The following is a 248409-nucleotide window of genomic DNA, read 5'->3' on the forward strand; positions in this document are numbered from 1 at the left end:
TACAGGAGATGGGAAAGTGTGATACAGAGAGTACAGGAGATGGGAAAGTGTGATAGAGAGAGAGAGTACAGGAGATGGGAAAATGTGAGAGAGTACAGGAGATGGGAAAGTGTGAGAGAGAACAGGAGATGGGAAAGTGTAATAGAGAGAGTACGGAGATGGGGAGAGGATTGTTTGATGAGCCTAATGAAGATTAATCACCCAGAGAGGAAGCTGTTGCCCCCCACCTCCTAGCAGAGATACAGGAAACTCATCTAATCTATCAAAGTGCTCATATTACGGCTGAGGTTTGTCGACAGGCGGTACGCAGACACTCCAAACAGATTGAGGTTGGTGCTGCAAACAGACAGAGACATCCCAGTCCCACTGACTGTAAAGGGAGGTGACACTTTAAAAGTGGCCAATATGCTGCTCTAATTATCATTATATAAATGAATGACACTAATGTCTATGGACATTGCAACAGACACGGGTGCATCTACATCATGGGAGCCAAAGGGTGTCACTGGCAGAGCCCAGAAGACCACAGTAAGGTCTACAAGGAATCTACGACTGGTAGGTTCATCTCCCCAACTCACAATGTCAGTGGCTCTGGGGTTGAGTCCTTGTCTTGCAACCTAGAGGTCATAGGTTCAAATCTTATATCTGGCACTTCTGTCTAAAATTCTGCATCTCTCAATGTCAAATATACAAAGAGAAGCGGCAAAAGTGTGATGAGTCAGTGGCTCTGGGGATAAATATCTACTTTGAAGCTAAGGGTTTGGGGTTCAAGTCTCACCACCTGTGCTTTTGATTACATTTCTGCACCTATCAATGCCACAGAGTAAGGATCTTTCCCCCTAAGCACAGGGTTGTAGGTTTGAACCTAGGTGCCAGCTCCTGGGCATGGTTGCCTACTGAGGACTCCGCTGGTCAGTGAGTCAGGGCCACTTTGGGAGCTGCTGCCACACAAAGTGGTGTTGGCTGTAAAGGCATGATAAGCAGAGGGGGGAAATTCCTGGGGTTCCCCCCTGCGTTTCCAGACAATAGGTTACTTTTTTCTCCATAACCACTGCACTTCGCTGGAGAGGGGACCCCAGGTATTCATCCTCATGAATTCTGACAGCCTTCCAACTATCCCAGAGCGTCAACACAACCAGGTGATGAGCCAGGGATCAAACCTGCAACCCTGCGCTTCAGAGGAGAGAACCTTAACACAGAGCCACTGACTTTCACACTCTGAATGTGAAGAAATACACACAAGCTAAGGATTGAACCCACAGCCACAGATTCCTCCACATATCTGTGTATTTCAGATGGAAAGGCACCGCTGCAGAATTACGTAACAGAAACCATATTCCAGGGCTGCATAGTACATACAACTTCAATATAAGTTCACACTAGCTGCCACTGCCATTACAGGAGACAAGTTGAGAAAGTAGTGAACTCATGACCTCTGGTGGACAAGGTGGGAGTCATTCCAGAGCGCTCTCCCCCTCTTCACCTTCCACAACACCTAAAGCCACTGAACAATAACGTAGGCCTCGATTCAATCAGATCGAGCATTAACCTGCACTGGCTGACATCCACATAGAGGATGTTTGGCGGTGTAACTGCGGTAGGAGATGACAAATCGATGAGCGGGTGCTCTTGTGCATCACCAACCACTCCCTTCCTTATTATCCCAACTGCATTAGCAGTTCAAAACGGTGCTAGAAAGTGTAGGCTCTATCGATGCTAGAAATAATGACACGAAGTCAAGTGTTTCCCCTATACGTGTCTATGGGAACACCTATACCAGACTAATCGAGGTGTAGACAATAGAACATCACGCATTGACATGTTTGAACTTGTAACGCGGCTGCATGAACCTCTAACGCGGCTGCATGGGATTTGTCGGATATAAAGTTGGGTGTGGTTTCATTGCATCCAATGGCAGTGTCCGCGATAAAGTAACACAAGGAGCCACTTGTGGATCTCTAATGCGGTTCCACCTCCTGCACCGTCAACATTACCGCTATGTGGATGTCGGCTAGCGCAGATCTGATAGAATCTAGCCCAAGGTTTGAATTGAGCCACGGCAGAAGTTTCAAATAAAATTGTTCCCTGATCATTGACTTAACCATCGTATGGTTGATTGAAATCCTATGCCCAACTCTAAAGCCAAACTTCAGAAACTCTCCTTCATCATTATAAGGAAGAGGGCAGGATGGCCACACAGAGAGGCTTTGAAGGAGGGGTGGCCTCTGCATCACCAGATTTAGGTTGCAGGTTCAAGAGCATCCAATGAAAGTATGAGCAAAACAGAATTCCTTATCTAGAATACACAATCTCCACTTTGGTTTAGCAAACAAAAACTTGAGAATCTAATTGTAACAAAGTTGAATTCTATATGTGGGCATCACCGCCACTGCTCTAGTCTGGTGGAAGTGTCGACGCCTTGTCGACTCTCCACAGTCGACTGGGCGGTGCTCAGCAGGGTTCAATCCCCGAAGTCTCCCCCTTTCCTTCAGAACTGAGCTGTTCTCGACCCAACCAACCAGCCATGGAGATACATCACTCGATGTGGAATTCGAAGAAAGCGTACTCTGGCAACGGGGGTCTCCTTGGAGATGTTGAGCCTGGACCTGACACAGATCAGAAACCGCTTTTCCACCCTGGATCCAGAGGTTCCGGTGCCCTCTTCCTTGGGGGCTTCCCATTCAAGATCGGATCCGGAGGTACATGTGTCTTCGTCCTCTGTTCTGTCTCGCTCTCTGGTGGCTTCTACCTCGGGTTCAGATCCTCGGAGCTCCCACCTTCACCAGACCGTGAGGCTGCCTGAGAGAACGGCCCATTCAACATCACAAGCTGTCATCATAGACAGCTCTATGGCGAGAAACATCTCGGTCCCCAAGGCAAAAACCCTGTGCTACCCAGGAGTACGAGTACAGGACTTCACAAGGCTGCTTCCGACTGTTCTACGACAGATGCCGGGAGCTAACACTGTCGCAGTCCATGTGGTATCAAACAACATCAGGAGGGTTAGCTCGGAACATCTTAAAATGGATTGTAAAGAACTGATTTTAGCATTAAAAGACTACAAAAAACGGCCAATAATTTCAAGTCCAGTACCATTGTTTGGCCGTGGGTGTAAAAGATTCAGCAGGCTACTGGTATTACACACCTGGCTAAAAGACTACTGTAGCTCTGCTGGAGTCACTTTTATTGATAACTTTGACACCTTCTGGAAACAGAAGATACTCTACAGGAATGACGAAGTCCATCCAAATCATCTTGGCTCCTGGACTCTGTCCACGGATTTCAACGCTGCGTTGAAACAATGACTTATCAATGACCCAAGACCGGCTCAGTTAATCCCTACCATTGTGACAATGAGTCGTCATAATGCTGCATCAAATGTACATTATCCCAGAGGCGTTGGCAGATACAATGTAAGTCACTTAATTTATGTCCCCCTAACTGCCCTGAATACCTCTGTTGATCCTACAGCTATTGTATGCTGTAATCATGAGCCTATGAACCAGAGTTACACTGTTAGCACTGAGGCGGTGTGCCCTAGTAGGAAGACCTTAGTGCAGGGTGAGCTGCACAATCAGCTTGAATATTTATACTATTATTTATAAATAACATGAGCAAGTCTACTTCTGATAAGCTTTGCAGTAAAGCAATAAAAACAATCAAGCAACCCAGCAAAGTGCTAAAAATAGCCCATATTAACATATGCATCCTGAGAAACAAGGTCCATGAAGTTAATAACTTGCTTGTAACAGATGACATTCATATTCTGACTATCTCTGAAACGCACTTAGATAATACTTTTGATGATACAGTGGAGCAATACATGGTTATAACATCAACCGAAAAGACAGAAATGCCAACGGGGGGGCGGTGTTGTGGTCAATATTCAGAACCACATTCCTGTAAAGCTTAGAGACGATCACAAATGTTAAATACTGTGGAAGTAATATGGCTACAGGTTCATCTGCCTCACCTAAAGCCCATTCTTGTGGGAAGCTGCTATACACTACCAACTGCTAACAGTCAGTATCTGGATAATATGTGTGAAATGCTTGATAATGTATGTGATATCAACAGAGAAGTACATTTTCTGGGTGATTTAAATATTGACTGGCTCTCATCAAGCTGCCCACTCAAGAAAAAGCTTGAAACTGTAACCAGTGCCTGCAACATGGTTCAGGTTATCAGTCAACCTACCAAGGTAGTTACAAACAGCACAGGAATGAAATCATCCACATGTATTGATCACATCTTTACTAATGCTGCAGAAATTTGCTTTAAAGCAGTATCCAAATCCATAGGATGTAGTGATCACAATATACTAGCCATATCTAGGAAAACCAAAGTTCCAAAGGCTGGACCTAATATAGTGTATAAGAGGTCATACAATACGTTTTGTAGTGATTCATGTGTTGATGATGTGGTGTGTAATGAGGAGCAACCAGACACTGCACTTGACACATTTATGAAATGGCTTATTCCAGTCACTAATAAGCATGCACCCATTAAGAAAATGACTGTAAAAACTGTTAAATCTCCTTGGATTGATGAGGAATTGAAAAAATGTGTGGTTGAGAGGAATGAGGCAAAAGGTATGGCAAATAAGTCTGGCAGCCCAACTGATTGGCAAACGTACTGCAAATTAAGAAATCATGTGACTAAACAAAATAAAAATAAAAACAAACTATACTATGAAACAAAGATAAATGATATAAAGAATGATAGCTTTGGAGAACCTTAAATTATATTTTGGGGAAAAAAGCCAACTCGGCTCCATCGTTCATTGAATCAGATGGCTCATTCATCACAAAACCCACTGATATTGCCAACTGCTTTAATGACTTTTTCATTGGCAAGATAAGCAAACACATCCAAGTATATCTGGCCAAATTATGAAAGACAAGAATTGTACTTTTGAATTCCGTTAAGTCAGTGTGGAAGAGGTGAAATGTTTTATTGTTGTCTATCAACAATGACAAGCCACCGGGGTCTGACAATATGGATGGAAAATCACTGAGGATAATAGTGGACGATATTGCCACATCTTCAATTTAAGCCTACTAGAGAGAGTGTGCCCTCAGGCCTGGAGGGAAGCTAAAGCCATTCTGCTATCTAAGAATAGTAAAGCCCCCTTCACTGGCTCAAATAGCCGACCAATCAGACTGTTACCAACCCTTAGTAAACTTCTGGGAAAAATTGTGTTTGATACAATGCTATTTGACAGTAAACAAATTGACAACAGACTTTCAGCACGCTTATAGGGAAGGACACTCAACAAGCACAGCACTTACACAAATGACTGATGATTGGCTGAGAGAAATTGATGATAAAATGATTGTGGGTGTCACGCCCTGATCCGTTTGACCTGTTCCTGTGATTGTCTCCACCCCCTCCAGGTGTCGCTTATTTTCCCCAGTGTATTCATCCCTGTGTTTCCTGTCTCTCTGTGCCAGTTTGTCTTGTATGTTAGTCAAGTCAACCAGCGTGTTTTTATTGTACTCCTTTTGATAGTCCTCCCGGTTTTGACCCATGCATGACTCTGGACTACTTTCCTGCCTGCCTGATCCTTCTGCCTGCCCTTCGGTTCTTTTTGGACTCTGAACTGGTTTTGACCCTTTTGTCTGTCCACGACCATTCTCTTGCCTTCCCCTATTGGATTAATAAATATTGTAAGACTCCAACCATCTGCCTCCTCTCTCTGCATCTGGGTCTCGCCTTGTGTCATGATAGTGGGGGCTGTCTTGTTAGACTTCAGCGCAGCTTTTGACATTATTGATCATAGTCTGCTGCTGGACAAAATGTATGTGTTATGGCTTTACACCCCTTGCTATAATGGGGATAAAGAGTTGTCTAACAGAACACAGAGGGTGTTCTTTAAAGGAAGCATCTCAAACAATCCAGGTAGAATCAGGAATTCCCCAGGGTAGCTTTTTAGGCCCTTTGCTTTTTTCAATCTATACTAATGAAATGGAACTGGCTTTGAGTAAGTCCAGTGTGCTTACGTATGCGGATGACTCAACACTATACACGTCATCTACTAGAGCGACTGAAATGACTGCAACACTTAACAATGCGCCGCTCTGCCTTAACAAGGCAGGTCCTATAGGCCCTAGTTTTATCGCACCTAGACTACTGTTCAGTAGTGTAGTCAGGTGCCACAAAGAGGGACTTGAAAATTGCAGTTGGCTCAGAACAGGGCAGCAAGGCTGGCCCTTAAAAGTACATGGAGAGCTAACATTAATGACATGCATGTCAATCTCTCGTGGCTCAAAGTGGAAGAGAGATTGACTTCACCATTACTTGTTTTTGTAAGAGGAGTTGACAAACAAGCTGAATGCACCAAGCTGTCTGTTTAAAATACTAGCAGACAGCTCGGACACTCATGCATACCCCACAAGACATGCCACCAGACAGACAGACAGTCCCCAAGTCCAGAACAGACTATGGGAGGCGCACAGTACTACATAGAGCCATGACTACATGGAACTCTATTCCACATCAGGTAACTGATGCAAGCAGTATAATCAGATTTAAAAAGCGTAAAAATACACCTTATGGAACAACGGGGACTGTGAAGAGACACACACAAAGGTACAGACACATGCATACGCACACATTGTGATGTTGTATGGTGGTATTGAACATTTTGTGTTGTGGATATGTGGTGATGTAATGATGTTATATGATGTACTGTTTGATCTTTAGCTCATTCAGTACAAACATAGTTCACTGTTTTATCTGTTTTATATGTAATGTGGGTGCTTTGGTGTGTTTGGACCCCAGGAAGAGTAGCTCCTGCTTTGGCAGCAGCTAATGTGGATCCCTAATAAATACAAATACAAAATACAAAGGAAGGCCTACTTTTGTTATCTCATAGTACTTTAAACAAACTTTGTAATAACCAAATAGACACTGGATGTTTTTGGGCAAAATATTTATTCAATGTATGTAGAGTTAATATCCAAAATTTGCATTTTCAGAAATGCTCCCAAAATGACTTACCCCCTATTGGATTTATACAGTACTCTGCTGCCATCTTGTGACTATGAAGGAACATACAGCTTGGAATATGCTTTTATTTCCATTCGTCTGATCTAAACAGTCTCATAAAAACATACGATGCTGTTAAACTTTATGCACCATTAAATAAGTATTTTCCTTCAAATACCAAAAGGCCACAGTAAATGCTACCTATCACTTGTGCATGAAGTGTAAAAGGTAAACCATTAAGGTTATGAGGTGATTAGAGCCCATAAATGTGATCTACTATTACATGATTCCTATTGAAGCTTGGGTGTGTTGTTCGTTTACCTCTCCTGCTTGTTCCTATGCAGACTCTCCAGTGTGGGAAGCATCCTGTGCTCCTCGTGGGTGTTTGATTCCTGGTCCACACCCAGAGAACCCCTGTGTATCTGTGGGTCCACAGTCACCAACATGAAGGAGGATCATTAGGATGGAGACTGCCTCCACTTCTCCCCTCCTGGGATAGACAGACTATTCTTGTTTTCTGAGGGCTGTACTTAAATGTCCTCCAGGACTGTAATAAAATGATTAAATAATTTCTGCAAACAAAAACTGTACACAAAGTGAAAATAATCTACTGGTATCCCTCTGTGTATCAGTCAGGCAGCATACTGTGCTCTTTATTTGAGTAGTTACTCTTGTTGGGGCAGACTTGGTTTGCAGACACCGCTGCCACAATCACAGGCCTAATAGGCCATGAAATCAACACACGCAGCGGGTGAACTGTGGGAGTGTGACACTCTCCCCAATGCCTTAACCTCGTTAGGTGTGACATTAATATAACTGATGGGACATAAAGTGTGACACTAACAAGGTGAGCGAGACAGAGTTTCTAACTGGGAGAGATAGATAACAAGAGATTGCACTGCTGTCAACAGATTACCACCTGTGACTCAGACACCTAGACTAGCTAACTGTTCTGTAAAAGGTTATTGACCCCTGACGCTGGTGAAATAGTTTCATTTGTTTGTTTGTGACTTCTCTACAGCACTCCTAGTTTGCTTTCTAATTGAATGGAGCGGTTCATTAATGGTGCGGTTCATTAATGTCTGCCATACTGTGTGTTCAACAACAAGTGACAAACACATAAATGCATACATTGCTTGACTAAATTGTTGTGACTGTTTCGGAATAGAATTTAGATGTTTGAAATCCATAAAGACGTAATAAACATCAAACCTTGCTACAGTATACCTTGTGTATTGTGTCTAGTCTCATTATATAGTAACCTCAAAACAAACACGTCAATGTGTAGACATTGCTAGTGACTTGTAGTGAAATCGAAGAACGATTTATTCTAATTTGAAGTCAGCCAAGGAGGCACAGGCCCCAGTTAGCATAACCTTTAAGCAGTCTCTATGTTCTTCCAATAACACTCTCAAAGGTAAATACTCTACCGCACTGCGCTGCACACATTATACACCATCTTTGTTTCTCAAAGCCTCTGTTAGAAGAGGGCCACATCACTAGGAAGCACAAGTAACAGAGTTAAGAACGTACCGTAAACTCCCTCCACAGCTACCTAGAAATGTCGCCAATGGAGCTATCAAATTAGATATTTTTGGATAGCAGAAATGGTTGGTATGTTTTCAAGGAGGGCGGTTATGTGTGTTCGCGAGTGGAGGATCACTGGTTTAAGCCCGGTATGGAGACAGAGACAGTGGAGAAAGCCATACCTTTAGCAGCACACTGACGACTGTTTCACTGGTGCCGTGACCCAGATACGCAGTTGGGCTCAGCTCAACGGCCGGGGTCACTAGCTGTGTAGTTTAGAAGGGGTGAGTGTAACGAAGTTAAGAACGTACCGTAAACTCACTCCACAGCTAGGTTGAAAGGTCGCCGATGAAGCTATCGAATTAGATATTTTTTGATAGCAGAAACGGTTGGTACGTTGTCAAAGAGGGCAGTCATGTGTGTTTGCGAGCAGAGAATCACTGGTTCAAGCCTGGTATGGGGACAGGGACAGTGGAGGAAAGCAAAAATGTTAGCAGCGCACTGACGTCCATTTCATACACACACAACAGAACCAAACAGAATTTTATACTAAGACTACGACCCATACTGGGGCTGGTATAATATTAGACATCCAGTCCAGTATCTAGATGTGTCATAAAAAGTGTTTTAAAAAGTGGGTACTGTACATAATGTACCTGGAAACTGGCAGGCATAAAACTACTTTCAGGATTAATGGGTTCTGTAGAATACAATATGTGCCCATCCCCACTATCTGTGTACAAAAGCTTATCACTGTCCTGCAAACACAACTACTTTGTTTGTTCTCAAGGGCCTTAGTCATGGGCTATTGGTACTGTGCAGCTTTGCAAAACCTTCAGATCATATGGATAGGTTCAGGTCATGTTATAACATTGTTTTAACATTCTATTTGTACATTGTTATAAATTGTTATAAGTTGATAATGTATTGATCAGATAATAAGTGCCCAATCTGGCTGACTTGGTTGTGCATACAAGCAGTTTCCTCTCCCTCAGTGGGATCACTGGTATGTAAACACTATACAGTATAGATAAGAGGATATCCTACCTCAGTGGACTGACTGAGTTTTGTGTGAAACAGTCCAGCCAAGCATAGTACAGTGGATACTTCACACTAAGAATAAATAGAGGTTGGTTTGTTTTGTTGATGGCCCGCTAAGATAAGAAGAGCAGTATCACTTTGCACAATATACACTTTAGTAGTGATCAGTAATCACAGTGATCTTCAGCATTCAATAACAAATACACTTTAAACAATGTCGGCCACTTTAAACAATGTCACTTCATATAATGTTTTCATACCATGCATTGCTCATCTCACATGTATATACTGTACTCTATACCATCTTGCCTATGCCGTTCGGCCATCACTCATTTATATATTTTTATGTACATATTCGTATTCATTCCTTTACACTTGTGTGTATAAGGTAGTTGTTGTGAAATTGTTAGGTTAGATTACTTGTTAGATATTACTGCATGGTCAGAACTAGAAGCACAAGCATTTCGCTACACTTGCATTAACACCTGCTAACCATGTGTATGTGACAAATACATTTGATTTGATTTGAAGAGTTAAGGCTATGAGTTGCTGGTTACAAATAATAACAGAATTGCAGAATTCATTTTGTGTAATTTTTTATATTTTTAAGTAGCCTATTCTAAATAACCTATAAAATACTTTCAGGCCACCTGATGTTTTCACTTGAAATGTATGATATGAGAACGCGGAGCAATAGTTTGTTCCTTTAATATCAATATCACGAATTTATAGGCTACCAGGTTTATTAACAGGCTATTAGCAAGACTCGTGCGCAGTACTTTTCATTATGCATACGAAGACTATGAGACTACTTTTCCTTTGTTGGTAAGTGTTTTTCTATCAATTAAAAAGGTGCAAGTGACAACTAGTGATAATTTACTATTCGCCACCTATGTGCCGCAACCTCGTTTCGGATCCAACATGGCGGGTGAGATAAACCTGTCGTGCGGCGCATTGCTACCTGGAGTGGGATTGATTACACAGCGCCCTGCAGGGGTTCCATAGTGAGTTTGAGAAGTGTTCTGTTCTGGGAGAGCGCTGACTTCCTGGTACGGGACAATGGACATGTTTTACTCTAGTTTGGCTGGGAAAACACACGCAGCGATGTGATCAAGACGGACACGTCGAGTTAGAACAAGGTAAACCTGTCCTTTCGATTTTCAAAATGTTCTGGGAAATATAACTTATCAACTTCCCCGATATGGATGTCAGTGTACTACTGTTGGCTAAACGCTAGCAAGCGGACTGCGGCTTTGAAAGTAGCATACGTGATGGGAACCAGGGGCACGCGTTTGTGTAGTGTTGTCCGCATTGAACGACTCGGTATGCGGGATTATTCCAGTGTTTTGTTTACAATCGAGAATATGGTTTAATAGCTCCAAACTTTGTTCTTATTTATATTCATCGAGGCCTACCTAGCCAAACCCCCGGACGGCCTCCTGCAGCAGAGTCGATGTTGGTAGACTGCAGAAACACTAATCAAGCTCTCCCATTGGTCACAGACCTGCATTCCGCGGCTCTGGTTGGCTTGGTTTTCCTTTCACTCATTTGACGTTTGTGGCGCTTTCATCGTTTCTCCTGTAGCCTAATTGATTTAAGGGGATCAATTGTAGAATTAAACGATTTGATTAAGAGTTATTGAATGGTATTTTGCACGTGTGGCTGTGTTCTGAGTAAATAAGGCGATCCATGTTTCTTTACCAGGTCTGGGACTATTGGCTACTGTAGTAGCGATGAGCTACATGGGAGAATGGGTATAGTAACGTAGTTAGTTACCTTTTGTAGCAGTGCCTCAATCCTATCCCGTTTCGGGATAATGCGGCTTAACACATTCTTGGCTTTTCGGCTCGACCGAAAAAAAACTCGGTTAGGGATACTTTGTAGTTATGCCACAAAGAGCGAAATTGCGAACATGGAACTCGCAAACCGATACATTGTATTACAAATGCCACCCACGAATGAAAGTTTCCTGCCTGGCTTCCACCCAGAAGCATGAGAGCGGATCACACAAACAAATCATGTTTACAGTATCATACAGCAAGCCAATAAACCATAAGCCTACTGGCCTGTTTATGACAGGTAGTGGACGTTATGATATCAGGGAGAGAATATATTCGCGTTATCAGCTATTGTGTTCCATTGTATCACTTTGCGGTACTGTCAGCGTTGTTGCTGAGAATCGCATTTCTCGTGCAGTGGCTCACGAGCCCTCCCCATCGTGTCTCTTGCCGCCGAATGGCCTGAACGATGAGGAATGGATGTGTTTACCCGTCACAGCCTCCTGCATCAAAGAAAGATACGCCATTTGCTGACAGATGCATCGTTTAAAGCCTATTCATTTTTTTTTATTAGCAATGAGTTATGTCGTGCTGCGGTTTCACATGCCATCCATAGGTAGGCTATGCCAACCACCCTAGTGAGGATACAAATTCTACGCGTTGGAATTAGCCTGGAATTATCTGCATTAACAAACGCAACCTGGACTCGGGGGTAGACGTAACATAGTTAATGTGAATCTCCCTCCATTTAGTATATGTTATGTTTAGTTTGGTATTAGATGTGACAAATGGGGAAGCAATTAACGTTTAAACAGACGTTTTCTTTCTCGGTTTTCCATTCAAACAATACGAAATTCATTAAAGTCCACGTGAATTCACATTGCAGATGGTCTACATCGGCTTCCTGCGGTGAGAGAAAATTGTATAATTTATGCTGCTGGTGCCCTTGCTTTTTTCATGAGTGCCGCATGTAGCTTGTCGTCATCCAATCACAAGTCATCAAACTGGTACTAGGCTACGGTCACAGAGCTAGACCCTCCCTATGGCAAGTTATTAGTAGATACACTACATGGCTAAAAGTATGTGGACACCTGCTTGTTTGAACATCTCATTCCAAAATCATGGGCATTTAATATGGAGTTCCAATTCATCCCAAAGGTGTTCGATGGGGTTGAGGTCAGGGCTCTGTGCAGGCCAGTCAAGTTCTTCCACACCGATCTCGATGAACCACTTCTGTATGGATCTTGCTTTGTGCACGGGGGCATTGTCATGCTGAAAGAGGAAAGGGCCTTCCCCAAACTGTTGCCACAAAGTTGGAAGTACAGAATTGTCTAGAATGTCATAGTATGCTTTAGCGTTAAGATTTCCCTTCACTGGAACTAAGGGGCCTAGTCCAAACCATGAAAAACAGCCCCAGACCATTATTCCTCCTCCGCCAAACTTGACAGTTTGCACTATGCATTCGGGCAGGTAGCGTTCTCCTGGCATCCCCCAAACCCAGATTAGTCCGTTTGTCTGCCAGAATGTGAGGTGTCATTCATCACTCTAGAGAATGCATTTCCACTGCTCCGGAGTCCTATGGCGGCAAGCTTTACACCACTCCAGCCAACGCTTGGCATTGCGCATGGTGATCTTAGGCTTGTGTGCGGCTGCTCTGCCATGGAAACCCATTTCATGAAGCTCCTGATGAACAGTTCTTGTGCTGACGTTGCTTCGAGAGGCAGTTTGGAACTCTGTAGTGAGTGTTGCAACCGAGGAAAGATGATTTTTACGTGTTTCAGCACTCGGCTGTCCCGTTCTGAGCTTGTGTGGCCTACCACTTACAGTTGACTGGGGCAGCTCTAGTAGGGCAGAAATCTAATGAACTGACTTGTTAGAAAGGTGCCAATATTTGTCTATGGAGATTGCATGGATTTGTGCTCGATCTTATACACCTGTCGGCAACAGGTGTGACTGAAATAGCCGAATCCACTAAGTTGAAGGGTGTCCACATACTTTTGCCCATGTAGTGGATCTATAGGCTCATCAATGGAAGATGGAATTATAATGACAGAACTAAAAGTTAAATGATAAGGACCAGCTACACCAAGAGCCAACAGGTAAGCTATAATGAATCATCTGAATGGAGTTGTTATTTACTGTCGGTTTTCGGAAGGTGAGTTATGTAGTCTCAATTAGCCTAGCTAACGTTAGCTAGCTTAACTAACGTCTCTCTGTTTGATGCAGTCAAAACAGGTACTATGTAATCAGATGAGATGATAAATAACTAGCAATAAGTGAGTCTACCAGCGCGAGTCGATCTGGTTGCTATCTTTTTTCCCTCTTCCTGCTCCCCTAGTCACAAACATTTGATCTGCTGCTCTGCTTCAAGCCTCTCGCTCTCCCTCGTGCATTACAGCTCCTGTTAATAAAGTAGCAAACATGTATTTTTCTCCTAACATTACAGCATTGTTGCGTTAGGTATTTGTAAAATTTTATTTTCTCTTTATGATGATGATCGGGACCTGTTAGTGGTAATTTTGTGATAACTGCAATGTGATTTGTAATTTTGTGAAGAAAAACAGTTTTTCAGTAAGGGATTTTTTTTCTGAACGTTAGGATCCCAATTTGGTTTACATTTAATGTTTAAATGTTCACACCTCTAAATGGTATGTATTCATTTTTTTGGATGTCCATCATCCATTTCGTATGCTATGTTACGAACTGCAATTTGAAAGTCATGTTATGAATTGCAATTTGTACGCTATGTTACGAATTGCAATTTGTACGCTATGTTACGAATTGCAATTTGTACGCTATGTTACGAATTGCAATTTGTACGCTATGTTACGAATTGCAATTTGTACGCTATGTTACGAATTGCAATTTGTACGCTATGTTACGAATTGCAATTTGTACGCTATGTTACGAATTGCAATTTGTACGCTATGTTACGAATTGCAATTCGTACGCTATGTTACGAATTGCAATTCGTACGCTACGTTATGAATTGCAATATGTTATTATATGTTACAAATCTCAATTCGTTGTGGCTAACGTTGTCTAGATTTGCTAACGCTAGCTAGGTTACTAACGGTAGCTAGGCTAGGGTTAGGGAAACTGTTAGCCAACCTGTTAAGTAGTTGTAAAATAACAAAATAGTAAGTATTTTCTAAAATGCTGAATTTGTCGATGAGATTCAAACACCCAAACTTTTGGTTGCTTGACGTTCACATTATATGCCCACCCACCCAACCACACTCCTTTCATTTTAGCCTTAAGTAATCTTCTGTCATATGTAACATACCAAATGTAAAATATCATACTCATTTGAGTTTCCCGGATTTACTTTTTATTTATTATGTTACGTCTCGTCTGAGACCAGGCCGCTGCTTACCTTTTACTGCCCTTCATAAAGTTAAGACCCAAGTGTCCACACAGATAGTTGTGCTAGGCATGCTGATGAAGTGCATTAAATGTTAAACAGTGGGAGTTGGCGCAATGGTAAGTATTGTTTGTTGACACAGACAATTCCAGGCATTGATGAGGAAGTTGTGGCTCATGGTGAGTTGTTTATTATCGATACAACTCTGTGCTGGAGTCCATTTAATATTGATGGGCAAAGCATCCAGATGTAGCCTTTTAGCGAGCTTAATTATCCTAGCTACCTGTAAAGCAAATGCACATTTTTTGTCCCAATTTATTTCCCCCTATTTATACCAACATTTCTCAACTTCCAAATGAATCTAGGTAGTAGCCACTTCACACACAGTTAGACCTATAGACAGAATAGGAAGTAGTTACATATCTGCCCTGCACCACCTGTAGTGCTCGGTGATTTGGACTGGATAGGAAAGCAGGCCTATACGGCTACAACTTTTCTATCTCAACCGCTTTAATTGGTTGAATTATCAAGAGTTATGTTGTCAAAACACAATTTTATAGCTGTACAATCACGTTTGCACAATGAATGTGGTAAGTTTATGTTGAATCGACAAAGAGAAGTCACCCCCCCTTTCCAATATTCGAATCGTCCTGATAAAAAAGTCAGTGAATGAATCATCACCAGTGTTGTATCCTATTTATGTCCATTCATTTGGTACTACTAAGCCTATTACCTACTACTACATAGAATACCATGGCTTACAGAATAAAATAAAATAACTCTTCATTATTTATATTTTTTATCAAGTTCAGTTTAAAATACCCCTAGTGCCATTTCAAACATGTTTCCTTATTTCATAGTTCTTGGACAATGCTAAGGATCTCTGTCTTTCTGCCCTGATACCCTGACAGTGAGGAAAGAGAGCAGCCTGCAGTAGTCAGGCAAGGGTCAGCAGCCACAAATAATCTCATATGCCCCTCTCTGTTTTATACACACACACACACACACACACTTTTCACATGGGCTCTGTACACAGTTGGCACAAAGAGCAGTCGTGCCTCTTGTAATGCCTCTCCACAGAGAGAGAACTAGTGTTTAGATTTGTGTTTGTAATGAAAGAGCAGTCTGTTTGTCCGTCTGGGCAGTGTCTTGTGTGAGTTGGAGGGGTTTCTTTGACTGCCTCAAAAGCTGGTCCCGGCTGAGCTTCCGTAGCATAGCAACCAGGCCTTTGCTATGGGTTCTCTCTGTAATAAAACACACAGACATACACACAGTCTGAAAAATGGTGCTGTGGGCACTGAGTGGGTGGAGGATTCGGTTTCTCCACTTCCCCACACAGAAAACACTGCCAGAGACAAAATGCCCTTTATATGTGACCTTAACTGCGTGTGTGTGATCAAACAGGTCAGCCCACACTGATAATAGTTAAATAGATTACAATACAATTTACACACACACACACACACACACACACATCCTGCCTCTCAAACACACATACCACATGTTTGAGAGGGTATAGTGTTATTACATTCCCCTTCTCCTCTCCAGGCGCTGGCAGAGCTCCGGGTGCCAGTCTCTGGTGGGTGCTTATGCCCGCTGGCACATTGGTCTGCTTTCTCTCTGCCTGGCCTTGGAGTGGCCGGCCCACACACAGCACACCAGATGTTTGTGCAACCTCAGCCAAGCTCTGTGCGCGTGTGTGTGTGCGCGAATGCGAGTGCGTGAGTGTGTACGGGTGCGTGCGCAAGTGCGTGCGTGTGCGAGTGTTTGGCAGCCTCCGTTGCACGTACGCATGGATGCTGCTTTGGCTGTACCTGATGCTCTCATTTCTGCCAGGGTACCTCTCAGTCCTTGGAGAAGGAAGAGAGGTCCATCCACTGATCACTACACCCCACCCCTAGCCCATCTCTCTCACTCTGCCTTGGGCCAATGTTCCTTTATGCCTGACCTTCTCAGCTTTGGAGAGAGATACTACTAACCCCATAAATAATACAGAGTTGGGCCTATTTTAATAGGGCTTTGAGTTCCCTCTGTCTCCTCAATCTTCCTGTAACATTACTGTTGATTGGCTGTTCAGTAATGCTGGGGTTGATTGGCTGGCTGTAGACCTGGGTCAGGGCAGAGGTGAGCATATTGTCTGGTTTCCCTTATCCCAGTTCACCGCCTTAAAGCTAAGACTCTCAGCCCACACACTCAGGCCCGAGTCCAATCTATTAACCCATTGTTTTCCTTAGCTAGATCTTTTCCTTAGCTAGATCTTTGCTGACTGAACCACAGCAGGTGTACGCAACATGTCTGGCTGACTAGATTAGAGGTTGACCGATTATGATTTTTCAACGCCGATACCGATTTATTGGAGGACCCAAAAAAGCCGATACCGATAAATTGGTCAATTGTTTTACATGTTTTATTTTATATATGTGTGTAATAATGACAATTACAACAATATTGAATGAGCACTTATTTTAACTTAATATATTACAGAAATAAAATCAATTTAGTCTCAAATAAATAATGAAACGTGTTCAATTTGGTTTAAATAATGCAAAAACACAGTGTTGGAGAAGAAAGTAAAAGTGCAGTATGTGCCATGTAAAAAAACTAACGTTTAAGTTCCTTGCTCAGAACATGAGAACATATAAAAGCTGGTGGTTCCTTTTAACATGAGTCTTCAATATTCCCAGTTAAGTTTTAGGTTGTAGTTATTATAGGAATTATAGGACTATTTCTCTCTCTATACCATTTGTATTTCATATACCTTTGACTATTGTATGTTCTTACAGGCACTATAGTATTGCCAGCCTAATCTCGGGAGTTGATAGGCTTGAAGTCATAAACAGCGCTGTGCTTCAAGCATTGCTAAGAGCTGCTCGCAAACGCAGGAAAGTGCTGTTTGAATGAATGCTTACGAGCCTGCTGCTGACTGAGCGGTGGTAGGCAGACTGCTCTATCAAATCATAGACTTAATTATCATATAATAAACACACAAATATGATCCGTAGGTCATTAATATGGTCAAATCCGGAAACTATCATTTCGAAAACAAAACGTTTATTCTTTCAGTGAAATACGAAACCGTTCCGTATTTTATCGAACGGGTAGCAACCCTAAGTCTAAATATTGTTGTTGCATTGCACAACCTGCAATGTTATGTCATAATTATGTAAAATTCTGTCAAATTAATTACGGTCTTTGTTAGGAAGAAATGGTCTTCACACAGTTCGCAACGAGCCAGGCGGCCCAAACTGCTGCATATACCCTGACTCTGCTTGCACTGAACGCAAGAGAAGTGACACAATTTCCCTAGTTAATATTGCTTACATGAATTTTAGCTAAATATGCAGGTTTTAAAAAATATACATGTGTATTGATTTTAAGAAAGGCATTGATGTTTATGGTTAGGTACATTGGTGCAACGATTGTGCTTTTTTTCACGAATGCGCTTTTGTTAAATCATCCCCCGTTTGGCGAAGTAGGCTGTGATTGATGATAATTTAACAGGCACCGCATTGATTATATGCAACGCAGGACACGCTAGTTAAACTAGTAATATCATCAACCATGTGTAGTTAACTAGTGATTGATTGTTTTTTATAAGATAAGTTTAATGCTAGCTAGCACCTTACCTTGGCTCCTTGCTGCACTCGCTTAACAGGTGGTCAGCCTGCCACGCAATTTCCTAGTGGAATGCAATATAATCAGCGTCCAAAAATGCAGATTACCGATTGTTATGAAAAGTTGAAAATCAGCCATGCCGATTAATCGGTCGACCTCTAGACTAGATATAGCTACAGTAGGTGGGGCTATTTAGATGCGAGGCAACCAGGGTAGAGGATTGGAATCCACCTGTAGTCTCATGTACAGCACTACTGTAGGAATGTCTTTATCTCTCATTGCTTAACACCCCCCCCCCATTCAAGGGTTTTCTTTATTTTACTATTTTTTACATTGTAGAATAATAGCGAAGACATCACAACTATGAAATAACACATATGGAATCCTGTAGTAACCAAAAAAGTGTTAAACAAATCAAAATATATTTTATATTTGAGGTTCTTCAAAGTAGCCACCCTTTGCCTTGATGACAGCTTTGCACACTCTTGGCATTCTCTCAACCAGCTTCACCTGGAATGCTTTTCCAACAGTCTTGAAGGAGTTCCCACATATGCTGAGCACTGCTTTTCCTTCACTCTGCGGTCCAACTCATCCCAAGCCATCTCAATTGGGTTGAGGTCGGGTGATTGTGGAGGCTAGGTCATCTGATGCAGCTCTCCGTCACTCTCATTGGTCAAATAGCCCTTACACAGCCTGGAGGTGTGTTGGGTCATTGTCCTGTTGAAAAACAAATGATAGTCCCACTGTGCAAACCAGATGGGATGGCGCATCACTGCAGAATGCTGTGGTAGCCTTGCTGATTAAGTGTGCCTTGAATTCTAAATAAATCACTGACTGTCGCCACACATGCGGAGATCATCTGTTCACCTACTCTGTGTCTCACAAAGACACAGAGGTTAGAACCAAAAATCGCTTATTTGGACTCGTCAAACCAAAGGACAGATTTCCACTGGTCTAATGTCCATTGCTCATGTTTCTTGGCCAAAGCAAGTCTCTTCTTATTATTGGTGTCCTTTTAGTGTGGTTTCTTTGCAGCAATTTGACCATAAAGGCCTGAAGATCTTTGAAGAAACTTTCAAACTTCTTGAAAGTTTCCACATTGACTGACCTTCATGTCTTAAAGTAAAAATGGACTGTCATTTCTCTTTTGTTTATTTGCCATAAATGAACTTAGCCCTATTTAGTAAAAGACCATCTTCTGTATACCACCGCTACCTTGCTACAATACAATTGTCTCAAACACATTAAGAAGGAAAGAAATTCCACAAATGAACGTTTTAACAAGGCACACCTGTTAATTGAAATGCATTCCATGTGACTACCTCATGAAACTGGTTTAGAGAATGCAAAGAGTGTGCAAAGCTGTCATCAAGGCATTATCAGTACATTATCACTGTTATCACAATTATATGCACAAAGCAAAATGTCATTGTATAATTAGATGCGCAAAGCAAATCTTTCATATACAGTGTGTACAAAACATTATGAACACCTGCTCTTTCCATGCCCATCCCTGGTCTATGTCAACTTTTATGAGACCGGTTCTACTCATTTTGACAACTTTCGAGTCCATATTAGGAAGGTGTTCTTATTTTTCTGTACCCCTAATATTTACAACTTGGATTCTTGAACACAGTTGTAAGTATTGGCATTTTTGGATTGACACATGAAACTATGTCAGCGCTTGTTTGTCTTCTGTTAATTAAAGCTGGAATCCTTAATTGGTGAAACTGCCACGTCTGTTTGGGGAAATTACAACAATGGGGAAATTACTGCAAACAACAGTTTTTTTTCCCCCCTCTGATAGCATTGCACACACATTAGGACAGCACAATATGCACTGCAATTTATTTTACCACGCTGCCGAATTCTCCTCTACTCCGTTTTCATCAACAAAATGATAACAAAGGCGCTGGGGGCGAACAGTGGAGTTGTTCCCCCTAATGGAATCACAATCTTTAAGTGTTTTTCTGGCCTGTGCTCGACCAATAGCAGAGGTCTCTAGGAAGAATTGGATCCTCTGTGGCTTCTGCCCTGTTGTGTCATGGCAACATGAACCAGTTAATTTACCACTCCCTCCCACTGCATGGCTTGCATCTGCAGCGCTATCCAATGACCTGTTATTACCCCACCGCAGAGGAACACCACCGTCATCAGATTATGGTTATTTAGTTTGGTGGGACGGTGGCTGGGCCTTATGGGTACACACACACACACACACACACACACACACACACCAGGCCTGATCACTCTCACCGCACCCTGTCATACTAGCTCAATGATGACACTAATGACCATGCCAACAGTCATCTCTAATCCTCTTCATCGGGGTGTGTGTGTGTGTGTGTGTACCCTGCACGTACTGTGTTTGTGTCATGGAGCTCGTCACTCCAGGGGTGTATGTCAGTGAGGTGGACAGGACATGGGACAGATTGTACCCATCATGGAGTCAGTGACGCCTAATGTGATTCCTCATATGAAAGACCTCATGATATTTCTGAACGTTATAAAGATTTGTCTTCTTGGAAGTGTGTCGCCACTTAAAAAAAAAAAATGTGACCCATTTTTGTCTCTGAAATATCAAATGTGTTTGAGCACCTATTTAGTTGTGTTTTAGTCTCCGCTCATTTGAATGACTCCTCCTCTGCAGGTCATGAGTGCCTCTAGGAGGGAACCTGTGGAGAACGACCGCACCTGTCCAAAACCCCGCCTGGGTCCTGCCCTGTTCCCCACCCCCGGCCTCCACTATGAGTAAGTACCAAAACCCTTCACCATACCCCTCAACAGCCAGGGCTATCATAGGTCACTACCCTTTTCACACCATCTTACCGGCCTGAACCGTACTGTGCTGGTTAGCACGGTTTATCAGTGTTCGGTTCAGCTCACTAGTGGGAAAAGTCAATTTTATCATTGGTAGCTATTTGATGTACCCATCTGGATAGAAGCTGGAGAAAAGAGAATAGCTCTGAGCTATGCTTCTGTGATCCACAGCGCTCCACTACATGTGGCCGATGGATGCATCATGTGGAGAGGTGTTAAATGGGCTCAGTCTGTCTGCACCTCCTCCTTCCTGCTCCCTGTGGCTGAACCATATGGCAGAGAGGAGAGAGCCGCGTCCTTGCCTCGCCACGGCAATCACCCATCAATCAGCCCCGCAATGCATGATGGGAAGGGACATGGGGTGTAGCGGGATGCACACTCCATCGTGTGTGTGTGTGTGTGTGTGTGTGTGTGTACAGCTGTGCCTGGGCCATCTTTGTCCATGGTGTTGAATCTGACTGTCTGATGGGACATGCTGCATTCTATGGAAAAGTGAGCTGTGAATCACACTGTGTCTGAGCTTCGGCTTAGTTCTGTGTTAAGTTATTGCACTTGGAGTGTGTCTTGGCTCAGAATACATGGGCAATAATTAAGAGCTTCGGGTGTGTCTGTGTTTTGCTGAGTGTGAATTAAGTTAGCGGTATCAAAGGAATGAAAAGGTGTGTCCACTCAGGACTAAAACTTTGGACAAACAAAGTTATCTGGATATCGTCTTTCAAAGGGGACTTTCCCCATGGCAGCAAAGCAAAAATATTTAAGAGCATTTCAGATAGAATGTATTGCATAGAGCTGGCCTGATTGTCCAGTATGTCCATGTCTATTATAGTAGAACATGTCCGTTTCCTATCTGCAGTGCTCTGAGTAGGCCAGGTCTCTGGCTGGTGCTGAAGGGTTGCTAGTAGGTTACCGGGGCAACCCTGTGCATGTGAGGTGTTCACTGTAAGGTGATTGGATTAGCCAGATGCTGTGGAGGGGAGTGCTGAGAGAGTGAACTCGACTACTGCCTTTTCCTCTGCACGCTCCAACGCTCATAAACATGCAGGTGAAGCATGGGACCGTGTGCTTGTGTTTATGATCTGTTATTATGGTCCACAAGGTGTCTGATTTTGAGTGATGGATGAAAATGTAATTGATAGTAACAGACGAGAGACACCTGCCAGGAACTTGGTGCTGAGCAGGTATTTATAGCTTACGTCAGCTGCTCTGTGCTCTCACACTGCAGAACTGGGCTATTAGGGTTAGAAGAGAACTGGGCGGGAAACCACTCTTGGACCACACTTGGTGATTTCTTACTAAAGTAGCCCCCCCCCCCCCAAAAAAAGACCATGATTTTTATGAAATTTCAACCATTGAAGCGTCTTTTGGAGGAAGGATTGTTGACATATATTTGACATTAGTATATTAAAGCATAATAGATGAATAATGAATAGAAGTTGGACATTTTGCCCTAAACACGGCCTCCTTTTAAGACTAGTGTTTCAGCTGTAGATGCTACAAAGTAAAAGTTGGTGTCATATGAAGCTTTACCGCTTGCTCTGTGACATGAGTAGTATATTGATTTCAATAACAAATGTCTTACATATGTTTATGAATATTGAAAAATATAAACATGATTATAGGAAATCTAAATGTTTTGATTAACCAAATGTTTCTTTATATTGTTTTACAAAATGTACTCTACAGGCATTTCAAAGTTCCTGTGTGTGTGTGTGTGTGTGTGTGTGTGTGTGTGTGTGTGTGTGTGTTCGTTCTGTGCTCCGGCCCTGTGTAGCCTATCACCAAGTCTCCAACTTTTCCTGCTCTGATAAATGCTGAAAGGCCTTTCCATCTTTGATCCCTTACTTCAGTCAGAACACAAATAGCACAGCTACAGAGTCTGTCAGGCTGCACCAAAACAACACCCACTAACAACCCAAACCCTGTTGTAACCCCACGGGAGAAGCTGATAGTACGCTCACGTATTGTACCCCAATGTGCTTTCTCGGCTCACAATGTGCTTTGGGATAAAATGGCTTTGGTAATTTCACTCACTGTTTGTGCCCTCTCGATGTTGTTGATATCCCTAGTTAATTACCCTAATTAGCCTCCGCCCGCCCGTTAGCCTGTAGGATGGGGAGATGAGGGGGGGTTTGCTCTCCCTAACGAGTCTGTTAATGAGCGACGGTCGATGGATGATGACTCATTCTGGATGGAGTCATTTCCTGTGCATTTGGAAAGGTGGTAGAGGACAGGAGTTGTCTCTGCATCACACAAAGTTTTTACAGATACAAGATGTGTTCGCTTTTGTAAAGCGCTTGGAGCAGTAGGTAAAAAGAAAAAAACTACCTAAAATAGTAATAATTCAATTAATTTAACATTAGAACCAGTATCCAATTGTTTTCTGAGGTAAATGGGAGAAAAAAGCACAGAGTTCCCATCCAGTTACTTTTCACACCCGAAAACAACCTGCTTTCTGTTTTAATGTGAAACACGCGTTCTCACAGTGAAGAGTAGTTCTGTCTTAGCCTTGAAATGGCTGGACTGTGACTGCTTCTACACAGGCCCTTAGGTTAGAGGTCTTTCAGTAGTGTAGATATCAAAGTAACCAGAGTACTCTCTCCATCCCCCCTCTCCCTACTGACCAGCCGTGTTTGATAAACAATCCAGACCTCACATGTCTGTGTTATGGAGGTAGAGATGAAAGGGGGAGTGATGTATGTTACCAGATGTCTAGCTATCACCTGTCTCCCCGCCCCTCTCTGTCTCTGCCCCCACTCTCTCTTTCACACAGCCCTTCCTCTTTCTCCCCTTGTCAGAGGAGAACTGATCTGATGTCATTCGGTAGCTAGCGTGCTGTTGGGTCCACAGTGGCTAGGCGTGGCGCAGACCAGGGTCATTATCTCCTCTAAAGCCTCATCTGGTCTCCATCTGCTGGGCTCCGAGACAGCACCGCTAGCCTCGTACGCTGGCTACCACTGCTCTCTGACAGCCTGCTGATAGCCTGATAACACTAGCCCTGTTGTCATGGGGAACATGCTAACAGACTACTGGAAGACACCAATATAGGATTTGACTTTGACAGAATAATAATGTCCCGAATGCAAATCCAAGGCCCCAAAACACTAACCGGCTAATCCTTGGACCTTTTCATGCTGAGCAGGGCAGAGTGGCTATCTGCTAAAATGCTAACACTTGGCCCTGGTTAAAAGCAGTTGGCCTCCAATCCATTAACATGCTAACTTGGCCCAGTCTAGGGCTATACAATCTCTAAACCGCTAACATGGGAAATCTCAGCACTGATAAAGCAGAAGTGTCCAACCCCTGGTTCTCTGTCTCTTGGTGTAGGGCCAGGCCTGCTAACATCCCTCTGTCTCTGGACAGGACAGCTCTGCTTAGCACAGCAAGACTCCAGCATTCCCTCAGACTGACACACTGTCACAGGGATAATTACTAGAGAGAGGTATTTGTTTGAGGGACAAAGCCCATTTTGTGTGGTACAGGTTGGACTAGTTAATCTATCACACTTGGGCTGCGTCCTGAACAAGTTGAGAAGTTTAACTATGCGAGAGTGCACATAGGTGTTAGTACAGTAGGTAGATGTTTTTTTTTGTTGTTGTACAAAATGTAAATAATGTATGTTACATTGAAGGTGTCACCTCTAACAGGCAGGACAGTTTGTTGTTGTAGCTATAGATGGGTTAGCTGACAACGTCATGACAACGATGTGCATGCATCAATGGGGCAGAAGTCAGTGTGGTGTTGTGATTCCGGATGGCCAGATGGCTAGCAACAATAAGAAGCTGCCATGTGGGGAATCGTAGGTGGCGCGTTTCAGCTCCTTTTATCCTGTTCCTGATACAACATTTTGTTTTTGAGGTGTTTTGACTGATGTCGGTGCTAATATGGCAAAGTTTTGCATGCTAGCTTACCAACAACTGTAACGATGTATTCGAGAGACGAGTAATCATTGTGCAAATGTATTTGTTTTCAATAAACATTGGAGACAAAATATAGTTTGCATGTTGTCAACATTCTAAGCCAATCCCGTCTGTTTTGAGTTGGTTTTGTTGCTAAACAATCAACCCGTCTATAACTGGAGCAACTGGCTGCGATGGGTTGTAGCTGCTACTGTATAGAGGTAGTAGCATTGCTGCATTGCAGTGTTGAACTAGTGTTATGTTTTGGGCTTTAGTACGGTAGTGTTTATGTCCTCTCCCATATCCTCTGATCTCAGTTCCTCCTGTGGAGCCGTAGTCTCAGTTCTGTGTTCACAATGGAACCAAGTCTCCCACTCCACTGACCTGGCTTCCTGTTACTCTCTCACTTTCTCTCTCTCTCTGCTTTTCTCTGTGGACCACAGCATGTAGCTGATGACGTGTTGTGATGGCTATTGTGATGGGGGGGGGCGTGTGTGTGTCGTGATTAGGGGTGAAAAGGGTTGGAAACTTTCCGGTACATTTTCCATGGGAAGTTAAGCCTGGGAATTTTGCTTAAATTCATCTAAATATAACAGTGAACCTTTTTTGTGGGATACACACAAGGCAATTCTAGGTCTTGTGGCATATTTTGGTTAAACTGTCCCCAATTCAATGGAATTGCTACCCTCTGCATGCACAGTGCATTCTTCCATCACATGCACAGCTGATTCGCAAGATCTTGCACACTCATGAGATGCTATTGAGCCCACCCTACTACACTGTCTGAGCCAAGGACTACATGCTTTCTGGTAAGTTTTGATTACAATACTGGGTGGGGTGAATATATTTTATATGACATACCTGATTTTTTGTTAACTTAAGTAAAGTAAATAATAGCCTACAGCAAAGTGTGTTTAAATAATTTCGAACTTGTTAAACATTTCTGCTAGTTAGTTTTTGCTACAATGTGGGTTTTAGCTTGCTTGAGCCTCCTGAGTAGTGTTAATTCGCCTGTTTCCATAAATGTTTTAAAATGAAACATGTATCTTACAAAGGAGTTGTTTAATCTAACTGCCTAACTATTTATCTGTACATGGAACTGTATATTTTTTTTTAGACATTTATTTTCTTCTATTCTTTACAGGAAAATGCCACAGGCACTATCTGATGTGTGGAGACATTTCACTGCAGCTAATATAGAAGGAAAAGCTGTGACATTTGCAAATACTGTGCCAAATCATATGTGAAGAATGCAACAAAGATGCAGAATCATCTGGCCAAGTGCATAAAGTTCCCTCAGCGCTCACAACAAGAAACCTCTGACAAAAGTCCCTCTACTTCTATTTGAGGTGAAAATGATGAATCAGACAGCTTATCGATAGCAACAGCTCATGGTCCTCTTGGAATCAAAGTTTTTTGACTCAATGGAGAAACGTAGTCCGAGAAATGCCGATTAATGTCTAGCTCAAGCTGTGTATGCAACTGGTTCACCTCTGATGCTCAGTGGCAATGTGTATTGGAAGAGATTTCTGAATGTTCTTCGCCCAGCATACACCCCTCCAACCAGACATGCTTTATCTACTCATTTGCTGAATGCAGAGTTTCAACAGAGTTCAAGTGAAGGTCAAGCAAATCATAGAGAAAGCAGACTGTATTGCAATCATCTCTGATGAGTGGTCAAATGTTCGTGGGCAAGGAATAATTAACTACATCATCTCCACCCCTCAACCAGTATTCTACAAGAGCACAGACACAAGGGACAACAGACACACCGGTCTCTACATTGCAGATGAGCTTGAAGGCAGTCATCAAGTTATAGCAGAAATCTACCTCACCAAGCAAAGCGAGAAAAATAAGAGCACCACATTGAAGCTGGCCACCAACACCTGTTGGGGTGGTGTTGTCATCATGTTTGACAGTCTCATGGAGGGGACGAAGTCTCTCCAAGAAATGGCCATATCACAGTCTGCCGATATGGACAGTGCCCCATCAAGAGGATACTCCTGGATGATGCTTTTTGGGAGAGAGTGGTAAGCAGCCTGAAACCTTTAGTAGTAGCCATTGCACAGATTGAGGGAGACAATGCCATCCTGTCTGATGTTCAGACTCTGCTTGCAGATGTAAGAGAAGAAACACGTACTGCCCTGCCCACTTCACTGTTGCTCCAAGCAGAGGAAAAAATAAAATATCAAAAAGCGTGAAGACTTCTGCCTGAAGCCCATACACGCTGCAGTGTACATGTTGGACCCCAAGTATGCTGGCAAGAGCATCCTGTCTGGTGCAGAGATCAACAAGGTCTATGGTGTCATCACTACCGTGTCTTGGCAGTCTGGCGAAGTACACTTCCAAGTAAGGGCCTTGGGATGGGGATGCAATATGGCAGCCGTGCCAACATATCTCATCAGCCACCTGGAGGAAGTGACTTTGTGGATCTGAGGCTCTTTCCCCTGTTGCCTCCATCATCCTCCAAATCCCACCAACATCAGCCGCCTCAGAGCACAACTGGTCCTTGTTTGGGAACACACACACACCAAAGCACGCAACAGGCTGACCAATACAAGGGTTGATAAATTGGCGGCCATCCGGGCAAATTTGAGGCTTTTTGAGCCTGATAACGAGCCATCCTCAACAAGGTTGGAAAGTGACAGTGAAGATGAGGCCTCAGAGTCTGATGTTCAATGGGTGGACATTGAGGAGGTCCAGAGAGAAGACATGGAAGCCTGAGAGGAAGACAACCAAAGTTTTAGATGCATGTTGAACATGTTTTTGGGAGATGCGATGGATCATTGGGGTTCATTCAATTTTCTATTTTCTTTTGTTGTTCAGTGAAATCATCCCATGTGAAGAGTCAACTCATTTAATTCAAGTTCAATTCGTAACTAAGTAGTTTTTTATTTCTATTGGAAGGATTTAATCATTTGCAATTATGTGTACTTATGATAAGGTAAAAGGTTTATGTTTGTCTCCATATGATATAAATATATCCAATTTAAAAACCATCTATATTTAAATGGTATTAATATTAATTTGCATTTATTTCTGTTAATTCCCATATGTTCCCACGGAAAGATTCCACCGCTGAATATTCCCCAAAATGTGCAACACTAGTCGGGATGTGTGTCGTTCGGGGGAACAGGAAGGAAGCCTCACAGGAATATGATTACATCTAGCAGTAAACACAGCAGTAGGAGGAAATGGATCGACTGAGCTATCCTCTGGGCATCTCACCAGTGAAGGAGGGACAGGGGAAACATACTGGGCTAGACGCACACTCACCCTCACTCGGTCACATACATACAGTACACACTTACTGACCGACACACGGAATCCCGATCTCTCACGCTAACGTACTTGCACGTGCATACACTCAGCTATACGTGTGAGGACTACTTGTGAACCAACAATTCATTCCCATTGAAAATCCTATCTTCCCTAAACCTAACCCCTAAGCCTAAAATAGCCTTTTTACAAGTGAAGACCGGCAAAACGTCCTTCTTTGAATTTTATTTGGTTTACTATTCTTGTGAGAACTTCTGGTACACACAAGTATAGTAAAACATTTACACACACATACTCATTCACTTACTGACACAAAAAAAAAAAATATATATATATATATATATATATACACACACACACAGTAATTATGGTGACTTTTCTACTGCCATAAGGCTTGTTGTTGGCCTGTCATGGGCTGTCTAGTCTGCATGTTGCCATGGTGATCTCTACTCCCAGCTCTACCCTGGCACCCCGCTGCTCCTCACAAAGTTTAACCTATCAATACTTGATGTGTGGCGTTGAGTTCAGACGGATTGGGTCCAGACGGACTGGGTCATGCACTATGTATAGAACCCTGATTAAGGATTTAAGGAGCTGTGCTTGTCTTTGGGGACAGGCTGAGCCTTTATTTCACATCATGTTTACTCACTCCGTTATTCCACTCTCTCAGGGCGCGTCCCAAAGGGCACCATATTCCCTATATATAAACAACATGGCTGTTCAAATGAAAGCGGTGCGTTGGTATCTTGATTGAATTGCTTCTATATACCCGCTGTAAATCTATACTGCAGGACATGCAGCCACACACTCACACGCATTTGTGGTGTACATTTGTGTAATTGTGATGAGGCGAATGCATATGAGACACAGGCAAGCTGTAAAACCCACATTGCCTACACTGCAGAATACGCAGGCATTCTCAAAAATAGCTGGTGCTGAGACAGTCATTCCTGTTTCTAGTGGCGAGGACACAACACACCTTAACCAATGACAAACCATGTAAACCCTGCTACACTGACAAATGGACAAACCATTCAAACCTTATGAGCAATACCACCCCCCCCCCCACCTCCACTGACCAATGGCAACCTGACCTCACCCCTATGACCAATAACAAACAACACACCCACCCTACTGAGCATTGAGTAACCGCACACACCCTCTGACAACTGACAAATGGCGTGCATCCCGTCAAACCAATGACGAACGACATGCATCGTATGGACCAATGTCAAACGGGATAGACCCTGTCGACCAGAAGACGCATGAGCGGCTGGCTGACCGTGGGCGTGCCTGAGCAGGGTATCATGGGTATCGTTTATAAACTCCCACGCTCGTGGTGCTGCAGTTGGGGGGGGTTGTCGTTCATCTTCTTGCCCCTACAGCAGGACTACACATCATGGTCACCTCCACCTCTAGTGCTCCACTGTTTTAGCAGCTGCTGATTTTACTGTTGGCTTGTAAACAACTCCACCCCTCCTAACACATGCTCTCTCTCACACACACCACACACTCTCTCTCACACACACACCACACTCTCTCTCACACACACACACCACACTCTCTCTCACACACACACACCACACTCTCTCTCACACACACACACCACACTCTCTCTCACACACACACACCACACTCTCTCTCACACACACACACCACACTCTCTCTCTCACACACACACACACACACACACACACACACACACACCACTCTCTCTCTCTCTCACACACACACACACCACTCTCTCTCTCACACACACACCTCTCTCTCTCTCTCTCACACACACACACCACTCTCTCTCTCTCTCACACACACCACTCTCTCTCTCTCTCTCTCACACACACCACTCTCTCTCTCTCTCTCACACACACCACTCTCTCTCTCTCTCTCTCACACACCACTCTCTCTCTCTCTCTCTCTCTCTCTCTCTCACACACACCACTCTCTCTCTCTCTCTCTCTCTCTCACACACACCTCTCTCTCTCTCTCTCTCTCTCCACACACACCACTCTCTCTCTCTCACACACACCACTCTCTCTCTCTCACACACACACCACTCTCTCTCTCACACACACACCTCTCTCTCTCACACACACACCTCTCTCTCTCTCACACACACACCACTCTCTCTCTCACACACACACCACTCTCTCTCTCTCACACACACACCACTCTCTCTCTCTCACACACACACCACTCTCTCTCTCACACACCACTCTCTCTCTCTCTCACACACCACTCTCTCTCTCTCTCACACACCACTCTCTCTCTCTCTCACACACCACTCTCTCTCTCACACACACATCTGTTTGCTCAGCTCTCCCCATAGAGAGCCTTTATGGCTCTCTGAATCTCTCACCATCCTGTAAAAGGCTACAGCAGAAGATCTGTGCATGCCGTGGGTAGGGGGAAGGACAGACTGGGCTTGCAGGAGGCCGGAGGGGAAGGATGGGGTTGGGGGAGGGACAGATATAGGCAGGAGGGTTGAGGCCAGGTTTGGGATGATGAGTAGACTTTGGTGAGGGGAGGTCTGGCTTGGATGTGGGAGTGGCCTTATGAGAGTGTGTAAAAGTGAGGTGTGAGACATTCAAAGTGTCCAGAACTGGTTTGGGTGAAGACTGAGACTGAAAGTGTTGGACCGAGTTCAGAGAGAAGGAAGGGTCAGATGTCATTGTAGAGTTTGGAGACTCAAAGTAAAGTGGGCATGCAGAAGGACAGTACAGTCTGTGTAGTACTAGCAGTCTTTTGATTGGTTGAAAAGTTAAACCCAGAGAGCAGGAAGTGACACAGGGCAAACAGGAAGTGTGAGGGAGCCCAGTGATGTTTTTCCAGTCTGTCCCCCCCCCCGTGTTCCATTCCCTCGCTCCATTTGGCACCGAGCCAGAACAGAGGAAGGAAAGGGAGAGAGGAGGGAGGGGACAGGGACAGACCCAAGAGGAGTCAGAAAAGTCAAACTGTTTTGAAAAACATTTAAACTCAGATTATGCTGACTCAACAACTCCCTGTAAAACATCCATGAAAACAGTAGTGGAACAGCTGCATGCTGACACCCATAGTTTGTGTCTCTATACTCTAACATTGGTTCCTTTACTTGTGGCCTTTCCATCATAGCCACTGATATGTGAATGGGGTGGATATGATCTATCATGTTGCTTTGACCTGTCATACCCTGTCAGATCAGTGTTCATGGAAGAAAGGAGACGAGTAATGGAAGCATGTACTTCTTACTGGCCTTCCACAGTGTGTTCCTACCAGTCCAAGCTATCAGCAAGCAGCCTTTGTCAGCTAGCTTGACCTGGAGCGAACCTGCTGGAGAGAGATGCATGTAGGGAGAGAGAGCGAGGGGCAGAGAGGGAGTGTTTGGGGAAATTTGAGTTACTGCTGTAGCAGCATAGACAGCAATCAAAGCGCTCTATTCATGTCAAATTAGACTGCTCTTGGCTGACTTCAGTGGGTGAAAATGAGGCTGTGTAAACTTCTACCTTTTACTCTATTTTTCTCTCTCTGTCTATTGCCATTTTCTTATCTCATTTTCTCTTATCTTGCTCTCTCTTCTATCTTTCTCCCCGTTTTCTCATCCTCAATTTTCTCCCTCTCATCCCTTCCTCGTCTCTGGAGACACTTTCTGGTATTTTGACCTCTGGACTGTTCCATCTCGAGGGTCCTCAATCTAATACCCACATTGACAGCTCCTTCTAGCCTTTGCTGATTCACAGATTGAAGACTGTTGACAGGCTTAGATTGGAGAGGTGATGTTCCCTGAGCTAAGAAGGATTTATCTGTCATTTTCCAATCAGGCAGGCGTTAATAGAGCACTGTGGCGGGGCCATTGATTTGATGTGTGTATGACTGACCCTCTTATGACCAGGGTTGAGGGGCCGTCGGAGAGAGGGGACACTGTCCATATACGCCTTTGTATGTCTCCCACATCGACAGATCAATCAATCCATCCTCCGCCGGGTCTTCTTCTCTTTATCTCTCTTGCTTTGCACGCCTTTAGTCAGTACAGATGTGTGTACACACACACACACACACACACACCTTTATCTCCCTTGATTTTCTTCCTTCATGTCAGAAAGGTTCATGTTGATCATATTAAGACAGCAATATGGCCAGGAACTGTAGAAGATGGGGACCAGCAAGACTAGATAATAAACGCTGAAGTCCACTACACTGTGTGTGTGTGTGTGTGTCCAGGGGACTTAGAGGTGGTGTACTATCCCTATGATGGGCCCCAGACCCCTAGTATGTCAGGGTCACAGCCAGCTAGCAACAGGGCAGCACGGCGTTGGGGCGTAGCAACAGGGCAGCACGGCGTTGGGCCGTAGCAACAGGGCAGCACGGCGTTGGGCCGTAGCAACAGGGCAGCACGGCGTTGGGCCGTAGCAACAGGGCAGCACGGCGTTGGGGCGTAGCAACAGGGCAGCACGGCGTTGGGGCGTAGCAACAGGGCAGCACGGCGTTGGGGCGTAGCAACAGGGCAGCACGGCGTTGGGGCGTAGCAACAGGGCAGCACGGCGTTGGGCCGTAGCAACAGGGCAGCACGGCGTTGGGCCGTAGCAACAGGGCAGCACGGCGTTGGGCCGTAGCAACAGGGCAGCACGGCGTTGGGGCGTAGCAGCACGGCGTTGGGGCGTAGCAACAGGGCAGCACGGCGTTGGGCCGTAGCAACAGGGCAGCACGACGTTGGGGCGTAGCAAATCAAATTTATTTGTCACATACACATGGTTAGCAGGTGTTAATGCAAGTATAGAGAAATACTTGTGCTTCTAGTTCTGACCATGCAGTAATATCTAACAAGTAATATAACCTAACAATTTCGCAACAACTACCTTATACACACAAGGGTAAAGGAATGAATAAGAATATGTACATAAAAATATATAAAGGAGTGATGGCCGAACGGCATAGGCAAGATGCAGTAGATGGTATAGAGTACAGTGTATACATATGAGATGAGTAATGTAGGGTATGTAAACATTATATAAAGTGGCATTGTTTAAAGTGGCTAGTGATCCATTACATCAAGATGGCAAGATGCAGTAGATGGTATAGAGTACAGTATATACATATGAGATGAGTAATGTAGGGTATGTAAACATTATATAAAGTGGCAAGTGATAAATTGATTACATACATTTTTCCATTCAAGTGCCTGGAATTCAGTCAGTATGTTGGCAGCAGCCACTCAATGTTAGTGATGGCTGTTTAACAGTCTGATGGCCTTGAGATAGAAGCTGTTTTTCAGTCTCTCGGTCCCAGCTTTGATGCACCTGTACTGACCTCGCCTTCTGGATGATAGCGGGGTGAACAGGCAGTGGCTCGGGTGGTTGATGTCCTTGATGATCTTTTTGGCCTTCCTGTGACATCGGCTGATGTAGGTGTCCTGGAGGGCAGGTAGTTTGCCCCCGGTGATGCATTGTGCAGACCTCACTACCCTCTGGAGAGCCTTCCGGTTATGGGCGGAGCAGCTGCCGTACCAGGCGGTGATACAGCCCAACAGGATGCTCTCGATTGTGCATCTGTAAAAGTTTGAGGGTTTTTGGTGACAAGCCGAATTTCTTCAGCCTCCACGCTGTGTGTGTGGGTGGACCATTTCAGTTTGTCCGTGATGTGTATGCCGAGGAACTCTCCACCCTCTCCACTACTGTCCCATCAATGTAGATAGGGGGCTGCTCCCTCTGCTGTTTCCTGAAGTCCACGATCATCTCCTTTGTTTTGTTGACATTGCGTGTGAGGTTATTTTCCTGACACCACACTCCGAGGGCCCTCACCTCCTCCCTGTAGGCTGTCTCGTCATTGTTGGTAATCAAGCCTACCACTGTAGTGTCGTCTGCAAACTTGATGATTGAGTTGGAGGCGTGCATGGCCACGCAGTCGTGGGTGAAGAGGGAGTACAGGAGAGGGCTGAGAACGCACCCTTGTGGGGACCCAGTGTTGAGGATCCGCGGGGTGGAGATGTTACCTACCCTCACCCCCTGGGGGCGGCCTGTCAGGAAGTCCAGGACCCAGTTGCACAGGGCGGGGTCGAGACCCAGGGTCTCGAGCTTAATGACAAGTTTGGAGGGTACTATGGTGTTAAATGCTGAGCTGTAATCGATGAACAGCATTCTTACATAGGTATTCCTCTTGTCCAGATGGGTTAGGGCAGTGTGATGGTGATAGCGTCGTCTGTGGACCTATTGTGGCGGTAAGCAAATTGGAGTGGGTCTAGGGTGTCAGGTAGGGTGGAGGTGATATGGTCCTTGACTAGTCTCTCAAAGCACTTCATGATGACGGAAGTGAGTGCTACAGGGCGGTAGTCATTTAGCTCAGTTACCAAGCTTTCTTGGGAACAGGAACAATGGTGGCCCTCTTGAAGCATGTGGGGACAGCAGACTGGGATAAGGATTGATTGAATATGTCTGTAAACACACCAGCCAGCTGGTCTGAGCATGCTCTGAGGACGCGGCCGGGAATGCCGTCTGGGCCTGCAGCCTTGCGAGGGTTAACACATTTAAATGTTTTACTCGCGTTGGCTGCAGTGAAGTAGAGCCCGCAGGTTTTGGTAGCGGGCCGTGTCAGTGGCACTGTATTGTCCTCAAGCGAGCAAAGAAGTTATTTAGTCTGTCTGGGAGCAAGGCATCGTGATCCACGACGGGGCTGGTCTTTCTTTTGTAGTCCATGATTGACAGTAGACCCTGCCACATACCTCTCGTGTCTGAGCCGTTGAATTGCGACTCCACTTTGTCTCTGTACTGATGCTTAGCTTGTTTGATTGCCTTGCGGAGGGAATAGCTACACTGTTTGTATTCGGTCATGTTTCCGGTCGCTTTGCCCTGATTGAAAAGCAGTGGTTCGCGCGTTCAGTTTTGCGCAAATGCTGCCATCAATCCACGGTTTCTGGTTTTAATAGACGCTGTGGGTACAACATCACTGATGCACTTGTTAATGAACTCGCACACCGAATCAGCGTATTTGTCAATGTTGTTGTTCGCCGCAATGCGGAACATATCCCAGTCCACATGATCGAAGCAATCTTGAAGCGTGGAATCCGATTGGTCGGACCAGCGTTGAACAGACCTGAGCGCGGGTGCTTCCTGTTTTAGTTTCTGTCTATAGGCAACAGGGCAGCATAGTGTTGGGGCCTAGCAACAGGGCAGCATAGCGTTGGGGCCTAGCAACAGGGCAGCATAGTGTTGGGGCCTAGCAACAGGGCAGCATAGCGTTGGGGCCTAGCAACAGGGCAGCATAGCGTTGGGGCCTAGCAACAGGGCAGCATAGCGTTGGGGCCTAGCAACAGGGCAGCATAGCGTTGGGGCCTAGCAACAGGGCAGCATAGCGTTGGGGCCTAGCAACAGGGCAGCATAGCGTTGGGGCCTAGCAACAGGGCAGCATAGCGTTGGGGCCTAGCAACAGGGCAGCATAGCGTTGGGGCCTAGCAACAGGGCAGCCAGTGTATCATGGCATTCTGTAATTGGGCCCTATAACTCAATGCCTTAGGAGGGCTGCACACACACACTTTCATTGTCTCAAGCGGTGCAGACACACACACTCTTGCACAGCTTTTGTGTGTGTGTGTGTGTGTCTCTTCCTCTCTGGGGAAATGTCATTAGGATAAAGAATGAAACGGTGGTTGCCCCATTACAGCTTGCAATGCAGACTGCACCCTGTCCTTGGGTTGAAACACAGGGGGGGACTGCAGGGTGTGTGTGCCAGCGTGCCTGCCACCCTGCAGGTTCCCACCTTTGTGCATGTATGAGTCATCTCTTCGCCAGGTCAATGAAATGAAAAAGTGTATGATCTTCTGTAACTGAATGGCATCACGTTATATTGCCATGGTTTTCTCATCCAGAGGGTGAAAAGCATTCATACTTGAGATAATAACTTATGGAGAATACATAACAGGAAGGAAAAGAGGGAGGAAAGAGGTGAAGTTCGCCATCCCTGATGCAGTGAAAATAATTTAAAACATTGATTAATGAAGTAAGCCTTATGCGTCATCATTACATTTTTGTTTGTCTGAATTGGCAGGTTTTATGCACCAGCCAAGCTTCTGGGAGAGTGCCATTGTTCTGTTTTGATGAACAATTATAAACAGATAGATGAGTGCAGGGAATTAGTGGAGGTAGGAGGGGAAGATATGGAGCCAAAGGAAAGGCAGAGGGAGAGAGAGAGAGATGGTAATACACAGAGGGAGGGAGAGAGAGAGAGATGGTAATACACAGAGGGAGGGAGAGGGAGAGAGATGGTAATACACAGAGGGAGGGAGAGGGAGAGAGATGGTAATACACAGAGGGAGGGAGGGAGAGAGAGATGGTAATACACAGAGGGAGGGAGGGAGAGAGAGATGGTAATACACAGAGGGAGGGGGAGAGAGAGAGAGATGGTAATACACAGAGGGAGGGAGAGAGAGAGAGAGAGAGATGGTAATACACAGAGGGAGGGAGAGAGAGAGAGAGAGAGATGGTAATACACAGAGGGAGGGAGAGAGAGAGAGAGAGAGATGGTAATACACAGAGGGAGGGAGAGAGAGAGAGATGGTAATACACAGAGGGAGGGAGAGAGAGAGAGAGAGATGGTAATACACAGAGGGAGGGAGAGAGAGAGAGAGAGATGGTAATACACAGAGGGAGGGAGAGAGAGAGAGAGAGATGGTAATACACAGAGGGAGGGAGAGAGAGAGAGATGGTAATACACAGAGGGAGGGAGAGAGAGAGAGATGGTAATACACAGAGGGAGGGAGAGAGAGAGAGAGATGGTAATACACAGAGGGAGGGAGAGAGAGAGAGAGAGAGATGGTAATACACAGAGGGAGAGAGAGAGAGAGAGAGAGATGGTAATACACAGAGGGAGAGAGAGAGAGAGAGAGAGATGGTAATACACAGAGGGAGAGAGAGAGAGAGAGAGAGATGGTAATACACAGAGGGAGGGAGAGAGAGAGATGGTAATACACAGAGGGAGGGAGAGAGAGAGATGGTAATACACAGAGGGAGGGAGAGAGAGAGATGGTAATACACAGAGGGAGGGAGAGAGAGATGGTAATACACAGAGGGAGACTGATTGAAAATGTAAAAAGGCATAAGATGCTAGTGGGCACAAATTATCACTGTCTACGACACAAACATACAGTTGAAGTCAGAGGTTTACATACACTTAGGTTGGAGTCATTAAAACTCGTTTGTCAACCACTCCACAAATTTCTTGTTAACAAACTATAGTTTTGGCAAGTCGGTTAGGACATCTACTTTGTGCATGACGCAAGTAATTTTTCCAACAATTGTTTACAGACAGATTATTTCACTTATAATTCACTGTATCATAATTCCAGTGGGTCAGAAGTTTACATACACTAAGTTGACTGTGCCTTTAAACAGCTTGGAAAATTCCAGAAAATGATAGGCTAATTGACATCATTTCAGTCAATTGGAGGTGTACCTGTGAAGGTATTTCAAGGCCTACCTTCAAACTCAGTGCCTCTTTGCTTAACATCATGGGAAAATCTAAAGACCTCAGAAAAAAATTGTAGACCCCCACAAGTCTGGTTCATCCTTGGGAGCAATTTCCAAACGCTTGAAGGTACCACGTTCATCTGTACAAACAATGGTACGCAAGTATAAACACCATGGGACCACGCAGCCGTCATACCGCTCAGGAAGGAGACGCGTTCTGCCTCCTAGAGATGAACGTGTTTTGGTGTGAAAGGTGCTAATCAATCCCAGAACAACAGCAAAGGACCTTGTGAAGATGCTGGAGAAAACAGGTACAAAAGTATCTATATCCACAGTTAAACGAGTCCTATATCGACATAACCTGAAAGGCCGATCAGCAAGGAAGAAGCCACTGCTCCAAAACCGCTATAAAAAAACAGACTACGTTTTGCAACTGCACATGGGGACAAAGATCGTACTTTTTGGAGAAATGTCTGATGAAACAAAAATAGAACTGTTTGGCCATAACGCCCATCGTTATGTTTGGAGGAAAAGGGGGGAGGCTTGCAAGCCAAAGAACACCATCCCAACCGTGAAGCACGGGGGTGGCAGCATCATGTTGGGGGGGTGCTTTGCTGCAGGAGGGACTGGTGCACTTCACAAAATAGATGGCATCATGAGGCAGGAAAATTGTGGATATATTGAAGCAACATCTCAAGACATCAGTCAGGAAGTTAAAGCGTGGTCACAAATGGGTCTTCAAAATGGACAATGACCCCAAGCATACTTCCAAAGTTGTGGCAAAATGGCTTAAGGACAACAAAGTCAAGGTATTGGAGTGGCCATCACAAAGCCCTGTCCTCAATCCTATAGAAAATTTGTGGGAAGAACTGAAAAAGCGTGTGCGAGCAAGAAGGCCTACAAACCTGACTCAGTTACACCAGCTCTGTCAAGAGGAATGGGCCAAAATTCACCCAACTTATTGTGGGAAGCTTGTGGAAGACTACCTGAAACGTTTGACCCAAGTTAAACAATTTAAAGGCAATGCTACAAAGTGCTAATTGAGTGTATGTAAACTAAATAAATAAAAGCTGAAATAAATCATTCTCTCAACTATTATTCTGACATTTCACATTCTTAAAATAAAGTGGTGATCATAACTGACCTAAGACAGGGAATTTTTACTAGGATTTAAATGTCAGGAATTGTGAAACTGAGTTTAAATGTATTTGTCTAAAGTGTATGTAAACTTCCGACTTCAACTATATATACTGACTCCGACACACACACACACACAGACAAATACTGATTATCACACACGCTTTTTTCTTTTTTTTTTACTCCCCCTGTATTTCCCCGTTCTGTTCATGTACCAGGCTTCAGAATGATGGTGGAGCAGGGAGTCGTCACTAAGCGGGGACGACAAAGAGGGGGGAGAGAAACTGAAAGAGCGGGAGGGACGTGAATTTGGAAGGAGAGTTCGAGGGGGGTAACGAGAGAGGAGCAGAGCACGGGGAGAGAGCAGAGCACGGGGAGAGAGCAGAGCACGGGGAGAGAGCAGAGCACGGGGAGAGGGCAGAGCACGGGGAGAGGGCAGAGCACGGGGAGAGGGCAGAGCACGGGGAGAGGGCAGAGCACGGGGAGAGAGCAGAGCACGGGGAGAGAGCAGAGCACGGGGAGAGAGCAGAGCACGGGGAGAGAGCAGAGCACGGGGAGAGAGCAGAGCACGGGGAGAGAGCAGAGCACGGGGAGAGAGCAGAGCACAGTGAGAGAGGATTAAACGGGGCAAGAGACCGATGAGTTGGGTGGACTGACAGCCTTACCCCAGTGAGTTAGCCAGCTGTGGATGTGAGCAGAGGGGCGTGTCTTTGGAGCAGGGATACTGCTGCTATTGATCCAAACCACCTTCATCTGTTCTGCCTGCCAGGTGTCCTGCTACAGCACAGTTCTCTGAACAGAGAGGGAGAGCAACAGAGAGAGATCTGCCAGTCTCCTCCCTGTGTTCCTCAGAGCTGGGTGTGTGTGTTCACCTCTACTGCATCTGCCGAACAAGATAAGTGTGTGTGTGTGGGAGCACCAACTGGAAAATAAACACAAGCACTCTCTCCGCTGAGCCTGAGAGTCTCAGAAGAGCAGCTAACGGCAGCTAACAAACCAACGACCTGCAGCTCCCAGCCGTCGGGTTGAGATGACATTGTGTGTGATTTGAGCGTCACTTGAGCATGATCTGCTTTACCTGGACATGTGAGAGCGGTGGTCTGGTATTAATGGACATGTGAGCGGTGGTCTGGTATTCATGGACATGTGAGAGCGGTGGTCTGGTATTCATGGACATGTGAGAGCGGTGGTCTGGTATTCATGGACATGTGAGAGCGGTGGTCTGGTATTCATGGACATGTGAGAGCGGTGGTCTGGTATTCATGGACATGTGAGAGCGGTGGTCTGGGCATTCATGGACCTGTGAGAGCGGTGGTCTGGGCATTCATGGACCTGTGAGAGCGGTGGTCTGGGCATTCATGGATCTGTGAGAGCAGTGGTCTGGGCATTCATGAACCTGTGAGAGCGGTGGTCTGGGCATTCATGGACCTGTGAGAGCGGTGGTCTGGGCATTCATGGACCTGTGAGAGCGGTGGTCTGGGCATTCATGGACCTGTGAGAGCGGTGGTCTGGGCATTCATGGACCTGTGAGAGCGGTGGTCTGGGCATTCATGGACCTGTGAGAGCGGTGGTCTGGGCATTCATGGACCTGTGAGAGCGGTGGTCTGGGCATTCATGGACCTGTGAGAGCCTTAGGAGGACGGGAGGAAATCGTCTACCTGGACAGAACAACCGCTGACCCCTGGAGAGATGGGAGAGAAAGAGCATAGAACAGACTGCCTGTCTAGGTCGACCTAAATGTTACTGCCTTAGATATTCACATGTAGCAGGGTAGGAGAGAAAGTGTGTGTGAGTGCTAGCGACGTGCATGTGTGATCGCGTAAGGGAGTGTTGAGGACTTGCAGCTGGTGCTGAGAGCGACTGAGGAGAGAGGGAGGTTGGATCGGAGCAGAGAGGAAAAAGGCTTAGGGACGACTGGGTGGAACTGGAGGCTATAGCTAACCTTGGAATCATCCTTGGAACCTCGGGGCTGCCGCCACTACTCCACCCCAAAAAGAGGAACTAGGACTGGGGAAAGATCCGGGCTCTGTGGACCCTAAACCTGGTGCCTGGGGATAAGATGGGATCCAAGATTTGAGATCTGGACTTTTTAAGGCATTGGGATGATTTCAGAGGACCCTGTGAGGGATGAGGTTGTCGGGGGTGTGAGGGCGAGAGCGGGCTCCCCACGCCCAGTGTGTATGGTTGCCCCCTCCCCACTATGAGCATGCAGGTGCTTCATATGGTCCGGGAGCTGGTGTCTCCCTCCCGACGCAGAGCAGCCGCCAGATACGGAGGTGTGTGTTTTTCAACTTTTATTGTCTCGTGGACAAGTACAGTGCAATGCCTTTTCTTTCTTTTGTGTGTGTGTCTGTCACTGTGTGTGTCTGTCACTGTGTGTGTCTGTCACTGTGTGTGTCTTGTCACTGTGTGTGTCTTGTCACTGTGTGTGTCTTGTCACTGTGTGTGTCTTGTCACTGTGTGTGTCTGTCACTGTGTGTGTCTGTCACTGTGTGTTGCATTAGCTCTACTGTGTCCCTGGAAATGAATGCCATTAACTTCTTACAGATCCCTTGTGTGTCTGTGTTTGAGAGAGTTGGCTAGAGAGAAAGAGATTCCCTTGGTACTGCTGTAATGGCTCTGTTGCTATGGGGTGTGTGTGTGTGTGTGTGTGTGTGTGTGAGTGTGTGTGTGTGTGTCCGTTGAGTGCTAAAGAATGAAGGAAGGTGCCCTGGGGTAATGGGACACTTGGTGAACCCCGACCTCTAGTCCTGTCTGCTGATTGGACCAGCTCTGAGGGGTCAGTGATGGGCTGTGGGGCACTAATGATTGGCTAAAGCTTTTCACTGCCAAAGGCTCAGTCTACACTCTGAGGAGAATCACCTGGGCTCTGAGGGGAGCCGTAACACTCTGCATCCCCATTCAGGCTACTGGCTAGTGATTATATGGGTTGTGATGTGGGTTATTTTTAAACATCAACAGCCTATTTAAAGACATCTAGGCCTCAAGCATCTCCTTAACAAAGGCTGCCTCTATTCTCTTAGCCCAGTGTATCTAAGCTTTTTTACATGCCAGAGGGATGAAAACCGATTACACACTTCTCACCTCACTGCTTGTTAATGATGAATTCTGTGTGTGCGTGCACACGCATGTACGTTTGTGACGTGTATGAAAAAATAAATCAAATGTTAACCTTTATTTGACTAGGCAAGTCAGTTAAGAACAAATTCTTATTTACAATGACGGTCTACCCCGGCCACACTGGGACGACGCTGCGCCGGCCTTAGAGACTCCTAATCACGGCCGGTTGTGATACAGCCTGGAATGGAACCAGGGTCTGTAGTGCCTCAGACCGCTGCGCCACTCAGGATTTCACAAGGACTTTTTGTTGTTGATATTTGCAGGCAAAAATGCTTGATTTTTCTGTGGCGATTCTGACATTTTGGATGGCGACGATTTTGTCCAATTTGTTGTGAAATTGCCCTGACTAGCCATAAAGTTGAAGTGTGGCTTGATTTAACCGTATTTATGCGCTGATTTGTTGAAATTGTGAGCCCTCTTTTTGTACTGCGATGATGGGTCAGTGTTATGCGATTCAATATTGCGATGATTTGACTGTTTTATGGGGAAATAGCAAAGAAAATTGCGATCAGGATCACGGAATCCTGAAAGAAACTGGTTTGTGTGTTTCTGAACATATTGAGCCTGATAATAACTCAAAAATGTCCCATTCCCTGTGTAGCAGCATGTCATCACTGTGCTGGAGGCAGGAGCAGGGGAACCGAGCTGGTGTTGTGGAGAGTTGAGCTTCTCATCGATCTGTGATACCCACTACAAAGGGAACATTGAGTTTAGGGCCCTCCGCCTTCCATCTCACTGCCATTTTAATCTCTGGCCATAGACCCTGCAGAGAAATTCTCAACACACACAAACATACACAGGTGCACACTTTGCTTTAGACACACACACACACACACACACACACACACACACACACACACACACACACACACACACACACACACACACACACACACCACAGAGCTGCTGAGACAATCAGGTGCTGTCTGTCAGTGGGTTATCTCATCCCCCAGACAGTAGCAGAAGCCTTGGTTGCTACTGTAGGTAGTGTTCTGTGGTACAGGTTGCTGTCTGTCAGTGGGTTATCTGCTGAGGTGTGGGGTTGGTGAGAGAGAGAGAGGGATGGAGAGCGAGGGGGTGTGGTGAGATAATGACATTTCAGACTGCTTGAACACAGTATGTGTAATGCACTGTGCCCTTTGACGTATCAGCAGGGTCTTAATCAGTGGTGTAAAAATACTTTAAAGTACACTTAAGTAGGTTGTCTTTACTTTACTATTTATATTTTTGACAACTTTTACTTCACTACATTCCTAAAGAAAATAATGTACTTTTTACTCCATACATTTTCTCTGATACCCAAAAGTACTTGTTATATTTTCAATTCACACATTTATCAAGAGAACATCCCTGGTCATCCATACTGCCTCTGATCTGGCGGACTCACTAACCGTGTGCTTCATTTGTAAATTAATATCACAGTGTTGTAGTGTACCCCTGGCTATCTGTAAATTCATATCACAGTGTTGTAGTGTACCCCTGGCTATCTGTAAATTAATATCACAGTGTTGTAGTGTACCCCTGGCTATCTGTAAATTAATATCACAGTGTTGTAGTGTACCCCTGGCTATCTGTAAATTGAATTGTGCTGTCTGGTTTGCATAATATAAGGAATTTGAAATGATTAATACTTTTACTTTTGATACTGAAGTGTATTTAAAACCAAATACTTTCTTTTACTCAAGTAGTATTTTACTGTTGACTTTCACTTTTACTTGAGTCATTTTCTATTAACGTATCTTTACTTTTACTCAAGTTTAACCTATGAGTATCACCACTGGTCTTTATCCTTCTGGGTGTGGAATGTACATGTCTGTATATGTAAATGTACATGTCTGTATATGTAAAGTATCAGCAGGGTCTTTATCTCTCTGGATGTAGAATGTACATGTCTGTATATGTATGTGCAGAATCAGTAAGGACTTGTGAGCGTTTGTGAAAGCAAATGTCCCTATATTTGAACTGACGTCTTGGATAGTACTAAACTCCCTCCTTTTGTTGGGCCTGGCATTCTGCTGGCCAGGCAGGAGGCAGGAGGAGCTAGGAGCAGTACTACAGTCCAGCATTCTGCTGGCCAGGCAGGAGGCAGGAGGAGCTAGGAGCAGTACTACAGTCCAGCATTCTGCTGGCCAGGCAGGTGGCAGGAGGAGCTAGGAGCAGTACTACAGTCCAGCATTCTGCTGGCCAGGCAGGAGGCAGGAGGAGCTAGGAGCAGTACTACAGTCCAGCATTCTGCTGGCCAGGCAGGTGGCAGGAGGAGCTAGGAGCAGTACTACAGTCCAGCATTCTGCTGGCCAGGCAGGAGGCAGGAGGAGCTAGGAGCAGTACTACAGTCCAGCATTCTGCTGGCCAGGCAGGAGGCAGGAGGAGCTAGGTGCAGTACTACAGTCCAGCATTCTGCTGGCCAGGCAGGAGGAGCTAGGAGCAGTACTACAGTCCAGCATTCTGCTGGCCAGGCAGGTGGCAGGAGGAGCTAGGAGCAGTACTACAGTCCAGCATTCTGCTGGCCAGGCAGGAGGAGCTAGGAGCAGTACTACAGTCCAGCATTCTGCTGGCCAGGCAGGTGGCAGGAGGAGCTAGGAGCAGTACTACAGTCCAGCATTCTGCTGGCCAGGCAGGTGGCAGGAGGAGCTAGGAGCAGTACTACAGTCCAGCATGCATGTCCATGCTCACTAGGGTCGTGTTCAGTAGTGAGCAAGTTACGTTCTGAACTTGTCCAATAAGAACACCGATATTTGGTTTTCCGTTGCAAAACGTTTTGCTACACTGTGTCCTACCGAACACCACCCAGCCTGCCTCGGCAGGTAGCCTGGCAGGTAGGAGCGTTGGGCCAGTAACCGAAAGGTTGCTGGATCGAATCCCTGAGCTGACAAGGTAAAAATCAGTCATTCTACCCCTGAGCAAGGCAGTTAACCCACTGTTCCCCGGGCGCCGAAGACATGGATGTTGATTAAGGAAGCCCCCTGCACCTCTGATTCAGAAGGGTTGGGTTAAATGCAGAAGACGTGGATGTTGATTAAGGAAGCCCCCTGCACCTCTCTGATTCAGAAGGGTTGGGTTAAATGCAGAAGACATGGATGTTGATTAAGGAAGCCCCCTGCACCTCTCTGATTCAGAAGGGTTGGGTTAAATGCAGAAGACATGGATGTTGATTAAGGAAGCCCCCTGCACCTCTCTGATTCAGAAGGGTTGGGTTAAATGCAGAAGACATGGATGTTGATTAAGGAAGCCCCCTGCACCTCTCTGATTCAGAAGGGTTGGGTTAAATGCAGAAGACATGGATGTTGATTAAGGAAGCCCCCTGCACCTCTCTGATTCAGAAGGGTTGGGTTAAATGCAGAAGACATGGATGTTGATTAAGGAAGCCCCCTGCACCTCTCTGATTCAGAAGGGTTGGGTTAAATGCAGAAGACATGGATGTTGATTAAGGAAGCCCCCTGCACCTCTCTGATTCAGAAGGGTTAAATGCAGAAGACATGGATGTTGATTAAGGAAGCCCCCTGCACCTCTCTGATTCAGAAGGGTTGGGTTAAATGCAGAAGACATGGATGTTGATTAAGGAAGCCCCCTGCACCTCTCTGATTCAGAAGGGTTGGGTTAAATGCAGAAGACATATTTCAGTTGAATGCATTCAGTTGTACAACTGACTAGGTTTCCCCCCCTTTCCCATACTGCTGTACTGTGCTGGAGCTGAGATGGGTCCATGGGGATTTGTAACCAGTTTAATGCAGCCTGCTCCAGTGCCAAGCTGCAGTCTTCTTCCCTCTCAGCCACTCTGCTCTGGTCAGCAGCACTGGCATCTTACTATCTCTGTAATGAATTCTACATGAAGGACGTTTCTCTCCTCACTCTCGATCTCCCATCTTAAAACACTCATATTTCTAACTGCTAGGAGAGAGTAGCTCTCTCAATTATTCAAGTAATGGCCAGCAGATTAAAAAAAGGGAGATTTGTTTTTTCTGTAGTGTAACACATCAAGTTGTCAACTATTGGCGCTGTGTGTGTGTGTGTGTGAGCGTGGCTTCAAACATTACATGCTGGGTTGTCAGAGGGATAGAGGTAGAGTTCAGACCCCCCTCGTGTTGAACAGCAGGTAGCCAGTTAGCATCTACCCACCGATATCGAAGCCATTTTAGCATCTAGTCTAATTGTTTGCCATATAAGCACCTAGAGGGGAAACGCTAGGCTACATATTGTTCTGTAACTTTGGCCTCCCAGGAGAATGTATGCGTGTGGTGGACGGAGCTGTATCAGTAAGAGTTAACATATTAGATAAGATGGCACTCGGCACTGCTTCTGTTTCTCTCTCTGTCTCGGGGCTCCTTTAAAAAACTGAATCTGAACCAGTATTCAATCATTTTTCTGGGGTAAATGAAAACGGCACAGAGTTCCCATCCAGTTACTTTTCACACCCGAAAACAACCTGCTTTCTGTTTTAATGTGAAACACGCGTTCTCACAGTGAAGAGTAGTTCTGTCTTAGCCTTGAAATGGCTGGACTGTGACTGCTTCTACACAGGCCCTTAGGTTAGAGGTCTTTCAGTAGTGTAGATATCAAAGTAACCAGAGTACTCTCTCCATCCCCCCTCTCCCTACTGACCAGCCGTGTTTGATAAACAATCCAGACCTCACATGTCTGTGTTATGGAGGTAGAGATGAAAGGGGGAGTGATGTATGTTACCAGATGTCTATCCCTTCTCTCTCTCTCCAGACGTGTTGTGACAGTCCTATCCTATATATTTTGGGTGTGTATACCTGTTATTAGACTAGATGCGATCATTATGGTTGGTTCTCTGACTCTTATGACATCTCCCACCTGTCCCGTGTTGCCTGGCTGGTGACAGTGGTGACCGTGGGGCTGTAAGAATCACAGCTGTGTGTCTCAGTAGTGGTGCCACACAGTCTGTTTACTACTGCTGAATCTAGGCACGTTCTTTCTCAATCGTGTCATTCAGTGTACTAATATTGTTGCATTCCTTGTTTGATATGTTACAGATAACACTATAGATCCCAAACATACAGGTGTGTGTGTGTGTGTGTGTGTGTGTGTGCGTGCGTGCGCGCGCACTGTACTAGTCACACACTGCACTTGTCAAACTGTCATTACTCATAGCAGATGATGTCATCGTCCGTAGTGTGGTGTGGGGACACAAGTGGCTTGTGTGTGTGCTTGTGTGACAGAGACGGACAGAGCGAGAGATGGCGTCCGACTCCGCCCAAGGGAACAATGAGACTGTGCGTGTCACTCATCGTGTGTTTCTGTCTGTCTCTGTGTGTGTGTTCCCGTCTTTACTGCTGCCAACCCACACCAAGGCTTTCATCCAGAGTCTCTCTCTAAGTGATAATCAGAATAGGTGGGTGGATGAAGACTGTATGGGCTCTTTAATTGCTCATAAAGTTGTTCTGCTTCAATCAAATGTATTTATATAGCCCTTCTTACATCAGCTGATATCTCAAAGTGCTGTACAGAAACCCAGCCTAAAACCCCAAACAGCAAGCAATGCAGGTGTAGAAGCACGGTGGCTAGGAAAAACTCCCTAGAAAGGCCAGAACCTAGGAAGAAACCTGGAGAGGATGTATTTAGGTGAACAGTGTGATTATGCACTACCCTGCTGCTGATTGATTGCTGATGTGAATATTGATTGATCATCAGTCCTTTGGGGAGGGAGTAGCGACCCTAGCTGTGAAGTGATGCTTTGGTGTCAGATTTCAGGTGCAAAGCTTAGACGGCCGTTTTACAGTAGCACACGGAAAGCACCAGTAGGTCAGGGAAAGTATGAGTTTTATAAACGTTTTTAATTAAACACACACACACACACACACACACACACACCTAACAGAACAAAGACAGCTCGGATCCCCTTGTCACTGGAGTGCAGAGCAAATTTAAATCACTTGTTTTATATTCACATTAAAGTTCAGTACGGGGGAGTTTGACACTCTTCTCTGTTTTCATCTTGCTATGTGGTGCCAGAGATCGCCCACACAAGCAGTTGCCAAAGTGCCTGGCAGGTTTTTATATACAATTCTGAAGACTGGAAAGGGAGAGGGGGAGAGAGAGAGAGAGCGAGCGGAGAAGAGAGAACTATACACAAGTCAAGAGTGAGGTGAAGGGTCAACTTCTCACTCAAGATGCCAATATCCTGCTGCTCTTGTCAAATACAGAAAGTGGGGGAGAGGGCAAGAGTGAAGGCGAGATGCATTTCGTAACATTCATTTCAAATTCATTTACTATGTCCCTTTTTTTTAAAGAGGATTCACTGGTATGTGCTCAATAGCTCTCGAGTCCATGTTAGTAACGGTGTGGTGGCAGTGTATGTGTCCCTTCTCAGAAAGTATCCAGTGTGAGAACATTCCCAGAAAGGACACCAGAACCCTCCAGGCCTGCCTGCCTGCCCTGCAGGATGACCTCGATGTTTTAGCAGTGATAACGGCTTTTCAGCCACATCAGCCATTCCCTTACTGGGCCTGGGCGTACGTCGTTTTGTGTGCGCCAGGGTAGATATGTACTGTAGCGATGGCAGGAGATAGAAACCATTATCTTTCTTCCCCTCTTTTTCTCCCTCCCTCCCTTCCTCTTCTCTCCCGGCTGTCCTGCGATATGCCTGCTCTACATGATCGTTCTGGGTGTACGACTCGCCACAGGAGTTGAACATGAGTCTCTTTAATGAAAGCTGTTTTATCAAAACGCTGTCAACTCTTCTCTTCCTCCTATCTTGGCTGTCCCTTGTTTTCTGATCTCCCTCTCCCTGGGCCTCACCCACTGTCTTCCTCATCTCTCTCTCCTGTCCCTCTTTCCCTCCCTCTTATTTGCTCCTTCTCTCTCCCTCCCTCTCCTCTCTGATGTATTGAATAGGGGTTGTTGTGTGTTTGTGTTTGGAATGTTGTGAGTGGGATAGCGGTGACTTGATGCTGAAGTCAGTGTCCCTCTTTCTCTCTCTCTCTTGCTCGCTTTCTCATTCTCTTTCTTATTCTCTCTCTCTCTCTTGTTCCCTCTCTCGTTCTCTAATCTCTTTGTAAAGTAAACAAACTGCTGCATTGTGACAGTAACCCTCAAACTCAACCACTCTGATCTCCCTTCTGCTTCTCAGAGGAGTCTGTCAATACAAGCCACCATTTGTCTTTCTCTCTGGTTCCTCTCATTGGTACGTGGACTGTTGTGGTGCGACGTAGTTGCCGTGGCAGAGTGGTGGTTCTGGGATGGGTTAGAGTTTTTTTGTGAGTAGTGTTTGTCTAGCCTGGGCTGTCACTAATGCGGACTAAATCTCTCCGTAGACTGGAGGATCCAACCGAGAGCGTGAAGAGAGGTAAGACATGTCACTGAGGCGACTGCTTTGGTTTTTGCCACCTTACGAGGACAAACTGCTGGTCTTGAAGCTATTGCTTCTGTCAGATTAGAATTTTGTTGAAAAATGTAACTTAAAGGTGTTGCACAGTTTACAATTGAGATTCAGTTACTTGGAGACATGAAAGTTGACATGGTATTTATAACATGTCTGAGTGTAGTTTGAGGGTAAACTACTGTGGGTAGACTCCTTCATTGTATTGAGTGATGTCATTTTGACTGTTGAGGTCAACTACGTGTGATGTGGTTGGGTATAGGTAGAAACATGTTTGTTTTTACATGTAGTTTGTGGAAATGAGTATAGTTTTGAAGCAATGCTAATAGCATGCCCAGTGTTATGCTGCGTGTGGTTACCATACAGTTTTAATGGTTTGTTTTTGTTTTTCGTGTTTGTATATTTGGACATAAAATGGCGCGTCTATGACAGCACACACAGGCTCCATTTAGAACTCGCCTTTGTTTTATTTCACTTTCTGCCCTTGTTCAGTAGGTGATTTATTTTGTTCACTTTTTACATTCTATTCATTTCAAGGCTTAAATTGACATGGCCTTGGTGCACTTTGCGATTGCCTTCTAGATCCCTTTTTCCCCCAATCATAACTATGTATGTAATGCAGTAAGGTGACTAGAGGCCGCACTCTCAGCCTGGTCGTCTCCAGGTTTGGCCTTGGGACGTGTTGATTGGCTGTACACAGGCAGGCTGAGAGGCGGATGAATAAAGTGAAGTGTGAGGCTCTGTGAGTTCAAGAACAAAGGACAGGAAATGACTTCTCCTCCAACCAGGCTTTCCATTAGAACCATGCAGCTTCAGTACCTTTGCAGATACAGTGCCTTGCAAAAGTATTCGTCCTCCTTGCCTTTTTTCCTATTGTGTTGCATTAAAACCTGTAATTTTAAATGGATTTTTATATGGATTTCATGAAATGGACATGCACAAAATAATCCAAATTGGTGAAATGAAATAAATTATTTGTTGAAAAAAACTACATTTGAAAAGTGGTGCGTGCATATGTATTCACCCCCTTTGCTATGAAGCCTCTAAATAAGATCTGGTGCAACCAATTACCTCCAGAAGTCACATAATTAGTTAGATTGCACACAGGTGGACTTTAAGTGTCACATGATCTCAGTGTGTCTATATACACCTGTTCTGAAAGGCCCCAGAGTCTGCAACACCACTAAGCAAGGGGCACCACCAAGCAAGCGGCACCATGAAGACCAAGGAGCTCTCCAAACAGGTCAGGGACAAAGTTGTGGAGAAGTACAGATCAGGGTTGGGTTATAAAAAAATATCCAGAACTTTAACATCCCATGGAGCACCATTTAAATCCATTATAAAATAATTGAAAGAATATGGCACCACAAGAAAGCTGCCATGAGAGGGCCGCCCACCAAAACTCATGGACCAGGCAAGGAGGGCATTAATCAGAGAGGCAACAAAGAGACCAAAGGTAACCCTGAAGGATCTGCAAAACTCCACAGCCGAGATTGGAATATCTGTCCATAGGACCACTTTAAGCCATACACTCCACAGAGCTGGGCTTTACGGAAGAGTGGCCAGAAAAAAGCCATTGCTTAAAGCCATTTCATAACAATTGGTAATCAGCATTTTTGGATGGCGATTATGGCCGATTTTACATTGCATTCCACTAGGAAATTGCGTGGCAGGCTGACCACCTGTTACGCGAGTGCAGCAAGGAGCCAAGGTAAGTTGCTAGCTAGCATTAAACTTAACTTATAAAAAAACAATCAATCTTCACATAATCACTAGTTAACTACACATAGTTGATGATATTACTAGGTTAACTAGCTAGTCCTGCATTGCATATAATCAATGCGGTGCCTGTTAGTTTATCATCGAATCACAGCCTACTTCAACTCCGCCAAACGGGTGATGATTTAACAAAGGCACATTAACGAAAAAGCACAATTGTTGCACGAATGTACCTAACCATAAACATATTTTGCCTTTCTTAAAATCAATACACAGAAGTATATTTATTTAAACCTGCATATTTAGTTAAGAAATGTATGTTGGCAGGAAATATTAACTAGGGAAATTGTGTCACTTCTCTTGCGTTCATTGCACGCAGAGTAAGTGTACATGCAACAGTTTGGCCGCCTGCCTCGTTGCGAACTAATTTGCCAGAATTTTACATAATTATGACAACATTGAAGGTTGTGCAATGTAACAGCAATATTTAGACTTAGGGTTGCCACCCGTTTTGATAAAATACGGAACGGTTCCATATTTCACTGAAACAAACGTTTTGTTTTCGAAATGATAGTTTCCGGATTTGACCATATTAATGAACAAAGGCTCGTATTTCTGTGTTTATTATAATTAAGTCTATGATTTGATATTTGGTAGAGCAGTCTGACTGAGCGGTGGTAGGGAACAGCAGGCTCGTAAGCATTCATTCAAACTTTACTGCGTTTGCCAGCAGCTCTTAGCAATGCTTCATCACAGTGCTGTTTATGACTTCAAGCCTATCAACTCCTGAGATTAGCCTGGCGATACTAAAGTGCCTATTAGAACATCCAATAGTCAAAGGTATATGAAATACAAATGGTATAGAGAGAAATAGTCGACGCGTCATAATTCCTTTAATAACTGCAATCTAGTATTTCCTTACTGGGAATATTGAAGAACTAGGAATATTGAACCACCAGATTTCATATTGTCTGAGCAAGGAACTTAAACGTTAGCTTTTTTACATGGCACATATTGCACTTTTACTTTCTCTCCAACACTGTATTTTCATTATTTAAACCAAATTGAGCATGTTTCATTATTTATTTGAGACTAAATATATTTTATTTATGTATTATATTAAGTTAAAATAAGTGTTCATTGTTCATTCAGTATTGTTGTAATTGTCATTATTTCAAATATATAAAAATTGTCCGATTTAATCGGTATCGGCTTTTTTGGTCCTCCAATAATCGGCATCGGCGTTGAAAAATCATAATCGGTCGCTCTACTTTTTGGCCATCAAGGAAAACGCCATGTCTTTGCGCAAACCCAACACCTCTCATCACCCTGAGAACACCATCCCCACAGTGAAACATGGTGGGGACAACATCATGCTGTGGGGATGTTTTTCATCAGCAGGGACTGGGAAACTGGTCAGAATTGAAGGAATGATGGATGGTGCTACATACAGGGAAATTCTTGAGGGAAACCTGTTTGTCTTCCAGAGATTTGAGACTGGGACGAAGGTTCACCTTCCAGCAGGACAATGACCCTAAGCATACTGCAAAAGCAACACTCGAGTGGTTTAAGGGGAAACATTTAAATGTATTGGAATGGCCTAGTCAAAGCCCAGACCTCAATCCAATTGAGAATCTGTGGTATGACTTAAAGATTGCGGAACCCATCCAACTTGGAGCTGGAGCAGTTTTGCCTTGAGGAATGGGCAAAAATCCCAGTGGCTAGATATGCCAAACTTATAGAGACATACCCCAAGAGACTTGCAGCTGTCTTATTTCTTGTTTGTTTCACAATAATAAATATTTAGCATCTTCAAAGTGGTAGGCATGTTGTGTAAATCAAATGATACAAACCCCCAAAATCTATTTTAATTCCAGGTTGTAAGGCAACAAAATAGGAAAAATGCCAAGGGGGTGAAAACTTTCGCAAGCCACTGTAGGAACCAGGAATAAATGTTAACTTGGAGGGAGAGAGGAGCAGAGAGAGTAAGCAAAATAACACTACTTGTTATAAAGACAAGTCTTGGACTAGAAACCACTAGACCCTAAAAGAGAGAATCATAGTATTTATAAAGTCTATTGTCATGCGGTTGTTTAGTCATCCAGACTCATTCTCTGACAGGAGTTGTGATGAATACAGACAGATACTTTACAGATAGACGACACAGGAAGACGCAGAGTTATTATGTTAACTGCCGGGGCGGCAGGTAGCCTCGTGGTTAGAGTGTTGGACTTGTAACCGAAACGTTGCAAGATCGAATCCCCGAGCTGACAAGGTAAAAATGTGTCGTTCTGCCCCTGAACGAGGCAGTTCCTAGGCCGTCATTGTAAATAAACATTTGTTCTTAACTGACTTGCCTAGTTAAATAAAGGTCAAATTTAAAAAACTAAGAGAGAGGGATGTGATCATAAAGTCTGTTGTTTTTGATGAGGCTGTTGTACAGAAGACAGGCTCTGAGTCTGATTGGATGAAAGCATGATCCTTGGTGCATTCTTTTATAGACTTGATCAACACTTGAATCATCATGGACAGATGGGTTATATACAGATTGACAACATGTTGTCCCTAACCTGTGAGTGAGCGAGACCAGTTGTTCTTTCAGTGACATTTTCCTGTGTTTTTCAGAAGCCTACTGTGTGATTTAATGTTTTCAGCATGGAAAATTACATCTTTCTATTCTGACACTCTGTTATGACCTCTGTGAGGGATGGATGGAGAGAAAGAGAGGGACACAGCAGTTTGACGGGTAGTAGAGAGCAGGAGTGAAGGGAAAGTGGAGAACCGGGTAATTTCCACTCAGGGCAAAGCGCTAGACCGACGGGGACATTTTAATCGCAGCGGGAGAGAAATTACCTGCCGTTCTACGCCGCCGTCGCCACAGGGCACTGCCATGTGAAGAGGAAGCGGTTGAGACTGGCAGAGGAGGATGAGGGAGGGGTGAAAGTTCAGGGAGGTAGGGGGTCTAATCAGGAAAAAGAGGAGTAGGAGTGGACAGGGGGAGGAGGATGGGGTGACTCGCTGGAAGTGCAAAGGTTCAGGGATGTATGTTTTCCTCAAGCAGCCCTGTAGCCTCAAGGAAGGGGCTTGTCCAGGAGTATTCTGTAAGCACGAGGAGTCGCAGCAGTCCAAGCAACACAACAAACACTAATTCTGAACGAGCCTCCAACCCCTTACAAACACGGAGTCACGGATGCTAGTGCCATTCCCTGAGCATGAAAGAGTCTAATTGTGTTTTGCTTAAGCGCTGCCCCTGTTGAATACTAATATGGCTGCTGGGGGGTTCAGTGTGTGTTACTGCTGCCAAAACTGGGTTTTACTATGGGAATACTCAATCCCATTTACCCAGAATTCCATTCCACTGAACCATGGAAAAATTCAGTGGGGGAAAAGTGTTATTTGTTTCCAGACAGAAAACTGCTGTCCCTTCTCCCACTCTGGTTGCCATTGTCAGCCCATGGCGACATGCCTTTCACTGTGACAGACAGTTACACATCACCCTGTCATAAGAATTCCGGCCGGCTCGATAAGAGCGACGTTTGTTCGGGACATATTGGAATTCCGGACGAGCCCAGGGAGGAAGGGGGGAAGAATCAAAGTAGAATACTGACTGAAAAAGTGAAAGAAAAGGGAAAGGAAAAATAAAATGATTAAAACTTTAAAACCACCCTTCTCTTGGGACCTTGTACTTCTTTAGTGGAGGCAAAGCAGCACATCTCATTGGTGGAGAGGGTTGAAAAGCTGTATGGTGGTTGCTGCTCTGCCATTCTGGTGAATGGAGAGAATTACTTCATGTCTCACACCAGCTCAGTAAACACAGTAGCACACAGAGTGTATCTACAATAGCCTCTCACTAAGAACACAGTATTGTGTTCTTTGCTGTGTGTGGAGCAATGTATTTATTCTCACATTAACTTGGTCGGCAAGCTGCCTCAATCTGTGTACAAATAGGTTTACAGATCACGTTCAGTGTTTTGTTTATTCTCAATCTCAGTGTGAGTCCAATGTGTCTGAGGAACGCACACACACACACACACACACACACACACACACACACACACAACTTGTATTTCTAATGTGCATTTGGCTGGTGGCTCAGTGCAGGTACATCAAAGCAGATGAAATGCCAATTTGTCCGTTGCCTGGAAAGATTCATTATCTTTTTCCATCAGGACTTGACTGGATCCAAGTGTACCAGAATATTTTCACATCAGGAAGGATGCTTTAGTACCAGCCTTTTGCTATTAGAAAACACAGATACACAGTATATTCTGGCTGACCACATTCCATCTCAAGAACTACCCGTTCTTGGTTAACTCCTAGAACCAATAGGACTCTTCCAATAAATCTGCCCTAGACCTTTTAGTTTTCAACTATTACCACAGCGCTTCAAACCAAGAACACACACACACACACACACACACACACGTGTATATTCTGTGCCAGCTTTGTTAACGTGTTTTCCCGTATTTTGAGCTTCCCATTGGCTGCTGAATCAGGAAGTGGCAGTGTGTGTGTGGACCGGTCAGATCATACTGTAATAATCTGATGAGGAAACCAATGATTGTAAATGGAGGAAACTCACTTGGTTGAGTGGTACAGTTGAGGTAAAGGAGGTTGTGGGTGGGTGGGTGGGTGGGTGGGTCACTCGCTCGCAGCATCCTGGTCACGCGTGACAGTTTCTCGTTAATCGTCCATCTGGGGCATAATAGCTGACGTGCGCACGCACCGCTTCTGTCACATAGAGACGTCCCTCTGACACTGGTCTCCATTTTGAGCTCAAAGTGGCCCAACTCAACGGCACACACACACAGCCTCTTAGTTGTGTATGATACACTCCACCCCTGCTGAGTCCTGCTGGTTCCACCAGTGTGACTCCGACGTGGCCCCCAGTGTGGGCTACAGTAGGCCAGGCTTTAACCTTTGACCCCTGGCTCAGTGTGGGGCCTGAGAACTGAACCACTTAGTGTTTGATAGTAGTGAAACGGTACAGCACAACCATTTCCAGTCTGTATTGGCCTTCACTGAGCCTACTGGGACCACAATACAAAGGTTGACATGTTGACATTTTGAACGCTTGTCCTTTTTCTTCCTTCGATCTTCTTCTACCTACCTTCCTCTCTCTCATCCCCCCCTCTGTTTTCTCTGGCAGCGTCTGGTACAGAGCAGGATGCTGTGCTGAGGCTTGAGCAGGAGAGGGCTGAGATCGTCTCCAAATATGACAAGGTAAGAACCCCTCCGCTAATGAAGGACAGTAAATCACCTGCAGCATTGAATGTTTGTCTGTCAGTACCAGACAGAAGCTGGGCTAACAATATTTCTAGGAGGTTTCCAGAGATGTGTGCTTTGTTTTCTTGTAATTTGTCAGTCTGATGGTGAAAAGTGTGTGTGTCCATCCACACCATTTGTGTGTGTGTGTGTGGCACCTCTTTTCATTGCCGTGGCATCATCACTATAGCCAGCTGTTGGGACTGGTTTATAAATTAGCCTTTTTAATTTAGTCCAGCGGGCATAATCAAGCCCGCTCGTTAAGAGAGGAGGAGAGAGGCGGCCACACAGAGTTTAATTATGTTTTGATGTTTGACCCTGATCACAAGAGGAGTCCATTTTCTCTCGTTGGCGAGGCGGAACGAGTCCAATCAAAAGCAATTCAGTTTCATCATGACAGTGCCGGGGGGGGGCTGGAAGGGAGACTGTTATCAAGACAAAGATGGAGTTCATGCTCTCACTACAGACCTCAACGTTTTCTATCAATGGGGTTTCATTCAAGGGTGTGATGTACGTCCTCTCCCTCCTGTTTCCTTTGACTACAGGAGAATCTGGAAGAAACATTCTATACCCTGGAACTGTGACGGAGTCAATCACAGACACCAGAAACATGGAAAGCTTGACAAAGTGAAACACTGAACAGAATCATGGTCCAATTCTGCTATGACATTGATTTTACACAGCTGTCTTGTGTGTGTGTGCGCCTGTGTCTATACGCAGATACCACATGACATGGGCTTTAGACACAGTCTGTGTCTCCACTGACATCTCTTCCAGGCTCTGTGCGTGTTCGGCCTGACGTCGGATGTAAGAACAATCTATTCATCCCAGATGTCTTTTTGGTGTATTTATATTCATTTTACCCAGTTTCTGCTGCGTGAGGGAGCTGGGTTAAGTTAGGACAGGATTTCCAGTAAAGAGAGGGAGTGCAGGAGAGAGAGATGTTTTTAGACATCCAGCTGGTCTTCAGTCTAGCCTTGTAGACCTCAGCCAATGCTGGACATTGTTTAGCTCTCTCTTTTTTTCCCTCTTCCCTCACTCTTCATCACCTCTTTTGCCCTCTTTTAAAAAAAAATGTTTTAATTTAACCTTTTTATTTTATTAGGCAAGTCAGTTAAGAACAAATTCTTATTTACAATGACGGCCTACCGTTGAACAGTGGGTTAACTGCCTTGTTCAGGGGCAGAATGACAGATTTCTACCTTGTCAGCTCGGGGATTTGATCTTAGTACCTTTCGGTTATTGGCCCAACACTCTAACCACTAGGCTACCTGCCGCCCCTCCATTTCAGTCTCCCACCTTTCCTCTCTTTCTTTTCCTTGTATTTGTTTCTCTATACAATCCTTCCATCTTCCCCTCCGTCTTCACAATTTATTTTCATTTTCTCATTATTTTCCCCTTTGCTCTCATGCATTCTCCACTCCCATTTTCTCATTTTTAATGTTGACTTTCTTTCTATTGTCTGAATTCAACAGCCTCTCCTCTGCCTTGAGTCAGGCTGTGACTCAGGGTGCGTCTGCCTAGCACTTCATTTCACACCTGTTAGCAGCAGGGCTCTCTAGCACAGCCAAGCATAGCATGTACACACACACACACACACACACACACACACACACACACACTCACTCTGTAGGGGAGTGTGGAGGACTGGAGTTGCCCATCCCGGCTCCAGACTGTCTGAGGGTAAATATACTGAACAAAAATATGTACACAACATGCAACAATTTCAAAGATTACAGTTCATATAAGGAAATCAGTCTATGTAAGTAAATTAGGCCATAATCTATGGATTTCACATGACTGGGAATACAGATATGCATCTGTTGGTCACAGATCCCTTTAAAAAAAAGAGTAGGGGCATGGATCAGAAAACCAGTCAGTATCTGGTGTGACCAACATTTGCCTCATGCAGCGCGACACAGCTCCTTCGCATAGATCAGGCTGTTGATTGTGGCCTGTGGAATGTTGTCCCACTTGGCTGTGCGAAGTTGCTGGATATTGGGGAGAACTGGAACACGCATTCTTTAACTTTGATTCAGAGCATCCCGAACATGCTCAATGGGTGACATGTCAGAGTATGCATGCCATGGAAGAACTGGGACAATTTCAGCCTCCAGGAATTATGTACAAATCCTTGCGACATGGGGCCGTGCATTATCATGCTGAAACATGAGGCGATGGCGGTGGATAGCTCTGTGAATTAAAATTGCCATCGATAAAAGGTAATTGGGTAATTGGGTTGCTTATACCTACCTGTCCACACCATAACCCCACCACCACCATGGGGCACTCTGTTCACAACATTGACATCAGCAAACCGCTCGTCCACACAATGCCATAAACATGGTCTGCGGTTGTGAGTCCGGATGGACGTCCTGCCAAATTCTCAAACTACTGCAGAGGCGGCTTATGGTAGAAAAATGAATATTCAATTCTCTGGCAACAGCTCTGGTGGACATTCTTGCAGTCAGCATGCCAATTGCACAACTTGAGAAATCTGTGGCATTTTGTTGTGTGATAAAACTGTACATTTATAGTGGGCTTTTATTGTCCCCAGCACAAGGTGAACCTGTGTAATGTTAATGCTGTTTAGTCAACTTCTTGATATGCCACACCTGTCAGGTGGATGGATTATCTTGGCAAAAGGAGAAATGCTCACTAACAGGGATGTAAACACATTTGTGCACAAAATCTGAGAGAAATAAGCTTTCTGTGCGTATGGAAAATGTATTTATTTCAGCTCATGAAACATGGGACCAACACTTTACATGTTGCGTTTATATTTAGTTCAGTTTAGAATAACACTGATGTTCATGTTTCTATCTCAATTATAATAGTGTCGATGTTTACAAAGTATGTAGCCATCCAGTTCTTTATAGGCATCAAGTTACTTTGAATGTTAAGTAATGTATCTCATTTGTATTCATTCTCATTTGTGCTGCAAGTTTTAAAAAAAAAGAAAAGAAAAAGATGTTCCCAAGGATGTTTTTTATTTTTTATAGCACAAATACATTTCAAACTACTTGTTATTCATTGCTTTACCCATGAGGCTCTTTGGTTGCAGGGAAAAGAGGGTGCCACTGTGGAACCCTGGGAGGATGCAAGCTTCCACCTGTACAAAGTTATTGACCGCCTCGGCTTCGTACAGTAAGAGCACGCACACACACACACACACACACACCCTTAAGTGATCAATTCATTACACATGGCAAATAAACTTTGAAATGTGAATCATTCACACACACACACCACAATCTTCCCCCTTGTTTGTGTTCTGATATTTCACTTCAGTAAGCTTCAAAGAACACTAGTTTAAAACACTACCATTGTCTTGAAGTAGGAGAAAGTGACTCTCTATAGCCTGGTGTGTTGTGGCTTTGGCATGGCCAGCAGTGGGGTTGCATGGCTCTTAAACAACACTGTTCTTAGGCAGTTATAACAGTTATATATAGGCTGGCACATGTGGGCTGGTCTAAGCAGGAAGCTGCAGGGTTAGCCACAATCACAGGGCATCAGTGTGGGAGCTCAGGCCCAGGGCGAGAGTATATGGGAGAGAGGGATGACGTGCCGGGGCCCAGGGCCAGTCACGGTCTGGAGAGAAGGTTACAGTCTGGAGAGAGGGAAGGATGGAGAGGTTGAGGCCCTGGGTGAAGGCTATGGTCTGGGAGAGAGTGATGGAAAGAGAGCAGATGGGGGCTTGGCTGAAGGTTATGGTTGTGGCCTAATGCCAGGACTTTGGACTGGTTAGGACACAGCTGGGGCCCATGGTTAAGACAGTAGAGATGAGGCCTCCAGCTCCATGAAATAGCCTATGAAGGAGAGCCCTTTCTAGGTCATACTGACTAGGTGTGATGATGACAATGAGGGACAAAAGAAGGGAATGCAAACTCTCTGTGCTTCCTGTATGAGTTAAAGATCAGGTTCAGGGGTCAGGGCAGTCCCAGGACAGAGACACAGGAAGTGGGGGATGGGACCCAGGCTCTGTTCCCTTCCATCCATGAAGTCATCATAGATCTGACCAATGTTGGATTGGTTAAAGCAATGGAGAGGAAACCTTACTTTCACTTGCCCAGTCATGGACAGATTAGTTAATATTACTAAAAGAAGGAAGGATGCGTTTTGAGAGTTTTGGAACAGGCCCCCACCTTGGGGAAATCCCTATTTATTTTTATGATCTAAGCCAGTGGGCTGAGTGGTACAGAGAGCTGTGCTGCTCTGAACTGTTAGTTTCATAGTGTAACTGATGGATAGACATAGAGGCATTGAAACTGGGACAGGACAGTAGCCAGAATGGAGGAATGTTTTAATGTGTTATTTCCTGTTTGCTTGGCTGCTGACGTGTAATGTTCCCTCCCTTTGATGAGTGTTAGGGAAGGTTAAACGAGCTCTGGCAGTTGAAGCATTTATTTCTTTAATGACTCCACTTCCTCTGGAATGAATCTTTGAGTGGCCCATATTGACTTTGAGACACCTCATCTTGGGGCTCCATCTTGTCCGTCTTCACCGCGTATGAGGGAGTTGAGTTGGACAGAGAGACGGCCTAATAACATTCCACCCATCTACCAAATGTGTAATGTTCTGAAAGGCCCAGACCAGCAAAGCCTTAGCTAAGCCCATGGACAAACAATGATTGATACCTTGTATATTTTCAAAGCAAGAATGTGTCTAAAAAATAAACCAAAGCTGTGTAATACTAAAGCTTGTTTGTTTTCTCCTCTCCAGTGAGAATGAACTTCCGTCCTACGACTCGGTGGAAGAGAAGGTGAGCGACCATGTTTCAGACCCTCAGGGCTAACTACATCGCTCCCATCCCACATGTCTGTGCTGCTGTAAAATGACCTTCACAGATGAGAAAGAACAAAGTGTCTTTCACACGCATAACGATTACTGTCACTGCTATGAATAGAACTCTGGTTGCTGAGAATTGATTAGTTCTTCCCTTTTCAGAATCCTAACATTTTGTAGTCTTCTACTGTAGCTCACAATGAGTTTCATAATGTTCTGAGCTGATTTTAAGATTGCATTCTAATGTCACTGTAACCTTTGCCTCATCCTACGTCATAAAATGTATTATTTATTTTATGAAGCAAAATGTATGACACTGCATATTTGTCTGCATATACAGTTCCTCCAGAGTTTTGGTAATGAGGAAGTGTTAACACGCCACTTCCTGTGTCCCCTCAGCAAAAACACTTAGAGGTAGAAAGGACCTCAAAATGGCTGAAGATGATGAAGAGCTGGGACAAGTATAAGAACAGTGAGAAGGTACGATCTCTCTCTCGTCCTCCCTCACCATCTCTCCCCCTTCTTGCAGTCTCTTAAAATATCTCATTCCCACATTCCTGTTGTCAAATATTACATTCCACATTCTTCTCCTCGTGCCTCACTCACATCTTTTCTTTGGTTAACAAATATTAGTGAGTCTCTCCCTGAAGAGCATTTATAGGGGTCTGGTCTCTGTAATAGCCGTCTTTGTTAGTGCCTGAGTTTGGGGTCTTTATGATAGGTGTTGGGCCCTCGGGCATTCAGTTCTGTTGTCCTTCAGTTGTACTCTGAGGTGGTTCCAGCGGGAATTGGAGATTGTCTTTAAATGAACCTTGGCTAGGGGAATGTTTTAGCCTTGTTCTCTCTCTTTCTCCAGTTTCAAGAATTGCGTGACAAGCAGCAACCAAGGACTTGTTGTTCCCCCTCTGTCAGTCCGTACTCCGCTCGTTTCTCTCGGCTGGTTAAACAGGTTACGGTTGATGGCTCTTTGTTTCCTGTGCTGCTGAAAACAATAGCATACTAATGCAGTCATAAGGTTCTAGGTTCTAGCATCTGTAAGGCAGGTTCTAGCATCTGTAAGGCAGGTGTAATCTGTAGATCTACTAAAAATCTGCTGTAGGGCGGAGCCTGGGTCCTGGCACAGGTGTTGATGTGACAGTGAATTTATGGTACAAATAGAGGACTGCGGAGTGCAGCGACCAGGAGAGACCTCTACACTGAAGAGCCATTTAGATCTCACACACACACACACACACACACACACACACACACACACACACACACACACACACACAAATAAACTCACCAAAAGGAAACCGCACGCACAAATGCACACACACACACCAATGGATGATTAGTGGAACAGGTGCACTCATTGACTTCCTCATTAGAGCCCTAATTACTGGGCTGTCGCTGTTGACGTCAAGCCCTGAGTGGGTCTATCTGGCACACACACACAGTATAAACACACACCTCCACACTCACACAGAACACGTATACTACACACACAGACTAACATGCATTATGAGCATACAACCTAAACTGATTCGTTAACCTTTAATTATCACCCATCACTGGCCATCCGATGCCTAAACACATCTCCTTCCAAATCAATGTTTCTCTCTCTCCTCCCACCTCTCTCTGTGTTCCGCCTGCTGAGTAATGAAGATTGTGTGTGTATATAATATATATGTGTGTATGTAATATATATGTGTGTATGTATGTATATGACACGCTACAAAAGTATGTGGTAACTGCTTAAAATTAGGCTATTTCAGCCACCGTTGCTTGACAGGTGTATTAAATCGAGCACACAGCCATGCAATCTCCCTAGACAAACATTGGCAGTAGAATGGCCTGACTGAAGAGGTCAGTGACTTTCAACGTGGCACCATCATAGGATGACACCTTTCCAACAAGTCAGTTAGTTAAATTTCTGCCCTGCTAGAGCTGCCCCGGTCCATTGTAAGTGCTGTTATTGTGAAGTGGAAACGTCTAGGAGCAACAACGGTTCGGCCACGAAGTGGTAGGTCAAAAAGCGTACAGAACGGGACCGCAGAGTAAAAATCATCTGTCCTTGGTTGCAGCCAATGTTTCCTCTATGACGTGCGCTGCTCCCCGGGACTACTGTGCAGAATTATCAGCCCACCGAGAGAAGCATGAGATTGCTCTAGAAAGTTGAGTGAAGATCAGTGTTCACCGACTGGTTGATCTCCAAGGCATTCCTAGTTGATCGCCAAAGATTTCTGTAAAAAAACAACAACGATAAAGCCTTGTGTTCCTAATTTTATAAATGTTTCGTCTCGGGGCTGTTTGGCAGTAGGTGCACCTGATTCAGCTGCCTTGCGCGCCGGGTAGGTGAACTGTTGCCATTTTGAACCAATTCATCTGTCTGGCGGGCGCAGAGAGCAAATCAAGTGCACTATATGCCTACTGCTGGCCAATCGGATTGCTCAGATTACCGCGTCTGCAGTAACGTAGCAGGCATAAAAGAAAGCTACAGCAAAATTGATACTGTGATATTTCAAAACCATGACTAGAGAGACTCAACGAATACAGCAAAGAGCTGCTGTTTTTATGAGTGAGTTCATGTCTAAGTTCTTACTCAGCACTGTCAACACTTTGTATTCAACACTTTTATAAGCCATAAAATGCACGTTCTTCCTATTGCTACTCAGCGCTACAACAATCGTTGTAGCAGTAATGAATGAGTTGGAAAGTGTATGTATAGGTTTGCATTGTTATTATTAGCGGCTTGGGTCTTTTTTAATATCCAGGAATATTTCACTTTCTCTGTTCATAGGAGTAACAACATGAATGTGTGCATGTGGCAGAAATAATGCGGTGCGACCCGAGTTTCCCCACCCTTTTTGGTCAGAGTCAGAAAGGGAGAGCAGAGCGTTGTTGAGGCGGACCCTCAGTCTGCTGCTCCTTCTCTGCTGAGACTGACCATCAAATGCAGGCACCATCTGCCCAGTACAATAAAAAGAAAGCTAATTATTTAAATGCTCAGATGTGCCTCACAAGAAATACATCAACAGATCTATTACCAGTGTGATCATATAGCCCACCTCAAATTTCAAAATATAATTCAAAAAAACTTACCTGAACAGCAATTCATTGGCAGGGCAATTCAAGCAAAGCCAATATGCGTTGATAGTGTATTGGGCCTATATTGCTACAGTACTTTTTTTTACCTCATGGCTATAGTACTGTTTTTAATTGGTTAATGTTGCATAGGCTTGTGTTTTTTAAGTCATGTAAAAAAAAAAAAAAATTGGCTTGCATTTTGATTCAGAAATCAATCTGAACTCAGAAAAGGTTGGTGGCCAATGTTCTAGTCTTCCCTGTTAACACTGTTTCCCTTTACTGTGGTAATTGTGATAGAATCAACACGATATTAACCACTTTCAATGTAACATACCGAAACAAAACAAATTATGCAAGAGATTGTTGTAGGCAGAACGGATTGGAGTAGGATTCTATTGTATTGACACACTGCTCAACCCGCACTCTACACAGACTGGTGCGGCATGAACAATCAGAGCTGCAGTAGGCCTATATGCAAATAGGCCGTTGCCATATATGTATCTGTACCATTTACTTTGAACTGGACTGTGTTTACAGCATGAGCGGTCATGAGTAGATGCGCTTGTTTTGAGATCAAAGTGAAAGCTGCATGTAGCCACGTGTGTACATTTTGTTCATATCCTTTCCTCGTTAGTGAGTTATTAGCCCAGTTATAGATCATTTGTAGCCAGCAATAGGGGAGTGATTGCTTCCTACAAGAGCACAAAATGTGTACATTTCTAGGCATCTTTGAAAAGCTGCTACTGTAGGCTGAATGATAGAACAGCTATTTCCATGTTAAAATGTTATGGGATGCATTTTCTCCATAGTTTTTTATGGTAGGCCACTCTATTAGGCTTACATTATGATCAAATAGCCACAGTAGCCTACTTGGTCACTGTTATAACTAACTTAAAGCGGGTACAGCCTCAGTGTTCACTGTAAACACGCGCTGGATGTTGCACAGAATTTTCACAATGTTAAAGTTTGCGCTCAGCAGACCAGAAATTTGCTCAGTGCCCCAAAGATGTTGAGGGAACATTGGTTGCAATAACTGCCTCTGGAAGCAACGTCAACACGATAACTGTTAGTCGGGAGCTTTATGAAATGGGTTTCCATGGCCGAGCAGCCGCACACAAGCCTACGATCACCATGCGCAATTCCAAGCGTCGGCTGGAGTGGTGTAAAGCTCGCCGCCATTGACTCTGGAGCAGTGGAAACATGTTCTCTGGAGTGATGAGTCACACTTCACCATTTGGCAGTCCGACGGATGAATCTGGGTTTGGTGAATGCCAGGAGGACGATACCTGCCCGACTGCATAGCGCCAACTGTAAAGTTTTTGGTGGAGGAGGAATAATGGATAATGGTCTGGGGCTGTTTTTCATGGTTTGGGCTAGGCCCCTTAGTTCCAGTGAAGGGAAATCTTAATGCTGAAAGCATACAATGACATTCTAGACGATTCTGTGCTTCCAACTTTGTGGCAACAGTTTGGGGAATGCCCTTTTCTGTTTCCACATGACACTTATTGTTTTTTAATTTTACCTGTATTTAACTAGGCAAGTCAGTTAAGAACAAATTCTTATTTTCAATGACGGCCTAGGAACAGTGGGTTAACTGCCTTGTTCAGGGGCAGAACGACAGATTTTTTTACCTTGTCAGCTCGGGGATTCGATCTTCCAACCTTTCGGCTACTAGTCCAACGCTCTAACCAGTAGGCTACCTGCCGCACAGAATGCCCCCATGCACAAAGCGAGGTCCATACAGAAATGCTTTGTTGAGATCGGTGTGGAAGAACTTGACTGGCCTGCACAGATCCCTGACCTCAACCCCATCAACTGCGAGCCAGGCCTAATCGTCCAACATCAGTGCCCGACCTCACTAATGCTCATGGCTGAATGGAAGCAAGTCCCTGCAGCAATGTTCCAACATCTAGTGGTAAGCCTTCCCAGAAGAGTGGAGGCTGTTATAGCAGAAAAGGGGGGACCAACTCTATATTAATGGCCATGATTTTGGAATGAGATGTTCGAAGAACAGGTGTCCACATACTTTTGGTCATGTAGTGTAGTGTTGTGTGTGATTTATTCTCACATACACCAGTTTCAGTTACTGGCCCAATGCGATTTTAATAGCTGTCAAAGGAGATTTCACTACAACGATTAACTCTGCTGTTCCAACAGTTTGTCTTTTAAGACTTGATCTTTTCCACTTCTGGAGTCCTGGAGATGTTTCCTCTCCTTCTGTCTATGGAATGACTTTACCCCTTTACACACACACACACACACACACACACGGAGCATGACCAGATTCCTTGGTCAGATGGGTAGGTCTCCCCTTCTAAATCTCCTCTCCATCTACCCAGAGGTCCAGACACACATCACCTATAGCCTCTTTTCCAATCACCCAGAATCAGCTGATGTAAGAAGGGCTTTATGAATACATTTTGATTTGAATAATAGTTGTATATACTTTGTCCTTCACACGCATACCTGTTCTTCACACGCATACCTGTCCTTCACATGCATCCCTGTTCTTCACACGCATCCCTGTCCTTCACACGCATACCTGTCCTTCACACGCATACCTGTCCTTCACACGCATCCCTGTGCTTCACACGCATACCTGTCCTTCACACGCATACCTGTCCTTCACACGCATCCCTGTCCTTCACACGCATACCTGTCCTCTCATACTGTCCACTTGAGTAACATTTAATTGATGTTTTCTTGATGATTGATTGTACCCCCTTAATGCTGATTGTGAGTCCGATTTATTCATACTGTCAATTCATCATGAAAACTGTTCAGTTGTGTAGCTCAAATTTGATTTGGCAAAACGGCATTTTGAATCTTGAGCGTTAGGGCTAAGGGGTGTGGTTGAAAGGTGAAGCATGGTCTCTTTGATGTTGCACTAAGAATGTATTTTTCCCCGTATCCATGTCTCCCTCCAGCTGGTGAGGCGGATCTATAAGGGAATTCCCCTACAGCTCCGAGGAGAGGTGTGGTGTCTGCTCCTCGACGTTCCCAAAATAAAGGAGGAGAAGAAAGACTTCTACGAGGTACGTTATGGAAACACGAGCCAGAAGGTCACAGCAGAGAATTATAGTACTCTCTAGGACTAACATCCTTCCTCCCTGAATTATAGTACTCTCTAGGACTAACATCCTTCCTCCCTGAATTATAGTACTCTCTAGGACTAACATCCTTCCTCCCTGAATTATAGTACTCTCTAGGACTAACATCCTTCCTCCCTGAATTATAGTACTCTCTAGGACTAACATCCTTCCTCCCTGAATTATAGTACTCTCTAGGACTAACATCCTTCCTCCCTGAATTATAGTACTCTCTAGGACTAACATCCTTCCTCCCTGAATTATAGTACTCTCTAGGACTAACATCCTTCCTCCCTGAATTATAGTACTCTCTAGGACTAACATCCTTCCTCCCTGAATTATAGTACTCTCTAGGACTAACATCCTTCCTCCCTGAATTATAGTACTCTCTAGGACTAACACCCTTCCTCCCTGGGCAAAGTCATGTAGGAACTATACACATTCACACTGACTCTCCTAGTGTCCCTCTCCACTCAGCCAGCTTCATTATAGCCCAGGCCTCATTAACATTCATAACCAGGGCGGCAAACCCTGGACTTATTAGATTTCAGAGCTTCATCCATTATTACGGGGGGAGGTGTGTGTGTGTGTGTGTGTGTGTGTGTGTGTGTGTGTGTGTGTCTCAGCACTGGAATACTGAGTTTCTATTCACAACTGAGCTTTATTATAACTCAATAAACATTTGCGGGATGGATGAGTAGTTTTATTCCTTTGTATTTCACTCTCACAAACTCTCACACACACTCCCTCAGTGACTCTGTGTTGTGCTTCCTGTGTGTAGAAGCTGAAGCTCAGGGCTCGAGGTCTGTCTCCTGACGTCCGTCAGATTGACCTGGATGTGAACCGAACCTACAGGGACCACGTCATGTTCATGACCCGCTACGACGTCAAGTCAGTATCTCCCTCCAACTGTCTACACACACACACACACACACACACAGGGACCACGTCATGTTCATGCACCACTATGACGTCAAGTCAGTTTCTCATACTCCAGGTGATGAGAAGTACAACATCTACACTTAGTCACTACAGAATAGTACCTTTAATTAGGGCCTGGAGTTTTTCTTGACCGTGTGCCCTGACAAGAAGAAAACCCTGGTCGTAGCCTGGGCCATGGCTGACATTGACATTTCCCTATAAGGAAGTGAGAGGACACACGTCCCTTTTCTGTGTTTTTACTTCTGCTTGATGACGTCATGGAGAGAGCCAGAACCAAGGGCCCCTGGGAAATAAACTCTGTGGCCTGCAGAGTCAGAGAGCAGCACGTACCTGGCAGGCACAGCCTCACAGTAACTAAACACATTGCCTCGATACTGACCAGGACACAATACAACTACCAACTACCTCAAACACAGCTATACCATGAAAGCATAAAACTTCCAACTACCTCAAACACAAAGGTTGCCAAATATAGGAAGTAAAAATCATTAATCCATTTGTTCATCTCATTTAGAAGACAATACGACTATTAGAGCATTTGAATGATGAGAGAAGACCAGATCTCTCTTGAAAAATACAATTTATCTCAAGGAGACTAACCTGGTTAAATAAAAAAGCAACCTGAATTCAACAGCTTTTTGGGATCAGTTGGGAAGCTCCTGAGGTGTTCCTGTTAGTTAACCTGCACTTCCATCAGATGATGTCTAGTCGTTAGTAGGTTGACTGTTTGTTGTTGTTTTCAGGCAGCAGGCTCTGTTCCACGTCCTAACAGCCTACTCCGTGTACAACACGGTGAGTCACACTACACACGTTCCAGAACGACTCCCCCGACACCTCAACGCTTCCTCTTTTCTTTACCCTACCTCTCCTTTCCCCAATCAACTGTTTTCTACAGCCTCGTCCATCTTTTATCCCCTCATCCAGCTCCTCCTGATCATCCTCCCCTGTTCTCTCCATCCACCGACCTCTTCTGTTCCTGTGTAGATATAGAGAAGTGAGTTTGTGTGCAGTTTTGCATGCGTGTTTGTCTGTACATTATAAAACTGTGTGTGTGTGTGTGTGTATAGGAGGTGGGGTACTGCCAGGGCATGAGTCAGATCACTGCTCTGTTGCTCATCTATATGAATGAAGAGGATGCCTTCTGGGCTCTGGTCAAACTGCTGTCTGGACAGAAACACGCCATGCACGGTAAACACACCAAAACACACACACTACACACTGTGTAACATCCTATAGAAGCTTTAGACCGTCATGCAATAGCCCACGCCTAAGCCATGCCATACATGTGCACCATATGGGATACAAGTCAATTCAGGGGTAGCATACTAGACCAGACACTAAGTAGGCATGAACAGCCACGCCCTAGACCACATAGGATAGTTAGCTCTGGTCTTTTACTCCAAACATTCCTTAAGGCCAACGTGACCCCACTGACACAGGAACGTGCCATATGGATAGAATATAAACACACTCGCACACTGTATACACACACACACACTCTCACATACCTTTCAAGGACTTAGGCTGTCTCTTCTGGGCCCCATAAAATGTGAGGAAACATATTTCTAGAGAACCCTCCCTTACAACTTCTTACCAGATATCTATAGAGCTCGCCCAATCTCACGTCCCTTCCATTCAGACCCACACACACACAAGGAGAACCACCACACTCATTTCCTCCATTTGATAAAATGCTCTGTGATCTCCTCCCCTCTAGGGTTTTTTATCCCCGGCTTCCCCAAGCTGATGCGCTTCCAGGAGCACCATGACCGCATCCTCAAGAAGATGATGCCCAAACTGAAGTCACACCTGGTGAGGCCCGCAGAGCGCACACACACACACACACACAGCCTGGGGCAGGGGGTAGTGGTATATAAATGACAGCCCTAAGCCTGCTGGTATGGGGGACTGAGTTGAGTGCCACAGCAGCAGCCTTTGATGTGTTGAGATTAAAGGGTGGTGGAATGAGAGAGAAATGCCATGTCTACACACACAACCATGCACACACAGAAATGGCTTTTATTCTGCTTTTAATATGGGGCCTTGGGCACATTGGCGGATTCACCACTGCTGTTAAACCAAGGCCACTGTTTAAATACACACACACACACACACACACACACACACACACACACACACACACACACACACACACACACACACACACACACACACACGGAGTGGTAATGGCTCATTGACCTTTGTTTCAGGACACACAGGAGGTGTTCACCAGCCTGTACACTATGAAGTGGTTCTTCCAGTGTTTCCTGGACAGGGTGAGTGACTGAATCACATCCCCTTCCCTCTGTATCAGAATGTTAGACAGGGTGAGTGGCTGAATCACATCCCCTTCCCTCTGTATCAGAATGTTAGACAGGGTGAGTGGCTGAATCACATCCCCTTCCCTCTGTATCAGAATGTTAGACAGGGTGAGTGGCTGAATCACATCCCCTTCCCTCTGTATCAGAATGTTAGACAGGGTGAGTGGCTGAATCACATCCCCTTCCCTCTGTATCAGAATGTTAGACAGGGTGAGTAGCTGAATCACATCCCCTTCCCTCTGTATCAGAATGTTAGACAGGGTGAGTGGCTGAATCACATCCCCTTCCCTCTGTATCAGAATGTTAGACAGGGTGAGTGGCTGAATCACATCCCCTTCCCTCTGTATCAGAATGTTAGACAGGGTGAGTGGCTGAATCACATCCCCTTCCCTCTGTATCAGAATGTTAGACAGGGTGAGTGGCTGAATCACATCCCCTTCCCTCTGTATCAGAATGTTAGACAGGGTGAGTGGCTGAATCACATCCCCTTCCCTCTGTATCAGAATGTTAGACAGGGTGAGTGGCTGAATCACATCCCCTTCCCTCTGTATCAGAATGTTAGACAGGGTGAGTGGCTGAATCACATCCCCTTCCCTCTGTATCAGAATGTTAGACAGGGTGAGTGGCTGAATCACATCCCCTTCCCTCTGTATCAGAATGTTAGACAGGGTGAGTGGCTGAATCACATCCCCTTCCCTCTGTATCAGAATGTTAGACAGGGTGAGTAGCTGAATCACATCCCCTTCCCTCTGTATCAGAATGTTAGACAGGGTGAGTGGCTGAATCACATCCCCTTCCCTCTGTATCAGAATGTTAGACAGGGTGAGTGGCTGAATCACATCCCCTTCCCTCTGTATCAGAATGTTAGACAGGGTGAGTGGCTGAATCACATCCCCTTCCCTCTGTATCAGAATGTTAGACAGGGTGAGTGGCTGAATCACATCCCCTTCTCTCTGTATCCTTTAGGCCTGCAGCTTTTCTGAATATGTCTTTGTAAAGCATCAGTCATTATCACACCATGCCTACTGCGGGTGTTGGGCAAAAGAAAGTGTTTAAATATATTCTGAAAATATATTTTCTCCTTTCTGGCTCTCTCATTCTCTCCCTATCTCTTTCTCTAATTATCTTTCTTCCTCTCCGTCTCTCTCTCCCTCAGACCCCCTTCACTCTGACCCTGCGGATCTGGGACATCTATATCCTGGAGGGAGAGAGAGTTCTGACCGCCATGTCCTACACGGTCCTCAAACTGCACAAGAGTAAGACCAGAACAGTAGGATTGTGCCATTGTGACCACTGTTTTAGCCCGCTGAACTAAAGCCCCAGCTTCAGGTCTCAGGCATAGTTGCTCATCATGTTCACTGAACCACCTCCGCTAATCTCTTAAGATCTGTGACTGTCCTCAAACTGCACAGGAGAAAGTGTTCTCACACTGTGTGTGTGTTTGCAGAGCACCTGTTGAAGCTGTCTATGGAGGACCTGGTTGAGTTTCTGCAGGTGACTCTGGCCAAGGACTTCTTCTTTGAGGATGACTTTGTGATTGAGCAGCTGCAGAACAACATGGTGGAGCTAAGGAGGTCCAAACTGGAGCTGGCCGCACCAGGTAGCCTTCTGCCCACCAACACATCTTATACACACACAGATTACAGTAGGCTACAAATTGTCCCACACACACAGATCAGACAACTGCCGCACACAAGCTCAAAATATCAACACACACACACAAACGGATGTATCACCCTGCATATGTTACTTCACTTACATTCACCCTCAACCACACAGTTCCAGTTCTCACACACACACACACACACACACACACACACACACACACACACAGCTCTCCTGCTGGCTACTGTGTAGTAGTATTACCAGTGGTAGTAGTATATAGTGACAGCAGTCTGTGTCTCATCTTGCTTTCTGTCTCTTGCTTAATCTGCCTCTTCTCCCTCTTCTCCCAATGGTTCGGCCCAGCCTACAAAAGTGTGGGTGGGAGTGGGGGCCACATCCCCTCCTACGACAGTAACCGGTGGGCTATCCTGACTGGTGTTCCCCTGTTTCATCATCTGTCCATCCGTCCCTCCCTCCGTTTTCCGTCTGTCTGTCTGTCGCCTGTCTGTCCAGCAGCCCTGGGCTTCTCTTACAGAACATTCTCCCAATGTTACCGCAACCTTGTGCAGTAGCTACTGCACCTCAGGCCAGGCTACTATTGGTAAAGCTACCTTGGAGTCTTGTAGTGGAGGGATTGTCCTTCTCTATTACTACCACCCTCTTTGTCACTGACTGCTTTTAGCGAGGTACTGCAGATAGTCATTATCAGTACAGGAGTAACCATTTAAGCTGCCATACTTTGAGTCAATACTTTCAGTTAGTAAGATACATCTCGCCTGAAGCTTTGACTGGTCACCGCTCAACATTGAAGGCTACATAATGGCTTAACCTCCGAATGTCCTAATGTAGTGTGGCATCTTACCACCCTGGGTGTGTGTACACACACACAGTGAGAGAGCTATTTTCTCTTCCTGGTGACAGGATAATAAGTATCATCCAACAGCGGAGGCTTTTTGTTCGACTGCAGCACTCGGCGCTCATCTTCAACCCATCTGCTACTAGTGAACCAACCACACGTCATGTTGAGAAATGAAGATTCAGAAGCCAAAACTCTTCCAACTTTGACAGTTAAATTGTTGGATGAGGTTTTTAATGAGAAGCTAAACAAAGGTTTGAATAGGTTATTGTCTGTGTTTTACGTTTGAATGTGGGGTGGAGACTGCATCCTACCCTTAACTTGGAAACCCTAAAGCACCTGTCAGTGAACACATTTCCTGGGTGAATCCTCAATACTCTCAAGTGGCTTCCTCTCCTGAGTCCAAACTGAGAAGACTGGATGGGTGAGAGCAATAAAGCACTGATCTCAGCTGTATCCCAATAAATTTGAATGGCTTCCGCTTCTTGTCTCCTTTCCTTTATCCCTAACCAAAGCGCCATTATTTCCCTCGTCCAGGCTTTTCAGATCAGTGGTTCTAAGTGATAGTAGAGAAGGACAGGAAGCTGTGTAGGAGTGATGGATGCTGTGACTTACAGGCAGAGTTTCTCCATATTGTTTTCACCCATTCAGTCTACGGACAGGGAAATGGGACACTTTCTTACACAATGGAGAGCCACTTTAGTTTGTGGATTCAATACCGGTCAGTGACAGCACTTCCAGGTTCAAACTCACCACACTTCCCGGTCCTGTCACATCACTTCCTCTTCTCTAGCTCGTGTCTCCTGGTTTCTATGGTGATTGTGGACACACTGTTCCTACCAGAGCCCAACACATCCAGTGTCACACCTTCACTGTCTGTTTTTCTGTATATCTGTGTCACCTGTACTGTACTTTCTTTTCATGACACTGGTAGATATGATTATGTAGTAGTAGTAATAATATACTCATCAAGTAATAAGAGTTTAAAACTGCATGGAGTTGATATATTTATGGTTTTTGTCCTTAAGTGCTAACTCAGCCATGTTTCCTACCTTACCCCCTTACAAGTGCCTCTAAAGTCTTTAAGGACAGACCGTTAGCTCATTTCACTCTGACCTTTTGAAGTCGGCCTGCTGCAGCTAAGTACATTTTAATGGAACTGAGTGAAAACATCTTATTTCAGTCTACACTTTTGAATGGCACTTCCTAATTGGACGCCTCTGGCTCGCACTGGGTATTGAATATCAGATATATATTTCAGATGTTGTGTTTTGTCCTTGGTTGGCTTCTCGCCTGTGGAGACGTGATTATTCAGTGTTGTGGTGAATGTAATTCTCTCTTTATTTTCACCCCCCGTCGGCAGTGATGTTGCATGAATCCATATTGCCCTTTTTTTAATATTCATCGTTTGAAAACATGCCTTTTCCATTTTGTGTTCTCCCTCCAGGTGCTCTAACCCGTCTGTCTGTTGTATCTGTGCAGGTAAAGAGGACGAGTATCCCAAGAAGCTTCTTGGGCAGCTTCCCCCAGAGCCGGCGGTGAACCAGAACCACGTGGCGAATGGTCAGAGCCACGCCCAGCCGGCCGAGCCCCCAAAAGCGCCCAGCCCCTCCCCCGAGCGCCAGCGGGACAGCCGACCCCCCAGCCGGGCACGCAGGGACTCCCTGGAGAAGCTGGTCCGGCAGCACAAGGCTGAGAAGAGGGAGGCCAGATCACGGGGGTCTGGAGAGAACTCCGTCCACCTCGACCCACACTGCAAACAGCCCTCCGTCCCCCCCCTCGCTACCCCAGAGAGAGGGTTCACACCTACACCGTCCCCGGCGCCCTCTCCCTTGCCACACCCCAACCCTCCTACAAAAGTGGTGGATGGAGGGAAGCCTCAGAACCACGCTACAGCCAACCACAACTCCAATGCCGCCTCCAGCAGCTCCCGTAAAGACATCGCCCCGCGCTGGGTCAAACCCTCCGAGACCAAGCTGGAGGCGGCCAAGGCCGCGGCGGCCAGGGAGATCCAGCTGAGCCGCGGTGGTTCCCCGGCCCCCTCCAGCCCTGACGACACCCTGCTGCTCAACCGCCGGCCCCGCTCCAGGGGCTTGATCCCAGGCTCCAACCGCGGCTCCAACGCCTCTCAGTACGACAACGTGCCCGGGGGGGCAGAGCAGGACTTTGTGGAGGTCCTGGAGCTGGAGAGGCCACCGTCGCAGATGAGGCGCAGCGAGACACCGTCCCTACCCCCCACTCACACCCCCAGCCTGCAAGGGAGCATGGTCTCCATAGGACCAGTGGCTAGGCAGGCCAAACACCTCACCCCCGCTGCCCTGTCCCTCAACAGCCCTGCGGGGGGTAAACCCTATGTCCACCCCAACGGCCAGAGCCAGTACCACACGCCCCCCCAGCAGTACTCCCCCGGTCGGCCTGCTATGGTGCCACTCCACTACCCTCCGTACAGTGTGAGCCTTGAGCAGAGGGGACTGGGAGAGGACAGGCACTACGGCCCCCCGCCCTCCCGAGGCACCCCACCTATGGGTCTGATGTATGGGGAGAGGGCGTACGTCACCACCCAGCGGCCCAGCCACTCTCCGGAGAAGGCTCTCATGAACAACTCCTATGCCACCACCCACAGGCAGCCTCCCAGCTCAGCCCAGCCCCCCCGGACCATTGTAGCCCCGCTGGCCCCCCGCAGCATACAGCAGCTGGACAGCCCTGGTAGTAACGCCTCCACATACCTGCGTCAGCCCACACGGCTCACCTCCGCTGCAGCTGCCTATCCGGTGTACCCTCCTGTTGACTACAACAGGTACGAGGGGCGCAGGAGAGGGGAGCAGACCCCGCCCTACCTGCCTGAGGGGCCAGGCCGGGGAGGGGCAGCGGAGGTGCAGCCGTGGGGGCAGCAGGAAGGTGGTGACATGACACGTGCCCCTGGAGGTGTACCCCGCTCCCCCAGCTTCCAGAGGGCCCAGATGTCCCCCGTGCAGGAGTTCACCTTCCCTGACGGCCTGGCTCACTACAGGACACAGTTCCACGAGCAGCAGCAACAGCCCACCATGAGGCAGCAGCTCCCCCCGCTGTTCGGAGGACCACACTACAGGCACGCACCAGAGGCGTTCACCATGCAGGAGTCTATGTTGCTGTGAGAGGAGAGAGAGAGGAATAGAAAGACACTGAGGTGTAGTCACTGACACTGTGGCTGCAGAGACAAGCGGTAGTCCTACTAGAGTTAAGGAGTTTTAGTTTGGTTTGTTTGTGCTTTATATGTGATGTACTGACCTTTTTAAAAGTCATACTGCATCGTGAATGCTGCAGTATACCAGCTTCTGATGTTTTTATGGATCCCTTTTAAAAACCCACTGAAGATTGATTCTTTTATTTTTTGGATGTTAAATCATTAATGACAGGAGTTAAAAGTATATATGTATATCTATCTTTTAGAGTTGAAAATGTACAGTAAATGATGTTTTGTTTATATACTGGGTTATTGAACCGTTATGAGTAGCAGGAGACAATTCTCCTGGCGAGACAAACTCAGTGATTCGATTTTTCTTTTCCATCTTAATTTTTTTTATGAGTTACTTCCAAAATATCTACTTTAGAGGTCAATTTACTCTATATGCTTGTGAATATCTTATTTTTCAGAGAGAAGAAACAAAGCTATGTCAAATAATAGAATTACGGAACAGTGACAATTAAAATCATTGTTGAAAATAAATCATTTCAATTTTGAAGCACCTCTACTGTATAACGACGGTTTTTAAAACTTTATTTTTTCATTGAGATTATTCTGTTGTCGCTCAGTTTAGCGACCACTGTAATTTGTAGTCATTGCAAAGCATTTCTGTAACCCAAATAGTGTGTACAGTATGTTTGGATATCGAGGCCAGTGTCTGCTTTATACCCCATATTGAGACTGTAAACTCTATCAACAGTGAACTGTTTTGTCGTCCGTAGAGAAAACACCCCGTTTCTCCCCTGAAGTAATGTACGATTTACTTCCCTCTGAAAAGTTTACATGAACATTAATTGCATATTAACAGTACAGTATTTTCATCACCACAGAGTAGGTGTCAGCTAGCTGCAAGAGGTTTCTATAGAGGGGGAATGTGTACTGGTATTGCAGTACTTACTAAGCCGCAATATGCTTTAATTGCCAAGTCATGTCTTGTATTTTCAGCAGTCATATTCACTGCTGTTCAGTTACCAGCACTTACATATTAAATCATTCCATATACACACATCAATACTTACTGACGTGTACATACTACTTTGTAGTGTGACGTCACACATTTGAATTCATACTCAAACACCTACCCTTCTATTGCTGATTCTCAACTATGTACTTTTTGATACAATGCTTATCGTTCTCAAACGGTTATAATTATTTGAACATGCAAATAAGTCATTCCTTTTTTTGTTAAATAATTAATTGCAAACATGGCTTATCAGGTCATTCTTCAGAGACTTTTCTTTACTTAATAAAACAAATTGGGGTGTGCATTTCTGATGTGTCTGTATATTTGTGTGTGGATTTATTTCTGTAAGAATGTTATTGCTATTCCCTTCATACATCAGTGAAGTGTCTTCATACATATTCTACATGCATGAGCCACAAAGCTCACGCAGAATACTGGCTAGTGATTTATATCCCTGGACAGAGGATAACAAAGTGCCAACATTATTAATCTGCTGATATGAGGAAATACTACCCTCTAGTGGAGAAACTAATTGCACCCTCTTCCAACCCTATGCAGCTGCCAACACCCTCAGCTTAATTTTACGGACCTTTTTTTCTTGAAGGATTATACAGGCCATTTTTCTAGGACCCCCCACGTGCTTTAAAGGAGTGTTGCATGATATTTGCCACTTAGCACATTGTCTTGTCTTTTCATTTATTGAGACCAAAATATTTGTATGTGGGCCAAACTAGGAATTTGGTCATAGCAATAGGATCATTTAAAAAGTTCAATTCTGAACTCCACTCAATTGGCCTTTCATCAGACCTTTGCTGCTCAAGGGATACAATGGTGCCATCATGTGGTGGTACAGTGCTAATGCATAGAACATGGAACATTGCTGTACTATAGTAGCGCTGTCTTTCTTTGGTGGTAGTACAGCCACTGTTAAACATTTAATGGACGCCTCAATCCCACAGCCACCAGGTAACCTCTCACATACCTGTTGTCTTTCATTATCCAGTTCAGGCTCAACTAAACACAGGATCTATTATACAATACCTCCTGTTTCCAATTCAATGCGTCTAAATATAAAATAATCAGCAGATTGGCCTCATCAGGTCTTTAGTAAATGTATTTTATTTTTGTTTAACACAGAGGTAATTTGAATGCTACATTTTTTTAAACTTAAATTCAGAAATATACAGTACAAAGTATTCAGACCCTTTCACTTTTTCCACTTTGTTACGTTACAGCCTTATTCTAAAAATGATTCAAATCAATCCACACACAATACCCCATAATGATGTAAAAAAAGGTTGAGAAATGTTTGCAAACATATACAAATACATGTTTTAAATACCTTATTTACACAGGTATTCAGACCCTTTGCTATGAGACTTGAAATTGAGCTCGGGTACATCCTGTTTCCATTGATCATCCTTGAGATGTTTCTACTGTACAACTTGATTGGACTCCACCTGTGGTAAATTCAATTGATTTGACATTTGGAAAGGCACACACCTGTCTATAAGATCCCACAGCTGACGGTTTTTGTTCTGACATGCACTAATTGTCTGTAGAGCTCTGAGACAGGATTGTGTCGAGGCACAGATCTGGGGAAGGGTACCAAAAAAATGTCTGCAGCGTTGAAGGTCCCCGAGAACACAGTGGGCTCCCGAATGATGAACTACCAAGATTCTTCCTAGGAAGCTAAACTGCGCAATCGGGGGAGAAGGGCCTTGGTCAGGGAGGTGGCCAAGAACTCGATGGTCACTCTAACAGAGCTCCAGATTTCTTTTGTGGAGATGGGAGAACCCTCCAGAAGGACAACCATCTCTGCAGCACTCCACCAATCAGGCCTTTATGATAGTGGCCAGACGGAAGCCACTCCTCAGTAAAAGGCACATGACAGTCTGCTTGGAGTTTACCAAAAGGCACCTAAAGGACTCTGACCATGAGAAACAAGTTTCTCTGGTCTGATGAAACCAAGATTGAACTCTTTGGCCTGAAGTCCAAATATCACATCTGGAGGAAACCTGGCACCATCCCTACGGTGAAGCATGGTGGCGGCAGCATCAATGTGTGGGGATGTTTTTCAGTGGCAGGGACTGGGAGACTAGTCAGGATCGTGGGAAAGCTGAACGGAGCAAAGTAGTGAGATCCTTGATGAAAACCTGCTCCAGAGAAACTCCCCAAATACAAGTGTGCTAAGCTTGTAGCGTCATACCCAAGAAGACTTGAGACTGTAATCGCTGCTAATGGTTCTTCAATAAAGTTCTGAGTAAAGGGTCTGAATACTTATGTAAATGTCATGTTTTTTTTTACATTTGCAAAATATTATAACCTGTTTTTCTTTGTCATTATGTGGTATTGTGTGTAGATTGATGAGGGGTAAGGCTTTTTTTTTAATCCATTTTAGAATAAGGCTGTAACATAACTAAATTTGGAAAAAGTCAAGGAGTCTGACTACTTTCTGAATGCACTTTATATACCTATTGATTTTTGAAGAATACAACTTAATACATTCCTCATGAGCTTAGTTCTAATGACTTATTACCCCATCAGAAACACAAATATAAGCATGTTTTACACCTTTGTAAACAATGTATAGCCTCAAAACATATCATTTTATCTCATGGATGGTCAGGCCTTGCATCCATAGCTCTGTCTATGAATTTTAGAGTAGTTACATTTCTCCAGTCCCATCCATCAGCTTTTTACCAAATCAGTGGCCACATTGTAATTGTTTCAACTGCAGATTGCCCCTTTAAACATTTACATTCTGTCTCACAAGAAGTGCCATATCTATGTCCTGTGTGAGTCCCGTGACTATGGGTGCATCTCAAGTATCTACCTTTCCTAAAACCTTCACCTCACCCCCTCCTAAGGGCATACATGAAGACAGCCCTGCAGTATCCCTTCATCAGATCACAACAATAATCAACAAGGATTTAATTTCAAAATGTCCTCCTCGAGCACTTGTGTGTTCTGTGATGGGTTCAGGTCCAACTGGGGGCAAGTTTAACACCTCAACCATCCACAGGCTCCCTCTCCAGTCCATAGGCTGCTGCCCCCTCACAGGCCACAGTAGGCCAGCCCAGCAGACATCACTCATCATGGGCCTTCTCTGCTTTGTTTGTCCATACGGGCTTCCGTTTCTCTATGAAGGCCCGTATCCCCTCCTGTCCGTCTCTGAGAGCCAGGTTATCCACCATGACACGAGAGGCTATAGCGTAGGCCGCATCCCGCCCCTGGGCCATCTGTCTGGGAGAGGAATTCAATTAAATGACTCTATTATGTATAAAACTACACATGTACACAACCATTCAAAAGTTTGGGGTCACTTTGAAATTTCCTTGTTTTTGGAAGAAAAGCAATTTTTTTTGTCCATTTTAAAATAACATCAAACTGATTAGAAATACAGTGTAGACATTGTTAATGTTGTAAATTACTTTTGTAGCTGGAAACAGATTTTTTTTTTTATGGAATATTGCACACCTGTTTCCGGTCACAACTTGCAGACTTGTTTACGCTGCTGTGCGTTTTTGTTGCCGATCTTACTTTGCTACCTGACGGTTTTTACTTTTTCATTACCGTATATTTTTACCTCACTCAACTTTTTTCATTCAACCTTTTTTACCCCGGAGGTTTTATCTGGACATGGTTCGTCAGGACTTCAAACAGCCGAAGCTAAGTAACATTAACATGATGCCTTCTAATTGCAGTCGTTGTACTTATAATATACAGGAGAACGATCGCCTTACGGCAAGGATAGCTGTGCTGCAAGCCCAGCTTCAGACGCAATCATTAGGCAAGGGCAATTTCAGTGTAGGAAAGGATGAAACAGTGTCTGTGCCACCAGTAAGTAAAGATAGTAACGTTAGTATAAACCCCCTCACACGGTCCCCGCAGCCGGACAACTTTCTCATGGCTTCTGGAGGGAAACGCTGTAGGAATGCTCAACCGGTGTCGCTCATTCAACCGACAAACTTTCAACCGGTTCTCCCCATTAAGCGAGTCGGAGGCCGAGACTTCTCTGGTCTCTACTCCTCCCGTTGTGGGGTCTGAGACGCCGACGGCTCCCACCATTAGCTCTGACAAATTGAAAACCCTAGTCATTGGCGACTCCATTACCCGCAGTATTAGACTTAAAACGAATCATCCAGCGATCATACACTGTTTACCAGGGGGCAGGGCTACCGACGTTAAGGCTAATCTAAAGACGGTGCTGGCTAAAGTTAAAACTGGCGAGTGTAGAGAGTATAGAGATATTGTTATCCACGTCGGCACCAACGATGTTAGGATGAAACAGTCAGAGGTCACCAAGCGCAACATAGCTTCAGCGTGTAAATCAGCTAGAAAGATGTGTCGGCATCGAGTAATTGTCTCTGGCCCCCTCCCAGTTAGGGGGAGTGATGAGCTCTACAGCAGAGTCTCACAACTCAATCGCTGGTTGAAAACTGTTTTCTGCCCCTCCCAAAAGATAGAATTTGTAGATAATTGGCCCTCTTTCTGGGACTCACCCACAAACAGGACCAAGCCTGGCCTGTTGAGGAGTGACGGACTCCATCCTAGCTGGAGGGGTGCTCTCATCTTATCTACGAACATAGACAGGGCTCTAACTCCTCTAGCTCCACAATGAAATAGGGTGCAGGCCAGGCAGCAGGCTGTTAGCCAGCCTGCCAGCTTAGTGGAGTCTGCCACTAGCACAGTCAGCGTAGTCAGCTCAGCTTTCCCCATTGAGACCGTGTCTGTGCCTCGATCTAGGTTGGGCAAAATTAAAACAAAGAGATCTTCTGTTGAATCTGACAATTAATCTGGATGGTTGTACAGTCGTCTCAAATAAAACTGTGAAGGACCTCGGCGTTATTCTGGACCCTGATCTCTCTTTTGAAGAACATATCAAGACTGTTTCAAGGACAGCTTTTTTCCATCTACGTAACATTGCAAAAATCAGAAACTTTCTGTCCAAAAATGACGCTGAATAATTAATCCATGCTTTTGTTACTTCTAGGCTGGACTATTGCAATGCTCTACTTTCTGGCTACCCGGATAAAGCACTAAATAAACTTCAGTTAGTGCTAAATACGGCTGCTAGAATCCTGACTAGAACCAACAAATTTGATCATATTACTCCAGTGCTAGCCTCCCTACACTGGCTTCCTGTTAAGGCAAGGGCTGATTTCAAGGTTTTACTGCTAACCTACAAAGCATTACATGGGCTTGCTCCTACCTATCTTTCCGATTTGGTCCTGCCGTACATACCTACACGTACGCTACGGTCACAAGACGCAGGCCTCCTAATTGTCCCTAGAATTTCTAAGCAAACAGCTGGAGGTAGGGCTTTCTCCTATAGAGCTCCATTTTTATGGAATGGTCTGCCTACCCATGTGAGAGACGCAGACTCAGTCTCAACCTTTAAGTCTTTACTGAAGACTTATCTCTTCAGTAGGTCCTATGATTAAGTATAGTCTGGCCCAGGAGTGTGAAGGTGAACGGAAAGGCTGGAGCAACGAACCGCCCTTGCTGTCTCTGCCTTGCCTGTTCCCCTCTCTCCACTGGGATTCTCTGCCTCTAACCCTATTACAGGGGCTGAGTCACTGGCGTACTGGTGTTCTTCCATGCCGTCCATGGGAGGGGTGCGTCACTTGAGTGGGCTGAGTCACTGACGTGGTCTTCCTGTCTGGGTTGCCCCCCCCCCCCCTTGGGTTGTGCCGTGGCGGAGATCTTTGTGGGCTATACTCGGCCTTGTCTTAGGACGGTAAGTTGGTGGTTGGAGACATCCCTCTAGTGGTGTGGGGGCTGTGCTTTGGCAAAGTGGGTGGGGTTATATCCTGCCTGTTTGGCCCTGTCCGGGGGTTTCATCGGATGGGGCCACAGTGTCTCCTGATCCCTCCTGTCTCAGCCTCCAGTATTTATGCTGCAGTAGTTTATGTGTCGGGGGGCTAGGGTCAGTCTGTTACATCTGAAGTATTTCTCTTGTCTTATCCGGTGTCCTGTGTGAATTTAAATATGCTCTCTCTAATTCTCTCTTTCTCTCGGAGGACCTGAGTCCTAGGACCATGCCTCAGGACTACCTGGCATGATGACTCCTTGCTGTCCCCAGTCCACCTGGCCGTGCTGCTGCTCCAGTTTCAACTGTTCTGCCTGCGGCTATGGAACCCTGACCTGTTCACCGGACGTGCTTGTTGCACCCTCGACAACTACTATGATTATTATTATTTGACCATGCTGGTCATTTATGAACATTTTAACATCTTGACCATGTTCTGTTATAATATCCACCCGGCACAGCCAGAAGAGGACTGGCCACCCCTCATAGCCTGGTTCCTCTAGGTTTCTTCCTAGGTTTTTGGCCTTTCTAGGGAGTTTTTCCTAGGGAGTTTTTCCTAGCCACCGTGCTTCTTTCACATGCATTGCTTGCTGTTTTGGGGTTTTAGGCTGGGTTTCTGTACAGCACTTTGAGATATCAGCTGATGTACGAAGGGCTATATAAATAAATTTGATTTGATTTTGATTTGAATATATCTACATAGGCGTACAGAGGCCCATTATCAGCAACCATCACTCCTGTGTTCCAATGGCACGTTGTCACGTCCTGACCAGTAAAGGGGTCATTTGTCATTGTAGTATAGTCAGGGCGTGGCAGGGGGTGTTGTTTTTGTGTGTTTTGGGGTTGGTTTATTTAGAGGGGATTTGTTCTAGTTTTCATTTTCTAGGTTCGTTTTCTATGTGTGGCCGAGTATGGTTTCCAATCAGAGGCAGGTGTCTTTCGTTGTCTCTGATTGGAAGCCATACTTAGGCAGCCCTTTTTCCTTTGGGTTTGTGGGTAGTTGTTTTCTGTATAGCCTGTGTGCCTTACGGAACTGTTTCGTCATTTGTTTATTTTGTTTGAGTGTTCTCTCTAAATAAAGAAGGAAGATGAGCACTATACCCGCTGCGCCTTGGTCTGTCCCTTACGACGCTTATGACACACGTTGTGTTAGCTAATTCAAGTTTATCATTTTAAAAGGCTAACTGATCATTAGAACACCCTTTTGCAATTATGTTAGCACAGCTGAAAAATTAAAGAAGCAATAAAACTGTCCTTCTTTAGACTAGTTGAATATCTGGAGCATCAGTATTTGTGGGTTCGATTACAGGCTCAAAATGGACAGAAACAAAGAACATTCTTCCAAAACTCGTCAGTCTATTCTTGTTCTGAGAAATTAAGGCTATTCCATGCGAGAAATTGCCAAGAAACTGAAGATCTCGAACAACACTGTGCACTACTCCCTTCACAGAACAGCGCAAACTGGCACTAACCAAAATAGAAAGAGGTGTGGGAGGCCCCGGTGCACAACTGAGCAAGAGGACAAGTACATTAGAATGTCTAGTTTGAGAAACACACACCTCACATGCAAGTATATCAGTGGATATCCACTCAAATCAACAAAAACATTGAAACATAGCAAACAAGGAATGAATACATGGTAGGCAGAAGGGTTGAGTGCTACAGTGTGGTAAAACATCTGTGGAGTGAGAGACACACACACCTGTGGAAGGTGGCCTTGCCAAGGGCTACAACGGGCCGGCTGGCCTGACAGACCCGCCGTGCGATGGCTAACGTCTCCTCCTCTAGACGCTCCTCAGGAACCACCTTACTGACCAGCCCGTGCAGCAAAGCATCCTGAGCCGAGATCGGGCTTCCTGTGAACAGCATCTCCATGGCAACCTGTAAAATATCAGAATATATCAGTGTTACACAGAGTGTGTTTGTGTGCGTGTGTGTTTACCTTCTTGGGGACAGCTCTTCCTATTGCCACGGCTGGTGTTGAGCAGAACAGACCCACGTTGACCCCTGGCGTGGCGAAGGTGGACTTCTCCGTCACCACGGCAATGTCACAACTGGCAACAAGCTGGCATCCTGCTGCTGTGGCAACCCCATTCACCATGGCAATCACAGGCACAGGAATGTCTTGTATCAGGGTCATAACCTTCAATAACAACAAGATGAATGAGTCTGTGTACTGTATGTACAGCCAGACTCTACAGAGGACAATCATATTTGACTCATTGCCAATAATGATGATGATGATGTGTGTTTGTGTGTACAGTATATTTGTATACAGTACAATAGTGAACCACACCTCTGAGCAGGCCTGAAACACCTTGAAGTGGTAATCTCTGCCCTGTGCTGATGTCAGCTCCTTCAGGTCATGCCCAGAGGAGAACACTGGTCCCTTAGCTGAAACACACATAACACAATACAACAGTGTTTATGAAGGGGGGACCAAAGTGGGGCACATCTGATCATGGATCAGCACTCTGGTGGTATCTTACCTGATATGACGATGACTCTGAGGTCGTCGCTGTCGATGTCTGCCAGGATGTTGCCTCTCAGTGATTCCAGCATGGACAGAGACAGGGCATTCCTCTTCTTCGGGTTGTTCAGGGTTATACTCCTGCACATGTAATTACACTGTTACAGTAGCAAGAATAACTTGAAGGGGAACAAAAATCAATGCACAGTACCGATCAATGCACTGTGTACCTGAAGCGTAATAGTGACATTTTTATAGGACTAACTGCTTACTAACGTTAGTTAGCGAGATACACCAATTAATGTATCAGGTGATCAGTTTTGCATTAAAGAGATGGAAGCGCGTGCCCAAACTGGACAGCTTCTATACAATTCGCGCTACATGGGCACACATTTTGAGAAGAGGCGCCTGACCAATATCAGAAGTTATTTGACCACAGGAATCAAACACCGACAGAGTGGTCAAACTAGCTAACTAGCTTTGTTTGTTTGTTGACCATTTGCATACCTTATTCCATTGTTTTGCTGTCTGACAGTCAGTGGCTCCGCTGGAATTTGCGTGCAAAGTGACTTTGACCCAACTAGAAGTGTAAACCTGCTGAGTTGGACAATATTAGCAGCACGGTAAAACAAATTTCGAGCCATGTTTTGACTGTCCTTGCGTCAACATTTGGGTCCATAGGATGAACACCAACATTGGTGTATAGCGCCTTCTACTGTTTCGGGGTGACAAAACTCAAAACGGAAACATTGTCATACTTCCCTCTGGGATAATGGATAATGAATTGATTAACTGTATATTGACTGCAACTTCTGCCTGTATTATGTCATAACACAATACAATTTCAGAATAGCTGTTTTGTAAAAATCGCATCAATGCAAAATCACAAACTATCAAAATTTGTGAATTCATATTTCACATTTCTTGGTCCTAACCATAGGATTCAGCGCCTATTTGATGTCCTAGACGTAAATGTTATACATTTATTATGTAAGGATACAACTAATGGCCCCTGCTCAAGAAATTCCTGGTTAACACAGTTGTAGCCTACCAGGTGTGCTCTGCGCCTGCGTATTAGTAGTCTGTGTGGTACTTTTGCTGTGACGCGACGGGCTTGCTGTCAAGAAAAAAACGGGCTTCCTTCTGAAAAATCCGAAACACGGACACGAACAAAAAAAGGAGAATAAAACAGACTAAATTAGTATCAACTTCCTGATACATGTAATTCATTTCAGCGCATTTCCCCTGTATAGGTAAGGTTTTTTTTTCCCCTGATGGTTTAGCTAGCTTGGAGGTACTAGCCAGCTATGTTAGCTCGCGCTAGGATCCAATATGCTTATGTAGCTAGATTGCCTTGCCAGAAGACAATTTTGACATAAACGTGATAACGGTAAAAAAAATATGTCAAATATTTAAAAGCGGGATAACGCAGTTATTCTTCACTTCCTTATCAATTTCGCTTTCCAGTTTGCTACCCATTCAATTGTTGTTAAAAGTTGTTAGAAAATATCTATCCACCAAGACACAAGACTTCGAGTAACTTAGTGAGAGCTTTTAGCCTGGTTCTGACTAGACTGACAGATATACGGCTTTCCAACACCTCAACCGTCTGTTGCCTTTGCTGATGCCATATGGGCCTAGCCAATGTAAAAACAATACTATATTATGGAACTATCCAAATGGCATAACTTGCTACATTTTCCAAAATGTCAATTTATCTGAGGAGAAAGGTTGTATTGAATTACATTGGCCAGAGAAGCAACCAGCAGCCTACTATTCACTGATGCTTATGTATTTCACTGTTTCAAGACTTGGTTATAAGCAGAGTTTACGCTATATCGTTTAAAATAAATAAAATCATAGACAGCACATATGCACTTTGATATCATATCTGTGCAGGTTTTTTAGAGACATTCAAACAGACATACAATAGGCCTACCTGAAAGCAACCAGATAGTGGGTTATTACTCAGCATGCATTGTGTAGACAGCTCCTCCCCTCCTTAGACTCAGGGTCGTTCTGAACATAACAGCACCAAAACAAGCAATGTAGGTTAATGGTTGAAATTAAATGTGGTTTGCCTTTGCCCCGGGGAGAATAGCTAGCCTATCATTTGTGTTTGTGTTGCTTGCATGAGCTGGAGAGAACAGTGTTTCAAGTCTTTCTCCTTGGCTGGTCTCCACAGGGCTGATCGTAGTGGACATGGATGCCCCTCTTCCTATTTAACCAGCCCAGCCTGCCCTCTTTCACAGTGCCCCAGCCTGGATGAATGGAGATGAGACATTGTGGATCCATCAGCAGCAGTGCTTAGCATGAACATCCACACACTGGGCGATTCTCTAGGCCCTAGCCTTGCGGTGCGTATGAGCGGAGCCGCCGGTGGCTGGAGCAGTCTCTCTCTGAAGCCAGTGCCTACCGGGTGGATCCCCTCTCTGTTCCAAACCATGGTCCCTACGGGATACACCAAGCTCCAGGAGGAGCGTGGTCTGGCCATGGCTGACCTGGGGCCCAAACCTGATGGGAACGGCTACCGGCCTGACCCCCCTCACCTGGAGGTGCGCCGGCACTCGGACCGGGTAGCAAGGACGTCCGTTAGCCTGTCAGACAGTGGGGATGTGCGGTACTCTGAGACTGAGCCCATTCTCCCTGAGGGGACGCTCTCAGGGGAGGAGGGCAATGCAGAGGAGAAGGAGGAAGAGGAGAGTCAGAGGCCCCCCACACGGAACATGCCCAAGGAGTCGCCCCTGGCCATGGCGCTGCAGATTGTGGTGCCTTTCCTGCTGGCTGGGTTCGGCACGGTGTCAGCAGGGATGGTGCTGGACATAGTACAGGTGAGACTGGGATGGGGGATGGTAGAGCATAGGTCCTGTTGAGACTGGGGTGTGGACTAGTGCATGTGAAGTTCAATTAGGTAGAGGAGATGGATTTGGCACAGTTTAATTCAGTTAGTTTGTACTGTTTACTTTTGACTCCATTTCCTGTGTAGTCCAGAGTAAATGGCTCTAAGAGCTTTCAAGGGAGGTGATAAATGGATATCTGTCTATTGATATTCAATTGTTAAAGGGATTCTCATAGCCACTCAGCAAATACTATTAGGGATGGGCTACTAGGAAGGAACCTACGACTGGAAGCTACGTCAGTTTGTCTTATCTACTTCTTGATAGAACATTTGAATTTGAATGTAGAATGTGAATATTTGAATGGGGACAACTTTCTAATTCAGACAAGCTGACAATGAACAAATGAAGCTCCCATCTGCTCTATACTAGCCGGTAGCCAACAATAAACTATTAACAACAATGACATGTCTACTATTTCTGTCTCTTCTTTTTCTCTCCCCCCCCCCAGCACTGGGATGCCTTTAAGTACATTACAGAGATTTTCATCCTGGTTCCGGCTCTGCTGGGTCTGAAGGGCAACCTGGAGATGACCCTTGCATCCAGACTATCCACCGCGGTAAGACACACACACATGCTGTCTTTTAAATACTGTCAAACACACTTCTGCACACAGACACCATGAATAAGTATTTGCACATTCTGGATGCAACACACTCACACATGCTCTTCCGCTTGCTCTACTGCACCACAGCTGTTTGAGAGCCTCCGCTTCTCTTACAAAACCTGTTTGAGATGTATATCAAGATGGCTTCCTGGTTTAGGAGTTATGACGTCATTAGTTTGAGGATTAAAGGCCATCAGACATAGTAGATGTGTAACATGTAGTTATGGTTATGTGGATGACGTTGGTTATACATAGTGGTAATGTCTAGTTTTACCTGAGGCCCTGCAGACTAAAGTGATGTATCATGCTTGCTGTTGTCATGCCTGGGCTTGTCTTTATAGGCTTTTGTTGTGATCCTCCATAGGCCATGTCTGGTAGGCCATATATCAGGTGAAATGAGATGGTAGGGAACAGGGTGTACCTTACATAGACACAACTTCCTTAGTAGGCTAAGGTAAATGCTAATCTTTACTATCTTATATAATCTATTTTCCCTTGTGCCCCTTTGAAACTTCCATGCTTCTTTACCATGTTAAGATATGGTTATAAGTTAAGCTATTAGTCTGTGGAGTCATGTCCACTGCTGTAGAGTAGCCTCTCACCCCAGGATCTAAGTCTAAGGGATTGTGAAAAGTGATTTATGAGAGAAATCTGCTTAGGTATTGATCTGTCTAGTTCCCCATGTCATGGTTTCCCAGACCCTACCTCCTTTCCCTGCAGAAAGAAGGGAGGTGGTGTTTCCATTAAAGGGATGGGCTGCAGACAACAGTGAACAGGCAGTTTGATGGCAAATTTGACACTCCACCTCGATCTTAGAGCGCAAACAAGCTCAGAGCGAGAGAGATTTGAAGGAAGAGGGCAAAAGACTGAGAGAGAGGGAGGGGAGAGGGTTTAGAGGGATTTATAGAAAATAACTATTGTCATGAAGGCAATAGTAGATTGGTAGACTGTTCTGTCCAGCAATAGTTTTTTAGATTCTGGCCTTTGGTTCACTCTATGCCTAGTGTAAAACTTGTCATATAATTGCAAAGAAAACAACCTCACTTCACCATATTTAATCTCTAACACATCTCACTTTCTCCCTCTTTCTATTTCTCTCTCTCATCTCTACACTCTCTCACACACCATTACACTCTGGTTCTCCCATCTTGCTTCCTCACTTTTTTTTTTCCTCCCTCCCTTTCTCCCCCTATTGAAATGATGTGGGGTCGGAGAAGTTGATGAGGTGATGGGACAGAATTGTCTCTTTGTTCAGTTTGGCCCGTTCCTCCCCTGCCTCTTTTCTCACAGATACACATTCACATCATTCTGTTCGGCCTCACACAGAGAAACTCAGTGTTGTGTTTCACTTGTTCCCTCAGCTCACTCCCTGTTCACTAAACTCAAAACTGCTAAGCTCTGCATACTTTTGCTAAGAAAACAAGAACAGTCACAAACCTTCCCATCTGAAACAATGCACTCAATTGAACATTGTGTTTAGTTTAGTTTAATCATATTAGTTTGTAATCTGATTAGCGGTTCCTGCAAACTGTTCAAAGTATTTATTAATCTGTTTTTTGGGGCAGGCTATTTGAGTAGGAGATTAAAGTGAATATTGAATGAGTTGCTGGTTGTGGTCTCACTGTGCAGGTGAATGTGGGGAAGATGGACTCTCCCATAGAGAAGTGGAATCTGATCATAGGAAACCTGGCGCTAAAACAGGTAAACACACACACACTGTCAGCTTCATAGCGAGCAGCAATGTTCCCTGAATTAGTTTTTTTTGTCACCGAGCAAATTTCAGCGTGAACTTGAACATTGTTGTGCAACTTCCAGCGCGTGTTTACTGTAAACACCTGAGGCTGTACGCGCTTTAGAGTGGCTTACCATAGACAACAATGGAGAAAATGCATCCCATAACAATTTATAATGGAAATAGCTGTTCTATCATTCAGCCTACAGTAGCAGGCAATGTGTGGTGTTCAATGTAGGCCTACATTCCATGATACTTTTGAAAAAACATGCAAGGCTTGACATTAAACTGTTTATCCACTTGTCTGTCTGAAAGGGAGGTGACTGAAAATGTTGTTGTAAAGTGGTTTCTTGCATCAAAAAAATAAAAATGTATTATTATTCCCATACCATTTATTACAGAGAATCAGACAAATGATGCTACCCTCTGCCAATTGGCTACTTAGCTTATTGAAGCCTGTCTCAAAATGCAACACTGCCCTTTTAAGACAAAAAAAGTCAAAATGCAAGCCGAGATCTACCGCTCAGATTTTTAAGTAAGCCTATGCAACATGAACCAATTAAAAACAGTATTGTAGCAATGAGCTTTGTGCAGTAAGCTATAGGCCCAATACATTATCACTGCATATTGGCTTTACTTGAATTGCCCTGCTAATGCATTCTTGTTCGGGCCAAACATCCCTCCGCTTTCCCTTTCCTCCACTGATCCTGACCAAAAAGGGGAACGTCTTCCAGCTCATAGCAAAACTCGAGTCGCACCGCATTATTTCTGCCACATGCACACATTCATGTTGTTACTCCTATGAACAGAGAAAGTGAAATATTCCTGGATATTAAAAAAGACCCAAGCCGCTAATAATAACAATGCAAACCTATACATACACTTTCCAACTCATTCATTACTGCTACAACGATTGTTGTAGCGCTGAGTAGCAATAGGAAGAACGTGCATTTTATGGCTTATAAAAGTGTTGAATACAAAGTGTTGACAGTGCTGAGTAAGAACTTAGACATGAACTCACTCATAAAAACAGCAGCTCTTTGCTGTATTCGTTGAGTCTCTCTAGTCATGGTTTTGAAATATCACAGTATCAATTTTGCTGTAGCTTTCTTTTATGCCTGCTACGTTACTGCAGACGCGGTAATCTGAGCAATCCGATTGGCCAGCAGTAGGCATATAGTGCACTTGATTTGCTCTCTGCGCCCGCCAGACAGATGAATTGGTTCAAAATGGCAACAGTTCACCTACCCGGCGCGCAAGGCAGCTGAATCAGGTGCACCTACTGCCAAACAGCCCCGAGACGAAACATTTATAAAATTAGGAACACAAGGCTTTATCGTTGTTGTTTTTTTACATAAATCTTTGGCGATCAACTAGGAATGCCTTGGTGAACACTGAATTTCACTCAACTTTCTAGAGTAATCTCATGCTTCTCTCTGTAAGCTAATATTCGTGCCGGGGGAGCTGCGCGCCCGTGTTCATTTTAGAGGGAACATTGGCGAGCAGTGTTGGATTTGTGCCCTTATCTCCCTATCTGCGTAGTATGTGTACTTCTGGTTAGTACTTCTGGTAATTATTGACTGAGTGACTGATAGTGTTCAAGCTCAGTGTTTAATGGCCCCTTGAGGAAGTGTCTTCAATGTTGATAGTGTATCATATAATAGGAAAACATTGTTAGAAAAACAGGTTTATGTTATTCCTGTAAACACTGCCCCCACACCTCTCCCTTTCTCTCATTCCTTATATTCCTTCTCCCTTTGTCATCCTCTCTCTCTCTGCCCCCCCCTCCCTTTGTAGGTACAGGCTACAGTAGTAGGCTTCCTGGCAGCAGTGGCGGCAGTGGTTCTGGGTTGGATCCCAGAGGGAAAGTTCCAGATGAGTCATGCCGTGCTGCTCTGCTCTGCCAGCGTCGCCACTGCCTTCATAGCCTCTATGCTGCAGGGTACAGACACACACACACACACACACACACACACACACAGATAGATAAGGACACACATATGTACTCTGATATGGAATAGGCACAGTCAGACAGTCAGTCAAAGCCCCACATATTATCACCTACTGCTGATGGGTCTCATGCTATATATTAGTAGCAAACACACACATGGAAGGTTGAGGTATGTGCAGGCATGTCGCCCTGACCTCTGTACTGTCTGAACCCCAGGCTTCATCATGGTGGGGGTGATTGTGGGCTCCAAGAAGACGGGCATCAACCCCGACAACGTGGCTACGCCCATCGCCGCCAGCTTCGGTGATCTCATCACCCTGGCCATCCTGGCCTGGATCAGCCAGGGACTCTACAACTGCCTGGGTGAGAGGAGGAGGGTTTGGACTGGATACTTCCAGATGGAAATAAGACACAAAACCAGTCAATTTTTTTTACCCTTTTATATTGAGTTCACAATCCTTCACTTCATCCTTCCTCTGTTTGTGTTTCATTTCCTCTTGAAAAAAGGTGAAAATGCTCAGTAAATCTGGCCAACAGTGTAAAGAAATGGTCCATTTGGAATCAGACTGCATCTTTCAACCACTAGATGGCACTCTTACGCTGTTATTTTTTGTCTTTACTGGTAATTCATCAGAACAGACCATATCTTTCTCTCTCTCTTTTCTCCCTCTCCTTCTCACACTCCATAGTCCATATTTAATATGTGCCATGCCCAGCCTCACATACGCTTCCTCGTGTTACATTACTCAACACAGAGTGGACCAGCAAGCATTTCCTTTGGAAAGTGTATTTTACTAACCTTTACGTGTCAGAGCCCTATGAAACAAGCATTCATCACCAGACCAGAGACTCAAAATCTATGAAAGGCTACAGTAAAACCTCTGAGATAATTTAATAGAAGAGTTGTTCATATTTTCATACCAGCTCAGTAAATCTGTCTGGCCTTGCCTGGTGGTGTAGGACAGGCTGTGTTCCAAACGGCACTCTATTTCCTATGGGCCCTGATCAAAAGTAGTGCACTACATAGAGAATAGGGTGCCATTTGGGATGTTGCCACAGAGGACAGTGTCTCTGTTGTAAGGGCCAGCCGTGTCCGTCCCGTCCGCGGTGTTCTGCCTAATTGGACTAATTGGCAGTTTACTCACAGCTAAAGTTAGTCATTTTAGCCTGATGGTTTACAGAGATATCCAGGAGACTGTATATATACCCAAGGCCACGTGCCACGGTTGACTACTGCAAACATTTATTTTAAGACCTAAAGCTGAAACGTGGCACGGGAATGGTGAACCACAGTGACACCCAGAGTCAATCCTAAACCCAGGGACTGGTGGGTATACCTGTGTCATCATGACTGGGACTATTCTACCCACTGTGACTACATAGAACTCCCTTCTCTGGGTTTTATATCTATGTCTTCAGGGGGTTGATGATGAGGGCCATTAAGTGTGTGGAATGGGATCATGGTGAGACGAACATCTGGTAAGGAGAGGGGGATGATGGAGTTACATATCTCACTACTAGGCACTAAGCAGGTGTTTCCCCTTCTCTATTCTCCAACATGACTCTGATTTAGTTCTGTAATAATCATTAGAGTTTGGCCAAAGAGGAAGTGTGTGTGCGCATGCAAATTTCTGTATAAACTAGATCCCTACAAGGATAGGGTCTTGATAGTGAGTGATGAGTTAGATATGTCCTGTTCTGTAGCTACTGTACTGAGTCACAAATACAGCACTTTGGTTTGTTATGAATCTCTGGTGTTTTCTTGCTCCCTGCTCTGTGTCACGCTGTCTTTCCTGGGGAGAGGAGGGACAGTATCTTCCCCCCTGCTCTGTCAATCCTCATGCAGCTGAAGCTGATAACTGGTGTTTGTTGTTTTGTTGTTGTAACTCTCGCCAGAAGGTTCACTCTTTGGGGATTACATCTGTTTTGAATTCTCCCTTTTTCTCTCTCTCTCTCTCTCTCTCTCTCTCTCTCTGTCTCCTTTAATGTACATATCTACCTCTGCACATTGATTTGGTACTGCTATTCCCTGTATATATGCTTGTATTATTATTATTTTTTTTAAATGTACCCCCTTTTACTCCCCAATTTTGATCTTGTCCCAGGTATTTTATTCCTTTTGTGTTAGTTTAACATTCTGCGTCATTGGGAAATGTTCTTAAGCAAGCTTTTCACTGTAAAGTCTGAACCAGTTGTATTCAGCACATGTGATAAATACAATTTGATTTGTCGTTCTCTCGCTCTCTGTTTCTCTCTGTGTGTAGACTCTCACCCGTATGTGTCGTCCCTGGTGTGTGCCTTCTTCCTGTCTCTGACTCCAGTGTGGATGGTGATCTCCTCCAAACACCCGGCCAGCCGCACCCTGCTCTACTCCGGCTGGGAGCCTGTCATCACTGCCATGGTCATCAGCAGGTGTGTGTGGATGCACTCACTCACTGTCATAGAGAAATAGCAACAGACTATTGTACATTCACATGATGAGAATAATACCACATTTTTAGTGTGTGAATATTCTGTGCTCTGCAGTATCGGAGGACTCATCTTGGACAAAACAGTGTCTGACCCGAACCTGGCTGGCATCGTGGTGTACACCCCTGTCATTAACGGTGAGACGCAATATCACTGACTGATTAGACACTCTGTGTGGATTTACATTTTAGTCATTTAGCAGACGCTCTTATCCAGAGCGACTTAGAGTAGTGAATGCATACATTTCATACATTTTCTTCCGTACTGGTCTCCAATGTGACTGACACACTGTGTGGGTTTACAATGTGACTGACACACTGTATGGGTTTACAATGTGACTGACACACTGTGTGGGTTTACAATGTGACTGACAATGTGCACCAATTTGAATAAATTTACATTCAAACTTCGTAGTTAGAAAAATAATGAGTAATGGACTAAACACAAACGTCTGTCTCTGTATCACTGCTACTGTCAACCTCCTCCCATCCTTTCCGGGGGACCGTTGCCAAGGCTGTTGCTGGCATTTTGACAACCAGAGATCAGCTTTTAATTAAACATTGTTAATGAGAGACATTTAACTCGATGGAAGGAGACTGTGTGCCTCTAATCTATGTTACTGCTGAGATGTCTACAAGTCAGGAAGTGTGTGTGTGTGTGGACCACACAGACAAATGACTCTGGGGCTGGAAAAGGGAGGTTTCCTCACCAACCCTGTAACTATCTGTGATTTACACCACATAGAGGTGGTTACTATCGTATAGGGAGGAGATGATTAGACTGAGCCTTTCACTCTGAACATGAACAGTTCCTCTCTTCAAAACTAGACGGAATATAAGAGGAGATGAGTGAAGCTGGTAAAGGAGAGGAATTGGGAGAATGGAAGGATGGGAGAGAGAAAGGAGACTGGAATGGGAGAAATTAAAATAGGGAGATGAGACGAAGAGAGGCATGCAGACAGTTTGTTGTCCCAGAGCTACTCCGATGGGGTGGGAGACGGGACCCCCCTGTGGTCTACCCTCACCCCACCCCCATCTCCCTCTGTCAGACCCAGTGACCCATATTACAGCAGCTAGCCCCCCTGCTGAGGTGGAACCACCATACTCCCCAGACCTCTGAAGGAGAAGAGGGATTGAGTGGTGGACTGGAGATGGATGAGCAGTGCAATGAAAGTGAGGGATGTTGTGGAATGAGAAGGGGTGGGGGGGGGGGTGATTAGGCAGGGAGGAGTGTGAGGGAGGAAAGGAAGTGGGAAAGGAATAATGGGGGGGAGGGAATTCTATTTAGCCGCACCATGGAGTAGTTAAATGTCAGTGGAGAGGCAGCAAAGATTGGATTAAGTGGCCATAATCTCCGGGCAGCAAAGGTGTCTGTTCTCATTTAGGCCTGCCTGATCAGGATAACAAGCACAGGAAGGGAGATGAGCCCAGCTACCACAAAATATACCCTTCTCCAAAACACAACCCTTTTGGTACTGTGCCTCTTTGGGTACTCTTTGGAATGCCCAAATGCGTTTAGTCCCTTTCTGTCTCACTGACCACATCCTCTCTCCTCTACTTTCTGTCAGTGTTGTCTCTCATACACTATTTTGGGTTGGAGTGGTTGTCTGGTCTGCCCACCTGGAAGCTGTGAGTGTTTCTACATGAGCCGTGCTGCGTGGCTAGACTACTCTGAGTCACCTGTGTGCGTGCGTGCGTGCGTGCGTGCGTGCGTGCGTGCGTGCGTGTGTGGATCTAAATTGCCTTGTCCGGCTGTTCTCATGAACAATGTTCCTCTGCTTGATACAAATTACAATCTATATGAGGAAGCTGAGCAGTACTAGATGGGGCACGCTGTCAGTCTTTTTTTTTCTTCCTCTTTCTCCCCCCTTTCTCCTTTTCTCTTTCCCCTTACTTTCCCTGTCTTTGTCTATCCCCACCTCTCTCGTTTTCCCCTCCTCTCTCTCTCTCTCTCTCTCTCCGTAATGCAGTTTTCCCACACCGTAATATGTATTAATTATGTCTGACTGTGGCTATGCATCACTGCTGTCTCATGCTCCTTCTGGTTGAGAAGGCTGCATTCCAAACCAAAACTCACACCCTTCCCTCTGTCCTAATGGATCTGGAAGGACTTGATATATGAAAGTAATATGACAGAGACTACAGTACATCCCTGCTCTTTTGGAGGGAGAGGTTGGGTTACCTCAGATCTGACTGGAAGGCATCAACTGTTTAGGGAAGGATACAAATCTGGGTCCTCGCATTTCTCTCTAACCCTCGCTTCTGTTCTATACTCGGCTGCCTCCAGTCAGCGCCAGCCCTAAGCCAGCCTGTTCTGTCTGTTCTCCAGGTATTGGGGGGAACCTGGTAGCCATCCAGTCTAGTCGTATCTCCACTCACCTGCATTTCCACAGTGCTCCTGGGGAGGTACCAGAGGAAGCCAAAGGCTGCTACTACCCCTGCCGCACCTTCTGTGGCACAGGTAAAGCACCTAACCAATACTCACTTAAACTGTGGAAATGCGATCTGTTTTAACCAGGGCATCCTAAAGGACAGATTGCTTAGCATAGAGAGATTTCTCGTCCCTCTCGCTGTGATTTTAAGACACAAATTGTACAGTAGGTGCTGCAGAAGGTACTATGTTAAGTCACTACCCCATAATTATCTCCAGTCAGTGTTTAGGCTGACAGATACACAGGTTAGGAACCGTCTTAGCATCTGTTCTATTGTTAGACTCAGTTGCACAGTTCCAACTCCTCTCGTCTCCTCTCTCTCAGGAGCCAATCACCGTTCGGCCCAGGTGCTGCTCCTATTGGTGCTCCCGGGTCACCTGATCTTCTTGTACACCATCCACCTGATGAAAAGCGGCCACACCACCCTGACGCCTATCTTCATGACCGTCTACCTGGCTGCCGCCCTCTTACAGGTCAGTGGTGTGCGTGTATGTGTGCGATGGGGTGGTAGGGGTAGTTCCTTTGCGAACTATCCATAGTCTGCAAGTTCCTTTTCCAACTGTGACCTTCATCTGAGCTTGAAATTTCACTGGCTGACATTACTTTCTATTTAAAGCTGTTATTTTGCGAGACACCGCTATTATTGTGACGCTATCACAAGCGAGCTGCGTTCTGAGACCCTCTTTCACTCGGCTTTCATAACGCTTCAACATAAATGAACCACACGCATAAGGAATGTCAACTTGAGATGAGTGCTCCTTCCTAAGTGACATTTGAAGGAAAATCGGGTGCGACAGGAAGCCTAGCGGTTAAGAACGTTGGGCCAGTGACTAGAAAGGTCGCTGGTTTGAATCCCCAAGCCCGACTAGGTGAAAAATCTGTCAACGTGCTCTTGAGCAAGGTACTTAACCCTAATTGCTCCTGTAGATCGCTCTGGATAAGAGCGTTTGCTAAATGACTAAATTGTAAATGTAGAAATGTGTGTATCCTAAGCATTCCTAGAGCTCTGTGGTTTTATCCCTGAAGAAGTCTGACTTGTGTGTTTTACCGCTTTGATGGCATTAGGATCGATTTATGGAAGCAAAGGCTCGTAATGTGAATTGGTGCTTTTACTATAGGTGTGCCATGGCATGCTACGACTGTCTGGAATGTGTGGTATTTTCTAGGTGTGCATTTGCTCTCCGCCTCTATCTTCTTTAAAGTGGTTTGTTGTACACAGCAAGGCCTAACTGCCATCCTGGAAGTCTTGATTCCATGGAACTTAACATTGACCCCGGACTATCAAAGCTTACTCACTACAACTGGTCTTTATAGGAAGGAAGACATATGTTAGTTGCCATTTCTCTTCAATTTCACTAGTGAGCCTTTAAACACTAAGATACTATGAGCAGGAGGGGATATGTATGTATGTATTATTCTTATTCTTATTATTATTATATATATTTTTTAACTAGGCAAGTTAACATTCTTATTTACAATTATTTATTTTTTTACCTTTTATTTAACTAGGCAAGTCAGTTAAGAACAAATTCTTATTTTCAATGATGGCCTAGGATCAGTGGGTTAACTGCCTTGTTCAGGGGCAGAATGACTGATTTTTACCTTGTCAGCTCGCGGATTCGATCTTGCAACCTTTCGGTTACTAGTCCAACACTCTAACCACTAGGCTACCTGCCGCCCTTGACGGCCTACCCCGGCCAAACCCCGACGATGCTGGGCCAGTTGTGCGCCACCCTATGGGACTCCCAATGACGGCCGAATGTGTTACAGCCTATAACATTATTGCAGTATTAACAGATTGAGAAGAGATAATCTAGAAGAGCCGTAGTTGTTTTAGAGCAGTGGTTCCCAACCAGGGGTTCTAGGACCCCTGGGGGTACTTGGCCTATCCACAGGGGGTAGTTGAGAATATTCATGACACCATAGGCCAACTGGTAAAATGCTCATGTGGTACTTCAGAGGTACTCTGGGCAGAGCAAAATTCGGTTGGTGGTACAGTAACCAAAACAGGTTGGGAACCACTGTTTTAGTGTTCAGCGGCATGTGAATATGTTAGCTCTGTACCTTTTTTAAGTGAAGCAATATGCAAACCACCCTTTGCTGATGTGAAAGTAAAGTGAAGAGACTTGTATCAGGCACAGAAAGCCTACTCCTTGTCCGAAGTCTTGCTACGCAACTACGCTGCATTCGATCTCTGTGAGCGTCTTATTAATCTAGGTCAACATCAACACAGGTGAGTTATAAAAAAAGTTTACCTGGACAAGTCATAACAAACTTCATACCGTAGCATGATCACTTGTTAAACATGGTCTTTTTCACAGTTAAGTAGTAAAACGGGTTGGTACCTTTTCAAATATTTAAATACAAAAGATTGGTTAGAATCATGTCTGGCTTGCTTGACAACTCTGAATCCTTTATTGAGTTGGTTATTTTTAATATAGAGAGCCAACTGAGTCCAGGAAATGCTTTATGGTTTCACCTTTGGTGTCTGTCTAGATATGGCCACCTCCAGCAGTCTCCTTTCTGTCTGGATGTGTTCACTGAGCCGGTCACCATTCCATGTGGACACAACTTCTGCAAGGCCTGTATCAGTGGATACTGGGATACCAATGACCTGTGCCAGTGTCCATTATGTAAGGAGATTTTCTACAGAAAACCTGAGCTTTGTGTCAACACAACGTTCAGCGAGGTTGTAGAGAATTTTAAGAAGATGAGAGTCGGAGGTAAAGATGAGTCGCCTGCCAAGCCTGGAGAAGTGTCCTGTGACTTCTGCACTGGGAAGAAGCTCAAGGCCCTGAATTCCTGTCTGGGGTGTCAGACCTCTTACTGTGAGACTCACCTGGAGCCTCATCAGAGAGTCCCAGCCTTGAAGAGACACAAGCTGATCAACCAAGTCAAACTGAAGAGGATACAGCAGTATGCAGTGGATGCGACTCTGGATCCTGATACAGCACATCCTTACCTCATCATGTCTGAGGATGGAAAACAAGTGAAACATGGAGATACAAAACAGGATCTCTCTGACAACCCAGAGAGGTTCAATCTTGTTGTCTATGTATTGGGAAAGGAGGGCTTGTCCTCAAGGAGATTTTACTATGAGGTGATGGTTAACTTCTCTATGGCCAGTGGGATGATTTCGTCCCACCTACGTAACAGCCAGTGGAATTCTGTGGCGCGTTATTCAAATACCTTAGAAATGCTATTACTTCAATTTCTCAAACATATGACTATTTTACACCATTTTAAAGATCTCGTTAATCTAACCACACTGTCCGATTTCAAAAAGGCTTTACAACGAAAGCAAAACATTAGATTATGTCAGCAGAGTACCCAGCCAGAAATAATCAGACACCCATTTTTCAAGCTAGCATATAATGTCACATAAACCCAAACCACAGCTAAATGCAGCACTAACCTTTGATGATCTTCATCAGATGACACACCTAGGACATTATGTTATACAATACATGCATGTTTTGTTCAATCAAGTCCATATTTATATCAAAAACCAGCTTTTTACATTAGCATGTGACGTTCAGAACTAGCATACCCCCCGCAAACTTCCGGTGAATTTACTAAATTACTCACGATAAACGTTCACAAAAAGCATAACAATTATTTTAAGAATTATAGATACAGAACTCCTCTATGCACTCGCTATGTCCGATTTTAAAATAGCTTTTCGGTGAAAGCACATTTTGCAATATTCTGAGTAGATAGCCCGGCATCACAGGGCTAGCTATTTAGACACCCACCAAGTTTAGCACTCACCAAAATCAGATTTACTATAAGAAAAATGTTATTACCTTTGCTGTTCTTCGTCAGAATGCACTCCCAGGACTTCTACTTCAATAACAAATGTTGGTTTGGTTCAAAATAATCCATAGTTATATCCAAATAGCGGTGTTTTGTTCGTGCGTTCAAGACACTATCCGAAGTGTAAATTAGGTTCACGCGCACGACGCATTTCGTGACAAAAAAATTCTAAATATTCCATTACCGTACTTCGAAGCATGTCAACCGCTGTTTCAAATCAATTTTTATGCCATTTTTCTCGTAAAAAAGCGATAATATTCCGACCGGGAAAGCGTGTTTACGTTCAAAGAGAGAGAAAATAAAAGCATGGGATCCCCTCGTGCACGAGCCTGAGTCTCATAGTACTCTGACCGGCCACTATCCAAACGCGCTAATGTTTTTCAGCCAGGGGCTGCCTCGATATCATTCAGCTTTTTCCCGGGTTCTGGGAGCCTATGGGAGCCGTAGGAAGTGTCACGTTACAGCAAAGATCCTCAGTTTTCAATAAACAGAGCCAAGAAGAACAAGAACTTGTCAGAGAGGGCACTTCCTGTAAGGAATCTTCTCAGGTTTTTGCCTGCCATATGAGTTCTGTTATACTCACAGACACCATTCAAACAGTTTTAGAAACTTTAGGGTGTGTTCTATCCAAAGCCAATAATTATATGCATATTCTAGTTACTGGGCAGGAGTAGTAACCAGATTAAATCGGGTACGTTTTTTTATCCGGCCGTGTCAATACTGCCCCCTAGCCCTAACAGGTTAAAGGAAAGACTAAGTGGGATTTAGGAGTGGCCAGAGTCCATCAACAGGAAGGGGGATATCACACTGAGTGCTGAGAATGGGTACTGGACTCTGTGCCTGAGGAATGGAGAATATGAGGCTCTTGCTAAACCCAGTGTCCCCCTCTCCCTGAGAGAAAAGCCCCAGAAGGTGGGGGTGTTTGTTGATTATGAGGAGGGTCAGGTCTCCTTTTATAATGTGGAGGCCAGGTCTCTTATCTACTCTTTCACTGGCTGTACCTTCACTGATAAACTCTATCCATTTTTCTGCCCCTGTCTTAATGATGATGGTGAAAACTCTACCCCTCTGATCATCGCTCCTGTCAATGACACAGACAGAGTTTAACCTTAAAGTATAGTTGATGGGCATTCTTTGGAGGAGACTGCAGTGTCATATGAATGTCACAAATGGTTGTTTTATGTCCTTATACTCCTTAATGATATCTCGTCTCTCTCTCTCTCTCTCTCTCTCTCTCTCTCTCTCATTGTTATTATGAAAAATCAAAGCAGTACATGTATCCCCACTCCTAAAAAAGTGTAATAAATAATTCCTTAATAAAATGCTTATAGAAAAGGGTTTCTAGGGCATTTATTTTACATGTAATGCCATAGCCACTCTCTCTTTCACATGGGACAATGAGGAATTCTTTCTCTCAATGCTATTTATAGGAATTATATCCTTCTCCTTTAAAGTAGCTTGAATCATGGGAACTTGATCCTTAGTCTGGGGTTGTGGTCTCCCATTGGGCTAGTGGTAAGTCCTCGCATTGCTTTCCATGTCTTTACTACTTCATCCAGTAACTAGTGTCAGCGATGGGATAGTGCCTTTGTTTCAAAAGGGAGAGGTTTGCCGTGGTAGTCCTCGGAGAGAACTTGAAAGAAGGTGCATAGGCATGCTTCCCAAAGGAGGGTGTTGCAACTATCCACCTCATTTTCAAACATTGCTATGGGCACAGCCAAACAACGGAAGTGATACATTTGACTTCTGCTTTACTTCCCTACTGCAGCGCAGCAGTGGCAACCTCTGTGGGTGACTCTTGCCAGAGTAAATTTTTTTAAGGAGTCTATTTAGAGCATAAAAGTCAAGTAAGCCTAAATGAGTATAAGTGTAATGTCATATTTATTTCATTCAAGTTCGCAAAAATTAGCTAGGCCTACTAGTTCTTTTATGATAACGTTAGTTGTGTCAAAGTTGAGGGCCATCAACTAAGCCAATAATGATAAATGTAGGCTACACCTACAGTGCATTCGGAAGGTATTCAAACCCCTTTTTTAATTTTTCCACATTTTGTTACATTACAGCCTTAATCCTAAATGGATTAAATCATTTATTCCCCTCATCAATCTACACACAATACCCCATAAACTGAAATATCACATTTACATAAGTATTCAGACCCTTTACTCAGTACTTCGTTGAAGCACCTTTGGCAGCGATTACAGCCTCGAGTCTTCTTGGGTATGACGCTCCAAGCTTGGCACACCTGTATTTGGGGAGTTTCTCCTAGTCTTCTCTGCAGATCCTCCCAAGCTCTGTCAGGTTGGATGGGGAGCGTCACTGCACAGCTATTTTCAGTTCTCTCCAGAGATGTTTGATCGGGTTCAAGTCTGAGCTCTGGCTGGGCCACTCACTGACATTCAGAGACTTGTCCCGAAGCCACTCTTGTGTTGTCTTGGCTGTGTGCTTAGGGTCGTTGTCCTGTTGGAAGGTGAACCTTGGCCCCAGTCTGAGGTCCTGAGCACTCTGGAGCAGGTTTTCATCAAGGATCTCTCTACTTTGCTACGTTCATCTTTCCCTCGATCCTAACTAGTCTCCCAGTCCCTGCCACTGAAAAACATCCCCACAGCATGATGCTGCCACCACCATGCTTCACCGTAGGGATGGTGACATGTTTCTTCCTGTCGTGACGCTTGGCATTCAGGCCAAAGAGTTCAATCTTGGTTTCGTCAGACCAGAGAATCTTGTTTCTCATGGTCTGAGAGTCTTTAGGTGTCTTTTGGCAAACTCCAAGCAGGCTGTCATGTGCCTTTTACTGAAGAGTGGCTTCCGTCTGGCCAATCTACCATAAAGGCCTGCTTGGTGGAGTGCTGCAGAGATGGTTGTCTTCTGGAAGGTTCTCCCATCTCCATAGAGGAACTCTAGAGCTCTGTCAGAGTGACTCTACTGATTGCTCAGTTTGGCCGGGAGGCCATCTCTAGGAAGAGTCTTGGTGGTTCCAAACTTCTTCCACTGAAGAATGATGGAGAGTACTGTGTTCTTGTGGACCTTCAATTCAGCAGACATTTTTTGGTACCCTTACTCAGATCTGTGCCCTGACACAATCCTGTCTCGGAGATCTACGGACAATTCCCTCAACCTCATGGCTTTGTTTTTGACATGCACTGTCAACTGTGGGACCTTAGTTTGGAAAGGCACACACCTGTCTAAATATGTCCAATCAATTGAGTTTACCATAGGTGGACTCCAATCAAGTTGTAGAAACATCTCAAGGATGATCAATGGAAAGAGGATGCACCTGAGCTCAATTTCGAGTCTCATAGCAAAGGGTCTGAATACTTTTGTCAATAAGGTATTTCTGTTTTTTATTTGTAATAGATTTGCTAAAATTTCTAAACCTGTTTTTGCTTTGTCATTATGGGGTTTTGTGTGTAGATTGCTGAGGAAAATGTTTTATTTAATCAATTTTCCAATAGAGCTGTAACGTATCAAAATGTGGAAAAAGTCAAGGGGTCTGAATACTTTCCAAAGGCACCGTTTAAAACGTTGGTGACCATCCACACTAGATGAAAGTTTATCGTTCTACAGTCCTACACCTGTCAATCGACTGATCGATGCATCCTACTGCGTGCTGCATATTAATACGGTGGTAACACAAGCCCATTCGGTGCTTTCAGGGTGTGTTCATTGTCATAGTGACAACTGCAAATAATGTCAATGTGCTTGTAGGCCTAATAACAACCATTTTTATATACAGTTCCTTCAGAAAGTATTGACTTTTCCCCCATGACTTTTTCCACATTTTGTTGTTAAAGCCTGAATTTAAAATGGAGATGTTGTCACTGGCCCACACACACTACCCCATAATGTCAAATTGGAATTCAACCCTTTTGTTATGGCAAGTCTAAATAAATTCAGGAGTAAAAATGTGCATAACAAATCGTATAATAAGTTGCATGGACTCATTCCGTGTTCAATAATAGTGGTTAACATGATTTTCTGTGTGACTACCCCGTCTCTGTACCCCACACATACAATTATCTGTATGGTCCCTCAATCGAGCAGTGAATTTCAAGTGCAGATTCAACCACAAAGACCTGGGGCGTTTTTCAATGCTTCGCAAAGAAGGACCATACAGGAAGGGGGAAAAAAATAATCAGATGCTGAATTCCTTTCTCTACCAGTGGCGTGTGTTCATGGAAACCAAGGGAAGTCAGGCTTCCCCCAATAATTTTATATTGGTACATTTTTTAATCTCTCTGTGTTGCATAATTTTTCTTCAGTTTGCAAGAGGCTCAATGTATCTCGCCAGAGAAAGCATCTGAGTGAGCAAAACAGTGCCCCTCTGTCTCTGTATGTGTAGGTCATCTATCTGATACTGTCAGGTCCAAAAGAGTATGACATTGTTGCTGCATTGAATGCAAGGGAAGCCAGTGAGAATTTGGCCTCCCTTGATGATATAAATAACAATAATAGCCAATCAGAGTTGAGCTAAACTGAGTGAGCTCAACTGTGAATGGTCCTGTAGCACCAAAAAAAGGGGAAGGCAGTTTGGATTTGGCTTCACTCCAATCACATCGAGGGCATAGGTCATTGACCGAAACTCATTGTGCAGCTAGTTGTCTTGTTGTCCTCCAGTGGCTAGCTAGCTAAAATTGCCCCTTTTCTAAATTGGCTATGGATGGGGATAGGGATTTGGACTTGTCCTTTTAGTTTTATTCTCCGTACTGGCCAATAATTATAAAAACGATTCTAATCCAACCATAAATTCATACATTGTGCCCCTGGCCGACGAGGATGGAAGATGAATGTGTTTATTTTTTCTGTATTTTTCTTTACTTAACTAGGCAAGTCAGTTCTTATTTACAATGACTGCCTACATGTATGTAGCTAGATGTAGAAGGCTAATGTTAACTAGTTAACGTTGACCATGAAAGGAAGTTAGGCTAGCAAGCAAGCATTTTAGCCAGGTAGCCTAAGACAACAAAAAATGAAAGTGTGTACTGTATGACAGAGTTATAGTTACCTTTCCATCAACATGAAAGAGAAGAATATGGGTTTCTCTACAAGTTGGGTGAGTCAACATGTTTTTTTCTACTTGCACGAGCATACATAGAGTTGAAGTCGGAAGTTTACATACACCTTAGCCAAATACATTTAAACTCAGTTTTTCACAATTCCTGATATTTAATCCTAGTAAAAATTCCCTGTCTTAGGTCAGTTAGGATCACCTCTTTATTTTAAGAATGTGAAATGTCAGAATAATAGTATAATTATTTATTTCAGCTTTTATTTCTTTCATCACATTCCCAGTGGGTCAGAAGTTTACATACACTCAATTAGTATTTGGTAACATTGCCTTTAAATTGTTTAACTTGGGTCAAATGTTTATGGTAGCCTTCCACAAGCTTCCCACAATAAATTGGGTGAATTTTGGCCCATTCCTCCTGACAGAGCTGGTGTAACTGAGTCAGGTTTGTAGGCCTCGTTGCTCGCATACGCTTTTCCAGTTCTGCCCACAAATTTTCTATGAGATTGAGGTCAGGGATTTGTGATGACCACTCCAATACACTGACTTTGTTGTCCTTATGCCATTTTGCCACAACTTTGGAAGTATGCTTGGGGTCATTGTCCATTTGGAAGACCAATTTGCAACCAAGCTTTATAACTTCCTGACTGATGTCTTGAGATGTTGCTTCAATATATCCACATCATTTCTATTTTGTGAAGTGCACCAGTCCCTCCTGCAGCAAAGCACCCCCACAATATGATGCTGCCACCACCGTGCTTCACTGTCGGGATGGTGTTCTTCGGCTTGCAAGCATCCCCCTTTTTCCTCCAGATATAATGATGGTCATTATGGCCAAACAGTTCTATTTTTATTTCATCAGACCAGAGGACATTTCTCCAAAAAGTACAATCTTTGTCCCCATGTCCAGTTGCAAACCGTAGTCTGGCTTTTTATGGAGGTTTTGGAGCAGTGGCTTCTTCCTTGCTGAGCGGCCTTTCAGGTTATGTGGATATAGATACTTTTGTACCTGTTTCCTCCAGCATCTTCACAAGATCCTTTACTGTTGTTCTGGGATTGATTTTTCGCATCAAAGTACGTTCATCTCTATTAGACAGAACGTGTCTCCTTCTTGAGCGGTATGACGGCTGCGTGGTCCCATGGTGTTTATACTTGCGTACTATTGTTTATACAGATGAACGTGGTACCTTCAGGCGTTTGGAAATTTCTCCCAAGGATGAACCAGTCTTGTGGAGGTCTACAATTCTTTTTTGCTGAGGTCTTGGCTGATTTTCTTTTGATTTTCTCATGATGTCAAGCAAAGAGGCACTGAGTTTGAAGGTAGGACGTCAAATACATCCACAGGTACACCTCCAATTGACTGAAATGATGTCAATTAGCCTATCAGAAGCTTCTAAAGCCATGACAACATTTTCTGGAATTTTCCAAGCTGTTTAAAGGCACAGTCAACTTAGTGTATGTAAACTTCTGACCCACTGGAATTTTGATACAGTGAATTATAAGTAAAATAATCTGTCTGTGAACAATTGTTGCAAAAATCACTTGTCATGCACAAAGTAGATGTCCTAACCAACTTGCCAAAACTATAGTTTGTTAACAACAAATTTGTGGAGTGGTTGACAAACGAGTTTTAATGACTCCAACCTAAGTGTATGTAAACTTCCGACTTCAACTGTACATGCATACGTACATACAGAAATCAGAACCATGAACATCCTCATCATATATAGCCACACCGTGGACAACCACATCCAGCTTCGTTGGACTAAATCGTTTTTGGTATATTTTAGTTGTCACTGTATTAGACTAAGCATAGGTGATTATGTTGAAATGGTGCTGGAATAGTGGAGGCATCTCCTGTTTTCTTTGCAACTTGCGGTAACTCTCAGTGGTTCTAAATCAATAGTTGTTTAGTGGTCTGAAAATGTTGGAAACATTAACTTGCTTGAGCATTCTGTAGGTCATGTAACTAACTGTTTGTTACATGCAATATGCATTTTGTACTTCACTGGACAGAGATTGCTCTCTGGTTTTGATGAAAAAAGGTGTGGTTGAATTTATGCTGCGACTGTGTGTTCTTATTGTCTCGGCAAGGCATATGAACTAACAGGTTATAGAGAAAACAACGAAATTATCACAACACAAGTTTTAATATGGCTTTTTTTCTGTCTTGGCTTCCCCAGTGATTTTTACCCACTCACAGCTACTGATCATTACAAAGATACAGGCATCCTGTCTAACTCAGTTGCCGAAGAGGAAGGAAACTGCTCAGGGATTTCACCATGTGACCAATGGTGGTTTTAAAACAGTTATAGAGTTTTATGGTTGTGATATGAGAGAACTGAGGATCGATCAACATTGTAGTTACTCAAAAATACTGACCTAAATGACAGAGTGAAAAGGAAGCCTGTACAGAATAAAAATATTCCAAAACATGCATCCTGTTTACAATAATGCACTAAAGTAAAACTGCAGAAAATGTGGCAAAAGAATTTGCTTTTTGTACTGAATACAAAACGTTATGTTTGGGGCCAACACAACACAACACATCACTGAGTACTACTCTTCATATTTTCAAGCATAGTGGTGGCTGCATCGTTATGGGTATGCTTGTCATCGGCAATAACTATGCAGTGTTTTAGGTTAAAAATAAACAACAGAATATAAGCGCATGCAAAAACCAAGAGGGAAACCTTTCCAACAGACACTGGGAGACATTCACCGTTTCATCAGAACAATAACCTCAAACACAAGGCCAAATTCACGGGTTGCTTACCAAGATGACATTGAATGTTCCTGAGTGGCTTAGTTACAGTTTTGACTTAAATAGGCTCAAATCTATGGCAAGACTTGAAAATGGCTGTCTAGCAATGATCAACAATCAACTTGACAGAGCTTGAAGAATTTTACAAAGAATAATGGGCAAATACTGTACATTCCAGTTGGCAAAGCTCTTAGAGACTTACCCTGAAAGACTCACAGCTGTAATCGCAGCCAAAGGTGCTTCTACAAAGTATTTATTAAGGGTTGTGAAACTTTAAAAAATGAGATTTCTGTATTTCATTTTCAATAAATTAGCTACATTTTCTAAAAACATGTTTTCACTTTGTCGTTATGGGGTATTGTGTGTAGATGGGTCAGAGAAATATTTAATCAATTTTGAATTCAGGCTGTAACACAACAAAATGTGGAATAAGTCAAGGGGTTTGAATACTTTCTCAAGGCACTATAATCTGCGAAAGAAGTTGGCTGGCTTGCTTGCCAGTCTAGGCTACTTCCAGACACAAGACCTTGTTAGCTTGAAACAGTCTATCTAAAACAGTGAGTTTTTGAAACATAGCTTTGTACTGTTTCGACATTGTGAAAGTAAAAACACTTCCCACGTTTGAACGCACACACACACACACACACACACATATATATATACACGAGACACCCAAAGCATGCCTCTAAAACACATCTCGTTCAGTCGTCATTCCTAATGAGGAGAATTGAAACCGAGGCTAAATGGGCCCATGTGGCTCAGCTGGTAGAGCATGGTGCTTGCAACGCCAGGGTAGTGGGTTCCATATTCAGCCCCCTTTAACCTCAGACTCCGATTGTCATACATTTCAGGGAGCTAAATGAAATGACACATTCATTCCTATTAGGAAAATAAAACGAGTATTAATTTAATGCCAATTAAATAAGAACAGTTTGATTAAATCATTCCTAAATAAAATGTTTATAGAGGCTTTATGTTTTTTTATTTTATTTACTTAGCCCTTGTAGTCTATGGTCTGGTGTCCTATTGTGCTAGTGCTAAGACAGGATGAAACATCTCTTGCGTTGTCTTCCATGTCTTTACTACTTCACCCTGTAACTCTGATGTCAGAGATGGGATGGTGCCGTCGTGCAATAGTCTGAGTTGTGCCCTGGTAGTCCTTGGAGGGGACTTGAAAGAGTGCACAGGCATGCTTCCCAAAAGAGGGTGTTGCAACTATACCAATGAAAGGTGTACTATGACCACTGCTGATAGGTTTAACCTTACTAGCACTGAGATGTATGAACAGGAGGCTATGTAATATCAATTTTCCAGTAGATTAGAGCAAAGAAAATGGCAAATGACAGTTTAACTCTGTATAAAGATTACTTTCAGGTAACTGGCAAAATAAAGGAAACGCCAACATAGTGTCTTAATAGGGCGTTGATCCGCCAGAACAGCTTCAGTGCACTTTGGCAGGGATTCTACAAGCTTCTGGAACTCTATTAGAGGGATGCGAAACCATTCTTCCACAAGAAATTCCATAATTTGGTGGTGGTGGAAAACACTGCCTTTAGGCGCCACTCCAGAATCTCCCGTAAGTGTTGAATTGGGTTGAGATCTGATGACTGAGAAGGCCTTGGCATATCGTGAAACATCAGCAAGTTGAGCAGTCTTCGTCAGTGACGCTCCTGCCAAACGTGCCCCAACAATCACCCCTCTTTCAAAGTCACTGCGATCTCTTCTAGCCATGGTAGACAAAATAATGTGCAACTGGGCCTGACCAGCATTTTTATACATGACCCTATGCAGATGTGTTGTTAATTCCACACCTGTGTGGATGCACCTGCTTTCAATATACTTTTGTATCCCTCATTTACTCAAGTGTTTCCTTTTATTTTGGCAGTTACCTGCATGTTCCTTTTGAGAGCAGCCATACGCAGACAGACGGGCAAAGAGGGGGCTATTGACGTCACTATGCTGAAGTAAAAGTAAAGTGGAGATACTTCTATATCAGACACAAAACTTTACTTTCCAGTTCTTCAGAAATCGCTCTACAACTACGCAGTGTCTTTTATTCCTGTGGTTCTCTAAGGGCAGTAAGAACAACATCAACACCAACAGATACACTCAATGTTTTACAAGATCAAGTGAACATGGCTTCTCCTGTTTTTCTTATTTTGAACACGTGTATTTGGTTAAAGCCTTTTTATAACTGAAATGGTCAACCTTTAGAGGATTCGTTTATATTTTTCCCTGTCTCTCTGGATGTGTTCACTGAGCCAGTCTCTCTTCCATGTGGACACAACTTCTGCAAGGCCTGTATCAGAGGATGCTGGGATACCAATGGCCTGTACCAGTGTCAATTATGTAAGGATAAGTTCTATAGAGAACCTGAGCTTTGTGTCAAAACAATGTTCAGAGAGAATGTAGATGCATTTTTAGAAGATGAGGGTCAGAGGTAAAGATGAGTCCCCTGCCAATCCAGGAGAAGTGTCTTGTGACTTCTGCACTGGGAAGAAGCTCAAGGCCCTGAAGTCCCGTCTGGTGTCAGACCTCTGATCAACCCTGTGGAGAACCTGGAAGACAGGATCTGTAAGAAGCACGACAGACTCCTGGAGCTATTCTGTAGAATTGACCAGACGTGTGTTTTGTGTCATGTGCTTGAAAGCAGACCACATGACTCATGACACTGTCCCTCTAGAGGAAGAGTTTGGAGAGGGGAAGGCTCAGTTGGGGAAGACTGAGGCAGAGGTTCAGTAGATGATCCAGGAAAGACTGCAGAAGGTTAATGTGGTCAAATACTCAGTAGAGCTCAGCGAGAGAGCGATTTCAGTGTACAGGTCTTCACTCCTCTGGTGCGCTCCATTGAGAGAAGCCAAACTGAGCTCATTGAGGTGATTGAGGGGGTGCAGAGAGGCAGGCTGAAGGGCTCATTAAAGAGCTGGAGCAGGAAATCACTGAGCTAAAGAGGAGAAGCACTGAGCTGGAGCAACTCTTACACACTGAGGACCACCTCCTCCAGAGGTTTCCATCCCTCTGCACAGCTCCTCCCACCAAGGACTGCGCCGAGATCAGTGATCTGTGTGTGGGGACTGTAAGGAGAGCTGAGGAACTCTATCCATACTTCTGCCCGAGTAATAATATGTGGTGAAAACTCTGCCCCTCTGATCATCACCCCTTTCAATCACCCAATATGATTTTTAATGTCATAACTGTCAGTCGTGAAGAGAAGGCAGTGTGAAAAATTACTATTTTAAAGGTCCTTAATAACGATATCTGGTAATATCTCTCTGTCACATGAAAAGTTTGTTTCAATTCATCTTAAATAAAGTAGGATTTATTTTATTTACATGTGATGCAGTTATCCCCCCTCCATGCCAGCTATTAAGTAAAAAAATACCCTGTTTGTCTGAACATGTATCTCTGCACTCCCACTAACAGAGAGGACAGTGGAATCTTTCGACTAAACTGCTGGTCCTAAATCGCATAAATGTTTCTGTGGCCATGTAAATAGACGTGTTGCCCTATGCTTGTGAGCAGCCCCAGTGTACAGTGCCTGTTCAGGCTGTTCTCTCTCTGAGGAGTGGAAAGTCCCCCCTGCTGTGTTTGCTCAGGGTGTTATCTCCCAGTCAGCAGCCTCTCTCTCACTCGCGCTCTCTAACCCCAGTACACACTCACACCCTCAGCTGCTGCACTCGACTCTGCCCTCTACTAAAATCTGTGTGTTCTCTCTGAGAATTCAACCTCAATCCCTGTCTCCCTCTACTTTAGAGAACTCCCCTTGCTTTCCCACACTTTCCTTGGTAGGATTCTTTGAATGGGGCTTCAGTGGTTTCAGAGATGGCATCATGCAATTCCGGCTGTGCCTTTCCCACCTTTCAAGCCTGACACGAACAGTACAGAGAGGCCCATCCAGGATCATCAATGTCTTCCACAATTTGTTAGATCAAAGTAGATCGCTAGAGTGAAGGAACATTTTGTTTTCTGAACAGATGGTCCTGAATTGCGCATCTTGTTTCATACACTTTCATTGGTTTTCACTTAGGTGCATGGTAGAGATATCTTGGGGAGACAGTCATGACCCCCTCCTCAGACCTTTTGGCAGAACACCCAGAATATGTTCTATAAGTTAAGATAGGAGACGTTGCCAGACACTTGCAGGAACCAAACGTTAATTATGAATAACTAATAAGCTAAATCATGCAAATATACAGTGCATTCAAGTATTCAGACCCCTTGACTTTTTCCTCATCAATCTACACACAATATCCCATAATAACAAAGCAAAAACAGGTTTTTAGAAATGTTTGCAAATGTATTAAAAATAAAAAACTTAAATATTACATTTGCATAAGTATTCAGACCCTTTATTCAGTACTTTGTTGAAGTACCTTTGGCAGAGGAAAGCAGCATCGAGTCGTCTTGGATATGACGCTACAAGCTTGGCACACCTGTATTTGGGGAGTTTCTCCCATTCTTCTCTGCAGATCCTCTCAAGCTCTGCCAGGTTGGATGGGGAGCGTCGCTGCATAGCTATTTTCAGGTCTCTTCAGAGATGTTCGATCGGGTTCAAGTCTGGGCTCTGGCTCGGCCACTCAAGGACATTCAGAGACTGGTCCCGAAGCCACTCTTGTGTTGTCTTGGCTTAGGGTTGTTGTCCTGTTGGAAGGTGAACCTTTGCCCTAGTCTGAGGTCCTGAGCGCTCTGGAGCAGGTTTTCATCAAGGATCTCTCCATACTTTACGCCGTTCATCTTTCCCTCGATCCTGACTAGTCTCACAGTCCCTGCCACTGAAAAACATCCCCACAGCATGATGCTGCCATCATGCTAGCTGTTGTGCCTTTTACTGAGGAGTGGCTTCCATCTGGCCACTACCATAAAGGCCTGATTGGTGGTCTGGCCACTCTCCCATCTCCACAGAGGAACTCTAGAGCTATGTCAGTGACCATCGTGTTCTTGGTCGCCTCCCTGACCATGCCCCTTCTCCCCCGATAGCTCAGTTTGAGTGGGCGGACAACTCTAGGAAGAGTCTTGGTGGTTCCAAAACTTCTTTGATTTAAGAATGATGGAGGGCACTGTGTACTTGGGGGGCCTTCAATGCTGCAGACATTATTTGATACCCTTCCCCAGAACTGTGCCTTGACACAATTCTGTCTCGAAGCTCTACGGACAATTACTTCGACCTCATGGCTTGGTTTTTGCCCTGACATGCACTGTCAACTGTGGGACCTTTTTATATAGACAGGTGTGTGCCTTTCCAAATCACATCCAATCAATTGAATTTACCACAGGTGTACTCCAAGTGCAGAAACATCTCAAGGATGATCAATGGAAACAGGATGAACCTGAGCTCAATTGAGTCTCATTGCAAAGGGTCTGAATACTTATGTAAATAAGGTATTTATTTTTTTTGTAATACATTTGCAAAAATGTCAACCTGTGTTTGCTTTGTCATTTATGGGGTATTGTGTATAGATTTTATAGGCAAAAAAATGTAATACATTTTGGAATAAGGCTGTAATTTAAAAAGGGTATACTTTCAAGGGAATACTTTCCGAATGCACTGTAACTTGTCTGTGTAAGCAGTATATAAGAGAACTAACTGGACTGCCCTGGCGGAGCTCCTGACAGACCAAGTACTACTTGGTGCATTAAGTTTGTTGGAACCTCTCCAGCTTGCTGATTAATAAAGCATGATTCATTTAAGATTGACTTCAGGTGTCCCTGTTGGTAATTTCCACGACACTAGCTAAACACGGAATTTGAAATGTTAGTGTGTAATTGAGATGGGACAGAGGAGCATCTTGACCTTCACCATTGTCTTTCTGAGAGACCTGTTGTGGTAGGCCCTCTTATTGGCCTGAATTTGATCATGCTGATATTGAGGGAGTACTACAGTTGGAAATAGGCTTTGTTGCTAACTCTGGTACTTTTAAATTGACGTTGACCATGAAATCTTGATTCATGCACACTGTCCCTATCAAATAAATAAATACATTTGAGTCAGAATCTACTGTATATCTGTCGACCCATCTCCTAATTTCTTGCCATGTCCTAATCTGGTCAAAGTTCTGTACCAGAAGTGCTGCTAATTCTACCAGGCCGGTTCATTAAGAACAAATTATTATTTACAATGACAGCCCGATAAGAGGCCTCCTGTGGGGCAGGGGCCTGGATAAAACAAAAAAAAAGAAAGTAAGACAAGACATGAACACAGATGGAAGACACTTGAAGAGAGACCTATGGCAACAACACAACCTGCCACAAACCTTAAGGGCAGACAACAGCACGAAGTACAGAAAAGGCAGAGACAATGCACATCACACAAAACGGCTACAAATCTCAGTGACTGTCCAAAACTATTGTCCAAAGAGTGTCCCAAAACTATCCAGTTTAAGTGTTTTGCAGCTCGTTCCAGTTGCTAGCTGCAGCGAACTGGAAAGAGGAGCGACCCAGGGATGTGTTAGCTTTGGGGACCTTTAACAGAATGTGACTGGAAAACAAGGTGTTGTATGCAGAGGATAAAGGGTATCTCAGACAGTGGGAGTGAGACCTGAGGGGTTTTTATAAATGAGCATCAACCAGTGGATCTTGCATTGAGTGTGAAGAGATGGCCAGTTAACAGTGGAGTGTATATCACAGTGATGTGTCCTGTAAGGAGCATTTGTGGCAAATCTGATGGTCGAATGGTAAAAAACACCTAGCCACTCGAGCACCGTTACTGGCCGATCTGTATATTACGTCGCCGTAATCTAGCGTGGGTAGGATGCTCATCTGAATCAAGGTTAGTTTGTCAGATGGGGTGAAGGGGGAGCGACTACGATACAGAAAACCTAGATGTAACCTTAGCCTGCAACTTATGTGCTCTGGGAAGGACAAAGTACTGTCTAGCCACAATTGGCTCGTGTGAAAAGGGATGGGCAGGGAGAAAGAGGTATTAGATAGGTATGTTTCTGTTGTTGCTTATTCATTCTTCTGGCATTTCACATCAGTTTTCAAAGCAAATGTATTCAAAGCACACACTTGAAAACAAACTCATTTAAAGACACTCACTTTAGACCAAACACATTCAAAGCGTTTCCTGTGTAAATCTTTCTAATTAGAAAGATGGAGACAAAGGGCTGATGCAGGCTCCCATCCAGCCGCAGGACATCAAACAGTGTCTGGTTCCATTCTGGAGAGTCTTCTCCTCCGCTCTCTTCTCTGCATTGATTAGACAGCTCTAGTTAATACTGTGGAAGGGGAGGGGAGGTTTGACGTCGTTCTCTGGGTGTGTCTGTCTGTTGATTTGTCTCTTAAAACGTTTAGACAACGCGATTTGGATTTGGGGAGTTTTTTTAAACTATTCTGTTTTATTGTCTGCGTCGTGAGTGAGTGGGTGTGTCGAAGGGGTATTTGGTGGACAGTGACACTCAATAAAAGGACAGAGGGGAAAGAAGATTGCCCTTGATAGACTGAGACAAGGAGAGAGGGCCTTAAGAGAAAGAGGAAGTGTTTGATTCACTGCTCTGTCACAAGGAGTAAAGTCAGTGTTATTTCAGGCTACCTACTTTGCACGCTACTCACTATGTGTGACGAGGCAAATAGACTTTGTCGCGTGACCCTTGGGGGTTTCCATACTTAACGCGTTCTGCATAGAGATAGACATCTCAAAGCCATCATTCTTAGAATCCTAGATGGACCGAGGAATTCAGACACACCTATGAAACACACACAGTTACATATAATTCCCTCTTTATCCCAAGACATGGTTGGTATATGCTTCTTGTGATTTTGGTGTTTGAAATGATCCGTTTGCTGCCGGTAACATTAGATTTGGCCTTGTTTTCCTTTACACATGGTTATCAGTCGAATGCTTAGTTTTATTCCTTATAGTATAGCTGTCATACTGCCTCTCTGTCTCTGGTCGGGCTAATTGCAGTGGGCAGCGTCTCAAGCTCTTTGTTTTTTGGACAGTGAAACAGGAACAACACTAACCCCTGGCAGACAGTTACTTTTCTCTAAAACACAATGGCCCGGAGCTCATCTCATGCCCTCGCTTCTCTCTCTCTCGCATTTCTCTCGCTCTCGCTCAGCTCAGTTTTCTTTGTGTTTCTTAGAAAATATCTGTGAATTTCTCTCCCTCGCTTCAACTTCTCGGTGGGACACCACTGTGTTTTGTGAATCACGTGCGTATGTGTGCATCTGTTTATATTGGGGGTGTGATGTCTTGCATAGCAAACAATTGGGGTTTTGCGATTAGGAATAGCTTACATTGATTTACACGTGATGGTAATTGTGTTGCTGTGTGATGGGTCTTTAAGCTAACAGCTCTCTCTCACTTGTTTCTCTTGTACAGATTTACATTATGTACAGTAAACTCATTCTGTATATTAAACTCTCTCTCTCTCTCAGGTGTTCCTGTTGCTGTGTATAGCAGACTGGATGGTGTACTCTATGTGGCGTAGTGGTAAAGACCCAGACAGTTTCTCCATCCCCTACCTGACTGCCCTGGGTGACCTCCTGGGCACCGCTCTCCTGGCCTCAGCTTCCAATTCCTGTGGTACATCGGCGACCAGGACAGCGACGTGGGTGACTGAGATGACCCCTGATCCCTGGTGGAGGGGTCACACCCGTGCCTCTACCCCGACCCAGAACCCCTACCCCTTCTCCTCCTCTTACGCCTTGCGGGGTTGTTGCCATTTAGGCGGTTTGCCTCACTCAGCTATTGGTCGCTGGAACATTCCTCTGCCTCTCCTATTGGGCAGAGTAGCACTTAACACTATGCTGATTGAGCCAATGAGGAGTTACAGATGTTCATTTGGAAGAAAAAAATGATATTATTTGTAAAGACATTTCTCTGCATCTGGTTCCTTTTTTCCATTCAACCAATGACACTGCATTCTAAAAATCATATGCTTCTTACAGTGCAATTTATTAAGAGATTTGACCGTTATTTCGTTGCAACAAGTCAGTTATATCCGGTGGACACTGCAAATTTAGCTGGAAGCCTTCAGTTAGTGAGATCAACGGGCTGCAGTGTTTAGTCCTGACAGAGGGGAGATACATGGACAGACAGGGTGGAGAAAGGCCAGGTTACAGGAGGTACACAGCTCTGGCCCTGGACAGCTAGGGCCAGTGTTTGCAGGGTTAGTCACTGGATCAGCTGTTTTAGAGCTGGGATGGAACAAAAGCCTGCACACTATGCTGTTGTTACAGACTAGTATTGCCTTCCCCTGGTCCAAAGCTTTATATAGTCTATACTAGAGCACTGAGTCTACTCTCAGCCCAGACGATATGCATCTCACTCTCTGTGGATGCACTTCATAAAGTCTCTCATTAAGGTCAGTCACAGATTGAATCTGTTGTTTATCTGTTTGGGGTTTCATGTGGCCATCTGTACCTTTTTAGTTTTGTTTTGCATGATCACAAGGAAGGACAAATAGAATTGGGGACAGCAGCCTGATCGTGACCGTTAATGATACTCAAAGGAATGTATTGGATACCTGCTATTTTTATACCTCTCGAGGGACTTGATTCTCTCTCTCTCTCTCTCTCTCTCTCTCTCTCTCTCTCTCTCTCTCTCTCTCTCTCTCTCTCTCTCATTTATATATATATATATATATATATATACATAAATATATATATATATAAATAAATATATATAAATATATATATAAATTTATATATTTGTATATATATATTTATATATATTTATAAATAAATATATAAATATATATATATATAAATATATATATAAATAAATATATATATATATAAATAATGGTGGTCCAGTCACACAGAGTAGGTACTATTGTGGCGTTATACAGTCAGGTCCCGCACGATCATGTGGTTTTGGCCACGCACTCTGTTTACACGTATGTACGTATATGTTCACTACGGTGGCTCCCTGCCGTTAATGTTCCAATGAAATGTGCCTGCGGAGATTCACAGGGTGATGAGATGTTATTCTTTCTGATGCCATATTCCTTTAGTTTTCTGTTGAATCTGTTGTTGTTTTCTAACCTCTATTAATGTGCTGTTAAAAGGGTTTGTTGTTTTCATATTCGCAATCTGTTCTCGGAAACGGACCACGAATGACCTTTTTGTGACTCATCTAAACGTTTAATAAATAAATAAACGTCCAGCATGAATAAGCTGCTTACAAATGTGTGATTATACTGAGTGAAGATTTGCCGGTCCCTCAGAGAGGTTAATTGGATGTTGTAGTATTAGTGGTTGTTCAGTCAAAGCTCTTGTCTAAAGAGGTTTAGGAGGAAATGCCTGTAGACAGGGAAGGACAAGATCAGCTCCAATTGAGACAAATCCGTGTATACCGACCCTTCTCTGCAGTAAAGCAATGTTATGATTGAAGTCTACCACACTGTGGTAGAAATGTATTGTGTGCTCTTTGGATGCCCTCAGGAGATCACTGGACAATCACTGTCTCTATCTCCCCCAGTCTCCATGGTAACACCAGTGTGGTATTTCACCTTTCATGACCTCCACTCGATGAACATGCCTACACACACGCGCTCCTGTCTTTCTTCCCTCTTCCTGTCACTGCTTCCGTCTCATTATGACTTCTCATTCCCTCACTACTTCTCTCATTCCCTTACTCTCGCTCTCTAACCATTCTTTATTTCTCAGAGCTTTCTCTTTCAGATGTGAGAGACCTGAGAGGTGGGAACAGCACCCACAGAGACATGTTGACATTACATGCTCCTTTGGGTGGACACTAATATTAAAAATGCCATATATCAACTGGTGTGTGAGGTTATGATAGCTTGGCTATGTCACCTACAGGCCGATCTGTCTCAGTGAGGGCGTTATACATGTTAGGTGATTTAGTTTGAAAGGTGTCGCATCAGATTAAGATTATTGTTAATTCAAAGTGTGAAGAAGGGTTTACTATAATTGCTAAAGTTTTACTTGGCATAGAGTTGGAAAGAGAAAAGCATTTGAATAACAGCGTATGGACTCAGTCCGATAGTGGTGAAATTGTTTTATACATTATAGTATCTCTCTACATTCTGACGCCTTGCAAATGGAGTCGCATGGCAAAATAAATATATATTATCTGGTTCTGGACATCAAAGATGAGCTTGAGCAGTATTCCTTAACCCTCTCCTGGGAAAGATCAGAACATGAACCTTTAATGCTTGTTTCTGAATGCATCACAGTCTGTTGTCTGACCAATACTTAGTAGATCTGATCATGAGAAGCGTTCCAACCACCTCCACCTTTTAGTTCCAACTAGGTCTAAGTAGGGTTGCACATTTTGAGGAATATTCAGAGGTGGAAACTTTCCGTGGGAATTAACGGGAATTTGTGTGAATTAACGGAAATATATGCAAACGAATATTAATACCATTTAAATGTAGATGTTTTTTGCATTGGATATATCATATGGAGACAGAAACATAAATATTTTACTTATCATGAGTACACAATGGCAAATTATTAAATCCTTCCAATAGAAATAAAAAAAAAACAATTTAGTTACGAATTGAACTTGAATTAAATGAGTTGACTCTTCACATGGAATGATTTCACTGAACAACAAAAGGGAATATTGAATGATCCATCGTATCGCCTAAAAACGTTTTCAACATACATCTGTAAAATGATAGTCTAGAAACTAAAGCTTTGGTTGTCTTCCTCTCCGGCTTCCATGTCTTTTCCCTGGACATCCTCAATGCCCACCTCTTGAACATCACTCTGAGGCCTCATCTTCACTGTCACTTTCCAACCTTGTTGAGGATGGCTCGTTGTCAGGCTCAAAAAACCTCAAATTTGCATAGATGGCCACCAATTTTTCATCCCTTGATTGGTCAGCCTGTTGGTCAGCTTTGGTGTGTGTGTTTCCAAACAAGGACCAGTTGTGCTCTGAGGCAGCTGATGTTGGTGGGATTTGGAGGATGATGGAGGCAACAGGGGAAAGAGCCTCAGATCCACAAAGTCGCTTCCTCCAGGTGGCTGATGAGATATGTTGGCACAGCTGCCATATTGCATCTCCATCCCAAAGCCCTTGCTTAGATGTGAACTTCGCCAGACTGCCAAGAACCTTGCCCTCATCCAGGCCAAGGTGGCGAGACACGGTAGTGATGACACCATAGACCTTGTTGATCTCTGCACCAGACAGGATGCTCTTGCCAGCATACTTGGGGTCCAACATGGACGCTGCGGCGTGTATGGGCTTCAGGCAGAAGTCTTCACGCTTTTTGATGTATTTCAGAACTGCAGTTTCCTCTGCTTGTAGCAACAGTGAAGTGGGCAGGGCAGTACGTGTTTCTTCTCTTACATCTGCAAGCAGAGTCTGAACATCAGACAGGATGGCATTGTCTCCCTCAATCTGTGCAATGGCTACTACTAAAGGTTTCAGGCTGCTTACCACTCTCTCCCAAAAAGCATCATCCAGGAGTATCCTCTTGATGGGGCACTGTCCATATCGGCAGACTGTGATATGGCCATTTCTTGGAGAGACTTCGTCCCCTCCATGAGACTGTCAAACATGATGACAACACCACCCCAACAGGTGTTGGTGGCCAGCTTCAATGTGGTGCTCTTATTCTTCTCACTTTATTTGGTGAAGTAGATTGCTGCTGTAACTTGATGACCCTTCACATACCTATCCTTGGCTCTGTATCCATTGTTTTCAGTGCCTTGATGTACTTGAGGAGCAGATTCAATGCATGAGCAGCACAGCCAACGGGTGTGATGTGAGGGTAGGACTCCTCCACTTTAGACCAAGCAGCCTTCATGTTCGCAGCATTGTCTGTCACCAGTGCAAATACCTTCTGTGGTCCAAGGTCATTGATGACTGCCTTCAGCTCATCTGCAATGTAGAGACCGGTGTGTCCGTTGTCTCCTTGTGTCTGTGCTCTTGTAGAATACTGGTTGAGGGGTGGAGATGATGTAATTAATTATTCCTTGCCCATGAACATTCGACCGCCCATCAGAGATGATTGCAATACAGTCTGCTTTCTCTATGTTTTGCTTAACCTTCACTTGAACTCTGTTGAACTCTGCATCCAGCAAATGAGTAGATAAAGAATGTCTGGTTGGAGGGGTGTATGCTGGGCGAAGAACATTCCGAAATCTCTTCCAATACACATTGCCTCTGAGCATCAGCGGTGAACCAGTTGCATACACAGCTCGAGCAAGACATTCATCAGCAGGAGGACCATGAGCTGTTGCTATCGATAAGCTGTCTGATTCATCATTTTCACCTCAAATAGAAGTAGAGGGACTTTTGTCAGAGGTTACTTGTTGTGAGCGCTGAGGGAACTTTATGCACTTGGCCAGATGATTCTGCGTCTTTGTTGCATTCTTCACATATGATTTGGCACAGTATTTGCAAATGTACACAGCTTTTCCTTCTATATTAGCTGCAGTATCTTACAAAGGAGTTGTTTAATCTAACTGCTTAACTATTTATCTGTACATGGAATTGTATTTGCACATTTTTTTTTTTACAATTTCTTTTCTAATATTACTGGCTATGTGGCTAATATACTGGCTATGTGCACCATGGCATTTTCCTGTAAATATTAGAAAATACATTTGCCACCCTAGGACTAAGTTTGCCACCCTTTGCCACCCTAGGACTAAGTATATCCAATGGATTTCTATTATCTTTTCATATTTGATAGTACTGATACCATGCTACGTTAACCCATGTACCTTAATACGCCTTCATTTTTCTGTGTTTTTGTTCCTTCTCAGTGAAGTCGGAAGGGCATGACTAAGTAGTTAATGAGCAGATTTGCTGCTTGTGTATTTTCATGGTTGTGTTGCGTGCTTGTCTGTCTGCCCCGTTAAAGAGCAGATTTTCATGGTTGTAGAGGAGAGTCTCTGAAGTGTCAGTACCGTGTTGCTTAACGACCAGAGCGGGACCTCCTGAGACCCCATAACCAGAACACTGAATTACTCTTGGCTGTCTCTTCACCTTCTGTCTATACTGTATAGGAGAGAGTAGGGAATCAGGATGTGATCTATCTAGACTACTGACTTGCTTGTTTTTTCTTTTACTGTACTGTCCTCAGTAGATAGTTACTGAAATTCCGAAATCACTGACTGCATGGGGGAAAAGACACTTGGGAGTGTGGTTTTAAATGATATCATTCTTAAAGTGTGTTATGGGCTTTCTCTGCCTCCTTACCATTCAGTAGATACTGTAGTTGTTGAGCATAGATAATGTTATTGTGACAGCATAGGGTTAAAACAAAATGTCTGCATTAGGAAAAGATGAAGAGTTGCAAAAAGTGAACATCAGATGGTTGAGAGAATGAACTCCCACTGTGTTACTGTTGAGTTAAAATGTTAGACATTTATTACAGTAGGTGGTTTTTATGAGGTGGCATGTCTCCAATGTTGGCCCATGTCTCTGCCTGGCTACAGAGAGGAATCAGAGAGGACTGCATCACTCTTACTACAGTCTGAGAATGTAAGAAGTAAGCAGCCTCTGTATGTTTGTTCTGTGTTTCTATGAGTAGTATGTACAGTATTCTGTGGGCATGTAACAGTGTGCCTCTGTTGATGTCTAGACGCTCTGGTGTTAACAAGGGGTGCTGAACCTTGCAGGGGGACAGAGAGGGGTGCGGGGGGGGGTGAGTTGACAGGTTTGACTATGGCTTGGGATAGGGGTACAGTCTGCACCAGGGGGACCATGAAATTGAAACCTAATCCAGGGGTCCTCTTTGGCCCCTCCAGTAGTCCCAGCGGACCTATGTGGCCCCCGGGCTTACTGCCCTACCTGAAGGGATAACAATAGCTGATTCACACTGGAAGCTAATAGGAAACAGATCATTTTCCCCCATGATTATTTTCTCTAGTGATGGGGTGTTCAGAGTGTGCCTCTATGGAAACTCAATCGGCCCAGTGTTGCGGTGAGAGATAATCATGACTGTCAGGGTAAACCTAATGAGGGTTATTAAAATGACAATCATCGTTGTTATATGTTTTACTACTATGACTGGAGAGAGAGAGGGATGGGTTGGAGAGGGGAAATAACTAGTAGGAAGGAGACATGGAGGAAGGGAAGTAAACTGAGAGATTCCTGCCACCCAGGGGTGAGATTCCTTGGTGACTGATGGAGTGGCGTCAGATGCCAGGGTTAGCCTTCTGACCTGAACTGTGCTGTTGCCAAGAGTTCAAATAAGAACAGCTCTGGTATTTCTTGTCTACAGTCGGCCTGGTTCATAATCTAGCCGTGTCTTTATCACCTCTGAACCTTAGGTCTACAGTAGGTTTTATACTGGCTATGTCACTGAGGGGGACTGGGAGGAATCAATGACGCTGTGAGCAGGGCCCGATGACTCAGCATAGTACATTCGCTCTACTGAGGAAGTGAAACACCAATCGATTCTTCTTTACTTAGACCCCAACCGATCTCATTTGGCAAGAAACCCAGAAAGAGGGAGAAAGTGGTAGCCACTAGGTGGGTGGTGAACATTAATTTGAGGTGGGAATCACACATCTGCGTGTGTGGTAACGTATGAAAGCCTGAGGGGGACACAGCCATGAGATACACAGAGTGACAGAGAACAGCATAAATAGACCGAGAGAGAGAGAGAGAATTGTTTTGGAGACCTGCGGTGATGCAACGTTTTGTCAGGTGTTGTATTTGCCTTTTAAGCATAAATAAAGCCCCAACTGATTACATGCATTCCCCCAAACCACAGATACCCACAGTGACACAGCTCACATGGACACAGCAGCTGTTAACAGCGGAGACAGCGGAGTCAATCACCACCTTCCGTAGACACCTGAAACCCCCCTCTTTAAGGAATACCTGGGATAGGATAAAGTAATCCTTCTAACCCCCCCCCAAAAAAATATAGATGTACTATTGTAAAGTGGTTGTTCCACTGGATATCATAAGGTGAATGCACCAATTTGTAAGTCGCTCTGGATAAGACCGTCTGCTAAATGACGTAAATGTAAACTTCCCTTCCCTACACGTGAACACACACACTCCTCTGATGTGCCACTGTCAGCAGCCTCCCTCTAATGACAGAGGCTATAGCCAATGAGAAGGCTGTATTTCTGACAGGAGTGGAGAAATGCCTCTGTATGTGGAGAGATGCTGGATGTATTTCTGACAGGAGTGGAGAAATGCCTCTGTATGTGGAGAGATGCTGGATGTTTTAGAATGGGAATATGAACTTATTTCCTATGTCTTGGAAAAAGCATGTGGTGGAATTTACAGTGGCAGTAAGTTTCATGCATAACGTTGTATTGCGTTGTAGTTCTCTGGGTGGGTAGGTTATTTCTGCTTATATTTGGGATTGATATGTAGTTTAGAAAGGTGATAGGAGACAGTACTGTGCTTTTATTAATGAAAGACTGATCTATGGCGAGAGAGGGATGAGAACCTTCCAACTCGTTTTTTTTAAATAGATTTCGTGGCCCTGGCCATTTCTTCAAAGGTGCCCACTTGAAAGGAACCACTGTGCTGACCACAATGTCTGTATAATGAGAGAGATCAGGACATTTCCACAGAGAGCAGGCTGTATGCATGCACTGGAACAAGTGGCCATATTGGGGTGGATTCAAACCAAGCTGTTGACATTGAGAAAGTCCCCTATGTGAACTATAGGGTGCAATAAATAGCAGATGCCTCAGTGACTCAGCATTTGGTTGATTCATCAGCATAGCAGCAACTTTACACCAGTTATAACTGTGCTTTCACAGTTCGTCAAATGTCTGTCATTAGATCCCTAGCTCGTTTCTATTTCTTCATGACAAATTTACAGAGATAGTTGTTCTGAGTGTGAAAGAGCCACTGGTTCTCCAGGTAACGATCGCTCCTCTAGTACACAGGGTTGTAGGTTCAATCCCAGGCTCAGCTCCTGAGTGTAGTTGTGTTGACACTCAGTAATGGGGGAAGGCTGGTAGATATCATGGGGTAAATACCTGGGGTTCCCTCTCCTGCAAAAAGCAGCAGTCGTGGATGAAATCTCCTGGAAAAACTAACTGTCCACTTTTTCCAGGAGATTTTATCCATGACTGTTGCTCTTTGCTGTTTTGGAATTGCACCCCAGGAATGTATACTGCCTTCAAATCACCCACTTCCTCAAGTTGCCGTAACTCCTCAGAAGGCAGCCACACAGCACCTGGGTTTAAACCTACAACTCCGACTCCAACACCAAGTTTGCCGATGACAGAACAACATTGGTGAGACGGCCTGTAGGGAGGTCAGAGAGCTGGCCGTGTGGTGCCAGGACAACAACCTCTCCCTTAACGTCATCAAGACAAAGGAGATGAGGACCGAGCACGCCCCCATTCTCATCGACGGGGGTGTAGTGGAACAGGTTGAGAGCTTCAAGTTCCTTGGTGTCCACATCACCAACAAACGATCATGGTCAAAACACACTAAGGCACTCGTGAATCAAATAAATTGTTATTGGTCACATACACATGGTTAGCAGATGTTAATGCGAGTGTAGCGAAATGCTTGTGCTTCTAGTTCCAACAATGCAGTAATATCTAAAAACTGATCTAACAAATTCACAACAACTAACTTATTCACACATGTAAAGGGATAAATAAGAATATGTACATATAAATATATGGATGAGCGATGGCAGTGCGGCATAGGCAAGATGCAGTAGATGATATAGAATACAGTATATACATATGAGATGAGTAATGTAGGATATGTAAACATTATTAAAGTGGTGTTATTTAAAGTGACTAGTGATACCTTTATTAAGTAAATTTATTTAAGTGGCCAGAGATTTGAGTCTGTATGTTGGCAGCAGCCTCTCTATGTTAGTGATGGCTGTTTAACAGTCTGATGGCCTTGAGATAGAAGATGTTTTTCAGTCTCTCGGTCCCAGCTTTGATGCACCTGTACTGACCTCGCCTTCGGGATGATAGCGGGGTGAACAGGCAGTGGCTGGGGTGGTTGTTGTCCTTGATGATCCTTTTGGCCTTCCTGTGACATCAGGTGCTGTAGGTGTCCTGGAGGGCAGGTAGTTTGCCCCCGGTGATGAGTTGTGCAGTCCGCACTACCCACTGGAGAGCCATGCAGTTAAGGGCATTGCAGTTGCCGTATTTCTTCAGCCTCCTGAGGTTGAAGAGGCACTGTTGCTCCTTCTTCACCACGCTGTCTGTGTGGGTGGACCATTTCAGTTTGTCCGTGATGTGTATGCCGAGGAACTTTAAACTTTTCACCTTCTCCACAACTTTCCCATCGATGTGGATGGAGAGGGCACGACAAATCCTATTCCCCCTCAGAAGACTGAAAAGATTTGGCATGGGTCCTCAGATCCTACAGCTGCACCATCGAGAACATCCTGACTGGTTGCATCACTGTCTGGCATGGCAACTGCTCAACCTCCGTCCGCAAGGCACTACAGAGGGTAGTGCGTACGACCCAGTACATCACTGGGGCCAAACTTCTAGCAATCCAGGACCTCTATACCAGGCGGTGTCAGAGGAAGGCCCTAAAAATTGTCAAAGACTCCAGCCACCCTGGTCATGGACTGTTTTCTCTGCTACAGCACAGCAAGCGGTACCGGAGTGCCAAGTTTAGGTCCAAAAGGCTTAACAGCTTCTACCCCCAAGCCATAAGACTCCTGAACAGCTAATGAAAGGGCTACCCAGACCCCTCCTTTACGCTGCTGCTACTCTCTGTTTATTATCTATGCATAGTCACTTTAACTACACCTACATGTACATATTACCTCAACTAACCGGTGCCCCCGCACATTGACTCTGTACCGGTACCCCCTGTATATACTGTGGCCTCGCTATTGTTATTTTACTGCTGCTGTTTAATTATTTGTTACTTTTATTTTCTATTTTTTACTTAACACTTTTTTTCTTAACTTCTTCACTGCATTGTTGGTTACGGGCTTGTAAGTAAGCATTTCTCTGTATGGTCTACATCTGTTGTATTTGGTGCATGTGACAAATAAAATTTGATTTGATTTATGGCTCAAGATCCTCACGCCAGAGAGACACGACTCCTTCACACTTCTTACCATTCTCTTTGTATATTTGACATTGAGAGTTGCAGAAACATACAAGAAATTAGGTTTGAACCCACAACCTCTTGGTTTTGAGTCAGGGACTTACCATTGGACCACCATCTGCTTCACATGTATGCTCATTCTCTGTACAGGAGATTGATCTTTTGTATTCATCTCCACTTCAGTTCCACCACAGCTAGCAGATAGCAGCAGCTACCAATGTGGACCACACATGATAGCTTGTACGTTATACATACCACATGAATATTCATCCATCATGGAGCACAAGAATGGCTCAGTAACCATGGTAACCTGGGAAATAATTTTGGCAGACCGGCATGTGCAGGCTTTTCACTAACAAAACAGATGGCATGTTTTGGAATGCCAAGCTTGGAATCATCAGCTGGCATGGGGTGCCCATGGGTTGACGAGACAATATCCATGCCAACCAGAGAATACCCATGGAACCACTGGGCAGTGAGTGATAATGTGACAAATATGTATGCGTGATTAGCGTTTGATATATAGAATGTTGTGTGTTTGTTGTGTCTGTGTTTGCACGCGCATGCTTGTATGCAGACAGTGAAAAAACACATTAGTCCGGGGCATCTGGGTTTGAGTTTCTGAGGCATTTTATTGTGAAAACATCAGACAGAATGAACCACGGAACACTGCTGGGGGAATCACAACTCTTCTCCCACTACCTGCAGTCGATATATTCAATTATTCATGTTTTTGGTGAGAGGGCCTTGATGATGAACCGACAGTCTGTCCCGTGAGAAAAGTCCAGGTGTGTTGCCATGGAGACCACCAGGAGGAATGTTATGAGTAGTCGGTGGTGAATGAATGAATAAATACAACGTAGCCTGTTGGAATGAGTTACTCTAAGGCAGCGCAGGTACAGTACAGAGCGACCTTTCCAATACACACACACACAGCTCAGATACACACTCGTTGGTACAGCACATTGTGACCTCTCCGACACACACACTGGCCGATGACATGGTATCTGACAGCAGAGTTTGCAAAGCCTCTTGATGTGGTCACATGAGTCTCTCTACAGGTGATCCGACTGTGTTAGTGTGTGGGATGCTGTTTTGAAATACAACTTTAATCTGACAGTTGAAGAGGGAGAGCGAGAGTGTGTGTGTGTGTGTGTGTGGACTGACAATCAGATGACAGTAAGGTGCTCCAATGAGAGGAATGAAAAGGCACAGATCATTTCAGCACCCATTGACTGAAATGTGGTGACCCTATAAAAGGTACTGCCTGTGGTGACTGAAGTGCCCTGTGGTCATGTACTGTAGGCTATGCAGGAGGCAACCATAGAATGGATTGGACATAATCATAAACTGTGTTCTATCTATATGTTATATTTCTATGAGGTCAATGAAAAGTGTGGAAGCTGCTGTGGAGTGTTGCTGACAGAGGAATACAACAGAACAACATAGAAAGACATAATTAAGACAGGGAAAAGGTAAATAAATGAGCTCTATTACCATTCCAGGCTTTGGTTTCTGTGCAGTTGAGTGGGAGATCTGCTCTAACCACCTTCCAGTGATTTCAACAGTTGGCAATATTTTGAACATTTCTGAAAAGCCTCATGGTCTGAGAGTTGGTACCAAAGGGCTAATTCGTAACAGCAGGAAACAACATGGGGACCCTTTTATGTGTAACACAAAGGGAGTTCCATGGGCATTATGGGGATGTTTTTACTGTTGCACAGATACTGATTGAATAAGAATATCTCAGACAGAAAGATAAACTATTCACAAAAAAAACCACTGACAGATAACTGCCCCATCCATGCTTATCTCTGGCTAGAAACCCCCGGCCCCAGAGTGGATATGTTTACCTATGTGCAGAGGAGCGTGCACTTCCTGTGCTTCTGCATTTAGCAACACAGTAAATATGTAATTCAGTCCAACAATAGACGTCGTTCTCCAACAACATAAATATACCCGTACACTGGTCAATAAATACTTACAGCACAAGAACACTAAATGGACATGTCAGAATTGGATTCGTTGGATTTATAGGTAGAGTGAGCTAGGATATGGAATAAGAATGGAGAATAAAAAAGGTTTGAATCCGGTCAGTATTTCCACAGGGATCGTTAGGTTGGGCCTCTGTGGGATTTTAACAGCTCTGTTTGTATAAGCCAGCCCTTTTCCTGTTGGGAGGGTAGGGATCACTGACACTGTCCAAAAACCCACTTCTGTTTTTATATGGGGCTGTTTTGGGAGAGAGGTTGGAGTCAAGAGGAGAGCATAGGAGAGGACTCCATAACAGTTTGTTTGCAGAGTTGTGAAGCCTTTGGGTAAAGTGTCTCATTTTGGAGGCTAAATAGGCAGTTAGAGATAAGCTGAGTGTGTGGTGTTTTAAATGTGTCCATACCCAACCAAACCCCCCTCTCCCCCCATACCTCACTTACCAACCCTCACTAGAGTACAGCTGCTGAGTAAGAGGCTGTGTGGCATCTGTGTGTGTGTGTGTGTGTGTGTGTGTGTGTGTGTGTGTGTGTGTGTGTGTGTGTGTGTGTGTGTGTGTGTGTGTGTGTGTGTGTGTGTGTGTGTGTGTGTGTGTGTGTGTGTGTGTGTGTGTGTGTGTGTGTGTGTGTGTGTGTGTGTGTGTGTGAGCTCAGAATGCTCCCATTGTTTCTGTAAGTGGATGGGGTCGGAGATGTAGGCCAAACCAGTAGCCTTCCTCGTTATCAGAGCCAGATGTGGAGGGCCTTGTTTTTCCAAACCAGCAGCCTTCCTCTTTATCAGAGCCAGATGTGGAGGGCCTTGTTCCTCCAAACCAGCAGCCTTCCTCTTTATCAGAGCCAGATGTGGAGGGCCTTGTTCCTCCAAACCAGCAGCCTTCCTCTTTATCAGAGCCAGATGTGGAGGGCCTTGTTCCTCCAAACCAGCAGCCTTCCTCTTTATCAGAGCCAGATGTGGAGGGCCTTCTTCCTCCAAACCAGCAGCCTTCCTCTTTATCAGAGCCAGATGTGGAGGGCCTTGTTCCTCCAAACCAGCAGCCTTCCTCTTTATCAGAGCCAGATGTGGAGGGCCTTGTTCCTCCAAACCAGCAGCCTTCCTCTTTATCAGAGCCAGATGTGGAGGGCCTTGTTCCTCCAAACCAGCAGCCTTCCTCTTTATCAGAGCCAGATGTGGAGGGCCTTGTTCCTCCAAACCAGCAGCCTTCCTCTTTATCAGAGCCAGATGTGGAGGGCCTTGTTCCTCCAAACCAGCAGGCTTCCTCTTTATCAGAGCCAGATGTGGAGGGCCTTGTTCCTCCAAACCAGCAGCCTTCCTCTTTATCAGAGCCAGATGTGGAGGGCCTTGTTCCTCCAAACCAGCAGCCTTCCTCTTTATCAGAGCCAGATGTGGAGGGCCTTCTTCCTCCAAACCAGCAGCCTTCCTCTTTATCAGAGCCAGATGTGGAGGGCCTTGTTCCTCCAAACCAGCAGCCTTCCTCTTTATCAGAGCCAGATGTGAAGGGCCTTGTTCCTCCAAACCAGCAGGCTTCCTCTTTATCAGAGCCAGATGTGAAGGGCTTTGTTCCTCTAAACCAGCAGCCTTCCTCTTTATCAGAGCCAGATGTGGAGGGCCTTGTTCCTCCAAACCAGCAGCCTTCCTCTTTATCAGAGCCAGATGTGGAGGGCCTTGTTCCTCCAAACCAGCAGCCTTCCTCTTTATCAGAGCCAGATGTGGAGGTCCTTGTTCCTCTAAACCAGCAGCCTTCCTCTTTATCAGAGCCAGATGTGGAGGGCCTTGTTCCTCCAAACCAGTTGCTAATTATAACGACACACACATGCAAACAGACACAACTGACACCAATATTTTAGAAGCTATGACAGAATGAGGTGAGCTTGTCATTAGTCACCACGCCTGTCTAAACTAACAGTCAGAGGGACAGATGAATATAGAAGTGAATCATTTCTGTGCAGCTGTTACTTCTGCTCAGACCTAGCAATATAAAAATACACAACTTTCCCAATAAACGTCCCTCTCTCTTTGAAGTCTGAATGGAGGAAGAATGACAAAGGGGTGTAAAGAATAAAGAGGACTCCCTCCCTCCCAGCTTGGCTAAATAAGTTGTCTTCTCTCGCCCTCCGTCGCCCACTCCTGCACTGTCTATATGACTCTCTGTGATCCCATAGACTACACAGAGTAATGATTAGACACTGCACTTGCACCTGAGGGCGAACACAGACCTGACTTTCACCGCCAGACTCAAAGGTAGACGGTTCCATTATCGATCATTATCAAGGCAAACACTGCTCTTGTTTCTGATTCTGAGTAGTAGCCTGCGATGTAGATATGTATGTGGAATACTTTTCTCATGCAATAGTTTATGTTTTCAATCACAGGATTGTAAATGTTTTGTAAATAATTGGATGTACCGAAAAGTACTGATAAGAGTTGAGTTGACTCTGTCCCTTTCTGTCATTGGCAGTGTTCCAACCCTTTGGCATCAGACTCAGTTGACTAAGGGGGAGAGAGGGAATAACTCTAAATCCCATGGGATGTCCCAGCTCTCACGCACAGAGAAACCAAAGCCACGGACTTCACTATATTGTACGCCCTTCGGAAAAAGGAAGAATATTAAAATGTTATCATTAACAGTGTACCGGAGGCAACTCAGGACAAAAAACATGAAAAACAAAACTCATAAAAACAATTTTATCTTTAAAAATCTACTAAAACGTTCATCTGCCAAGAAAACAAATATTAAAATCTTCCTCTCCCCCCCACCCACTCCCCGACAGTAAAAGTAATTTAAATAATCTTTTTTTTATTGCTGCTCACAGCAATGTTTTCATAAGACAATAAAACCAAGACAAAAAAAAAATAGACTTAATTTACTAAAATACATGATTGGTCGTCGAAGCGGGGGGGGGTTTATGGCCCTCCCTGGTTTAAGGGCGTGGCGTGGGCAGGGTTATAAGATCCTGTCCCTTAAACCCTTTCACAGCCACACGGGCCATCTCTTCTTCAGTTCCTCTCTGGGTCAGTGGGAGGCCCCTAACACCTGTCAATCACATCCGGTGCACCCATTCACAACGGCACTTCCTTTCTCCTTCTGACCACTTCCTGTGGCTTAAAGCCTTGAGGGTGCTCAGTGTCTTTCTAAAATGGCCGCCGTTTCAGATCCTGCTGTGGGAGTCTGAGGCCTCACCTGGCAAACCTTCTTTTCACCTATGACGATGGCGATCTTGACAGCATAGCTACTACTTTAGAGCAGTTGGCTGTAAATTGTAGCTCCACTCTTTACACCTGATGGTTCTAGAGGTCTTTAGAGCAAAGTCAATAGACAGCTATAATGAGGAGGGCTTGAGGTGGAGCCAAGAGCCAGTATACTTATCAAACGTATAATTGGTGGGTGCTATCAAACACACCCAGGATACAGCACACTGAAGGACATGGATGTGTTTTACAATTTGACGGAGTTTCGTTATTGTTCGTTATAAAATAAGCTCAGCTCCCATGATGCTTTGGGGCCAGGGCGCGTGCATGCGAGGCCACCATTTGCTGTGCAGAATCCAAAGCAGCCTAATTGGTCAAGAGTCCCACCTCATTTACATACAGAACACACATCAATCACTCTCCAAGAGTCCTGCTTCTCTCCTCTATTTCCCCTCTTAGAAAACCTCTGACATCAGCTCCACCCGAACCCTGCATTCTCATGGTATAGGATCTCCACTTCCTCCTTTATTACCTTCAGGACAATGCTGATTGGATAACAAAGATTCTTTCACATCAAATCGGATCCAGCACCTTTCCTCAATCTCTGTCCCTCCCATTCACCTCAGCCCTTCCTGTTCACCCCCAGAAACAGTGACGACAGTTTTTGAATAAAGCTTTCGCAAAAATATCCATTCTCCTCTCTCTCAGTTATTTTTTTCTTCTCTTATTAAAAGTGGATCGTGCCCAGAGTCCCAGCTGGCTAGTCATGTCCTGGTCCGCTAGTCGTTAGTCCAGTCGCAGATAGCTTGGCGTGGAGTAGTTGAACATGAGGAAGTCCAGTTTATACAGCTGGAAGAGCTGGCTGTGCTGCTGGGAGCTGATGTTGCTGAAGAACTGGGCCGTCATGCTGTCTGTGGTGCGGGTGGACTTGGCGTAGGTCGGGAAGCGCACCGACTCGCCCACCCCCGCCAGCCGCAGAACGTAGTTGGCGTCTTCCTCCAGGGTTTCGTACTTGCCCACCAGGTCATAGTGGATGTGACAGGGGTGGCACAGCTGGTACACCGTCTGCCAGTGCTCGTTGAGCGGGCCGTCGCGTTGCGTGGCCGGGTCGACAAGATACTCGGCGAACTCCCGGAACTTGACGTCGGCGCCGTTGAGCAGCGCCTCCTGCGTGGCGTTCTTGCGGTAGCGGCGGACGATCTTGGTGCCGAAGCGACGGTGGAAGGAGGAGTTGTACTTGAGGGTGAACTTGTTGCGGTAAGCGGAGACGAGCCTCTCGAAGGGCTCCCGGACGAACAGGAACTTGAGGTAGCTCTTGAGGCGGTGGTTGATCTCAGCGATGCTGTACTGGTTCAGATATTTCAGGTTGGATGGGACGTGGGCCTCGTTGGAAGGGATCTCCATAGGGTCACTGGGATGGAGAGAAATAAAGACCATGAGGAACAGAATAAAAATAACACAAACAATGAAAAGTATCTAAATTGTAGTAGGAGTGGTAGTAAAAGTAACAGCAGTTATAAACACTGAGTACACAAAACATTAAGAACACCTGCTCTTTCCATGACATAGACTGACCAGGTGAATCCAGGTGAAATCTATGATCCCTTATTGATGTCACTTGTTAAAGAAGGATTTTTAAGCCTTGAGACAATTGAGACATGGATTGTGTCTGTTTGTCATTCAGAGGGTGAATGGGCGAGATAAAATATTTAAGTGCCTTTGAACAGGGTATGGTAGTACGTGCCAGGAGCACCAGTTTGTGTCAAGAACTGCAACGCTGCTGGGTTTTTCACGCTCAACAGTTTCCCGTGTGTATCAAGAACGGTCCACCACCCAAAGGACATCCAGCCAACTTGACACAACTGTGGGAAGCATTGGAGTCAACATGGGCCAGAATCCCTGTGGAACGCTTTCGACACCTTGTAGAGTCCATGACCCAATGAACTGTTCTGAGGGCAAAAGGGGGAGGTACAACTCAATATTAGGATGTTATGTGACAGCGTAGTCGTATCAGTAGTAATATTATAAAATAAAACATTTTCCACTATTCAGCTTTTTTACATCAATAATCGTTTATTTATTGTGTTCCTTTCGGAAAATGTGTCTTGCATGTTATCTCAAATCTTAATAGTAGTTTCCTATGCTACTGACCTGTACTTGCCGCGTCCCGTGAGGACCATCATGACGCGTTTCCAGTTGGTGCAGGCCACCTTGGGGACATAGCAGTAGATGAGCTCATGCTCCTCATCCACCACCAGGTGTTTGAGGTCACCAGGGGTCAGGACCCGGCGCTTGCGGCTGGATGCACTCTGAGCCCGACATGACTCTGCTACCTGGTCTCTCCTCCCCTGGTGGAGGATGGCGGCACTGGAGAACTCCGACTGGGAGAGGGAGAGGGAGAGAGAGAGAGAGAAGAAGAAAAAAGGAGATATATTAATCTTCTGGAATACAAATGATGATCTATGGGGAGCTGACTAATACAATATGCATAGTTCCCATTTCATTCAACAGTAGCTCACTTGATCCACACATTTCAGTGTAAAGAAAGAAGGATGGGGAAGAAGGGACGGAATAATGGAAAGGGGAGAGGAGGAAGTGAGGGAGGGCTGTTCTTGATCTAAAGAGCAGGAATGTTTTCTTAGAGCTGGTGATTGTTTTTGTTCTGTACCCTAAATAACCCTTTCAGGGAATTCCCTTGTTTCCCCGGGGACTCTAAATCGATCAGACCGTGCCCTGTGTCGCTGCACATTCTCAGACACACGCACGTGCACACACAGCACGACAGCCAGTCAGTGCCACAGCTGTATGCCATACCAGAGAGTAGAGAATAGGGCTAGGCCTTTGAGGAGGGTTGCTAAAATAACTCATGTCTGGGACCACCTCCATGCTCTCAGCACTTAACCAAACTAAAAGCCTTGTGTTAGTGCTTGAACCCCTCCATGAACCATTTATCAAGTGATACGTATATACAGTATATGGCATCTAAGTAAATGTGAACAAATCATGCTTTGTACACCTAAATATAACTGTGAGACAGGTTCTGCCAGATCAATTAGCCATTGAAGAGATAATGTGGAGTACAGCACAGCGATGGGAAATATGGTCAAACAAAAAGCTCAAAGAGCAGACGCGGTGGGGTTATGATAGTTACGTTTCACGTCACAGTCCATTACCCTTTAAGTAAAACCCATTCCCTTTAAGAGGTCATCAGAGACTGATGGTCATGAGTCACTGAAACAGCAACACTGAGATATTACTACTACTGCTGTTATGGTCCCACGGGTGAAGTCTATTGTGCATCTAAAAACTGCATCATAATCCCTATATAGTGCACTACTTTTGACCAGGCCCTGGGCCCAAAAGTAGTGAGCAATAGGAAATAGGGTGCTATTTCAGACGCACTCTGTCTTTATCTGAGTTCCTGTCCTAAACACAGGTATGGACAGGTACTGTACTGTGTGTTTACATTCTATAGTAGAGTAGTTGGAAGGCTGTGGTGGGGTTCCTTTGTATTCAGGAACCTTGGACGAAGACTGAGCTAGACCCATACACAGCAGAGAGACAGGACTGAGCTATAGTTATACACAGCAGAGAGACAGGACTGAGCTATAGTTATACACAGCAGAGAGACAGGACTGAGCTATAGTTATACACAGCAGAGACACAGGACTGAGCTATAGTTATAGACAGCAGAGAGACAGGACTGATCTATAGTTATACACAGCAGAGAGACAGGACTGAGCTATAGTTATACACAGCAGAGAGACAGGACTGAGCTATAGTTATACACAGCAGAGAGACAGGACTGAGCTATAGTTGTACACAGCAGAGAGACAGGACTGAGCTATAGTTATACACAGCAGAGAGACAGGACTGAGCTATAGTTATACACAGCAGAGAGACAGGACTGAGCTATAGTTATAGACAGCAGAGAGACAGGACTGATCTATAGTTATACACAGCAGAGAGACAGGACTGAGCTATAGTTATACACAGCAGAGAGACAGGACTGAGCTACAGCCATACACAGCAGAGAGACAGGACTGAGCTACAGTTATACACAGCAGAGAGACAGGACTGAGCTACAGTTATACACAGCAGAGAGACAGGACTGAGCTATAGTTATACACAGCAGAGAGACAGGACTGAGCTATAGTTATACACAGCAGAGAGACGGGACTGAGCTATAGTTATACACAGCAGAGACACAGGACTGAGCTATAGTTATACACAGCAGAGAGACAGGACTGAGCTACAGCCATACACAGCAGAGAGACAGGACTGAGCTATAGTTATACACAGCAGAGAGACAGGACTGAGCTATAGTTATACACAGCAGAGAGACAGGACTGAGCTATAGTTATACACAGCAGAGAGACAGGACTGAGCTATAGTTATACACAGCAGAGACACAGGACTGAGCTATAGTTATACACAGCAGAGAGACAGGACTGAGCTACAGCCATACACAGCAGAGAGACAGGACTGAGCTATAGTTATACACAGCAGAGAGACAGGACTGAGCTATAGTTATACACAGCAGAGAGACAGGACTGAGCTATAGTTATACACAGCAGAGAGACAGGACTGAGCTATAGTTATACACAGCAGAGAGACAGGACTGAGCTATAGTTGTACACAGCAGAGAGACAGGACTGAGCTATAGTTGTACACAGCAGAGAGACAGGACTGAGCTATAGTTATACACAGCAGAGAGACAGGACTGAGCTATAGTTATACACAGCAGAGAGACAGGACTGAGCTATAGTTATACACAGCAGAGAGACAGGACTGAGCTATAGTTATACACAGCAGAGACACAGGACTGAGCTATAGTTATACACAGCAGAGAGACAGGACTGAGCTATAGTTATACACAGCAGAGAGACAGGACTGAGCTATAGTTATACACAGCAGAGAGACAGGACTGAGCTATAGTTATACACAGCAGAGAGACAGGACTGAGCTATAGTTGTACACAGCAGAGAGACAGGACTGAGCTATAGTTGTACACAGCAGAGAGACAGGACTGAGCTATAGTTATACACAGCAGAGAGACAGGACTGAGCTATAGTTATACACAGCAGAGAGACAGGACTGAGCTATAGTTATACACAGCAGAGACACAGGACTGAGCTATAGTTATACACAGCAGAGAGACAGGACTGAGCTATAGTTATACACAGCAGAGAGACAGGACTGAGCTATAGTTATACACAGCAGAGAGACAGGACTGAGCTACAGTTATACACAGCAGAGAGACAGGACTGAGCTACAGTTATACACAGCAGAGAGACAGGACTGAGCTCTAGTTATACACAGCAGAGAGACAGGACTGAGCTATAGTTATACACAGCAGAGAGACAGGACTGAGCTATAGTTATACACAGCAGAGACACAGGACTGAGCTATAGTTATACACAGCAGAGAGACAGGACTGATCTATAGTTATACACAGCAGAGAGACAGGACTGAGCTATAGTTATACACAGCAGAGACACAGGACTGAGCTATAGTTATACACAGCAGAGAGACAGGACTGAGCTACAGCCATACACAGCAGAGAGACAGGACTGAGCTATAGTTATACACAGCAGAGAGACAGGACTGAGCTATAGTTATACACAGCAGAGAGACAGGACTGAGCTACAGCCATACACAGCAGAGAGACAGGACTGAGCTATAGTTATACACAGCAGAGAGACAGGACTGAGCTACAGTTATACACAGCAGAGAGACAGGACTGAGCTATAGTTATACACAGCAGAGAGACAGGACTGAGCTATAGTTATACACAGCAGAGAGACAGGACTGAGCTACAGCCATACACAGCAGAGACACAGGACTGAGCTATAGTTATACACAGCAGAGAGACAGGACTGATCTATAGTTATACACAGCAGAGAGACAGGACTGAGCTATAGTTATACACAGCAGAGACACAGGACTGAGCTATAGTTATACACAGCAGAGACACAGGACTGAGCTATAGTTATACACAGCAGAGACACAGGACTGAGCTATAGTTATACACAGCAGAGAGACAGGACTGAGCTATAGTTATACACAGCAGAGAGACAGGACTGAGCTATAGTTATACACAGCAGAGAGACAGGACTGAGCTACAGTTATACACAGCAGAGAGACAGGACTGAGCTATAGTTATACACAGCAGAGAGACAGGACTGAGCTATAGTTATACACAGCAGAGAGACAGGACTGAGCTATAGTTATACACAGCAGAGAGACAGGACTGAGCTATAGTTATACACAGCAGAGAGACAGGACTGAGCTATAGTTATACACAGCAGAGAGACAGGACTGAGCTACAGCCATACACAGCAGAGACACAGGACTGAGCTATAGTTATACACAGCAGAGAGACAGGACTGAGCTATAGTTATACACAGCAGAGAGACAGGACTGAGCTATAGTTATACACAGCAGAGAGACAGGACTGAGCTATAGTTATACACAGCAGAGACACAGGACTGAGCTATAGTTATACACAGCAGAGAGACAGGACTGAGCTACAGCCATACACAGCAGAGAGACAGGACTGAGCTATAGTTATACACAGCAGAGAGACAGGACTGAGCTATAGTTATACACAGCAGAGAGACAGGACTGAGCTACAGTTATACACAGCAGAGAGACAGGACTGAGCTATAGTTATAGACAGCAGAGAGACAGGACTGAGCTATAGTTATACACAGCAGAGACACAGGACTGAGCTATAGTTATACACAGCAGAGAGACAGGACTGAGCTATAGTTATACACAGCAGAGAGACAGGACTGAGCTATAGTTATACACAGCAGAGAGACAGGACTGAGCTACAGTTATACACAGCAGAGAGACAGGACTGAGCTATAGTTATACACAGCAGAGAGACAGGACTGAGCTATAGTTATACACAGCAGAGAGACAGGACTGAGCTATAGTTATACACAGCAGAGAGACAGGACTGAGCTACAGTTATACACAGCAGAGAGACAGGACTGAGCTATAGTTATAGACAGCAGAGAGACAGGACTGAGCTATAGTTATACACAGCAGAGAGACAGGACTGAGCTATAGTTATACACAGCAGAGAGACAGGACTGAGCTATAGTTATACACAGCAGAGAGACAGGACTGAGCTATAGTTATACACAGCAGAGAGACAGGACTGAGCTATAGTTATACACAGCAGAGAGACAGGACTGAGCTATAGTTATACACAGCAGAGAGACAGGACTGAGCTATAGTTATACACAGCAGAGAGACAGGACTGAGCTATAGTTATACACAGCAGAGAGACAGGACTGAGCTATAGTTGTACACAGCAGAGAGACAGGACTGAGCTATAGTTGTACACAGCAGAGAGACAGGACTGAGCTATAGTTATACACAGCAGAGAGACAGGACTGAGCTATAGTTATACACAGCAGAGAGACAGGACTGAGCTATAGTTATACACAGCAGAGACACAGGACTGAGCTATAGTTATACACAGCAGAGAGACAGGACTGAGCTATAGTTATACACAGCAGAGAGACAGGACTGAGCTATAGTTATACACAGCAGAGAGACAGGACTGAGCTATAGTTATACACAGCAGAGAGACAGGACTGAGCTATAGTTATAGACAGCAGAGAGACAGTACTGAGCTATAGTTATACACAGCAGAGAGACAGGACTGAGCTATAGTTATACACAGCAGAGAGACAGGACTGAGCTACAGTTATACACAGCAGAGAGACAGGACTGAGCTATAGTTATACACAGCAGAGAGACAGGACTGAGCTATAGTTATACACCGCAGAGAGACAGGACTGATCTATAGTTATACACAGCAGAGAGACAGGACTGAGCTATAGTTATACACAGCAGAGAGACAGGACTGAGCTATAGTTATAGACAGCAGAGAGACAGGACTGAGCTACAGTTATACACAGCAGAGAGACAGGACTGAGCTATAGTTATACACAGCAGAGAGACAGGACTGAGCTATAGTTATACACAGCAGAGAGACAGGACTGAGCTATAGTTATACACAGCAGAGAGACAGGACTGAGCTATAGTTATAGACAGCAGAGAGACAGTACTGAGCTATAGTTATACACAGCAGAGAGACAGGACTGAGCTATAGTTATACACAGCAGAGAGACAGGACTGAGCTACAGTTATACACAGCAGAGAGACAGGACTGAGCTATAGTTATACACAGCAGAGAGATAGGACTGAGCTATAGTTATACACCGCAGAGAGACAGGACTGATCTATAGTTATACACAGCAGAGAGACAGGACTGATCTATAGTTATAGACAGCAGAGACACAGGACTGAGCTATAGTTATACACAGCAGAGAGACAGGACTGAGCTATAGTTATACACAGCAGAGAGACGGGACTGAGCTATAGTTATACACAGCAGAGAGACAGGACTGAGCTAGTTTAACAAGGCACGTTCCCTCTGTCTTTCCACTGTATCTGTCTGCATGTCATCTCTCTCCCATCTCCCTCCCTCTCAATCTCTCGACATGTCAACTTCACTTCTCCACAAATTAGTTTGAGAGGCCCGAGCGAGTGACTGAACAAACGACTGATGCTTGATAATGAACGAGTCGGAGGGAAAAAAGTGACACCCTCCTCCTCACCATCATCTTTTTTTCTCCCCCTCTTTTTCTTTGTCTTATCTCCATTACTCCATTGTCATGCCACATCACATCAAAGCTGACTGGGAGGGAGAGACACTGTGAACACCAGCTCTTTGTTAAGTGGAATTTTCACTTTTGCTCCTCGCAGCGCTATAAAGGCCCTAGATCACACTGAGCACAACTTCATGAAGCGAAAGAACATCTCTCCATCTCTCTCGGTGGAGAACAAGAACTATAATTAACGGAGTGACAGAGGAGAGAGAGAGAGAGAGAGAGAGAGAGAGAGAGAGAGAGAGAGAGAGAGAGAGATTGAGAGAGAACCTTGTCATGTCTCCCCCTTCCCGTTGGATAGTTAACTTCTTGTCGTTTTATCTCCTCTTCTATCTGAGGAGCGAGCGAAGCTCTTATGTAGTGGTAATGATGGGAGGAGGAAGAGATGGAGAGGTAGAAGAGGATATCAGAGATGTGTCTCTCCATAGAGACAGCCTACAGTGATGGATGTCAGAGCTCACAGGCCCTAAGTGATTCTGCCATGCTGTTCTTATGGGAGAACAGACACGATCCAAGTCTGTCTCTGAGCCTCAACCTACAGCAACATACTGTAGAGTAACAGTGCAGACATTTAGTCTGCATACCGGTAAGTACATGAGCACAGCGCTCTTCTCCTGCCTGTGTTAGAAAGAGTCCTCCTAGGTATCTGGATGAGCCATCGCTCTTTGACGGTCTCTCCCTCTCTGTAGTCAAGTGGTTTCTCAAACCCTTGTATCAGATCAGCACTTCCTCTGTAACTACAACAAAGTCCTCATCGATTGAGAGTCTGTGTGCGTGATGTCTGCAGTCTCCAATGGCATCTCCTGTTCCATTCCCTCAGGGCGAGCTGTCAATCAAAAACGCCAGCACGTCTGATAATGTTCGAGTGTCCGTGTGTGCATGTGTACTGCGTGTGCATGCAGCAACATTTCCAGTTTGCTAAAAACAGTATGTCCCTCCCTGACTCCATAAGTCCATTTATTCCCAGATATATGAATATGGTAATATCAAGTCAAGCCTGTCACATTTCCACACATCAAGCTAGCTTTTGGTGATGAGCCAAGGGACTGTGTGTTTTTGTATTCACAACAGTGTTCTCTTCTGTAACCGCACTTTTGTTAGTGAAATGTATGAGTAATAAGGAGTTATTAATATCTGCGTTTCCATGTTTCATTTCATAATTTACTTTCTGTCACGGCTTAACAGTCTTACTGAGGTTTGTTATGATGTTGAAATATGCGATTGCTCCTCTTCTGCACAGCGCAGCTATAATAAATAGCCCATTGCAGTTCTGCTGATGGTCGCAAACACTAACGACACAAGCTCTTTATAGGCACAGGTGACGTACTAGAGGAGAGGGGAGGGAGAGACTAAAGGCTGGCAGCCTACATGGATACAGTACAACTTCATTCACTCTGTTTTAGAGCAAATGTAGGATACAGTTGAAGTGGGAAGTTTACATACACCTTAGCCAAATACATTTAAACTCAGTTTTTCACAATTCCTGACATTTAATCCTAGTAAAAAATCCCTGTCTTAGGTCAGTTAGGATCACCACTTTATTGTAAGAATGTGAAATGTCAGAATAATAGTAGAGAGAATGATTTATTTCAGCTTTTATTGGTTGGGATGGTGTTCTTCAGCTTGCAAGCATCCCCCTTTTTCCTCCAAACATAACAATGGTAATTATGGCCAAACAGTTCTATTTTTGTTTCATCAGACCAGAGGACATTTCTCCAAAAAGTACGATATTTGCCCCCATGTGCAGTTGCAAACCGTAGTCTGGCTTTTTTATGCCGATTTTGGAGCAATAGCTTCTCCTTGCTGAGCAGCCTTTCAGGTTATGTCAATATAGGACTCTACAATATAGGACTTTACTGTGGATATAGATACTTTTGTACCTGTTTCCTCCAGCATCTTCACAAGGTCCTTTGCTGTTGTCCTGAGATTGATTAGCACCTTTCGTACCAAAGTACGTTCATCTCTAGGAGACAGAACACGTCTCCTTCCTGAGCGGTATGACGGCTGTATGGTCCCATGGTGTTTATACTTGCGTACTATTGCTTGTACAGATGAACGTGGTACCTTCAGGCGTTTGCAAATTGCTCCCAAGGATGAACCAGGTCTTGGCTGATTTCTTTTGATTTCCCCATGATGTCAAGCAAAGAGGCACTGAGTTTGAAGGTAGGCCTTGAAATACATCCACAGATACACCTCCAATTGACTCAAATGATGTCAATTAGCCTATCAGAAGCTTCTAAAGCCATGACATAAATTTCGGGAATTTTCCAAGTTGTTTAAAGGCACAGTCAAATTAGTGTATGTAAACTTCTGACCCACTGGAATTGTGATACAGTGAATTATAAGTGAAATAATCTGTCAGTAAACAATTGTTGGAAAAATTACTTGTGTCATGCACAAAGTAGATGGCAAACTATAGTTTCTTAAAAATAAATTTGTGGAGTGGTTAAAAACGAGTTTTAATGACTCCAACCTAAGTGTATGTAAACTTCCGACTTCAGCTGTATGCTATAGAGTGGGAGAGATAGTTTAAGATGGATGGATAGAGAGAGAGAGAGAGAGAGAGAGAGAGAGAGAGAGAGAGAGAGAGAGAGAGAGAGAGAGAGAGAGAGAGAGAGAGAGAGAGAGAGAGAGAGAGAGAGAGAGAGAGAGAGAGAGAGAGAGAGAGAGAGAGAGAGAGAGGACTAAGAAAGAGAGACAGGGACAGAGAGTGATAAAAAAAGTGTAAGATGTGCATCATTAACCCTGGTGAGTGGACTCTCCTGAGGAGGCAGCAGGGAGAGGAGAACCAGAGGGCAGAAGGACCCTCATCCTCCTCTCTGGACTAGACTACTGTAATAAACCTGTACTACAGTAATGACAGGGACAGGAGACATGAGGACAGACAGATAGAGGGAAGGAAATGAAAGAGGGAGAAGGACAGTCAGAGGGAAGGAAAGGAAAGAGGGAGAAAGACAGACAGAAGGGAGGAAAAGAAAGAGGGAGAAAGACTGACAGAGAGGGAAGGAAAGGAAAGATGGAGAAAGACAGAGAGGGAAGGAAAGGAAAGAGGGAGAAAGACAGACAGGGGTAAGGAAAGGAAAGAGGGAAAAAGACAGACAGGGGTAAGGAAAGGAAAGAAGGAGAAGGACAGACAGAGAGGGAAGGAAAGGAAAGAGGATGAAGGACAGACAGACAGAGGGGAGGGAAGGAAAGAGGGAGAAGGACAGACAGACAGAGGGGAGGGAAGGAAAGAGGGAGAAGGACAGACAGACAGAGGGGAGGAAAGGAAAGAGGATGAAGGACAGACAGACAGAGGGGAGGGAAGGAAAGAGGGAGAAGGACAGACAGACAGAGGGAGAAGGACAGACAGACAGAGGGGAGGGAAGGAAAGAGGGAGAAGGACAGACAGACAGAGGGAGAAGGACAGACAGGAGGGGAGGGAAGGAACGAGGGAGAAGGACAGACAGGGAAAGGAGAAAGTCAGACAGCCATAAGTGTAGGCAGGAAATCCTTGTCTGCATGCCAGTCTGAAATGGACAGAAACATCCAGCTGTAAATCCTGCTCCTGAACATATACTACACCATACATCTGATGAAACTCTGAAATGGCTCCAACTTTGCAATTGTTCTACCTCTTCTGTGTGTGTGTGTGTGTGTGTGTGTGTGTGTGTGTGTGTGTGTGTGTGTGTGTGTGTGTGTGTGTGTGTGTGTGTGTGTAGGGTCTCCTACCAAAACAAGCTCAGTGTACTTCTTCTTCTTCAGACCACGGGTACTTCAACCCACCCACGCCTTATTCTCTGCTCTATATGTCAACAATGACATTCAACAAACTTCTCCCTGAGGCCATCATTTAGCCTACTGTATGTACACACCTTACACTACCCTCCATTTCAATCAGCTACAGTATAGAACACCAAAACAAAAAGATACACATTAAGCTCTTGGCATCCTATACATTATCCTACAGAAAACACACAGGAGAACATACGTAGTACCCACGATAGCCCTACACTAAACCCAGCCTTCCCTCCCTCTAGTGCAGTATTAAGCAATGATTTAACACACACACGGACGGACGGGTGCACGAACACACACACAACCCTTGCCCTTACAGGCCCGGTCCATAACAAGACAGAACAGTTTGATACATAACGCCCTCCGAGCGCACCGCTACACAGGATATATGCTTTAATTAAAACAAAATACAACAAAGGCTAGTAGTTTGACACCAGCTGGTCTAATTCCCTCACCAAACATTCATTCAAGAAGATCTAAATTCATATTCCTATAAGACTGATTGAGATCAATCAAATGACTGACTTGGAGATGCAGTTTGGACGTTTCACCGGTGAAAACGTGAAGAATTATCATTCACGATTGACAATGATGGTGGCCTATTTTGACTTTAGGTAGCCTATTCTGAATTGGATGTTTGTGGGTATTAAAAATGGAAAATTTTCTTGAGGAAATATGAGTGGGCATAGGCAGACGTTGCAATTGGAGGATGCATTTTATGCACATGCTGTAATGACAGGCTAGTCAATCTGTCAGTACAAACTTTAAGTAAATGATGATGTCATTTACAAAAACTGCTCCTGCATCACTGTCTATGACCACAGACCTGCATCTCAAGTGTGTGTGTGTGTGTGTGTGTGTGTGTGTGTGTGTCACTGACGGCAGTCTGCCTCCCCCCTAGTCCATTGGGGCCTTGATGGTCCTCCAGTCTCAAGGCAGATGTAATGTACGTTCTGTGAGTGAAGGCAGCCATTTTGTGCCCATGCCCCAGAATAGAAGGAGCGCAGTTGGCAGGGTAACTGCTTGGCTGGCTGACACACACACTCTCTCTCTCACTGCATTTACTGTCAGTCTCTGTAGTCCATTTGAGCTTAAAACAATGTCATTGATCATCCTTGAGCTGTTTCTACAACTTGATTGGAGTCCACCTGTGGTAAATTCTATTGATTGGACATGATTTGGAAAGGCACACACCTGTCTATATAAGGTCCCACAGTTGACAGTGCATGTCAGAGCAAAAACCAAGCAATGAGGTCGAAGGAATTGTCCGTAGAGCTCCGAGACAGGATTGTGCTGAGACACAGATCTGGGGAAGGGTACCAAAAAAATGTCTGTAGCATTGAAGGTCCCCAAGAACAGTTAGTTACATAACAGAGAGGATCATGTTATTGACCAGGTCGGGCTCAGTCATGGAATGGAAGTGTAGACCTACTGTATGGGTCAATACATAACTGAATAATCTGACTGACATCAAATCAATAACTAGCATCCTACTACAACTCACTCAGTGTCACGTCCTGACCAGTATAAGGGGTTATTTGTTATTGTAGTTTGGTCAGGACGTGGCAGGGGTGTGTTTCTTTAGAGTGTTTCGGGGTTTGTTGGGTTATTTTCTTGTTAGTCTATTTCTATGTTAGTTCTAGTATGTCTATTTCTATGTGGTGTTTGTTGGGTTGACCTTCAATTGGAAGCAGCTGCTCCTAGTTGCTTCTAATTGAAGGTCCTATTTAGTAGGGGTGTTTTTCTATGGGATTTTGTGGGTAGTTGTTCCTTGTATAGATGTAAGCCTTACAGGACTGTTTATCGTTGGTTTTTTGTATACTTTTGTTTTGTTTTTCCTTCTTTCTGCCAAATAAAAAGAAGATGAGAATACACACTCCCACTGCATTTTGGTCTAATCAATCCGATGCCCGTGACACTCAGTCAGTCAGTGTGTTTTCACCTATCCTCTCCTAATCCACAGCTAAGAAGCCCCTTGAGACTATTACATTTAATCTCACACAATAATACAACAATCTGGTTTTGCGACATTCACCAAGGGTGAAAAGAGCAGAAAATAGAAAACGATTTATTTTCCCACCCAGCCGAGGAACTGCACACCTGGCAAAGGCATTGTCTGAATTTCATTTTCAATTTTCTTCTCCTAAATTGTATTTGGAAGCAACTAAAGCATCTGCTTTGGTCAGGGATAAACACATCAGCATGCTGCAAGCTGTACATTTCCCAATGTCAGATTCTGCTGTGTGTGTGAGCTGCTCTCTGGCTCTCCACATTACTCTACAACCAGGGATGTAGTGCAGCCGGAGTGCGGAGGAGCGACGCTCCCTCACTCTTTTCAATTTGACAATACACAGAGCAGGTAAAACTTTTCCTGAAAAATTTATTCTGATCAATTCGAAATAAATTATATTTAATTACAACAAAAATTCCACAACAAACTAAATAAATATGTATAGCAGCCTAGAGGTAAATGGTGGTTTCTTCCCTGTCTTCTCTCTGTCGATTGTAAGAAGGATGAAGAACTATAGGCTAGCCTAGTGGTTAGAGCGTTGGGCCAGTAACCGAAAGGTTGCTTGATTGAACCCCCGAGTTGACAAGGTGAAAATCTCTCTGCCCCTGAGCAAGGCAGTTAACCCACTGTTCCCCGGGCGCCGAAGACGTGGATGTTGATTAAGGAAGCCCCCTGCACCTCTCTGATTCAGAAGGGTTGGGTTAAATGCAGAAGACATGGATGTTGATTAAGGAAGCCCCCTGCACCTCTCTGATTCAGAAGGGTTGGGTTAAATGCAGAAGACATGGATGTTGATTAAGGAAGCCCCCTGCACCTCTCTGATTCAGAAGGGTTGGGTTAAATGCAGAAGACATGGATGTTGATTAAGGAAGCCCCCTGCACCTCTCTGATTCAGAAGGGTTGGGTTAAATGCAGAAGACATGGATGTTGATTAAGGAAGCCCCCTGCACCTCTCTGATTCAGAAGGGTTGGGTTAAATGCAGAAGACATGGATGTTGATTAAGGAAGCCCCCTGCACCTCTCTGATTCAGAAGGGTTGGGTTAAATGCAGAAGACATGGATGTTGATTAAGGAAGCCCCCTGCACCTCTCTGATTCAGAAGGGTTGGGTTAAATGCAGAAGACATATTTCAGTTGAATGCGTTCAGTTGTATAACTGACGAGGTTTCCCCCTTTCCCTGGGTCAATGAAAATAAAAGAGAAAAAAAGTTCACCATGTGTCTGCCTTGATGTTCAATAAACTCCATGGACCCATGGATGACCTTGAGTGGCCCAGCCAGAGCCCGGACCTGAACCCGATCGAACTGGAGAGACCTGGAGAGACCTGGAGAGACCTGAAAATAGCTGTACAGTAATGCTCCCCGTCCAACCTGACAGAGCTTGAGAGGACCTGCAGAGAAGAGAAACTCCCCAAATACAGGTGTGCCAAGCTTGTAGCGTCATACCCAAGAAGACTCGAGGCTGTAATCGCTGTCAAAGGTGCTTTAACAAAGTACTGAATAAAGGGTCTGAATACTTATGTAAATGTGATATCAGTTTATTTTTAATACATTTACAAAAATTTCTAAAAAACTGTGTTTTGCTTTGTCATTATGGGGTATTGTGTGTAGATTGATGAAGGATTTAAAAAAAAAATGTAAATACATTTTAGAATTAGGCTGTAACGTAACAAAATGTGGAAAAGGTAAAGGGGTCTGAAATCTTTGCGAATGCACTGTATGTGTACTAAAGTAGTAGAATGTTAAATATTTGGTCCCATATTCCTAGCATGCAATGACTACATCAAGCTTGTGACTACAAATTTGTTGGATGCATTTGCTGAATGTTTTGGTTGCGTTTCAGATTATTTTGTGCCAAATAGCTATTAAATGGTAAATAATGTATTGTGTCATTTTGGAGTCACTTAAATAAGAATAGAATATGTTTCTGAACACTTCTACATTAATCTACCATGATTATGGATAATCCTGAATGAATCGTGAATAAGGATGAGTGAGAAAGTTAGACGCACAAAATATCGTACCCCCCCCCAAACAAATTGGGTATGATATTTCTGCATCTGAAATATTCTTTGTGATGTATGACAACAGATTATGACTATTCTAAATATATTTATTCTATTGGCAAGTTAGATTTTCAGATTAAAACTCAGTCTGTGTGATTGACAGGAGAAATGATCAGAGGGGCAGAGTTTTTACCACCATCATTTCTACAAGGAGAGAAGTATGGATAGAGTTTCTCAGTGAAGGTACAGCCAGTGAAAGAGTAGATATGAGACCTGGCCTCCACATTATAAAAGGAGACCTGACCCTCCTCATAATCAACAAACACCCCCACCTTCTGGGGCTTTTCTCTCAGGTATAAGGGGACACGGGGGGAGGTACAGGCTGAGTACTTACACTCATCCCTCAGGACCACAGCCCAGAATCCATTAAATGGGCTCTTTGTGATCTTCCCCTTCCTGATGATGGATTCTCTGGCCACTCCTAAAGTCCATGTAGTTTTCACCTGAACATTCACCTCATAGTAAAATCTCCCAGAGGAGAAACCCTCCTTTCCTAGGACATTTAAAGCTCTGTCAAACCTCTTTGGATTATAAGGTTTATTAAGCTGTGTGCCTCCATGTCTCACCTGTTTTCTATCCTCAGACATGATGAGAGACGGATGTGCTGTATCAGGATCCAGAGTCACATCCACTGCATACTGCTGTATCCTCTTCAGTTTGACTTCAGGCAGCTTCTCCATCTGTTTATTCAGTGTCTCCTCCAGCTGAGATACAGCTCTCATCACAGTCCCCACACACAGATCACTGTGAACACTGATCTCAGACCAGTCCTTGATGGGTAGGGGGGTGCACAGGGATGGGATGCTCTGGAGGAGGTGGAGGTGGTCCTCAGTGTGTGAGAGCTGCTCCAGCTCAGTGCTTGTCCTCTTTAGCTCAGTGATTTCCTGCTCCAGCTCTTTGATGAGCCCTTCAGCCTGCGTCTCTGTTGCTTTCAGCTTCTCCTCAATCACCTCAATGAGCTCAGCCTGACTTCTCTCAATGGAGCGCACCAGAGCAGTGAAGACCTGTACACTGTCTGATATCTCTCTCTCTGCCTCTCTCTTGCTGAGATCTACTGAGTGTTTGATCTCCTGAACCTTCTGCAGTCTCTCCTGGATCATCTGCTGCACTTCTGCCTCAGTCTTCCCCAGTTTAGCCTTCCTCTCTCCAAACTCTTCCTCTAGCGGGACAGTGTCATGAGTCTTCTGGTCTGTCTCAGTGCAGAATTGACACACACAAGTCTGGTCACTCCTACAGAACAGCTCTAGAGGTCTGTCGTGCTTCTTACACATCCTGTCTTCCAGGTTCTCCACAGGGTTGATCAGCTTGTGTCTCTTTAAGGCTGGGACTCTCTGATGAGGCTCCAGGTGAGTCTCACAGTAAGAGGTCTGACACACCAGGCAGGACTTCAGGGCCTTGAGCTTCATCCCAGTGCAGACATCACAGGACACTTCTACAATCATGGCAGAGCATTGGTCCGGGCTGCTGGTAGCTTTCACTTCAACTGTCTGTCTGAACTGAGCAGCCATCTCAGAAATTAAAGTATTGACGAACAGATCTGGTCTCTTATCAAATGTCTTTTTACACATGGGACACTGGCACAGGTCATTGCTATCCCAGTACTTTGTGATACAGGCCTTGCAGAAGTTGTGTCCACATGGACTAGAGACTGGCTCAGTGAACACATCCAGACAGATAGAGCACAGGAACTGCTCTTCAGACAGGAGACTGCTGGAGGTGGCCATATCTAGACAGAGACCAAAAGTGAAACCATAAACCATTTCCTGGAATCAGCCAGCTCTTGATAGTTTCAGCTTTAGAGTTGTCAACATTGTCTTATCTGATGATATTAACGAATGTTGATACATGATGATACAACATAGACAACCGTAGATTGAAAAGAGTAACATAGCGTAGAATCTGCATCAATAAAAAAGGAAATATACACAGTAAACACAGTAAAGCTTAACTTTCCATGTCAATCTCTCTACTCACCTGTATGTTTTTGTGGATGATATGTCTGTCCTTTCTGTCCTTGGTGTCAAAGAGTAGGAGATTCAGCGTGTAGTCTGAACATGTAGCTATTTAGTAGATTTCTGAAGTGCTGGACAGTTTGGTCCCGTAAACAAGATACTGTACGTCTCTCTACTTCAGTTTCAGTACAACAAAGTGACGTTAGTAATGCTCCTCCCCACCAGATACTGCTGTGTGATTCTCTTCCTGGAACACTTAACCCTTTACGTGGCTCAACTGTAACTGATGAAAACAGTATTGAAGAAACCAGGACTAAAGTCACTACAGCTTTTACATGACTTTTCCTAGAATCACAATATTTGAATAACTGCAGGCTACGCACACACACACACACACACACACACACACACACACACACACACACACACACACACCACTGCAGGGGCATCACTCACATTAGGATCCACCTGATTCTACAGCATCAGCTCACATCATCAGACAGCCAGGAGAGAACACAAAACATTCTGCTGGAAGAGTTAACCTCTCTTTCTCATACTAATCTCACCTGTAACTCCCCCTCCTCTCTTCCCTCTCTCTCTGTATTATAGAACCAGGAACCACCTGTAACTCCCCCTCCTCTCTTCCCTCTCTCTCTGTATTATAGAACCAGGAACCACCTGTAACTCCCCCTCCTCTCTTCCCTCTCTCTGTATTATAGAACCAGGAACCACCTGTAACTCCCCCTCCTCTCTTCCCTCTCTCTCTCTGTATTATAGAACCAGGAACCACCTGTAACTCCCCCTCCTCTCTTCTCTCTCTCTGTATTATAGAACCAGGAACCACCTGTAACTCCCCCTCCTCTCTTCCCTCTCTCTGTATTATAGAACCAGGAACTACCTGTAACTCCCCCTCCTCTCTTCTCTCTCTTTGTATTATAGAACCAGGAACCACCTGTAACTCCCCCTCCTCTCTTCCCTCTCTCTCTGTATTATAGAACCAGGAACCACCTGTAACTCCCCCTCCTCTCTTCCCTCTCTCTCTGTATTATAGAACCAGGAACCACCTGTAATTCCCCCTCCTCTCTTCCCTCTCTCTCTGTATTATAGAACCAGGAACCACCTGTAACTCCCCCTCCTCTCTTCCTCTCTCTCTGTATTATAGAACCAGGAACCACCTGTAACTCCCCCTCCTCTCTTCCCTCTCTCTCTGTATTATAGAACCAGGAACCACCTGTAATTCCCCCTCCTCTCTTCCCTCTCTCTCTGTATTATAGAACCAGGAACCACCTGTAACTCCCCCTCCTCTCTTCCCTCTCTCTGTATTATAGAACCAGGAACCACCTGTAACTCCTCCTCCTCTCTTCCCTCTCTCTGTATTATAGAACCAGGAACCACCTGTAACTCCCCCTCCTCTCTTCCCTCTCTCTCTGTATTATAGAACCAGGAACCACCTGTAACTCCCCCTCCTCTCTTCCCTCTCTCTGTATTATAGAACCAGGAACCACCTGTAACTCCCCCTCCTCTCTTCCCTCTCTCTCTGTATTATAGAACCAGGAACCACCTGTAACTCCCCCTCCTCTCTTCCCTCTCTCTGTATTATAGAACCAGGAACCACCTGTAACTCCCCCTCCTCTCTTCCCTCTCTCTCTGTATTATAGAACCAGGAACCACCTGTAACTCCTCCTCCTCTCTTCCCTCTCTCTCTGTATTATAGAACCAGGAACCACCTGTAACTCCCCCTCCTCTCTTCCCTCTCTCTCTGTATTATAGAACCAGGAACCACCTGTAACTCCCCCTCCTCTCTTCCCTCTCTCTCTGTATTATAGAACCAGGAACCACCTGTAATTCCCCCTCCTCTCTTCCCTCTCTCTCTGTATTATAGAACCAGGAACCACCTGTAACTCCTCCTCCTCTCTTCCCTCTCTCTGTATTATAGAACCAGGAACCACCTGTAACTCCCCCTCCTCTCTTCCCTCTCTCTCTGTATTATAGAACCAGGAACCACCTGTAACTCCCCTTCCTCTCTTCCCTCTCTCTCTGTATTATAGAACCAGCAACCACCTGTAACTCCCCCTCCTCTCTTCCCTCTCTCTCTGTATTATAGAACCAGGAACCACCTGTAACTCCCCCTCCTCTCTTCCCTCTCTCTGTATTATAGAACCAGGAACCACCTGTAACTCCCCCTCCTCTCTTCCCTCTCTCTGTATTATAGAACCAGGAACCACCTGTAACTCCCCCTCCTCTCTTCCCTCTCTCTCTGTATTATAGAACCAGGAACCACCTGTAACTCCCCCTCCTCTCTTCCCTCTCTCTGTATTATAGAACCAGGAACCACCTGTAACTCCCCCTCCTCTCTTCCCTCTCTCTCTGTATTATAGAACCAGGAACCACCTGTAACTCCCCCTCCTCTCTTCCCTCTCTCTGTATTATAGAACCAGGAACCACCTGTAACTCCCCCTCCTCTCTTCCCTCTCTCTGTATTATAGAACCAGGAACCACCTGTAACTCCCCCTCCTCTCTTCCCTCTCTCTGTATTATAGAACCAGGAACCACCTGTAACTCCTCCTCCTCTCTTTCCTCTCTCTGTATTATAGAACCAGGAACCACCTGTAACTCTCCCCTCCTCTCTTCCCTCTCTCTCTGTATTATAGAACCAGGAACCACCTGATATGAACACTGCTCTGTGGCCACACACACACTATAAACCCTGACAAGGTTACTGTTTTATGGGGTAAAATCATATTTTCCACAGAGGGCAGACCAGGCGGTATGAGTTTTCCATTATGCCATTTATGAGGAGCAAGACCAGACAGAGAAATAAATAGTTAAATTTAAGTTAAATAAAAAATTAAAATATTTAAAAGACCAGACAGAGAGTTGCCTGCAACCCTCTTCCAGAGAAATAGTGTAACAAGGCTTCAGGTCAGTGAAATCCCATGTGAGGGCAGAGAGGAAAAGATGGGAGTGAGGAAAGAAGAGAGGAGAGAAGAGGAGAGGGAGAGGAAGCTCTGTTGAAAAGGAGCAATGTCTATGGCAGCAGCACAACACAGGAAGTTTCCACTGGCTCTGTCCAGACAACACAGGTACATATACACACACCACACACACACACACACACACACACACACACACACACACACACACACACACACACACACACACACACACACACACACACACACACACACACACACACACAAGTACTAAGTGAGGTGACACTGACACCACACCCTGAGATGGCCGATTTAGATAAGGGGATATCTAATACCTCCACTATCCCATCTCTCCATGCCACACTGACACTAAATACATGTAACCAGATAATAGAGACAGGTTCTCAGGGGAAATAAAACCAGAGAGAGAGAGAAAGAGAGAGAGAAAGAGAGAGAGAAAGTGAGAGGGAGCTCCTGTGAAAATAAACCCAGTATTTTTCCACTGCTTCCAGTCTACCAGAGGACCAGAGACATGACAGGTATACAGTATCTACAGTCTACCAGAGGACCAGAGACATGACAGGTGTATAGTATCTACAGTCTACCAGAGGACCAGAGACATGACAGGTGTATAGTATCTACAGTCTACCAGAGGACCAGAGACATGACAGGTGTACAGTATCTACAGTCTACCAGAGGACCAGAGACATGACAGGTGTACAGTATCTACAGTCTACCAGAGGACCAGAGACATGACAGGTGTATAGTATCTACAGTCTACCAGAGGACCAGAGACATGACAGGTGTATAGTATCTACAGTCTACCAGAGGACCAGAGACATGACAGGTGTACAGTATCTACAGTCTACCAGAGGACCAGAGACATGACAGGTGTACAGTATCTACAGTCTACCAGAGGACCAGAGACATGACAGGTGTACAGTATCTACAGTCTACCAGAGGACCAGAGACATGACAGGTGTATAGTATCTACAGTCTACCAGAGGACCAGAGACATGACAGGTGTATAGTATCTACAGTCTACCAGAGGACCAGAGACATGACAGGTGTACAGTATCTACAGTCTACCAGAGGACCAGAGACATGACAGGTGTATAGTATCTACAGTCTACCAGAGGACCAGAGACATGACAGGTATACAGTATCTACAGTCTACCAGAGGACCAGAGACATGACAGGTGTACAGTATCTACAGTCTACCAGAGGACCAGAGACATGACAGGTGTATAGTATCTACAGTCTACCAGAGGACCAGAGACATGACAGGTGTATAGTATCTACAGTCTACCAGAGGACCAGAGACATGACAGGTGTATAGTATCTACAGTCTACCAGAGGACCAGAGACATGACAGGTGTATAGTATCTACAGTCTACCAGAGGACCAGAGACATGACAGGTGTATAGTATCTACAGCTCTGGTGAAGCCTAAAACTACATACCTGCACTTTTTTACAATCACTTTGTCACTAATTTCATAACCTTTATGTCATTTTTCAAAACTGTAGACACAAAACTCACAACCAATGATCAAAATGCACATTTTTCTAAACTAACACTTTTTTCCAATTGCTTGGATACAATACACATAAAGTTAAGATAATTTGTTCATTGAACTAAAATCACCTGTTCAAAATGACACAACTTAATATCAAAGTATTACCATTTCAAAATACAATTCACACAGTACATCTGAGATGACTGTCTATTCATTTCATTACAATGATCTAACTATCAATAGATACAACTGATCAAAATGATGAGTAACTGTTGCATTACTCTTAATGCATAGTTTTATGGAAACTGACAAACAATATTCCATGTTTAGATCATGAAAGCTTCAGGATAACGAGATCCATTGACACCATTACCGTGGAACATGAACCAATTGGACTACATTATCTATGGATGTAATATTTCATCATCATTCTTTATCAGACACTGTTTCTATGGTCCCATGTACCACTTTTCCAGACCATGTTTTCAGATTTGACATTACTGTACACTCACTTTATTAGGCACACCTATCTAGTACTGGGTAGGACCCCCTTTTGCCTCCACAACAGCCTGAATTATTCACGGTGTTGTACATTAAGAGATGCCCTTCTGCACACCACTGTTTTAAACAGCTGTTATTTGAGCATTTGTGGCCTTTCTGTTAGCTTGAATGAGTCTGGACATTCTCCTCTGACCTCTCTCATTAACAAGTTGTTTTTGTCCACAGAACTGCCGCTCACTGAATGTGTTTTGTTTATCGCACCATTCTCTGTAAACTGTAGAGACTGTAGTGCGTAAAAATCCCAGGAAGGCAGCTGTTTCTGAGATGCTGGAATCACCATTTGTTGCATCAACAATCATACCACGGTCAAAGTTGCTTAGATTACTCATCTTGTCCGTTCTAATGTTTGGTCGAACAACACCTAAAGCTCTCTACTCTATATACTCTATATATTGAGTTGCAGGCAGCCACATGATTCGCTGTTTGAATGTAACCTTCCTTGATGGGCTAAATCAGGTCTGTAGAGCTGATGGCATGACCTATGTCATTGTGTGGGATAATGTCAGGTTCCACCATGCTCAAATGGTGCAAGCATGGTTTCAGGCCCATCCACAATTTACCACCCTGTACTTACCCCCATACTCTCCTTTCTTTCACCCGATTGAGGAATTTTTCTCCACATGGAAGTGGAAGGTATATGATAGGCTCCCTCACGAACAAGCCACCCTTCTCCAGGCCATGGATGACGCATGCAATGACATCACGGCAGACCAGTGTCAGGCCTGGATTCGCCTGAAGATTCTTCCCAAGATGTTTGGCTAATGAAAACATCCATTGTGATGTGGATGAGAACCTATGGTCAAATCCACAAGACAGGGTTGATGGAAATATAGAAGCACAGTAATCAATCTTTTGTTTTGTTTTTTACAGTAAACCAGGTGAGGAACACTGCAGTTGAATATAGAATATAGAAGCACAGTAATCAATCTTTTGTTTAGCTTTTTACAGTAAACCAGGTGAGGAACACTGCAGTTGAATATAGAATATAGAAGCACAGTAATCAATCTTTTGTTTTGCTTTTAACAGTAAACCAGGTGAGGAACACTGCAGTTGAATATAGAATATAGAAGTACAGTAATCAATCTTTTGTTTTGCTTTTAACAGTAAGCCAGGTGAGGAACACTGCAGTTGAATATAGAATATAGAAGTACAGTAATCAATCTTTTGTTTTGTTTTTAACAGTAAACCAGGTGAGGAACACTGCAGTTGAATATAGAATATAGAAGCACAGTAATCAATCTTTTGTTTTGCTTTTAACAGTAAACCAGGTGAGGAACACTGCAGTTGAATATAGAATATAGAAGCACAGTAATCAATCTTTTGTTTAGCTTTTAACAGTAAACCAGGTGAGGAACACTGCAGTTGAATATAGAATATAGAAGCACAGTAATCAATCTTTTGTTTTGCTTTTAACAGTAAACCAGGTGAGGAACACTGCAGTTGAATATAGAATATAGAAGCACAGTAATCAATCTTTTGTTTTGTTTTTTACAGTAAACCAGGTGAGGAACACTGCAGTTGAATATAGAATATAGAAGCACAGTAATCAATCTTTTGTTTTGCTTTTAACAGTAAACCAGGTGAGGAACACTGCAGTTGAATATAGAATATAGAAGCACAGTAATCAATCTTTTGTTTAGCTTTTTACAGTAAGCCAGGTGAGGAACACTGCAGTTGAATATAGAATATAGAAGCACAGTAATCAATCTTTTGTTTTGCTTTTTACAGTAAACCAGGTGAGGAACACTGCAGTTGAATATAGAATATAGAAGCACAGTAATCAATCTTTTGTTTTGTTTTTTACAGTAAGCCAGGTGAGGAACACTGCAGTTGAATATAGAATATAGAAGCACAGTAATCAATCTTTTGTTTAGCTTTTTACAGTAAGCCAGGTGAGGAACACTGCAGTTGAATATAGAATATAGAAGCACAGTAATCAATCTTTTGTTTTGCTTTTTACAGTAAGCCAGGTGAGGAACACTGCAGTTGAATATAGAATATAGAAGCACAGTAATCAATCTTTTGTTTTGCTTTTTACAGTAAACCAGGTGAGGAACACTGCAGTTGAATATAGAATATAGAAGCACAGTAATCAATCTTTTGTTTTGTTTTTTACAGTAAGCCAGGTGAGGAACACTGCAGTTGAATATAGAATATAGAAGCACAGTAATCAATCTTTTGTTTTGTTTTTTACAGTAAACCAGGTGAGGAACACTGCAGTTGAATATAGAATATAGAAGCACAGTAATCAATCTTTTGTTTAGCTTTTTACAGTAAGCCAGGTGAGGAACACTGCAGTTCACCTTTAACTGTTTTTTCTTTTTTGTAACTAATTATTTTTGCTTTGATTCAAAGAAACCTATGTTGTGATTTTATTGTATTTCATCAATACATTTCATATTTTGTTCAATGATTCCACTGTGTCTGTAGTATTCTCTCTACTAGTCCTTTTACAGTGATGTATTTACATGTAGTAGCATAATGGAACATGTTTCACATATTTTGTACTACAATATTTAATGATTGTACGAACAACTCCACAGTGAAACTATCGGTATCTTGTGTGTGGGTGATCTAAATGAATCTTCCTATGGTATTTCATGATAAATTAGTTATTTGAACCGATGATTCTGCAAGTGCAAGGTTCCTTTAAAGATATAAATGCACAATGCAAGTGATGACCTTTTTGAGTTTTGTGCCTAGAGTTTTGAAAAATGACCACAAGGTTCTGAAATTAGTGCCAAAGTGATTGTTAAAAAGTGTAACACACCACCGGACAGAGTATGTGAGTATAAACAACGCTATACTGATGGAGTGGACCGGAGTGTGTGTGTAAGTATGTAAGACGCACACAGAGGCAGGGAAAGAGGAAGTCCTAATTATAGCAATACAGAGAGGATAATGACAAACTGCTCCCACTTTCCCTGAGCTATCAACATCTCCACACACACACACACACAGGTCTCTTTCTATTGGCTAAACTTTGCTTCAGTTGGAAAGTATACTGTATACGTAGAGAAACCATGATGAGTAACTATCATTAAAGTGCATTACAGAACAGAATAGAGACCTAAGCCTGTTTTTACCATACTGAGGCTTACACTGTACAAAGGTACTGTACGAGTACACAAAACAGTGCTATGACGTTGAGCCAGTCAGTATGTGTTTGTATGTGTGTAATCTGCTCCAGGCTAGGCTAGGTTGGGGTGTGGTGGTCATTTGTTGTGTTCAGGTGAGAGACTTTCCCCTGTGTGCCTGTTGAGTCTCGCCCTCACAGACGATAGATCTACTTCCAGGGAGGAGGACTGTAGACTGTCTGCTTTCACCAACCACCGTGAGAACACACATGCAAGCACACCACTGGTATGAGAAAGACAATTGGTTGGTATCATATTTGACTGATGCAACGTTGCTGTGATTCAACAGCAGAGAGAGAGAGAGAGAGAGAGAGAGAGAGAGAGAGAGAGAGAGAGAGAGAGAGAGAGAGAGAGAGAGATGAGATAAGTGGAGCTGGGGGACATCTATGCTGACAGGCCACTCTCTCATTGAGGAGAACAGGATAGAAGACTTGTGCCACGACATCATGTAAACCGCAGGCTCCAAATCTGCCTCTCTCTCATCCTGTTCCATGCTGCACTGTACATGCCTCTTCAGTCGTCAACATTTTTAGCCCAGCGTCCAATCATCCAACCAAAACCAGCCAGGGGAGGTTTGAGAATCCAACCAGAGCAGTGTTAGAGGGGTAAACACAGCATCTGTTTAAAGATGAAGCTGTCTAAACCAATGACATGAAGGCACACACACACACACACACACACACACACACACACACACACACACACACACACACACACACACACACACACACACACACACACACACACACACACACACACACACACACACACACACACACACAGAATATTCAACGAAAAACTATATAAGCTCCTAGTACTGCCTAAAGGGTTAATACAGACAGCTCTCTCTGTTCCTCTGCTACTGCCCAGACAGGTTTCATCTGATGTCTACACAGACAGCTCTCTCTGTTCCTCTGCTACTGCCCAGACAGGTTTCATCTGATGTCTACACAGACAGCTCTCTCTGTTCCTCTGCTACTGCCCAGACAGGTTTCATCTGATGTCTACACAGACAGCTCTCTCTGTTCCTCTGCTACTGCCCAGACAGGTTTCATCTGATGTCTACACAGACAGCTCTCTCTGTTCCTCTGCTACTGCCCAGACAGGTTTCATCTGATGTCTACACAGACAGCACACGTGTTATCATTCTCCTCCGCTCCACTAACACCACATTACAGCTCACAATAGCACAGTTCCATTCATCCCAGTTATGTCCCAGCCAGGGGGCTGTGCAACTGATATCTGCATGCATACAGCACCCTTCCCAACATCCCAGCCAGATCTCTGCGTCAGCATTTAGCTGGTAGGCCCTGGGTTGGTAATGACAGTATTCTGAGTGTATATAATCTGCAGTACTCATCAGCCTGGGAAGAAGGTATTACCATACAGGAGGTGGAACTATTAACCCGTATGGGAATGAAGGCCTGTGTCTCCTGGCCTGAATCCAATGGAGCACATCTGATCAGTCACATAACTGGTGACTTGAGCCGCAGCAGAGATGAAGGGAGCATTGCAACGTGATGGTCGTGTGGTTGTGCGTGCGTGCGTGCGTGCGTGCGTGCGTGCGTGTGTGCGTGTGTGTGTGTGTAGTCCTGGGTTACAGACGGTAGAGCTGGTATTGAGGTTACTAAGATGCCCTGGTATAAACTGTAGAGACAGCTGACAGCTCAGAGGCTGAGGTGCCTGGGGAGAGGAACCACTTGACCGCCAATGGCAACAGCTAGTCTCGCTGTGGTCTGACAAATCACGGAAAATACATTACAGACATACAGTAAATACTTTACAATTGAAATACATTCTGACAACACACACAAACATACACACACAGCTCGGATTCAATTCATTATCCTCTCTCCCTCTCACAACATCCTCAGTCATTCTTTCTGTTTTCCCTCTCCATATCTTTCTGTTTTTAATTGCATCCTCTCTCGCTCTCTCTCGCTCTCTCTCGCTCTCTCTCTCGCTCGCTACAGTGCTGTGTGTCTCTGTGTTGGATCTCCTCCAAAATACAGAGTCATAGAGGGCAAGAGAGGGAGAGAGGGCAAGAGACGGAGAGAGGGCAAGAGAGGGAGAGAGGGCAAGAGAGGGAGAGAGGGCAAGAGAGGGAGAGAGGGCAAGAGAGGGAGAGACAGAGAGAGAGCGGGAGAAAGAGAGCTTCCCAGTCAGACATTCCAACAATCAATGGCACCTTGTTACCCTCTCGTACCTCATCGGCGGTCACATGACCAATCAGGCGCTCTAGGATTGGGTAGTGGGTGGCAGGGCACACATACTAGCACAGTACCTCTTACGTCATTCTGACCCCCCACTCCCCCCACTCCCTCCCTCAACCCCACAACTCCCCGCTCCTCTTCCAAAACGCTACCCCCAACACCAGACACCCCACTGGGGCTTACACTAGCTCCAGTACCCCTCTCTGCCCTTTGACCTCACACATATCATATCAATGGGACTTTACATGAGTGAGGAGGTGTGGAAAACTCCCTGGTGGAAAATGATATATGTCCACGTGCCCCGGGTCTAATCTTAGCTGTTAAACACCAGTTTGATGGCTTCTTGTATACTTTTACAATGTGTTCTGTGGTGAATAGTTGGCAGAGAGAGAGAGAGGGGAGTTTATGGGAGAGAGAGAGAGAGAGAGAGAGAGAGAGAGAGAGAGAGAGAAGAAGTTTATGCAAGAGAGAGAGAGAGAGAAGTTTATGAGAGAGAGAGAAGTTTATGCGAGAGAGAGAGACGTTTATGAGCGAGAGAGAGAAGTTTATGCAAGAGAGAGAGAGAGAGAGAGAGAGGAGTTTATGAGAGAGAGAAGTTTATGCGAGAGAGAGAGAAGTTTATGAGAGAGAGAGAAGTTTATGCGAGAGAGAGAGAGAGAGAGAGAGAGAGAGAGGAGTTTATGAGAGAGAGAGACGTTTATGAGAGAGAGAGAGAGAGAGAGAGAGAGAGAGAGAGAGAGAGAGAAGTTTATGCGAGAGAGAGAAGTTTATGCGAGAGAGAGAGAAGTTTATGAGAGAGAGTGAGAGAGAGAGGAGTTTATGAGAGAGAGAGAAGTTTATGCGAGAGAGAGAGAGGAGTTTATGAGAGAGAGAGAAGTTTATGCGAGAGAGAGAGAGGAGTTTATGAGAGAGATAGAGTTTATGAGAGAGAGAGAGAGAGATAGAGTTTATGAGAGAGAGAGAGAGAGAGAGAGAGAGAGAGAGAGACATGACAGGTAGCATGAGACGGAGTCTACAACCCACACAAGTGGCTCACCGTAGTGCAGCTCATCCAGGATGGCACATCAATGCGAGCTGTGGCAAGAAGGTTTGCTGTGTCTGTCAGCATAGTGTCCAGAGCATGGAGGCGCTACCAGGAGACAGGCCAGTACATCAGGAGACGTGGAGGAGGCCGTAGGAGGGCAACAACCCAGCAGCAGGACCGCTACCTCCGCCTTTGTGCAAGGAGGAGCAGGAGGAGCACTGCCAGAGCCCTGCAAAATGACCTCCAGCAGGCCACAAATGTGCATGTGTCTGCTGAAACGGTCAGAAACAGACTCCATGAGGGTGGTATGAGGGCCCGACGTCCACAGGTGAGGGTTGTTCTTACAGCCCAACACCGTGCAGGATGTTTGGCATTTGCCAGAGAACACCAAGATTGGCAAATTCGCCACTGGCGCCCTGTGCTCTTCACAGATGAAAGCAGGTTCACACTGAGCACATGTGACAGACGTGACAGAGTCTGGAGACGCCGTGGAGAACGTTCTGCTGCCTGCAACATCCTCCAGCATGACCGGTTTGACGGTGGGTCAGGCATGGTGTGGGTTGGCATTTCTTTGGGGGACCGCACAGCCCTCCATGTGCTCGCCAGAGGTAGCCTGACTGCCATTAGGTACCGAGATGAGATCCTCAGACCCCTTGTGAGACCATATGCTGGTGCGGTTGGCCCTGGATTCCTCCTAATGCAAGACAATGCTTGACCTCATGTGGCTGGAGTGTGTCAGCAGTTCCTGCAAGAGGAAGGCATTGATGCTATGGACTGGCCCGCCCATTCCCCAGACCTGAATCCAATTGAGCACATCTGTCTCGCTCCATCCACCAACGTCACGTTGCACCACAGACTGTCCAGGAGTTGGCGGATGCTTTAGTCCAGGTCTGGGAGGAGATCCCTCAGGAGACCATCCGCCACCTCATCAGGAGCATGCCCAGGCATTGTAGGGAGGTCATACAGGCGCGTGGAGGCCACACACACTACTGAGCCTCATTTTGACTTGTTTTAAGGACATTACATCAAAGTTGGATCCGCCTGTAGTGTGGTTTTCCACTTTAATTTTGAGTGTGACTCCAAATCCAGACCTCCATGGGTTGATAAATTGGATTTCCATTGATTATTTTTGTGTGATTTTGTTGTCAGCACATTCAACTATGTAAAGAAAAAAGTATTTAATAAGATTATTTCATTCATTCAGATCTAGGATGTGTTATTTTAGTGTTCCCTTTATTTTTTTGAGCAGTGTACTTCACCATTTGTTTTGTGGTTACAGTACGTTGCAGCAATGTAAGCAGAGCTTATTGTACTTAAAGGGAGAACGCAGTGCTCTGAAAAAGAGTTAAAAGAAGTGAAATGTGTAATACTAACTATGCAATCGACCGTTACGCTAAATAAAGCCATCTTCCAGAAGGGGACTACCGCCACGGTAACGGAATATAGGTTTCCATGGCGCTCGTCCATCATGCAGCGGGCGTTGTCATACAGACGTAATAAATAAATAAAGACAGAGTAGCGGGGACCCAGGCTTAGTGACACACACATACACACACATTTATACACACACCATTTGGAGGGAAAGGGAGGACAAGGCTAAAAACAGTCAGTGTCACACCTTTCAAATGTCTCTCTGAGTCAGGCCTAAAACAGCGGAGTCTATATTTACAGAGAGAGACAGAGAGAGAGAGAGAGACAGAGACAGAGACAGAGAGAGAGAGAGACAGAGAGAGACAGAGAGAGACAGAGAGAGACAGAGAGAGACAGAGAGAGACAGAGATGGTTTCTACCTGTGTGGGGTTGTAGAGTTCCTGCAGTGCGTTGCGGGAACCTTTCCTACAGCACACGTCCACCGCAAACTGGTTCCTCCGCATGACTGTTAGAAAGAACAGAGAGAGGACCGTTAGCAATAACCAATCACACTGGAACAACAGCAACAACAACCAATCACATTGTTACAACTTAAACAACAACCAATAAGAGAGTGGGCCTAATAATGTTAACTACAACAGCATTCACATAGAATAAATGACCATAAAGCTATATTCTGTAGGGCCAAAGGGAACTACCACAGCTAAACTACAAAGACTGGTCCCTATACACACAACCAACAGCCCACACAAAAAAGCAGCCAGACAATACCTCTCAAATTACTGGATGAAAGAGCCCACTAGATAACTACATGAGATTGAACAGAAGAGTGGGTGTGGGTGAACAACAATACATTTGAGAGCCTTACTTTTCTCTGTTCTATGTTTCATCATCCTCACTGATCTAAAAGGAGTGGATATGTAATGCCATATGACTGTAGGACAAAGACATTACTGTACGAAATCAGGACAAAGACGATCAACAACGTCTGCAGATTGAGAGAGGGGATGGGGGGGGGACACCCACTTTCTGTATCTTTGTATCTAACCCAGTGCATCGTTTCCTGTTTGTGCTGCGTGTTGTGGACAAATAATAGCCTTTTCTGTCACCTGGGGAATGGATGAGAGCTGAGTGCTTGTTAGTGTAACAAACTACCGCAGACAGTCCATTATACCTTACCTTCAGTAGGAGAGGGGGAAGAGATGCCCCTATACACACACACACACCTCAGTGTGATGGGTGACCTGTCACCTGGCTGTGAAAGCAGCTTCATTATAATTCAGTTAATTCCTGCTCCCTACAGTGTGCATCATATAAACAGGCAATTACTTTGAGCAGAATACACACACACACAAACACTGATTGCTCTCACTCAATCATTCTCATTTATCCTCTACTGCATCTATGGGCTGTCGACCTAATATGTACAGACAGTAAGATGATGAGAGATAGACATATACAGACATATACAGACAGACAGACAGACAGACAGACAGACAGACAGACAGACAGACAGACAGACAGACAGACAGACAGACAGACAGACAGACAGACAGACAGACAGACAGACAGACAGACAGACAGACAGACAGACAGACAGACAGACAGACAGACAGACAGACAGACAGACAGACAGATAGACAGATAGAGATATATAGATAGAGAGACAGAGAGAGATATATAGATAGAGAGACAGAGAGAGATATATAGATAGAGAGACAGAGAGAGAAAGTGAGCAAAGCTACTCTCCCTGAGCCTTTAAATCTCCAAACAGTTCATCCTATTTCCCACACACAAGTAGCTTACAAACCAGCACACATACCTGATCTACAGATTTTGCTTCAGTACCTCCAGGTCCACACACACACACCGCTCTATTTAATCTGCTAGTAATCCTGTCTAAGTCTGGTGTGTGTTAATAGACTGATCACCTTCCCCTTCCACGCACAGAAACACACACACACACACACACACACACACACACACACACACACACACACACACACACACACACACACACACACACACACACACACACACACACACACACACACACACACACACAGGCTTCTTGATATACAGCAAAGCCATCAGGATTACAATGTACGGAGTACAGTTGAGTGTACCCACTACGTGGACCAGCAGGCCCACCTGCCAGCACACCTGTGTCACAGCCCGGGGAGATGTATCCATGGCAACCCCCTCATCTCACCTGCACCCTTCTGATTGGCTACAATCATCAAATGCCCTCTCAGCTCATTTCCTTTGTGCTGAACGCTTAGACACACACACACACACACACACGACCCTGATCTGACCTTCCTCATCTACTGTATCTGCTTTATTATGATGGACTTTACCAAGCAGAAATAAACAGGTATGGATGATAATATGGGCTATGGTCAGCTGGATTGTTGTTAAAGGGATCAGAGATTTAGCTGTTTGAGCTGTTTCTGAGAGTTCAGAAGGGTCAAAAGACACAATCCTCACTCACTCTCTCTCTCCCACCACTCTCTCTCTCCCACCACTCTCTCTCTCCCACCACTCTCTCTCTCCCACCACTCTCTCTCTCCCACCACTCTCTCTCTCCCACCACTCTCTCTCTCCCACCACTCTCTCTCTCCCACCACTCTCTCTCTCCCACCACTCTCTCTCTCCCACCACTCTCTCTCTCCCCCACTCTCTCTCTCCCACCACTCTCTCTCTCCCACCACTCTCTCCTACACTCTCAATTCAATTCAATTTAAGGGCTTTATTGGCATGGGAAACATATGTTAACATTGCCAAAGCAAGTGAAGTAGACAATAAACAAAAGTGAAATAAATAATAAAAATTAACAGTAAACATTACACTCACAGAAGTTCCAAAAGAATAAAGACATTACAAATGTCATATATATACAGTGTTGTAATGATTTGCAAATAGTTAAAGTACAAAAGGGAAAATAAATAAACTGGTCACAAATCTTGCTGCTGTGATGGCACACTGTGGTATTTCACCCAATAGATATGGGAGTTTATCAAAATTGGTTTGTTTTCTCTCTCTCTTTCACCACATCACCCCACCACCACTGACTTTCTGTATCAGTCTCTCTCATTCCCTCTTGCTCTCCCCAATACCCCCTTTCTCTCCCTCCCTCCCTCCCTCCCCTCCCGCTTGTTAATGCACAGAGTGGTAAGGGTGCCTATTTAAATACCACTGGGGCCAGGCCGTCTCCAGCCTGTACCCAGAGTTTGTGAGAGCGTCTGTGTGTTCCACAAACATCCAAACACACACACTCCGAGCGTAACACACACCACCCTTCATCTTCCATCAGCACCATCTCTCATACAGCAGGAGACCTAACATCCCTCCTCCTCTTAGGGTGTGAGTTTTCGGGGACGACGATTGGCAGAGTCAGGGTTTAGACCTGAGCCAACTCCCCGTGCTTACTGTGGGAGCGCATGACCAGTCAGGCACCGTGTTATACGGTATGTACAGTGCGCATTCATAGCCCGGTGCGCACTGTGCCTGCGCCCCACATTTGCTGGGCTAAAGTGAGCATTCAGCCAGGACGGTTTATGCCGGCTCAGCGCTCCTGGTCTACAGTACGCCTCCTCGGTCCAGGATATCCTGCGCCAGCTCTACGCACTGTGTCGCCAGTGCTCATTCACAGCCCAGTTCGTCCTGTGCCAGCGCCCTGCACTTGCCGGGCTAAAGTTAGTGTTCAGCCAGGACGGGTTGTGCCAGCTCTATGCTCCAGACCTCCAGTGCGCCTCCACGGTCCAGTATATCCTGCACCGGTTCTATGCACCAGGTCTCCAGTGCGCCTCCACAGCCCAGTACGTCCTGTGCCTCCTCCTCGCACTCTCCCTGAAGTGCGTGTCCTCAGTCCAGTACGTCCTGTGCCTGCTCCCCGCACTCGTCCTGAAGTGCGTGTCACTAGTCCGGTGCCACCTGTACCGGTCCCACGCATCAGGCCTCCCGAGATTGCCTCCCCAGTCCAGTACGTCCTGTGCCTGCTCCTCGCACTCGCCCTGAAGTGCGTGTCAACAGTCTGGTGCCACCTGTCCCAGCTCCACGCACTAGGCCTCCAGTGCGCCTGCCCAGTCCGGTGCGTCCTGTGCCTGCTCTCCGCACTCGCCCTGAGGTGCGTGTTACCAGTCTGGCGCCACCTGTGCCGGCCCCACGCATCAGGCCTCCAGTGCGCCTTCCCGTTCAAGAGCTTCCGGCAACAGTTCCCAGTCTAGAGCTTCCGGCGATAGTTCCCAGTCCAGAGCTTCCGGCGACAGTTCCCAGTCCAGAGCCTCCAGCGACGGTCCGCAGTCCGGAATCTCTAGCAACGGTCCGTAGTCCGGAATCTCCAGCGTCGGTCGGCAGTCTAGAGCCGCCACCGATGCTGGCGGGTTCGCAGGATGAGAGGGTTCTTCGTCCTGCACCAGAGCCACCTCCTATGCTGGCGGATCTGCAGGATGAGAAGGTTCTTCGTCCTGCACCAGAGCCGCCACCAACACTAGACACCCCCCCTAAGCCTCCCTTTTGGTTTCAGGTTTTGTGGCCGGAGTCCGCACCTTTGGGGGGGGGTACTGTCACGTCCTGACCATAGAGAGCTCTTATTTTCTATGGTAGAGTAGGTCAGGCGTGACTGGGGGGGGGGTTATCTAGTTCTATGTTGTTTTGGTTCTAGTTTCTTTTTTCTATGTTGGGATTTTTGTATGATCCCCAATTAGAGGCAGCTGGTCATCATTGTCTCTAATTGGGGATCATATTTAAGTAGTTGTTTTTCCCACCTGTGTTTGTGGGAGATTATTTTGAGTTAGTGCATGTTGCAACTCTTTTGTCACGGTTTGTGTTTTGTTTGTAGTTTATTGTTTGTTTTGCAAAGTTGCACATTAAAATAAAAGATGTGGAACAATACCCACGCTGCGCTTTGGTCTCCTTCCTACGACGAATGTGACAAGAGCCAGCCTCCCTCCCTCCCAAATCCCACCCATAACAGCTTCTGACATGCAAAGGATTCTAGGAAGTCAAGCATCACAAACCAAGTAGAAACTACAGCAACACACAACAGTGAGCCCAGAATAACAAGATACTAAATCAGATCCAAAGTTGGCATACATATGTCATGTAAGACCATCATTGAAGGAGTTGCTGGAGTGTATATTGGGAAGCACTATATTCACTGTGAGTTTGATTACATACAGCCTCACTATAAATAGTAGTCCGTTCTGCACAAGCTCAGCGGGTCTGTAATCACACAACATCTGCAGCCATCTATCAGCAAGGGATTATGGGATACTGGAGGATTAATCTGCTGCTAATCTTACCTACACACAGAGAGCATCAATTCACTTGCCACTGTCACGCACACACACGGTCAGTAACACACAAAAACCCACACAGTCACTAATGTGCATGAGCACACACTGATGTGTACATGCGCTGGCACGCACGCACGCACGCACGCACGCACGCACGCACGCGCACACACACACACACACACACACTGATCCCTCTGTCGGTTTGATTATGTCTAGCGGGAGATAGACCTCCCGCAGACTTTTCATATCTCCCGTGAGTGTCTTGTCTGTCCGTGTATATTTAGAAGTGTGTGTTGTATCTCTGATACTCAGAGCTGAAGTACTGAAGTCCTGAAGATGAGTTAGGACTCAGCAGAATTAGAGCTGGAGCACAGAAGACAGATGTTTAGGCACGCTAGCGCAACTTTATTAAACAAAAGCCTGTCAAATGTGTGTCGGATGGTAATGCGTGTGTGTTGGTGCATATGTGGGGGACGCAAGTCTGTTAATAATTGGATTTATATAGCGTGTGTGTGCATGTGTGCGTGTGTGTGAGCGTCCACAGGGAAAGGCTAGCTGAACACAATCAGAACAGTTGATATGATAGGCTGCTCGTTTCTCCTCTTTATTCATTTAGCTGTGGGCCTTTAATCCTTTATTGAGAATTACTAACATGAACATAAAACACACCCTCATTGTGGCATGGGAACAACCATCAGTTTTGCACCTCACGGTACATATAAGACCACGCTAGTATGGCTCTTTAAACTACACTAAACAAAAATATAAACGCAACATGTAAAATGTCGATTCCATGTTTCTTGGGCTGAAATAAAAGATCTTGGAAATGTTCCATATGCTCAAAAAGCTTATTTCTCTCAAACGTTACATCCCTGCTAGTGAGCATTTCTCCTTTGCCAAGATAATCCATCCACCTGACATGTGTGACATATCAAGACGCTGATTAAACAGCATGATCATTACACAGGTGCACCTTGTACTGGGGACAATAAAAGGCCACTCTAAAATGTGCAGTTTTGTCACACAACAATGCCACAGATGCCTCAAGTTTTGAGGGAGAGTGCAATTGGCATGCTGACTGCAGAAATGTCCACCAGAACTGTTGCCAGAGAATTTAATGTTAATTTCTCTACCATAAGCCACCTCCAACGTCGTCTTAGAGAATTTGGCAGTACATCCAACCGGCATGTAAACACAACAGCCCAGGACCTCCACATTCGGCTTATTCACCTGCGGGATCATCTGACAGCAGCCACCCGGACAGCTGATGAAACTGTGGGTTTGCACAATTTCTGCACAAACTGTCAGAAACCCAGCTCCGGGAAGCTCATCTGCGTGCTCATCGTCCTCACCAGGGACTTGACCTGTCTGCAGTTCGGTGTCGGAACTGACTTCTGTGGGCAAAAGCTTCGATGGCCACTGGCACATGGGAGAAGTGTGCTCTTCATGGATGAATCCTGGTTTCAACTGTACCAGGCAGATACAGACAGCGGGTATGGTGTTGTTTGGGCTAGTGGTTTGCTGATGTCAACATTGTGAACAGAGTGCCCCATGGTGGTGGTGGAGTTATGGTATGGGCAGGCATAAGCTATGGCCAACGAACTCAATTGCATTATATCGATGGCAATTTGAATGCACAGAGATACAGTGACGAGATCATGAGGCCCATTGTTGTTCCATTCATCCGCCTCCATCACCTCATGTTTCAGCATGATAATGCACGGCCCCATGTCGCAAGGATCTGTGCACAATTGCTGGAAGCTGAAAATGTCCCAGTTCTTCCATGGCCTGCATTCTCAGACATGTCACCCATTGAGCATGTTTGGGATGCTCTGGATCAACATGTACGACAGCGTATTCCATTTCCCGGCAATATCCAGCAACTTTGCACAGCCATTGAAGATTAGTAAGACAACATTCCACAGGCCACAATCAACAGCCTGATCAACTCTATGGGAAGGAGATGTGTCGCTCTGCATGAGGCAAATCGCGGTCACACCAGTAACTGACTGTTTTTCTGATCCACGCCCCTACCTTTTTTAAAAAGGTATCAGTGACCAAAAGATGCATATCAGTATTCCCAGTCATGTGAAATCCATAGATTAGGGCCGAATGAATGTATTTCAATTGAATGATTTCCTTATATGATCTGTAACTCAGTCAAATCTTTGAAAATGTTGCATGTTGCATTTATACATTCTTTCAGTGTATATAAGTCTCCCAACATACACAACAACCTATTGTGGACATAAAATAGTGGTGCTACAGCTTCATGATATAATGCAATAATCAGAACACTAACTGGACAGATGAGTGGTTTAGTTTGTCTGTAGTTGATTAGAGTTCTATCGCTGTGTGTGGTCTATTGATCGCGTTAGCTTTGAGTACAGGTCCTTGAGTAGGTCGAAGGGTCATTTAGACTGCTGTGTGATCATGCAGGTCTCTCGGAACGAAGCAATATGGTCGAGCGAAGAGGCAAGTCCTCGCCAACGTGAGTTGCTTCCCAGCAGGTAGATGTATCATACGTCCCCGGTAGTAGCTAAAGTAACCAATTTGTTCCAAATTGTTTCTAGCCACGTCTATAAACTAGCTAGCTGGGAGGGGATTATCAGGACGACTGACTGAACAGAATCCATACGTCTCCACTCGACTCTCGCTGCACAACATGCGTCATACATTTGGGCACCAGGCGTGTCGGGTATACCCTCTTCCCTCATCTCCAATGATGGGACCCCTATTCTAAGGCCCCTGAGCAATGGCTGCCCTCTCACTGCCTGACTCAATATTCCCAACATTGAATAGGAATAGAATTTCCCTCCGGGAAACTGGAAATGGGGAACATGACCACAGTGCAGAAACTCTTAGCTATGGAGAAGTGTGTTCGGTTCTTTATGATTTTTAAGTGGAGAAACAAATAACATAGACGCACACACACACACACACACACACACAGAAACAGGATGGATGAATAAACAGAGGAGCGTACTGTAAACCCATATTTGACCACAGACTAAGAGACAGCGGTCAGTCACACAGTCGGAGGCAGTCAAGCATGGTCAGATATGGTCAGAGGCGGTCAAGCGTGGTTAGACAGTCACACAGAGAGATGGACAAACTACCGCAGACAGAAATGAATCACAAACCACAAGCCCAGAGGAGGTGAACATACGGGACCAGTGGGAGATCCATAGTAACGGAAAAAAGAGCGAGATGGAGTGAGAAAGGGTGCAGTGAGGGAGGGAAGATATGGACACAGACAGCAGGAGGGAGGAACCCACTGAACCTCCCTGGGATTGTCACCCCTCCTGTACTGCCCTGTCTTTAACCCGTCCAGTCATGAAAGTGAATGAGTGAACAGAGGGTAGACTAATCAGAGATAGAGAGATAGCTAACATCAAGGCGGTGACCCGATCCTGTAGGTTCATGCTCTACAACATTCACAGAGTACGACCCTGCCTTACACAGGAAGCGGCGCAGGTCCTAATCCAGGCACTTGTCATCTCCCGTCTGGATTACTGCAACTCGCTGTTGGCTGGGCTCCCTGCCTGTGCCATTAAACCCTTACAACTCATCCAGAACGCCGCAGCCCATCTGGTGTTCAACCTTCCCAAGTTCTCTCACGTCACCCCGCTCCTCCGCACACTCCACTGGCTTCCAGTTGAAGCTCACATCTGCTACAAGACCATGGTGCTTGCCTACGGAGCTGTGAGGGGAACGGCACCTCCGTACCTTCAGGCTCTGATCAGTCCCTACACCCAAAGAAGGGTACTGCGCTCATCCACCTCTGGCCTGCTCGCCTCCTTACCTCTGCGGAAGCACAGTTCCCGCTCAGCCCAGTCAAAACTGTTCGCTGCTCTGGCACCCCAATGGTGGAACAAGCTCCCTCATGACGCCAGGACAGTGGAGTCAATCACCACCTTCCGGAGACACCTGAAACCCCACCTCTTTAAGGAATACCTGGGATAGGATATAGTAATCCTTCTAACCCCCCCCCCAAAAAAAAGATATAGATGTACTATTGTAAAATGGTTGTTCCACTGGATATCATAAGGTGAATGCACCAATTTGTAAGTCGCTCTGGATAAGAGCGTCTGCTAAATGACGTAAATGTAAATGTAGGTGCAGATGAAGAGACAGACAGTTAGACAAGGATATCAACCATAAATAATTTGCATGGTGATGCATAGCAGCCACTGCACCAAAGCGCTCACCACACATTAGCCTTCTTAGCATACCTTCCTTCCTCCCTCCATCCTCTTCTGGACCCCCAACATCCCCCTCCCGTGCCCGGCAGTGGTCAACAGGATGGGTGTCTCAAAAAACACCTCCTTCTGCAATCAGGGTGGAAGGGCTGTGTTCAAAACACCACGGGGAAGAACCACACGCTTCATCACGCATGCATTCACTCTGTGTGTGTGTGTTAGTCCTGAACGTTTCCTCCTGTAATACTGTGGTGGAAGCTTAGAGGATGGGGTAAGAGGTCACACTAGGGCTGACCCCCTTTAGTCGACTGGTCGATTGTCTGGTCAATAGGCTGTTGGTCATTATTTTATTATTATTATTATTATTTTAGATCATTTATTTGTCAGCCAGTTGCAAAAAAACAATTTTTTTTATGGCACATCTTGATTGACACCTGTCTCAGTGGACTAATCCATGGCTGAGGCCACGGGGATGGCTCACCAGTAGTACATTTCCCGTTAATTCCCCTCATTTCTAATCTACAATGTTTGTTTGGTTACCATCATTTCTGTTAATGCGTTCAATATATTATTACCATTACAGTATTATACCGTTCTCATTGTCGGAGTGGACACGTTGTTTGCAAAGTGCACAACCTAGGCTACACTTGAGAGAAACAAATTTTGGTTTATTTCATTCCATTTATGAGTTTTGTCAATTTAGTCATTGTGTTTTGTAAGGACGCGCACCTGATTACTCATAGAAGTAGGCCTAGGCTACCTGACCTGCACCCAAATGTAGGCTTATACAATGTCCCCATAGTATTTCAGATTGTCTTAACTCACCACCACTAATTAGCTGTGGAGCGTCTCAAAGCAATTTTTTCCTTCACCTCCAAACAGCAAGTAAACAAAGTCTGTTTTTACATCCATTGAGAATGACAATAGTTCCTCAAGGTAGCCTATTTGAAAAATCTTTCCAGCTCTCTCCCTTTCCATAACCACACCACCTGAAAGGGGGAAGAAAATGCCATGCTCTGATCCAGTGGAAACATCATAAAAATAGTCCTACATGATTACTTCTTATCCCTTACGCAAATAGCCTACTGCTGTGTCTGTTCTGAGCTCACTGGCATGGGAAACTCTGAGGGTCCAGAACATTTTATACAACGTGGCAAGTTTGTTAGCACAAGCTTTGGGCTGGACCAAGTTGATACAATGTTTCAAGTTCCTTGCAGACAGGCCGTGCATAGCCAATGTGATTTATTTTTAATCAGGATATTTTCTAACTGCAGGCTGCAATGTTTTCATTTGTTGGCTTTATGTTTGTAGGGTATTTTTACATAGTTGCCAATGGCAATAGGAGTTACTTTTAGATTTGAATCATTTTAATTTAGATATCATTTTTATTCATCACATGACAATGATTTTGAGATGGGAAGACTTATAAAATAAATGAAACTATTCCCACGAAAATGTGCATACGAAAATCATAACTGGCACGCAGATCGGTAGAAACGGTAAGAAATTGTCACACCCATACAGTCAACTGAATTATAAAAAGGTATTATGTTTTCCTAGTCAATGTCCCAGATCTGACTCTGTTAGCCAGCTAGAGAGAGGATTACAACACCTTTTTAGATAACAATAAGCAGCATAACACACACACACACACACACACACACACACACACACACACACACACACACACACACACACACACACACACACACACACACACACACACACACACACACACACACACACACACACACACACACACACACACACACACACACACACACTGTCCTCCTTTACAGTTCAGTTGAATAGGATAGCAGCTGGGTAAGACAGTGAGTATCTGTGACCAATGTCTTTGTACACGTCACTGTTGATTTTAACATGTAAATCTTGGTGGGGCAAACTTAACTAATTGTTTTAGACGCATACCAGTAAAGCCACTACACAACATTGTATTATTTTAGTAGGCCTATGTCAGGGACGTCACTAGAGATTCGTGGATAGGGGGGCTAAGCCTCTTTTAGGAGGGTCTGGGCATACTCCCCCAGGATTTGTTTTAAAGCCCCCAAAACGTCTTTTCATCACGTATTTTTAGAGTAACAACGGGTGTAAAATCGATCAAAATAAGATTATTTTTGGTCAAGGTTGACTTACTTAAATTCTATCCAAATAAAGAAATTAAAGTCCACTCTTTCCCCATCCATCCAACACCAATAAAAGGCACAAAAATGCCTGTACAATCTAGCCAAAATACTTTTTGGATGTTATTGTGAGAGAGAGAGAGAGAGAGAGAGAGAGAGAGAGAGAGAGAGAGAGAGAGAGAGAGAGAGAGAGAGAGAGAAAAATGTGAAGACTTGCAGGTCATATTATACCATTACAAAAAAATCTTTATTTAAATTTGTTGCTCAAAATTAACCCAATAATTCAGACACATGGAACATCTTAAACAGTATTATCCACAATGGGGCAAAACTAAAATCAACTAATTAGCTAAATACGATTTTAAAAACTGAAAAAAAAATTGTAATAAAATCTGATAAAAAAATAAGATCCCAAACAAATATTATAACCTATATTACAGAACTGCTCCTCCTGCTTCTCTCTTTTGATGCTTATTTTGTGGGTGGACGCATCAAAGTGTACCTCTTATTTTTAAAGGTGGCAAAGCGGTCAATAGCACTATTGTGGCTTAGTGGCCCAATCACTTCACCCTCAATGGACATTGGCCAGCAGCATACCACCCTGTATCCCACTGCTGGCTTGCTTCTGAAGCTAAGCAGGGTTGGTCCTGGTCAGTCCCTGGATGGGAGATCAGATGCTGCTGGAAGTCGTGCCAATAGGAGGCACTCTTTCCTCTGGTTCTAAAAAATATCCCAATGCCCCAGGGCAGTGCCCTGTGTAGGGTGCTGTCTTTTGGAAGGGATGTTAAATAGGTGTCCTGACCCTTTGAGGTCATTAGAGATCCCATTGCACTTACTGTAAGAGTAGGGGTGTTAACCCCGGTGTCCTGGCTAAATTCCCAATCTGGCCCTCATACCATCATGGTCACCTAATCATCCCCAACTTACAATTGGCTCATTCATCCCCCTCCTCTCCCCTGAAACTATTCCCCAGGTCGTTGCTGTAAATGAGAATGTGTTCTCAGTCAACTTACCTGGTTAAATAAATGGTTGCAAGCCATTTCTGACCCATTGTCTTACGCAACCAGGAGTACACTAAAGGACCTTTCACAGGAGCAGCTGCTAACAGGAATTGTGATGGCAACCTGAATTTTCAGAGAAGGAAACATATCATCATCCAGGAGATTATGCACAGCAAGCATATCTTTGGGAGGACATCTAGCTTCTCTTTTCTAGGCAAGAAAGTTTCTGGCCACCAACGTCTCTTCTGTTTTAACATTAATACCGTAGTGCTTGGCAAAGTCAGTTAAGCATGATGTACGTTTTTTTGAGTTCGGGTTGCATGCCTGTATGCCTTTGAGCAGACCTGCATCTACAGTCGAGAATCGCTGGTCAAGCTCACAAATCATCCTGTCAAAGCAGTGGAGCAACAACTCTGTTTTCATTGTTTGGGAACATGACAATTCTGTGCCAAAACCCAAGGAGGTCTCCACCACAAAATCTCCCATTTTCCTTTTGCGCTTTTTTGCTGCGTCTGCCTCTAGAATATTCTGAATTTCACAGAATGCTTTGGTTCTGTCATATATTTCTGTGGCAAATGCATCTGTGCGTTTTCCTATCAGTGTGTCACATACAGCTTGTTTGCCGAAACAAGCTTCTGCCAGGTCTACAGTCTCTTTCTGGAGGAACTTGTGTAGTCCCTCAGTTATAGAAAGAAGGGACTGAAACATCAGTAGCAAATACACGGTGGAGAACTTATGAAGCTTTGCTCTCAGACCAACAGCCATGGGGGATCCAATGGCAGATAGACAATCAAAAATAGCAGTTAAAGTGTCCAGGACTGCATTTATGGAGCGCAGCTGGCATGCCCAGCGAGTGTTTGAGAGCTGTACAAGTTCAGCTGATGCTATTCCAAGTTTGGACTGAGCTTCTTTGAACTTGTATGTGGTTAACTGGGGATGTACTGAAAAACTAATACACACTCTCCAAGAAACTGAAAAACTCAGCAGCTTCCGGAAGAGACCTGCAAGTATGACACAACACCAAATTACGCTCATAAGCAAAGCAATGTACATAAATTGCCTCCGGATGCAGCACTCTGAATGCAGCACTCTGAGTATTGTACCTTTGCAGGGAAGGGTCAAACTCCTTCAAAAGCTCCATACATTCAAGAAAGTTCCCTCTATTTGTGCTTTCACTAGATTCATCATTGGCATAGAAAGAGAGCCCCTGTCTTCCTAACATTGAGGTGACCGCAACAATTCTCCTCAGATACTCCCTTCTCTCTGCAATATCACTAGCATGGGCAGATGTTCAAATTTCAGCAATGTTCCCATGATTGCTAGTTGCTTGGTAGCATTGTCATGCCCCAACACTGCCTCTGTGTGTTTGTGCCATTTCATGTTTATGGAAGATAAACAAAGCTTTTTTCTAATTTTTGCAGCTATTAATGACAAAAAAACAAAATTGAATGTTTTTGCCAAAAACTCTACCTGGAAAGCAGAAAGCTGCGTTTTTGTGGACAGAGTACTCTACCCAATTGTATTTCTCAAACCAGCAGTGCTGAAATGCCCTTTTCTGTGTACCAAAACTTTAGTGTGGGTAGCTGTTCAGCTTCACTTGTCTGGGCCCAGTGTCTATGTCACCTAAATCGCTCTCATTTCTGAAAGGAGTTACTGCAGCGGCTTGATTACTTTCTCTCTCTGAATCTGTTTGTTGTCCCTCTCTCTCTGGATCTGTTTGATGTCCCTCTCTCTCTGGATCTGTTTGTTGTCCCTCTCTCTCTGGATCTGTTTGTTGTCCCTCTCTCTCTGGATCTGTTTGTTGTCCCTCCCTCTCTGGATCTGTTTGTTGTCCCTCTCTCTCTGGATCTGTTTGTTGTCCCTCTCTCTCTGGATCTGTTTGTTGTCCCTCCCTCTCTGGATCTGTTTGTTGTCCCTCCCTCTCTGGATCTGTTTGTTGTCCCTCCCTCTCTGGATCTGTTTGTTGTCCCTCCCTGTCTAAATCTGTTTGTTGTCCCTCTCTCTCTGGATCTGTTTGTTGTCCCTCTCTCTCTGGATCTGGTTGTTGTCCATCTCTCTCTGGATCTGGTTGTTGTCCCTCTCTCTCTGGATCTGTTTGTTGTCCCTCTCTCTCTGGATCTGTTTGTTGTCCCTCTCTCTCTGGATCTGTTTGTTGTCCCTCTCTCTCTGAATCTGTTTGTTGTCCCTCTCTCTCTGGATCTGTTTGTTGTCCCTCCCTCTCTGGATCTGTTTGTTGTCCCTCCCTGTCTAGATCTGTTTGTTGTCCCTCCCTGTCTGGATCTGGTTGTTGTCCCTCTCTCTCTCTGGATCTGTTTGATGTCCCTCTCTCTCTGGATCTGTTTGTTGTCCCTCCCTCTCTGGATCTGTTTGTTGTCCCTCTCTCTCTGGATCTGTTTGTTGTCCCTCCCTCTCTGGATCTGTTTGTTGTCCCTCTCTCTCTGGATCTGTTTGTTGTCCCTCCCTCTCTGGATCTGTTTGTTGTCCCTCTCTCTCTGGATCTGTTTGTTGTCCCTCCCTCTCTGGATCTGTTTGTTGTCCCTCCCTCTCTGAATCTGTTTGTTGTCCCTCCCTCTCTGGATTTGTTTGTTGTCCCTCCCTCTCTAAATCTGTTTGTTGTCCCTCCCTGTCTGGATCTGTTTGTTGTCCCTCCCTGTCTGGATCTGTTTGTTGTCCCTCTCTCTCTGGATCTGTTTGTTGTCCCTCCCTCTCTCTGGATCTGTTTGTTGTCCCTCCCTCTCTGGATCTGTTTGTTGTCCCTCTCTCTCTGGATCTGTTTGTTGTCCCTCCCTCTCTCTGGATCTGTTTGATGTCCCTCTCTCTCTGGATCTGTTTGTTGTCCCTCCCTCTCTGGATCTGTTTGTTGTCCCTCCTTCTCTGGATCTGTTTTTTGTCCCTCTCTCTCTCTGGATCTGTTTGTTGTCCCTCTCTCTCTCTGGATCTGTTTGATGTCCCTCCCTCTCTGGATCTGTTTGTTGTCCCTCTCTCTCTCTGGATCTGTTTGTTGTCCCTCTCTCTCTGGATCTGTTTGTTGTCCCTCTCTCTCTCTGGATCTGTTTGTTGTCCATCTCTCTCTGGATCTGTTTGTTGTCCCTCCCTCTCTGGATCTGTTTGTTGTCCCTCTCTCTCTCTGGATCTGTTTGTTGTCCCTCTCTCTCTGGATCTGTTTGTTGTCCCTCCCTCTCTGGATCTGTTTGTTGTCCCTCCCTCTCTGGATCTGTTTGTTGTCCCTCTCTCTCTCTGGATCTGTTTGTTGTCCCTCTCTCTCTGGATCTGTTTGTTGTCCCTCCCTCTCTGGATCTGTTTGTTGTCCCTCTCTCTCTCTGGATCTGTTTGTTGTCCCTCTCTCTCTGGATCTGTTTGATGTCCCTCCCTCTCTGGATCTGTTTGATGTCCCTCTCTCTCTGGATCTGTTTGTTGTCCCTCTCTCTCTGGATCTGTTTGTTGTCCCTCTCTCTCTGGATCTGTTTGTTGTCCCTCCCTCTCTGGATCTGTTTGTTGTCCCTCTCTCTCTGGATCTGTTTTTGTCCCTCTCTCTCTGGATCTGTTTGTTGTCCCTCTTTCTCTGGGCATGCTTGCTCTCTCTCACTTATACAGCTCGCATGTTGATCTCTGCCTTGCATAGAAGCCTCTCTTTCTGCATGACCCTTTAAGATATCATGAACATCATTTATTTATGCCTAACAAAAGTAAGACATAAGCTGTCATAAGCTGTACAAATCTAACTGAAAGCTTAAACATCTACTTGCTTTTTTTTATTCACTAACCTTCATCAGAAATGCTCCCTAAGCCCTGTCAGCCTCCAGCTTCTTTCCCTCATTCTTGTCTGCTGTGTTCTGACATGTATTGTTACTAAACTCATATTTACAATAACTCAAGGCTTAATAGGTGATTAATCAGTTTATGTTTTAATTTGTTTGTTTGAACTGGTAAAATCTTCATTTCTCACCGGATTGGCCTTTGGCAGAGCTGCTGGCACTGCCTCTCTTGAAGAATTTCCGTATATCCATCTAACGTTAGTCGTTAGCTAGCCTACAGTTGAGAAATTGAGGATAATACAATGACATTGTGATCAACACTATGTCACCTTTTCTACACATGACCTACTGATAATTGTTTTGCAATGGCCTACTGAATGAAAGCAATTTAGTATGAAAAGATATGTGCATGATGTTACGTCATCCGTCTCATTTATAGCCTGGCATAGATAGCAAGACTACATTAAATATAATGTTAATTAGATATCATCTGTCTCATTTATAGCCTGGCACAGATAGCAAGACTACATTAAATATAATGTTAATTAGATATCATCTGTCTCATTTATAGCCTGGCACAGATAGCAAAACTACATTAAATATAATGTTAATTAGATATCATCGGTCTCATTTATAGCCTGGCGTAGATAGCAAAACTACATTAAATGCAACGTTAACTAGATATCATCGCCACGTAACTTATGTCGAATTTAAAAGACGCCGTTACCGTTAGCTAGCTCGCAACGTCTGTTACACTGTAACTTACAGGCAGCCTCACATAAAAACATATTGGTTAACAAAGGTTTGATTATGACCAAAGTTTATAGTAGTGAATACTCTATCTCTCTGTGTGTGTTCTAACTTAACACAAAATCACATCGTAGCATATCTGCATGAATCCGTCCTGTCAGAGCCTTTTCCTGTCAGTTTACTGTTAGCTAGCAGTCTCAAGCCACAGCAGTAGCTAACGTTAACCACAATTTTAGATACAAGTAGACCTAACTATCACTAGCACGTGCAGCAGTCCTCTGCAGCAGCCCCCCCGGGTCCAAGTGCCCGCCCGGTAAGAAGTTTAAGATGAGATGGAACGGTTGACGAAAAATAAACGAAATCACAGAGAAAATATATTGACTGATATATTGATTTATTTAGGCGGGGCAAATGAATATTTAGCTAATGAATAAAATAGGCATAACGACGTCCCTGGTCTATGTGTTCTAAACAGGAAGGATCCACTTTTATATACTGATGCACAGACAGCGCATTGTGCAAACAAAACAACTCTCTCAAATATCAACTGGAATTACATGGGTCTATTATTGAACTTTCACTGGTAAACATGGTTACATACCCAACAACATTATACTATCCCTCCTCATGGTTACAGACCCAACAACATTATATAGTATCCTTCCTCATGGTTACAGACCCAACAACATTATATAGTATCCCTCCTCATGGTTACAGACCCAACAACATTATATAGTATCCCTCCTCATGGTTACAGACCCAACAACATTATATAGTATCCCTTCCTCATGGTTACAGACCCAACAACATTATATAGTATCCCTTCCTCATGGTTACAGACCCAACAACATTATATAGTATCCCTCCTCATGGTTACAGACCCAACAACATTATATAGTATCCCTCCTCATGGTTACAGACCCAACAACATTATATAGTATCCCTCCTCATGGTTACAGACCCAACAACATTATATAGTATCCTTCCTCATGGTTACAGACCCAACAACATTATATAGTATCCCTCCTCATGGTTACAGACCCAACAACATTATATAGTATCCCTCCTCATGGTTACAGACCCAACAACATTATATAGTATCCCTTCCTCATGGTTACAGACCCAACAACATTATATAGTATCCCTTCCTCATGGTTACAGACCCAACAACATTATATAGTATCCCTCCTCATGGTTACAGACCCAACAACATTATATAGTATCCCTTCCTCATGGTTACAGACCCAACAACATTATATAGTATCCCTCCTCATGGTTACAGACCCAACAACATTATATAGTATCCCTCCTCATGGTTACAGACCCAACAACATTATATAGTATCCCTCCTCATGGTTACAGACCCAACAACCTTATATAGTATCCCTCCTCATGGTCACATACCCAACAACATTATATAGTATCCCTTCCTCATGGTTACAGACCCAACAACATTATATAGTATCCCTCCTCATGGTTACAGACCCAACAACATTATATAGTATCCTTCCTCATGGTTACAGACCCAACAACATTATATAGTATCCCTCCTCATGGTTACAGACCCAACAACATTATATAATATCCCTCCTCATGGTTACAGACCCAACAACATTATATAGTATCCCTCCTCATGGTTACAGACCCAACAACCTTATATAGTATCCCTCCTCATGGTCACATACCCAACAACATTATATAGTATCCCTTCCTCATGGTTACAGACCCAACAACATTATATAGTATCCCTTCCTCATGGTTACAGACCCAACAACATTATATAGTATCCCTCCTCATGGTTACAGACCCAACAACATTATATAGTATCCCTCCTCATGGTTACACACCCAACAACATTATACTATCCCTCCTCATGGTTACAGACCCAACAACATTATATAGTATCCCTCCTCATGGTTACAGACCCAACAACATTATATAGTATCCCTTCCTCATGGTTACAGACCCAACAACATTATATAGTATCCCTCCTCATGATTACAGACCCAACAACATTATATAGTATCCCTTCCTCATGGTTACAGACCCAACAACATTATATAGTATCCCTCCTCATGGTTACAGACCCAACAACATTATATAGTATCCCTTCCCCATGGTTACAGACCCAACAACATTATATAGTATCCCCTCCTCATGGTTACAGACCCAACAACATTATATAGTATCCCTTCCTCATGGTTACAGACCCAACAACATTATATAGTATCCCTCCTCATGGTTACAGACCCAACAACATTATATAGTATCCCTTCCTCATGGTTACAGACCCAACAACATTATATAGTATCCCTCCTCATGGTTACAGACCCAACAACATTATATAGTATCCCTCCTCATGGTTACAGACCCAACAACATTATATAGTATCCCCTCCTCATGGTTACAGACCCAACAACATTATATAGTATCCCTCCTCATGGTTACAGACTCAACAACATTATATAGTATCCCTCCTCATGGTTACAGACCCAACAACATTATATAGTATCCCTCCTCATGGTTACATACCCAACAACATTATATAGTATCCCTCCTCATGGTTACAGACCCAACAACATTATGTAGTATCCCTTCCTCATGGTTACAGACCCAACAACATTATATAGTATCCCTTCCTCATGGTTACAGACCCAACAACATTATATAGTATCCCTCCTCATGGTTACAGACCCAACAACATTATATAGTATTCCCTCCTCATGGTTACAGACCCAACAACATTATATAGTATCCCCTCCTCATGGTTACAGACCCAACAACATTATATAGTATCCCTTCCTCATGGTTACAGACCCAACAACATTATATAGTATCCCTTCCTCATGGTTACAGACCCAACAACATTATATAGTATCCCCTCCTCATGGTTACAGACCCAACAACATTATATAGTATCCCTCCTCATGGTTACATACCCAACAACATTATATAGTATCCCTCCTCATGGTTACAGACCCAACAACATTATATAGTATCCCTCCTCATGGTTACAGACCCAACAACATTATATAGTATCCCTCCTCATGGTTACAGACCCAACAACATTATATAGTATCCCTCCTCATGGTTACAGACCCAACAACATTATATAGTATCCCTCCTCATGGTTACAGACCCAACAACATTATATAGTATCCCTCCTCATGGTTACAGACCCAACAACATTATATAGTATCCCTTCCTCATGGTAACAGAACCAACAACATTATATAGTATCCCTTCCTCATGGTTACAGACTCAACAACATTATATAGTATCCCCTCCTCATGGTTACAGACCCAACAACATTATATAGTATCCCTTCCTCATGGTTACAGACCCAACAACATTATATAGTATCCCTTCCTCATGGTTACAGACCCAACAACATTATATAGTATCCCTCCTCATGGTTACAGACCCAACAACATTATATAGTATCCCTTCCTCATGGTTACAGACCCAACAACATTATATAGTATCCCCTCCTCGTAGAGAAAAGCACATGAGATAATTATAATACACAAAGTAAGCAAAACAATGAAATCATTCCAGCATTGCCTAAAATGATGAATAAGATACCAATGAGATAGACATATATAAACAATTTAACAATTGAGATGTACAAACTATGGCATATGGGAACGATGAGCGGATAAGAGATAAGCCATCATTTCGATTAATACATTTATGAGCTAGCATTCGATATAACTATTTATTCGGCACTTTTGAAATGGACAGCGACAGAATTCAGAACATTGGCCGTTCGTACAGTATTCTCCCTGTACACCAAGTCAGAACCGTAGGCTAAATAACAGGGGCATATAAGCAGATAATGAAAGATTATACAATATTCAATGATGACATTTCTCCAGAACAGACTATAGGCTACATGTGCACCACCAAGTCAGAACAGTAGGCTAAGTTATGAGGGGGAAAGGGACCAAATTATTAGGGTGAGGCACATTGGCAACTAAAAGCTTACTACACAACATACACATAGTATTACTTTCTTAGCTAGAGTATACATATCTCCCTGGCATATTACAGCATTTATGCAGCAGCATACAATACATATTTTTGGACTCACCGTTGTTCTGCTGTGCTCACTTGAACATGGCGCGGCGGTCCTTCTTGTGGGCAAATTTTGTCATCAAAGTCTGTCATTCTCTGGATTTATGGTGCTTTCAAGACAACTAGGAACTCGCAAGAAAACAAGGTCGAATCATGACGTCAGTGATCTTCAGGTCGTAACTCTCGAAAGCGGCCCGAGTTCCTGATTTGGAATTCCGAGTTGAATGACCTTTCAAAACGTACAGTATGACTGCTTGTCTAGCTTGCTAGCTAAGATTTTGAAAGTATGACATTTACATGATCAGTCCAATCAAAGCTACAGTAGATATTAATTTGATCTGTGGCCAATGACTTTGAGCCTTCTTGGACAGGCACTTCTAATTAGAGGTCGACTGATTAATCGGAATGGCCGATTAATTAGGGCCGATTTCAAGTTTTCATAACAATCGGTAATCGGTATTTTTGGCTACCGATTTGCCGATTATTATTATTTTTTTTACACCTTTATTTAACTAGGCAAGTCAGATTAAGAACACATTCTTATTTTCAATGACGGCCTAGGAACGGGGGTTAACTGCCTTGTTCAGGGGGGATTCGGGGATTCGTTTTTGCAACCTTCCGGTTACTAGTCCAACACTCTAACCACCTGCCTTACATTGCACTCCACGAGGAGCCTGCATGACAGGCTGACTACCTGTTAGGCGAGGGCAGCAAGAAGCCACGGTAAGTTGCTAGCTAGCATTAAACTTATCTTATAAAAAACTATCAATCTTAACATAATCACTAGTTAACTACACATGGTTGATGATATTACTAGTTTATCTAACGTGTCCTACGTTGCATATAATCGATGCGGTGCCTGTTAATTTCTCATTGAATCACAGCCTACTACGACAAACGGGTGTTGATTTAACAAGCGCATTTGCGAAAAAAGCACTGTCGTTGCACCAATGTACCTAACCATAAATATTAATGGCTTTCTTTAAAACCAATACACAAGTATATATTTTTAAACCTGCATATTTAGTTAATATTGCCTGCTAACATGAAATTGTGTCACTTATCTTGCGTTCATTGCACGCAGTCAGGGTATATGCAACAGTTTGGGCAGCCTGGCTCGTTGCGAACTAATTTGCCAGAATTTTACGTAATTATGACATAACATTGAAGGTTGTGCAATGTAACAGGAATATTTAGACTTAGGGATGCCACCCGTTAGATAAAATACGTAACGGTTCCGTATTTCACTGAAAGAAAAAAACTTTTGTTTTCGAGATGATAGTTTCCGGATTCGACCATATTAATGACCTGGGGCTCGTATTTCTGTGTGTTTATTATATTATAATTAAGTCTATGATTTGATAGAGCAGTCTGACTGAGCGGTGGTAGGCACCAGCAGGCTCGTAAGCATTCATTCAAACAGCACTTTCGTGTGTTTTTCCAGCAGCTCTTCGCTGTGCTTCGAGCATTGCGCTGTTTATGACTTCAAGCCTATCAACTATAATTTAATATAATTTGTGGAACGTTCCAACAGGAATCTATTCTTAAAACTTCGTAAATAACAAGGTTGCCTATAACCAAAGCATACAAAGTTGTACAGCGGCAGAATAAGATACCGGGTAGGGAGTGGTCTATTTCATTGCGTTCTTCACTCATCACGTTTATTCCGAAAAATGTCTGTCCTCACTCTGGTTGCCTATGGACAAACATTAAGAATAAGCTACGTGGTGAGTTGATGCCAATTTGGCAGCTAGTTAGCTAGGTTTGTATGCGTTGCTACTTTGTATGCGTTGTTGGTTGGCAACCTTTTACTTTACGTTTTTTGGAACAGATTCCTGTTGGAACGTTCCACAAATTATACCCACCCCTTCAAGCCTATCAACTCCCAAAATTAGGCTGGTGTAACCGATGTGAAATGGCTAGCTAGTTGGCGGGGTGCGCGCTAATTGCATTTCAAAAGTCACTCGCTCTGAGACTTGGAGTAGTTGTTCCCCTTGCTCTGCATGGGTAACGCTGCTTCCCAGGGTGGCTGTTGTGGATGTGTTCCTGGTTCGAGCCCAGGTAGGAGCGAGGAGAGGGACGGAAGCTATACTGTTACACTGGCAATACTAAAGTGCCTATAAGAACATCCAATAGTCAAAGGTATATGAAATACAAATCGTATAGAGAGAAATAGTCCTATAATTCCTATAATAACTACAACCTAAAACTTCTTACCCGGGAATATTGAAGACTCATGTTAAAAGGAACCACCAGCTTTCATATGTTTCCATGTTCTGAGCAAGGCACTTAAACGTTAGCTTTCTTACATGGCACATATTGCACTTTTTCTTTCTTCTCCAACACTTTGTTTTGCATTATTTAAACCAAATTGAACATGTTTCATTATTTATTTGAGGCTAAATAGATTTTATTGATGTATTATATTAAGTTAAAATAAGTGTTCATTCAGTATTGTTGTAATTGTCATTATTACAAATAAAAACATTTTTTTTTTTAAATTGTTCGATTAATCGGTATCGGCGTTGAGAAAAATAATCGGTCGACCTCTACTTCTAATATAAATCTATGGCAGCACCAAAGGGGGCTTGAACTGCCTAGCTCTCCCTGTAGATTTGGCGGTGACATAGTGCCCCCATGAGTGACAGAACACTGAGCCAATCCTGGCGCAACTAGATAAGATTATCAACTCCTACGCGCTGTATTTTCGCTGGCTGCCCCACCACCACCACAGAAAGCACTGAGCTAGGCTGAAACACCTGCATTTTGAAGCTGTCTTACTCAAGAAAGAGACCATGTGTGTGTTGTGTGTGTGGGGGGGGGGGCTATTCTGTGTGGGATCTATTCGTCTGTCATCTGGGGGGAGGGGTGTAAAACTATAGGAGGGGGCTGTGTCAACAGTCTGCAATTCATCTGACACACCGCAAATCTAGTCCCTGTTCTCACTAGCTACTTCAGAGTGATTGATTGTTTATAGAACAAACAGACTACTCTCCCTGAGTCTCTGTGCTTTCCCACCGAAATCCTCACAGGCTCCTCACAGACTCAAAACTCCCTGTTTTACACACTCACCACCAGACGATGTAACCGCTGACACATAGGAAATGAGGACGTGACACTCACTCCTCTAATTCTCCATACCTCAGACTAAAGGTCAGGGGTCAAGCTGTGACGGGTCACGTGAGGTCAAAGTGTCACTCACCGTTCACAGTTGGAGCTGGGATTGTCACAGTAGGAGTCAATTGTAAACACACATACGCGCATGCAAAGTCATACATATACACACAACTATCTCGCTAATGAATAGACATGCTGTTATATTTTTCTATTTCACCTTGGCTTTCCTCTCTCTCTCTCTAATTGCCTCTATGAAATATTAATCCTGTGTGTCTCATGGGTCCCTGTCGTTCCTGATCTCAGCACGCTTCCCTGCATCCCTCAAACCTCGGTTCGCCCTGCCCTGCCTCCTGTCTCACACTCCCACTGGGACACAGGGATTTAATGATAACATACACACACACATAAATATTTCTCTCACGGCCATGTTTATCAAAGAATGCTTCCAGGAAGGATTTCTGTTCTGTTTTCTAGCTCTTCATTTAGTCTGCTTTGGATTTATCCTCGTCTGTTTTAGTTCTGGATCTGGTGCTTCTGGTTTGATCTGTGTTACAGGAAGTCTAGTGGTTAACTCAAATCTCTGCTGTTTCTGTGAACCAGCCAAGGGAGATTGGAGCCTCTTAAATTGACGCTAACACACACACACACACACACACACACACACACACACACACACACACACACACACACACACACACACACACACACACACACACACACACACACACACACACACACACACGCTCCCTCTGTGACTGTCTGATTAAAGTTGCATTTAAAGACAGCATCCCAGGAGTCAGGGGGTCTGGTCAAAGCCCCAGTCTCAGCAGGAGCAGAAACACAGCCTGCGGGACACGTCTTTAAACCAAACAGCTGGACACACAGACACACGCACACACACACACACACACACAAGCATTTCGCTACACTCGCATTAACATCTGCTAACCATGTGTATGTGACCAATCAAATTTGATTTGATTTGACATCTTTAAACCACAAAGCGAGGTCAATGCAGGAAAATACAGAAAGTATTTTAATGGTCGACTAGCTTTGTCGCCCCCCGCTGTCTTCAGCTAATGAGGGGACAAATAAAGAGAGAGAAATAGAGAGAGAGAAAGAGAGAGAGAAGGAGTATAGAAGCCTCAGTAAGGTATTGCCATAGCAGGTACTAGGTTTTGTATTGTGCTCCAGCGGGGTAATTAATTGGCTGTTTTTGTTCTTCTGCCAAAAAACTGAACCAGACACGATGACAGAGCTGCCCTTAGCATGCCCGAGGGGTCCTACAGGCAAAGAGTGGACACCTGTGAAATATCACTGAGGAATGTGAGCTCACTAGATCCCTGCACTGCACCTAGCCCATGAACGTCATGTCCATAATCAATGCATTGAAGCGGTAATAACTCACAACACACTGTTATATACTGTCTCAGGAGTACTGGCAGGACTAAATGGCCATTACTAGACTGTGTCCTGGCTCTATCAGAGATAATCAACACATATTAACCTGATCATCTTCTGAAGTTGTGGAGCGAGGCTTCAACTGACCCCTGATCAATACAATGACTACCTCCCCCCTTCTACTGGGACTTTGAGACTGACTATGATTAGCAGACTCTACTGACAATCCTCTGATCTGTTGGTCCTGATTGGACAGAAGATGAGTCCCTCCTCCCACCTCTGGCTCCTTAATGTGGCTCATTAGACACATTGAGTAGTGTGTTAATGAAATATACCGCAGAGTCAATAGACTGCAGCCAGCACCCGAATACAAAGGATCAACTCAGCAGTTACTATGGCAACAGCTTGGTGGTCTCCTCTTTTCATAGATACGCACGCACGCGCATGCACGCACGCACACACGCACACACACACACACACACACAGTGTTGTTTATGGACAGTAGTAGTCCTGCCGTGTCTACGAGCCCCCTGTGGAGATGCCATTGTGTCAGCTGGCCACACATGATGCTTTGGGGCTTAAGAAGACTGAGATACCATCTGGCAGACAGGGGTCAAAACCACAACACAACATCCCCACAAAACCAGAACCACAGCAACAAGGTCACAACCACTGACCTAAACTAATTCTGTCCGTGGCTACAACCAGCACCAAAACTAGACTGGTACACAGTCAGATCAATGACTCAAAACCTCAGATCAGAAGAACACTGACCGTAATCAACCGTCCTCAGGATAGAGATGTAACCAACTGGACAGATGAAGTGGAACCAAAACAACTGAGGCATGACAGAGATGATATTGAGGAGGTCCCATACTGTAGGCTGACTAAGTCTGTTAGTGGGAGTTGTGTTAAAAAGAATGACATGCAGCATGTAGGCAATTTCCACTGGATATACAGATTATCAAGTAGCATATGACATAAACCCAGTCTGACACACCGTGTGACGGGACCAGAATGATACTCTAGGTTTAGATGATCACGTTAGACCAATGTTTTTCATTGGTTACTAAGCGTTCTTTGTGGGAGCACTAGCGTAATGCTGGTGTCAACGTCACCAAAGTGTTAACGAGCTGATGACGTAACGCCTTCGAACTATGTCACTGTGTTACTGTGTGTGCTACATTGAGTCTGCAGATTACATTTTGACAGCGTGGAAGTGTGTGTGTGTGTGTGTGTGTGTGTGTGTGTGTGTGTGTGTGTGTGTGTGTGTGTGTGTGTGTGTGTGTGTGTGTGTGTGTGATTGATTGAGAGAGAGAGAGACAGGTTGAGAAGCTCCAGACATTCTCTGATGTCAGAAGCTACACAGCTGAGCTACACAGCTCTGGAGCAAAGGCATTTCACACTGACAGCACTCAATGTCGCTCAAATGTCATATAACACTGACTTGAGGGCTGGGGATTTTTCTTTCTGTCTGTATCATTCCTTTTCCCTCTTGTCTTCTCTATTCCTCTCTCTCGTCTTTCTTTGTACCCACATACTGTATAAGTCTCTCTCCACTCCCTATCATTCTCTCTCTCTCTCTCTCTCTCTCGCTCTCTCTTCTCTCTCTCTCTTTCTCTCTCTCTCTTTCTCTCTCTCTCTCTTCTCTCTCTCTCTCCAGCTGTAGCTCCATGGGGGATGAGCTGGCACCATCCCCAGAACAGAGCTGCCCTCGCTGGGACACTGCAAGGTCACAAACCCCTAATTGTCTGAGCCGCACCCTGGAGAGGGGGAAGGATGGAGTGAGAGCGAGGGTGATTAAAGAGGAATATAGATAAGGGAAAGGGGGAAAGAAACAGCCATACAAAGAGGAAAAGTCTAGATGAGTTTGAGAGAACAAAACTGGATGGACAAATACTAAGCAAAACAATTGTGGGAGAAGGAGAAAATTACACTATCAAACTTCCCAATTAAGCCAGGGCAGAAATGTAATTTATAGACACTTATTGAGAGAGAGAGACAGAGCATGAGACAGAGAGAGAGAGAGAGACAGAGAGAGATACAGAGAGAAAGAGAGAGAGAAAGAAAGAGAGAGAGAGACAGAGCGAGAGAGTGAGAGAGAGAAACAGGTTTAAGGAACTCATCCCAAACAGTAGTCCATTGTATATCTTCTATACCCTGCAGCTGATCTTCCTATAAACCCAGGAGACCAGCACAAACCCACAGACCCACACTGGAACAAGAACAGTCTTAGCTCCAGTCTGTTTCTGCCTTAGTCAACTCCATTGCTATGCAGAAACCACACTGAAACACAGTTGGGTTAATTCCATTTAAAGGCATGAATTAAACTGGAGTCCTATGAAGAGAGATCCATGTCAAATCCGCAATTGACAGGAATTGAAAGTGGATTCACTTCTAGCTTTTCTAACAGAGATCAGACATTAATTGGCTGTTTCTTTTCTACGGAGGCCATTGATGCTAATCTAGCTAAAAGACTACGCTAACTCTGTTAGCTTACATGGGGTTAGCATGATCCACTCCTCTATTGTATAGAGCAAAGGGATATCTGACTCAGTCAGTCAGAACAGATTTTCCCTGTGTCTGCGTGCGCGTGTGTGTGTTTGGATATGCTTGAGCGCACTTACTGCTTGATTACTGTGTGCGCTTGCAAGCCGTCTAGCTCAAATCAGAGAGGATTACGTGGTAAATGCAGGTTATGCATGGAAAGAAAAAAAATCAAGACAGATTGATTGGGGAAAAAACGATAGGATTACGTTTGGATGTTGTTGTGGCTAGGACGCTCCTTCAATTAAGAGTGCGCTGTGTTTGAAGTGTGAACATGACGGTGGCTATTCTGTGGGGTGTAATTATACAAACCCTCATCACAGAGACAGGGGGTACCCCTCCATAGACTTCAACTGGCCAACGGTCAGCACAGGACAGAGCTTTCTTCTTCTCTCTTTTAAGGATACACAGCGAGGGATGGACGTGTGTATGTGTGACTGTCCATGCATATTCAATTCAATAAACATTGACTCTTTCAATAAACTTTATTGAAACTTTATTGTGTGTACGGTGTGTGTGTGTGGGGGGGGGCACGTGTGTTTGTGTGTGTCTTTCTCTATGTCTGAGAAGGGAGGCAAGAAGTCTAACTTAGCACTAACTTTCATTTAGTGGGAGGACTATTCCCAGTAGCATTGCAGCCTTGACTATGTAATGGGTGTTCCCTATCAGAAACTGTTCCCCTTAGCATGCAACAGTGTGCTGTCATTTCCTGCTCCATTAACTTCCTGAGTGACTTGTTCCCTCAAAAGCCCTTTGGCAAACACTGGTCCCAATTTTCATTTGTAGAAAATACATAACCTCATAACACACGTTAGGAACAAATGTTTGAATTTCCACTTTTTCTTTGGCTTTTATTTCTCCTTCCCACATCGTCCTCTAATACTTATTTGTACATTTCCCTCCCTCGCCTTTTATCGCTTTCTTACAAACTGAAAAACATGTGCACTAAAGAATGAAAGGGTATTAGTTCTGAAGAGGCCTTTCCTCTCAGCAGATGTCTACATGTCTTGGAAGAAGGAGTGACACACCGCAAGGAGCAATCTGACCCCAGTGGGAAATAAGCACTTAACACCTAGCCCTGCTACCATGGAAAGATGAGCTCACTATTTTAAGACAACACCTGTCTCTCACACCGTCCGTCAAATATGACCATCAGGCTTATAGACACTTGCAAAAATACACAGGCATACACACACGAATGCACGCACAACGCACGCACACACTCACATACAGAGAAGATACACTGAGTGTACAAAATAGTATTATGCTCTTTCCACGACATAGCCTTCACCTGGATTCACCTGGTCAGCCTATGATCCCTTATTGATGTCACTTGTTAAATCCACTTCAAACAGTGTAGATGAAGGGGAGGAGACCATTTTTAAGAAGGATTTTTAAACCTTGAGACAATTGAGACATGGATTGTGGATGTGTGTCATTCAGAGGGTGCAACTCAACATTAGGAAGGTGTCCGTGTATTTAATGTTACACTCAGTGTTTAAAGATAGAAGGTAGAGATGGAAAGCACATATGTTCCTGACTAGGCCAGTGGGCATGCTTCTAAATGTCTGGTATTATTCAGTCTGGTCATTGTTTCATCTGTAGTTTCCTGTCCACACCCAGCCAGTCACAACGCACCAGGAATAAAAAGATGAGAGCACACAGACGCTGGATGGAGTCAGTCAACATTCCCAACCCGAGTTCCTGTCTCTAAACAAATGCTCCAAAAACAGGCCACAATTCCTGAGCTTTCCTAGAAATTCCCAATTCAGCAAACTAAGTTAGGCCTACTTGAGTTACTTGCAAACTGAGTTACTTGAGTGTAACTACAGTCTATATTTTAGTCTTTTAGTAAACACTCTTATCCAACTTACAGTAACTTGCTTCCATACCAGCGGCGGCCCGCCCATTAGGGTGTTAAGGGCGGAGCCCCATTTGTCATTGGTCCCCAACAAATTATAAATATGAATCTCTCTCTCTATATATATATATATATATATTATATAATTCATGGATTATGTTTTAAATTATCATAAACGTGTGGTAAATGTGTATATTTTCCTGTTAAAAAATATATTGTTCAAAACAAGCTGTTCAGTTAACCTACAACTCTGCCCCTCAGTGACTGGACCGTCCTGGGGTGCTCAAATGTGCGTCCGTTCAGTCAGAACTTCTGGGTCTGCTCTAATCTCCTCATCCCAAGGAGTCTCTCGCACCAGACGGCATACTTCCGCACGTGAGACTAGATCTTCTCTATCAGGTACAGATAGCGCTAAAGCAAAAAGCTAATTGAAATTAACTTGAAAATAAATGGGACCTGATAAACCGGACAACTACATCCAACAGGAGTCAAAGGACAGAGGGAGACACTAGCTAGAACCTTCTCATCGCGGATCTGGTAGGACAAAAAAGCATGGCCAATTTTCTTTTCCCCATTAGGTTCTACTGTAGGTGACAGGGCAACATGTTGTGTGAACTAAAACAGCATAAAACAGGTGTATCACAAAGCATGATCAAATTAATTAGCCCAGTTACAGTCATTTTCTGAAACATTGAGAAATAGTTTGGTCCATTTTTTTGTCAAATTAACCACTTACCTACTTTTGATAAGCAAATAGCAATAGCTAGATGGTAGTTTGCTAACTAATTAGCTCCCATGCTGATTTCAAGTACTTTTAAACTAATATATGACTAACTCGGATATATGACGTTTTTCAGTGTGAAAAAAACGCATCATGATTTGTGAGATTATGTTAGCTAGCGATCTCCAGTGAGGTCATGTCTTTGTTGCGTTCTCCCTGGTTTCCACTAGTTACCACCAAAATTGGCTATATTGTAAAAAGTATTTAAGGTGAGGGGTTAGGCATAAGGTTAGCAGTGTGGTTAATGTTAGGGTTAAGGTTCGTTTTAGGTTTAAAATCACATTTTAATTTGTAGAAATAGGAGGGCTTTGTGACTTTGTAGCTGGGGTAACTAGTAAGGACCGTGCTCCCTGGTGCACTCACTCGTTGGTGAGCTGGATGCTCATTCTAAATAGTATAATCTAATCTGTTCAAAACAGTGGAAGCATGTGCAGCAGTAGCCATTTTCTTTTTGACATGAACAAGTGAAATAGATATATCTATGCTGTTGTTCAAATGCCCATATCGCTTTATATACAGTATCTTCTCAAAGAAACTACCAGTAGTTAAAGAACTTGACATATTTTTCTGTCATGCTGCTTTGTTGACAACTCCAACCACCTCGCGCCACAGGTATTCAGCCAATCAGCAGCTGCCGCTGTTCCATACACCCAAACTATCTGACCTGCTCTGGGACATACCATTCTCCTGAGGAAGATAAAATGGGGGAGTACAGTGTGACTGAGTCATTTAGACCTGTAGTCTGGACATGGTCTGTCCCTCCTTCTCTCAGAGTGATCTCAGTTACATATAATGCCTCCAGTAATGCAGTCTTGCACCACCAAATTATAGTGTGTGTCCAATCGAAGACTGCGTACTCTTAAAATAGACAGAAGGAGAAATTATAGTCCTGTAGTGTACGTGTGTGCGTGTGCGTGTGTGTGTGTGTGTGTGTGTGTGTGTGTGTGTGTGTGTGTGTGTGTGTGTGTGTGTGTGTGTGTGTGTGTGTGTGTGTGTGTAAGTCAGTCGACCCTGAGCAAAACAGAAAGAGAGAGACAGTGGAGAAATACGAAGACTCTTTTAAAAAGTGTTTTGTGGGGCAAGAGAGAGAAGCCAAGCTATTATGGAAAGATTCTTGAATGTTGATTATGCTGATGAGCTCTCGGCCCTAAGTCAAACCACAGACTATCTGCCATCTTGGATGGTGCCTCTGCCAAAGGGGGCGTAACCCAGTCACCTGCAAACACGCATGCATGCAAGCACACACACATTCTCGCAGACGGATGGTGACAGATGACTCTCAGGTTCTCCTTGTTAATGTTAACAGCTGTTCTCAGAACAGCCTTTAAACACTGAAACTAAAGAAGAGACAGGCAGAATGAGAGTAATAACTCACCTGACCGTAACTATCATAGGCTACCACTTTAAAGGACATATCAAATCTCAATCCGTGCCTCTGACTGATGTTGTACACGGAGTGTACAAAACATTCGGAACACCTTCCTAATATTAAATTGCACACCCTTTTTCCTCAGAACAGCCTCAATTAGTCGGGGCATGGACTCTACAAGGTGTCAAAAGTGTTCCACAGGGATGCTGGCTCATGTTGACTCCAATGCTTCCCACAGTTGTGTCAAGTTGACTGGATGTCCTTTGGGTGGTGGACCATTCTTGATACACATGGGAAACTGTTGACCGTGAAAAACCCAGCAGTGTTGCAGTTCTTGACACAAACCAATGCACCTGGCACCTACTACCATGCCACGCTCATCCTTCTTTATCCTGTCTCCTCCCCTTCATCTACACTGATTGAAGTGGATTTAACAAGTGACATGGATTGTTTTCACCTGAATTCACCTGGTCAGTCTATGTCATGGAAAGAGCATGTTTTGTACACTCAGTGTATGTCCTCCTCAGACTCTCTCCATCTTTCTCTTTCTAGCTGTGTCACTGTGTAGGCTCTGGCTCTCTGAGTTTTGGCAGAGCAGGCTGGGTTAGGGGTTAGGTACAACTCAGCAGTCTGCAGTCTCTCAACAGCTCTACTCTCTTCCCCATGTCTCATCTACCTCTCTCTCTTCTCCAGTCAACACCACATCATCCCCCTCTCCTCAAACATTCTCCTCCATCTTCTTCCTACTCGTTTCTCAACATCTAAATCCTCATACCCTGTACCCTTCCCAATCCAGCCTTTTACTCATCTCTCACTCCAGCCCTCCATCTCTCACCTATACTCCTCTCCCCTCTCCTATGTCATCCTCCCCCTCTTCCCTTCTCTCCTCCCTCTTCCCTTCTCTCCTCTCTCTTTCATTCTCTCCTCCCTCTTTCCTTCTCTCCTGATCCCTATTTCCTTCTCTCCTGATCCCTATTTCCTTCTCTCCTGATCCCTATTTCCTTCTCTCCTGATCCCTATTTCCTTCTCTCCTCCCTCTTCCCTTCTCTCCTCCCTCTTTCCTTCTCTCCTGATCCCTCTTCCCTTCTCTCCTGATCCCTATTTCCTTCTCTCCTCTCTCTTCCCTTCTCTCCTCCCTCTTCCCTTCTCTCCTCCCTCTTCCCTTCTCTCCTCCCTCTTCCCTTCTCTCCTCCCTCTTCCCTTCTCTCCTCCCTCTTCCCTTCTCTCCTCCCTCTTCCCTTCTCTCCTCCCTTCTCTCATCCCTCTTCCCTTCTCTCCTCCCTCTTTCCTTCTCTCCTCTCTCTTTCCTTCTCTCCTGATCCCTATTTCCTCCTCTCCTCCCTCTTCCCTCTCTCCTGCTCTCTCTCTGGTCTAGACAGAGTGACTGTGTCCTGGTATAACCTGACCAGACTTCACACCACAGACGCCATGTTCTCAGCCTGGACTGGCAGCACTTTGACTTGGAGAGGAGATGGGGTTACGTGTGTGTGTGTGTGTCAGGAGAGCTCTATTTGCTCCTCTATGATGGCAAAGTGTCCAGCCCTCCTCCCCTTTCCTGGACGGGCATGAGAGGGGTCTTTGAGTTGCGCCACGCTGCCCAACCCAGCGGCCATCTGGTAACCTGCCATGTTGTGGGCTCACAGGCTGGTGTTGGTGCCCACCGTTCCCTGTGGCATTGCCAAACCAGCCGCGCTGGCAGTGGCAGAACAACCAGGCTGGAACGTACCACACCCACTAACACACTCACTCAAGGCCTGATAGAGAGGGTAAATAGAGAGAGGGGGAGAGGGAGAGAGCGAGAGAGAGCGAGAGAGAGGAAGAAAGGGGGGAGAGCAGGGAGAGGGAGGGGAATGAAAGAATTAGATGATACAGACAGACAAGGTGTGATCAGAATCAACTTTATTCTCTATGTACATTTACACATACTCAGAATGTTACTTGATGATATGGTGCTGCTAGTGATAGACAACATACTCAGAATGTTACTTGATGATATGGTGCTGCTAGTAATAGACAACATACTCAGAATGTTACTTGATGATATGGTGCTGCTAGTGATAGACAACATACTCAGAATGTTACTTGATGATATGGTGCTGCTAGTGATAGACAACATACTCAGAATGTTACTTGATGATATGGTGCTGCTAGCGATAGACAACATACTCAGAATATTACTTGATGATATGGTGCTGCTAGTGATAGAGAACATACTCAGAACATTACTTGATGATATGGTGCTGCTAGTGATATGGTGCTACTAGTGATAGACAACATACTCAGAATATTATTTGATGATATGGTGCTGCTGGTAATAGACAAAATACTCAGAATGTTACTTGATGATATGGTGCTGCTAGTGATAGACAACATACTCAGAATATTACTTGATGATATGGTGCTGCTAGTGATAGACAACATACTCAGAATGTTACTTGATGATATGGTGCTGCTAGTGATAGACAACATACTCAGAATATTACTTGATGATATGGTGCTGCTAGTGACATGGTGCTGCTAGTGACAACATTTAGAGACAGAATACAGACAAAGGAGTTTAAACAAAGGTTACATACACAGTATATACAAAAGTATGTGGACACCCCTTCAAATAAGTGGATTCGGCAATTTCAGCCACACCCGTTGCTGACAGATGTATAAAATCGAGCACACAGCCACGCAATCTCCATAGACAAACATTGGCAGTAGAATGGCCTTACTGAAAACCTCAGTGACTTTTAACGTGGCACCGTCATTGGATGCCACTTTTCCAACACGTCAGTTCATTAAATTTCTGCCCTACTAGAGTTGCCCTGGTCCACTGTAAGTGCTGTTATTGTGAAGTGGAAACGTCTAGGAGCAACAATGGCTCAGCCACGAAGGTCACACAAGCTAACAGAATGGGACCGCCGAGTGCTGAAGCGAGTAGCGTAACACTCACTAACGAGTTCCAAATCTCCTCTGGAAGCAACGTCAGCACAAGAACTGTTAGTCAGGAGCTTCATGAAATGGGTTTCCATGGCCGAGCAGCTGCACACAAGCCTAAGATCACCATGCTCATTGCCAAGCGTCGGCTGGAGTGGTGTAAAGCTCGCCGCCATTGGACTCTGGAGCAGTGGAAATGCGTTCTCTGGAGTGATGAATCACGCTTCACCATCTGGCAGTCCAACGGACCAATCTGGGTTTGGCGGATGCCAGGAGAACGCTACCTGCCCCAATGCATAGTGCCAACTGTGCAGTGAAGGGAAATCTTAACGCAACAGCATACAATGACATTCTAGATGATTCTGTTCCTCCAACTTTGTGGCAACAGTTTGGGGAAGGCCCTTTCCTATTTCAGCATGACAATGCCACAGTGCACAAAGCGTGGTCCATACAGAAATTGTTTGTCGAGATCGGTGTGGAAGAACTTGACTGGCCTGCACAGAGCCTTGACCTCAACTCCATCAAACACCTTTGGGATGAATTGGAACGCTGACTGCGAGCCAGGCCTAATCACCCAACATCAGTGCCCGACCTCACTAATGTTCTTGTGGCTGAATGGAAGCAAGTCCCCATAGAAATGTTCCAACATCTAGTGGAAAGCCTTCCCAGAAGAGTGGAGGCTGTTATTGCAGAAAAGGGGGGACCGACTCCATATTAATGCCCATGACTTTGGAATAAGTGTGTATGTTTCAGATGTTTCCCATTAGCCATAGTGCAGCCCGTTGAATGTTCCTCTCAGAGCCACTTAATGAGACATGGTGACTGAGACATCCTCCATTTAATTAAAACCATGATTCACTCACTCCTTCACGGCCACCATGCAGTCTACAGCCCTGAGTCTACACTCTATAGCCTGGTCCCAGACCTGTTGGTGCTCTCTCGATAACCTCTCGTAGACAGACTGCGTAAACATAAATGGCACCGTAGGTCTGTCATGATACAATGAGATGCGTGAAATAACGAGCAGCATTAGTTCTGGTGCTAATGCGGACGTGGACAAATCCCGATTTTGCAGGTGTTAGCAGCTATTGAATTTTGGAAGGTGCGGGGACATGTGGCCCATAGACTTGCCCGTAACTTGCAGAGAGAGAGGCTGGAGCTCTTCGTTCCAGTTCCAATCCTCGTTATACGTATGGACCTAGAACTTAATCGAGCATCTGACCAATTACGCAAGACTTTAGTTCTGGGTTAGCCGAGAAAACTCTCCTGTGGTCATTATAGCGCCTGTGGTCGTTATATTCTGGTCCCAGACCTGTATGAGATGTCTTTCCAACACCTATGTTCATCTTCACAGACAATAGGAGTTGACAAGACAACACAAGCAAATCTGGAACCATGCTAAGTCTCCACTTCTGTACCCTAACAGTCCTGCTTTGGTGTTGTTGGCCTCAAGGCAGCAGACTGCAGACGGCTTCGCCACGGGCTGTTACTCACTCTAATGACTAAATCAGTGTGTTGGTAGAGCAGGGGCTCGGGACTAAACTGAGCACTCACCCAAAAAAGAAAGGGCAACTGGGCAACAAACTCTCTCTTTGTCTAACACACACACACACACACACACACACACACACACACACACACACACACACACACACACACACACACACACACACACACACACACACACACACACACACACATTTCTTCTCTGAAACAAATTGACACACAAGTTGACAACAACAAAGGAAGGACCGATATGTTCAGACACGTACGTAGCTGACACACACACACACACACACACACCTCGTTGGCTCTTCTGGCCCTCTGAAGGTAAATATTAGCCGTGAGTCTGTCTGAGAGGCTGAGCAGCACTTCACTACAGCGACGGACCATGCTGTCACTACCCAAAAATGCTCCAGCACCCTCCTCTATCCCTCTCTCCAACACACAGCCGCTAATAATGCCCAAATGTGGTTAACTTCCTGTGTTAACCGCCTGTTAACCTGCTGACCGCCAAGGGACTAAAACATAACAACCAAATCAATATTTATCGGCAGGAGGCAGCGTGATAACATTCACATCTGTCTTAGTCTGACGTTCCAGCAACACTCAGGTAACATTGCAACCGCCCAATAACAGAGAACGGAAGAGGTTTGCTGAGATCAACAGAACCCAGTCAGACTGGTTAATGTGCCCGTCAATCAGAGTCAACGGTTTACGATACGTGGCAACCAGATGTTGACGTGTAGAAAACGCCCCTCAAGCAGACATTTTCCATCATTAACATCCCCCTTTCCGTACCCACCTCCTATCAGGGAGGAAATGATTGTTTGGGGTTGAGAGAAACCCCTGAACATCTGTGAGCCCCTCGTCTGTTACATAGAGAGGTCTGCCCCATTAGACACAGTACCTTTCACTCAACTATTTACAGTGTGTGTGTGTGTGTGTGTGTGTGTGTGTGTGTGTGTGTGTGTGTGTGTGTGTGAACATGTGTACATGAGTGTGTTTATGCTCTGTTACAGCTGTATCCAAAGAACACACACTCACCACTCTCTTCCTCTATCTCTCTACCCTGATGAAGACAGCTTGGCTGTCGAAACGTTGGATATTACATTTTAGCATCTGAGCTCCTAGAGTGTGCGGCTCTCCCTTATTTTCAAGTTTTCTACTCCGCTAGCCAGCACCTCGCCTAAATAAGTGTGTGTTTCTTTTTCTTCAACAGCTGTATCCAAAGAACACACACTCACCACTCTCTTCCTCTATCTCTCTACCTCCTTTTACTCAATCACACCTACACACACCTTCAAAACCCTACTAGGGCTTTATTAAGTATCTGTCCTTTAACACCAATTGGGCCACACAGCTTGGTTTCACCAGGCAGGAAGAATGTGTCTCTCTCACAGTAGTACAAACCATAAAGCCATAAAAGACTGCTGATACCACTGAGAGACGACTGGTCTTCTCTGTGGTTTCTGAGGGGGAGGCTGACTTCATTTTTCCCATACGCAGTACTACCAGTAAACATGTAACTGTGTTTGTGTGTGTGTTAGTTGTACAAGAGTGTGTGTGTGTGTGTGTGTGTGTGTGTGTGTGTGTGTGTGTGTGTGTGTGTGTGTGTGTGTGTGTGTGTGTGTGTGAGGCCCCTTACTAAAGGCCCATGGTCAGATTATCAGAAGCACAGGAAGTAAGGTGGGGGAAGTGGGGGCTCTCTCACTCTCTCTGTTTCTAGAAGACTATCTGTCTACTGTCACCCATATAAATGAGTCTGTGTTTGTTGTTCTGTGCTAAAGAATGTCTATAGCTGTTAATTACTTAATAACTGTATTATCAGAGTGCATGTGTGTGTCCTTATATATCTGTGTGTGTGTGTGTGTGTGTGTGTGTGTGTGTGTGTGTGTGTGTGTGTGTGTGTGTGTGTGTGTGTGTGTGTGTGTGTGTGTGTGTGTGTGTGTGTGGCAGTCCCCTGTATTGAAGTCCAGACTCTCCAACAGATGGCTATCAACCTCACGGCTGCCTGGCCAAAAGTCCAGACGCAACACAGTCATGGGCCCTGAACTGGAGCACCACAGGCCAACGAAATGTGGGGACAGAGCCACAATGTCATGGTCCTTCAGGACGTCTGGGATACCCTCCCACAATACACACTCACAGGCAGAAGAGAGAGAGAGGATACAGGACAATGGGGTTGGGAGGGAGGGAGAGAGAGAGAGAGAGAGAGAGCGAGAGAGAGAGAGAGAGAGAGAGAGAGAGAGAGAGAGAGAGAGAGAGAGAGAGAGAGAGAGAGAGAGAGACAGAGAGACAGAGAGACAGAGAGACAGAGAGACAGAGAGACAGAGAGACAGAGAGACAGAGAGACAGAGAGACAGAGAGACAGAGAGACAGAGAGACAGAGAGACAGAGAGAGAGAGAGAGAGAGAGAGACAGAGAGACAGAGAGAGAGAGAGAGAGAGAGAGAGAGAGAGAGAGACAGAGACAGAGACAGAGACAGAGACAGAGAGACAGAGAGAGACAGACAGAGAGAGAGAGAGAGCCCACTGGATAGCTCTCCTGACAACACCCTCACACCCAAAGAGGACACACAAAAGCCAGATATTGTGCTCCTCATTGACTCAAATGGGAAATACAATGATGAGAGGAAACTTTTTCCAAAAGTGGCTAAACTCTAGTGTCCGAACACCTGGCGTGCCCTGAAGCTTTTGTTAGAGGACCGACTAGGGTCTCCCAGCCACATCATAATACACACAAGCACAAACAACCTTAGAGCCCAGCAGGAAAGGTGGCCACAGCACCCAAGGGAGTGATTGAAAAAGCCTCTTCCCCAACACACAAGTGGTTATCTCCACCCTGCTACCACAAAAAGACTTTCACCCTGCCAACCACACTGCGGGTGAATGCAAGCACTTCCTGGGACTGTGCCTCAAAACCAAATGTTTACCTGGCTCATCCCTCCACCTTGGACTTGAACAGCCTTTATGGCCAGGTCCGCCTCTACAAGACACCAGCCCCCACCTTTGCCAGGACCATGAAGGACATCACCCTCAACTGCAGCCCCAGCACCTCATACACGAGCAACAGAGAAACGGACACCCCGCCCTGACCAGCCAGACACCCTCCCAGAACTATCTCAACAGAGAAAAATGTCCTCACGTGTGCTACCTATATCCCCCAAATAGAATCCCCATACTTTAACGATGACAGTTTCTCCCTCCTAGAGGAGGAGATCAACCATTTCCAGGCCCATGGACATGTACTTGTCTGTGGCGACCTAAATGCCAGAACTGGACAAGAACCTGACACTCTTAGCACACAGTGGGACAAACAACTACATGAAGGTGAAAGCATTCCCTCCCAAATATGTCCCACTCGACACAACTATGACAAAACAACCAACAAAAACGGGTCACAACTCCTGCAGCTCTGTCGCATGCAGGGTCTGTACATAGTCAATGGTAGGCTTTGAGGGGACTCTTACGGTAGGTACACCTATAGTTCATCTCTTGGCAGTATTACTGTAGATTACTTTATCACTGACCTCAACCCAGAGTCTCTCAGAGCGTTCACAGTCAGCCCACTGACACCCCTATCAGATCACAGCAAAATCACAGTCTACTTGAACTCAATCATGAGGCATCAAAGCCAAAGGAACTGCATAATATTAAGAAGTTATATAGATGGAAGGAAAGTAGTGTAGAAACCTACCAAAAAACAATTAGGCAAAAACAAATTCAATCCCTTTTAGACAACTTCTTGGACAAAACTTTTCACTGTAATAGTGAAGGTGTACACTTGGCAGTAGAAAACCTAAACAGTATATTTGACATCTCAACTTCCCTATCAAATCTAAACATTTAAAGCAGACAACCTAAGAAAATTAACAACAATGACAAATGGTTTGATGAAGAATGCAAGAACCTAAGAAATATACTGAGAAACCAATCCAACCAAAACATAGAGACCCAGAAAACCTGAGCCTACACCTTCACTATGGTGAATCCCTAAAACAATACAGAAATACACTACGGAAAAAGAAGGAACAGCACATCAGAAATCAGCTCAATGTATTTGAAGATTCCATAGACTCTAACCACTTCTGGGAAAATTGTGACACACTAAACAACAACAACACAAAGAATTATCTATTCAAAACGGAGATGTATGGGTAAACCATTTCTCCAATCTTTTTGGTTCTATAACAAAGAACAAACAGCAAAAAAAGACTGTACATGATCAAATACAAATCTTAGAATCAACTATTAAAGACTACCAGAACCCATTGGATTCTCCAATTACATTGAACTACAGGACAAAATACAAACCCTCCAACCCAAACAGGCCTATGGTGTTGATGGTATCCTAAATTAAATGATCAAATATACCGACCACAAATTTCAATTGGCTATACATAAACTCTAACATCATCCTCAGCTCTGGCATGTTCACCAGTATTTGGAACAGAGGACTGATCACCCCAATCCACAAAAGTGGAGACAAATTTGACCCCAATAACTACCATGGGATATGTGTCAACAGCAACCTTAGGAAGATTCTCTGCATTATCATTAACAGCAGACTTGTACATTTCCTCAGTGAAAACTACGTACTGAGCAAATGTTAAATTGGCTTTTTACCAAATTACCGTACGACAGACCACATATTCACCCTGCACACCCTAATTGACAAACAAACCAAAACAAAGGCAAAGTCTTCTCATGCTTTGTTGAATTCAAAAAGGCTTTTCACTCAATTTGGCATGAGGGTCTGCTATACAAATTGATGGAAAGCGGTGTTGGGGGAAAAACATACAACATTATAAAAAATCCATGTACACAAACAACAAGTGTGCGGTTAAAATTGGCAAAAACACACATTTCTTTCCAGAGGGCCGTGGGGTGAAACAGGGATGCAACTTGAGCCTCACCCTCTTCAACACACACATATACATACATACATACATACATACATACATACATACATACATACATACATACATACATACATACATACATACATACATATGAATTGGCGAGGGCACTAGAACAGTCTACAGCATCCGGCCTCACCCTACTAGAATCTGAAGTAAAATGTCTACTATTTACTGATGATCTGGCGCTTCTGTCCCCAACCAAGGAGGGACTAAAACAGCACTTAGATCTTCTGCATAGATTCTGTCAGACCTGGGCCCTGACAGTAAATCTCAGTAAAACAAAAATAATGGTGTTCCAAAAAAGTCCAGTTGCCAGGACCACAAATACAAATTCCCTCTAGACACCGTTGCCCTAGATCAAACAAAAACCTATACATACCCCTGCCTAAACATCAACACCATAACTTCAACAAGGCTGTGAACAATCTAAGAGACAAGGCAAGAAGGGTTCTGTGCCATCAAAAGGAACATATAACTCAACATCCCAATTAGGATCTGGAAAAAAATACTTACATCTGTTATCGAACCCATTGCCTTCTATGGTCTGGGGTCCACTCACCAACCAAGAACTCACAAAATGGGACAAACACCCAATTGAGAAAAATTCTGCAAAAATATACTTTGTGTACAATGCAAAACCCCAAACAATCCATGCAGAGCAGAATGAGGACTATATCCGCTAGTTATCAACATCCAGAAAAGAGCTGTTAAATTCTACAACCACCTAAAGGGAAGCAATGTCCACACATTCCACCACAAAGCCCTCACCTACAGAGAGCTGAACCTAGAGAAAAGTCCCCTAAACCAGCTGGTTCTGGGGCTCTGTTCACAAACACAAACTGACCCCACAGAGCCCCAGGATACAAACACATTTAGACCCGACCAAATTATGAGAGAGCAAAAACATAACCATTTGACACGGAAAGAGTCAACCAAAAAACAAAGTAAATTGGAATGCTATTGGGCCCTAAACAGAGAGTACACAGTAGCAGAATACCTGACCACTGTGACTGACCCTAAATTAAGAAAATCCTTGACTATGTACAGACTCAGTGAGTATAGCCTTGCTATTGAGAGAGGCCGCCGTAGGCAGACCTGGCTCTCAAGAGAAGACAGGTTACGTGCACACTGCCCACAAAATGAGGTAGAAACTGAGCTACACTTCCTAACCTCCTGCCAATTGAATGACCACATTAGAGACACATATTTCCCACAGATTATAGACCCACAAAGAATTTGAAAACAAATCAAACATTGATAAACTCCCATATCTGTTAGGCGAAATACCGCAGTGTGTAGTCACAGCAGCAAGATTTGTGGCCGATTGCCATAAGAAAAGGGAAAGCAGTGGAGCACAAACAACATTGTAAATACAACCTATAATCATCTCTTTATGTATTTCCCCTTTCATACTTCAACCACTTGCACATTGTTACAACACTGTACAAAGCCAATAATATAACATTTGAAATGTCTATATTATTTGAAAACTTTTGTGAGTGTAATGTTTACTAATGTATTCCTTGTTCATTTCCCTTTTGTTTATTGTCTATTCCATTTGCTTTGGCAATGTAAACGTGTTTCCCATGCCAATAAAGCCAATTGAATTGAATTTTGAGAGAGAGACAGAGAGGCAGAGAGAGAGAATCTTGTTTCATTACTCTAGGTCATCTCTTCTCTGTACAGAATAACATCAGAAGCTTTTGTGCTAGAGAATTCCACCGCACAAAAAGAGACAGTTCTAGAACACATGCACAGAAACAGGGACAAGAACTCTAGAATTCCCTCAAAATGGATAAAAGCCATTGAATTCCTATGCACAAAGGTGTAGAGCTCTAGAATGTAAGTCAATGATTATATCATCAAACTCCAGTGATTATGGATGAGGTATCTACAGTCTGCAAATCAGCCGTCTTCCCCAAAGTATCAGTTCCACCCTACATTACTGTCCCGGGGTGAGCAAGCAGTAAGGAATTTTGAGTTTCCCAAAGAAATTCCACCAGTGGCTTTGGCCATCTCGTTCTTGATCAAGTCTTTTCCGGCTAAACTCCATCTGACTGCCTCATACCTCCCTTTTCCCCCTCCACTAGCTCTCTTTGAGGTCCGTCGCTATGGAAATCTTACCCAAAATTTCAGCTGGGTTCCAAATTAGGTCAGTGAGCCATGTCACTGTCCATGCTCGGCTGCTCTAGTCTGGACACACTGGTGCATTATGGGGGATGTGAAACGTGAGTGTGTGACTGAGGCCAGAGTGCACAACCAAGTCACCACTCACACACAGCCGAGAAAATACACTGAACAGAGTCCCAGTATAAACACGCACACAAACACACACAGACAGTCATGCCCAGTCTCTCCAAAATACCCCCTGGCACCTCTCACCAAAAGAATACTGACTAAACAAAACAGCCATATTAGCTGCTGTTGCTCCCTTGGTCCCAGTCCTAATGCCTTTAAACGGATGCCTGCAGTGGAAGGCAACCTCACACAGACACTGAATGATCTATCAGAGGCACAAAGCTACAACTGAGCTCAACGGACTATGACTCAAGCTGGATCTGTCTCTTTGAAGAACACTTTCACTGGAGTGTCCGCAGTGTGTGTGCATGTTTGCAGCTGTGCGTGCATGCGAGCAAGTGTGTGTGTGCGTGTGTGTGTGTGTGTGTGCATGTGAGTGTGTTGAGCCCATAGTGAGACGCCCAGATGATGAGTCTCTCTCCACTGTCTGGTTTAAAGGTCGTGACCCCAAAGGGCCTGTAAACGAGGTGAGAGTTTGCACAGGGGGGGCAAGACGGGATTCCCAGGCAGTCTAACATTCCGGAACCAGAAGAACGCTCCTCGGACTTCCGTGTGCTGTGAAATGTTACGGGAAGACCAGAGGGGTTCAGTCTGTCATGTTCTTAGGCTGTATTGTGTGTGAGTGGGGGGAGGGGAGGTCAAGAGGGAGAGAAATAAGCACAATTACACACCGAAATATCAGACATTGTCCATTATTCACTTAAGCAATGGGCAGGAACCAGACAGAACCGTTTTAGGCTACTGGAATAGTGTGCAGTTTGGTTCACCTGCCGTTAATGGGGCAACCTCAGATCAGGTTTAATTTGCCTCTGGCAATAGGGCAACCCTTAATGTCAATCCCTGGTCGCACCCACATAATCGCTTCATAATCCCAAACACACAACCCCACTACCATTAAACACACCCCACATCCGCTCCACCACCACTGACACACACCATTTTACACACCATCTTACACAGGGCTTTCTCTCACATGTCTGACATGGATTCTTCAAAACAATTACATGCAACACTTTCAGATGTCCCCTCTTCTAAAACGAGATAGGTCCATGCATGCCTCTACCCCTATGCCTGGGAGAGGCTCCCTATAGCAACCCCCTCAGCCTTTTGTCTTTGTGGAACTACAGAATGTCGCGGGGGAGTCATGCGTCGCCGCTGGAAATCATTCCTCCACATGACCTAGTATCTGTGTGCGCACTAACGCACATATACTGGGGCAGTTTCCACGGTGATGTTTGGTTAACGGAATAGGGATGACACGCATTCCGGTGCAGTAGGCTAGTGATAAGAACCCCGTCGCGGCTGTAGTCTACATCGATGACTCACAACCGGGGACTCAGAAATTCCACCAAATGATGTGGAAGTACAGCGTGGCAATTTGAGTTTTACGCATTCGTACTTGGTTCTTCTGTAGTACAATGCATTCGCTGATATTCCCCTTCCTTTCAATAAAATCCATTACCACTTGTTCACCTTTCGGACACAACTTTGAATCAAAGGAGGGGAACGAAAAAAGTATTACTGCAAAATCCCCTTTAGCAATAATACGGTCACTTTGGCTGTGAAAAGTCTACATGGCACAATACCCTGTTATTATTATTTACATCACTATATTCCCTACTACCGCAAATAGAGACGTGGCCACATTGAAATAAAGCATAGCCAATGTATTAAAAATAATTGAGGTCATTAAATCACACGTTTTTTCTCTCATACGTCACTTACATATCATTATTTTATATCCCTTTCTAAAAAGTTTATTTTTGCCACCTCTCTGATCCTGGACCATGGCATGGAACAGAAGCTCAAATTAAACACTTTCAGTCATGGGAGGAATTTAACAGCGCCACACAGTTGCTCAGAAATAATTTCGCGTTACTGTAAACCTGTTGTAGGTCAATATTGAGGCATTTTGCTGTTTGTACAGTGCGATCTTTGCGCGTCTGAAAGCAGGGCTCTTTGATTCGTGGCACAGAGCCTCTACTGTACGGCTGCGGCCGAACGGTGCCGTGGCAGCTGGCACTGGGTCGACTTCAGCTAAACTGACTGGAGAGAGACAAACATAATCCATCCATACTAGCGAGAACGCCCGCGACTACAGGCGATGCGTACAGCAATCTCAAAACACACATGTCGTGCTCGTTTCCCAAGAGATGACTGACTCTGGCACAATAGCCTAAACGATCAATTGCATAAACGCACAATCTATGTGATAGTGTTTGACCTAAAACAGGGAACACATTCTTTCCCAACCTCGGCGACACAGGATCGAATTACGCGTCACCCGGATAGATGGGTGTTACAACCTTGTCATTATTTATAAAATGCATGATTCAACATAGTCAACGAATACATCGAAATCAACATGCCACAACAGAGTGGGCAATGGGCAGGAGGTCACAGATCAATGAACACAACACACAACAAATTCGAGAGAGACAGAGACCCTACCTACCTGGTTGGAACATACTTTGGAAATAAAAGATGACCAGAATAAAAGATCCCAAACAAGTGGCGAGTACCATCCGGCATATTCTGCTCATCCTCATCAGCTCGAGCAGAGTCTGTTTCATGGCTGTCAGGGAATGACTGTGGCGGATTTTCTGTGTGTTGGTCGGTCTGAGCACCGGGGCTTGGCGTGCCGTTGTGGTACTGATGGTGATACTCGCTACAATTGTCCGCTACTCAATGAGCTCAATGCTTTCGCTCTGGACTGTACTATTCGTCCCTACCTCCTAAACTACAGGGGAAGCAAGACAACGATTCTGCCCCCTCTTGCAACAGAAAATGAGCGCGCCCAAACGCGATGAGCAAGGCAGACGAGTAAAACAAAACCGCTATCTCACGTCGCACACTGAGAAATGAATGGTTTTATACCACATTGCTATATATTTCTTTTTGTATGTGGCTAAATATGTCTAAGTGTTTCCCCCTTGTAATAAGACTATTTATGGAAAGATGAATTATCACCATCTGAGTGAGTGGCTGTGTAAGAGAGGTACTGTGTGGATTAATTCACATTCCTCTCACACCAAGAACAGGCGAACACTAACAGAGAACTAGATCGATGCTGCTGACATAACACAGACATGGGAAACTGTTCATTATAACAGATTACATAACGTAGGCTACTGTAGAAACCGGCGTTCTTGTATGAAAATGGTTCGGGGATCAGTTTGTGAGTAAATGTGCGTAGCTAATTGAATTGCGCGCATCTATAGATTAGATATATGGTTCTTGTTCAAGTCCAGTGATGGGAATACCATATTTAGATCATTTAAATCCACACCAATCAATTGAGTTAATTTAATTTAAATCTAATAATGTTGTCAAATCAGGCTAGTGAGAGTTATGAATTGAATATATTTGTATTACCTGAATATGACATGGCTAAATTTGACACATTTTACCCGTTGGACGTTGCCTTGCCAGTCTTGCAGAGGGCATAGAAGGATTCGTTATGCCAATGTGGTAATTCCTCAATACTATGGGTATGGGTATTATAGCACCACCTAGTGTCAATGGTTGACAGATATATTTCTCAAAGTGTCCATAGAAAAGAGTTTGGGTTTTTGCCCTAGCACTACACAGCTGATTCAAATAATCAACTCATCATCAAGCTTTGATTATTTGAATCAGCTGTGTATTGCTAGGGCAAAAACCAAGACGTAGATGGCAGGAAACCCTGCCATAGAGTACCACAGTGTGAGTCATCATCACTGGTGATTTTAGCATGTAAATCTTGGTGTGGAAAACGAATTAAAAAGTAAACTAATTATGCATGCCACTACACTACACAACACTAAACAATACATTAATTGCACTAAAATGGTGACAAACGGTGCCCACAAACTGTTAGGGCCTACATAAAGCTGTCCCAACTGCAGAGTCCCAACAGCAGTCCCAACACCTTACAACTGCTACACCTGGCTATCAGCGGAGCCTTATCTGGCAGCGAAACAGTTAAATCAGCCTTATTTACTGCCTTTTTAAAAACATAGCTGATATGGCTGACTTGTTTAAAAAAATGTGGTTTCTACTGACAATTGAGATGTACACACTATGGCATAAGGTAACGACGAGCGGATAAGAGGCAATCCGTAATTTAGATTAAGACATTCATGAGCGAGCTAGGATAGACATTGTCAATATAACTATTTGTTCAGCACTTTTTAAATGTACAGCGACAGAATTCAGAACATAGGCCATTCTTACAGTATTCTCCCTGTACACCAACTCAGAACCGTGGATAAATAACGGGGGCATATAAGCAGACAATGAAAGCCCTTACAATATTCAGTGATTACATTTCTCTAAAACAGGCTATAAGCTTACATGTGCACCACCAAGTCAGAACAGTAGGTGAAATTAAGAGGGGAAAAGGGACCAAATTATTAGGGTGAAGCACATGTGCTACTAACACCTTACTATACAATACACTTAGTATTACTTTCTTAGCTACATTATACATATCTCCCTGGCATATTACATAATTTATGCAGCAGCATACAATACATTTTTGGACTCACCTTGTTGTGCTGTGTTCACTTCCTTCCAAACCACTCATTGTTGAATTTCAGATTTCCAACTTGTTGTGTAATGTTTATGTCCAATGGCCGATGAGCACCGATACATTTGATCTATAATTTCTCTTCATAATTTCTCTTCATATGACAAGGATTGAAAAGGATTTGCCAGTAGACTGTCGACTTGATTCATGATGATGACTGCTAGCTAAGATTTTGAAAGTATAATTTGGCCATATTTTATCTGTGGCCAATGACCTTGCACCTTCTTGGATGGGCACTTCTAATGTAACTCTATGGCAGCACCCAAAGGGCTAGAATTTTCGAAGTCTACCCTTAGATTTCGCAGTGAAGAAGTGTCACCATGAGTGACAGAACACTGAGCCAATCACAGCGCAATGCTCCGTATTTTCTGCTGGCTTGCCCCACCACCACAGAAAGCACTGAGTTAGGCTGAAACACCTGCATTTTGGAGCTGCCTTACTCAAGAAAACAAAAAAGAGACCATGTTTGTATGTAGCTTTATTAACTCAATGATATATACAGTGAGGGAAAAAAGTATTTGATCCCCTGCTGATTTTGTACGTTTGCCCACTGACAAAGAAATGACCAGTCTATAATTTTAATGGCAGGTTTATTTGAACAGTGAGAGACAGAATAACAACAAAAATCCCGAAAAACGCATGTCAAAAATGTTATAAAATTATTTGCATTTTAATGAGGGAAATAAGTATTTGACCCCTCTGCAAATCATGACTTAGTACTTGGTGGCAAAACCCTTGTTGGCAATCACAGAGGTCAGACGTTTCTTGTAGTTGGCCACCAGGTTTGCACACATCTCAGGAGGGATTTTGTTCCACTCCTCTTTGCAGATCTTCTCCAAGTCATTAAGGTTTCGAGGCTGACGTTTGGCAACTCGAACCTTCAGCTCCCTCCACAGATTTTCTATGGGATTAAGGTCTGGAGACTGGCTAGGCCACTCCAGGACTTTAATGTGTTTCTTCTTGAGTCACTCCTTTGTTGCCTAGGCCGTGTGTTTTGGGTGATTTTCATGCTGGAATACCCATCCACAACCCATTTTCAATGCCCTGGCTGAGGGAAGGAGGTTCTCACCCAAGATTTGACGGTGCATGGCCCCGTCCATCGTCTCTTTGATGCGGTGAAGTTGTCCTGTCCCCTTAGCAGAAAAACACCCCAAAGCATAATGTTTCCACCTCCATGTTTGACGGTGGGGATGGTGTTCTTGGGGTCATAGGCAGCATTCCTCCTCCTCCAAACACGGCGAGTTGAGTTGATGCCAAAGAGCTCCATTTTGGTCTCATCTGACCACAACACTTTCACCCAGTTGTCCTCTGAATCAGATGTTCAGTGACAAACTTCAGGCGGGCATGTATATGTTCTTTCTTGAGCAGGGGGACCTTGCGGGCGCTGCAAGATTTCAGTCCTTCACGGCGTTGTGTGTTACCAATTGTTTTCTTGGTGACTATGGACCCAGCTGCCTTGAGATCATTGACAAGATCCTCCCGTGTAGTACTGGGCTGATTCCTCACCATTCTCATGATCATTGCAACTCCACGAGGTGAGATCTTGCATGGAGCCCCATGCCGAGGGAGACTGACAGTTCTTTTGTGTTTCTTCCATTTGCGAATAATCGCACCAACTGCTGTCACCTTCTCACCAAGCTGCTTGGCGATGGTCTTGTAGCCCATTCCAGCCTTGTGTAGGTCTACAATCTTGTCCCTGACATCCTTGGAGAGCTCTTTGGTCTTGGCCATGGTGGAGAGTTTGGAATCTGATTGATTGATTGCTTCTGTGGACAGGTGTCTTTTATACAGGTAACAAACTGAGATTAGGAGCACTCCCTTTAAGACTGTGCTCCTAATCTCAGCTCGTTACCTGTATAAAAGACACCTGGGAGCCAGAAATCTTTCTGATTGAGAGGGGGTCAAATACTTATTTCCCTCGTTAAAATGCAAATCATTTTATAACATTTTTGACATGCGTTTTTCTGGATTTTGTTGTTATTCTGTCTCTCACTGTTCAAATAAACCCACCATTAAAATTATAGACTGATAATTTCTTTGTCAGTGGGCAAACGTACAAAATCAGCAGGGGATCAAATACTTTTTTCCCTAACTGTATATATATATATATATATATATATATATATATTGTACATTGTTTGCAAACTGATATGTGACACATATTAATGCCAAAATAACATGCCAAACAGGCAAGCCCCCCCCAAAAAAATGTGTATTATTTTTTTGCTAAAAATGTGGGGCTTGTCCAAGAGCGATTTATATGGTTATCATCACGCCATGGTAAGCCTACATGAAACACAGCCCTTATTTGAAGTGTTTCTAAAATCCCCTATGGAAATAATGAATGATGGAAAAATGACTGGAGCCATTTTTCTGTTTGACTGCTAGGTTTTATGGGTATTAGGACACCTTCACCGTGAGGCTTTATCGAGCAAGTCCACAGTGATCTATTCTAAAAACCAAAGGAAATACCTTCTGAAAGATCCCAAAGCAAAGTGACAAAAATATGAATAAATGTATCGTTATATGATTATAACTGGGACAATTGGAGACATAGCTGAATGGTATTCCTAATAACTTGTTCTGGGTGATATCAAATACATCTACACTGTTCCGCTTTCCTTCTATTGATCTATTTATATCTTAATAGTGTTTGTAGACTGGTGTACTTTCCCTTATTGGTACATCAGTCTCAGTCTCTGAATGCTCAATGTGTCTGCATAAGGAATAAATAGCAAGGTTGTCTAGAGGACAAGCGGAACTGTAAGCAGTAATAAAAAATGTCTTCCTCAAGCAGAACTAAATCGTTAGTGAAGCATGCCTCTACAATGTTCCATGGGGTAGTAACGGTGAGTATGTGCTGACAGGTGAAAAAAGTGTCTGCATAAAAGAGACTGCATATGCAGCACAAACACATACATGCACACATGTGCACACTTATTAGGGGGGGGGGTTCTCTATCATTCTAGGTGTTGCAGCCTTTTGCCCCTGTCTCTCCTCCTATTAGTATGAGAGACCTTACTAATGATCCCTGTGAATATTCATCACAGTGTTTAAGTCAGTCACTATGTCCTGCAGAAGTGAGACAGAGAGAATGACAAAATGGAGATAGTGAGGGAGAGAGAAAAAGACAGACAGTTTGTAGTCTTAGGTTAGTGTATCCCTATGTGAACCACTTACCTTCATTAAAAGTAAGAGCATTTTATTAATGAATATTTCTTTACTCTGATAATACTTTAATCTCGATCTGTTCATTACATTACATTATGGCACTTAAATCCCTTCAATCTGTAGGTACAGAACCCTGCATAAAAGCATGAACTGTGTTTCTACAGTATTTAAATGCTCAAACAGGGCTTTATCGCTACTCAGCAGCCATTAAACTGAGCCAGTACAGTCACAGACTAATGAGTGTTCATATGGACTGCAGAGTTCACAGCTGAAAGGTGCCAGAGGTGCCTCCGCAGGTTAATATCAAAGTTTGGTTCATTAATATGGCAAAAGAAAGAGTTTAAAAGAGAAAAAAAAACATGTAAACAGGAAGTGACCCCAGTGTCTAGGGCCAGCAGCAGCAGTGTCAGTCCCCGCCCACCTGTCAACCAGGCTCCGGACTCAGACGTCATTGGACGGTTGATAGCTGCCCTGCTGCCCGTCACTCAACAATGAGGATGTTCTGACAGGCAACCGTGATTGACAGCAGGGGGCTAACCTCAGCAGTTTCCTCTGACCATCATGGTGTCAGTGGCACGCTGAGCTACTGTCAGGTTGGTCAACACCTGAGGGAGAGACACACAATTAATAACCATTTAACAACACAGACTCAACATCCTTTCAAGAGAGAGAAAACGTGTGTGCGAAGTTCAGACAGTTTCCAAACAAAAACCCACCCCACCCAGCACTACTGTTATAAAACCTCTGTGAGCCATTAATGTACCACATCACACTTCTCAAATCCCATCTTCCCTGCTCAGTTGGAAACTAAAGTTTTCTACAAACTCCATTAAACTGTTTATTAAAGTCTCAAGAAAGTCTTCAAAGTGTCAGGAGAGTGAAAAGCAGCCCAGCAGAACATTGGGCTGAGGGCTCCATCCTGTTTTAGCTTACAGGAAATGGACTGTGTGTGATGTGGTTTGTAATGTAAGTCTATGAATAATTCACACAGGGAGCATTAGCAGCAAGCAAACCATCAGAGACAGTTGATCTGGGACCGTTGGACTTTTGATAATGTATGGCGACCATTTTGTGCCAAATTGTTCACCATACATTAGTTATTGCAATGGAGAGGTAAAGAAACTGGCGTACTGACCTGGGCACAAACAGGGTGGAGTCCCACGGTGGTGTCCAGCTGCTGTTTGATCAGACCACACCTCAGAGCCACAGCAAAGCCCTGGATCACCTGCCCTGCACTGGGCCCCATCACATGGAGACCTACCACACACTCCTGTGGAGGTGACAGAACACACACACACTATAATATACAGAAAACACACACACAAATACACCTATACACGGTGGCAAAAGCTGAATGAACATGGAGAAGTGTTCCTCTAGAGCAGGGATGGGTAACTCCAGTCCTCCGGGGCCTGACTTGTGTCACACTTTTGCCCCAGCTAACACACCCGACTCCAATAATTGGTATGGGACCGGCGGGACGAATTCGTCCCACCTACGTAACAGCCACTGCCATCCTGTGGCGCGATTTTCAAAATCTTCAAAATCATATTACTTCAATTTCTCAAACATATGACTATTTTACAGCCATTTAAAGATAAGACTCTCGTTAATCTAACCACACTGTCCGATTTCAAAAAGGCTTTACAACGAAAGCAAAACATTAGATTATGTCAGCAGAGTACCAAGCCAGAAATAATCAGACACCCATTTTTCAAGCCAGCATATAATGTCACCAAAACCCAGAAGACAGCTAAATGCAGCACTCACCTTTGATGATCTTCATCAGATGACAACCCTAGGACATTATGTTATACAATACATGCATGTTTTGTTCAATCAAGTTCATATTTATATCAAAAACCAGCTTTTTACATTAGCATGTGACGTTCAGAACTAGCATACCCCCGCAAACTTACGGGGAATTCGCTAACATTTTACTAAATTACTCACGATAAACGTTCACAAAAAGCATAACAATTATTTTAAGAATTATAGATACAGACCTCCTCTATGCACTCGATATGTCCGATTTTAAAATAGCTTTTTGGTGAAAGCACATTTTGCAATATTCTAAGTACATAGCCCAGGCATCACGGGCTCGCTATTTAGACACCCGGCAAGTTTAGCACTCACCATAATCATATTTACTATTATAAAAATGTCATTACCTTTTGTTGTCTTCGTCAGAATGCACACCCAGGACGTCTACTTCAATAACAAATGTTGGTTTGGTCCAAAATAATCCATCGTTATATCCGAATAGCGGCGTTTTGTTCGTATGCGTTCCAGACACTATCCGAAATAGTAAAGAAGTGTCGCGCTTGGCGCAATTCCTGACAATAAAATTCAAAGTATTCCATTGCCGTACGTCGAAGCATGTCAACCGCTGTTTAAAATCAATTTTTACGTCATTTTTCTCGTAGAAAAGCGATAATATTCCGACAGGGAATCTCCTTTTCGGCAAACAGAGGAAAAAATCCCAAAGGCGGGGGCGGTCGGGGTCACGCGCATAAGCTAGTGTCTCTTGATGGGCCACTTGAGAAAGGCGATAATGTGTTTCGGCCTGGGGCTGGAATGACGACATTCTCTTTTTCCCGGGCTATGAGAGCCTATGGAAGACGTGGGAAGTGTCACGTTAGAGCAGAGATCCTTAGTAAATGATAGAGATGGCAAAGAAGTTCCAGAAATGGTCAGACAGGCCACTTCCTGTAAAGGAATCTCTCAGGTTTTGACCTGCCATTTGAGTTCTGTTATACTCACAGACACCATTCAAACAGTTTTAGAAAATGTAGGGTGTTTTCTATCCATATGTAATAAGTATATGCATATTCTAGTTACTGAGTAGGAGTGGTAACCAGATTAAATCGGGTATGTTTTTTATCCAGCCGTGTCAATGCTGCCCCCTAGCCCTAACAGGTTTTAATCAGCTGTGTTTTCTAGGGATGGCCCCAGAGGACTGGAGTGGCCCATCCCTGCTTTAGAGGAAAGAGAATGCCCTCAAAGAGTAAAGACATTTAAAGTAAAGCCATAAAATCCCAACACATGTCATGAAGTGAGTGCTGACCTGGTCAGGTATGTGGCAGATTACTTTAGCATAGCATCTTGTCCCTTCTAGGTACCGTCCACTCCAATGGCCTGTAGTAGCTATGATACACCTACAGAGAGGAGATCAAGTTTCAAGTTGTATTAGTCGTATGTACGGGTTGGTTACGCATGCTATACATCGTCCAATGAAATGCTTTCTTGCAGGTTCTTTCTCGACAATGCAAACAACAATAACAAATAATAAAGGACATAGAATACATAACTACTGTGTGTGTTTTGTATGTTGTGTGTGTACCTCCACATTGTCCTCTCTAAACTTGAGACTGGCATTCTCCTCTGACAACCCACAGGTAGAATACTCCGTGGGAGGGAACAACTAATAGTGTGATAAGTTAGCGACGGTGTGGCTCAGTAGGTAGAGCATGGTGCTTGCAACGCCAAGGTTGTGGGTTCCATTCCCACAGGGGACCAGTACGAAACCTATACGCACTCACTACTGTAAGTCGCTCTGGATGACAGTGTCTGCTAAATGACTCAAATGTAGATGTAAAACCCCAGCATATTAACCTCTTCCTGAAAAGTCTCCCTCCCATCAGTGGAGACAGGCACTTTGAGACTGCCTGCTTCAATCTGCTCAACCTAACAGATACAGTGGGGGAAAAAAGTATTTGATCCCCTGCTGATTTTGTACGTTTGCCCACTGACAAAGAAATGATCAGTCTATAATTTTAATGGCAGGTTTATTTGAACAATGAGAGACAGAATAACAACAAAAATCCAGAAAACCGCATGTCAAAAATGTTATAAAATTGTTTGCATTTTAATGAGGGAAATAAGTATTTGACCCCTCTGCAAAACATGACTTAGTACTTGGTGGCAAAACCCTTGTTGGCAATCACAGAGGTCAGACGTTTCTTGTAGTTGGCCACCAGGTTTGCACACATCTCAGGAGGGATTTTGTTCCACTCCTCTTTGCAGATCTTCTCCAAGTCATTAAGGTTTCGAGGCTGACGTTTGGCAACTCGAACCTTCAGCTCCCTCCACAGATTTTCTATGGGATTAAGGTCTGGAGACTGGCTAGGCCACTCCAGGACCTTAATGTGCTTCTTCTTGAGCCACTCCTTTGTTGCCTTGGCCGTGTGTTTTGGGTCATTGTCATGCTGGAATACACATCCACAAGTCATTTTCAATGCCCTGGCTAAGGGAAAGAGGGTTTTCACCCAAGATTTGACGGTACATGGCCCCGTCCATCGTCTCTTTGATGCGGGGAAGTTGTCCTGTCCCCTTAGCAGAAAATCACCCCAAGGCATAATGTTTCCACCTCCATGGTTGACGGTGGGGGTGGTGTTCTTGGGGTCATAGGCAGCATTCCTCCTCCTCCAAACACAGCGAGTTGAGTTGATGCCAAAAAGCTCCATTTTGGTCTCATCTGACCACAACACTTTCACCCAGTTAGTAGAAAGAGGAGAAAGGGAAGCGCTACTAAGGTACACAATAGTAAATGTTGGTAGACAGAAGGTGCTCTTTGGTAAAAGGGGTGAGTTGGTCATCAAAAAGAAAGGAGGACCAAGGCACTCTTCATATAATTGATTAAAATGCCTTTATTAGTATGGCATGTTCAATAGAAACAATGTTTTTAAAAATCGGCTGCATGGCCTTCGTCAGGGAGTACAAAGAAATAATACAATGTTCTCTTTTTAACAGCTTTTCCAATTAACCCTAATTTGAAGAGGGAGTGGTTAAAATTGACTGGACACACCTAGTAAGCAATAGTTACTAGGTGTGTCCAACTTGTGTATACTATTGCTTACTAGGTGTGTCCAATCAATTTTAACCACTCCCTCTTCAAATTAGGGTTAATTGGAAAGCTGTTAAAAAGAGAACATTGTATTATTCCCTATCCAAACTGCTTTCTCATGCTTAGCTGTACACAACACCCACCACCACCCTGTCCAGACCTCCCTCTACTCCCATTATTCTGACCTGTCCAGACCTCCCTCTACTCCCATTATTCTGACCTGTCCAGACCTCCCTCTACTCCCATTATTCTGACCTGTCCAGACCTCCCTCTACTCCCATTATTCTGACCTGTCCAGACCTCCCTCTACTCCCATTATTCTGACCTGTCCAGACCTCCCTCTACTCCCATTATTCTGACCTGTCCAGACCTCCCTCTACTCCCATTATTCTGACCTGTCCAGACCTCCCTCTACTCCCATTATTCTGACCTGTCCAGAAGCCCCTCTACTCCCATTATTCTGACCTGTCCAGAAGCCCCTCTACTCCCATTATTCTGACCTGTCCAGACCTCCCTCTACTCCCATTATTCTGACCTGTCCAGAAGCCCCTCTACTCCCATTATTCTGACCTGTCCAGAAGCCCCTCTACTCCCATTATTCTGACCTGTCCATACCTCTCTCTACTCCCATTATTCACACCTGTCCAGACCTCCCTCTACTCCCATTATTCTCACCTGTCCAGACCTCCCTCTACTCCCATTATTCTGACCTGTCCAGAAGCCCCACTACTCCCATTATTCTGACCTGTCCAGACCTCCCTCTACTCCCATTATTCTGACCTGTCCAGAAGCCCCTCTACTCCCATTATTCTCACCTGTCCAGACCTCCCTCTACTCCCATTATTCTGACCTGTCCAGACCTCCCTCTACTCCCATTATTCTGACCTGTCCAGACCTCCCTCTACTCCCATTATTCTCACCTGTCCAGACCTCCCTCTACTCCCATTATTCTGACCTGTCCAGACCTCCCTCTACTCCCATTATTCACACCTGTCCAGACCTCCCTCTACTCCCATTATTCTCACCTGTCCAGACCTCCCTCTACTCCCATTATTCCCACCTGTCCAGACCTCCCTCTACTCCCATTATTCCCACCTGTCCAGACCTCCCTCTACTCCCATTATTCTGACCTGTCCAGAAGCCCCTCTACTCCCATTATTCTCACCTGTCCAGACCTCCCTCTACTCCCATTATTCACACCTGTCCAGACCTCCCTCTACTCCCATTATTCTGACCTGTCCAGACCTCCCTCTACTCCCATTATTCTCACCTGTCCAGACCTCCCTCTACTCCCATTATTCTGACCTGTCCAGACCTCCCTCTACTCCCATTATTCTGACCTGTCCAGACCTCCCTCTACTCCCATTATTCTGACCTGTCCAGACCTCCCTCTACTCCCATTATTCCCACCTGTCCAGAAGCCCCTCTACTCCCATTATTCTGACCTGTCCAGACCTCCCTCTACTCCCATTATTCTGACCTGTCCAGACCTCCCTCTACTCCCATTATTCTGACCTGTCCAGACCTCCCTCTACTCCCATTATTCTGACCTGTCCAGACCTCCCTCTACTCCCATTATTCTGACCTGTCCAGACCTCCCTCTACTCCCATTATTCTGACCTGTCCAGACCTCCCTCTACTCCCATTATTCCCACCTGTCCAGACCTCCCTCTACTCCCATTATTCTCACCTGTCCAGACCTCCCTCTACTCCCATTATTCCCACCTGTCCAGAAGCCCCTCTAGTCCCATTATTCTGACCTGTCCAGACCTCCCTCTACTCCCATTATTCTCACCTGTCCAGACCTCCCTCTACTCCCATTATTCTCACCTGTCCAGACCTCCCTCTACTCCCATTATTCTGACCTGTCCAGACCTCCCTCTACTCCCATTATTCTCACCTGTCCAGACCTCCCTCTACTCCCATTATTCTGACCTGTCCAGACCTCCCTCTACTCCCATTATTCTAACCTGTCCAGACCTCCCTCTACTCCCATTATTCTCACCTGTCCAGACCTCCCTCTACTCCCATTATTCCCACCTGTCCAGAAGCCCCTCTACTCCCATTATTCTCACCTGTCCAGACCTCCCTCTACTCCCATTATTCTCACCTGTCCAGACCTCCCTCTACTCCCATTATTCACACCTGTCCAGACCTCCCTCTACTCCCATTATTCTGACCTGTCCAGAAGCCCCTCTACTCCCATTATTCTCACCTGTCCAGACCTCCCTCTACTCCCATTATTCCCACCTGTCCAGACCTCCCTCTACTCCCATTATTCTGACCTGTCCAGACCTCCCTCTACTCCCATTATTCTGACCTGTCCAGACCTCCCTCTACTCCCATTATTCTCACCTGTCCAGACCTCCCTCTACTCCCATTATTCACACCTGTCCAGACCTCCCTCTACTCCCATTATTCACACCTGTCCAGACCTCCCTCTACTCCCATTATTCTGACCTGTCCAGACCTCCCTCTACTCCCATTATTCTGACCTGTCCAGAAGCCCCTCTACTCCCATTATTCTGACCTGTCCAGAAGCCCCTCTACTCCCATTATTCTGACCTGTCCAGACCTCCCTCTACTCCCATTATTCTGACCTGTCCAGACCTCACTCTACTCCCATTATTCTGACCTGTCCAGACCTCCCTCTACTCCCATTATTCTAACCTGTCCAGACCTCCCTCTACTCCCATTATTCTCACCTGTCCAGACCTCCCTCTACTCCCATTATTCTGACCTGTCCAGAAGCCCCTCTACTCCCATTATTCTGACCTGTCCAGACCTCCCTCTACTCCCATTATTCTGACCTGTCCAGACCTCCCTCTACTCCCATTATTCTGACCTGTCCAGACCTCCCTCTACTCCCATTATTCTGACCTGTCCAGAAGCCCCTCTACTCCCATTATTCTGACCTGTCCAGACCTCCCTCTACTCCCATTATTCTGACCTGTCCAGACCTCCCTCTACTCCCATTATTCTGACCTGTCCAGAAGCCCCTCTACTCCCATTATTCTGACCTGTCCAGACCTCCCTCTACTCCCATTATTCTGACCTGTCCAGACCTCCCTCTACTCCCATTATTCTAACCTGTCCAGACCTCCCTCTACTCCCATTATTCTAACCTGTCCAGAACCCCCTCTACTCCCATTATTCTGACCTGTCCAGACCTCCTCCTACTCCCATTATTCTGACCTGTCCAGACCTCCCTCTACTCCCATTATTCTGACCTGTCCAGAAGCCCCTCTACTCCCATTATTCTGACCTGTCCAGAAGCCCCTCTACTCCCATTATTCTGACCTGTCCAGAAGCCCCTCTACTCCCATTATTCTGACCTGTCCAGAAGCCCCACTACTCCCATTATTCTGACCTGTCCAGAAGCCCCTCTACTCCCATTATTCTGACCTGTCCAGAAGCCCCACTACTCCCATTATTCTGACCTGTCCAGACCTCCCTCTACTCCCATTATTCTGACCTGTCCAGCAGCCCCTCCCCATACTGACCTGTCCAGTGTGTGGCTCCTGTATCTCTCCATGGGCGTTCAGGTAGGTGACATCACTGTCCCTCAGCTCCCTCCTCAGCTCAAAGCTCACAGACTTCACATGTTGTTGTACCGTGTCCACCATCTCACCCCAGCCATGGGACCCTACAGACCATAATAGCACATAACAACAGACAATATGAACACGTAGCAACACAAACATCTAATCAACGACTAGCATTTAAACTCTGGATAGGACGCAAATAACTAAAGATAACATTTGACGGAATGATAACTAACACACACATTCAATATTGATTCAATGGAACAAAATACATATCTAGACTATAATAGAACTGATGCCCCAAATACATATCATGCACTGTAACTGATGCCCCAGACCCTCTCCAACTCTCACCCTGTTCCTCAAACTTCCAGCCGTACTTCCGGGCATCCTGAATGGCTTTTCCCAGCAAGGAGGCTTGGTGCAGGATCTTCCTGGGAATACTGCCCACGTTCACACTGGAACCACCTAGACCTGGCGGACAGCGAAAGTCAATAACCACTCATAAAATGATTGAGCACAAAATGACATTATGTAATAAAGTAATAGGCAATATGGTGAAAACACTGTCTGCATCACACACGCCATTTAGTGACTTCAGGGGTGGGAGCCACCAAGTCAAGGACCAGCACCCTCCTCCCAAAGCCAGCAGCTTCCTGAAAGAGAAAAGGGGGAAAAGAAAGGGGGAATACAGACAGAGAAGTGGGTGAAGGTAAAAAGAGGTGTCAGTCGGATAAAGTCAAATCCCAAATCCTCCCACTGTCAAGTTCCTTCCTCTCATTTTCAGTTACCTCTGGATTTCAGAATATAACATCTCATGTTATTAGCATAAAATCTATTTATATGATAATTATCACAGTATGCTTGGGCACACTGTGAGCATTGGCCAGATCAGATGACTGCTGAATAAACATGTTAGTGTGTGTAGGCTGGCTCACAGCAAATTGGGGTTAACACAGCTTTATGCAGGTTGACTACAGGTAGAGAGAGGGAATATCTGACCTTTAAAGAGGGTGCAAATCCCAGAAAGGAGAAAAAGAGATTCAAACGGACATATAGGGATCGAGATAGAAAGATCATTAAGAGAAACTGCAGGGGAGAATGGATTAAACTCAAATAATTGTTATTATTGAGTTTCTCTGAATTTGAAACTGAATTAAAATAACAATTCCTCACAAAAAAAGAGCAAGACTAGAAGAGAAGGTGAGACAGATCCATAAAGAGGGTGGTAGATCAGTGACAGACAGGAAGAGACACAGACAGGCAGTACTGTAGATGTCGTGTAGTATTAGTGACCCACCTTGGACACAGCCAGTCCTCCAGACCCCCCTCCAATGACCAGCAGGTCATAGTCATACTGTCCACAGGACAGCCTTGTCTGCTCCATGTCTCTGCCGCAAGACAGACCAGCCTCTTGTGTGCTCATCAGACCTAGGAGGAGAGACTGCTGGGGTTGGAAAGAAAACCTACAGGAAGGTAGAGTAGCTCTCCAGAGAGAGAGAGAGAGAGAGAGAGAGAGAGAACATTAGGGTCCATACAGTCATACAGTAAGCATTAGCTATTTGATATTTCCATTAGAGAAGGAAATGAGGCTAAATCACAACCTTGAGCACAAAGAGACATCTTTGAAGTGTGCTTCTTTGTCTCTCTGGGTGATTAGCACACCACATGTATAATTCCTCCAATAACCCCTGAGAAAATGTGTCAACTCGTTTAACTCTGAATTTGAAAGACATTATGCTCTCTTAAAAAGAGGATTTAACATTTCACTCTATGGGTGTTTCTATCAAAGTTGGTGTAGGCAGTGTGCAAAGGAGAATTATGTTGTGTCCACATAGATTGTTGCAACCTTTCAGATATTGTTACAGCAACAGAAAAACATAATTTTATGTCCACACCCATTTCAACATCCATGTCTGAGCCATAGTGGGTTGGAATTAGATCGGCATGTGGTCTCAGAGTGAAACATATTGAAGGGGTGTAAAAATACAAGTTAGGGCATTTTTCAACAAACATTTGCATCAGCAGCAGAAGCAAAGACCATTGTTCCGTTTATGATATTTGATATTATGTTAATCAATTCGACTGGGACTAGTGAAGTTCACAATTCAGCACTGCCTCAATTCAATTTGTGTTGGTGCAATGTAGCCACCTGGTGGATAAAATCAGAGCTGCACTTTTTCTTTATGAGTCAGAGTGAACGTCATACCACAGAATTTCTTTACATTTACATTTACATTTAAGTCATTTAGCAGACGCTCTTATCCAGAGCGACTTACAAATTGGTGCATTCACCTTGTGATATCCAGTGGAACAACCACTTTACAATAGTGCATCTAAATCTTTTAAGGGGGGGGGGGTTAGAAGGACTACTTTATCCTATCCTAGGTATTCCTTAAAGAGGTGGGGTTTCAGGTGTCTCCGGAAGGTGGTGATTGACTCCGCTGTCCTGGCGTCGTGAGGGAGCTTGTTCCACCATTGGGGTGCCAGAGCAGCGAACAGTTTTGACTGGGCTGAGCGGGAACTGTGCTTCCTCAGAGGTAGGGGGGCCAGCAGGCCAGAGGTGGATGAACGCAGTGCCCTTGTTTGGGTGTAGGGCCTGATCAGAGCCTGAAGGTATGGAGGTGCCGATCCCTTCACAGCTCCGTAGGCAATCACCATGGTCTTGTAGCGGATGCGAGCTTCAACTGGAAGCCAGTGGAGAGAGCGGAGGAGCGGGGTGACGTGAGAGAACTTGGGAAGGTTGAACACCAGACGGGTTGCGGCGTTCTGGATGAGTTGTAGGGGTTTAATGGCACAGGCAGGGAGCCCAGCCAACAGCGAGTTGCAGTAATCCAGACGGGAGATGACAAGTGCCTGGATTAGGACCTGCGCCGCTTCCTGTGTGAGGCAGGGTCGTACTCTGCGAATGTTGTAGAGCATGAACCTACAGGATCGGGTCACCGCCTTGATGTTACCATTTTTTATTAATAATAATAATAATTACTTTACCATCTTCGATTACACTATTGATTATCAATAAATAAATATTGGATGGGTCCATATTTTTTTAATAATCTGATTTCGTAGAGAAACATGATCCAAAGAGAAGCATACAATATGAATTTACCAACACACGTAAATAAATAAATACATTCAATAAAATATGAGTCCCACCAAAGGAACGTGTTGTTGGAAAGTTCTATCAAGTGTATTCTATCCTTCAAGATGATTCTGGAAGGAGTTTGTTACAGCGGTCAACATTTCCAAATAGTTTCGCTGAAATTTCTGACTCGACGGTCAGCGAGTGTGCCGATTTTGGTTTACTGTCAGAGGGACAGTACACAAACGCATGCGCAAAAGGTACTGCGCTGATGTTCACTCGTGGTGATAACAGGCAAACGCATGGATATGAATATCACTGTAATAATGTGAATACACAATAATATATTCAATCAATCAGTAAGTGTGTTAAATGCAATACAATTTTGCACTAGGTCTGCTATGTAATGAAAACACCCTGTTGTTATATAACCATAACAGACATACTGCATGATGACATCACCATTACATTGTATTAGTCAAAGCTTTTCTTTAAAACAATAAAATGGTAAGAAATGCACACAGAGAAAGGGAGGGTCGCTTTTGAGTAGAACACAATGTAGTGAAGGTTGACACTTTGACAGAGCGGCCGCCTGGCGGTCGGGGGAGGTAGTGCAATGTATTTTTGGAGGACGCGTAGCTCCGCGCTGGGACTGGTTCTTTTGCAGCCATTTTCTGTCCAACCAACGGCCGTTTTGAGAAGGTAACCAACCAGGGCTTCATTGCAGGTTTGTGTCTGGCTCCGGCCAATGATTGTTAACCAATTCCTCGTTAGCTCGAATGGAAATGTCAGTCCCTGACTAATTTGTACTTGTTGCGTTTAGGACTTTGAGAGCAGGAAGTGTAGTCAAAATTATTAATTAGCTTCATATCATGCCATGTCCCCCTGCCTCAGTTTTCGACACAAAGAACAGGCCGAAATTCCGATATGGAATTTCATTGTGAGCAGAGAGGTCTTGCAATGAGACAACCAATGTGGCTACTATATAACGTTAAATTGTACCCAGGAATCCAGAGTGGTTTCGTTGCAACAATAGTCGTTGATTAGTCAATCAACATGTGTGAGGGTCAAATGGCTACCTAACTAAAGCTATTGCTTCATTTGTCGAAATTATATTTCGAACGAAACATTTGCTAGCTAACGTTAGCTTGCTAGCTTCCCATTTAGCAAACAACCACACACTTGGTCAGAGAAATTAAACTAATTTGGTAGACATGCTAGCTAACAGTTTTCTAGCAACCTAACCTGGCGAACACTTGGCTAGCTAGCTAAAGCTAGCCAGTCAACAGTAAGTGCCTTCCAACAATTCAGCTATTTGAGTAAACCATGTCCTTTGTTCCAGATGGAAGAAGACCGTTCCACCACCGACGCCTCCCAGCTAACGTTAGGCATCTCTGGAGAATACATGTCAGGAGGATATGTACTCCAGTCTCAAGATGGTAAGGGACATCAGCTGATGAATTCATTCCTAATTGGGGAACCAGGTGTGGGTGTATTATGAATTGAATATGCCTCAAATCAAAATGTACTGTAGTGTCATTATTTTTTAACTAGACAAGTGAGTTAAACATTGTTATTTACAATGACGGCCTACCAAAACGCAAAAGGGCTTCAGCGGGGACGGGGCTGGGATTTAAATAAAAGATAGGACAAAACACACATCACGACAAGAGACACTACAACAGTACACAAAGCGAGACCTAAGACAACAACATAGCAAGGTAGGAACACAACATGGTACAAACATTATTGGGCACAGACAACCGCAAGAAGGCAGAGACAACAATACATCACTGCAAAGCAGCCACAACTACATTATCACTTTCTGTACATCTCAATGCAACAGTGTCAGTACCTAATGATCCATGTTTTCAACATAATAATGCATGTGATGAAGATGATGGAGAGGAGAGTCTGAATGACCATGATGACGGGGGCATGAAAGAGAACTTCCGGGAGCAGGACATCTACCTCCCCATCGCTAACGTGGCACGCATCATGAAGAACGGCATCCCACAGACCGGGAAGGTAACCATGGTGTGTGTGTGTGGGCTGTGTGAGAGCAAGACTTGTCATATTCATAATTGCACACCATTGTAAAACGTTTAACAGAAAAAACATTTTTTCTTATTGGACAAGTTCAGCTAGTCCATCTTAATTACCTGTGCATATTCTTGGCTATCCTCTTTGAATACCAGCTCTCTTTCTGATTCATTCTCATTTTTACCTCGTCGCCGATTCTTTCCTCCCTTACCTTTGTTCTTCGGCATATTCCCAAACGAACAGGCTTTGTTAAATCAGTCCTGATTTGTCCGTATTGAATTGAGTGTTATAAAAATGGAATGACAACCAATCTGTGACAATGTCACACACTTAAAGTTAGCAAGCTTGTTAGCTTAGCTTTCAGTCAGTTTTTTTCCCCCCCTGTTTGGTGCCAAGTGAATACGACCCACAAACGTTCTCCTCCTCCTATTCCTCTTTGTCCTAAATTGTGTGTGTGTCTCACAGATAGCGAAAGACGCCAAGGAGTGTGTGCAGGAGTGTGTGAGCGAGTTCATCAGCTTTATCACGTCGGAGGCCAGTGAGCGCTGCCACCAGGAGAAAAGAAAGACCATCAACGGAGAGGACATCCTGTTTGCCATGTCAACCCTGGGCTTCGACATGTACGTGGAGCCCCTCAAACTCTACCTGCAGAAGTTCAGAGAGGTACAACTAAACACACTTCTTCTGCTCTGACAGTCTCTCTCACACAATCCCAAGTGTCCATGAACAATCGCACATCACATGCTATTTAATCTCTCACAATGTGTTGTTTCCTAGGCGATGAAGGGGGAGAAGGGAATCCCAGGTGTGTCGGTGGGAGAAGGCCTGGGGGAGGAGCTTACAGACGATAGCTTCAGTAAGTGGTGCAGAATTGTTCTCAATTTTGTCATCTCATACTAAAGTAAAGGCTTTAGAGTCGTGCCTGCATACATATGTAAAATGTATGCAGGCATTACTAAGTCGCTTTGGATAAAAGCGTCTGCTAAATGGCATATTATATTCTTGTGCTGTGGACGGTTTTGTAACGTCCTCTTCCCTCCATTCCAGCGAATCAACTGCCAGCCGGAATAATAACAGCCGACGGCCAACAGCAGAACGTCATGGTGTACACCACCTCATATCAACAGGTAAGTGACATCAGACATTTGAACCAGAACGAGACCATTATGACATATCCATGACCGTTCTCTCCATTGCCTCTGTCTGCTCCTGTAGATTCCTGGCGTGCAGCAGATCCAATTCTCATGACGCGGCCTTGTGCCTTCTCTGACCGCGGCGGCCATCGACTGCACAGACACAGGCCTGGCGACCGTAGGCTAACCATAGGCTGAGCGCATGACCCCACTGTCAAAAGGTCAAAGGCAATCGTCAGATGGACAGGAGGTCTTGGAGGGGGCTGTTATGGGTGGGAAGGGATGTGGTGGTTGACACAACCCTGTCATGTAAATGTAAGTCTGTTCTCTAAATGTACTACGTAGTCATGAGGTGCCACAAGGTTTGGAGTGCAGCTTTCAACCAGTTTGGGATACTTGATTTTTAATGCTATTCGGACCACTTAGTTTGTTTTTGTACATTGATTGTTTTATGCAGGTTTGGGAGGTGGAATGGGAAAGTTTTTATTTGTTGCCCACTCTTTTTTTTGAACCATGAGAAGAGGTGCCCTTAATGTCAGCTCTTTTCTACGTGAACAAACTAGTACCATGTGCTTTAAAGTGACATAAGTCCTTTGAATAAAAATCCAAATGACCCAATACCTTCTGGTTGTCATCGACCTCTTTACACACATCTGAATGATTACACCAATTTTATCATAGCGACTAATAACCAGGGGTGAAAATAGATTTAATTTCTTCCTGTACGGGACGTCAATTAATACTGTTTTAATCAATATGACAATTCAAAAGAATCAGTTACAGTTGAGCCATGTAAAGGGTTAAGTGTTCCAGGAAGAGAATCACACAGCAGTATCTGGTGGGGAGGAGCATTACTAACGTCACTTTGTTGTACTGAAACTGAAGTAGAGAGACGTACAGTATCTTGTTTACGGGACCAAACTGTCCAGCACTTCAGAAATCTACTAAATAGCTACATGTTCAGACTACACGCTGACTCTCCAACTCTTTGACACCAAGGACAGAGAAATTATCCACAAACATACTGTACAGGTGAGAAGAGATTAAGTTGAAGATAAGCATTACATTTACCGTTCATTTCCTTTTTAATTACACTGAACAAAAATATAAATGCAACAAAGTGTTAATCCCATTTTTCATGGGCTGAAATATTTTAGAGATGTTCCATATGCACAAAAAGCTTATTTGATTAAACAGCATGATCATTACACAGGTGCAACTTGTTTGGGATAATAAAAAGCCACTCTAAAATGTGCAGTTTTGTCACACAACACAATGCCACAGATAAGTTGAGGGAGCAGGCAATTGGCATGCTGACTGCAGGAATTTCCGGCTACCATAAGCCGCCTCTGTCGTTTTAAAGAATTTGGCAGTACGTCCAACCAGCCTCACAACCGCAGACCACATGTATGGCGTCGTGTGGGTGAGTGGTTTGCTGATGTCAACGTTGTGAACAGAGTGCCCCATGGTGGAGGTGGGGTTATGCTATGGGCAGGCATAAGCTACGGACAACTAACACAATGGCATTTTATCGATGGCAATTTGAATGCACAGGGATACCGTGACGAGATCCTGGGGCCCATTGTTGTGCCATTCATCAACTGCCATTAACTCATGTTTCAGCATGATAATGCACAGCCCCATGTCATAAGGATCTGTACACAATTCCTGGAAGCTGAAAATGTCCCAGCTCTTCCATGGCCTGTATACTCACCAGACATCAATTGAGCATGTTTGGGATGCTCTGGATCAACGTATATGACTGTGTTCTAGTTCCCTACACTATCCAGCAACTTCGCATAGCCATTGAAGAGTGGTACAACATTCCACAGGCCATAATCAACCGCCTGACCAACTCTATGCGAATGAGATGTGTCGCACTGCATGAGACAAATGGTGGTCACACCAGATACTGACTCTCATCCACACCCCTACCTGTGACCAACAGATGCATATCTGTATTCCCAGTCGTGAAATCCATAGATTAGGGGCTAATGCATTTATTTAAATTGACTTATGTCCTTATATGAACTGTAACTCAGTAAAATCTTTGAAATTGTAGCATTTATATATGTTAAACATTTTATACTTTGGTTATGACTTATCTATGTTTTAACAATGTATCAATATCAGTTACTATCATCTCATAAGGCAATGTTGACAACTCTAAAGCTTAAACTATCAAGAGCTGGCTGATTCCAGGAAATGGTTTATGGTTTCACCTCTGGTCTCTGTCTAGATATGGCCACCTCCAGCAGTCTCCTGTCTGAAGAGCAGTTCCTGTGCTCTATCTGTCTGGATGTGTTCACTGAGCCAGTCTCTAGTCCATGTGGACACAACTTCTGCAAGGCCTGTATCACAAAGTACTGGGATAGCAATGACCTGTGCCAGTGTCCCATGTGTAAAAAGACATTTGATAAGAGACCAGATCTGTTCGTCAATACTTTAATTTCTGAGATGGCTGCTCAGTTCAGACAGACAGTTGAAGTGAAAGCTACCAGCAGCCCGGACCAATGCTCTGCCATGATTGTAGAAGTGTCCTGTGATGTCTGCACTGGGATGAAGCTCAAGGCCCTGAAGTCCTGCCTGGTGTGTCAGACCTCTTACTGTGAGACTCACCTGGAGCCTCATCAGAGAGTCCCAGCCTTAAAGAGACACAAGCTGATCAACCCTGTGGAGAACCTGGAAGACAGGATGTGTAAGAAGCACGACAGACCTCTAGAGCTGTTCTGTAGGAGTGACCAGACTTGTGTGTGTCAATTCTGCACTGAGACAGACCACAAGACTCATGACACTGTCCCGCTAGAGGAAGAGTATGGAGAGAGGAAGGCTCAGTTGGGGAAGACTGAGGCAGAAGTGCAGCAGATGATCCAGGAGAGACTGCAGAAGGTTCAGGAGATCAAACACTCAGTAGATCTCAGCAAGAGAGAGGCAGAGAGAGAGATATCAGACAGTGTACAGGTCTTCACTGCTCTGGTGCGCTCCATTGAGAGAAGTCAGGCTGAGCTCATTGAGGTGATTGAGGAGAAGCTGAAAGCAACAGAGACGCAGGCTGAAGGGCTCATCAAAGAGCTGGAGCAGGAAATCACTGAGCTAAAGAGGACAAGCACTGAGCTGGAGCAGCTCTCACACACTGAGGACCACCTCCACCTCCTCCAGAGTTTCCCATCCCTGTGCACCCCCCTACCCATCAATGACTGGTCTGAGATCAGTGTTAATAGTCATCTGTGTGTGGGGACTGTGATGAGAGCTGTGTCTCAACTGGAGGAGACACTGAATAAAGAGATGGAGAAGCTGCCTGAAGTCAAACTGAAGAGGATACAGCAGTATGCAGTGGATGTGACTCTGGATCCTGATACAGCACATCCGTCTCTCATCATGTCTGAGGATAGAAAACAGGTGAGACATGGAGGCACACGGCTTAATAAACCTTATAATCCAAAGAGGTTTGACAGAGCTTTAAATGTCCTAGGAAAGGAGGGTTTCTCCTCTGGGAGATTTTACTATGAGGTGAATGTTCAGGTGAAAACTACATGGACTTTAGGAGTGGCCAGAGAATCCATCATCAGGAAGGGGAAGATCACAAAGAGCCCATTTAATGGATTCTGGGCTGTGGTCCTGAGGGATGAGTGTAAGTACTCAGCCTGTACCTCCCCCCGTGTCCCCTTATACCTGAGAGAAAAGCCCCAGAAGGTGGGGGTGTTTGTTGATTATGAGGAGGGTCAGGTCTCCTTTTATAATGTGGAGGCCAGGTCTCTTATCTACTCTTTCACTGGCTACACCTTCACTGATAAACTCTATCCATTCCTTGGCCCTGGCAATGATAAAGGTGGAAACTCTGCCCCTCTGATCATTTCTCCTGTCAATCACACAGACTGAGTTCTAAACTGAACTAAATGACCAGTACATTTAGTAAATGTAGAATAATCATAGTCTGTTGTCATACACCAGGGAGAATATTTCACTGTAATGTAATTACTGGTAGTGGTTGTTTGGGTCCACCAGCCTTGTTAGATATAAGAACATCTCTCCAGGCTCATAACAAGGTATGATTCATATCTGGGAGTTACAGTACATTTCGGAGGATTATCCTGAGATAATATAAGCAATGTTTGTTTTTTAAGCTCATTTATTGTTTGCGCTGTATATCTTTAATAACCTTTAATAAACTTGAATCCTGCATTTGGAATCATACAGTAGAAGAAAGAAATACTTGAGTCATTTTTATAAAAATATCCTAGTCATCCAGTGGGAGTGGTTTCAGTCCGAGCCTGCCTCGGTATTGGTCCATGTATGGCCAAACCGCCTCCCACACCTAGAGAAGGCCACGGGTGAGAAACATAAACAGAGAAGTTCATTTTTATCTGCCTCGTTATCAATTAGCTGGAATGATGAATATAATACTGAGATGGGGTGAGTCTTTTGCCTTTTCCTCCCTGAGGAGCGTGTGAGCAGCCTCGATGTCAGGACTCATTTGACGGTCATGATCCCAAGGCCTGATGGGAAATAAGAATAAACGGATGTGCTGTAGAACTCCCCCACACCTTTCCAGAACAACAACATTGGGCAGTACTCGAATCAGAGCTCCATATTCTCACCTGACAAAAGAACGCACTAGCTCATGGACTTTCTCCAGGGGGGTAGTGGACTTGAGCAGGCGGAGAAACTCCAGGGCTTGACAGGCAGCTCTATGGCCAGAACTGAAAAGCAGTGATGCCTTTTTATTCCCAGGGTTAACTCTGTATGCATGATATCTGATGGGACGAGCACATCACACACCAATGCCATGTGACTGTACGAGTTACCTTGCTCTACGTGTTCCACCACCCTCAGGGCCTTTCTAGCGGCCCAGCCCCCCATGGAGACGTGGTCTTCAGTAGCTGCGCTGTTGGACAGGGAGTCCACGGAGGACTGGTGGCACAACGCCTTGCTCTCAGATACTGCAGAGGAGCAGAGACACACACACACACACACACACACACCAAGGGCGGCAGCAGTGCAGTGTGCAATCATGAAGCCAGAGTTGAAGCCTCCGTCTTGGACCAGGAAGGCAGGCAGTTCACTGAGGGAGGGGTTGACCAGCCTCTCTGTCCTCATCTCACTCATACTGGCCAGCTCATGGACCTCGATGACCAGGTAGTCTAGAGCCTGGGGAGAGAGAGGGTTAGCCTTGTCCCAGATCAGTTTGTGCTGCCTTGCCAACTCCTGTGATCATTGGTAAGGCAATACAAGCATATCTATAACCAGTCTAGGAAAGAGGGGGAACAGTACTGAAGGAACCAAGGAGTTTATTGTATGGAGTGAATCTGTTTGTCTGTGACTACCTTGGCTGGGTATTCTCCATGGAAATTACCCACAGAGATAGTCTCACCTCGCTCTGCAAAAACCATCTGGAGGAGAGTTAAGGTTTCGTATTTGGGACAACATTACGAGTCTCTAATATAAGCTGTTTACAGGAAACCAAAGCCCATGTGGGCTAGTCCAAGGGCTCCCCCTTGTGGTGAACTTATATAATCACAGGAGGGGTCTAAAAGGAGATCAAAGAAAGACATGACGTCTTCAAGTAAATATAACAATGTAACTCAGTGGGAGGATGCAGGGTTGTCAGTGGCACTGTTGAGCTCAGTGGAGAGGATAATCTTAACAAAGGCTATGGTGTCATTAGCCACCCCATGAACCTACAAGAGAGGAGAGAGACACAAATAAACACTGGTACTAGGGTTAGTTCACTCCCGCCCCTCACTGCAGGGGTACAAAGAGTTGTAACACAAACACACACACACACACACATACACGTGAGCGCACACATTCTACCTGTGGGATACCGTGGAGAGTGTATGCATCTTGGACACGGTCACACGTCCTATGACTCTCTACAGGAAAACACAACAAAGGAAGTCAAACAGGAAACGACAAAACAGCACTGTTAAGGTTTCCACCAAAGTAAACATCTTAATTTGGACAAAAAATGTTAAGGACAAGAATTGAGTGTGTGTTTGTGTGTGTGTTTCGCCTGCCTGACTTTACCAGAGATCTGGGAGGGGAAGACGTCAGAGTGGAGTAGAGAGCGGAGTCTCAGAGCCACCTCTATCTGACCAGGGTGTGGCCTCACTGCATGGACGTCTGGAAGGGCAGAACAAACCAGTTCACAATGGAATGGAACGGGTATCTTCTTATAGTATCAAAGCTCCAACAATGAATTCACTATGTGTGTGTGTGTGTGGTGACCGCTGTGGAAGGCGTTGGTGGTGCCCCTCAGGGCCTCCAGGCTGAGGGCAGCGATGATGTCAGCCTGCCTGGCCACGCCCACAGCTCGCTCCACTGCCTCCGCCACCAGAGATGACATCATCTGAGTCCCGTTGATCAGACCGATGCCCTGCACGATAAAACACTTATTTCCTTACTTGATCCTCAAAGACATCACTATCTACTGTGATTATATCCCAGATATGATATCTAACCCCAGTTATCAATAACCAGTATACAAGACTACTTAATCAATGCCTGATAGAAAATCCAACAAATAGTAAAAACAAGAGAGTTCCTATTGCTACAGCTCTAACACTGTGCCTCTTTAGGCTTCAGTACCAAAAGGTGTGAGTCCATGACACCAGTACCTGGAAAAGGAGGAAAGAAAGAATAAAAGGAGAGGAGAAAGAAAGACGAAGGAGACGAGTTAAGGAGACGGGCCTTAATGTATAAATTTTATCTCGGTCATTCATCTAACAAAAACATGTTGGTAATCTGAGGTGTGTCTTTGGATTGAGAGAGAGAGGTACAGTGGGGGGAAAAGTATTTGATCCCCTGCTGATTTTGTACATTTGCCCACTGATAAAGAAAGGATCAGTCTATAATTTTAATGGTAGGTTTATTTGAACAGTGAGAGACAGAATAGCAACAAAAATATCCAGAAAAACGCATGTCAAAAATGTTATAAATTGATTTGCATTTTAATGAGGGAAATAAGTATTTGACCCCCTCTCAATCAGAAAGATTTCTGGCTCCCAGGTGTCTTTTATACAGGTAACGAGCTGAGATTAGGAGCGCACTCTTAAAGGGAGTGCTCCTAATCTCAGTTTGTTACCTGTATAAAAGACACCTGTCCACAGAAGCAATCAATCAGATTCCAAACTCTCCACCATGGCCAAGACCAAAGAGCTCTCCAAGGATGTCAGGGACAAGATTGTAGACCTACACAAGGCTGGAATGGGCTACAAGACCATCGCCAAGCAGCTTGGTGAGAAGGTGACAACATTTGGTGCGATTATTCGCAAATGGAAGAAACACAAAAGAACTGTCAATCTCCCTCGGCCTGGGGGTCCATGCAAGATCTCACCTCGTGGGGTTGCAATGATCATGAGAACGGTGAGGAATCAGCCCAGAACTACACGGGAGGATCTTGTCAATGATCTCAAGGCAGCTGGGACCATAGTCACCAAGAAAACAATTGGTAACACACAACACCATGAAGGACTGAAATCTTGCAGCGCCCGCAAGGTCCCCCTGCTCAAGAATACATATACATGCCTGTCTGAAGTTTGCCAATGAACATCTGAATGATTCAGAGGAAAACTGGTGAAAGTGTTGTGGTCAGATGAGACCAAAATGGAGCTCTTTGGCATCAACTCAACTCGCCGTGTTTGGAGGAGGAGGAATGCTGCCTATGACCCCAAGAACACCATCTCCACCGTCAAACATGGAGGTGGAAACATTATGCTTTGGGGGTGTTTTTCTGCTAAGGGGACAGGACAACTTCCCTGCATCATTTGACGGGGCCATGTACTGTCAAATCTTGGGTGAGAAACTCCTTCCCTTAGCCAGGGCATTGAAAATGGGTCGTGGTGGGTATTCCAGCATGACAATGACCAAAAACACACGGCCAAGGCAACAAAGGAGTGGCTCAAGAAGAAGCACATTAAGGTCCTGGAGTGGCCTAGCCAGTCTCCAGACCTTAATCCCATAGGAAATCTCTGGAGGGAGCTGAAGGTTCGAGTTGCCAAACGTCAGCCTCGAAACCTTAATGACTTGGAGAAGATCTGCAAAGAGAAGTGGGACAAAATCCCTCCTGAGATGTGTGCAAACCTGGTGGCCAACTACAAGAAACGTCTGACCTCTGTGATTGCCAACAAGGGTTTTGCCACCAAGTCATGTTTTGCAGAGGGGTCAAATACTTATTTCCCTCATTAAAATGGAAATAATTGGATAACATTTTTGACATGCGTTTTTCTGGATTTTTGTTGTTGTTATTATTCTGTCCCTCACTGTTCAAATAAACCTACCATTAAAATTATAGACTGATCATTTCTTTGTAAGTGGGCAAACGTACAAAATCAGCATGGGATCAAATACTTTTTCCCCCCACTGTATTGTGGGTAACCCAACTGTTTTGGCGTGGTCCCAGCCACGTTGAGGCGACCACATCCTGCCCTCTCCCATAAGGCCCAGGGTGAGGTGGGCCAGGTCTCCAGTAGCCCCTACCGTCCCCTTCTCTGGCACCCACGACAGGCAGGAGGCTGGGGGAGTAGAGGGAGAGATCCATCACACACCCACGACAGGCAGGAGGCTAGGGGAGTAGAGGGAGAGATCCGTCACACACCCACGACAGGCAGGAAGCTGGGGGAGTAGAGGGAGAGATCCGTCACACACCCACGACAGGCAGGAGGCTGGGGGAGTAGAGGGAGAGATCCGTCACACACCCACGACAGGCAGGAAGCTGGGGGAGTAGAGGGAGAGATCCGTCACACACCCACGACAGGCAGGAGGCTGGGGGAGTAGAGGGAGAGATCCGTCACACACCCACGACAGGCAGGAGGCTGGGGGAGTAGAGGGAGAGATCCGTCACACACCCACGACAGGCAGGAAGCTGGGGGAGTAGAGGGAGAGATCCATCACACACACACACATATACATATTTTTAATGTTTGAATTAACACGTACGCGCACACACACAAATGCATGCATGCATGAATGAATAAATAGATTAATTAATTACATTTTATTTTCGCGTTAAATCACCAGCTGGCGGCCCATCCCTTAGGGATGAATTGACACAAACAAACAATACATGATGCAACATTACAATGATTCACAGTGATAATTCTTCCGATGTTCTGCGCAGTGTGCACCACATGTGCACTCTCTCGCACACCCACATATGAACAGACACACACACACACACACACAATGTACCTGGACAGGACATTCATACACACACACAAACAGATTTCACGCTTGGCATTAGTAAGTCAAACTGATGAATCAGATTTCTATTCATGTTGTTATTGTAGACTGGGTTTACCAATGAAGGCTTTGACCATAGCCTGGACCGTTTCCATGGAGACGCCACTGTACCCTTTGGCCAGAACGTTGATCCTCAGAGCCGGTAGCATACGGGTCCTCTCTACACTCAATGGGGGGCCCACTCCTACACACACACACACGCACACGCACTGAAAAGTATTTCAATATGACCACCAGGGGTGCAATTTAGTCAAGGACAGGCCTGATCTGTCCCTTGGAAATAAAGGTATTATAATGACATATATTCGGTTTCTATAAGCATGGTAACCCACCAGCACTATGAGATCGAATCAGATTTGCCTGTAGTTCCCTGAAGACAAAAAACCCATACATACACACTGTCAATAAATGATTCTGACAGTTAGCGGTTGACAAACAGATCTAGCGCACAATGTTTATTCAGATGGGAAAATACTAGTTCTTTCCAGCTAGATAATAAACAACTTACATGAGCTTATCCTTCGGAATGAGCATATGGGCAAATTCTTCAAACCCTGTGTTGACACCATAGACAACCACAGGCAAAAGCACACAGATATACAGAAGAGACATATAAACACATGTAGAATCACACATTCTATTAATCTATAGCTATGTATTCTATTAATCTATAGCTATATATATTCTATTAATCTATGGCTATGTATTCTATAGCTATGTATTCTATTAATCTCTAGCTATATATTCTATTAACCTATAGCTATGTATTCTACTAATCTCTAGCTATGTATTCTACTAATCTCTAGCTATATATTCTATTAATCTATAGCTATGTATTCTATTAATCTATAGCTATATATTCTATAGCTATATATTCTCTAGCTATGTATTCTATTAATCTCTAGCTATATATTCTACTAATCTATAGCTATATATTCTCTTAACCTCTAGCTATATATTCTATTAACCTATAGCTATGTATTCTACTAATCTATAGCTATGTATTCTATAGCTATATATTCTATAGCTATGTATTCTTTTAATCTCTAGCTATATATTCTATTAATCTATAGCTATATATTTTATTAATCTATAGCTATGTATTCTACTAATCTATATATTCTACTAATCTACAGCTATATATTCTATAGCTATGTATTCTATTAATCTCTAGCTATATATTCTATTAATCTATAGCTATGTATTCTATAGCTATGTATTCTACTAATCTCTAGCTATATATTCTATAGCTATGTATTCTATTAATCTCTAGCTATATAGTCTATTAATCTATAGCCATATATTCTATTAATCTATGGCTATGTATTCTATAGCTATGTATTCTATAGCAATATATTCTATTAATCTCTAGCTATATATTCTATTAACCTATAGCTATGTATTCTACTAATCTATAGCTATGTATTCTATTAATCTATAGCTATGTATTCTACTAATCTATAGCTATATATTCTATAGCTATACATTCTACTAATCTATAGCTATACATTCTACTAATCTATAGCTATACATTCTACTAATCTATAGCTATACATTCTACTAATCTATAGCTATACATTCTACTAATCTATAGCTATGTATTCTATTAATCTATGGCTATGTATTCTATTAATCTATAGCTATGTATTCTATTAATCTATAGCTATGTATTCTATTAATCTATAGCTATGTATTCTATTAATCTATAGCTATGTATTCTATTAATCTATAGCTATATAGTCTATTAATCTATAGCTATATATTCTATTAATCTATACATACCTCGGTTTTCTTTTATTATGGTTTCTATCACTTCTCTGTCTTCATTGACTTTCCCTTCAGCCTCGCAGGTCAGCTGGGTGGCAAAACAGAGGAGTTCAAACGTTAACGACAGTAGTCGGCCAGCACGGCTGATAACGGTCTGATTGGACTATGATGAAGCATAGTCTTCTTTACATCATACCTTGATGTTGAACAGGCCTTTCCCCAAACGGACCAGATCAGCTGTGTTCAGACTGTTCCCATCCAGAGAGAGGTACTGGAAGGCAACAAGACACACACACACACAGACAATGTCAATGACGGGCATACAGGCAGACACACAGCAATGTAGTCAGCTGTTACATTGTGGTAAATGTGTCAAATATGATTTGCTTTTCCATAACCATTTTGACTAAAAGGAATTATGTCCCTCCATCAAGTCTCCCACCCTTTTCTCCCTACCCCCTTATTTATACCAATGAATAGAATATTGTTCAAGCAGAGGAGAATAACAGAATGCAGATACTCACCTTTTTGGGATCTAGACAGGTGTTTCCCAATGGCAGTTTCGTCCTTACCGATGTTGATAAAGTAGTTGTGCTCCGGCACATCCATTAGGGGAGAGAGAGAGAGAGAGAGCACAACTATCAGAGAGAAAGAGAGAGAGAGAAAGAGAGAGAGAGATGGATACAATCAAAGAGCAGTAAAGACAGGTAGCTACTGTGTGACAATGACAAGAGACAATTCTTTATAAAGCCAGGGGAAAGAAGCATTTTCATTCATTAACTGGTCTACCCACCACAGGGCTTGTTGCAACAGTTAGGCTTGTGCCTGGTCGTTAATCTACGTACGATTAACAATGTTAAACTAACTTTTTTTAAATGTGTAACTGGTGCAACCAGCCCCTGTACATGAACAGTTCTGTCTCACAGTAACACCTCATATCTCTGTCTTGGTCCCCAGTCAGTGTACACCAATGTTTACTGGTTGTGTGGGATATCCTTGTACAGAAGTGTCTACACCTATATATACACACACACACATTTAATTTAAACTACACCTATATATACACAGTGGATTTAAAAAGTCTGCACACCCCTGTTAAAATGCCAGGTTTTTGTGATGTAAAATAATGAGACAAAGATAAATTATGTCAGAACTTTTTCCACCTTTAATGTGACCTATAACATGAACAATTCAATTGAAAAACAAACTGAAATCTTTGAGATGGAAAAAAAAAATCACAATAACCTGGTTGCATAAGTGTGCACACCCTTAAACTAATACTTTGTTGAAGCACCTTTTGATTTTATTACAGCACTCAGTCTTTTTGGGTTGGAGTCTATTCTCATGGCACATCTTGATGTGGCAATACTTGCCCACTCTTCTTTGCAAAAGCGCTCCAAATCTGTCAGATTGCGAGGACATCTCCTGTGCACAGCCCTCTTCAGATCACCCCAGAGATGTTCAATTGGATTCAGGTCTGGGCTCTGGCTGGGCCATTCCAAAACGTTAATCTTCTTCTGGTGAAGCCATGCTTTCGTGGATTTGGATGTGTGCTTTGGGTCATTGTCGTGCTGAAAGGTGAACTTCCTCTTCAGCTTTCTAACAGATGCCTGAAGATTTTGTGCCAAAATTGCCTGGTATTTGGAACTGTTCATAATTCCCTCCACCCTGACTAAGGCCCCGGTTCCAGCTGAAGAAAAACAGCCCCAAAGCATGATGCTGCCACCACCATGCTTCACTGTGGGTATGGTGTTCTTTGGGTGATGTGCAGTGTTGTTTTTGCGCCAAACAGACCTTTTGGAATTATGGCCAAAAAGTTCAACCTTGGTTTCATCAGACCATAACACATTTTCCCACGTGCTTTTGGGGGACTTGATGTTTGTTTTTGCAAACTTCAGCCGGGCTTGTATGTTTTTCATTGTAAGAAAAGGCTTCCGTCTTGCCACCCTACCCCATAGCCCATTCATATGAAGAATACGGAAGATTGTTGTCACATGTAGCACACAGCCAGTACTTGCCAGAAATTCCTGCAGTTCCTTTAATGTTGCTGTAGGCCTCTTGGAAGCCTCCCTGACCAGTTTTCTCCTCATCTTTTCATAAATTTTGGAGGGACGTCCAGTTCTTGGTAATGTCTCTGTGGTGCCATATTTTCTCCACTTGATGATGACTGTCTTCACTGTGTTCCATGGTATATGTAATGCTTTGGAAATTCTTTTGTACCCTTCTCCTGACTGATATCTTTCAACAATGAGATCCCTCTGATGCTTTGGAAGCTCTCTGCGGACCATGGCTTTTGCTCTGAGATGCAACTAAGAAAATGTCAGGAAAATCCCACTAGAACAACTGAACTTTATTTGTGATTAATCAGTCAATTTAAATGATGGCAGGTGTGTAATTACTTATATTTAACATGAGTTTGAATGTGATTGGTTAATTCTGAACACAGCCACATCCCCAGTTATAAGAGGGTGTGCACACTTATGCAACCAGGTTATTGTAAGGTTTTTATTTTTCATTTTTCCCCCTCGAAGATTTCAGTTTGTTTTTCAATTGAATTGTTCACATTATAGGTCACATTAACAGTAGAAAAAGTTCTGACATGATTCATCTTTGTCTCATTCTTTTACATCACAAAAACTTGGCATTTTAACAGGGGTGTGTAGACTTTATATCCACTGTGTGTGTGTGTGTGTGTGTGTGTATGTATGTATGTATATATATATATAAACTACACACACATATACATATATATACATATACATATACATATATACTGCTCAAAAAAATAAAGGGAACACTTAAACAACACATCCTAGATCTGAATGAAATAAATAATCTTATTAAATACTTTTTTCTTTACATAGTTGAATGTGCTGACAACAAAATCACACAAAAATAATCAATGAAAATCCAATTTATCAACCCATGGAGGTCTGGATTTGGAGTCACACTCCAAATTAAAGTGGAAAACCACACTACAGGCTGATCCAACTTTGATGTAATGTCCTTAAAACAAGTCAAAATGAGGCTCAATAGTGTGTGTGGCCTCCACGTGCCTGTATGACCTCCCTACAATGCCTGGGCATGCTCCTGATGAGGTGGCGGATGGTCTCCTGAGGGATCTCCTCCCAGACCTGGACTAAAGCATCCGCCAACTCCTGGACAGTCTGTGGTGCAACGTGGCGTTGGTGGATGGAGCGAGACATGATGTCCCAGATGTGCTCAATTGGATTCAGGTCTGGGGAACGGGCGGGCCAGTCCATAGCATCAATGCCTTCCTCTTGCAGGAACTGCTGACACACTCCAGCCACATGAGGTCTAGCATTGTCTTGCATTAGGAGGAATCCAGGGCCAACCGCACCAGCATATGGTCTCACAAGGGGTCTGAGGATCTCATCTCGGTACCTAATGGCAGTCAGGCTACCTCTGGCGAGCACATGGACGGCTGTGCGGCCCCCCAAAGAAATGTCACCCCACACCATGACTGACCCACCGCCAAATCGGTCATGCTGGAGGATGTTGCAGGCAGCAGAACGTTCTCCACGGCGTCTCCAGACTCTGTCACGTCTGTCACGTGCTCAGTGTGAACTTGCTTTCATCTGTGAAGAGCACAGGGCGCCAGTGGCGAATTTGCCAATCTTGGTGTTCTCTGGCAAATGCCAAACGTCCTGCACGGTGTTGGGCTGTAAGCACAACCCCCACCTGTGGACGTCGGGCCCTCATACCACCCTCATGGAGTCTGTTTCTGACCGTTTGAGCAGACACATGCACATTTGTGGCCTGCTGGAGGTCATTTTGCAGGGCTCTGGCAATGCTTCTCCTGCTCCTCCTTGCACAAAGGCGGAGGTAGCGGTCCTGCTGCTGGGTTGTTGCCCTCCTACGGCCTCCTCCATGTCTCCTGATGTACTGGCCTGTCTCCTGGTAGCGCCTCCATGCTCTGGACACTACGCTGACAGACACAGCAAACCTTCTTGCCACAGCTCGCATTGATGTGTCATCCTGGATGAGCTGCACTACCTGAGCCACTTGTGTGGGTTGTAGACTCCGTCTCATGCTACCACTAGAGTGAAAGCACCGCCAGCATTCAAAAGTGACCAAAACATCAGCCAGGAGGCATAGGAACTGCGAAGTGGTCTGTGGTCCCCACCTGCAGAACCACTTCTTTATTGGGGGTGTCTTGCTAATTGCCTATAATTTCCACCTGTTGTCTATTCCATTTGCACAACAGCATGTGAAATGTATTGTCAATCAGTGTTGCTTCTTAAGTGGACAGTTTGATTTAACAGAAGTGTGATTGACTTGGAGTTACATTGTGTTGTTTAAGTGTTCTCTTTATTTTTTTGAGCAGTGTACATATACATATATACATATATACATATACATATACATATACATACATACATACATACAGTGCCTTGCGAAAGTATTCGGCCCCCTTGAACTTTTCGACCTTTTGCCACATTTCAGGCTTCAAACATAAAGATATAAAACTGTAATTTTTTGTGAAGAATCAACAACAAGTGGGACACAATTATGAAGTGTAACGAAATTTATTGGATATTTCAAACTTTTTTAACAAATAAAAAACTGAAAAATTGGCCGTGCAAAATTATTCAGCCCCTTTACTTTCAGTGCAGCAAACTCTCTCCAGAAGTTCAGTGAGGATCTCTGAATGATCCAATGTTGACCTAAATGACTAATGATGATAAATAGAATCCACCTGTGTGTAATCAAGTCTCCGTATAAATGCCTGCTCTGTGATAGTCTCAGAGGTCCGTTTAAAGCGCAGAGAGCATCATGAAGAACAAGGAACACACCAGGCAGGCCCGAGATACTGTTGTGGAGAAGTTTAAAGCCGGATTTGGATACAAAAAGATTTCCCAAGCTTTAAACATCCCAAGGAGCACTGTGCAATCGATAATATTGAAATGGAAGGAGTATCAGACCACTGCAAATCTACGAAGACCCGGCCGTCCCTCTAAACTTTCAGCTCATACAAGGAGAAGACTGATCAGAGATGCAGCCAAGAGGCCCATGATCACTCTGGATGAACTGCAGAGATCTACAGCTGAGGTGGGAGACTCTGTCCATAGGACAACAATCAGTCGTATACTGCACAAATCTGGCCTTTATGGAAGAGTGGCAAGAAGAAAGCCATTTCTTAAAGATATCCATAAAAAGTGTTGTTTAAAGTTTGCCACTAGCCACCTGGGAGACACACCAAACATGTGGAAGAAGGTGCTTTGGTCAGATGAAACCAAAATCTAACTTTTTGGCAACAATGCAAAACGTTATGTTTGGCGTAAAAGCAACACAGCTCATCACCCTGAACACATCATCCCCACTGTCAAACATGGTGGTGGCAGCATCATGGTTTGGGCCTGCTTTTCTTCAGCAGGGGCAGGGAAGATGGTTAAAATTGATGGGAAGATGGATGGAGCCAAATACAGGACCATTCTGGAAGAAAACCTGATGGAGTCTGCAAAAGACCTGAGACTGGGACGGAGATTTGTCTTCCAACAAGACAATGATCCAAAACATAAAGCAAAATCTACAATGGAATGGTTCACAAATAAACATATCCAGGTGTTAGAATGGCCAAGTCAAAGTCCAGACCTGAATCCAATCGAGAATCTGTGGAAAGAACTGAAAACTGCTGTTCACAAACGCTCTCCATCCAACCTCACTGAGCTCGAGCTGTTTTGCAAGGAGGAATGGGCAAAAATTTCCGTCTCTCGATGTGCAAAACTGATAGAGACATACCCCAAGCGACTTACAGCTGTAATCGCAGCAAAAGGTGGCGCTACAAAGTATTAACTTAAGGGGGCTGAATAATTTTGCACGCCCAATTTTTCAGTTTTTTATTTGTTAAAAAAGTTTGAAATATCCAATAAATTTCGTTCCACTTCATGATTGTGTCCCACTTGTTGATTCTTCACAAAAAATTACAGTTTTATATCTTTATGTTTGAAGCCTGAAATGTGGCAAAAGGTCGAAAAGTTCAAGGGGGCCGAATACTTTCGCAAGGCACTGTACATACATACATACATACATACATACATACATACATACATATATATATATATCATTTAACAAATCCTGCACCCAATATTCAATAAAATTACAATAAAACACAATATCAAATTAAAGTGTAAAGGCTTACTCAACTTTTTTTTAACATGAGTCCTTTACCACTCCTTGGTTAGCCAGCATCTGCCTCCTCAGGTGATGCTGCAGACAAATCAGTTCCCTCTTTATACTGCATCTTATTGATGAAATGGTATTAATGGAAAAAGGTCAGCTTTACAGTCAAGGTCCAGCCAAAGCTTACCCAACCCTCATTCTAGGATTGTGCAATTATAGGTCTACTATACCCAGCCACCAAGCAGATTGTGTCCAGTAAAGGGAGGGAATTGTCCTGTGTGACCCACCAAGTTAGTCACAACATTCATGATCCATAACGGTCTGATATGATAAAGATGGAACGGATCCAAAATAAATCGGATTATTTCATGCGTTGGATAATCATTTGTGCAAATACTCTGAATGTAGA

The 248409-nt window shown here is 44.4% G+C and overlaps 7 protein-coding genes and 1 long non-coding RNA gene across 22 annotated transcripts; 4 read left to right on the forward strand and 4 right to left on the reverse strand.

Moving 5' to 3' along the window:
• The first annotated feature begins 10448 nt into the window (after nt 1–10448).
• On the forward strand, nt 10449–77479 carry LOC106609340 (USP6 N-terminal-like protein). Of its 3 annotated transcripts, XM_014208072.2 has the most exons (15): nt 10449–10697; nt 20966–21066; nt 56206–56279; nt 59386–59468; nt 61044–61083; nt 61506–61586; nt 67103–67210; nt 68046–68155; nt 68950–68998; nt 69274–69394; nt 69924–70018; nt 70417–70482; nt 71684–71783; nt 71975–72127; nt 74471–77479. In XM_014208072.2, exons 2-15 carry the CDS (start codon nt 21063–21065, stop codon nt 76120–76122), a joined length of 2736 nt encoding a protein of 911 aa, XP_014063547.2. In that variant the 5' UTR covers nt 10449–10697; nt 20966–21062; the 3' UTR covers nt 76123–77479. The 3 variants fall into 3 exon arrangements, with proteins under 3 accessions (XP_014063547.2, XP_014063545.2, XP_014063546.2); XM_014208070.2 differs by lacking the exons at nt 10449–10697; nt 20966–21066 and adding an exon at nt 39451–41154; XM_014208071.2 differs by lacking the exons at nt 10449–10697; nt 20966–21066 and adding an exon at nt 47548–49304.
• Nucleotides 77480–79624: 2145 nt separating this feature from the next.
• On the reverse strand, nt 79625–87470 carry LOC106609342 (enoyl-CoA hydratase domain-containing protein 3, mitochondrial). Of its 3 annotated transcripts, none has more exons than XM_045722037.1 (6): nt 87400–87470; nt 85480–85601; nt 85287–85384; nt 84933–85133; nt 84693–84871; nt 79625–80421 (listed from the first exon to the last, which is right to left on the reverse strand). In XM_045722037.1, the coding sequence occupies exons 2-6, from the start codon at nt 85550–85552 to the stop codon at nt 80265–80267; spliced, it is 708 nt and encodes a 235-aa protein (XP_045577993.1). In that variant the 5' UTR covers nt 85553–85601; nt 87400–87470; the 3' UTR covers nt 79625–80264. The 3 variants fall into 3 exon arrangements, with proteins under 3 accessions (XP_045577993.1, XP_014063551.1, XP_014063550.1); XM_014208076.2 differs by lacking the exon at nt 87400–87470 and adding an exon at nt 85968–86214 and having other exon boundaries at nt 79625–80417; XM_014208075.2 differs by lacking the exon at nt 87400–87470 and adding an exon at nt 85968–86214.
• Nucleotides 86549–119250, forward strand: LOC106609341 (solute carrier family 41 member 2-like). Its single transcript, XM_014208073.2, is given in 12 exon segments — nt 86549–86713; nt 87646–88291; nt 88809–88916; nt 90594–90665; nt 92494–92638; nt 92864–93010; nt 94912–95059; nt 95174–95253; nt 97445–97576; nt 97872–98020; nt 117512–117635; nt 117638–119250. Coding segments are annotated over 11 exon segments (1683 nt in total). The 5' UTR covers nt 86549–86713; nt 87646–87772; the 3' UTR covers nt 117697–119250.
• Nucleotides 119251–128693: 9443 nt separating this feature from the next.
• LOC106609345 (carbohydrate sulfotransferase 11) lies at nt 128694–211147 on the reverse strand. 3 transcript variants are annotated; one of them, XM_014208078.2, is made up of 4 exons: nt 210915–211147; nt 164930–165015; nt 135408–135637; nt 128694–134667 (listed from the first exon to the last, which is right to left on the reverse strand). In XM_014208078.2, the coding sequence occupies exons 1-4, from the start codon at nt 211030–211032 to the stop codon at nt 134043–134045; spliced, it is 1059 nt and encodes a 352-aa protein (XP_014063553.1). In that variant the 5' UTR covers nt 211033–211147; the 3' UTR covers nt 128694–134042. The 3 variants fall into 3 exon arrangements, with proteins under 3 accessions (XP_014063553.1, XP_045577994.1, XP_014063554.1); XM_045722038.1 differs by lacking the exons at nt 164930–165015; nt 210915–211147 and adding exons at nt 150368–151527; nt 151776–152035; XM_014208079.2 differs by lacking the exons at nt 164930–165015; nt 210915–211147 and adding an exon at nt 148951–149061.
• Nucleotides 211148–216244: 5097 nt separating this feature from the next.
• On the reverse strand, nt 216245–226888 carry LOC106609375 (thioredoxin reductase 1, cytoplasmic). 2 transcript variants are annotated; one of them, XM_014208151.2, is made up of 7 exons: nt 225892–226887; nt 225175–225247; nt 224946–225065; nt 224550–224692; nt 219268–219358; nt 217336–217470; nt 216245–216805 (listed from the first exon to the last, which is right to left on the reverse strand). In XM_014208151.2, exons 1-5 carry the CDS (start codon nt 226015–226017, stop codon nt 219293–219295), a joined length of 528 nt encoding a protein of 175 aa, XP_014063626.2. In that variant the 5' UTR covers nt 226018–226887; the 3' UTR covers nt 216245–216805; nt 217336–217470; nt 219268–219292. The 2 variants fall into 2 exon arrangements, with proteins under 2 accessions (XP_014063626.2, XP_045577995.1); XM_045722039.1 differs by lacking the exons at nt 216245–216805; nt 217336–217470; nt 219268–219358 and having other exon boundaries at nt 221050–224692; nt 225892–226888.
• Nucleotides 226889–228247: 1359 nt separating this feature from the next.
• Nucleotides 228248–231469, forward strand: LOC106609347 (nuclear transcription factor Y subunit beta). Of its 8 annotated transcripts, none has more exons than XM_014208086.2 (7): nt 228248–228375; nt 229016–229112; nt 229571–229710; nt 230182–230379; nt 230494–230572; nt 230764–230843; nt 230932–231469. In XM_014208086.2, the coding sequence occupies exons 2-7, from the start codon at nt 229016–229018 to the stop codon at nt 230962–230964; spliced, it is 627 nt and encodes a 208-aa protein (XP_014063561.1). In that variant the 5' UTR covers nt 228248–228375; the 3' UTR covers nt 230965–231469. The 8 variants fall into 8 exon arrangements, with proteins under 8 accessions (XP_014063561.1, XP_014063560.1, XP_014063562.1 ...); XM_014208085.2 differs by having other exon boundaries at nt 228249–228400; XM_014208087.2 differs by having other exon boundaries at nt 228250–228400; nt 229571–229701.
• Nucleotides 231470–231586: 117 nt separating this feature from the next.
• LOC106609346 (E3 ubiquitin-protein ligase TRIM39) lies at nt 231587–235101 on the forward strand. The gene is made up of 2 exons (XM_014208080.2): nt 231587–231881; nt 233089–235101. Exon 2 carries the CDS (start codon nt 233091–233093, stop codon nt 234726–234728), a length of 1638 nt encoding a protein of 545 aa, XP_014063555.2. The 5' UTR covers nt 231587–231881; nt 233089–233090; the 3' UTR covers nt 234729–235101.
• Nucleotides 235102–235260: 159 nt separating this feature from the next.
• LOC106609333 (uncharacterized) lies at nt 235261–236450 on the reverse strand. The gene is made up of 3 exons (XR_006770655.1): nt 235655–236450; nt 235448–235549; nt 235261–235345 (listed from the first exon to the last, which is right to left on the reverse strand). It is a non-coding gene; the product is annotated as an uncharacterized lncRNA (long non-coding RNA).
• Nucleotides 236451–248409: the final 11959 nt, after the last annotated feature.

This window comes from Salmo salar, chromosome ssa07, assembly GCF_905237065.1.
Source record: "Salmo salar chromosome ssa07, Ssal_v3.1, whole genome shotgun sequence".
Taxonomy (NCBI): Eukaryota; Metazoa; Chordata; class Actinopteri; order Salmoniformes; family Salmonidae; genus Salmo; species Salmo salar.

Bases quoted from the DNA above. Each gene is read 5' to 3' on its own strand.
- LOC106609346 (XM_014208080.2), top strand. From the start codon at position 233,091: ATGGCCACCTCCAGCAGTCTCCTGTCTGAAGAGCAGTTCCTGTGCTCT.
- LOC106609347 (XM_014208082.2), top strand. From the start codon at position 228,551: ATGTCCCCCTGCCTCAGTTTTCGACACAAAGAACAGGCCGAAATTCCG. The intron at 228,614-229,015 runs GTGAGCAGAGAG...CCTTTGTTCCAG, and splicing joins TTCCGATATGGAATTTCATT to ATGGAAGAAGACCGTTCCAC. The intron at 230,380-230,493 runs GTACAACTAAAC...GTTGTTTCCTAG, and splicing joins ACCTGCAGAAGTTCAGAGAG to GCGATGAAGGGGGAGAAGGG.
- LOC106609342 (XM_014208075.2), bottom strand. From the start codon at position 86,104: ATGGCTCGAAATTTGTTTTACCGTGCTGCTAATATTGTCCAACTCAGC. The intron at 85,602-85,967 runs GTATGCAAATGG...TTACATGTGCAG, and splicing joins CAGCAAAACAATGGAATAAG to GAGTATAACCCTGAACAACC. The intron at 84,872-84,932 runs GTAAACACACAC...GATATTTTACAG, and splicing joins GAAGAGCTGTCCCCAAGAAG to GTTGCCATGGAGATGCTGTT.
- LOC106609340 (XM_014208070.2), top strand. From the start codon at position 41,079: ATGAGCATGCAGGTGCTTCATATGGTCCGGGAGCTGGTGTCTCCCTCC. The intron at 56,280-59,385 runs GTAAGAACCCCT...CTTTGGTTGCAG, and splicing joins TCGTCTCCAAATATGACAAG to GGAAAAGAGGGTGCCACTGT. The intron at 71,784-71,974 runs GTAAGACCAGAA...GTGTGTTTGCAG, and splicing joins GGTCCTCAAACTGCACAAGA to AGCACCTGTTGAAGCTGTCT.
- LOC106609375 (XM_045722039.1), bottom strand. From the start codon at position 226,017: ATGAGCACACAAGAGGCTGGTCTGTCTTGCGGCAGAGACATGGAGCAG. The intron at 225,248-225,891 runs GTGGGTCACTAA...TTTCTCTTTCAG, and splicing joins GAGGACTGGCTGTGTCCAAG to GAAGCTGCTGGCTTTGGGAG. The intron at 224,693-224,945 runs GTGAGAGTTGGA...TATGGTCTGTAG, and splicing joins CTGGAAGTTTGAGGAACAGG to GGTCCCATGGCTGGGGTGAG.
- LOC106609345 (XM_045722038.1), bottom strand. From the start codon at position 151,525: ATGGCCACCTCCAGCAGTCTCCTGTCTGAAGAGCAGTTCCTGTGCTCT. The intron at 135,638-150,367 runs GTGAGACATGGA...TCCCTCTCCCAG, and splicing joins TGTCTGAGGATAGAAAACAG to TCGGAGTTCTCCAGTGCCGC. The intron at 134,668-135,407 runs GTCAGTAGCATA...TCTCCATCCCAG, and splicing joins ACGGGACGCGGCAAGTACAG to TGACCCTATGGAGATCCCTT.